At 44.5% G+C, this 257,730-nt stretch overlaps 6 protein-coding genes and 1 non-coding gene across 12 annotated transcripts; 2 read left to right on the top strand and 5 right to left on the bottom strand.

Annotated features, from left to right (window-relative positions):
• Positions 1 to 8,546: 8,546 nt before the first annotated feature.
• On the top strand, positions 8,547 to 13,336 carry WFIKKN1 (WAP, follistatin/kazal, immunoglobulin, kunitz and netrin domain containing 1). Its single transcript, XM_058157854.1, has 2 exons — positions 8,547 to 8,708; positions 11,843 to 13,336. Exons 1-2 carry the CDS (start codon positions 8,547 to 8,549, stop codon positions 13,334 to 13,336), a joined length of 1,656 nt encoding a protein of 551 aa, XP_058013837.1.
• Positions 13,337 to 16,129: 2,793 nt separating this feature from the next.
• On the bottom strand, positions 16,130 to 26,246 carry METTL26 (methyltransferase like 26). Its single transcript, XM_058157805.1, has 6 exons — positions 25,758 to 26,246; positions 24,041 to 24,203; positions 21,727 to 21,786; positions 21,363 to 21,430; positions 20,440 to 20,518; positions 16,130 to 19,083 (listed from the first exon to the last, which is right to left on the bottom strand). Exons 1-6 carry the CDS (start codon positions 25,955 to 25,957, stop codon positions 19,036 to 19,038), a joined length of 618 nt encoding a protein of 205 aa, XP_058013788.1. The 5' UTR covers positions 25,958 to 26,246; the 3' UTR covers positions 16,130 to 19,035.
• A 757-nt stretch (positions 26,247 to 27,003) lies between these two features.
• On the bottom strand, positions 27,004 to 27,074 carry TRNAG-CCC (transfer RNA glycine (anticodon CCC)). Its single transcript has one exon. It is a non-coding gene; the product is annotated as a tRNA-Gly (tRNA).
• Positions 27,075 to 35,505: 8,431 nt separating this feature from the next.
• Positions 35,506 to 51,843, top strand: MCRIP2 (MAPK regulated corepressor interacting protein 2). The gene is made up of 5 exons (XM_058157757.1): positions 35,506 to 35,928; positions 36,302 to 36,428; positions 47,121 to 47,248; positions 48,509 to 48,610; positions 51,427 to 51,843. Exons 1-5 carry the CDS (start codon positions 35,874 to 35,876, stop codon positions 51,495 to 51,497), a joined length of 483 nt encoding a protein of 160 aa, XP_058013740.1. The 5' UTR covers positions 35,506 to 35,873; the 3' UTR covers positions 51,498 to 51,843.
• Positions 51,844 to 59,949: 8,106 nt separating this feature from the next.
• Positions 59,950 to 149,080, bottom strand: ABCA3 (ATP binding cassette subfamily A member 3). Of its 3 annotated transcripts, none has more exons than XR_009152104.1 (32): positions 148,971 to 149,080; positions 118,355 to 118,454; positions 115,355 to 115,613; positions 106,094 to 106,221; positions 104,674 to 104,839; positions 101,912 to 102,171; positions 99,430 to 99,546; positions 99,086 to 99,206; positions 97,669 to 97,842; positions 95,255 to 95,436; positions 93,916 to 94,062; positions 92,563 to 92,692; positions 91,537 to 91,691; positions 90,622 to 90,777; positions 89,106 to 89,316; positions 85,298 to 85,448; positions 83,809 to 83,907; positions 83,020 to 83,212; positions 81,309 to 81,612; positions 78,669 to 78,942; positions 77,772 to 77,976; positions 75,600 to 75,819; positions 75,345 to 75,503; positions 74,156 to 74,328; positions 71,894 to 72,028; positions 69,687 to 69,881; positions 67,673 to 67,860; positions 67,346 to 67,516; positions 65,687 to 65,874; positions 64,659 to 64,732; positions 61,868 to 64,105; positions 59,950 to 61,721 (listed from the first exon to the last, which is right to left on the bottom strand). XR_009152104.1 is itself a non-coding variant. In XM_058157442.1 (31 exons), the coding sequence occupies exons 2-31, from the start codon at positions 118,406 to 118,408 to the stop codon at positions 63,974 to 63,976; spliced, it is 5,121 nt and encodes a 1,706-aa protein (XP_058013425.1). In that variant the 5' UTR covers positions 118,409 to 118,454; positions 148,971 to 149,080; the 3' UTR covers positions 59,950 to 63,973. The 3 variants fall into 3 exon arrangements, 1 of the variants encoding a protein (XP_058013425.1); XR_009152103.1 differs by having other exon boundaries at positions 61,840 to 64,105; XM_058157442.1 differs by having other exon boundaries at positions 59,950 to 64,105.
• Positions 149,081 to 152,250: 3,170 nt separating this feature from the next.
• On the bottom strand, positions 152,251 to 173,472 carry VRK3 (VRK serine/threonine kinase 3). Of its 4 annotated transcripts, XR_009152116.1 has the most exons (15): positions 173,309 to 173,472; positions 170,564 to 170,694; positions 167,807 to 167,953; positions 166,117 to 166,263; positions 165,215 to 165,264; positions 164,616 to 164,682; positions 164,313 to 164,397; positions 162,614 to 162,716; positions 161,049 to 161,141; positions 160,022 to 160,154; positions 158,816 to 158,936; positions 156,911 to 156,969; positions 156,449 to 156,542; positions 154,380 to 154,528; positions 152,940 to 153,078 (listed from the first exon to the last, which is right to left on the bottom strand). XR_009152116.1 is itself a non-coding variant. In XM_058157706.1 (14 exons), exons 1-13 carry the CDS (start codon positions 173,395 to 173,397, stop codon positions 154,380 to 154,382), a joined length of 1,374 nt encoding a protein of 457 aa, XP_058013689.1. In that variant the 5' UTR covers positions 173,398 to 173,472; the 3' UTR covers positions 152,940 to 153,078. The 4 variants fall into 4 exon arrangements, 3 of the variants coding, with proteins under 3 accessions (XP_058013690.1, XP_058013688.1, XP_058013689.1); XM_058157706.1 differs by lacking the exon at positions 156,449 to 156,542; XM_058157705.1 differs by lacking the exons at positions 154,380 to 154,528; positions 156,449 to 156,542 and having other exon boundaries at positions 152,359 to 153,078.
• A 2,595-nt stretch (positions 173,473 to 176,067) lies between these two features.
• Positions 176,068 to 208,467, bottom strand: CCNF (cyclin F). Its single transcript, XM_058157248.1, has 17 exons — positions 208,410 to 208,467; positions 203,099 to 203,253; positions 200,937 to 201,043; positions 199,480 to 199,547; positions 198,113 to 198,306; positions 196,780 to 196,833; positions 195,132 to 195,236; positions 194,936 to 195,013; positions 192,914 to 193,065; positions 190,701 to 190,865; positions 189,221 to 189,344; positions 187,035 to 187,215; positions 185,448 to 185,535; positions 182,179 to 182,278; positions 180,812 to 180,936; positions 179,693 to 179,862; positions 176,068 to 178,594 (listed from the first exon to the last, which is right to left on the bottom strand). The coding sequence occupies exons 1-17, from the start codon at positions 208,420 to 208,422 to the stop codon at positions 178,146 to 178,148; spliced, it is 2,328 nt and encodes a 775-aa protein (XP_058013231.1). The 5' UTR covers positions 208,423 to 208,467; the 3' UTR covers positions 176,068 to 178,145.
• Between the last annotated feature and the right edge of the window lie 49,263 nt (positions 208,468 to 257,730).

Below are 257,730 nucleotides of genomic sequence, written 5' to 3' on the forward strand. Positions count from 1 at the left end.
AAACTGGACCTCTTCTCCTTGTTCTGCCAATAAAGGAAAGAAGTGTCTTATCCCATTTAAGGAGGAGGATGGGGAAGAGGAGGAGGAGGAGGGGGAAGGCAAGGAGGAGGAGGAGGAGGAAGAAGAAGAAGAAGAGGAGGAGGAGGAGGAGGAGGAGGAGGAGGGATGGAAGAAGAAGAAGAGGTGGAGGAGGAGAAGAGGAAAAGAAGAGGAGGAGGAGGAAGAAGAAGAGGAGGGGGAGGAGGATGGAAGATGAAGAAGAGGTGAAGGAGGAGGAGGAGGAAGAAGAAGAAGAAGAGGAGGAGGAGGAGGAATGGAAGAAGAAGAAGAGATGGAGAAGGAGAAGAGGAAAAGAAGAAGAGGAGGAAGAAGAAGAAGAGGAGGAATGGAAGAAGAAGAGGTGGAGGAGGAGAAGAGGAAAAGAAGAGGAGGAGGAGGAAGAAGAGGAGGAGGGGAAGAGGAGGAGGAAGGAGGAGGAGGAGGAGGAAGAAGAAGAAGAAGAGGAGGAGGAGGAGGAGGAGGAGGAGGAGGATGGAAGAAGAAGAAGAGGTGGAGGAGGAGAAGAGGAAAAGAAGAGGAGGAGGAGGAAGAAGAAGAGGAGGGGGAGGAGGATGGAAGATGAAGAAGAGGTGAAGGAGGAGGAGGAGGAAGAAGAAGAAGAAGAGGAGGAGGAGGAGGAATGGAAGAAGAAGAAGAGATGGAGAAGGAGAAGAGGAAAAGAAGAAGAGGAGGAAGAAGAAGAAGAGGAGGAATGGAAGAAGAAGAGGTGGAGGAGGAGAAGAGGAAAAGAAGAGGAGGAGGAGGAAGAAGAGGAGGGGGAGGAGGGATGGAAGATGAAGAAGAGGTGAAGGAGGAGGAGGAAGAAGAAGAAGAAAAGAGGAGGAGAAGGAGGAGGAATGGAAGAAGAAGAAGAGATGGAGAAGGAGAAGAGGAAAAGAAGAAGAGGACGAAGAAGAAGAGGAGGAGGAGGGATGGAAGAAGAAGAAGAGGTGGTGGAGGAGGAGGAGTAAGGGGGAAGAAGAAGGAAGAAGGAAGGAAGGAACTCTCAACCAGGACCTACTGATTTGACTTTTTCAAGTGTTTTCAGCTTCTGAGGATCACATGTTGACCCATCAACATCCCAAACCTCATAATCCACTAAAAAAGGAAACTCTCCAGGAGGAGATTGGCTTTTGATGGACCCATCTCTGAAGAGGTTTCTTGGATCCTGTACAGCTTTTGGTTTATTGCAAGTATTAATCTGATTTGATTGTACTTCACTTTTGTCAGATCAACCAAACACAGCTGGATACGTGATAGTTGAAGGGCAAGTCACTTGGAAGAGGGATTGACTTATTATCCCAAGCACCAGACGGTTAAGTCAAGAACCACAGAATGGACAGTTTACCCTTTGAGAGATCCAGAGGTAAATAAGGAAGAATTTTTTTTGTTTTTGGCTGTGACAGCTACGGAACAACGAAACTCCCTCCCTCCTGAAATTGTGACCATTGGAGAGTTTCAAGAAAAGCCTAGACAACTGCTTGTCCTGTATGGGATTAGGATTCCTCCCCTGGGTAAGGGGGATAGACTAGAAGACCTCAAGATCCCTTCCCACCTCAAGATCCCTTCCCATCCTAGGATTCTGTGTTCTCAAGAAGACGAAGGAGTCAACAGCTGAACAAACAGAAGATGTGTGAAAAGGACTGTTCATCTGGGGTGTCATTTAGTCTAAAAGCTGACACACATCTGGTTTATGGGTCCAATTTAGCCCCCACCACGGCCCTGAGCAATCCCTGGAATTTAGGTTGGGATGGACCATTTGACTTTACAAAGGAGTGGAACAGAGTTTCTCAAAGTTGGCAACCATTTAGACACGTGGACTTGAAGTCCTCCTGGCTGGGGACTTCTGGGAATTGAAGTCCACGTGTCTTTAAATTGCTGAGTTTGAGAAACGCCGGATTAGAACACGCACAATAGCAAGGAAGGAGACATGGAAGGGACGCCTGCCATTAAAGCTTGCTATAATTAAAGAACATGACAGACTATTTTCCTGGGCTTCACGTTGCTTTCCTCACCTTCTGTTATAGATTATAGTCAGCTCTTTATATATAACAACTTTGCTTCCCTTCCTCTGTGGGAATAAAAGTCTACAGGATTCTGAATGCACATATACATGTATGTGCAAACAGAGACACAGAGACACAGAGAGACACAGAAAGAGAGAGAGGTAGAGAGAAACAGAAACAGAGACATAGAGAAAGAGAAAGAGAGACAGAGAGAGGGACAGAGACAGAGAGAGAGAGAAAAGAGACACGCAGAGTCAGAAACAGACAGAGAGAGATATCAGAGACAGAGACAGAGACATAGCGACAGAGAGACAGAGAAAGACAGAGACAAAGAGAGACAAAGAAAGACAGAGACAGAGAGAGATACGAGAGACAGAGACAGACAGAGACAGAGAGAAAGTCAGAGATAGAGAGAGAGAAACAGAAAGAGAGAGAGAGAAATTTCAATTCAGCATTGGGAGATTAGATGACATTACCATGGACTGGCGCCATGTTTTTGTTGTTTTTAATTTGTTCTGTTTTCATTTGTGTTTTCTAGTTTTTAAAACACTTTGCTTTTTTTAAAAAAAAAAAAACTTTCGTAACAGCCCAAAAACAGGCAGCTATATAAACATTTTAATTCAATCCATCAAATAATAAATGCATAAATAAGGTAAAGGTTCCCCTCGCACATATCTGCTAGTCGTTCCCGACTCTAGGGGGCGGGGCTCATCTCCGTTTCAAAGCCGAAGAGCCAGCGCTGTCCGAAGACGTCTCCGTGGTCATGTGGTCGGCATGACTCAACGCCAAAGGCGCACGGAACGCTGTTCCCTTCCCACCAAAGGTGGTCCCTATTTTTTCTACTTGCATTTTTTACGTGCTTTCGAAACTGCTAGGTTGGCAGAAGCTGGGACAAGTCACGGGAGCTCACCCCATTACACGGCAGCACTAGGGATTCGAACTGCTGAGCTGCTGACCTTTCGATCGACAAGCTCAACGTCCTAGTCCCTGAGCCACCGCATCCCTGTAAAATGCATAAATAGGTTCCCCAAATAGTTCTGATTTGCTGCGATTCTGCGGTTGCTTCTATTAAGAGGGCAAAGAGCAGGGTGTGTTTGTGTGCGTGTGTGTTTTGAGTCCATAACTCTTTCTTTTTCACGGCTAAGGAAATTAAAATTATTAAATTAAAATTTAAAGGGAGTTCTGAAATGTCCTGGTTACTGGTCTCTCCTGGCAATGAGGTGGTTATGGACAGCACCAAACTTTTTCAATGTGAGGTTTATGGGTCCAAAATTTGCTGGCTGATTCTTCTTCCCAGCAACACAATTCTCGGTGAGGATTTATTTTAGCTCCACCAACTGTTCAGTGTATTGCCTGGTGCTAGAATTTTTTTTTTTTCCATGACAGCTTTTGAGAAGCTTAACAAAACTCACAAGAGGATTTCCCAATCCTTTTGTGAGTCCCTCTCGACCCCTTTCTTCTCTGTGGCAGCCCCTTGGATCTTAAAGGTGGTAAAGGTAAAGATTCCCCTTGCACATACGTGCTAATCATTCCCGACTCTAGGGGGCGGTGCTCATCTCCGTTTCAAAGCCGAAGAGCCAGCGCTGGCAGAAGACGTCTCTGTGGTCACGTGGCCGGCATGACTCAATGCCAAAGGCGCAAGGAACGCTGTTCCCACCAAAAGTGGTCCCTATTTTTCGACTTGCATTTTTTACCTGCTTTCGAACTGCTAGGTTGGCAGAAGCTGGGACAAGTCACGGGAACTCACCCCATTATGCAGCACTCGGGATTCGAACCGCTGAACTGCCGACCTTCCGATCGGCAAGCTCAGCGTCTTAGCCCCTGAGCCGCCGTGTCCCTTTATGTCTTGGAACACCACTATCATGTCGCACACATTCAGACCTCGCAGTCCATCTAGTCTGATGAAAAGAAGGACAAGGGGAGGCATGATAGCAGTCTTCCAATATCTCAGGGGCTGCCACAAAGAAGAGGGAGTCAAGCTATTCTCTGAAGCACCTGAGGGACAAGGAGCAATGGATGGAAACTAGTTCTCTAGACTCAAGAAAGATTGCAGAGAAGAGCAACAAAGATGATTAGGGGACTGGAGGCTAAAACATATGAAGAACGATTGCAGGATCTGGGTATGTCTAGTTTAATGAAAAGAAGGACTAGGGGAGACATGATAGCAGTCTTCCAATATCTCAGGGGCTGCCCCAAAGAAGAGGGAGTCAAGCTATTTTCCAAAGCACCTGAAGGCAGGGCAAGAAGCAATGGGTGGAAACTAATCAAGGAGAGAAGCAACTTAGAACTAAGGAGAAATTTCCTGACAGTGAGAACAATTAATCAGTGGAACAACTTGCCTCCAGAAGTTGTGGATGCTCCAGTACTGGAAGCTTTTAAGAAGAGATTGGAAAACCATTTGTCTGCAATGGTATTGGGTTTCCAGCGAGAGGAGGGGGGTTGGACTAGATGACCTCCAAGGCCCCGTCCAATTCTGCTATTCTGTCATTCTGATTTGACTCTTGCTCTTCCTACAATACGTTGCCACCTTGGTGTCCCAGAAGACTTCCGAGGTCCGAAGAAAATCTATTAGCTTTGCCCAACCTTATATTTAATTCCCATGATGCTTCCTTGCATACCGCCTTCTACAATCGAAGTTGCCTGCCTGCCTGCCATGCTAAGCTTGGATTCATTTGCTCAAGCAGCAGATTTAGTTAAACCTGGGGACCTACAGCATCCATGAATCAAATGAGCCAAGATCTGACTTCAGCTAACAGACTTGGAAGGGACCTTGAAGGTCTTCTAGTCCAACCCCCTGCTCAAGCAGGAGACCCAATGCCATTTCAGACAAGTGACTGTCCAGTCTCTTTTGTTGAAAACCTCCAGTGATGGAACACCCACAACATCTGGGGGCAAACTGTTCCACTGATTAATTGTTCTCCCTGTCAGAAAATTATTCTCTTTATTTCCAAGTTGCTTCTCTCCTTGATTAGTTTCCATCCATTGCTTCTTTTTCTTCTGCCTTCAGGTGCTTTGGAGAATAAGTTGAAACCCACACCCCTTCCTCTTGTTTTTGGCAGCCCCTTTGATATTGGAACACCACGATCGTGTCACTAGAACCGGTAGCGGAAATTTTGAGTAGTTCGGAGAACCGGTAGTAAAAATTCTGACTGGCCCCACCCCCATCTATTCTCTGCCTCCCGAGTCTCAGCTGATCGGGAGGAAATGGGGATTTTGCAGTATCCTTCCCATGGAGCGGGGTGGGAATGGAGATTTTACAGTATCCTTCCCCTGGAGTGGGGAAGGAATGGGGATTTTGCAGTATCCTTTTCCTGGAGTGGAGACGGAATGGGGATTTTGCAGTATCCTTCTCCTGGAGTGAGGAGGGAATGGGGATTTTGCAGTATCCTTCCCCTGGAGTGGGGTGGGAATGGAGATTTTACAGTATCCTTCTCCTGGAGTGAGGAGGGAATGGGGATTTTGCAGTATCCTCCCCCTGAAGTGAGGAGGGAATGGGGATTATGCAGTAACCTCCTGGAGTGGGGAGGGAATGGGAATTATGTAGTAACCTTCTCCTGGAGTGGGGAGGGAATGGGGATTTTGCAGTATCCTTCCCCTGGAGTAGGGTGGAAATGGAGATTTTACAATATTCTTCCCCTGCCACGCCCACCAAGCTATGCCACACCCACCAAGCCACACCCATAGAACCAATAGTAAAAATTTTGAAACCCACCACTGCTGAGCTCATCAATTATGGCAAGACCGACACCACCACAATTGTCCCGGTGGAAATCCCAGCTTCTCTGAGGGAATTCTGCAGAAGGAAATTTGACTGCTGTGCACCACAATATGGGAGAACAGATCTTGTCATCTCTGCTCTTCCAGCAAAGCTCACAGGTGTCCTAGAGACGAGAATCAACTCCTCGTCGGCAGAGACCGCTGTGCGTAGAAGCATTTCAACTCTGATCGAAACCGTGTGGTGGCGCAGTGGTCAGAATGCAGCATTGCAGGCTGATTCTGCTAATTCTGCCAACTGCCAGCAATTCGATCCTACCTTCAGAGATGTTGTGAGTGCTCCATGACTGGAGGTCTGACTGGACAACTGTTTGTCTGGAATGGTACAGGGTCTCCTACTCGAGCAAGTGGTTGGACTAGAACAGGGGTCTCCAAACTTGGCCACTTTCTGACTGGTGGACTTCAACTCCCAGAATTCCTCAGCCAGCCTGCACTGGCTGAGGAATTCTGGGAGTTGAAGTCCATCAGTCGGAAAGTGGCCGAAGTTGGAGACGCTGTGACCCAGGCCCAAGTAGATAGTAGGAAACTCAGTCCATGAAAAAACAAGCAAACTTTATTTGAATAGCTGAGAATTCCTTCATTCCCAGCATAGTTCAACTAAATTAAAGCAAATGCCTCCCAACACATCAGTCCTATCACCAACCTTGGTCCAATTAGGCAAACTGCCAAAGGCCTTTCTTGGCAAACGTTCACAAGTCACAAAAATAAAGGAAAGATGTAGACGAAGCAGAAGACGCAGCAGAAGACAAAGCTACCAATGTTGTTTTCCGGCAAAGAGCCCAAACGCTGTTGCTGGTCTTTTAAGCCTTATGGGAGGGGGCCAGTCATCTCTTGGCCCTACTCCCGAGTTGTCCTTTTTGTTGAGCTGCTCTTGCCTTCTGGCAGCTCTTCTTATGTGAACAGGCTCCTCCTGTTCCTCTGCCTCACTACTGTCAGCCTCTCGAGGCTCTGGAGTCCGGCCCTCACTTCCCGATGGCCCTGGCCTCACCTCAGCCTCATCGCTGTCTGACTCCGTTGCCAGCTTCGTAGGCTGCTGGCGGACCAAAACAGGAGATCCCTGGACTAGAAGATCTCCAAGGTCCTTTCCAACTCTCTTATTCCCTTATTCCAAATCTGTCAGATTGCAAGGGCATCTCCTGTGCACAACCCTCTTCAGTTCATCCCTACTCCTCCTCTTCCTCTTCCTCCTCCACCACCACCACCTGTAGCAGCAGCACCACTAGAGTCCATACCAAGGTTTCCCGTGGCCTGACCCTACATTAGGAAGTAGACGTTCCTCGCTTACCTCACCTGCCACCTTCTCAGCTAAATATCTTTCACTGGAGCGGAAATGGATGTTCACCAATTTGGCTTGGGAGACGTTGCTTTCAAGGACCGGGCTGAGAAGAACAGCTCCCCCTTTTCTCCTGCGTCTCCATCGAATAAAAATATTATTAAATGGAGTATAATATCCATATTCTATCCAGATAGCGGACAAGAGGCCTAGTTCTTGTCCAAACCCCTTCCTATGGTCAGCCTCATTTCCCAAGGACAGGAGACCTTCTGGTGTTCTCTCATCTTGAAGAAATTCAATCTCCTGGTGTGTATGTGTGAGAGAGAGACAGAGGGGGAGAGAGAAAGAGAGGGTCTTGCTGTCTTTTGGGGAAGCCAGAGGGCTCCCTACGGTTCCTTCCTCCCCCCCCCCCCACTTTGATCTTCTGCTCATGTTTGTTCAGTCGGTCAACCCTGACGGGGTTAGCGTCTGAGGTCAACTTCTTTTCTATTTCCCAAATCCTAAACACAGGGTGAGGATGAGGAAAGATTCAGGTTACAGACCCCCCCTCCTCCTCCTTCTCCTCCTCCTCCTCCTCTTCCTCCTGCTCTGCTCTCCCCCTACACACACACACGCACACAAACAGAAGAGCTTTATAACCCTGTTAGCAGCCAGCCAGGCTTCTGAGGTGTCGGTTCGATGCTCCCAAAATTCTACTCCCAAAAATCAGGGAGACGATTTCTTTGGGTGGTTGTTTTGTTTTTGTTGTTTTGTTGTCAAACGCAACTCTTGATTTGCTGGTGACCCGGATCCAAGAGTCACATTCCCTCCACCCTACCCCGACAACCCCCACTTGTTGTTGTTGTTGTTGTTGTTTTCAAACAACGAGGCTCCCCGATTGCCTAGGAGAAGAAGACCCTCTTGGGTGAGGAGAGGCTGAGAAAAGAAAGGAATCTGCAGTGGGCAACGGGGCGAAGTTGGGAACGGAGCATCATCCTCCGTCTGGGAGGCGGCAGGTCTTGTGAAAAGGGTGGCCCTGGGTGTTAAAAGATGCTGGTTTGGGAAAGGCCCGGCGAGCTTCGGGGCGCTGCCTGGCATGGACCCTAGACCTGAAAGGATGCTGAGAAGATTGAGAAGATTCTCCAAGGGGGAGAGAAAGAAGCACTTTTTTTTTTTTTTGATTTGGGTGTCTCCTTTGCCAGACTGCTACCTCCTCTTTCTCTCTCTCTCTCTCTCTCTCTTTCCCTCTCCTTCTCTCTCTCTCTCTCTCTGTCTCTCTCTCCCCCCCCCTTCCTCTCTTTGCAAATGTGATTGTTTTGTCTATCACACAGGGCAGGGTGGAAGACTGTTCCCGGGTAGGGTGAGGGAAGAGACACAGATAGGTTACAGGAGCCTGCCTCAGACGGATGCTTTTCTGGGCTCCTACAGGGAAGCGACCGAGAACGCTTGGAAGACCAGGGTTGCCTTTAGACTCCATGCTGCCTTCAATTCTCCTCTCTCTGCTCTCTGTCCTGGCAGAAGGGGCCAGCCTCCAGCCAATCAGAACCAACCACCTGGGGATGTGCCCCAACCAACTGAACCCCAACCTCTGGGTGGACGCTCAGAGCACCTGCGAGCGGGAGTGCCAAACCGACCAGGTGAGACTTCGCAGAAGGGATCCTGCTCCCCAGCTGCATCTTCAGCCTGGATGGAGCAGAAAACCCAGGTCGTTTTTGGGGGTGGGTGGGTGAGAAAGGAGTGGCGGGGGGGGGGGGATAAAACAGGGATGGAGGGGCCAGGGGGAGGGGGTGTAAAGATAAGAGGATGGGGTGGCTGGGTCAGCAGGGCAGCTTCCCACCCAGAAGGTCGGTGGAAAGGTTCTCCCCAAGTTGGACCTCTTTGGGGGATTAGAAGTTTCTCGCTGTGCATCAGGTGGACAGCTGAGCCCTCTCGCGCGTCTCTCGCTCAAGAGGCTCCTTAACAGATCCCAGAAATGAATTTCGAGGAGATCCTGGGTCGATCCCACCCCTCCACCCCCCCAAACTGCCTGCTGTGGGTCACTGGAACCCCAGGACCCTGTAGCTCCGATTTCGCTTTTTTCCTTGCTGACAAAAAGACGAGAACTTTGAACATGTTCAAAGGAGGAAAATGCATGTCCCGACCCCGAGGTGCCTCCAAAGCGTCCGCCGCCTCATTTGAAGAACAAGTGGGGTGTGTAAACCTCTAGTAAGGCCGCTTTGGGTCCTCCCATTAGCCATTCAGGCAAATCTTCTCCTCCCAGGACCCTTGAGGGAATCGGCCCTGATTGTGTCAGGTCAGGAGCACTTTGTAAGCTCCCTTCCTCATCACAGTTCTTAGGTGGTTGTGGTGTTTTTTTCTGGCGGCGCCGAAAGATATGCGCTAATGCGTAAACAAAAGAAGGCATTTTTTTTCCCCTTCAGTTTTTAAATGCCGCTCAGTTTTTGAAACTGCCCAACTAAGGGCTGGCACCCATGGGAAATGGGGGGGGCAGGGGGTGAGAAAAAACAGGGGGCAAAACCGGACAGCTGCGGGGTCACCAGACGTCAACTCCCAAGAGATGCCGTCTTTCCCAACTACAACCCCACCTCTCTTCCCACATTCCTTCTCCCAAAACTACCAATTTACAAGCGAGCTGGAGAAAGTGGGTAGAAAGCCACAGCATAGTTGTGGCGTGTGGGGTGAAATCACACACACACACACACACCGCTCCCCGAAATTATGGCGCAAAACCACTTGCCAGGATCTTTAGGTGGTAGAATTGGCGGGGTAGGGGTGGGGTGGAGTGGCGGGAGGAATTAAAGGAAGAGTTAAAAAAAAAGTGATAGCGTGTCGGTGCTGGGGGGGCAGGAGGTGAGGAGGGTCCTCGTAATGAAGAGCAGCTGCTGAAGAAGAAAATGAATCTTTGTCAACGGTGTGTTAAGGAGGAGACCAGACGTCTGGTTGTAAACTGGGGCTGGGGTTTTTTTTCTTATCAATCTGGCCATTTGCTTGAGGTAGAATTGCCCCTAAAGGAAGGAGCTACCAACCTTGGTGACTTGGAAGACTGGTGGACTTCAAACTCCCGGAATTCCCCAGCCAGCCAGTGTGGTCAAATCCACCCTGATGTGGTTGGAAAATAATTATTTAAGGCTGCGTAAGGGGATGCGGTGGCTCAGGGGCAAGGACGTTGAGCTTGTCGATCGAAAGGTCGGCAGCTCGGCGGTTCGAATCCCTAATGCTGCCGTGTAACGGGGTGAGCTCCAGTTACTTGTCCCAGCTTCTGCCAACCTAGCAGTTTCGAAAGCACGTAAAAAATGCAAGTAGAAAAAATAGGGACCACCTTTGGTGGGAACAGCGTTCCATAAGCCTTTGGCATTGAAACATGCTGGCCACATGACCACAGAGACGTCTTCGGACAGCGCTGGCTCTTCGGCTTTGAATCGGAGATGAACACCGCCCCCTAGAGTCAGGAACGACTAGCATGTATGTACGAGGGGAACCTTTGCCTTTACCTTAATGGGAGCCCAGTCAAGGGTGATGCATTCAGCAAGACACAGATTTTTGGAGCAACAAGTGAAGTTAAGTACTGGCTGGGTTTGCACAACGTCGCTAAAGTAGAATCCTTGGTGCTCTCTGAGCTTGGTGGGGTTTTTTTGCAAACATTTCATTACCAAACTAGGTAACATAATCAGTGTTAGAAGGGAGCCAGATTTGTGGTGAGGGGGGAGGAGGAGGAGGAGGAGGAGGAGGAGGAGGAAGGCTATGGGGTCCTTGGTGCTCTCTGAGCTTGGTGTTTTTCATGCAGACATTTCATGGCCAAACTAGGTAACATCATCAGTGCCAAAAGGAATGTGGGTTTTGTGGAGAAGAGGAGGAAGGGGTGGGGGGTGGGAGGAGGTGGCTGAGGTTTTCTTGCAGACATTTCATTACCAAACTAGGTAACATCTTCAGTGCTAGAAGGGAGTGGGGTTAGCTCTTATTTTTATATACCTTCCTACCTATAGACATTTATAGACATTCACACCTTCTATTGCAGGGGTCTCCAATCTTGGCAACTTTTAAGACTTGTGGACTTCAACTCCCAGAGTTCTTCAGCCAGCTGGCTGAGGAATTCTGGGAGTTGAAGTCCACAAGTCTTAAAGTTGCCAAGGTTGGAGACCCCTGTTCTATTGGTACGATAGGCTAAGTCAAAACTCACTGCTGTTTATTGTGTTGTCCGACACATCCAGAATGCTGTGCAAGGCATAATGCAATCCTGTAAACCTGGTCAGTTACAGATTAGCACAATGGGCTTGCACCAACCATTACAATAGGATAGGATAGGACATGAGACAACACGATACGACACAATACAATTCTTTATTGGCCAAGTGTGATTGGACACACAAGGAATTTTGTCTTTGGTGCAGATGCTCTCAGTGTACATAAAAAGAAAAGATACGTTCAGCAAGAATTCTAAGGTACAACACTTAATGATAGTCATAGGGCATAAATAAGCAAATCAAATCACACTAGGAAACAATCAATATAAATCGTAAGGTTACAAGCAACAAGTTACGGTCATGCCGTCATAAGTGGGAGGAGATGGGTGATGCGAACGATGAGAAGACTAATAGTAGTGCAGACTTAGTGAATAGTTTGACAGTGTTAAGGGAATTATTTGTTTAGCAGAGTGATGGCGTTCGGGAGATAGACTCTGGTTAGACTTGGGAGAAGATGTGTTCTTTCTGTGCAATAAATCTCCCAAGAAGCGCCCTTGCATTTCAGCACCCTGTCTTTGTTTCCTTGACAGGACTGCGAAGGCTTTGAGAAATGCTGCACCAACGTTTGCGGCTTGCGGAGTTGCGTGGCTGCCCGTTACACCGACGGAAGCCTCTCTTCGTTGGAACAGGTGCAGGAAGCCACCTGCGAGAGCTTCGTCTGCACCCAGCAGGGCTCAGACTGTGATATTTGGGACGGGCAACCGGTCTGTAAGTGCAAGGACAGGTGTGAGAAGGACCCCAACTTCACCTGCGCCTCCGATGGACTCACCTACTACAACAAGTGTTACATGGATGCCGAGGCCTGCATCCGGGGCATCAGCCTGGCAATGGTACCCTGCAAGTACATCTTTACCTGGCCCAATACTAGCCCGGTACCAGTGGAGACCACTACTCACCCTACCCCTGGGGCGTCTCCGGAGCTGCCTATCCCGCCGGCTCTCTACAACAACCCTTTCCACCAGCTCGTCTACGTGGGCGGCACCGTGAGCTTCCACTGTGACGTGAGCGGGCGTCCTCGTCCCGATATCACCTGGGAGAAGCAGAGCGACCATCAGGAGAACTTCATCATGCGGCCCGACCAGATGTATGGCAACATGGTGGTGACCAACATTGGCCAGTTGGTCATCTACAACGCTCAGCCGGAAGATGCTGGGATCTACACATGTACAGCCAGGAATTCTGCCGGTCTCCTGCGAGCGGACTTCCCACTTTCAGTCGTCAAAAAGGAACACTCCAAAGGAGAACCGAGAGCTTCCAGCCCATTGAAGCTCCCGCCCAGTGAATGCTTGAGGGAACCGGATACCCAGGATTGTGAGACCCACCAAACCCGTTGGCATTTTGACTCCAAAAAGGGCTCCTGTGTTACTTTTCGTTACGGCGGTTGCGGGGCGAACCAGAACCACTTCGACACTTACGAGGAGTGTCAACTGGCTTGCGTCAGCAACACGGTCAACCTGTGTACCCTCCCCATGGTGCAAGGACCCTGTAAGAACTGGGAACCTCGCTGGGCCTACAACCACCTGATGAAGCAGTGCCATTCCTTCATCTACGGCGGTTGCGAGGGCAACGAGAACAACTTTGACAGCAAGGAGAGCTGCGAGGACGCCTGTCCCTTCCCCAAGACCTTGCTGTGCAAAGCGTGCCGCCTGAAAAGCAAGATGGTGTTGAGCCTCTGCCGCAGCGATTTCGCCATCGTGGGGCGACTGATGGAGATCCTCGAGGATCAAGACTCTGGGATTGCCCGTTTTGCGCTGGACGACGTCCTCAAGGACGAGAAGATGGGCCTCAAGTTCTTCAACATCAAGTATCTAGAAGTCACCTTGACGGACATGGACTGGAACTGCCCCTGTCCCAACATGACCACCGAGGATGGGCCTCTCATCATCATGGGGGAAGTTCAGGACGGCATGGCCGTCCTTGATCCCAACAGCTATGTCCGGACTGCCAACGACAAGCGGGTCAAGAAGATTTATGAGCTTCTGGAGAAGAAGACCTGCGAGTTGTTCAACCGGTTTCAGGACTAAGGTGGGCTCGAGGGGAGGGAAAGTAGAACAGGCAAGAGAGAGACCCCCCCACCTCCTCAAAGGCACAGTCATTCTTATGTTGTTATAGAAACCAAGGAGTGAGTGGGAAGACGGTAACAGGTGAACTGCTGCCCCTTTCAATCCACAGACGAGCTGTGTTCACACGACATGCTGAACCCGGTCACTGAACTAACTGGTTTTCTGAGTTTTTGGATCTACCAACCTACCAAACAGGATTCACACACAACCCAAAGCAACTAATGTGTGGAATACATTCTACAGGTAGTCCTTGGCTTACGACCACAACCAAGCCCGAAATTTACATTGCTAAGCAACACGGTTGTCCAATGAGTTTTGCCCTCCATTTTTGTGACCTTTCTCGCCACATTTCTTAGGCGAATCGCTGCAGTTGTTGAGTTGGCCACAACGGTTGTTAAGTGAATCTGGCTTTGCCCATTGACTTGGCTCGTCTGAAGGTCCCAAAAGGGGATCACGTGACACACACACACCCCGGTGATCACATGACACTGCGACCTTCATAAATATGAGCCAGTTGCCAAGTGTCCAAATTTTGATCACGTGACTGTGGGGAGGCTTGCAATGGTCATAAGTGTGAAAAACGGTCCGAAGTAAGTGTCTTTTTTTTTTTCCAGTGCCCTGGTTAACTTCGGTCACTGAATGAACTGTTGTAGGTCGAGGACTAGCTGCACTAGGCTTGTTAACCTGTTTGCTTGTTGACCTGGTTTAATGTGCTAAGACGCTGAGCTTGTTGATCAGAAAGGTCGGCGATTCGGTGGTTCAAATCCTTAGTATAGTTCTCCTGCGTGAACAGGGGGTTGGACTAGATGACCTCCAAGGCAGGGGTGAAATGCTCCCAGTTTGGACCAGATGGCCCAATCCGGTAGCGATGGCGGCGGGTGGTTCAGAGAACTGGTAGCAAAATCCCTGCCCCTCCCCCCCGCCATGCCTAGCTGAGCTGCACGATCATCAGAGGTGATTTTTTTTTTTACTTTTAAAAGCATTTTTTCTTCGGCCGAAAAAATGCTTTTAAAAGTTTTTTTAAAAAGCCTCTGATGATCGCACAGCTCAACTAGGATCGCTAGAACCTTTTAAAAGCATTTTTTTCTACCACCTCTTCAGCCGAAGAAGTTGTAAAAAAATGCTTTTAAAAAGTTCTGGCGATCAGGCAACTCAGCTGGGATATCAGAACCCTTTAAAAAGCTTTTAAAAGGCTCCTCCGGCGATCCCAGCTGAGTTGCCTGATCTTCAGAGACTTTTAAAAGCATTTCTTTACCACCTCTTCAGCCAAAGAGATTGTAGAAAAAAACGCTTTTAAAAGTTTTTTTTAAAAAAAAGTTAGACACGCCCACCCAGTCACGTTACTCCACCCACCCACCAAGCCACGCCCACAGAACCGGTAGTAGTAAATTTTACGTTTCACCCCTGCTCAAAGGTCCCTTCCAACTCAGTCACTCTTCTTGTTATTAAAACAGTCAGTAAAGGGAAATCTACATTTCCCATCTTCAGTCCAGGCCAGCTCTTATTTATTTTTAAAATATTTTTCTGTCACAATGCGAACTCTGCTACGACGAGGGCTGGCGAACGCTTGTTAATGGTCTACTGTCTGATTTTGTGTGAGCTGTCATTTATCTGCAACCACTAGGTCCCACTGCGGCACATCCTTCTCAGCTGCTCCAACCTTTTGTGAAAAAATGAAGACTAATTAAACCGACAAGCCACGTTTCTTCTCAATCTTACAGCGCAGGTCAATAGAAGCTTTTTTAAAAAAAAAAAAACGTCAGGATGGCAAATTCTTTCTTTAGACAAATGATCACTGTTTCTTGAGGACTAGCTTCCTAGCCTGGATGGGCAATTGCCAATTTCTGGGGAAAAGTAATAATAAACCATGGTCATGCTGCAAATGGCCGTAAAAGAGGCTGGTTGCTGAGCTGGTTGTGTGTGTGTGTTGAAATCCAGTTTTTTTTAATACCGGTTCTGTGGGCGTGGCTTGGTGGGCGTGGTGTGGTTTGGTGGGCGTGGCAGGGGAAGGATACTGCAAAATCTCCATTCCCTCCCCACTCCAGGGGAAGGATACTGCAAAATCTCCATTCCCTCCCCACTCCAGGGGAAGGATACTGCAAAATGTCCATTCCCAACCCACTCCAGGGGAAGGATATTGCAAAATGTCCATTCCCTCCCCACTCCAGGGGAAGGATATTGCAAAATGACCATTCCCTCCCCATTCCTGGGGAAGGATACTGCAAAATGTCCATTCCCTCCCCACTCCAGGGGAAGGATATTTGCAAAATCCCTATTCCCTCCCCACTCCTGGGGGAAGGATATTGCAAAATCCCCATTCCCTCCCCACTCCTGGGGAAGGATACTGCAAAATGTCCATTCCCTCCCCACTCCAGGGGGAAGGATACTGCAAAATCCCCATTCCCACCCTACTACAGGGGAAGAATACTGCAAAATCTGCATTCCCACCACACTCCAGGGAAAGGATACTGTAAAATCTCCACTTCCTCCTGGTCAGCTGGGACTTGGGAGGCAGAGAATAGATGGGGGCTGGGCCAGTCAGTGGTGGTATTTGCTGGTTCTCCAAACTACTCAAAATTTCCGCTACCGGTTCTCCAGAACCTGCTGGATTTCACTCCTGGTGTGGCCACACACTGAAACTTCAGAACCAGGTCACAAGTAACTTTTGAGGGGGGAATCTGTTATAACTCTGAAAGGTTACTAAGTGACAGATTATAAATTGAGGACTGTGTAAATTGAGGGCAGGAAAGTGTTTTTCTTTACATTTTGCAGGCTGTTTTACTGTTTGGAGGAGACCCATCCAAGTTGTAACCAGAACTGGCCCTGCTTAGCTTCTGGGTCCAGACAAATGTGATCTAATACTGCCCCCTGGTGACACACTGTCAGATTTACCTTTCCGAATGGCTCCATTGTAGATAGTGAGCTAGATAAAAAAAACAACCAAGTGCTATTTGTGTAGCAATGCCAAAACGTTATATTTATTTGCAACCCAAATGCAACATAGATTATGTAAGCCACTGTTACTTTGATTCTTAGCCAAGGCTCTTTTTTTGAGCATTCTCACATCATCCAAATAAGAATTTAAAGAAACATTCGATATGCCACACATCACCACTAGAGGGAGATAGTATTCTACATACAAATTAGAGAGATGGGGATTTAAGTTTCTGCCCCTGGACACAGAAAAGACTATAATCTCTTTTTTTTTTAAAAAAGGAAAAAAAATTTGAAGGGAGGGTGCAAGAAAAAAATAATAAAAAATCACTTATCAGCTTTGAAGGTAACTCTGATCTGCCTAGGGACACGTGAACGGCACTGGATTGTAAACAATAAACCCAAGCGGTTAGTTATGTGCAGTGGTGGAATGCTGCCGGTTTAACCACCGGTTTGGTGAGCGTGCGCTTCGCGCTGAAAATGGAGCATTTAGAACAGGAGTCCCCAAACTTGGCAGCTTTAAGACTTGTGGACTTCAATTCCCAGAATTCTCCAGCCAAGTTTGAAGACCTCTGATTTAGAAGCTCAGCTGCTTCCGAGTCAGCAACGGTAAGTAGAACAGTGAAGGAGAGGAATCAGCTGTGCTATGTGATTGAGATGAGCTAGAAAGCAGAAAATAAAGGAGAGGATAGGGTGGCCTGGGCCAGCTGATTGTCGGGACTACCGGTTCGCTCGAACTGGTCCTAACCAGTCCTAACGGGCTGAATTCCATCTCTGGTTATGTGAAGCAAAAGCATTTGGAAGATATCACTCTTCACACGTGAAGCGGTGTGCAATTCACCACGTTCAAAAGCAAACCAACCAGCTTCTCATTCCTGCAGAAAACTGGGACAGGATTATTATTATTATTATTTTTAAACCAGCCGTCCAGATCTACTGGATTACAAAACAAAAATATGGAAATCAACTGCAATCCAACACATCTAGACAAACAGTTGGGTGAAATCAGCCCCGTCTTTGTGGCTGGAAAGGAGATGTCCACGCAGAAGGACATTCAAACCTCCAGACTGCCAAAATTGCCACTTGAATTAAAGGAACTTTAGAGCGTGTGATTCATCTAATGTGCCATGCGCTGGTTCAACATCAGGCTCACGGTCCTAAGATTTAAGCATGGGGGAATCCTGACTTCCTCATCTCCCCAAAAGTAACAGACATGGGCATTGTTTTAAATTGTACCGACGGCATGAAATATTGAGGGTCACTAGCTCTGGGGTGTAATTAAGTGTTGGCCCAGAGGTGACCTTCACATACTAGTAGCAATCGGTTCGCCCAGCACCAGAAATGTGACCCGCGCATGCGTGCGGCATCACAAAACATGGCAATTCGCTCACGCGCGCCATCCACACCTGCATGCGACATCAAACAACACAGCAATTCGCTTGCACATGCGTGCGACGTCAAAAACATAGTGATATAGGACAGGATTGCGTCTGGGCCGGTGGGTTTGCTCACCAGCAGGTCGTCACTACCGGTTCGCCTGAATTGGTAGGAACCGGCTGAATACCGTCTCTGTGTTCGTCTGATATAAGAACTTTGTAATTAAGGAAGAAGTGGGGGGAAAAGACCCCAACCAAAATATATATCCAAGGGGATATATATTTTCAACTGGAGGGGGGAGTTTACAAGCGTTTTGTCTCCCCTTCCAGTTAAACATCAAAACTTTTAGTCATCTAGGAGGAAAAAAATAAATTATGTTCCAGACTTCTTAAAGCAGGAGCGTCCAACTTCAGCAACTTCTAAGATTTGTGGACTTCAGCTCTCAGAATTCTGCTGGCTGGGGAATTCTGGGAGTTGAAGTCCACAAGTCTTAAAGTTGCCCAGTCTTGAAGCATTATTCCTAAATTGTCAGTCCCGAAGCCTCTTAACTCATAGCTCTTCTCCAAAGCCGCAACTTCATCACAACCAGCAAAATTGCCGATTCCACCTCCCAACCCTAGCCTTCATGTATTAGCCGGGATTTGTGGCTTGTCATGTTGTCCAAATCAAAACCAGCAGACATTTAAGGCACCCTGAATTTGAAACCCCAAGATTTCAAACCTTGGTTACATGTCGCAGCGTCCCCATTCCGCCAAGCAGGGGCTGTTACGGAGGATCGCCAAACCACCATGCAGCTGGCAACCAGAGGTTTAATTAAAGAGATGGTCTTGTTAACTGAGTTTGTTTAATGTACCCTGGGAACATACCCTGTTTCTTGAGGCTGAAGAGCTGCCTCTAAATTTGTGGCGCAGTGCCACAACCTGCAAGTCTAATTCTGCAAAAACTAATTCTGAAGCATTATGTTCAAGGCAGAGAAGTACATGACCACACTGGTCAAGCCATTGCTTGGACAACAGTGGTCCCCGATCTCTCCTTTGTCCAAAGATGCAAGCATCTAGCTCTCAAATCCAAAGAGGCATTAACACCCTATCTCTCCACCAAAGAAAAAAATCAAGAGCAACATGGCCAACCATCTCTGCTGGACCACAGTTCTTCCGCAAAGTTTTCAGCGATGAATTAATTATGGCACTTGATCCCACCACCCCATAAGGACGTCCCCATGGATGTGTCAAGAAGCAGAGCTCGGCAGGAAGAGAAGCAGAAGAAATCCTGCAGAGGGAGGAGAAGACCTCCGCAGCATCTGGAAGTGGTCCATGAAGTTCCCTCGTTGCAGACAGCAGTCCGGCGACTTAGTGTTTGCGGAAAATGAGGCACTTGTTGTTTGCCGGCATGTCGACCTGGAAGCAGAAAACATTTTTGTGGTTATTCCGGGCGATAAAATTTGGAATAGATGCCAAACTGCAAGAGAGCCCATCCTCAGGGTGAGGAACCAGGAGGCACTAGGGGACCCCCAGAGATCAGCAGAAAGAGCTGGAGTCCAAAGAATTTAGCCAGGTAGAGGAGTGATCAGCGTATGAGCGAGAAGCTCAGCTTATTTTTTTAGGCAAAAATGAACTCTGTGGCTCAGACTGGTAAGACAGTCTGTTATTAACAGCAGCTGCTTGCAATTACTGCAAGTTCAAGTCCCACCAGGCCCAAGGTTGACTCAGCCTTCCATCCTTTATAAGGTAGGTAAAATGAGGACCCAGATTGTTGGGGGGCAATAAGTTGACTTTGTATATAATATACAAATGGATGAAGACTATTGCTTGACATAGTGTAAGCTGCCCTGAGTCTTCGGAGAAGGGCGGGATATAAATGCAAATAAAAAAAACAAACTCAAAATAGCAAATTGGAGGAGGCGCATCCAGGGGTGGGCTTCAAAATTTTTAGCAAAGGGTTCTCTACCTGGTTGCTGGGTGGGCATGGCCATGGTGGGTGTGGCCTAGTCAGCCTCCTGCACCACGGCGAGAGTGGGCGTTTTTGCCCTTCCCGGGCTCCGGAGGCTTTCCTGAAGCCTCCGGGAGGGCTAAAACGGCCTCCCCAGGCTCTGGAAGCCCTTTGGAGGCTAGAAACAGGCCCGTTTCCAGCTTTCCTGAACTTCCGGTAAGCTCGTTTTTTGCCCTCCCTGAGCCTCCACACGCACTCTGCACTTACCTGCTTCCAAAAAGGGCCACATGGGGACTCCTGGGAGAGGTGGGGTGGGCGGGGCGGGGCCAACCAGGAGTGGGATTTGGGGGCTTCTCCGAACTGCACAGAATCTTAGCTAGAGGTTCTCCTGAACCCCTGCGAACCCCCAGCAGCCCAGCCCTGGGCGTATCTATCGCCAGGTGAAATTGCTGCTAGAAATTGGGCTGCACAGGGGTGTCATTCAGGCAGGGATGTGTGCAGGGGTTGATCAAAACAATCAAGGGGGCAGCCCCACGAAAATGTCAATCACACGGACACGGCTGCCATCTCGACTTTGGGATATTCCCCTGTCCAGATGAAAACTAACATTGTAAAACTAATACTAAAACTGTAAAACTCGAGCCAAGACTAAAACTGAAACTGTGGAACTAACATTGCAAAACGAAAACTGTATATCTGGAGCAAAATTAAAACCGAAGCAAAACCAAGACTTAAACAGGAAAGCTAAAGCTGAAACTAAAACTGCAGCCAAAGTTCCTTTCCTGTTTTAAACAGAATGGGATACCTTTCCCAATTCAGCCTACCATGTTTTCTAGCTGCATCCCGTTGGCCTCCGCAAGCTGTTGCAGGACAGCCGTGTCTCTGAGTCCCCAAGCTGGATTGCTGGTAGAGGGAGGGAGGGAGGAAGGAAAACAAAAAGAGAAGGAAAGAAGGAGGAGAAGGAGAAGGAGAAGGAAGGAAAGAAGGAAGGAAAATGGAAAGAGGAGAAAGCAGAGAAGGAGAAGAAGGAAGCAGAGGATGGAAGAAAAATGGAGAGGAGAAAGAAGAGAAAATGGAGAAGAAGGAAGGAAGGAAGGAAGGAAAGAAGAAAGGAAAATGGAAAGAGGAAAAGGAGGAGAAAGGAGTAGAAGGAAGGGAGGGAGGAAGGAAGAAAGGAAGGAAGGAAAATGGAGAGAAAAAAGAAGAGAAAATGGAGAAGAAGGAAAAAAGGAAGGAAGGAAAGAAAAAATGGAAAGAGGAAAAGGAGGAGAAAGAGTAGAAGGAAGGGAGGGTTGGAGGAAGGAAGGAAGGAAGGAAAATGGAGAGGAGAAAGAAGAGAAATTGGAGAAGAAGGAAGCAGAGAAAGGATGGAAGGAAGGAAGGAAGGAAGGAAGGGAGGAAGGAAGGAAAGAAAATGGAGAGGAGAAAATGGAGAAGAAGGAAGCAGAGGAAGGAAGGAAGGAAAGAAAATGGAAAGAGGAAAAGGAGGAGAAAGAGGAGAGGAAGGAAGGAAGAAAGGAAGGAAGGAAGGAAGGAAAATGGAAAGTGGAGAAGGGTGAGAAAGAGGAATGGAAGGAAGGAAGGAAGATCTTTAGCCTTGTATTAAAAATAATAATTCTGCAACCTAAAAACAATTTCTGTGTAATTGTACTGCCATCCTGACTTTTTTTGACTCCCCCCCCACACACCCTCACTTCTACTCCTCCCACCCAACTCCCCCCCCCCCATCAAGCTTTGCGTTGCTCACCTCTGCCTCAACCTGTAATCAAAATCCACGTTGCTCTGTGGAGTGATGCAACCATTCACCGCGTAGGGCTGTCGAGCACGGAAGCAAAACAACAACACAATTTGTTAGATAAAGTCATCCATCCCCCAGCAAAGTGGGGAGCGTCTCCCCTACCGAGAGCATCCATGCCCTCCCAGAGTCTGAAGACAAAAAATAGAAGCAAGGAAATTAATTTAAATAAATTAATTAACTAATGTCAAGGCAGAATGCCACACTCCAAAACCAGGTTATTTCTCCTTGCGTTGACCTTGTGTAGATCAGGAGTAGCTAATCTCCCTCTGCTTTTTGATTACTAAATTTACAGCAACCCGGAGCAAACACTTACTCCGTAGGTGATCATCACTGCTTTGGGTTTGAGTAGTTTCCCAGCTCCCTGGAACAAGCCCTGGACAAACAGAAGGCAGGAGAGGAAGAGAGAGAAGCCATCAGCCCTGGAAAGAATATCTACTAGGATCACGAAATAAATGCGACATTGTTCAAAGCAAAACACTTCATGCAGGTAGTCCTTGACTTCTGACCGCAATTGGGACCGGAACTTGGTGGTGGTTGTGCTCAATTTTACAATCTTTTTTTTTTTTTGCTGTGATCATTAAGTTTGCCGTTGCCGCAGAGCAGAGGGGTGAGGCAAGGTCCCCCGTCTGATTTTCATGCCTAAAGCGGGATTAGAACTCACAGTCTCCTAGTGATTGGCCCAAAGTTATCCAGCCAGCTTTCATGTCTAAGGCGGCACTAGAACTCACCATCTCCTGGTGACTGGCCCAAAATCACCCAGCCATCTTTCATGTCTAAGGCAGGACTACAACTCACGGTCTCCTGGTGAAAATCAGGAGACCAGGAGACCGTGAGTTGTAGTTCTGCCTTAGACATGAAAGATGGCTGGGTGATTTTGGGCCAGTCCCAAAATCATACAGCTGACTTTCATGTCTAAGGCGGAACTAGAACTCACCATCTCCAAGTGATTGGTCCAAAGTCACCCAGTTGGCTTTCAGATCTAACATGGAACTAGAACTCACTGTCTCCTAGCGATTGGCCCAAAGTCACCCAGCCAGCTTTCATGTTTAAGGCAGGACTAAAACTCACAGTCTCCTAGTGATTGGCCCAAAATCACCCAGCCGATTTTCATGCCTAAAGTGCGACTAGAATTCACCATTTCTCGGTTTCTACCCTGGCGCCTTAACTGGGACATCAAACTTCCCTACAATTAAGTTGGTTAAAACAAAACTTCAGTGTACACAGGGGTGGGCTTCAAAATTTTTAGCAAGGGGTTCTCTGCCCGGCTGCTGGGTGGCCCTGGCCATAGTGGGCGTGGCCTAGTCGGCCTCCTGCACCATGGCGGGGGGTGGTGGGGCTTTTTGCCCTCCCCGGGCTCCAGAGGCTTTCCTCGAGTCTCCAGGAGGGCGAAAACAGCCTCCCCAGGCTCTGGAGGCCCTCTGGCCCCTTCCCAAAATTCCGGTAGGCCTGTTTTTCGCCCTCCCCGAGCCTCCACGCACACCCTGCACTTACCTGCATCCAAAACGGGCTGCGTGGGGACTCCTGGGAGGGGCGGGGTGGGGTGGGCGGGGCCAGCCAGGAGTGGGATTTGTGGGTTCTCCGAACTACACAGAAACTTAGCTAGAGGTTCTCCCGAACCCCTGCGAACCCCCAGCAGCCCACCCCTGAGTGTACATTATAATATAATATAGTATAACAACAGAGTTGGAAGGGACCTTGGAGGCCTTCTAGTCCAACCCCCTGCCCAGGCAGGAAACCCTACACCATCTCAGTCAGATGGTTATCCAACATTTTCTTAAAAATTTCCAGTGTTGGAGCATTCACAACTTCTGCAGGCAAGTCGTTCCACTGATTAATTGTTCTAACTGTCAGGAAATTTCTCCTTAGTTCTAAGTTGCTTCTTTCTTTGGTCAGTTTCCACCCATTGCTTCTTGTCCTGCCCTCAGGTGCTTTGGAGAATAGCCTGACTCCCTCTTCTTTGTGGCAACCCCTGAGATATTGGAAGACTGCTATCATGTCTCCCCTAGTCCTTCTTTTCATCAGACTAGAAATATCCAGTTCCTGCAACCGTTCTTCATATGTTTTAGCCTCCAGTCCCCTAATCATCTTTGTTGCTCTTCTCTGCAACTCTTTCTAGAGTCTCAGCATATTTTTTACATCGTGGCGACCAAAACTGAATGCGATATTCCAAGTGTGGCCTTACCAAGGCATTATAAAGTGGCACTAACACTTCACGTGATCTTGATTCTATCCCTCTGTTTATGCAGCCCAGAACTGTGTTGGCTTTTTTAGCAGCTGCTGCACACTGCTGGCTCCTATTTAAATGGTTGTCCACTAGGACTCCAAGATCCCTCTTCTTACATTAAACTGTAAGAAGAAAGCCCCATTACTCTACGTGGCAAAAACTCAACAGGTCTGCTACCACCATTTTTCTTAACCCCTGATAAGGCAAACCACAGCTTGTGAAAGCAACTCCCTTTGAATAGAATTCGCTGGTCGGAAAAAAAATGCTACCAGATTTCTGGGTGGGGTTTTGTTCTCTGTCCTTCTACATTGCAGTCCCCTAATCTGGAGATCCCCAAAAGCAAAACCAGCTCTGAAGTCCAGCATCAATCCCAGAGCGAGATGAAAAGGGATTTACTCTTCACCTGAGTGCACTTCATTTCTGAGATGTGAATCATGTTGATGTTGACGATGAGATCCAAAGAATTTGGACGCAGGCCTCCCCAGGTCTCCCAGCTCTGAGAGGAGTCCAGGTAGATGGGTGGTTTGACATTTGAGAGGTGGAGTGTTTGGATAAACGCCGAGATGCTACGAGGGCAAAGAGAAAGGAGAAGCTGTTGACCAACACAGAATAGAATAACGGAGTTGAAAGGGACCTTGGAGGTCTTCTAGTCCAGGGGTCTCCAACCTCTCGGATCTCAGGGACCACCAAATTCATAATTTTAAATCCCGAGGACCACTAATACGAATTTTTAGAAAAGATAAATAGTATTTAGTGCAATATAAAAAATGCAAATGATTTTTCTGCGGACCAGCAAAATTTTCTCGCGGACCACCAGTGGTCCACGGACCACTGGTTGGTGACCACTGGACTAGTCCAACCCCCTGCTTAGGCAGGAAACCCTACACCAGTGTCGGCGAACAGGAGCGCATGCGCATGGGGGAACATCAAAAACTGGAACAGCAACTCCCCAGCATGTATGTACAGGAGCACCAGAAACGCAGCTCCCTGATGTGCATATATGCACTGGGAAGCTGAGCTTATAGTTTCCGGCACACGCGTGTGTGCCAAGGAGCTGCTCTTCCGGTTTCCGGTGCACGCAAAGACCAGCTAGCCAGCGCTGTAACCCGGAAGAACAACCAGCGACAGCTGGAGTCCCTGGAGAGATGGCTCTGCGTGCCACTTCCGGCATTGCGCTACATCATTTCAGACAAATGGTTGGCCAAATCTCTTCTTAAAAACTTCCAGTGTTGGAACATTCACAACTTCTGGAGGCAAGTTGTTCCACTGGTTAATTGTTCTGACTGTCAGGAAATTTCTCCTGAGTTCTAAATTGCTTCTCTCTGTGGTTAGTTTCCACCCATTGCTTCTTGTCCTGCCCTTGGGTGCTTTGGAGAATAACTTGACTCCCATGTTGCAGAAGACATTTGTGGAATCTCTAGATTGGAAATTGGGCAGGATATATTTGGGAGGGGGCATTTCTCCACGGAAGAAAGTTATGGCTGTAGACCAGGGGTGAAATGTAAAATTTGTTACTACTGGTTCTGTGGGCTTGGCTTGGGGGGGAGGTGTAATGTGACTGGGTGGGCGTGGCCAACTTTTTTTTGTACTTTTAAAAGCATTTTTTCTACAACCTCATCTGCCGAAATAGGAATAGGAATAGGAATAGGAATAGAATAGGAGAGGAGAGGAGAGGAGAGGAGAGGAGAGGAGAGGAGAATAGAATAGAATAGAATAGAATAGAATAGAATAGAATAGAATAGAATAGAATAGAATAGAATAGAATAGAATAGAATAGAATTTTTTATTGGCCAAGTGTGATTGGACACACAAGGAATTTTGGTGCATACGCTCTCAGAGTACATAAAAGAAAATATACCTTCATCAAGAATCATAAGGTACAACACTTAATGATAGTCATAGGGAACAAATAAGCAATCAGGAAGCAATCAATATTAATATAAATCATGAGGATTACCAGCAACAAAGTTACAGTCATACAGTCATAAGTGGGAGGAGGTGGGTGATGGGAAGCTGAGTCCACCAGCCTGGAAAGCAAGGCAGGGGAAGCAGAAAGGGGGCTTCGCCCACCCACCTAACCCTCTCCCCTCCCCTCCCCTCCCCTCCCCGTCCTTCCTCACCTGGCCAGGGCTTGGGGGTCCACGTCGGAAGGCTGCCACTCCAGGTTGGGCAGCGCTCGGGCGAAATGCGCGGCGTGGAGCCCGCAGCCCGAGGCCACCTCCAGCGCCTGCACCCGGGGCCGGCTCCCCACGTAACCCCGCAGGACGGCCAGGATGGGCTCCTTGTTGCGATCGGCCGCCGAGCCGAAGCCTCGGTTCATGTTGGCTGCCCGGAGAAGCGGGACGTTCGGGCCGGCTCCCCCTATTCCCACGACCCCTCGGGGCTTCCCTCTGGGTTCGGGGAGCCCGCCGCCCCAAGCCCGCCGGGATCGGGCGCAGGAGGCGAAGGATGCGCGCAGGAGGAAGGCTGGAGAAGCCGGGGCCACCAGGCTGGCTGGCTGGCTGGCTGCGCGAAGGATGCTCAGGGACCAGCAGCCACTCCGCTGCCCACCTTTATCCCTGTATCCTTTCCTTGCAACGGACGGAACGCCAAGGCAGGAAAGACTACGCTTCCCAGGAGGCAGTGAGGGCAGAGGACCGCCCCCTGGTTGCTATTGGCTGGATTTGAAGGGGCGTGTCCTGCCTTTCAATTTTCTCCAGGGCGGGGAGGGAGGAGTGGAAGAGATGCCCAACCTCCTGCCCCCCCCCCACCCCGTCCACCCATGGTGCCCTTATCTGTGCCATGGGGACTGACTTTACCAACGCTTCTAGTTTGTCCTTTAAAAACAAAACAAAACAAAACACTGCAGCCATGGGAGCCAAGGCGCTAGTCCTCAGGAAGCTTTGACATTTTTTTTTAAAAAAAATTTCTTTAGCTTGTCCAACATGCAGGAGATCACAGGAATAAGGATAAACCTGGATATTTTACACATTCTTTGGCCGCAGCGGGAGGCTTGTTCAAACGGAAGCGAAGTCTGCAGGAGAGTCCTTTGTCTTGCAAAAAAAAACACATTTTAAAAAGAAAGAAAGAGAGAGAGAGAGAGAGAGAGAGAGAGAAAGAAAGAAAGAAAGAAAGAAAGAAAGAAAGAAAGAAAGAAAGAAAGAAAGAAAGAAAGAAAGAAAGAAAGAAAGAAGAGGGATGCCGGAGCACAAAGGAAACCGGCGGGAAATTTGCACGCTTTTGCAAAGGGAAGGGGCCCCGGGAGGAAAGGAAATGCGTGGAAACGCGGAAGAGGGGAAATGTGGTGGTGCATTGCATTGCGCTGTGCGAGGAAGGAAGATTTTGCAAAAGGTTTTTTTAAAAAAAATGTTTAAAAAAAGGAGCTTTTGCGCCGCCCGGGAATCGAACCCGGGTCGCAAGAATGGGAATCTTGCATGATACCACTACACCAGCGGCGCAGCTGGTAAAGCAGGTTTGCTCAAATCCTTTTGAAATTCGCGGGTGCAATTATTCCTTCCCTCGTGCAACAATTAAGCAGAAAGCAGCCGCTTGAAAAAGGCAGGGAGGAATTCGTGCCAAGCATCAAACGACGTGGGGCTAAAACTGTATCATTTAATCCCTGATCTCCCTCTTGAAGAGGAGGGGACGCCCAGAATTACCCAGCGGACAGTTGGGGGCAGAATTGTCTACCGCTTGTAGACACATACGGCTTGTCTGAAATAGTATAGGTTCTCCTGCTTGAGCAGGGGGCTGGACTAGAAGACCTCCAAGGTCCCTTCCAGCTCCTCTCCTCTTTTCCATTTTCTATTAATTTCTATTTTTTATTATTTTCTATTTTCTATTCTATAAAACATTTAAAAACATTTAAATTTAAAAATGTTAAATTTACTCTTATTTCTTTTTTTCCCCTATTTCTATTCTTTTGTATTCTTAATTCTATTCTATTCTATCCCTTTTTACTTGTTTTTATTTTTTTCCTAGTACGAATTGATAGCATATTGGAAACCGTGACTATCACTAAGTGCTGTATCTTTTTATTCTTGATGAATGTATTTTATTCTCCTTAGGTACACTGAGAACATATACACCAGGGACAAATTCCTTGTGTGTCCAATCACACTTGGCCAATAAAGAATTCAATTCAATTCTATTCTATTTTATTCCTATTCCTATTGTATTCTATTCTATTGTTTCCTAATTTCATTCTATTCTATTCTATTCTATTCTATTCTATTCATATTCCATTCTATTCCTAATTCATATTCTATTCCTTTTCTATCCTATTCTTAATTCTATTCTTAATTTTATTCTAGTCTAGTCTAGTCTTAATTCCATTCTATTCTCTTATTTCTATTCTATTCTATTCCATTCCTTTTACTCCTATTCTATTCTATTCTATTCTATTCTATTCTATTCTATTCTATTCTATTCTATTCCATTCTGCCATTACAGTGGCTAAGCATGCTGGCTGAGGATGGGGGACCGTTGCCATTCTGCCCGCAACTGCAGTTATAAAGTCGAGGCCCATCTGTCATAAAAAAAGTCGGTTTTGTGTGTGATCTCTTTTGGATCCCTCTTCTCTTGCTGCAAAGCAGAAGGAAGGAAGAGGTGCAGAGTCGAGCAGAGCCTGTCCGTTCCCGAGATAATCTTCCAGCACATTCTTCTCACCTATGACCCAGACATTAAATCCATTTGTAGGTCAATCCTTAACTTAAGCAAGATCGGTTTGTAGCAGGGCATGGACTTTGCACACCCGTAGGAGGGTGTATTTTAAGGACTAAACGCTACAGGAAACATTTTCAAACACGTATCTTGTTATTTATTTATTTATTGTTAAGGAACGTACTCCGGAGTTGTGGCTGTGCTACAGTTTTGGATATGGAGTTACAATGTTCCCTTTGGCACTCAAAAGGTTTTCATGTGTTTTATCAACCGAAGAATTCTTTCAACCCTTTTTAAGCTAAGTTGGTTCATATTATTCCCCACAGTAAATGCAGGAGTGAAATCAATTCCCTGCAATATTATTGCTTAGAAACTGGACGTGCAAAGGTATTAATCACTAAGGACAGCTTGCTTTCTTTCTTTCTTTCTTTCTTTCTTTCTTTCTTTCTTTCTTTCTTTCCCTTTCCCTTTCCCTCTTTCACCTCCCTCCCTTTTTTCTTTTCCTTCCTTCCCTCCTTCCTTCCTTCCTCTCTCCCTTCCATTCCTTCCTTCCCTTCCCTTCCCTTCCCTTCCTTCTTTCTTTCCTTCCTTCTTTCCTTCCTTCCTTCCTTCCTTTCCTTTCTTTCTTCCTTTCCTTTCTTTCTCTTTCTCCCTCCCTCCCTTTCTCTTTTTCTTCCCTCCTCCCTCCCTCCCTCCCTTCCATTCCTTCCTTCCCTTTTCTCTTTCCTGCTTTTTGTAGTTTCAGTGTGTATCCATAGAAATGTAGTTTCTTCTTTGTAAAACCTTTAATAAAACATTTTTAAAAAAAAACATTGGCTACTTTGGTTTACAAAAGAAAGCATGGGGAAGAAGGGGTCTTTAAAGTCTCAAACTTTAAAACATCTTGATCTACAGCTAGATGAAAGATCAGTGATCAAAATAATTAAAAGTTCCTTTGCAAGCCGTGACATTATAAGAGCACAAACCTGCCTACCGTTCCTGTCCTATTGTTTCCTTTCATTATATCCAATTAATATAGTTATCACATACTTATGCTCATATATATGCTTATATATTATATAGTTATTTTCATGCTTATGCTTATATATCCTGTTGTGACAAAATAACTAAAAAAATTATTTGCTCCTGCAAAATGAAGAAAACGGCTGCTCTCCTAGAAAGTGGGGGGGCGGCACTGAGAGAGAGAGAGTTAGTTAGCTGCAAGGAGAAATTTAAACTTTCCCCCCAAATTTGTTTTTTTAATTATTATTTAGATTTAGATCCCACCTTTATTATTTTTATAAACTAATAATATAAAACTAATATTAGTTTTATTTTTATATAGAATAGAATAGAATAGAATAGAATAGAATAGAATAGAATAGAATAGAATAGAATAGAATTTTATTGGTCAAATGTGATTGGACACACAAGGAATTTGTCTTGGTGCATATGCTCTCAGTGTACATCAAAAAAAAGATACGTTCATCAAGGTACAACATTTACAACACAATTGATGGTCAGTATATCAATATAAATCATAAGGATTGCCAGCAACAAGTTATAGTCATACAGTCATAAATGGAAAGATTGGTGATGGGAACTATGAGAGGATTAATAGTAGTGCAGATTCAGTAAATAGTCTGACAGTGTTGAGGGAATTATTTGTTTAGCAGAGTGATGGCCTTCGGGAAAAAACTGTTCTTGTGTCTAGTTGTTCTGGTGTGCAGTGCTTTATTTATTTTTTTATAAAAGGCAGAGAATCAGAATAGAGCGGGAAGGGACCTTGGAGGTCTTCTAGTCCAGCCCCCTGCTCAAGCAAGGAGACCCTACACCATTTCAGACAGAGAGCATACCTAATGCCCCTTGTTCCTATTTTACCCACAGAAACAACCCTGTACGGGGGTTGGGCTGAGAGGGAGGGCCTGGCCCAAAGTCACCCAGCTGGTTTTCATGCCAAAGGCATGAATTCACCATCTGCTTTCTAAGCGAAAACCTTCACCATTACACCATACTGCCTTTCTAAGAACTCTCTAAAGTTCTTCTCTATAATTTCTCTATAACTGAAGAGGTAGAACTAGCTCAGGGGTCAGCAACCTGCAGCTCTGGAGCCGCATGCGGCTCTTTCATTCCCTCTGCTGCGGCTCCCTGTCGCTCAAACTATGCGTCACAACCGCCAATGTGTGACACCCGCCATCACGTGATTTATTGAGCTTTTTGACCCACATTTTTGTTGCATGCAGAAATAAAAATTTGTTTTCTCTGTAGCAGTTCATTGATTTCATAAATGCAGCAGGCGATAGTTTTTTTTTTAAATACATAGCATAAAAACGATATATGCAGGGTTATCTTCATTTTATATGTCAAAAGGGTTTTGTGGCTCCCGGTGTTTTCTTTTCTGTGGGAAACGGGTCCAAATGGCTCTTTTGAGTGTTTTAAGGTTGCTGACTAGCTGAATTAGCTAGAAGTGAATTTAGCTTTCCTATTGACTTTGCTTGTCAGAAGGTTACAGAAGAGGGCACCGTCATAAATAGGAACCAGTTGCCTATTTTGAATCTGATCTGAATTTGTTGAATTTGATCTGAATTTTGATGATGTGACCGTAGGGCTGCTGCAACCGTTTTACATGTGAAAAAAAACAGTCATAAAATATATTTTTTTTTCAGTGCTGCTGTAACCTTGAACAGTCTCTAAACCAATCAAGGATTACCTGTATAGGTAGACCTTGACTTACAACAGTTCATTTAGTGATCGTTCAAAGTTACAAACGGCACGGAAAAAAGCGACTTATGGCCATTTTTCACACTTACAACCGTTGCAGCAGCTCCATGGTCTCGTGATGCTTGACGACTGGTTCATATTTATGACGGTTGCCGTGTCCCTGGGGTCACGTGATCCTCTTTTGCGACCTTCTGGCAAGCAAAGTCCGTGGGAAAGCTTAGCAACGGCGTTACTCATTTAACAACTGCAGTGATTCACTTAACAAAGGTGGCAAGAAAAGTCGTAAAATGGGGCAAAGCTCGCTTTAAAAATGTCTCGCTTTTTTTTTTTTAATTTACATTTATATCCCGCCCTTCTCCGAAGACTCAGGGCAGCTTACAGTGTATAAGGCAATAGTCTCATTCTATTTGTATATTTACAAAGTCAACTTATTGCCCCCCCAACAATCTGGGTCCTCATTTTACCTACCTTATAAAGGATGGAAGGCTGAGTCAACCTTGGGCCGGGCTTGAACCTGCAGTAATTGCAGGCTACTGTGTTCTAATAACAGGCTTCTTACCAGAGTTCTACTGGTACCAGAGTTATCAGAGTTCTACTGAGCTATTACGGCCCGTAATAGTAACAGCCTGAGCTATTACGGCCCGCTTAGTAACATAAATTCTGAGCTCAATTGTGGTCATAAAACAAGAACCACTTGTACTGTTTTTCTGCTTACAAACCAACTTCCCTGTGCCTTCAGTGCAACATGGACTCTGGAGCTCAGTGGTTGGGCTGGATTGGTAATTGATACTCACTAGACAGGGATCTCCAACCTTGGCAATTTTAAGCTTGGCGGACTTCAACTCCCAGAATTCTGGTAGTTGGTCTTCCAAGCTTAAAGTTATAGGGACACAGTGGCTCAGTGGCTAAGATGCTGAGCTTGTTGATTGAAAGGTCGGCAGTTCAGCGGTTCGAATCCCTAGTGTTGCGTAATGGGGTGAGCTCCCATTACTTGTCCCAACTTCTGCCAACCTAGCAGTTCGAAAGCACGTTAAAAAAAATGCAAATAGAAAAATAGGGACCACCATTGGTGGGAAGGGAACAGTGTTCCATGCGCCTTTGGCGTTGAGGCATGCCGGCCACATGACCACGGAGATGTCTTTGGACAGCGCTGGCTCTTCGGCTTTGAAACGGAGATGAGCACTGCCCCCTAGAGTCGGGAACGACTAGCACGTATGTGCGAGGGGGACCTTTATCTTTTAGGCTTAAAGTTGCCAAGGTTGGAGATCCCTGCATTAGAGGGCACACAACCCCACACTCCCAAATCACTCCTCCCTATGACGGAAGCATCTTATCTAGTTCATGGAGCTGCGATTCTCAAGGTCACCCGTAACTTTGGGTCTCTTTGGAGAACAGAAATAAGGCAACTGAGCCATCAGCTGCTCACGGAAGGCCCCGTCTTAAGCCACACCTGATTTCTGCCTTTTTTTAAAAAAAGCCATCTTAATTGGACCATTGATGGCTGAGAGCAGCTAAACCCCAATCCATTTTTCAGAGCTTCATGATTAAGATTTATTCCATTGGATTAACTTTGGCTGGAAAAATCAGGAATTGGTAGTCCTCGGTTTACATTCATTCATCTAATGACCGTTCAAATTTACGGTACTGAAAAAAAAATGGCTTATGCTGCATTTCCCAGGATCATGTGATCAGAATTCAGGGTTGTTGTTTTTTTGCAATCGGCATGCTTGTAGCATCCTGGGCTCATGTGATCACCCTTTGAGACCTCCCCAGCTTGCATCCAACAACCCAAATCAATGGCTGAAGCTGGGTTTACTTAATGACTCCATGATTCACTTAAGAACTGCAGCCATTTGCTTAGACTTAGAATAAGTCTCTTTATTCTAAGTCCCTTTATTCAAAGTGACAATAACTTTATTGTCACTTTGAATGTACACTAATCGGCCTACATTAAAAAGAAATGTTAACCACCCATGGTTAAAGCTCACGAAATCGAGCATGGCTCACTTTAACAACCTCCTTGCTTAGCAATGGGAATTCTAATTCCAGCTGTCATAAGTCAAGGACTACCTGCCTTCAAAACACGTCATTGGATCAAGCAAGGCGGAAGCGTCCTTTTGGGTGCCAAAAAAAAATATATGAAGCTGTCCAGGGGATAGACGCAAACACCCAAAGATTTCTGGATGTTCTAAAGCCATTCGCCCTAACTTAAAACTGTGTTAATTTATGACTTTTTAAATCACAATAGGAACTGACATGTTTATAAATATTTGGATATAATCACCAATTGATTTAGCGAGCACGACAACGGTAGGAAAATTGGTGCTTTTGAGTTTCACAGGCTTTGGTTCATAAATGAAACCATGTATCTTATTTAATGTATAAGATTTATAAACTATCTCATTCCAGAGGGTAAAAAAATAGATATTAAAATAAATATTGAAACAATAAATGCAGAGAGTGAAACACACTGTATTAAAACCTATACGTGCTATTTATTCAAAGTATATGTATAAATATATATATTACTTAAATACACACGTTTATGTAAGGTTGTTGCCATGTTATAGCTTTTCGTTCCGTGTACTTTGCAACCAATGGAGGATTATTTCTCAACCTTGACCATATGAAGAGGTGTTGGATTTCAAAAGTCCACACATCCTAAAGTCGAGGAATTCTGGGAGTTGAAGTCCACCCTTCTTAAAATTGCTGAGGTTGGCAAACCACTGCAGAAAAGGGTAGCCAAGTCAATACTTGGTTGGATGCCCATCTCATCCAACAAGCTATTCATAATGGCCAACCAACTGGTCTCTGGCCACCTCTGCCACCCAGCAACGACACCCCAAATATGACATTTGCATCATTGCATCCTATTTTATCCAAATCTTAAAATTATTGCATTTTATTCCCATTGCTTATTTGTACCCTATGACTATCATTAAGTGTTGTAACTTATGATTCTTGACAAACGTATCTTTTATTTTATGTACACTGAGAGCATATGCACCAAAGATAAATTCCCTGTGTGTCCACTTAGCCAATAAAGAATTCTATTCTATTCTATTCTATTCTATTCCATTCCATTCCATTCCATATTCTATTCTATTCCATTCCATTCCATTCCATTCCATTCCATTCCATTCCATATTCTATTCTGTTCTGTTCTGTTCTGTTCTGTTCCGTTCCGTTCCGTTCCATATTCTGTTCTATTCTATTCTATTTCATTTTAGACTGCATTTTATTCCCAGTTCATTTTAAATTGTATTTTTTTTATTCCCATTCCATTTTAAAATTGCTCTTATCCACTGTTAGTAATCATTTGTTCCTGCAACTCTGCCACTTCGATACGGTCCAAGGACGCTCTCATCCATAAAAATGAATGATGGTAACATTTGCTCGGGGCTGAATAGAATTCAGCGGCCAGCTCATCTGAATGCAACCCGGGACTTTGAGGAGACAGGGGGTGAGTTTGCAGGTGTCAGTTTAGATGGCAAGCGGAATATGGGTTTTTGATCCTCCACTGTTAGGGAGGGGAGGGAGAGGGAGCAGGAGCGATCCCTGCAAGGAGAGAACTAGCCTCTTAACCCCAACTGAACCCCAACCTAGGCGCACCTTTCTCCTAGCAAGGTGACACCAGGGGAGCTTGCAACGGGCTGCACCTGCCCCTCTTATCTCGTGATTGCCTGGGCTTGGGACACAAGTGAGAATGTCACGGGAACCGATCCAGGCAAGCTGGATCAAGATCAAAGGAGGTACTAATGCCATTCTATAAAGCCTCAGTAAGACCGCACCTAGATTACTGCCTCCAGTTTTGGTCACCACATTATAAAAAAGATGTGGAGACTCTAGAAAGAGTGCAGAGAAGAGCAACCAGGATGATTAGAGGACTCAAGGCTAAAACATATGAAGAACAGTTGCAGGAACTGGGCATGGCTAGTCTAGGGAAGAGAAGGACCAGGGGAGACAGGATAGCAGTGTTCCAGTATTTGAGGGGCTGCCACAGAGAGGAGAGGGTCAAGCTATTTTCCAAGGCACCCGAAGGCCAGACAAGGAATAATGGATGGCAACTGAACAAGGAGAGATTCCAACTAGAAATAAGGAGAAATTTTCTAACAGTGAGAGCAATCAACCCATGGAACAGAAGTTGCCTTCAGAAGTTGTGGAAGCTTCATCCCTGGAGGCTTTCAAGAAGAGGCTGAACTGCCATCTGTCAGAAATGGTGTAAGGGTCTCCTGCTTGTGGGGGGAGGGTTGGACTAGATGACCCACAAGGTCCCTTCCAACTCTGTTCATCTGTAAAACAATGTGTCTCAATCTTGGGAACTTTTAAGAGGTGTGGATTTCAACTCCCAGAATTCCCCAGCCAGCTGGCTAGGGAATTCTGGGTGTTGAAGTCCACCCCTCTTCAAATCCCCCGTCGTTGGGAAACCCTGCTGGAAAAGCTCCCCCTCGGCGCCTCCCTTACGCAATCCAAAGCCAGGGGAGTCCCGGCCAAAAACGCGCGGCGCCTTTAAAAAGCGCAGCCCGCGAGAGGGGCGTGCTGGAGGCAGCTCCGGGCTGGCTGGCCGGCTGGCCCTGTGCTGGGCGGCCTTAAAGGGGACTCGCGCCTTGGGCCGGCCAAGTGAAATCCCAGGCCGGCGGACGGGGAAGAGTCTGCGGCCGGTCTCTAGCTGCTGGTCCTAGCCAAGCGATCGGGGATTCTGGCCGAGAGGCGGGGCGGCCCTCCCCAACGGGAGGAGCCTCTTTCGAACCCAGCTCCCGGGAAATGCCCAGCGGGGAACTGGAGGATCCCCAGCTTCCTTAGAATCTGGAAGGCTTGAGTGAGCGCCTCCGACGCCTGCCTGCTGCCTGCCTGGCCAGCCTGCGGCGGGGAGAGGGGACGGGGGGGACACGCCGATGATGTACACCATCACCAAGGGCCCGAGCAAGCTAGCCACGCAGAGGAGGACAGGTAAGGCTGGCTGGGTGGGTGGCAGGGTCGTGGATTTTCACCCACCCACCCCACGCTCCCCGTCCCCCTTCTATTCCCTGATCTGAGCTTGCGCTGGACCACAATGCCCATCTTCCCCCGGCCAAGAAGAAGATCGGGGGGCGGGGGGGGAATCGCGATCTCCCCACCCACCCACCCTCTCTCCCCACCTGGGAAAAAAACCCCTCCCTCTTCCTTTCTTCCCCCCTCCCTCTTTGAACTGCACCCCCCCCTCCTCTCCTCCTCTTCCTCCTCCTCCCCACCCCTGGGTTCAAGTGTCGGGCCGTTCCGCAGGCCCAGGTGTGTGTATACCCACGGGTCGGTGTGCGCCTTTCTCCCTCCCCCCCCCACGCAGGTCCCACGCAGCAGGTGGAGAGCAAACTGGTCGATCTGAAATGCCGGCGGCCGCATCAGCAGCAGCAGCAGCAGCAGCAGCCGCAGCCCCAGCAGCCGGCGGAGCTCAGCTCGTGGCCCCTTGCAAGGTGAGGAAGGGGCGGCTCGGGAGGGAGGCGGCGATGCAAACCGCGGCGGTAGAGAGAGCGAGAGCGAGAGAAAGGAGAGGACGTCCCCGGTGCCCGCTTGACCTTGCCGCGCGTGGGTTGCCCCGGAGCTGGCTCCCCTGGGCTGGATCCCCCGGGGCTCCGGACCTTGGGGTGGGGGGGCGATCGGTGAGGCATAGAGGGGTCGTCCAGGTTGGGCCCGGCCGCGGGGGTCTCCGGCAACCCGGCTAGCAACCTCCCCGGAAGGCAAGTGGAGGTGACCTTGTCGGAAGGCTTGGCTGGCTGTCCTTGTGGCCACATGGCTCCCAAGGGGCGGGGGATGGGGATGGGGAGGGAGGGAGGAGGGGCCTGGGTGGGTGGGAGTGGGGAGAAGGAGAGGGGGGGTTACCTGCCCCCCACCCTATCCACCCGCCCGCTGTCCCCCCCTTCTCTCCGAGCCACGTGGCTTTGCAAGGACAACCCCGGCCGCCCGCTCGCTCGCTCGCACGTGCGAGCCTGGAGGGAGGGGAATCTCCTTTTTGGGAGGTGGGGGGGGGGGGGGGGGAGTAGGCAGGTGACGCCAAAGGACGTCACGAGATGGGAGTGGAGGGTGGGGGGAGCTTGTGCCCAGGAGGCAGCCTTTGCCCTAGAGAAGGCCAAGGCACAGGAGAAGGAGGAGGAGGAGGAGGTGGGGGGGTTTGGGAGAATTGGGGGTTGGGGGGGTGCAGGAGTATGAAGGTGGCTGCTAAACCTGTTGAATGCCCGCCTTCCGTGTGGGGGGTGGGTGGGGGGTGGTTGGGGAGAGGTGCTGAGCAGTAGGCGCTGGGCTTTTTTGTATTCCTTTGAGTGCCTACACACACACACACACACACACACACACACACACAAACACACATACACATGCACACTCTGCCTTTGCTCTTCTGGGCACTTGGCTGGGAAACCCTCCTGGAGAGTGAAAAAGGGATGTAACAGAAACAGAGTTGGAAGGAGCCTGGGAGGTCATCTAGTCCAACCCCCTGCTCACACAGGAGAAAGTTTTTTATTTATTCTATCTGTCTGTCTGTCTGTCTGTCTGTCTGTCTGTCTGTCTGTCTGTCTGTCTATCTATCTATCTATCTATCTATCTATCTATCTATCTATCTATCTATCTATCTATCTATCTATCTATTTTGTCAAGCATATATAAGATTAACGGATGCAAGTCTAAACATGATTTTGGAATACACGAAAAGGATACCGAGAAAAAGGGACATTAGGACAGGGACGGAAGGCAACGCAGAGGGTGGACTTCTAACCCCCAGAATTCCTCAGACTCAATCTCTAGACTCATTTTTCAACCTTGACAGCTTGACAGATTCCCTCAACACTGTCAGACTATTTACTGAATCTGCACTACTATTAATCTTCTCATAGTTCCCATCACCAATCTCTTTCCACTTATGACTGTATGACTATAACTTGTTGCTGGCAATCCTTATGATTTATATTGATATATTGACCATCAATTGTGTTATAAATGTTGTACCTTGATGAAGGTATCTTTTCTTTTATGTACACTGAGAGCATATGCACCAAGACAAATTCCTTGTGTGTCCAATCACACTTGGCCAATAAAATTCTATTCTATTCTAAGACATGCTGGGGAATTCTGGGAATTGAAGTCCACTAGGCCAGGGGTCTCCAACCGTGGCAACTTTTAAAGATTTGTGGACTTCAACTCCCAGAATTCCTCAGCCAGCTTTTGCTGGCTGAGGGACTCTGGGAGTTGAAGTCCATAAGTCTTAAAGTTGCCAAGGTTGGAGATCCCTGCACTAGGCTAGACAATATTAATTTGGAGGGCTGATTGCAGAGGTCATTTGTTCGAACGTGCATCTGTTTTTGGGTTTACGTGCTATCTGCTCGGATTCACAGGATGCGCTCAACTGGAGTTGAATACAGGTAGTCCTCGACTTACGACCACAATGGAGCCCCCCTCCCCAAAATTGCTGTAGTTAAGCAAGACATTTGTGAAGTGAGCTCTGCCCCGTTTTACGACCTTTCTTGCCACCCCCTCTTGTGAACAACAACAACAACAATTTATTATTACAGTCTTAGACCAGAGACCACACAGTTAGTTGTTAAGTGAATCACTGAAGTTAGCAAGTTAGTGAATCTGGCTTCCCCATTGACTTTGCTGGTCAGGTGGTCGCAAAAGGGACCTCGGGACACAGCAACGGTCATAAATACGAAACCAGTTGGCCAGCCTCTGAATTTGGATCATGGGATTATTGTGGATGCTGCAAAGGTCGTAACTCTGGAAACCGGTCGTGAGTCATTTTTTTTTTTCAGCGCCATCGTACCTTTGAATGGTCGCTAAATGAACCATTGCAAATCGAGAACTACCAACCTATAGTGGAAATGCAAACTTTCCTCTTTGGCCTGTTGGGCTAAGCAGAACAGAGTTTTGGAAAGAGTGTTGAAACTGGCGAGCTTGGAAGGATTAAGGATGGGGGGGAAAAAACCTTCCCACTCAAACAAGTAGCCCGTTTTGTACTGATATTTCTCGAATTATGACAATTCAGGACCCGAATTTCCATTGCCAAGCAAGGCAAGTTGTTCGGTGAATAATAAGTGGATTTTGCAACTCTTTTTTTTTTTTTTTTTTTGCCACAGTTGTTAACCAAACCTCTCCGGTTGTTAAGTGAATCGCACAGTTGCGAAGCAAACTCCGTTTCCCCCCCCCCCCTATTTGCTTGTGGGAAGCGAGCTGAGAAAGTGTGACTCTGGAATGCTGCAACCATGGTGAATAATACGCCAATTGCCAAACACCTGAATTTGAAATCACAGGACTGTGACGACGCCACAAAGGTTGCAAGTCACCTTTTTTCTCTGCCGTTGTAACTTTGAACCGTCGCTAAGTGAAGGATTGGGAATTGAGGATCGTCTGGGCAAGCTTCGAGCTTCACCTCTTAATCTAGGAAACCTCCGCTTGTTTATTTCCATTTTTAAACGGGTTCTGCAGCCTTTTCGAAGGCCTTTTGAAAAAAAACATGACCTGAAGTAGGTCATCACTACGTCATAATATTAATTGCTCATTTTTGGGGGGCATTGTCGGTTCGGTGAACACAATGGTTGTGCTTTGGGTAATCGGGAGTGGGGGGGGGAAGTAAATTATAGCGTAATTGAGTGTTAAACTCTTCCGTGGCTGAAAAAAAAATAATCCCACAGATATAGGATTTGTTTGTGGTGAGAAATGGATCCGCCCTTGAGTTCACCTGATACTGCCGTTTTCGTTACACAACAGCATTAATTTTGATTACACAATTGTTAACACTGCACAGGTACTCCTCGAATTGCGGCAGTTCATTTAGTGACCGTTTGATGTTACAAGGGCACTGAAAGTAGTGACTTGCGGCCTTTTTTTCACACGTATGACCATTGCAACTGCCCCATGGTTCATGCGATTTACATTCGGATGCTTGACAGTTGACTCAGATCTATGACGGTTGCAGTGTCCTGGGGAATCCCCTTTTGCGACCTTCTGACCATCAAAGTCAACGGGAAAACCAGGTTTACTTCACAACCGAGCGACTGACTTAACAGCTGCAGCGATTCACTTAACAAACGTGGCAAGGAATGTTGTATAATGGGACAAAACTCGCTGATCGAATGCCTCACTTAGCAAGCTAAATTTTGGGCTCGATTGTGGTCGTAAGTTGAGTTGGGTTAGTTAAAATCCTTTCCCCACACCTCAAAGGGCCCTGAAAGAGCAGACAATGTTGTGACCGAGGCTCGAGAATGATTACTAAACACAATTCAGTCCTCAATGAACTTATTTTATTAAGACAGCTGAGAATTAATTCATTCTCAGCTTCATCCTAAACAAAATTCTTAATAACCAGTCCCTCGGCCTTATCGCCAACCTTTGATGTTTTTGGCAACCTGCCAAAGGCTTTTCTTGGCAAACCCCCCACAAAGTTCAAGAGATGCTGACAAGAAGCACGGAAATCAGCATTGCTTTCCTACAAAGAACCCAACAGCTCATTGCTGCTCTTTTAAGCCTTATGGGAGGGGCCAATCATCTCCTGGCCTTACTCCTGAGTCATCCTTTTTGCTCTAGCTGCTCTTGCCTTCTGGCAGCTCTTCTCATGCGTGCATTGAGGTTCTGGAGTCTGCACCTCACTCCCTGATGCCCCTGGTTCCACTTCAGCCTCCAATGCAGAGCCCTCGTCTGGGCCTTCCCCTGACTCCAGGACTGACCCATTGTCCTCCCCAGCCAGGTCTCCGACCTGACTCCGATGCCAGGTTCGCGGGCTGCTGGCGGACCACAACAGACAATACTTCCCAAACTTTAGAAAAAATGTTTGCGTTGCAAAGCAAATTGTGCTTGATTCTCTGGCACTGCCTGGACAAGTCCCTGCAATTTTCTTGGCCACATTTTTTTCAGAAGCGGTTTGCCATTGCCTTCTTCCTAGGGCTGAGAGAAAGCGGCTGGCTGACTCAAAGTCACCTTAGCTGGTTTCATGCCAAAGGCAGGACTAGAACTCACCATTGCTCAACTGCTTGAAAATTAAATATGTTATTGAGCGTTGTGACCAGCTTTGCTAAAATAAATGACTTGTGCAAGACTGCGAAGGTATCCACCTACTTGGAAGATACTCGACTGTCCCATTGACAAAGTTATCTTCCTTTTGGTCTATATAATTTATTGCCCTGGATATTTGCTTATGTAGCAAGAGTCCAAAAACTGCTTCATAAATCTCTCCTTACTTTATAGCAGCGTTTGCACAACACACGTTAAATGATGTAACAAAATTAACCCATTTTCTGGCTAGGAAGAGTTTGCGGAAGCGTGAACTAACCCAGGGGACACCAAACTGCCCCTACCTCTTAAAACCAAGATCCTAAACCAGAAAATAATTGGAAAGCCTGAATTAGATATTAAAACTAGAGAGAAATTACTTTTTGCAGGTTTATGGTGGAGGATTATATATACATTCATTTGGCTGCATTTGAAGGATTGGCTTGATCATGGTTCATAGAATCATAGTTTTCTTTGGGTGTCTACATTGGTGAGAATATGCTGGACTATTGAGAAATCCTGTGGGCTAAATCGGGTGCAACAAAACTGAGATATGATTATCTAATTTATGTTGTAGATGCCTAGCCAACTGTGAGCCATTAATCCATGTTATGTCTTAGTACTTTTGTGTAAAATCTGCAAGTGTGGCATGTTTAAGCAATCACAATTTAATGCAAAGTTAAGACTATGATACCATGGTATTATATACATAGTTCAGGTGGTAGTTTGCAAAGTTTCCTCTTTCTATTTTTGCACAAGATTCTAGACCTCATGGAGTGGAGGGGGAAAAAAAAGATATGTAGTCATTGCAATGTTTAGGCATGGAAAGCGGACAGAAAACGGTGCAATTCATCCTCTGAAACTTTTACTCCTCCTCCCAAAAAAAAGGCGTTTATCTCAAAGTGTATTTAATAAAATATATAATTTGGGCCGGGAAGGCACCAGACTGAGGTCAGACACACGTCAACATATAGTAGTGGCCAAAATTGTGGAAACCTTTTGGGAAAAGTGTATTTTTGAGGTTTGATGGCTAATAACACCACTTTGGTTTTTTTGAAGTTTCAAAATAATCCTATTCCACTGCTGGAATGGCCCAGATCTTCACCCAATTGAAAATCTATGGAGCTGATTAAAAAAACTTGTTAGTCAGAAGAGACCCAGCAATAAAATCCAGTTATAAAAGCAATCCTTCAATCTTGGTTTCACGTGATAACAGCTGCAGAACTAAAAGACTTGGTTCACTCCATGGGAAGACGTTGTAAGGCCGTCATTCATGCTAAAGGTTACCCAACTAAGGATTAACTGACATGGGGATCATTTTTGCAGATCTCGCTTTTTCTATGGTGATCATTTTTATATATCTCATTTTTTCTACGTGTTTCGCTTTTCTTCTTTATACTGTAACTGCTATTCTAATAGCAAATCCTTCCTAAAAGTTATTGCATTACATTCTTGATTCAATTATCTTTCCATTGATATATAATTTTATGGTGCGACTCCCCCTAAAAAAGTGGTGTTATTAGCTAGTTTTAGAAAATACACTTTTCCCAAACGGTTTCCACAATTTTATGCCACTCCTGTAGGTGCGTATCGATCACCTTCGATCAAACCTTGCTCTGTCTTGCCTTTCCCAGCGTTGTGTGTCTCTTTCAGCTTTGGTACTGGCTGGCTGTTTTTTTGTTGTTTTTTGTTTTTACAATGACCGCTTGTTCTACTGACCTTGAAAAAAATGCGTGTCCAGTTGCAACGAGAATTTGGGAGAAGGCCTGGATGGAACACAGGAGGAGGAGGAGGGCTGGGAAGGAAGAGTAAACAACATGTGACTTGCTTGATGTTGTGGAAGTGCGATCAGGTGGAAGGAACTGGGTCATATGCCGTTGGACTCCTGCCCTAGAGAACTTAGAAACTGGGACAAAGTCCAGAATCGCATCCTAGATAGTGACTTGCATATTCTCGAACGAAAGGACAAATATTATTAGTAGTAAGAGGAGTAGAATTAGCCTTGCCTCTTCATTCACATCACCCTGCCAACAAAAGTGCGTATAGTCAAAGCTATGGTTTTCCCAGTTGCAATGGATGACTGTGAATATTGGACCATAAGGAAGGCTGAGCGTCAAAGAATTGAGGCCTTTGAACTCTGTTGCTGGAGAAGATTCCTGCGAATCCCTTGGACTGCAAGGCGAACAAACAAATCAGTCCTAGAGGAGATCAACCCTGACTGCTCTTTAGAAGACCAGATCCTGAAGATGAAACTGAAATACTTTGGCCACCTAATGAGAAAGAAGGACTCCCTGGAGAAGAGCCAAATGCTGGGAAAGATTGAGGGCAAAAGAAGAAGGGGACGTCAGAGAAGGAGGTGGCTGGATGGAGTCACTGAAGCAGTCGGCATGAGTTTAAATGGACTCCAGAGGATGGTAGAGGACAGGAAGGCCTGGAGGAATGTTGTCCATGGGGTCGCGATGGGCCGGACACGACTTTGCAACTAACAACAACAATTTGGGCCGTGGTGGCTCAGGCTGTAAGATAGCCTGTTATTAAAACACAGCTGCCTGCAATTACTGCAGGTTCTAGTCCCACCAGGCCCAAGGTTGACTCAGCCTTCCATCCTTTATAAGGTAGATAAAATGAGGACCCAGATTGTTGGGGGGGCAATAAGTTGACTTTGTAAATATACAAATAGAATGAGACTATTGCCTTACACACTGTAAGCCGCCCTGAGTCTTCGGAGAAGGGCGGGATATAAATGTAAATAAATAAATAAAAAAACTTCATTCAAAGGAACACAGCTAGTCCTCGACTTACAGCTGCTTGCTTAATGACGGTTGAAACTGAAAGAGCTCAGGTTTGAGGAATGCCAATGCAGTCTGAAATCATAGGCTTGCCCGTGAAAGTTCTCGTTTGCACCAATAGCAGGGAGTCCTCAACGTACAACACTAGGTTCGGAGGCAGTTTGAAGTTACGACGGCACTGAAACATGTGGATTATTCCGGTGTTTTTCCACACTTATGGCCATTGCACCATCCCCACAGTCATGGACATTTGACAACTGACTCGTATTTATGATGCTTGCAGTGTCCTGGGGTCACATAATCCCCTTTTGCAATCTTCTGACAAGCGAAGTCAGTGGGGAAGCAATGGGGAATTCACGTCACTCACAACCACGCTACTAACTTAAGAACTGAAGTGAGTCACTTAATGACTGCAGCAAGAAAGGTCATAGAATGGGGCAAATTCATTGAACAAATGGCTCGCTTAGCGAGAGAAATTTTGGGCTCGATTGTGGTCGAAGACCCGTATGTGGAGTAGAAAATATCTACTGGATTGATCTGAACTGCAAACCTGAGCGGTTGGATTTCGCAGCTTCTCAAAAGGAAGCAAGAATTAGATTAACGGAGTTGGAGGGGACCTTGTAGCAATAGCAATAGACTTCTATACCGCTTCATAGTGCTTTTAGAGCCCTTTCTAAGCAGTTTACAGAGTCAGCCTCTTGCCTCCAACAATCTGGGTCCTCATTTTACCCACCTCGGAAGGAGGGAAGGCTGAGTCAACCTTGAACCAGTGAGATTTGAACTGCCAAACTGCAGCTAGCAGTCAGCTGAAATAGCCTGCAATACTGCACTCTAACCACTGCGCCACCTCGGCTCTTGTAGGTCATCTAGTCCAGCCCCCCCACCCAAGCAAGAGACCCTACACCATTTCTGATAGATGGCAGTCCAATCTCTTCTTGAAAACCTCCGTTGATGAAGCTCCCACCACTTCCGAAGGCAACTTCTGTTCTATTAGTTGATTCCTCTCACTGTCAGAAAATTTCTCCTTATTTCCAGATTGAATCTCTCCTTGTTTCGTTTCCATCTATTATTCCTTGTCTGGCCTTCATGTGCTTTGGAGAATAACTTGACCCACTTCCTCCTCTCTGTGGCAGCCCCTCAAATATTGGAAGGCTGTTATCCTGTCTCCCCTGGTCCTTCTCTTCCCTAGACTAGCTATGCCCAGCTCCTGCAACCGTTCATCCTATCTTTTAGCCTCCAGTCCCCTCATCATCTTTTTTTTTATATTATTTCATTTTGTCACAACAGTATACATAAACATCAACATAAGAAAATCAAACACGTTATAAAAGAAAAAAATATATATAAGCAAAAGTATGCAACAACCATGTTAATTTGTTATAATGAAAGGGAACAATAGGATAGGAACGGTAGGCACATTTGTGCTCTTATGCACGCCCCTTATTGTCCTCTAAGGAATGGGGTGAGGTCAATAGTAGACAGTTTTTGGTTGAAGATTTTGGGATTATGAGTAGAGACTATAGAGTCTGGTAATGAGTTCCAAGCGTTAACGACTCTGTTACAGAAATCATATTTTCTGCAGTCAAGTTTGAAGCGGTTGACATTAAGTTTGAATCTATTGTTTGCTCTTGTATTATTGCGATTGAAGCTGAAGTAGTCTTTTACAGGAAGGATATTGCAATAGATGATTCTCTGTGTTAAACACAGGTCATGTCGGAGTCGGCGGAGTTCTAAGTTTTCTAAACCCAGGATTTCAAGCCTGGTGGCATAAGGTATTTTATTGTTTACGGAGGAGCGAAGAACTCTTCTAGTAAAATATTTCTGGACGCGTTCGATTGTATTAATGTCAGAGATGTGGTATGGGTTCCAGACAGATGAGCTTCTTGCTCTTCTCCGCTTTTTTTCTCAGGAGCTCACGCACATACACACACACACACACTGGATTCACACGCAGAGCTTTGTTCGGAATTCCAATTCGGATTGGGTCTGGAAATTCAATTCCAAATTGATTTTCTGCAAATTCCGTGCCAATTCAAAAATGGTTACGATAGAGGAGGGAGCGGGAGGCGTGGAGCCTCCGATCTGGTGTGTGTGATCCTTTTGATGTTTAAACCCAGGGACTCTCCCTTTTATTAGGGCTCCAATCCGTCTCCTTTGAAGGCTGATGCAATCTCCTAACCATCCTGTGCCAAAGATTGTGACTCTCACTAATCTGACTCAGGATTAGGAAAGATTAAAAATGGACTGTTAAATCCCTGGGACCAGCCAGCGCAAGAATTAGCTTGGATGAGGGATGGTGAACCCTTCTTCCTTTATATACATACTATATGTATATACAGTAGTGGCCAAAATTGTGGAAAACTTTTGGGAAAAGAAGTTGAATGCAGATCAGTATTGACAGGCATTTGATAAATTTGCTGAGAATAACCCTGGAAAAGTTTTATATATTTACGGAGCCAAACATTCAAACTCCGTTTTCTTAGCAAGCTTGCAGGCCCCTGACTTATGACAGCAATTGGGACTGTAATTTTGGTCATAAGTCATGACAGTCATAAGTCAAGGCACCCCCATCACCTCCAGGCCCAACTTTAAAACCATTTTTACAGAGGTGGTGAATTACACCATTGTAAGACTGAACCATGCAATAGTTAAGAAAATCATGCAGTCATTAAGTTCAAAATGGACAATTTTTTTTGCCAGAAAATGACAAAAAAGATCAGAAACTGATGAATACATACATACATAAATACATACCTATCTATCTATCTATCTATCTATCTATCTATCTATCTATCTATCTATCTATCTATCTATCTATGTTTGTTTTCTGAGGTTTTCGCGTTTGTATGTAGGTCTTTGGTTATTTGGGTTTTCTCCCGCGTAAAATTAAAGTGTATATATATACACATACAGTGGTGGGATTCAAGTAATTTAACAACCGGTTCTCTGCCCCAATGATTTCTTTTAACAACCAGTTCGCCAAACTGCTCAGAAAGTTAACAACCGGTTCCCCCGAAGTGGTGCGAACTGGCTGAATCCCATCACTGTATATATATATATATAAAATAAAATAAAATATATATATTTTATTTTATATACATATACATATACATATAATCCAGGAACCCTCAGGCAGTCGCTTTCATGACAAACTATTTTGTACCAAATTTGTGTTTTGCTGATAAATCATTTATTTCTTTATCAGCAAAACACAAATTATATATGGTGGTCATGTGAATTTTGCAAACTCTGAACAGCCCTTCAGCCACAGGTTGTAAGTCCAGGCGTGCCCGTATTCCTAACGGAGCCCAGATAAAATCCTCTTCTTTTTTCTCTTTGCAGCCCCCTTCCCAAGCTCGTGTTCAACAGGGTCAATGGAAAGAGACCCCCGTTGATGATCTCACCCCCCACCACCACAGAGGAAAATTACACCGTAGCTCACGAAGAAAATGTCCGGTTTGTGTACGAAGGTAAGCTAGCTCCTGGCTGACTCTGGGACAGGACAGGAGACTTTAAGCATGCCCAATCGAAGAAGTGTGGACTTCAACTCCCAGAATTCCCCAACTCCCAGCATGTGAGCTGAAGAATTCTGGAAGTTGACGTTTGAAAAATGCTGTTCTAGGAAGAAGTCAAAACACCGATGGAGCCCCCATGCCTTAGCATGTAGAATAACAGAGTTGGAAGGGACCTTGGTGGTCTTCTAGTCCAACCCCCTGCTTAGGCAGGAAACCCTACACCACTTCAGACAAATGGTTATCCAACATCTTGTTTGCTGTTGTGTTGTTCTTGTCAAGAACACAAACTAAACCTAGACAACTGTAGGGCAACAAAATCAGGAGGCTGTTAGCACCTTTTTTGACTTACAATTTTATAGAGGGAGACCAGTCCTCAATTTGGGGACCATTTCAAACCTTATGGGGTGTGTGTGTGTGTCCTTGACTTAGGACCACAACAGAGTCAGAAATTCCCACTGCTAAGTAAGACAGTTGAGTTGGCCCCATTTTGCAAGTTTTCTTGCCACGGTTGCTAAGTGAATCCCTGAGGTCGGTAAGTAAGTAAGCTGGTGATTAAGTGAATCCAGCTTCCCCTGCTAATTTTGTCGGAAGGTCGCTAAAGGGGAATCACATGACCCCCTCCGGGACACTGCAACTGTCATAACTGTGAGTCAGTTGCCAAGCACCTGAATTTTGATCATGGGATCAAGGGATGCTGCAACATTCGTAAGCGTGGAAAATGGTCATAAGTCACCTTTTTCAGTGCCATAATGATCACTAAATGAATGGTTGTATGTCAAGAGCTCCCTGTACAGTAGTGGCCAAAATTGTGGGAACCTTTTGGGGAAAGTGTATTTTTGAGGTTCGATGGCTAATAACACCACTTTGGTTTTTTGGGAATTTCAAAATAATTCTATTTCACTGCTGGAATGGCCTGGGAATAGCCCAGATCTTAACCCAATTGAAAATCTATGGAGCCGACTAAAGAAACTTGTTAGTCAGAAGCGACCCAGCAATAAAACCCAGTTAATAGAAGCCATCCTTCAATCTTGGTTTCACATTAGAACAGCTGCGGAACTAAAAGACTTGCTTCACTCCATGGGAAGACCTTGTAAGGCCGTCATTCATGCTAAAGGTTCCCCAACTAAGGATTAACTGACATGGTGATACTTTTCCGAAAAGGTTCCCACAATTTTGGCCATTATGTTCTGTATGTTCTTTTATTCCTGCTTCTAGCTTGGCAACAAGTGGAAGAGCAGCTCCACAGTCAAGAGCAGGGAGATGTTGGATCTGGCCCAATACAATACACAGAGAAAACACCCAGCCCTGAGCTGAAAGGTGAGTAGGAAAACGACCCCTTTGCTTCTCCCCAAATCCAGGTAGGAGCAAGCTGGCTGGGGAATTCTGGAAGTTGAAGCCCACCTACATTAAAGTTGCTAAGGTTGAGAAATAGTGCTCTGCAACATAGGAGAAATAGCAATAGCAATAACCCGTAGACTTACATACCATTTAACAGCAGTGGTGAAATCTTCCCCGATTTGCCACCGGTTTGCTGCCCACGCATGTGTGGTGCGCACCAAATGCACACTGCGCGCACATGCGCACTGCATGCCAAATGCACATTGCACATGCATGCATGTGCAGTATGCGCCAAATGTGCGCTGCACATGGAAAAAGGCTTGGGAAGGTAAGTAGAACAGCGAGGGGGGGGGAAGAGCTGTGCCCCGCAATTTAGATTCATTAGAAAGCAAGATTTCTGGCTTTCTAGCGATTTTAGATTGCGTGGCACAGCTGATTGTTGGAAATACTGGTTTGGACCAACCGGTAGCTTTTTTTTAACTACTGGTGCACTGAACTGGTAGCTTTTATCACTACCGGTTCTCCCGAACCGGTGTGAACCGGTAGGATTTCACCACTGCTTCACGGTGCTTTACAGCCCTCTCAGAGTCAACCTATTGCCCCCAGCAATCTGAGTCCTCATTTTACCAACCTCCGAAGGATGGAAGGATGGGTCAACCTTGAGCTGGTGAGACTCGAACTTCTGGTAGTTGGCACAATTAGCCTGCAATATTGCATTCTAACCACTGCGCCACCACAGCTAATCATCAATAGCACTTAAGACTTATATACTACTTCACGGTGCTTTACAGCCCTCTCAGCCTCTTGTCCCCAACAATCTGGGTCCTCATTTTACCCACCTTGGAAGAAGGGAAAGCTGAGTCAACTTTTGAGATACAAACTGCTAAATTGAAGGCAGCCGGCGGCCAGCAGAAGTAGCCTCCAGTACTGCACTCTAACCATTGCGCCACTGCAGCTCAGCCAAAAAATCGTGATTTGTCTGAAGGGATGGAGAACTATGTTCTTCTTCCAAGTGGTCATGAACTCCAATAACCATTCACACCAGACAGCATCATTTTTATATATTAAATGTGTTTGTTAGGTTATTTTGTGCCATCCTTCCCCCATCTAAAGTGACTCAAGGTGGCTTATAACTTATAATTTTTTTTTATTTGAATTTATATCCCGCCCTTCTCCGAAGACTCAGGGCGGCTTACACAGTGTTAAGCAATATTCTTCATCCATTTGTATATTATATACAAAGTCAACTTTTATTGCCCCCAACAATCTGGGTCCTCATTTTACCTACCTTATAAAGGATGGAAGGCTGAGTCAACCTTGGGCCTGTTGGGACTTGTACTTACAGTAATTGCAAGCAGCTGTGTTAATAACAGACAGACTTAGTCTGCTGAGCCACCAGAGGTCCTATTATTATTATTTCCTATAATAATAGGAAAGCATGTGGTGGCTATAATTCATCCCTTCAGAAGCAATGTCCTACAGGTGCTTTTTTTCCAAGAAACAACTGGACGTTCTGGTTTTTCTTTGAAGACATTTCGCTTCTCATCCAAGAAGCTTCTTCAGCTCTGACTGGATGGTGGGGAATGGGAAGTATTTATACTCCTTGCAGATAGCAAGGTCATTTGCGTGCTTTTAGAGGATCATTACGGTCAAATCCTTCCTGTCGTCAAAGAAAAATAGAATAGACTAGAATTTTTTATTGGCCAAGTGTGATTGGACAAACAAGAAATTTGTCTTGGTGCAGATGCTCTCAGCGTACATAAAAGAAAAGATAGGTTCACCAAAAATCATAAGGTACAACACTTAATGATAGTCACAGGGTACAAATAAGCAATCAGGAAACAATCAGTATCAATATAAATCATAAGGATACAAGCAACAAAATTACAGCCATACAGTCATAAGTGGAAGGAGATGGGTGGTGGGAACGATGAGAAGATTAATAGTAATGCAGACTTAGTAACTAATTTGACAGTGTTGAGGGAATTATTTGTTTAGCAGAGTGATGGCCTTCGGGAAAAAACTGTTCTTGTGTCTAGTTGTTCTGGTGTGCAGTGCTCTAAAGTGTCGTTTTGAGGGTAGGAATTGAAACAGTTTATGTCCAGGATGTGAGGGGTCTATAGATATTTTCACAGCCCTCTTTTTGACTCGTGCAGTATACAGGTCCTCAATGGAAGGCAGGTTGGTAGCCGTTGTTTTTTCTGCAGTTCTAATGATCCTCTGAAGTCTGTGTCTGTCTTGTTGGGTTGCAGAACCAAACCAGACAGTTATGGAGGTGCAGATGACAGACTCAATAATTCCTCTGTAGAACTGGATCAGCAGCTCCTTGGGCAGTTTGAGCTTTCTGAGTTGGCACAGAAAGAACATTCTTGGTTGTGCTTTTTTGATGACGTTTTTTATGTTAGGTGTCCATTTTAGGTCTTGCGATATGGGAGAACCTAGAAATTTTGAGGGTCTCAGAAACCAGAAAGTCCAGGTGCCTCTTGAAAAAAAAAATACACCTTTGGACCAACCATGACCTGGATGACGGAGAATCTCCAGAGACATTTCAGAAGCAATGTTTCTCCCGCTTTTAAAAGGGTGGGTGGGTGGGTGGACTTCAACTCCCAGAATTCCCCAGCCAGCAATGAAACTCCATTCTGGGAGTTGGAAGTCCACCTATTTTAAAATTGCTCAGGTTGAGAAACACGGCTCTGCAATAGGTTTGGAATAAACACACATGTAAGCAGCTTTTGTGGGGGTGTTGGCCTTGCAAATTCTTAACTTCCCTCTTTCCCTTTTTTTTCTCTCTCCAGATTTTGTTCCCATTGACCTCGAAGACTGGTGGGCTCAACAGTTCCTGGCCGAAATCAAGAACGGCTCTTAAGGAAGGCAGGAAGGCCCGCTTTACAAGAGAAATTTTCAATTTCGCTCTTAAGAAAACGCAGCCGCCTCGGAGTGCGGCGAGAACTGGACGAATACAGTGGGAGGGGGACCGGTGGGGAGAGATGCTGGCTGCTCGGCTGGCCTCGGAAATGCTGAGCCGTTCCACTGCCTGGAAGAAGCCTGCAGATCATACATGGTGGGAATGCTGGGGTGCCCAGGGAGGGGGGCACGAGGGGGGCATTCTTCTCCTCCCTTGGGCCTGGCACCCAGCACCGAGTCTATTTAGGCCCCGGCGCCTAGACTGTGTTCACAATAAACACGCTGATCCTGCCAGTGGTACAAATGCAGCTTGCTTTGAAAGGAGTTTTTGGTGGAGGATTGGCCTCCCTCTTCCTCCCAAGGATGTTTCTCTCAGAAGTGAAATGCCAAAGAGTGGCAGGGAGGGAAGTCCGGCTGCAGTTATTCAGAGCTGCCAAGATGAGGGGGAACTGGGGAAACATCCAAAGACCAGCTTTGTCAATGTTTAGGTGAATATAGGCTCAGGAAATAGCAGTAGCATTTAGACTGTATATCATCATTGTCTTTTAATGACCCCCATCATCCCTTGCATCGGGCTGGAGTCAAGGCAACTGAATGAAGTTGAGTGTTTACTGGCCGGATGCCCTTCCCGTTGCCAGTGTGGAGTTATATTCAGCAAATATATTCTCCTCATGCTCAGAGAGAGAAATATCTGCCTCTACCTAGGATCGAACTCACAGCCTCCTGATCGTGAGGCAAGAACCCCACCTCTAGGCCACCGTACCACTCTAGCATTTAGACTTTATATACTGTCCCATAATTGCTTTACAGCACTCTCTGGGCAGTTTACAATGTCAGCCTCTTTTCCCCAACAATCTGGCTCCTCATTTCACCAACCTCGGAAGGATGGAAGGCTGAGTCAACCTTGAGCCGGTCACGATCGAACTCCAGGCTGTGGGCAGTGTTTGCCTGCAATACTGCACTTTAACCACTGCGCCACCGTGCCTTCAGTTCTCCAACACTTTGAATTCCAGTTACAAAGAGGAAGATTGAGTTTGGTCCCTGCGCCTTGCCTCCCCCAGCTCAGGAGTCCCCTTCCCAAACCTGGGTGAACAAGCCATAACAGGCTTTGCAAACCACACTGGTATTTAACGTAATATCCTGCTTCATACCTTGTCAACGTTGAGGCCAATGTAAGCTTGGGAACTGCCTTCGGTCTCTGGTGCTTTAAATTTTTGCAAGGAAGTAGCTGATACAAGAACCCCTAAACCTGGGTGAACAAGCCACAGGCTTTGCAAATTATATTACGGCTTAATCAGGGGTGGGGCTGCTGGGAGTTGACAGAGGTTCGGGAGAACCTCTAGCTAAGATTCTGTGGAGTTTGGAGAACCCCCAAATCCCACTCCTGGCTGGCCCCACCCACCCCATCCCTCCCCGGAGTCTCCACGCAGCCCATTTTGGATGCAGGTAAGTTCAGGGAGCACGTGGAGGCTCGGGGAGGGCGAAAAACGGCCTTCCGGAAGTTCAGGAAGGCTGGAAAAGGGCTTGTTTCTGACCTGGGGAAGCCATTTTCACCCTGCCGGAGGCTCGAGGAAAGCCTCTGGAGCCTGGGGAGGGCAAAAATACCCCCTCCTCCACTGCGGTACAAGACGCTGACTAGGCCACGCCCACCCAGCAACGGGCAGAGAACCCCTTGCTAAAATTTTTGAAGCCCACACTTGGGTTGAATGTAATATTAATATAACCCAATGCTGTTGAGTTTAGCTTAAGGATAGCCCCGAAGTGGGGTTTGTGAGTTTGGAAGAGGGGTGTGTGTGTGAGAACACAGCGGGTGGCCTTTTGTCCAATCCTCCAGTTGCTCTTAGCAACTCCAACAGTTCTTGCATGCAAAAGTGTTTTTGTTTTTCTTGGTCGGGTAAAGAGTTTCCTTCCTGGCTGGCATTTATAATCCAAGAGCAGAGCGGGCCCAGCCAAGACTGCTGGGAAGAAGAATGGTGTCATTCGTCTTGCGAAATCCTCACCTGAAATGAAACAACCCGTTGAGGGCTGGGTTCGCACCCTTGTAGGGCAAAGGTATGGGTGCAGGTTCAAACCTGAGGTGTCCAAAATTTAAATGAGAGAAGTAGAAGAGATGTTGGCTTGGCAGCAAGCCGCCTTACGGGTATTGAACCCCTTTGAAACCCGTATTCCAAATGCATGGAGTGAGTGTCTGTGTGTGTGTGTGTTAGGGGGTCCTTCCTACTCAGATGTGTGCTCTTTAGAACTGTTGTGCTACCCCTGCCTTAAAATAAACAAGTCGTCCCCCCCCCCCAGGATTTGAATTTTTGCCTGTAAATTTTGTTCATGAAAACTGGATTGAGCATCCAGTTTGTCCGTAAGTGGATACAAATAGTCGTTGACTTACAACAGTTCGTTGAGTGACTGTTCGAAGTTACAAGGGCACCAGTGGTGGGTTGCTACCGGTTCACTCCAGTTCAGGCGAACCGGTAGCAGTGGCGGCGGGAGGCTCCGCCCACCTGGCCAGACGTCATCAAATACGCTCTGCGCATGTGCAGAAGCACAAGTGAACTGGTAGCAAAGGTAAGTGAAAGCCATCACTGAAGCGCACTGGAAAAATTGGCTTATGACCACTTCTCACACTTGCAACGGTTGAAGTATTCCGATGATCACGTGATCAAAATTCGGGTGCTTGTCAACTGACTCCTATTTCTGGGGGTGGGGGTCGTAATGTCCCGGGGGTCACATGATCCCCTTCACAGCCGCATTGATTCATTGAACAACTGTGGCAAAATGGGGCAAAACTCACTTAACAACTGTCCTGCTTAGCAGCAGGAAATTTTGAGCTCAGTTGTGGTCGTCGGTCAAAGACTACCTGTATTTTGCGTTTGGCTGGCTTGGCACGTGGTGGTAAATGATGGTTTGCTTGAACGTGGTTTCTTGGATGGCCCAACGAGTGCCAAATTCACCCGTGCTGAGTGATTGGTTACAGTTTGCAAGCTGGAATATGGGTGCGATGCCTAAAACCAGTTGTTAAGTGAATCACAGCAGCTGTTACATTAGTCGCACGCTTGTTAAGTGAATCTGGCTTCCACATGGACATTGTGAGAAGATCACAAAAAAGGGATCATGTAACCCCGGGATAACTGCAATAATCAAAAATATGGGTCACGCATCTGAAATTCGATCACGATGCCACAACAGTCGTAAGTGTGAAAAATGATCGTAAGTCACATTTTTTGGGGCCGTTGTAACTTTGAACGGTCACTAAACGAACTGCTGTAAGTCAAGGACTACTTGTATCTCAGTTGGTAGGCTGAAAATAATTTGGCAGGGGTTTATTCATGAGGATGTGTGGGGATTTCAGCTGAAAAAATCAATTAAAATGTTAGCTGTGCTTTGGGTATTTTGGAACGTTTGGAGCAAAAACAAGTTCCCTTGACTTTCTTAGACGTAGAAAAGGCCATTAATAGTGTGAAGTGGCCTTTCTTCTTTTAAGGTTTTGGAACTCCCTAAAATGGTATAAAAATACGACACATAAATGCAGGAACCTCTGAAAAAGGATGTAGAATTTCCCTTTCCGGTTCACTTAGGCCGAATCGGAATCAGGCATCATATTTAAGCGGGTCAATTGAAGGTTTTATAGAGGCATTTCCACGACCTGATAAGCTTGGTTATTTTTAACCTTGATGAGAGGTTTTTGGGCCGCTTAATAAGCCTCTTTGTTTTATTAAAAGGTGTTGCGGGATCCCAGAAAAATGGAATAATTCAGTATCCAGATTGAAGCATGTGGTGCAAATGTATTCCACGGATAACCCTCTTGGTTTGCGGCAGAAAAATATAAAGAACTTTCTAACATCTTAAAGAAAAAAAAACAATTATCGCTTAAATGTTTCACTGATCATCTTCATCCATCTGCATGTAGTCAATAGCCTGCTGATGGACTGGACTATGATCCATAAAAGTGTGAAATAACAGATTTTTCAGTGACTTGAATTCTCTGGGGTTTAAGCTGAAGTTTCAGTCTAGTTGACCGCCTGGCCAGGAATTAGCTGGGTTTTTTATTATTATTATTATTATTATTATTATTATTATTATTATTATTATTATTATTATTATTATTATTTATCTGCTTCTTATCTATTAAATAATAGATAATATTAAATTAAATTAAATAATACCAGTCACCGAAAAGTAGGACTTAGACAGCTCCCATTTCTAATCTTCCAATTACATGATGGTGAAGTTTGATTTTCCTTGTTGTTCTTTACTGGTTTTTTTTAGTAAATAGCATGGTTGGGCAATAACAGAGAGATCTAATGGAATAGGCACCAGACTAAAAACTAGGAGATGGTGAGTTATAGTCCCGCCTTAGCATGAAAGCCAGCTGGGTGACTTTGGGCCAATCACCAGGAGACTGGGAGTTCTAGTCTCGCCTTAGGCACAAAAGCCAGCTGGATGGCTTTAGGCCAATCACCAGGAGATGGAGAGTTCTAGTCCCGCCTTAGGCACGAAAGCCAGCTGGGTGACTTTGGGCCAATCAGCAGGAGACGGGGAGTTCTAGTCCCGCCTTAGACACGAAAGCCAGCTGGGTGACTTTGGGCCAATCACCAGGAGATGGGGAGTTCTAGTCCCGTCTTAGCATGGAAGTTTGCTGGGTGACTTTGGGCCAACAGCAGGAGACGAGGAGTTCTAGTCCCGCCTTAGCATGAAAGCCAGCTGGTTGACTTTGGGCCAATCACCAGGACATGGTGAATTCTAGTCCCCCCTTAGGCACCAAACCCAACTCGGTGACTTTGGGCCCACCCCACAGAATTGTTGTGCTGAAAACATGAAGAGTTCTAGGTATATGTCTGCTACCTCTATAAAAAGAATAAAAGCAAGATAAATATAAAGAAATAAATAAGAGAGCTGTATGACATCATGGTGCCTTCTCTCAGCCCGAAATATACAGGAACCTGCTCGGAAATTCTGTTTTGACATTTAGTTCCTTTAGAACCTAACAGTTCTTGGGCTTCTAGAATTTTGCTCCCTTGGAAAGCATTTAGGGTGCTTAAAAAAGGAACCCCAGCAGAGCTGTGTGTGTGGTTTTTTTTCCTACTGTGCCAATGCCATTCCCTAATGTAGGTAGTTCTTGACTTACAACCACAATCGGTCCCCAAATTTCTGGTGTTCGGTGAATTTTGCCGCATTTTAACAATTTTTTGTGTTAGAGTTGTTAAAAGAACCCCTGCCGTTAAGTTGGTAACACGGTTAATGTTGTGACCCAGGCCCAAGTAGGTAGTAGGAAACTCAGTCAGTGTAAAAACAAACTTTATTAGAGCAGGTGAGAATTAACTCATTCTCAGCATAGTCCAACTAAACTAAAGCAAATTCCTCCCAACACAATTCCTCAGTACTACCACCAACCTTGGTCCAATTAGGCAAACTGCCAAAGGCCTTTCTTGGCAAAAGTTCAGAAGACACCGATACAAAACAAATGCAACAAGACAAAGATATAAATGTTGTTTTCCGGCAAAGAGCCCAAACACCGTTGCTGGTCTTTTAAGCCTTATGGGAGGGGCCAATCATCTCTTGGCCCTACTCCCGAGTCCTCCTCTTTGCTTGAGCTGCTCTTGCCTTCTGGCAGCTCTTCTCATGCGTGCATTAGGAACAGGCTCCTCCTGTTCCTCTGCCTCACTACTGTCAGCCTCTGGAGGCTCCGGAGTCCACACTTCACTCCCCGATGGCCCTGGCCCCACTTCAGCCTCCGATGCAAAGCCCTCATCAGGGCCTTCCCCAGCCTCCAGGACTGGCGCAGGCTATCGCTGTCCGACTCCGTTGCCAGCTTTACAGGCTACTGGCAGACCACAACAGTTAAGTGAACCTAGCTTCCTCATGGACTTTGCTCGTCAGGAGGTCGCAAAAGGGCAGCACGTGACCCCGGGACACTGTGACCGTCATAAATAGGAACCAGTTACCAAGTGTCTGAATTTTGGTCACGCAACGATGGCGGATGCTGCAAAGATCACAAGTGTGAAAAGGGGTTGTAAGTCATACAGTAGTGGCACAAAGTGTGTGGAAACCTTTTGGGAAAAGTGTATTTCCTAAAACTAGCTAATCACACCACTTTTTTTGAGAGCCATACCATAAAATTATATATCGATGGAAAGATAATTGAATCAAGAACGTAATGCAATAACTTTTAGGAAGGATTTGTTATTAGAATAGGAGTTACAGTATAAAGAAGAAAAGTGAAACACGTAGAAACAATGAGATATACAAAAATTATCCCCATGTCAGTTAATCCTTAGCTGGGGAACCTTTAGCATGAATTACAGCCTTAGAACGTCTTCCCATGGAATGAAGCAAGTCTTTTAGTTCTGCAGCTGTCAATCTAATGTGAAGATTGAAGGATTGCTTCTATTAACTGGGTTTTATTGTTGGGTCGCTTCTGACTAACAAGTTTTTTTAGTTGGCTCCGTGGTGAAATGTAAAATTTGTTACTAACAGTCTGTGGGCGTGGCTTGGGGGGGTGTTAATGTGACTGGGTGGGTGTGGCCAACTATATATTTTTTTTTACTTTTAAAAGCATTTTTCTACAACCTCTTCAGCCGAAGAGGTTGTAGGAAAAATGCTTTTAAAAGCCTCTGACGATCCCAGCTGAGCCGCGCGATCATCAGAGGCTTTTTTTTTACTTTTGAAAGCATTTTTTCAGCCGAAAAAAAAATGTTTTTAAAAGTAAAAAAAAAAAACTCTGATGATCGCGCGGCTCAGCTGGGCATGAGGGGGTGGGGGCAGGGATTTCAGGCAATCCGGTCCGAATTGGGAGCATTTCACCCTGGTTGGCTCCATAGATTTTCAAATGGATGAAGGTCTGGGCTATTTCCAGGCCACTCCAGCAGTGGAATAAGATTATCTTGAAACTCAAAAAAAAAGTGGTGTTATTAGCCATCAAACCTCAAAAACACACTTTTCCCAAAAAGTTCCCACAATTTTGGGCCACTGCTGTATTTTTCAGTGCTGTCGTAACTCTGGACGGTCTGTAAACGAACTGCTGTTAAGTCGAGGACCCTCCTTAATGCAAGGATAAAGGTGGATTGTGTCTAAGAAACACTCCGGAGTCTCTGTCTGAAAATCCAGTTTATTTTCTTGTTTTGAGGCGCGGAAATGTCACCACTGCAGCTGATTTCGGTACAGAAGAGCAATGGAGTGAGCAGACATACACACATCTGAGGAATGAGCTCACCCCTTCTCTACTTTTGACCTACCTTCCTTTTCTTTTTGAGAGAGTACTCCCTTTTGGCATGCAGACACACAGAAAGTGCCCAACCCAATTCTAAACTGAAGCCGAAATACGGAAGAGAAAAACGCAAACATATATGTAAAAAAAAAATGACACACACATTAGAAACCATCATAGCTTATGGAAATCTTTGTGGCTTCCTCCGTGGCAAGTTCACCACAATATATTTCACACAGCCAAGAGCAGGAGAGGGAGAAAAAAACAAACAAACCTAAAATAACCTTCCAACCCTTGGATTCCTCCAACCTCCCCACCACTCTTTTCTCAGTTAAAAATCACTTGAGGTCTAGCGCCTTGCGAAGGATGCGAAGACGAGATCGGAGCGCAAACTGGATTCACACGAACATGCACGCACGGGCCCGACACACACGCACGTGCGCGCACACACATACACTGTGCAAAAAATGCAGGGACTTGTGCAAGAGGAAGGGAACTGTAGTGTGAGCCAAAGTACCAACTAGCCAATCAGCCATGACCAAAATAGGTGTGGACAACTTAAGGAGAACATTTCGCAACAAGCTTTTGGGGAAAAACTGAAACCTTACAAAAGGTGGCTAGACGCAAGAGAGTGGAACGAAAATGGTTCCATCGTGGCTAAATCGTGGCAGAGGTCCTGGAGTATATAGCCAAGTAGGGGTCCTGTAGGTCTCTGCTTAATTTCTCCCCCACCTCACCCATATCCCAATAATTCATCCTTTTACACCGCGTGCAGAAATTATTCTGGTGATGCATTTTAATCTCATTCCCTCTATTGAGAAAACATCTTTTTTTAAAAAAAAAATACACATTGAGATGAGTACCCTAGATAGATATTGTAGATAGATGGATGGATGGATGGATGGATGGATGGATGGATAGATAGAAAATAGTAGACAGATAGATGGATGATGGATAGATAGAAAGATAGATAGATAGATAGATAGATAGATAGATAGATAGATAGATAGATAGATAGATAGATAGATTAGATAGATAGAAAATAGATAGATACTGTAGATTGATAGATAGATATATAGATTAGATAGATAGACAGATAGATAGATAGAGATAGATAGATGGATAGATAGATAGGTGATAGAAGATAGATGGATGGATGGATGGATGGATGGATAGATAGAGATAGATAGAGATAGATAGATAGATAGATAGAGATAGATAAATAGATAGATAGATAGATACAGAGAGATAGCAAATATAGATATATATAGATTAGATAGATAGATAGATATAGAGGTAGGTGGATGGGTAGATGGATGGATGATAGATAGACAGATAGATAAGAGAGAGATGGCAGAGATAGATAGATAGATAGATAGATAGATACAGAGAGATAGCGAAGATAGATAGATATAGATTAGATAGATAGATAGATAGATAGATAGATAGATAGATAGATAGATAGATACTGTAGATTGATAGATAAATACCGTGTTTCCCCTAAAATAAGACCCTGTTTTATATTTTTTTGAACCTTGAAATAAGCGCTTGGCCTTATTGCCATGCGCTCAAAAGCCCGATTGGGCTTATTATCAGGGGAGGTCTTATTTTGGGGAAAACAGGGTACTTAAAAATATACTTGTGGGGGATAGAAGTAGGTAAAGAGAAGCTTCAGAAACAGGTAGTTCTTGACTTACGCCCACAATTGTGCCCAAAATTTCTGTTGCTGAGCGAGGCAGTTGTTAAGCTAAATATGCTCTGTTTTACAGCCTTTCTTTTCACAGTTGTTAAATGAGTCACTTCGGTTGTTAACCCGGTTGTTCAGTGAATCTGGCTTCCCCGTTGATTTTGCTCATCAGAAGGTTGCCAAAGGGGATCGTGTGACCCCCCTGGGAGACACTGCGACCGCCATAAATATGAACCCGTTGCCAGGGGTCTGAATTTGGATCACATGACCAGGAGGTGCTGCAAAGGTCGGAAGTGTGAAACACGGTCATAAATCAGTTTTTTTTCCAATGCTGTTGTAACTTTGAACTGTCACTCAACAAACTTTTGTAAGTGGAGGACTACCTATAGAGAAATGTGGTGGCTGGTAGTGTCCTTTTAGCTGGAGAACCCTTGCTAACTGAATAGAATAGAATGCAATAAAATGGAATGGGAATGGCAATAGAATAGAATAGGGGCCCCTGTGGCTCAGACTGCTAATGCAGTCTGTTATTAACAGCAGCTGCTTGCAATTACTGAAGGTTCAAGTCCCACCAGGCCCAAGGTTGACTCAGCCTTCCATCCTTTATAAGGTAGGTAAAATGAGGACCCAGATTGTTGGGGGCAATAAGTTGACTTTGTATATAAATATACAAATAGGATGAAGACTATTGCTAACATGGTGTAAGCCGCCCTGAGTCTTCGGAGAAGGGCGGGATATAAATGCAAATAAAAAAAAAAGAATAGAATAGAATTTGAATAGAATTCGAATAGATTAGACTGGACTAGACTAGACTAGACTAGACTAGACTAGACTAGAATAATAGAATAGGGATAGAATAAAGTCTAATTGAATCGAATCGAATCGAATAACAAAGTTGGAAGGGAACTTCCAGTCCAACCCCTGCTTAGGCAGGAAATCCTATTTCAGACAAATGGTTATCCAGCTAGGTTGGGAGCTAGAAGCTGGGACAAGTAACAGGAGCTCACCCCGGTTATGCGGCACTAGGGATTTGAACCACCAAACTGCCGACCTTTCGATCGACAAGCTCAGTGTCTTAGCCACTGAGCCACTGCATCCCTCCACTCCAGATGTGAACTCTTTTTAAAGAGTTCACATAATTTTCAAAACAAGGGTAACTTTTTTTTTAAAGCAACACAGCTCCTGGGTGTTCAGCTTTCTGCCCTCCTTAAGAGAAAGGATGGTTTGAGTTTTTGTTGACAAGACTCCACATAGAGGCAAGTACCAAAAGGCACAGATCACCTAAACCAGGGGTCTCGAACCTTGGCAACTTTACGACTTGTGGACTTCAACTCCCATGCTGGCTGAGGAATTCTGGGAGCTGAAGTCCACAAGTCATAAAGTTGCCAAGGTTCGAGACCCCTGAGCTAAAGGGCAAACTACAATACCTGCACCAAAAGGCCCAAACTAAAAATTAACTATTAATTCAGAATTCACACAAAATTAAACCTGGGAGCTCTTTTAGTTTTTCCCTTCCTGGTCCCACATACTTTCCACTTCTCCTGTGACTAAGAGAGGTACAGATGCTCGGATAATACATTCCATGTGTCATTGGTCGATTCAAGTAGCAAAGAGTGGTGGGGGTTGTTGTTGTTGTTGTTTGCATTAATTCAAATTGTAATGAGTTTAAGCCCTAGTTCCTTATGCAGAGAGGAAAAAGCCTGGGAGGTCTTTTTTTTTTTAGATCCCAAGAATGCTCTTTTTTTTTTTTTTGCAAGACACAACTGGCAGATGGATTGTGGACTCTGTCCTCACAGCACACTTTTGGTGCACCACAATTGAAAACTTCAGTCAACCATCAATTGACTGAACTATCCAGAAGGGAAGAATTATGCAGAGTGTAACTCTTTGGTGCCCAAGAACCTGGGCTTCTTTAAAAACCCAACCACTGTCGCTTCCCAGCTTACTTATTATGGTCTAGAAGCATCATCCAGAAGCATCTAAAAGGAGAGGGTGGGTGGATGGGAGGGGGCGGGGAGGAAGAAAGTAAGAAGGCTGGCTGATATAGATGGATGGATGGAAAAATGGATGAAAAGAAGGAACATGGGGATGGAAAGAAGGAAGGAAGGCTGATATGGATGGATGGATGGAACAATGGATGAAAGGAAGGAAGGAAGGAACATATAGATGGATGGATGGATGGATGGAAGGAAGAAAGAAAGGAAGGCTAATATGGATGGATGGATGGAACAATGGATGAAAGGAAGGAACATAGATATGGATGGATGGATGGATGGATGGATGGATGGATGGATGGATGGAAGGGACACTGATATGGGAGGAAGAAAAGAAGGTTCACTGATGGTGAATGCATTGACTTTCTGAGTTTCCAGAAACAGAGCTATGGGTTTATTGCCACACCCAGCAAGCCTACAAGGGTTAGCCGGCGATCAGATAGCCACAAAATGGATCTTCTTGTGGCAGCTAACAACAATTCAGAGCTGATGTGAACACCAAACTCTTTACGTTTTCAAGGACAATCTCTCTGAATCAACTTCCTCTGCTGGAATGAATTCTAGAGGTCCAGATATCAAGTTCCAGGGATGGCACGCTGGCTGGGCACTCCTGGGAGTTGGAAGTCCACATCCATCCTGAGGGCACCCAGACTGGGAAACATTATTCTCAAGGACATCAAAGGCAGCTTTGCAATGAGAAAGCTATTGATGGCCGCTTGTGACCTGATGTTCATGAGATCTTTGGAAAGCAGAAGAAAAGAGACTTGGATACTGGCGTATGCAGTATGGATGCTGAAGGCTTTGTCAAAACAAACTTGTCTAAAGCTCGCCAAGAAAGTGGAGATACTAAATCTTGTTTCACTAGTTCTTGAAGAGCAGGGGCAATTCCCTGGATGCCATGTAAGGAAGGGCTCAAAATGGCTTCTTTCACATAGGAGCTTGGTTTTTTCACCTTCCAAGGGATGCAAACCATCCAAAGGACCACGAGTGGGCTCATTCCAAAGAGTTTTTTTGTCTGAACATAAAAGATATGGATCGCAACCATACGGATGAATATGTGCTGTCGACGCTCCAAAACTGGGGACATGCAGGCAGGCCGATGACACCAACGCTGGTCTGGTGGAAACTTCTTAAGAAGATGAGATTGGGAGGGTGGGAAAGAAAGAAGAAACTAGTATCCTAGCGTCCAAGATACTGAATTACTCAATTGTCCCAGGCTTCAGGGTTAACTGCTTCCACGACTGTTAGTAGGCTAAGCCCTCCCATTGTCATAAAAGTGGAGCGAGAGTTGGTAGGACATCCCAGCTGCCTTCGAAAGATGGTTAAGCATTCCTCCTCCTTCTCATGCCTCACACAGACAAATGGACATACAGCACATCCACACAACCCATGCATTCATCTTCATAAGGTCAGTACGGTGGTGTACCAATTGTCCAATGAGAATATGTCCATTCTTCTTGTTGTTGGAGACATGGCTGATACTATAAATTACCTTCTCTTTATAGACTATCTTATAGGCAACAGGTCAGTCCGCGAAAAGAGGCTGGAGAAGACTAGACTCATTTCTCGCAATCTTCTGTGTAGTGCTGGAAACGCGTGAAGCTCATAAAGATTTGCTCCAATGAGATTTGGCTGACAGAGTAATCTTCTATGCAATACTTCTCTTTGGCTTTCTCGAGTGTCCCAAACACCTGGAAGATGCAAGACACACGGGGAGAGTGAGGGGTAGTTAACAGAACGCCCCCTTCCAAGCCACAGTTTCTTCCATCCAAGGCTTAGAAGCTTGTAAGATATTCAAGGCCAGTGTGGGAAAAGGAAGTTGGGAGTTCCTTCTGAAGATTTTAGCTTTCACAGGTTGAGCTACAGGGGTGAAATGCTACCGGTTCAGACCGGTTCGGGCGAACCGGTAGTAAAAAAATGCTACCGGTTCGGCCGAACAGGTATTTCCGACAATCAGCTGTGACACATGATTTATATTAGCTAGAATCATCGGATTTCCTGCTTTCTAGCTAATTTAAATCGTGTGGCACAGCGGATCCCCCCTCCCTCGCTGTTCTACTTACCTTTGCAGACTTGGAAGGCTTCAAAATGTTCCTTTTTTAGCGCTGCGTGCTCAGGGCACACTTGGTAGCAGACTCACAGAACCGGTAGCAGACTTCAGACGATTTCACCACTGTTGAGCTGTTCTAGAACCCTTCCCTGTTCACTTTTGTATACCACCACTAACCATTGCTCCAACCTTACCTGTGCCCAACTGAGGTTCTTATTGGTGAGGTGGTAATGGACCATCCCCTGGTGCTCATGCTTCAGGACGCTCTCTGGGAGAGAGAAAAAAGAAGATACAGCCAAGTCTGCTTCACAAGACACGCACATCCCAAAACCCAAAATCAATCTGCAATCATTCTTAACTGCGCTCAACTGTATACATGAGAATCTAGTCAAATAAAGTTCGGTACTAAATTGGCATCAGGGAATAGAATAGAATAACAGAGTTGGAAGAGTCCTTGGAGGTCTTCTAGTCCAACCCCCTGCTTAGACAGGAAACCCTACACCACTTCAGACAGATGGTTGTCCAACCTCTTCTTAAAAATTTCAGTGTTGGAGCATTCACAACTTCTGGAGGCAAGTTGTTCCACCGATTAATTGTTCTGTCAGGAAATTTCTCCTTAGTTCTAAGTTGCTTCTCTCCTTGATTAGGGAACATTAGGACAGGAACGGTAGGCACGCTTCTTACAGACTTCTTAGGAATGGGGTGAGGTCAATAGTAGATAGTCTTTGGTTAAAGCTTTGGGGATTTTGGGAAGAGACAACGGAGTCAGGTAGTGCATTCCAGGCATTAACAACTCTGTTACCGAAGTCATATTTTCTACAATCAAGATTGGAGCGGTTCACATTAAATTTAAATCTATTGTGTGCTTGTGTATTGTTGCAATTGAAGCTGAAGTAGTCTTCGACAGGAAGGACATTGTAGCAGATGATTTTATGACTTATACTCAGGTCATGCCAAAGGCGGAGGAGTTCTAAATTTTCTAAATCCAGGATTTCAAGTCCGGTGGCATAAGGTATTTTGTTTTGATCAGAGGAGTGGAGAACTCTTCTTGTAAAATATTTCTGGATACGCTCAATTGTATGAATGTCCAAAATGAAGTGTTTCCACTAATTTCCACTACCGGTTCTCCAGAACTGGTCAGAACGTGCTGAAAGCCACCTCTGGTGGAAGGCTGGTCTGATATGAGCATCTGGAAGACATGCATGACCACAAGTTGGCTTACCAGGGAATGTCTTCTCCACAAAGGCCTTGAAGTCTTCTACGTGGTCTTCTTCATCACAGTGGGTTTTGGCCAGCAGGGTATATCCACTGCCAAACTTGCTTTTCAGGTGCTGGGGGCTGCCCAGGCACTTGAACTGGCCATTGACCATGATGGCCAACCTGGTACACAGAGCTTCACATTCTTCCATGCTGCAGAAGAAGGATGTAGACATCAGAACAGCAAGTGCTAATAAGCAGTATTATAAAATATGGGACTTATTCTATAATTGGTTAGATATTTTTTTTTGTTTACATTTATATCCCGCCCTTCTCCGAAGACTCAGGGCGGCTTACAGTGTATAAGGCAATAGTCTTCATTCTATTTGTATATTTTTACAAAGTCAACTTATTGCCCCCCCCAACAATCTGGCTTCTCATTTTACCTACCTTATAAAGGATGGAAGGCTGAGTCAACCTCCGGCCGGGCTCGAACCTGCAGTAATTGCAGGCTGCTGTGTTCTAATAACAGGCTTCTTACAGCCTGAGCTATCACGGCCCATGGATGGAAAGATATATTAGAAAAGATAACTGTAAGATATACGTATGAAAGAGATAGGGATGCGGTGGCTCAGGGGCTAGGACGTTGAGCTGGTCGATCGAAAGGTCGGCAGCTCAGCGGTTCGAATCCCTAGTGCTGCCGTCTAACGGGGTGAGCTCCCATTATTTGTCCCAACCTAGCAGTTTCAAAAGCACATAAAAATGCAAGTAGAAAAAATAGGGACCACCTCTGGTGGGAAGGGAACAGCGCTCCGTGGGCCTTTGGCGTTGAGTCATGCCGGCCACATGACCACGGAGACGTTTTCGGACAGCGCTGGCTCTTCGGTTTTGAAACGGAGATGAGCACCGCCCCGTAGAGTCGGGAACGGATAGCACGTATGTGCGAGGGGAATCTTTACCTTTACTTATGAAAGAGATGTATATTTTGTGAATGTACAGGAAGATATGTAGTACCCATGCAGCACGTTGTAATGAAATTGATTTGATGAATTTTCTTTTTTTATGTTTAAAAATAAATAAAAAAATTTCAAAAAAAAGAAAAAAAAAGAACAGCAAGCGCAAGGCTCATAGTCCACCCGAAGTCACTCCATCGTGAGATGTGGGACATGTAAGTTTAATCAATCAATACATCCATAAAGACTTGTAGGTGCAGGGAATCCAAGAGTCGGCAGGAAGTGGCTGATCCACTCGTTTCTTAAAACAGTATTTTTGTATTGTTTATAAATTAATAACAGAAAAAGGGAAAAAAAAGGAGCCGAACACAAAAATACATATTTTATCCAAAAAATCCCCCCAAAAAACTAGTACTTAAAAAAATAAGTAAAAGAACCAAAAACAACAGCAGCATTTTAAAAAAGAAATTATATTCCAGCCTACTTTGACTGCATTGGAAATTTCTACTACCCTAAATTTCTACTACCCTAAAACAGGGGCACAGGACTGTTTGGTGCAGAATATTAAAAAAACAAAACAAAACAATCCAAAGACCTCTGAGAATTGCTGGAGAATTCTGGGAGTTGAAGTCCACACGTCTTCAAGCGCCAGCCAAGGTTGAGAAACATTGGCCTAAAGATTGACAGAATTTCCCCCCAAGGTGATTGGAAGACAGAGAAACAAGCCCAACCTGTGAGACGTGATAATGATGGACTTCCCACACTCCCGTGTCCGAGCAACTGCATCCCATAATAGGCGCCTGGCCACGGGGTCCATGCCGGTGGAGGGTTCATCCAGGAAGACCACAGGAGGTCCACCAATGAGAGAAATTCCTGCACTCAGTTTCCGCTTGTTCCCACCACTGTAGAGATGGAGGAGAAAGGTCACGAATAAAAATGGTGGGGTCACCCAGTTGCCACCAACCATTTGAAATAATGAAACCAAGCCCCTGCTCCCACATTTGTCCCACCTCCCATCATGGATGAGCGTCCCATCTCTGGTTCAGAAGGCTTCTCACCTGTATGTGCGGATGAGTTTATTGGCGTGAGGTTCTAAGAGCAACCCACGAAGCATGTTCTCCACACAGCTGCTGATGTAGCGTTCGGGGATGCCCCGCAGTCGGGCATACATGCTCAAGGTCTCCCTCCCAGTCATGTGATCCAAAAGTGCATCAAATTGAGGACAGTAGCCAATCCGCTGCTGGACCTGAAGGCAGATCAAATCAAGTTGAGAAGAACATCTCCAGCCTACCTACTCATGGATGAGTGACAACTATGTTGTCCCTAACTGAGGAACTAGGAACTATGGAGAACTTTGGACAACTAGCTCCTCCGCTACTAGCTACTAGCCACTAGGATGGGGCTCCAAACCAGCTTAGATGGCTCAAGTGAGACCAAGAAGACCCAGATTTAAGTCCTTAAAGGTAAAAGGTAAAGGTACATACGTGCTAGTCGTTCCTGACTCTAGGGGGCAGTGCTCATCTCCATTTCAAAGCTGAAGAGCCAGTGCTGTCAGAAGACGTCTCCGTAGTCATGTGGCCGGCATGACTCAATGCCAAAGGCGCACGGAACACTGTTCCCTTCCCACCAAAGGTGGTCCCTATTTTCCTACTTGCATTTTTTATGTGCTTTCGAACTGCTAGGTTGGCAGAAGCTGGGACAAGTAACAGGAGCTCACCCTGTGATGCGGCACTAGGGATTCGAACCGCTGAACTGCTGATCTTTCGATCGAAAAGCTCAGCGTCTTACCCACTAAGCCACCACATCCTTTATTTAAGTCGTTACTCAACCACAAATCATAAACTGCTCATGTTCAGTCACAGGAGTCTGGTACAAATGAGGGACAATTCCCAGTTAATCTTCTTGACGTTCTATAGGCAGACATGTAGGCAAAAAAATCAGCAAGCTAGAAGGATCGTAACTGCACCTAGCAATTGTGTCTTTTCCTTCCAAATGCTCAATGTTGGTCTATGAGGGCTTGTGAGAAAAAGTCCCAAAATACCAGAAAGGGAAATCCATAACTTTGTCAACTTCGTCAAGAACAGCTGTTGTTTTGTTCTCGACTACCCCATTTTTTTTTCTTTTAACGCCCCTGTAATCCCTTGCATCAGGGTGGAGTTGGGGAGACTGAATGGAGCTGAGCATTTACTGGCCGGATGCCCTTCCTGAATGGCTGTGATGGTGAACCTATGGCACACGTGCCACAGGTGGCATGTGTAGCCATATCAGTGGGCATGCGAGCTCAGCTCTGGCGTGCATGTATGTGCCGGCCAGCTGGTTTTCGGGTTTTCTGGGGCCCCCAGAAGTAGGGAAGCAGGCTGTTCCCTGGACGGCCTTGGGGTGTGTGTGGGAAAGACCTCTTTTTCTCTCTCACCTGGCTCCAGAGTCTCTCTAGGAGTCTGGGGAGGGTGACATGGCCTTCCCCACACTCCCGGAGATCCTTAAGAGGCTGAAAAAGGCCAGTTTGCCAACTTCCGGTGGACTGGAAGGGCAGTTTTTTTGCTGTCCCCAGCCTCCAGGGCCTCTCTAGGAATCTGGGGAGGGCAAAAATGGCCTCCCCCCCCACAAAGGTCCTCTGGAGGCCAAAAACGGCCTGTTTGCCAATTTCCAGTCCCACCGGAAGTTGGCAAATAGGCCATTTCTGGCATCCAGAGGACCTCCAGGGGGGTGGGAAAGGCCGTTTTCGCCCTCCCCAGACTTCTAGAAAGGCTCTGGAGCCAGGTGGAGAGAGAAAAACAGGCCTACCGGGCCATCGCGTGCCAGGAGCAGAGGGGAGTAGGGGTGGTCGCGCGCACATGCGCGGGGGCAGGGTGCACAGAATTATAGGTGTGGGCGCACGCCCCCCCGGCACGCGATGACAAAAAGATTACCCATCACTACTATATGGTGTTCACAGCAGAGAATTACTGGTTGCCCCTCAGAGAGAGAAATATCTGCCACTACCTAGGATTGAAGTCTACCAGCCTCCTTATTATGAGGCGAGAGCTCCCCCTTGAGGCCACTGTGCTGCTCTGTCTTGACTCTCCCATTTACCTTTTTGATGTTGGCCAGGATGCTGTGTCCATCCACATATGCATCTCCCGATGTGATGCTCTCATCCCCAGTGAGCATCTTGAAGGTCGTGGTTTTGCCTGCCCCGTTGAAACCCAGAAGACCAAAACATTCCCCCTTGCTGACCGCAAGAGAGATTCTGTCCACAGCCAGGCAAGAATCCCTGCTACTGTATACCTGGGGGGAGGGGGCGGCAGAAAGTGGTGGGGGGGGAGAGAAACACAATGGTGGCCAATGTAAAACACACAAAGCTGGCCTTATTGCTGCTAATGCGATTCATTATCATTCACTTGATTATTGTAGACGTATAAATAATCATTTATTACCCTGTTTCCCCAAAAATAAGACAGCCCCCGATCATAAGCCCAATCGGGCTATTGAGCGCATGGCAGTAAAGCCAAGCGCTTATTTCAGGGTTCCAAAAAATATAAGAGAGGGTCTTATTTTCAGAAAAACACTCTATCTGTCTGTCTGTCTGTCTGTCTGTCATCCTATAACTATCTATCTATCTATCTATCTATCTATCTATCTATCTATCTATCATCCATCTATCTGTTTATCTATCTATCTATCTATCTATCTATCTATCTATCTATCTATCTATCTATCTATCATCTATCTATCTATCTATCTATCTATCTGAAATATCTATTATATTTTTTATAATATGCTCGGTTTTAAATTGTTGTTTTAATTGTATATTTTTGTGTTTCTTATCTTTTGGCTGTACACCGCCCTGAGTCCTTTGGGAGAAGGGCGGTATAAAAATTTAATAAATAAAAATATCTATCTATCTATCTATCTATCTATCTATCTATCTATCTATCTATCTATCTATCTATCTATCTATCTATCTATCTATATCTATCTATCATCTATCTATCTATCTATCTATCTATCTATCTATCTATCTATCTATCTATCTATCAAATCTATCATGTATGTATGTATATATCTCTCTCCCTCTCTCTCTCCCTCTCTCTCTCCAGTATCAATCTACCCTGTTTCTCCCAAAATAAGTCACCCCCTGATCATAAGCCCAATCGAGCTTTTGAGCGCATGGCAATAAGGCCAAGCGCTTATTTCAGAGATCAAAAAAAATACAAGACAGGGTCTTATTTTCGGGGAAACATGGTATTATGTGCTATTGTGGCTGGTTGCACAGTCAGACTGGATTTGGCATTTTTGTGCACCTATCAAGTCCTTCCCAAGGACTTGATAGGTATTTACCGGTTCTCCGAACTATTCAAAATTTCCTCTACCAGTTCTCCAGAACTGGTCAGAACCTGCTGAAACCCACCTCTGGGTAGCAAGTGAAACCATGCCCCATCCAACCCGGTGGAAGAAAAGTGGCCCAAAAGGTTGAGGGCCACTTCTCAATCTTGACAACTTTAAGATGTATGGACTTTGTTTGCCAGAATCCCGAATTCTGAGAGTTGAAGTCCACATATATCTTCACTTCTCAATGTTTTCAACCAATAACAAAGAACCTGCGCCCCACCATAATTTTTAAGCAAAAGTTTAGTGCAGTGAGATAGTTAGGTGCGGTGGTTAAAGCATTGGACTACAAATCAAGAGGTTATGAATTCTCTTCCTTAACCCACGAAAACATAGCTATGGACACTGTCTTGGGCTGTCCCCAGATAAAAGCAGGTTGAAAATCAAATCAATAAATAAAAGCCAATCCTTTTTCACAGAAAGCCAGTTCTACATTTAGAGGGTTTATGTTACCTTTATGGCTTACAATGAGATTTAAGAGTCTACTCAACATTATGGAGAAACAACGGAAATATATAAATGCTTTCTGGAGAACCACATAATTATTTTCTAGGCTTCAGGGCCAGTGACGAAATCCAATTTTTTTCCTGTGGCTTGGTGGGCATGGCAGGGGAAGAATACTGCAAAATCTCCGTTCCCATTCCACTCTGGGGCCAGCCAGAAGCGGTATTTGCTAGTTCTCTGAACTACTCAAAATTTCCGCTATTGGTTCTCCAGAACCTGTCAGAACCTGCTGGATTTCACCCCTGTTCAGGGCCCAGTAGAACTACCTACGATGTCTTCGGAGAAATGGTGGATTTTTTTGGGGTGGGGAGCATAAAAAATATGTACTTCAAAAGAGGTTTACATTATTTTGATGAGGTTTTGGTGAGAGACACCAGGGAGTTTTAGAAGCTACCTTGAACATCTACCTTGGTAAGTTCCTTAATCACAAGAGGACTATTCAGAGAAGAACTTGATGCTACTGGAGATTCCAGAACCTTCTTCCTCTCATCAGCAACATCCCGGTCTTCTGGCAGCACCGGAACCTGGTTAAGCAACATGACCTGTGGAACGGCATGAAAAATCAAGCAAATGAGCCATGGTGGCGCAGTGGTTAGAGTGCAGTACTGCAGGCTACTTCTGCTGACTGCCAGCTGCCTGCAATTTGGCAGTTTGAATACCACCAGGCTCAAGGTTGACTCAGCCTTCCATCCTTCTGAGGTGGGTAAAATGAGGACCCAGATGATTGGGGGCAAGAGGCTGACTTTGTTAACCGCTTAGAGAGGGCTGGAAAGCACTGGGAAGCGGTATATAAGTCTAAGTGCTACTGCTATTTTTCTTCCTTCCTTCCTTCCTTCCTTCCTTCCTTCCTTCCTTCCTTCCATCCATCCATCCATCCATCCATCCAGTATTGCAGGCTGACTCTACCCACTGCCAACAGTTCGATCCTGACCAGCTCCAGGTTGACTCAGCCTTCCATCCTTCCGAGGTGGGTAAAATGAGGACCCAGATTGTTGGGGGCAAATAGGCTGACTTTGTAAACTGCTCAGAGAGGGCTGGAAAGCACTGTGAAGTGGTATATAAGTCTAAGTGCTACTGCTAAAGAGAGCCATCAGAAGCACGTTATTGGAAGGGAGGTGTTCTGCATAAAACAAGCAGGAGGGAAATACCGAATTTATAATTAGAGCAGGGGAGAAAAATCTCTCTTATCATTTTGACTGATCTGAAAGCAGGTAATCCTCCACTTACGACCATTTGTTTAACAGCGGTTCAAAGTTACAACAGGCTTGAAAAAAACGTCACTTATAATCCGACCTTGCACTAGCCCCACGATCAAGTGATTGCAACTAGGGGCACTTGGCAACCGGCTTGCATTTGTGACAGCTGCAGTGTCTTACGATCACAGCATCTTAGCCACTGAGCTACCGCGTCCCTTTTTATTAACATTATACCAAGCTAGAAATTCTTGGAAGGCTGTTGAGGTCTACTCTAAAGGCTTAGATAGTTGCAGCTTTTAAGAGCTGACCACCAGCCTTCCCAAGCTCTGATCATTCACTTGGGTGTTACGGTACTTATACACTTCTAGGCATATTGTTGCATTCTCAGATGCCAACCAATTTGCTTTGTTTTCACCGGAGGAAGCCACCAAAACAATCTGGAACTGAACACACTCAAAACTGTAGAAATGGTGGTAGACTTTAGGAGAAACCCTTCCATACTTCCACCTCTCACAATACTAGACAACACAGTATCAAAAGTAGAAACCTTCAAATTTCTAGGTTCTATCATATCGCAAGATCTAAAATGGACAGCTAACATCAAAAATATCATTAAAAAAGGACAGCAAAGAATGTTCTTTCTGCGCCAACTCAGTAAGCTCAAACTGCCCAAGGAGCTGCTGATTCAGTTCTACAGAGGAATTATTGAGTCTGTCATTTGCACCTCTATAACTGTCTGGTTTGGTTCTGCAACCCAACAAGAAAAACACAGACTTCAGAGGATAATTAGAACTGCAGAAAAAATAATTGCTACCAACCTGCTTTCCATTGAGGACCTGTATACTGCACGAATCAAGAAGAGGGCTGTGAAAATATTTGCAGATCCCTCGCATCCTGGACATAAACTGTTACAACTCCTACCCTCAAACGACGCTATAGAGCACTGCACACCAGAACAACTAGACACAAGAACAGTTTTTCCCGAAGGCCATCACTCTGCTAAACAAATAATTCCTCAACACTGTCAGACTATTTACTGAATCTGCACTACTATTAATCGTTTCATAGTTCCCATCACCAATCTCTTTCCATTTATGACTGTATGACTATAACTTGTTGCTGGCAATCCTTATGATTTATATTGATATATTGACCATCAATTGTGTTGTAAATGTTGTACCTTGATGAACGTATCTTTTCTTTTATGTACACTGAGAGCATATGCACCAAGACAAATTCCTTGTGTGTCCAATCACACTTGGCCAATAAAAATTCTATTCTATTCTATTCTATTCTATTCTATTCTATTCTATTCTATTCTATTCTATTCTATTCTATTCTATTCTATTCTATTCTTCTTCCTCCATCCATTACGTCATGCAAAATTTTGGTGGGAAGTTAATCTACATGCAATATGGAGAAGCTCTGAAGGACTCAGCCAGGAAAGGGGTTCCTCGGTTGCGAAAGCCTCACCCATTTCCGCCTCCGTCGTATGTCGCAAACAATGGTCCTCATTCTCCAGAGGAGGTTAGTCTCAATGAGAAAGAGCAGGAGAAGGAAGAAGAGCCCTTCGGCTGCCATTGCTGTCAAGTATTTCCCAACGCCTGGGCTTTCCCAAGCAAAGTAGTTGGTCTGGTAGGTGATATCTGGAAGAGGAATGAGGAAAGAGAGGAGAGCAGGACAAAAGAAAACTTGGGTTATTTCAGGAGATAGCAACCTTCCGATGGTTGAAGTCTCCACCAATCTTCTAACTGAGAGTCAAGGGTATGGGGCAATTATACAAAAGAAGGCAGAGTTATGGGGTTGAGATGGTCTGCCAGCAGCCTGCGGAACTGGCAACGGAGTCGAACAGCGATGAGGCTGAGGAAGAACAGGGGCCAGTCCTGGAGGCTGGGGAAGGCCCAGATGAAGGCTCTGCATCAGAGGCAGAGGTGGAGCCAGGGCCATCAGGGAGTGATGTGCAGACTCCGGAGCCTCCAGAGGCTGACAGTAGTGAGGCAGAGGAACAGGAGGAGCCTGTTCCTAATGCACGCATGAGAAGAGCTGCCAGAAGGCAAGAGCAGCTCAAGCAAAGAGGACAACTCGAGAGTAGGGCTAAGAGATGATTGGCCCCTCCCATAAGGCCAATCAGCAATGGCGTTTGGGCTCTTTGCAGGAAAACAACGTTGATAGAATTGCTCCTCGTCTTGCTGCATTTATTTCTTTTCGGCATCTTCTGCTTTTGAACTTTTGCCAAGAAAAGCCTTTGGCCTTTGGCCTAATTAGACCAAGGTTGGTGATAAGACTGAAGAATTGTGTTATGAAGAATTTGCTTTGATTTAGTTTGGACTACGCTGAGAATGAGTTAATTCTCAGCTGTTCTAATAAAGTCTGTTGGTTTTTGAACTGATTGCGTTCAAAACGCAAAACCTACTACTACCTCCTTGGGCCTGGGTCACAACAATGGGTGGCATTGCTGGGTATTGGGCAAGGATGTCTGCAAATCCAGTGTCTGCAAACCCAATGCCCTTCTAGCACTGATGATGTTCCCTAGTTGGGTCATGAAACATTTGCGAGAAAACCATCAAGCTCAGAGAGCACCGAGGACCCTTCATTTCAACCCTGAGCCATAAATATAAGTCTCCTTCAACACTACCCAAGAAGCCAAGTCTGAGATACTCACTAAATATTTTACAGATGAGCACCGACTCAAAAGAAGAAGTGCAGAACTGAATGAACTCATAATTCTGGTAGAACTTGCTGATGCTTTGTCCCAAACAGTAGTTGGGTAGGATGAGGAAGACTTTATCTAACGTGTTAGAAAGGTCCACCATTCCAAGCTCTACAAGAGAAAATATGTGGGAAGGAAAAGTTAACCTTGGTGGCTTCAAAGCCACGAAAACCTTTTAGCCAAAGCAACAAAATCCCAATTCCTTACCAGGAATGCTCATGATGACAACGGGCAAGAACGTGGCTGTGCCAGAGAAGACATTGAAGATGGTGAGGCGGGTGTAGGCTGTGGCTGCTATGGAAAAGAAGAAGCTGAGCAGGTACATGAGGGGGATAATGGCCCAGCCATACAGAAGAAATATCTGCATTATATCCACGAGATGGCTGTCCTGAGTGAACGCTTTGATGTCAAAGGCTTGGAAGATCACCTGAAGAATGACCAACAGAAATGATTATTACAGTTTAAGTCCCAGAAGGGTCATTTAATCCATACCTTTGACTGACAATAGCTATCTGGAGGCTTGACCTATCGCTTGTCCTCAGGTGTGGTCACTCAAGGGAACGGGATTCGAATGCTTGCTACAGCCAGTAGATGGCAGTGTTTGCAAATTTGGATCTATGATATATGCTCTAGGCTCTTTTGTTCTAAGTAGTTTTCTGTTTCCTGTTACGGTTAAGTAATTGAGCAGTAAAGCACATGGTGACTGTTCTATTCTATTCTATTCTATTCTATTCTATTCTATTCTATTCTATTCTATTCTATTCTATTCTATTCTATTCCTTCCTTTGTCCCTCCTTCCCTCCCTAGATTAGGAAGATAAACAGGAAAAGCAATTTGCTACCCAACTGCCCAATGAGTTCATAAACACATTCTGGTCTCCCATTTCATTTGGGAGAACCAATACATTACAATGGCCAGAATGTTCCATTATTATGAATATTGCTGGAAATTCTGGATGTCGTTAATGCCTGAAAGTGAACCATTTGGAAAAGCCACCTTGGAATCTAAGAAGATGCTGAGAGCCAACTCTACTAGAGTGCCATATCTGGGATCCAGAAGAGCAGGTAACCCACAGATACCAGCAATGAGTAATATAACCTTCTACGATCTCTTTGCCCAGAGACTCAGTGACTTTAATCTATGCATCTTTAATTCTGTTCTCCATCATTGTCCAACTACTGCTGAAATAACTAAACCAGGTAACAATGTCATCTAACAGGTGTATGTACATTAGAATTCTGCATTTTCATGTTGTTCTTGCATATCAGTATTCATGGCTGCCCCCCTCCCCCTTCAGAAATGTCTCTCTCACTCAACAGATGATTGATGGGCCCAATGATAGATCCTCTTAGCTGGATCATCTCCTCAATACAATTCAACGAAGCCTTTGGAGAAACAAATCAGGATAGCAACAGCACTAGGACTTAGATTTATAAGAAAAATCGAATCGTTCTAAGAAGAATTCATGGTTGGCATTGAGCTGTAGGTCAAGGTGTGGATGATGACCGAGAAAGCCCTACCAAGAGGGCTTACAAAACCTGTTTTTCAGCCGTGTGCTAGCAGGGAGCAATTGTTCTCCCCACCTTCCTAAAGTCCAGCAGGATTCTGAGATGAAGATTCTCAGCTGGAGTTCCCATCCTGGCGAACCCATTGTCCTTACAAGTAAGAGCAGTAGCACTTAAGAGATATATTCTGCCACACAGTGCTTTACAGCACTCTCTGAGCAGTTTACAATGCCAGCATATTGCCCCCAACCATTTGGCTCTTCATTTTTACCGACTTCGAAACGATGGAAGGCTAAGTCAACCTCGAGCCTGTCAGGATCGAACTCCTGGCAGTGGGCACAGTGTCAGCCTGCAATACTGCATTCTGACCACTGTGCCACCAGGGCTCTTAGCAGCCTGCTAAGTGCGGATAACCAACTCTATTGCCTAGACCACAGTTTCTCAACTTCAGCAACCTCAAGATGTGTGAACTTCAACTCCCAGAATTCAGTGTGCTAGCAGGGAGCACTTATTCTCCCCACTTTCCTAAAGTCCAGCAGGATTCAGAGAGGAAGATTCTGTGGTGGAATTCCCATCCTGGAAAACCCATTTTTCTTAGAAGTAATAGCAATAGCAATAGCAATAGCACTTAGACTTATATACCGCTTCACAGTGCTTTTACAGCCCTTTCTAAGCAGTTTACAGAGTCAGCCTATTGCCCCCAACAATCTGGGTCCTCATTTTACCAATCTCAGAAGGATGGAAGGCTGAGTCAACCTTGAACCGGTAAGGATCGAACTCTTGACAGTGGGCAGAGTCAGCCTGCAATATTGCATTCTAACCACTGTGCCACCACAGCTCCCTCCACGACATAGGCTATCCAGGAATAACTCACCAGGATGAGGGTGCAAGGTGTAAGGTAGTTGATGAGGTCCCACAGAAGCGCCGAGAGCCAGAAGTTCACCATGTAAACACCGCTGACAAACTGTACGTGTTTGGCTTTGATGGACCTCTCGCTGACCAGCAGAAGCGCAAAGGTGCTGGATAAGGAGGCCATTCCGTAGAGCAAGTTAATGGCGATTGCGAAACCCGTCTGGCTTCTACGGGATATTGCAAAGACAAAGCACAATCAGCTTTGATTAAAAGTTGGGTCCAGAAACCATTTTAACCCCAGTTCTGATGGAACTACATTTGATCTGGATGGGGAATCAGGGATAGCTGGCTTGATACCCGACACTTGAAATGGAACTTGGTCACTAAATGAGGAATGGGCAAGGGTGGGGTTCAAAATTTTTAGCAAGGGGTTCTCTGTCCGGTTGCTGGGTGGGTGTCGCCATAGTGAGCATGGCCTAGTCAGCCTCTTGCACCATGGCGGAGGCATTTTTGCCCTCCCCGGGCTCTGGAGTCTTTTCTCCAGCCTCTAGGAGGATGAAAACGGCCTTCCCAGGCTCTGGAGGCCACCTGGAGGCCAAAAACGGGCCCATTTCCAGCCTTCTCGAACGTCCAGTAAGCCCATTTTTTTCATGCCATGCACTTACCTGCATCCAAAACGGCCCTGTAGGGATTCCTGGGAGGGGAAGGGTGGGGTGGGCGAGGCCAGCCAGGCGTAGGATTTGGGGGTTCTCCGAACTGCACAGAATCTTAACGAGAGGTTCTCCCGAACCCCTGCGAACCCTCCAGCAGCCCACCCCTGGGAACGGGCGTACATACGCCATCTTGAGTTCTTGAGTGAACGATGGAGATATATCTGAAGCAAGCAAACAGATTAAAAACAAAGAAAGTTTGGACTCACTCCATGATCTGGTCCTTTGCCGTCTCGGTCATGTTGCGAGGTTGTGGATAGTTAGCCACGGCGATGGAGGCATTTGGTCCAACGATTAGCCTCAACAAGGCATTGTCCACCAGTAGCAGCGCAGTGGCAGGAGAATGAAATGCTTGGTTGTTGAAAAGAGCGGTGATGTTTATCTGGCCCGAGGTCTCTTGGAAAGAAGCTGCCGCGATGTGGTACTCATTAAAGGCTCCGGCTTCTTCGGATGCTCGAGAAATCAAGTATTCCTCCAGGTTCCCTGGAAGGACAACCATTTCATAGGGTGAAAATGTCTTTCAAAGGGGCCTCCTCACTGACTAGTACCCCATTTCTATTTATTTATTATTATTATTTTATTTATTTCACCAAGCAAGTATTTTATGACAGATACAAGTGTAAACATAATTAATTATAAATACATGTAAAGGATACGGATAAAAGAAAACATTAGGACAGGGACGGTAGCTCTCTGGGCACAATGAGAATATATCTGCTGAACAAAACTCCGCACTGGCGTCAGGAAGGGCATCTGGCCATTAAAACATTCTGCTAGCTCTATTCAGACTCCACTATGTTGCAAGGGATTATGGCAGTGGTGAAATGTAAAAATTTGTTACTACCGGTTCTGTGGGCGTAGCTTGGTGGTGGTGGGGTAATGTGACTGGGTGGGTGTGGTAGACCAGACAGAAAACACAATTTATTTTTTTTACTTTTAAAAGCATTTTTTCTACAACCTCTTCAGCTGAATGCTTTTAAAAGGCCCTAGCGATCCCAGCTGAGTTGCCTGATCATCAGAGGCTTTTTTTTTCTTTTAAAGGCAAAAAAAAAATGCTTTTAAAAGAAAAGTAAATTGACATTTGAAATCAGAGAACAAGAAGATAAGCAATATTATAAGATTTGGGATTTATTTTATCAACGGTTAGAAGGAAGGATATGTTAGAAAAGATTTGAGAAAGGTTACTATTAAGAGAAACAATTGAATTAAATTGATTTAGGATGACGGAATAAATGATGATACTAGATGAAATACCAACTTGGGGAAACTTATATGAAATGAGAGAACGAAATATTATAGCTATTGGTCAGCTAAAAGATTCATTGAGTAAGATATCTGGAGAGATGTTAAATGGAGTTAACGGAGGATTAGAAATTAAAGATATTTTTATGTTGAAATTGTACAAGAGATGTGCAACCACCCCACCGACACACTGTAATTGAAGAGAAGATGTTTTTATGTTGGTTTGTTTTTAAAAAATATTTCCCCCCCCCAAAAAAAAAGAAAAAAGAAAAGGCCTTTTTTTTTTGCCTTAAAAAAAAAAAAGGCTCTGACAATCTGGCAACAGCTGGGATCGCCAGAGGAGCCTTTTAAAAGCATTTTTTTTACAACTTCTTCGGCTGAAGAGGTTGTAGAAAAAATGCTTTTAAAAGTTAAAAAAAAAATTGTGTTTTCTGTCTGGTCTACCTGGAAACTCTTTTTTTATTTTTTTTTACTTTTAAAAGCATTTTTTCTACAACCTCTTCAGCTGAATGCTTTTAAAAGGCCCTAGCGATCCCAGCTGAGTTGCCTGATCATCAGAGGCTTTTTTTTTCTTTTAAAGGCAAAAAAAAATGCTTTTAAAAGAAAAGTAAATTGACATTTGAAATCAGAGAACAAGAAGATAAGCAATATTATAAGATTTGGGATTTATTTTATCAACGGTTAGAAGGAAGGATATGTTAGAAAAGATTTGAGAAAGGTTACTATTAAGAGAAACAATCGAATTAAATTGATTTAGGATGATGGAATAAATGATGATACTAGATGAAATACCAACTTGGGGAAACTTATATGAAATGAGAGAACGAAATATTATAGCTATTGGTCAGCTAAAAGATTAATTGAGTAAGATATCTGGAGAGATGTTAAATGGAGTTAACGGAGGATTAGAAATTAAGGATATTTTTATGTTGAAATTGTACAAGAGATGTGCAACCACCCCACCGACACACTGTAATTGAAGAGAAGATGTTTTTATGTTGGTTTGTTTTTAAAAAATATTTCCCCCCCCCAAAAAAAAAGAAAAAAGAAAAGGCCTTTTTTTTTTGCCTTAAAAAAAAAAAAAGGCTCTGACAATCTGGCAACTCAGCTGGGATCGTCAGGAGCCTTTTAAAAGCATTTTTTTTTACAACTTCTTCGGCTGAAGAGGTTGTAGAAAAAATGCTTTTAAAAGTTAAAAAAAAAATTGTGTTTTCTGTCTGGTCTACCTGGAAACTCTTTTTTTAATTTTTTTTTTTATTAAAAAGTTTTACAGAAAATTTCCACAAATGCCTCCCCTCTCTCTCCCTCCCCCCCTCCCACCTCCACCCAGTCCCCCCGACCCCCGGACTTCCCAGAGCAAAATACAGGTTATAACATCTAACAATCATAAGCTAAAATACGCTAACTATCCATAAACTCACATCCCTCCCCTAGAGCCTTAACTCCCCTTTTACATAAAAGAAAAATATACAAATACAATTTTTACTTTCTATTCATTCATAAGCTATTTGGTACTTCTTGGAAGTACCTGGAAACTCTTATGAGCACGAGGGACCCTCCGTCGTCTGAGTTCTGCTCTAGGAGGAAAGCTGCTGATAGCCACTGACCTACCACCTCCAACGGCTCCTGGCGTTGAGCACCAACCACATTCTTGTACCGCGCTGCCAGCCTCTCGCCCAGGCTGGAGCCTTGGGAGACGGAGAAAGGCACCGTGGTCTGTCCGTACGGCTTTAAAGACAGCTTCAACAACGGAGAGTCTCGAGGTCCCGGGAAGGTCTTGGCGGCGATCAAGGCAAAAGCAGTGAAAATAAGAGGCACCAAAAACTGGGCTGCTACCATCTTCCAGTTGCGCCAGCTGTACACCGCCCTCTTCATGAACATGGCGTAGAACTGCTGGCAGCAGAGGTAGAACTGCAGGAGGGAGGAAAGGATAAGATTTACGCAGGTGAGTGTGTTTTCTGCAAACCCCTTTATTCCGGATAGTTAGAATCACTTAGAACAGGAGTCAGCAACCTGCGGCTCTGGAGCCGCATGTTGTCGTGTCCCACTCCTCCGCTGACGGCCGGGTCAGGAAAATCCGAATCAGGCGTGCCTCTGCAGCTCTGCCAAAGTCCTAGCAAAGTCCTCAGGGCACGCAGGAGACCAGAAAGTGACTTCAGCAAGATATGTTTAGATTTTGCCTGACTCAGAGAATGCCAGAAAGCAGGTCCTTTATATAGGCCATGGGGTGTGGCTCCATGACTCAGCACTTATCCAGGCCTGCCCCTCCCTTCCTTCTGTTGCCTCCGCCTATCAAGTCTTCTGACGCGAGGGTCACTCCAGTCTGCAGCTGTTGGCAATTGACCTCCCTCAGGCTCACATGCTGTGGAGGAGGGGGAGGGGTCTAGTTGCTCCGTTTGCCTGGGCATGGAGCCAGAGCTGGGGGCTGGAGATACTTCCTCCTCTTCATCCTGTCTGGGCATGGAGCCAGGGCTGGGGCCGGGAGGCATACTAGGACATTCCTCCGTGTTCGGAAGCAGATAAGAAGGCCCCGGCTGTGGTGAGATCGGACGAGACACAACACATGTGGCTCTTTCACTCTCTCTGTTGCAGCTCCCTGTTGCTCAAAATATGCGTCATAACCACCAACGTGCAACACCTGGTGGCACGGGATTTATTGAGCTTTTCCACCCCCGGTAGACCAACCATGGATAAATCCCAAGAGAAGAAAAGTTTCAGAAGAAAACAGAACATTTAATTCAACTACATATGCTAGTTTTGTGGCTGGTCAGGAAATATTCTCTGGATTCGCCCCTCAAAATTTGGACCACGATGAAAACATGGTGTCTATTTTGGACAGACGGAGGCAGTCCTTGACTTACAACCATTCTCTAGCGACTGTTCGAATGGAACTGAATAAAAGTGATTTGCAACTGGTCCTCGCACTTACAACCATTGCAGCAACCCCACGGTCGCCCGATCAAAACTCAAGTGTTTGAGTTTACAATGTATTTACAATAGTTGCAGGGTCCCAGGGTTGTGTGATCACCGCTTGAGATCTTCCCAGCTGCCTTCCGACAAGCCAAGTCAGCGGGGGAAGTGGGATTCGTTTAACAATCTCATGGTTCATTGCAAAAACTGCAGTTTTTGACTGAACAAAAGAACATTAAACTGAATGTCAGAAAGAGACATTAAATTGGGTGCGACTCATTTAACAACCGCCGCAGAAATTCTACGCCCAGTTGTGGTTGTATGTTGAGGGCTCTCTGTGTTCCCTTTGTTTTTCCCTCCACCAAAAAAGAACCCCACCATCAAATGGGAGCAGGAGTTAGGACCCACCCCTGTGTTCAGCTTAACGTTGGAGCAATCTTCGGTGATGAGTGTCCCGCTGTCATCGGTCATGTTTGTCAAGCCACTCATGCTGCTGGAATCATCCATGGCCCAGTCGTTGGATCGCCGTTCGTGCTGGTACTGCAGAGCTGGCAGCTGGATGGCTTGGATGTCCATGCTGGAATCCACAAGCTTGCCAACTCTTCAAGAAAGAGACCGCATTCAGAATTTTATTTTCTCCCACTCCCCAGTTTCTCCCATTTTACTCCCATAACAAGCCTTATGGGAAGTGATCTCTTGAGAAGGCCAACCCATCTTCCAAACTCTCTTTTCAAACTCATCTTCCAAGTTGACCTTCCAAACCTTCCAAACCCACCTTCCAAGTTGACCTTCCAAACCTTCCAAACCCACCTTCCAAGTTGACCTTCCAAGCCCACCTTCCAAGTTGACCTTTCAAGCCCACCTTCCAAGCTCATCTTCCAAGTTGACCTTCCAAACCCACCTTCCAAGTTGACCTTCCAAGCTCATCTTCCAAGTTGACCTTCCAAGCCCACCTTCCAAGTTGACCTTACAAGCCCACCTTCCAAGTTGACCTTACAAGCCCACCTTCCAAGCTCATCTTCCAAGCTGACCTTCCAAGCCTACTGTCCAAACTGACCTTTCAAGCCCACCTTCCAAGTTGACCTTTCAAGCCCACCTTTCAAGCTCATCTTCCAAGCTGACCTTCCAAGCTCATCTTCCAAGTTCACCTTTCAACCCATCTTTCAAGTTCATTTTGCAAACACAACAAAGAGTTACCTAAGGAAGACCTCTTCCATTGTGGTAACTGAAGCTCCATAACTGGCAATGCCCAGTTCTTCCCGGCGTAACTCCAACTCTGTGAACAGAGCCTCAAATCTGGAAGGAAGAAGTAAGTGAGAAGATTTGAATTCAGACAGGGGTGTGTCAGCGAGAAGAAAAGTCAGAGGAGAATCGCCTGAGGAGGAACGCTGGCCGAGAAGGAGGTACGGCCAAGGGTAGGAGGCGAAAACTCCTATTCCCGTGTCTGCATGGTGAACAGATGATTTAAGATCCTTTTAAGTTATTCTGAAAGCACCTATGATACGGTCTCCCAGCTTTGTTATCTTGTTATTTGGTTATATTATTCAACCCTGCCTAGCAGGTTCAAAAGCTTAGGAAACTCAGTTCTGGCTGTGTGTGTGTTCACACAACATACGACAACCCATACAACCAAAGGCTATTGTGATCCTCAAACCCACCCCATGGAGCTCTGCAGGGCAGATGACGAGTTTAAAAATTGGGTTAAATCAAATGAGCCCTTGACTGAGATAACCATGATCAAATTTGGCCATGGTTATGGCATGGTGGAAGTGCATTGGTGTTCTGGACTCCTTCTCTAGGAGTCTCGGCTCCTTCTTCCTCGCTGTCTGCTTCCGGGTCCTCTTCCACCCTCTCCAACTTTGCTGGTCTTCCCTTCTTTGGCTGCTTCTTCGCTTTTGGTCGAACAACTGGTTCAACCCCATCCGCTCCCTCGGCCTGCTCATCTCCATCCCCTGCCCCTGCCTGTGGCTGAGGTGGGGGTGGCGCTCCCGGGTGCGGCGGGGGTGCATACGGCGGGGGTCTCAGGATTGTTTCTTCTTCCTGGATCAATACCTGCTTTTTCGTATCCGATACTTTTGTTTCAGATACTTTCACATCCTTCACCCGTTTAGTGACTACAGCTTGTAGTCTATACTAAGTTGTAGACTATGCATGTTACAATCCATATATGGTCATAATTCTAAGAAATGAATATAAGGAACTGATACCACACATGTGTGGAGGTAGTATAATATGTTTGTGCTGATACCAGAGTTCCGGTGGTGCATGACAGGAAGACATAGTTATAAGCTCAGCATATTTATTTTTATGGGTATATATTGGCAAGGCTGTGGTCGTCTATCAAGCTGAGAAAGCAGTTCCCCTAATATAGCTGACAAGGCATTTCCTTATACATGAGAGTGGACTAAAGTTTCTTTTCCCAGGGCTTGAGGCCTGCTATGTGTACCGGTGGTCTGAATAGTTTTCAGTATGCCACCTCAAATGTATCAGACAAACATGGTTAAGGCCCATCGTGCGAGCAAAACCGAAGGGATAAACGTTCTCTTTGAATCAAGGTAGCATCCTTCAAGCCCATGTTCTCCAGGTGTATTGGCTCTAACTCCCATCACTTCCACTGAGACTTTGACACTTTGGCAAACTTGGACCCCACCTGTGCATTCCCCATAGTTATTAAGGGTGAGATTACTTGTGCGTGCTCTCCTTGGGTAGGATGAAGGACAATTCTGCCCCCACGTTGCTCTCCAGAGAGGCGTTGGGGACATAATGATAGATGAGGTGGGAGATCTCTCCGAGGTTGCAGTAGGGCTCTTTCACCATCACCATGTGGTACCCAGCACCTGAAAAGGAAGAAGGATATTGCCTGATGAGCATTGGATGCTTTCTTGAGATCATCCCTAACTTGTTATGGCCTGCTAGCGGGCAGCAGATCTGGCAGCAGATTCATACAGTGAAGAGGTTGGGGAGGAACATGGGCCAGTCCTGGAGTCTGGGGAAGGCTCTGTTGAGGGCTCTGCATCAGAGGCAGAGAGGGGGCCAGGGCCATCTGACAGTTGTCAGCTGCCTTCGGAGTCGGACATCAGTGGGGCAGAAGAATAGCTGGATCCTGTTCCCAGTGTGTGCATGCGCAGAGCTGCCAAGGGAAAGGAACAGCTAAGGAACAAAGGTCGACTCAGGAGTAAAGCCACAGGCGGACAGTGAATGGCCCCATAGGGAATAAATAGGAGCGAAGGCGAGGGGAGTTTGCCGGGTACAATTAGTTCATCTGAGTGAAGATCTGTTCCTGCCTTCTTGCCAAGTATTGTCTGTTACAGTGGGGAGTCTGAAAGATATTGGCCTGGCCACTTTCCAAGCCTGATAAAGGTCGGTAATGGTTGAACTATCTTGAAAGATTGCGGAAGAGGAAAGACTTTGCTGGAGAGGAATTCACTGTAAATTAAATAAAAGGGGTTTATCGGGATGAGGACTTGGCTTCGTGCTGCTGGGGAAGCCTAGGTAACTTTCATGTCCTTCAGCACTAAAGAGATGGCCACACGCACCCAACCATGGTTGAACTTCAAAAATTACATCAGGATTGGCTGTAGTTAATACTTTGGAGTTGAGGGATCGACTCAGAAGTCAAAAATACTTTCTGGAAGAAAGCAATAGAAAAATGCTTCCATACTATTGTTAATGGATATTTTCTTAAAATTGACAATTATGCTCAAGGACCTGATGTAATCTCCCTATCACAAGATAAGGAGGCCCTATGCACGGTCACTCACGCTCTTGTGACGTCTCGCCTGGATTACTGCAACGCTCTCTACATGGGGCTTCCCTTGAAGGGCATCCGGAGGCTGCAGTTAGTCCAGAATGCGGCTGCGCGGGTGATAGAGGGAGCCCCTCGTGGCTCCCGCATAACACCCATCCTGCGCAGGCTGCACTGGCTACCTGTGGCCTTCCGGGTGCGCTTCAAGGTTTTGGTGACCACCTTTAAAGCGCTCCATGGCATAGGGCCGGGTTATCTACGGGACCGCCTACTGCGACCAGATACCTCTCACCGACCCGTGCGCTCTCACAGAGAGGGACTCCTCAGGGTGCCGTCAGCTAGGCAGTGTCGTTTGGCGACGCCCAGGGGAAGGGCCTTCTCTGTGGGGGCTCCCACCCTCTGGAACGAACTCCCCCCAGGACTCCGTCAACTTCCTGACCTTCGAACCTTCCGTCGCGAGCTCAAGACACATTTATTCATCTGTGCAGGACTGGCTTAGATTTTAAATTTAGAGGGGTTTTAAATTGATTTTAATATTTATATTTTATATTTATATTTCTATTTTTAATAATTTGGGCGTTAGAATAAGTTTTTTAAGGATTATTTTAATTTGTATATTGATGTTTTATATGCCTGTGAACCGCCCTGAGTCCTTTGGGAGATAGGGCGGTATATAAATTCGAATAATAAATAAATAAATAAATAAATAAGCCACAAGGCTCTCACTCATGACTCACTCCTGACCTTACTGGAAAATACCCACACCGGAAGGCCTTATAAACAGAAAAACACTGAAACTCCCTAAACTCTGCTGAAGACGTTACCTAGCCTGGTTACAAAATGTTCGGAAACCAACCCACAAGCTCAGGGAATGAATCTTCACCCTCATCCATCCTACACCAGAGCTACAAATATTTGCCACTATTGCAAACTTGCATTTTTAAGGAGGATAGTAGCTGTCCTAATCTTAACCCTAGGATGTCTAGTTTAATGAAAAAAAGGACTAGGGGAGACATGATAGCAGTCTTCCAATATCTCAGGGGCTGCCACAAAGAAGAGGGAGTCAAGCTATTCTCCAAAGCACCTGAGGGTAGGACGAGAAGCAATGGGTGGAAACTAATTCTCTAGACTTTCTAGACTCTAGAAAGAGGGCAGAGAAGAGCAACAAAGAGGATTAAGGGACTGGAGGTTAAAGCATATGAAGAACAGTTGCAGGAACTGGGCATGTCTAGTTTAATGAAAAGAAGGACTAAGGGAGACATGATAGTAGGGTTGCCATAAAGAAGAGGTTGTCAAGCTATTCTTCAAAGAACCTGTAGGCAGGACAAGAAGCAATGGGTGGAAACTGATCAAGGAAAGAAGCAACTTAGAACTAAGGAGAAATTTCCTGACAGTGAGAACAATGAATCAGTGGAACAACTTGCCTCCAGAAGTTGTGAATGCTCCAACACTGGAAGTTTTTAAGAAGAGGTTGGCTATGTCTGAAGTGGTGTATGGTTTCCTGCCTAAGCAGGGGATTGGACTAGATAGATGACCTCCAAAATCCCTTCAAACTCTGTTATTATTCTATTCTATTCTAATCCGCAAAGTCCCAAACTCAATATTCAATTTGACCGGGGTGAACTCTAGGCCTGTCAGTGGTCTTCAATCACAGAGGTGACATAGACAGCCTGGTAGCTCCACCTCGAACTTCTCAAATAAAAAACAGCAAAGAAATGCAATTAAAAGAAGATAATATTTGTAGGTTGGGGTTGAACTGTGGAGTTTTTGGTGCTCTCTGAGCTTGGTTTTGTGGGTTTTTTATCCCCAGAAACTAACAAGTTCAGAGAGCGCCCAGGTCTCTGAAAAAATTCCTGTCCTTTGCTGTCCAGAATTATTTTCAAGTTGGGAGGGGGAGTAGAATGTCTTAACTAATTAGCATCAGACCGTGTTATAATCATATAGGAAATATTAATGCTCTAATGGTCATTTCGAAAAATCATAACATAATTAACATAATAACAGAGTTGGAAGGGACCTTGGAGGTCTTCTAGTCCAACCCCCTGCTGAGGCAGGAAACCCTACGCCATTTCAGACAAATGGCTATCCAAAATTTTCTTAAAAATTTCCAGTGTTGGAGCATTCACAACTTCTGCAGGCAAGTCGTTCCACTTATTGATTGCTCTAACTGTCAGGAAATTTCTCCTTAGTTCTAAGTTGCTTCTCTCCTTGATTAATTTCCACCTATTGCTTCTTGTTCTACCCTCAGGTGCTTTGGAGAATAGTTTGACTCCCTCTTCTTTGTGGCAACCCCTGAGATATTGGAACACTGCTATCATGTCTCCCCTAGTCCTTCTTTTCATTAAACTAAACCTACCCAATTCCTGCAACTGTTCTTCATATGTTTTAGCCTCCAGTTCCCTAATCATCTTTGTTACTCTTCTCTGCACTCTTTCTAGAGTCTCAACATCTTTTTTACATCGTGGCGACCAAATCCTTTCTTACTAAAATCCTTTCTTAGTGACACCTAGAAGCCAAGAGGAACATAGGTGGCAAATTTCAAGTTTGTAGGCTTTACGGTTCTGGAGATTTCGTGATTAATGCGTGAGTGTTTTTCGCTCTTATATATATAGATTTGTTATGTTTATGTAGTGTATATCAGAGGCGGTGACCCTTTGAGAGCTGTATGCAACGAAACCTCGTTATAACGTATGGCAATTAGTGTACATTCAAAGTGACAATAACGTTATTCTAAGTCTAATCTCCTTACCATATTTATGCTTGAGAAAGAGGGATGATCCACAACACTGGAGCTCCCCCTTGGCCATAATGGCGATGCGGTCGCCCAGCAGGTCTGCCTCATCCATGAAATGGGTGGTGAGCAAGATGGTGCGAGTTCTGCGCTGCTGCTGCAGGAGCTCCCACGTGGCCCGCCGTGAAACGGGGTCCATGCCTGAGGTAGGTTCATCCAACATCACCACCTGCAGAGAATACGGAAGTCGAGAGTTGGTTGCAACCCGGTAGGCCCAGTGTGACTGGAAACCAGTCTCTCTCGGGTCTCGAGCGGAGAACTGGGGTAGTGCAATGGAAAGAGGTGGTGGAGGTAATGGCACACTCAGAAGGACGAGGGAGGGGTGGACCACAGTCTTGAAGTAATTTGATCTAGCAATTAGTCCCCTTCTAGGGTAGAAAAGCCTCTCTTGCCATCTGTCTCTATCATCCCGGGATGCTTAAGGTCAGCTTATTGGAAGATGGCTATTCAACCACACACCCTATGCATTACGTGCAAGGGCCGTAATAGCTCAGGCTGTTAGAAGCCTGTTATTAGAACACAGCAGCCTGCAATTACTGCAGGTTCAAGCCCGGCCCAAGGTTGACTCAGCCTTCCATCCTTTATAAGGTAGGTAAAATGAGGACCCAGATTGTTGGGGGGGGGCAATAAGTTGACTTTGTAAATATACAAATAGAATGAGACTATTGCCTTACACACTGTAAGCCGCCCTGAGTCTTTGGAGAAGGGCGGGATATAAATGTAAATTTTAAAAAAAAATTATATCAAGGATGTGAATGATAACTAAAAAAAAAAAAGAACTAGAAAGATGCACTGTTCTCTCAACAGTGGTAAATATTATCAAGGCTGAAGATGAGAGGACAATCCTTTATTATAAAAGAAGAAAGAAGGGAGGAAGGAGGAAGGAAGGAAGGAAGGAAGGAAGGAAGGAAGGAAGGAAGGAAACAAAGAAGAAAAGAAGGAAGGGAAGAAGGAAAGAAGGGAGGAAAGAAGGGAGGGAGGAAGGAAGGAAGGAAGGAAAGAAAGAAAGGAAGGAAGGAAGGAAAGAAGGAAGGAAGGACTGAAGGAAGAAAGAAAAAGATAGATGTAGTAACAGAAAGATTTAGGTTCAAGTCTCTTGTTCAGTCACAGAGTTCAACTCTTAGTCCTGTCTGGTGCACAGGGCTGTTGTAATATGGGCAAACTGTGGGGAGACCCATACGCACACTCCTTTCCACTTTCCCAAATGGAGGATGTAAGTACCATAAAAACCAGCAACACGTAGGGTTTCCTGAACCTCCGTTCACATTTTAAACGAAGAAGGACTTCATGGATAAACAAGGGCTCCCACTCGAGATGGAGGGAACACTCAACCTCTCCACTCCATCTTCCACCATTGGGAAAGCAAACAAGGGGTCCCCATCTACCCTGCAAGGCACCAAGTCTACCAGACTCTCTCAGAACCACCTGCGCAGGTGAACAAGGATGAGGAGGAAGGGACTTGGCAGAGCCGCACCTTGGAGTCCCCAATGAGAGCGATGGCAATGGAGAGCTTGCGTTTCATTCCTCCGGAGAGGGCCTTCGACAAAGTCCCTTGTTTCTCTTGTAAGTTGAGGATGCGCAGGATATGGGCGATCTCCCCAGGGCATTTTTCAACAGGAAATCCTTTCAGCTGAGATGGAAGAGAAAGGGAAAAAAAGGAGTATGAGGTAGGGGTGAAATCCAGCAGGTTCTGACATGTGATCAAAATTCAGATGCTTGGCAACTGACTCATATTTATGACGGTGGTAGCGTCTTGGGGTCAGGTGATTCCCTTTTGCGACCTTTTGACAAGCAAAGTCAATGTGGAAGCCAGATTCAGTTAACAACCGGGGCTTCGTCAACTCCCTGACCTCTGGACCTTCCGCCGCGAGCTGAAGACGCTGTTGTTTCGACGTGCAGGACTAGCTTGAACATAGTTTTAATTTAGGGTTTTAATCAGGGTTTTAAACAGGGTTTTAAACTGTATTTAAAATTTTTAGGCCATTATTGAATCAGTTTTTTATATAGTTTTTAATTTGTATTGTGTGTATTGTGTTTTTTACTGGCTGTGAACCGCCCCGAGTCCTTCGGGAGAAGGGCGGTATACAAATATAATAAATAATAATAATAATAACAACCGTGTGGCTAAGATGACAGCTGCAGTGATTCACTTAACAGCAGGGTGGCAAGAAAAGTCGTACAATGGGGTGAAAGAAATGTTTCACTTAGCAACAGAAATCTGGGGCTCCAGGTAAGTTGAGGGCCACCTGTACTTGCCTCCCAGTACAATCATGACAGACCATGAGTAGCGGGCAACCATACAAACTCTGGACTTTGCAAGCCGGAAAATGAGTGGATCCCAGAAAGGCAGAGACTGCAGAAGTTCAAGTCAACATTGACCAAAGTTTACCCCAGAGTAGAAGTACAGATGCTCTTCTACCGTCATGTGGTCAAAGAGGACATCATGCTGAGGACAAAGACCCAGGCTCTTCCGGATGAGGACCATGTCCTGAGAGATTTCGTAGCCATTAATGTACGCCTGTCCGCTGGTTGGAGGATACAGTCCTAGGAAACAGCCAGGGAGAAAAAGGGAACATGGGTTAGGGCCAAATACAACTCCAGGCAATGAAAGAATAGGTGGTCATAAAACGTCTGGATTATTCGTAACATTATAATTATAATTTATTACAATTTATATAACATTATATGCAGTGGTGAAATGTAAAATTTGTTACTACCGGTTCTGTGGGTGTGACTTGGGGGGGGTATAATGTGACTGGGTGGGCGTGGCCAACTTTTTAAAAAAAAACTTTTAAAAGCATTTTTTCTACAACCACTTCGGCCAAAAAAGTTGTAGAAAAAATGCTTTTAAAAGGCTCTGACGTTCCCAGCTGAGCCACACGATCATCAGAGGCTTTTTTTTTTTACTTTTAAAAGCATTTTTTCTAGCACATATATGTGAGGCAGTGGTGGGTTTCAAATTTTTTTACTACCGGTTCTGTGGGTGCAGCTTGGTGGGTGTGGCAGAGGAATGGGAATTTTACTGCAAAATCCCCATTTCCTCCCAATCAGCTGGGACTCAGGAGGCAGAGAATAGATGTGGGTGGGGCCAGTCAGAATTTTTGCTACCGGTTCTGCAGAACTGCTGAAACCCACCTCTGGTGTGAAGGGAACCTTTACCTTTAACGTAACTAAGCCCCGTTTTTCCTCATCATCAATAAACATAACAATAACTCGTAAATTCTCCAAGATGTTGCTGTGTTTTCATGCTTGCTACCCAACGGTAGATCCAGCTCTGCTTCCAACCCTTCATTAAAGCAAAGGTTTTCGTAGAACTCTGTTTAAAAGACAGTGCTTTCTTTTCTTCATACGGGACCTCTAGATCGGATGAGGAGATGGTCTGAGTTTCAAGATCCAAGCTAGGCCCAAACCTTACCTGTCAGCATGGACAAAGTGGTGGTCTTCCCAGCCCCATTGTGTCCAAGGAGGATGGTGATTTGTCCTTCGTACATATTAAGAGTCAGGTCCTTCACGGCTTCTCTGGTTTTGTTGCCCACTTTGAACACCTGCAGACGAGCAAGGAAAATTATATTCTGTAAGCCCGCGTTGAGTCGCTATGGGCGAATTGATTGCTTATCTGTAGCCTATGACTATCCTTAAGTGTGGTAAGTGTTGTACCTTGATGAAGGTATCTTTTCTTTTGTGTACATTGAGAGCATATGCACCAAGACAAATTCCTTGTGTGTCCAATCACACTTGGCCAATAAAAACTTCTGTTCTATTCTATTCTATTCTATTTTATTCTATTCTATTCTACTCCCTATTCTATTCTATTCTATTCTATTCTATTCTATTCTATTCTATTCTATTCTACTCTACTCCTTATTCTATTCTATTCTATTCTATTCTATTCTATTCTATTCTATTCTATTCTATTCTAATCTAATCCTATTCTATTCTATTCTATCTCATTCTATTCTCTATTCTGTTCATTCTATTCTGTTCTATTCTATTCTGTTCTATTCTATTCTATTCTATTCTATTTTATTCTATTCTATTCTATTCTATTCTATTCTATTCTATTCTATTCTATTCTATTCTATTCTATTCTATTCTATTCTATTCTATTCTACTCTACTCCTTATTCTATTCTATTCTATTCTATTCTATTCTATTCTATTCTATTCTATTCTATTCTATTCTAATCTAATCCTATTCTATTCTATTCTATTCTATTCCCTATTCTATTTTACTCTACTCTACTCTACTCTACTCTACTCTACTCTACTCTATTCTCTATTCTCTATTCTATTCTATTTTACTCTACTCTATTCTATTCTATTCTATTCTATTCTATTCTATTCTATTCTATTCTATTCTATTCTATTCTATTCTATTTCTATTTGACTCAGGAAGCAAAGCACACGTGGACGTTGAATGACCCCTCCCCGGCTAGGGAATAAATAGAAGGAAAGGGGAGTGGTTGTCATAGGAGACAACAGTTCGTATTTCTGAAGATTTTGTTCCTTGTGTTTCGTGCCACAGAGACTGCTTGCCAGAACTTAATTTGCAGCCTTTCAGCTAGGAGCTCACAGGCCTTTTGCAAGGAACTGATAAGGTCTGTTACTGCAGTTAACTCTTTGAAGGATTATTTGCCTGGACTTTTCGGTGTGGGAACGCCATTACAAGAGGGAAATGAAGGGGGGTTTTTAGTGACAAGGAGTCTATATCTTGTTTCTGCTAAGGGCTGGTTCAGAACAGAAGGGAGCAACCAGCAGAAGAAGCTCACCTTGGAAAGATGTTTGATTTTGATGCCCGACACCAAATCCGAAGGCTCCTCCTCTATGAATTGACTTTTCAAAGCTTTCTCTGGATCTTCCTCCTCTTCCTTCTCTTTTCCCAGAAGGGTCTGGGGGCCCCCACACCAGTAAGAAGGCTAAAGAAATAAAGAGAATTCATCATTCCTTTCTGGGGAAAAAAAACCTGACCCATGGAAGAAAACCAGAAGGTCCTTTTGAAAGAATACACATTCTCTTCCTTTCTGGAGGAAATGCCCATTGTGAATGGCTTTTAAAAGACAGCGGACCATTTCTAAAGGAAATGCGAAATCCACTTTTCGAAGCAGAAAGCCAAAAAGATGCTTTTCAAACACGGATATGCACAAATCCCAAATACCGTACGTTATTGCAAAATGCATTTCCAGAATAGAATAGAAAAAGTAGAGTTGGAAGGGACCATGGAGGTCTTCTAGTCCAACCCCCTGCTTAGGCAGAAAACCCTACCCCACTTCAGACAAATGACCTCTTCTTAAAAACTTCCAGTGTTGGAGCATTCTTTGCTAAAAGAGTTAACCCAAACATATACTGTATGAGAAGGAAAAGAAACCATTTCTTTGAGATAGGTGGCTTTAAAAGTTAAATAGGTAGAAAGATGATGGATGGATGGATGGATAGTTTTTGTAGATAGATAGATAGATAGATAAATAGAAATAGATAGCTAGTTAGATGAGAGATAGATAGTTTTGTAGATAAAGATAGATAGATAGATAGATAGATAGATATTTGTAGATAGATGGAGATAGATGGATGATAGATAAATAAGTAGAGATAGATAGATAGATAGATAGATAGATAGATAGATATAGAGATACATAGAAATAGATAGCTAGTTAGATGATAGATAGATATAGAGATAGCTAGATAATTTTGTAGAGATAGACGATAGATAGATAGATAGATAGATAGATAGATAGATAGATAGATGATGAGAGAGAGAGAGAAATAGATAGATGATAGATAGATAGATAGATATTTGTAGATAGATGGAGATAGAGATAGAGATAGATAGTTGGATGATAGATAAATAAATAGAGAGAGAGAGAGAGAGAGATAAATAGAAATAGCTAGTTAGATTGATATAGAGATAGCTAGATAATTTTGTAGAGATAGATAGATAGATATTTATAGATAAATGGAGATGGAGATAGAGATAGATAGTTGGATGATAGATAGAGATAGTGAGACAGAGATAGATGGATGGATAGATGAAGAGGGAGGGAGGGAGGGAGGGAGGAAGAGAGAGAGAGAGAGAGAGAGAGAGAGAGAGAGAGAGAGATGGCCAATGCTTACCATGACAAAGAAGTACCAGGGTTGTGGGATGCCATATTCTCCAGGAAACACATTCTCCATGTACCAAGCAACCAAGCCATAGATCCCAGAATCCAGGAGAAGCATCCCCAGGACATGAGCCATTGTGAAGTTATCGTCGACGCTGACAGCTTTCATCAGGTTTCCCCACTGTATCCCCGTGCCTGGAAAATACAAGCTTTTATTTATTTCTTTATTTAATTCAATTTATATGCCACCCATCTCCGCCATAAGTTGACTCTCAGCAGTTTATAGATTATAAATGGTAGAAAAGCAGTTAAAAATTTAAAACTATGCACATTTTTTAAACTATGCAAATTTGGAAGTGCAAACTTTTAAAACTCCAAATAAATATATATCTCTCTCTCTGTCTTATCTTATCTCATATTGATACCTTATCTATCTATCTTTCTTTCTTTCTATCCATCTTTCTGTCTTTCTATCCATCCAATCCATCTATCTATCCATCTGTCCCTCTCTCTATCTCTCCATCCACCCACCCATCCACCCACCCACCCATCCATCCATCCATCCATCCATCCATCCATCTCTCTCTCCATCCATCCACCCACCCCCCCCCCCACCCATCTCTCCATCTATCTACCTATCTATCTATCTATCTATCTATCTATCTATCTATCTATCTATCTATCTATCTATCTATCTATCTATCTATCTATCTATCTATCTTTCTATCTATCTATCTATCTATCTATCTATCTATCTATCTATCTATCTATCTATCTATCTATCTATGCAACTAGGTGGCTCAGTGGCTAAGATGCTGAGCGTGTCGATCAGAAAAATCGGCAGATCAGCAGTTTGAATCCCCAGTATAGCTCTTCTGGGTGAGCAGGGGGTTGGACTAGATGACCTCCAAGGTCCCTTCCAATTCTGTTACTGTTATCTATCATCTATCCATTCATCCCTGGCTGGTTGGCTGGTTGGCTGGCTGGCTGGGGAATTCTGGGAGCTGAAGTCCACACAATTTAAAGTTGCCAAGGTTGAGAAACACTGATTTAGAGCAGGGGTCTCCAACCTTGGCAACTTTAAGACTTGTGGACTTCAACTCCCAGAGTTCCTCAGCCAGCATTGCTGGCTGAAGAACTTTGGAGTTGAAGTCCTCAAGTCTTAAAGTTGCCAAGGTTGGAGACCCCTGATTTAGAGCATGCTGGCTGGGGAATTCTGAGATTCGAAGTCCACCCCTCTTAAAGTTACCAAGCTGGACGACTTTGTATATAAATATATTCATATGTATAATAATATTCCTGGCAACGTAACCTCAGTCATTGGCACCCAACCAACAAGGGGTGGTGGGGGGAATATTGAAGGAAGCACTCTCGCTTCACACACATACTTCCATACTTCCACCTCTCACAATACTAGACAACACCGTATCAACAGTAGAAACCTTCAAATTTCTAGGTTCTATCATATCGCAAGATCTAAAAAGGACAGCTAACATCAAAAACATCATTAAAAAAGGACAACAAAGAAAGTTCTTTCTGCGCCAACTCAGTAAGCTCAAACTGCCCAAGGAGCTGCTGATTCAGTTCTACAGAGGAATTATTGAGTCTGTCATTTGCACCTCTATAACTGTCTGGTTTGGTTCTGCAACCCAACAAGAAAAACACAGACTTCAGAGGATAATTAGAACTGCAGAAAAAATAATTGCTACCAACTTGCCTTCCATTGAGGACCTGTATACTGCACGAATCAAGAAGAGGGCCGTGAAAATATTTGCAGATCCCTCGCATCCTGGACATAAACTGTTTCAACTCCTACCCTCAAAACGACGCTATAGAGCACTGCACAACAGAACAACTAGACACAAGAACAGTTTTTTCCCGAAGGCCATCACTCTGCTAAACAAATAATTCCCTCAACACTGTCAAACTATTCACTAAATCTGCACTACTATTAATCTTCTCATTGTTCCCATCACCAATCTCTTTCCACTTATGACTGTATGACTATAACTTGTTGCTGGCAATCCTTATGATTTAAATTGATATATTGATCATCAATTGTGTTGTAAATGTTGTACCTTGATGAACGTATCTTTTCTTTTATGTACACTGAGAGCATATGCACCAAGACAAATTCCTTGTGTGTCCAATCACACTTGGCCAATAAAATTCTATTCTATTCTATTCTATTCTATTCTATTCTATTCTATTCTATTCTATTCTATTCTATTCTATTCCTTTTTATTTGTTTCTTAGTAAGTTTTGATTGCTTATTTGTACCCTATGACTATCATTAAGTGTTGTATCTTATGATTCTTGATGAAGGTATCTTTTCTTTTATGTACACTGAGAGCCTATGCACCAAGACAAATTCCTTGTGTGTCCAATCACTCTTGGCCAATAAAAAAAAAATTCTAAAACTCTCACCTTTCCCTTCAAACATGCCGATCAGCTGTGCCCCCATAGCCATGGCGACGTTGGAGATGACGCAGGACGAGAGTTTCTGGCTGTGGGTCATGTGGTCGTAGCGGGGGGAGATAAAAAAGTACGGAATGTAGGAGAAAAAATAGAGGAAACCTCCCGCAGCTGCGGCTACATTGGCTGCAAACACAAAGTGGATATTGACTGTAAAAAGGGAGCAACGGGGCTTGGTGGCCTTTGGAGAGCCAATGCATTTGTGATAGACTGAGGGCAACCTCAGGATGGCCGGAGCAGAGGGAAGGAGGAGGAGGAGGAGGAGGAGGAGGAGGAGGAGGAGGAGGAGGGAGAAGGGATGGGGACAACTCTGAACGGAGATGGGGAATTTTGCATTGCACTGCTAGCTTCTTCTTCTTCTTCTTCTTTTAAATATAGTTTCAAAAGATGTTCATATAAAAAATGGTTGTATTATTATAAAAAGTATTTTTTTAAAAAAATAGGATAAAAGAAGAAGTAGAAAGGACAGTGCAGGTAGGGAAGGGAAGAAGGAAGGAGTAAAAGGAAAGAGAGATAAGGAGGGAGGGAGGAGGGAAGGAAGGAAGGAAAAAGGGAAAGAGGAAGAGAAGAGAAAGGGAGAGGAGGAGAGGAAAGGAGGAGAAGAGAGGGAAAGGAAAGGAAAGGAAAAGAGAGGAGAGGAGAGGAGAAAGGAAAGGAAAGGAAAGGAAAAGAGAGGGGAAAGGAAAGGAGAGGAAAGGAAAGGAAAGGAGAAGAGAGGAAATTAGAAGAGAGGAGAGGAGAGGAGAGGAGAGGAGAAAGGAAAGGAAAGGAAAGGAAAGGAAAGGAGGAAGGAAAGGGAAGGGAAGGGGAGGAGAGGAGAGGAGAGGAGCGGAGAAAGGAAATGAAAGAAAAGGAAAGGGAAGGAAAGGAAGGGAAAGGGAAAGGGAAAGGGAAGGAAAGGAAAGGTTTGCTTTACAACATTTACAAACAAATTCATTATCTCTCCTCCCTCTTGAAAGTTACAATACAATTCTCTACTGGCCTTTGGAAAGACAAGTAAAATTTGTCTAGACATACATATAAGGAGGGCAGGAAAGAATAGGGCTTCTTTCTATATGCCACATTTTCATTTTTTTAAAAGACCAATTGCACTCGGTAAAGCAATGTGGGTCAAACATGATTAATACTCAGATGGCAGCCTACCAGAGATTCCCAGGACGACCACAGAAAGAAAACAACAACAACAACAACAACAACAACGTAATACAACGGAGGGAGGGAAATCTCTTCCCTAACATCAAGAAAATATCTACGCGGTTATCGAGAGACGAAACTTTTATGTGGCGAGGAAAGATGGCAGCTTAGCCACAATGGTGTGACAATGGGGCGACCCTAACAGGAAGCCCATAGTAGAAACCCCCTTGCTCACCTCTTGAGAAGAAGGTGCTGACCATGAAGCTGAAGGAGATGGTTGAGATGCAAAACACCGCCAGGAAAGTGAAGACCAGAGTTGGGTCGCTATTGGGCAAAACTGCTCCCTGTTCACTCACCTGCAAATATGGAAGCCTGTTAATAAGTTCTACTCCAGGGCAGGGGTGGGCTTCAAAAAATGTTAGCAAGGGGATTCTCTGCCTGGTTGCTGGGTCGTTAAATGAAAACGTTGTGACTTTGTCACTAAACGGACTGTCGTAAGTCGAGGACTGCCTTGTATTTGTTCATATAACTTCTCCAAAGGGTCCGATTAAAAAAAGAAAAGAAAATGAGGATGCTCACCTTGACACAGAAGAGGATGGTCACAAAGAAGATGGACACTAAGAGGAAGAGGAAGAAGAGGAAGAACCATGCGCTCCAGTGTAGCCAGTTACTGAGTCCCATCATGCGCATGTACTCCTAGGGACACAAAATTCCACACGGAATGATATGTACCTGCTCAGCAACAGGGAGCAGCAAAAGTCTATCATTGTTGTGTCTCGCTCGCTCCCCCTGCCGCAGCCGGGCCCCTTGTATCTCCTGCCGGATGCTGATAGTTCGGAAGAATGTCCTGGCATGTCTCCAGCCCCCAGCCCTGGCACCATGCCCGGACAGGCCGAGCAAGACGAAGGGCGTGCCTTCAGCCCCCAGTCCTGGCACCATGCCCAGGCAAACGGAGCAACTAAACCCCTCCCCCATAGCATGTGAGCCTGACGAATGTGAGGCCAGTCATGAGCTAGGATTGCCAACAGCTGGAGGCTGGAGAGATCCTCGCTTCTGGAGAGTTGAGAGGCGATGTCAGCAAAAGGAAGGGAGGGGCAGGCCTGGATAAGTGCTGAGTCATGGAGCCACACCCCATGGCCTATATAAAGGATCTGCTTTCTGGCATTCTCTGAGTCAGGCAAAGTCTAACTTGGATTGCTGAAGTCACTTCCTGGTCTCCTGCCTGCCTTGAGAACTCTGATAGGACTTTGGCAGAGCTGCAGAGGCACACTTGATACGGACTTCCCCGACCCGGCCGTCAGCGGAGGAGTGGGACACGACAATCATTTATATTTCCACACACACACTTCACGGTCTGTTTCATTCGGTTGCTCCTCTCTGGGAGGAGGTTCCGAAGTATCTGTAGCAGGACTGCCAGACCCTGGAACAGCTTTGTGCCTTATGGCATCCATCTGGTAAACTCACAAGATTCTTTCTTTCCGCCAGGTATACATTCAAATTAGACTGTGATGTTTCTCTGTGTCATATATATATGTGTGTGTGTATACATAATGGTTATCTTTTGAGAGCTGAAGGCAATGAAATTTCATTTTAATGTATGCTGATTAGTGTACATTTAAGGTGACAATAAAGTTTTCCATTCCATTCCATTCCATTCCATTCCACTCCTCTATTTCTATTTCTATTATTTCTATTTCTATTTTGTATTCTCTACTCTACTCTACTCTACTCTACTCTACTCTACTCTATTCATTCCACTATTTCTATGTCTATGCCTATGCCTATGCCTATGCCTAATTCTAATTCTAATTCTATTTTTACTTCTACTTCTACTTCTATTTCTACTTCTACTTTTAATTCTTATTGTAGTCCATTCCATTCCATTAATTCTATTCTATTCTGTTCTATTCTAATTATCTGTTTAAGCGTTCCTCATTTTTATACAGGTATTTGCACAGTTGGTTTTCAAAGCTGTTTCCACACTTACCACACCACAAGCAACTGGCGTTTTGTGCATATTTTTGTCTGCCTTAAAATAAAGCCAAGTTTTCAAGACAAAGCACCCTCAGGGCCTGGTTTGTACCAAATTCTAAGGCACGATTTGTTAAACTGTGCTTATTTTGACATCAAACTTAGAAACCACGGATGAGTTTGCCCATCACACCAAGACAGAAGCAGACCAACCACAACTTAGCTTTAGCATTAGCTGTAAACCAGACCATGATTTCTCCTTATTCTCCCTCTCCTTCTCTCTGTTGTGGCCCATCAGCTGCCAGAAGAGTTGGCGGCAGACTTGGACGATGAGGAGATTGGGGAGGAACTTGGGCCAGTTCTGGAGTCTGGGGAAGGCTCTCATGGATGAGATAGAGCCAGGGATGTCCGACATTTCCCAGCCACCGGAGAGGCAGCTGCCTTCAGAGGCAGAGATAAGTGGGGAGGAAGAACAGCTGGGGCCTGCTCCAGATGCACGTATGGGCAGAGCTGTTAGGAGAGGAGAACAACTGAGGACAAGGAGTCGACTCGGGAAGCAAGGCACACGTGGAGGCTGAATGGTCCCTCCGTGGCTGGGGAATAAATAGAAGGAAAGGGGAGTGGTTGTCATAGAAGACAACAGTTCGTATTTCTGAAGATTTTGCTCATTGCGTTTTGTGCATCAAAGACTGCTTGCCAGAACTTAATTTCCAGCCCTTTGGCTGGGAACTCACGGCCTTGCAAGGAACTGATAAGGTCTGTTACTGCCGTTAACTCCTTGAAGGACTATTGCCGGGACTTTTCGGTGGGTGAATGCAATTAATTCACAAGAAGTAAATAAAGAGGGATTTTTCGTGACAAGGAGTCTGTTTCTTGTTTCTGCTTAAGGCTGAGTTCTTTCTTTTCTCATTTGTTCAAAAAATGTCACATTTCTCAGGATAAGCTCTGGAGTTCTAGATTCCAAATGGACTTGACTGCAACTAAAGTTAACAACACATCAGACGTCAAGGAGCCTCATTTCCTCCCATGGTTGGGCGAGCCAACTGGCTAGGCTTGTCCAACCAAACCCCAGAGCAGATCCTTCCGTTACCTTCAGCTTCTTCTCTTTCTCATGTACCACAGCGCGGACAATGTTGAGGGAGGTGTAGGTGAAGCTCAACATGAGTAGCAAGGGCAGCTGGTTCTGGATAGCAATGAGGAAGAGGTCATTGACATAAGGAGGATAAGGAAAGCGCCGAACAGTCACGTTCACACGATCCCACAGATGGGAAGTAGATGTGTTGGCATGGTGCTTTATGATGGCCATATCCACTGCATGTTGGACTGCAAGGAAACCTTCACGGAAGTACCCTAGCAAAGCAAGAAGGAGCAAGTCATGTAAAAAAAGAGGTCATATTCAATTCAGAACTTCAAGAGGTAGCACCATCTGATAAAGCTTCTCTAAAGGTAAAAGGTAAAGGTTCCCCTCGCACATATGTGCTGGTTGTGCTGGTTCCCGAATCTAGGGGGTTCCCGAATCTAGGGGGCAGTGCTCATCTCCATTTCAAAGCCGAAGAGCCAGCGCTGTCAGAAGACGTCTCCGTGGTCATGTGGCCAGCATGACTCAACGTCAAAGGCACACGGAACGCGATTCCCTTCCCAGCAAAGGTGGTTCCTCTTTTTCTACTTGCATTTTTTTAACCTGTTTTCAAACTGCTAGATTGGCAGAAGCTGGGACAAGTCACGGGAGCTCACCCCGTTATGCGGCACTAGGGATTCGAACCGCTGAACTGCCAACCTTTCGATCGACAAGCTCAGCATCTTAGCCACTGTGTCCCTTTTAAGTTACATTAAGGAAGGTTTTTAAAACTCTCAGATTAATCCATCATGTATTTTTGTTGGACCAAAGGTGCTTTTTTTCAAAAGACAACTGGACTTTCTTTGTTTTTTTCCTTGAAGATGTATGGATAAGCTAATTGTACTATTACTATGCAATTATTATTGATATGTACACTATGATTACCATTATGATTGTTGTATTCTTACTCAAAACTAATTGTACCCAGACAACACATTGCTCAGAGAGATATAGAGTTTTTTATGTATATTAAGAAAAATGTATTAATAAAGATATATATATATATATATATATATATATATATATATATATATATATATATATATATATATATATATATATAAATATAAAAAAAGTTTCTCTAATTTTGGAAGCTAAATGGGTTCAGGCATGGTTAATATTTTGAAAGGAAACCATCTGAAATATCAAAACTATAAGCTACAGTAATCAAGGTCACATCCCAGAAAAAAACATGATGCATTTTCATACTGCATCAAAAAAATGACATCATCCTGACTGTATACTGTGGTCATCAGAAGCCTAGCAAGATGTGAAAGATTCTTCTTTGTCTTCTTTTTTAAATTATTTTTATTGTACATTTTGCATCACAGTTTCAACTTTGCAACAGCGATATACTGGTTGTATCAGCAATTTTTTTTACAATACACATACTATTATACCTCCCAGTTGCAACCATTTAAGAGTTATTCACACAATATCATGTTTATATTAATTCTTTCCATATGTCTAACATAAATCTCTATATATTTATCATTCTAAGTATTTTACTTCACACTTTTGTACCATCTTGCCATAATATTGCTTACAGTAAATATTCTTCTATCTCTCATCATACTTGTACTTATTTCTGGTTCATTGATCGTCTTTCATCATTAATTTTCTAATCTTTGCATCTATTATCTAACCAATTGTACCATACATTCCAAATTAAATAATATTCTGTTTCTCCTTTGTCTTTCATTTCCATTGTCAACCTGTCCATCTCAGCACAATCTAATATTTTCTTTATTACCATTTCCTCTGTGGGTATATTTCCATTTTTCCAATTTTGTGCATACGTAATTCTGGCCACTGTTATTACATGTAGCATTAAATACTGAGTTCTTTTATTATATTTTCCTGTTAGTATGCCTAATAAAAATAGCTCTGGCTTTAAGTCTATTTGTTGTTTTACCATTTTCTCCAGCCACTTTTTTAATCTTCTTCATTGATTCAGTGTTTTGAAGAGTTTATTGGCTTATTTGGTCTCTGCATTAGATTTATATCCCATCTTGAGTTCAAGGTGGCTTCATTGTACATCTTCATTTTATCTCAAAACAGCAACACGGTGAAGGATATTGGGTTGAGAGGCCACTCAAAAGATATCCGCTCATTTTCTAAAACTATGGGTGTAATTCAACCTTGATTCCCATAATTCTAATTCAACAGTTGAGCCACATTATCGTATTTTGTGACTTTGCCTTTCACAAGAACGATCCTTGGGGTGGGGATGATAAGACAGCATAGATTCTAGAGACTTGTCATGAATTCTAGACACTTCAGTTAAAAAATATCTCATGTTGTACAGTACGTGAAAGACCTAAGACCAGTGGTAGGTTCTAACCGGTGTTACTACTGGTTCGCTTTGCGCTCAATCGGTGCGCATGTGCTCGCTTCAGTCACACGCACACCAAACTTGCATTTTGCACAAATGCAATGACTTGCTGAACATCTAAGGCACTGCAATCTGCTCTGCTGCGCCTTTCAGCTGGGCTGAAAATGAAGGAATAAAGGTAGGTATAACGCAGGGGCGGGTGGGAGGCCCCAGATGATGGTTGGAGCGAACCGGTTCGCTGTCACATCAACATCTCTGCTACCGGCTCTCCCGAACCGGGGAGAACCGGTAGCAACCCACCACTGCCTAAGACCAATCAGAAGTAGAAGACCTGTGTTTCCAGGTCCTCCTGAAGATCTGGTGATCTTTCAGCGGAAAATAACCATTGGGAAAAGATTACCTGGTGTGCCTCCATCGTCATTTTTTGCCTCTCTGGGTCCTGGCAACTGGAGCAATGGGAAGAGGTAATGGGTGTTCCACTCTCGATCCAAGTTGGGGTTCAATCCTGTCCTCTCACTCGGAGGAGCGTTTCTAGGGCTATATTTGAAACGTAGCCGGTAACTAATCTGGAGACAAATCACAACCAGACATCAATGACATAAGAAGAGTCCATGACCTTCTCCAAGGTGCATTCAAAGCTTCCGACCTCTTGCCTGGCCTGTCTTGAGTCACACATTGCCAAAAAGGCATTAAGAATTGTTAACCTAATTTTGTGAAGCTTCTTCTCCAGTAACATTGTATTGCTAACTAGGGCATACAAAACCTTTGCTAGACCAATTCTCGAATACAGCTCATCTGCCTGGAATCCACACTGTATGGGCTTCAAAAATTTTAGCAAGGGGTTCTCTGCCCGGTTGCTGGGTGGGCGTGGCCATGGTGGGCGTGGCCTAGTCAGCCTCCTGCACCATGGCGGGGGGAGGCATTTTTGTCCTCCCTGGGCTCTGGAGGCTTTCCTCAAGCTTCCGGGAGGGCGAAAACGGCCTCCCCAGGCTCTGGAGGCCCTCTGGAGACTGGAAACAGGCCTGAAATTCCACTAGGCCCATTTTTTGCCTTCTCCGAGCTTCCACGCGTGCCTGCACTTACCTGCATCCAAAACGGGCCGCGTGAGGACTCCTGGGAGAGGAGGGATGGGGCGGGGTGGGAAGGGCCAGCCAGGAGTGGGATTTGGGGGTTCTCTGAACTGCACAAAATCTTAGCTAGAGGTTCTCCCGAACCCCTGCAAACCCCCAGCAGCCCATCCCTGGGCGCATGGGGGGGTACCCCCCGTGCCTCATTTTGGCTGGCAAAGTGCTGCAGGAGGCGTCTATCCCATCTCCCCCTGCCCACTTGGCCCGCAGAGGAGAACTACAATGCTGATCTGGCCCTTGAAGAAATCCAGTTTGACACCCTGAACTAGACAGTGAGATGTATGGGAAATATATGGGATTTGGCACATGGCACATAAGCAGTGGTGGGATTCAGCCAGTTCGCACCACTTCGGGAGAACCGGTTGTTAACTTTCTGAGCAGTTTGGTGAACTGGCTGTTGGAAGAAATCATTAGGGCAGAGAACCGGTAGTTAAATTACTTGAATCCCACCACTGCACATAAGCATTCATTTTTGTAGCATTCTCCAGTCCAGGTACATGCTTACTAATATGCATGGATACGCGCACCAAAAAGAATATGCAAATGCCTACATTTTCCATTGGAATGCCCCCTAAGACATATTACCTCCACGCCAAGATCTAGTCTTCATAATTCCTGGATAAGAATCTATCATGCACCAATTTAAGAGTTGAGGAGGTGTACTTGAAGAGATCAAGCAAAAGAATATCTTACCTGGAGTGGTAAGGGATCCTGGCTGTTAGCCACACAGTTCTCAAAAACTACTCCTGCCAGTATGTTGCCTGAATGGTTATCAAAACGGATGTAGTGTTCAAACTCTCTTTCGGATGGAAACCATCGCACTACAGAGTAAAAACAGAAGCCACACAGTGAAAAAGGGGCCCTCCTTCCCCCAAGGGGAATATTATAATCAACCCAACCCAGCACAGATCTAGCTGGCAAGCAAACGACAGCACCTTCCTTCTTTTTAATTATGTTAATTGTAATATTTATACATATTTGTATAAATACTATACAAGTTCAAACCAGTGGTGAAATCCAAATTTTTTTTTTGCTACCGGTTCTGTGGGTGTGGCTTAATGGGCGTGGTGTGGCTTGGTGGGCGTGGCAAGGGGAGGATACTGCAAAATCTCCGTTCCCACCCCAATCTATGGATAGCCAGAGGTAGTATTTGCTGGTTTTCCAAACTACTCAAAATTTCCCCTACCAGTTCTCCAGAACCTGGATTTCACCACTGGTGCAAACATATTTGTACATAGCCCTGAATCACTCGGTAAAGGAGATGGGTGTTTTTTTAAAAATACCATATATCCGTGACGGCGAACCTATGGCATGCGTGCCCTAAATGGCACGCGGAGCCATGTCGCCTGGCACGCCCGGTGTCGCCCGTTCCTCTTCTGGGTTTCTGGCACGCATGCGCGCACGATGATCAGCTGGCCTTTTTTGTGTGCAGCAGTGCCGGAAACTGGAAGAGCTGGTCTTCCATTTTCCTGCGTGAGCATGCAGCCAGCTGATCATCCTATGCATATGTGTGCCAGAAAGCTGGAAAACTAGCCGGCCAGCGTCCATGCATGCAGTAGAAACCAGAAGTCCATTTTCAGGCGCACACAAGCACCCTGGGCAGCTCCTCTCCCGGGTTGCAGCCTAGACGAGCGCGCAAAGTGCCCAGACGAGCGCGAGCGCACTCCCTTTTCGGCACTCGGTGCTGAAAAGGTCGCCATCACTGCCATATCTCAATGAAAATAAATAAATAGACTCATGTCATTCAATACTTTGCCCTGGGAATGTAGCTAGTCCTTGGTGAAAATACGCAGGAAGTATTTGCTAGGTAAAAAGGGGCTGATACATTTTTTTCTGTTATGTCCAGAACAAGGAGGTGTTTGGAAGTGGCTCAATAGATGCCATCCTAATTCATTGGATTATCCAGGGAGTCCTCAATTTACAACTATAATAGAGCCCAACATTTCTGCTGCTGAGCGAGACAGTTGTTAAGTTGAAAAGTCACAAACTAGGTGTCGTGTCCCACTCCTCCGCTGACGGCCGGGTCAGGGAAATCCGAATCAGGCTTGCCTCTGCAGCTCTGCCCAAAGTCCTAGCAAAGTCCTCAGAGCAGGCAGGAGACCAGTAAGTGACTTCAGCAAGATAAGTTCGACTTTGCCTGACTCAGAGACTGCCAGAAAGCAGATCCTTTATATAGGCCATGGGGTGTGGCTCCATGACTCAGCACTCATTAAGGCCTGCCCCTCCCTTCCTTCTGTTGCCTCCGCCTATCCAGTCTTCTGATGCGAGGGTCACTCCAATCAGCAGCTGTTGGAAGTAAACTTTCCTCAGGCTCACATGCTGTGGAGGAGGGGGAGGGGTCTAGCTGCTCCGTTTGCCTGGGCATGGAGCCAGGGCTGGGGCCGGGGGATGCTCCCTCCTCTGCAGCCTGCTTGGGCATGGAGCCAGGGCTGGGACCGGGAGGTGCCCCCTCCTCTGCAGCTTGTCTGGGCATGGAGCCAGGACTGGGGCCGGGAGGCATACATTCCTCCGTGTTCGGGAGCAGATAAGCAGACCCCGGCTGCGGTGAGAGCGGACAAGACACAACACTAGGGCCGAGGCAGTGGGATCTGGTTTATGACTTTTCTTGCCACAGTCCTTAAGTGACATCACTGCAATCGTTAATTAACACGGTTGTTAAGTGAATCTGCCTTCCCGGTTTGACTTTGCTCGTCAGAAGGTCACAAAAGGGGATCACGTGACCCTGGGACGCTCCAGCCGTCATAAATATGAACCAATTCTTTGATTTAAATATTGACAATGGGATTTAAAATGAGAAAAAATGTTTGAAGGTCCTAATGGACTTTATTAATGATATTTTAGAGAAGATATTACGAAGAAAGACTGAGTGTTTTCTCGCTTTTTCTTTTCTTTCTTTTTTTTTTGGAGTATGGTTAATACTCAAGATATACGTGAAAGAGGGGGTTTAAAAATGCCTAATTTGAAATTAGAATTGACACAGTAGAATAGAATTTATTGGCCAAGTGTGATTGGACACACAAGGAATTTGTCTTGGTGCAGATGCTCTCAGTGTACATAAAAGAAAAGATACCTTCATCAAGGTACAACATTTACAACACAATTGATGGTCAGTTTATCAATATAAATCATAAGGATTGCCAGCAACAAGTTATAGTCATACAGTCATAAGTGGAAAGAGATTGGTGATGGGAACTATGAGAGGATTAATAGTAGTGCAGATTCAGTAAATAGTCTGACAGTGTTGAGGGAATTATTTGTTTAGCAGAGTGATGGCCTTCGGGAAAAAACTGTTCTTGTGTCTAGTTGTTCTGGTGTGCAGTGCTCTATAGCGTCGTTTTTATATAATTTATATAATTATATTATGAAGCAGTTGTTGTGTCACTAATTAGTGACTGGATTCATTTAACAGAGGAAAGAATATTGAATATAGAAGGTTATGATTTGCTATATGGATGGCATGCTTACTTATTATACGATAAGAAAGTGGATAAGACCTTTAAAAGTCATATACTTAGAAATGTTTTGTTAAGGGTTTGGAATTGTAAAGTTATGATTGATGTTGATGTTGGATAAGTAGAAGATATAAAAGAATATAAATATTAAATATAAGGGGTTAATATAAATGGGAGTAGAAAAAGGGGGGGAAGGAAGGAAAATCTGATAAAAGATTAAAATTTGGGGCGAAGGGTAAGATTAGATTTATAAAGAGAAATGAACTGAAGACACATCTTTTCACTCGCGCGGGGCTGGCTTAAGTTTTATCAATTGTAAATTTCTTATTACTAATTTTAAATGGGGTTTTAGTTTTTTATATATTTTAAAGTTTTTAGGCTAATTATAATAAGTTTTTTAACTTGCATTTTAAATTGTACATTGTATTGTCTGTTTTTTTTTTTTGTTTTTTTTTACTTTTGCCTGTACACCGCCCTGAGTATAAAAATCAAATAAATCAAATAAATAAAAATAAAGGAAGGAAAATAAAAATAAGAAAAAATGTACTGATGAAAGCATGGAGGATGTGTTGAAGGAGAACTAAATTTGATATGAACATGCAACCTGGCCAATATTCTATTCAACATACGGCATTGTATGTTGTTGTTTGTGTGTAAAAAAATAAAAAAAATACACTTTACAAAAATAAAAATAAAATATGAACCAATTCTGAAGTTTGATCACGTGACCATGGGGGATGCTACCAACGGTCGTAAGTAGGAGATAGGGTCCTTTTTCAGTGCCGTTGTTAACTTTGAACAGTCACTAAATGGACTGTTGTAAGTCAAGGACATCCTACATGTGAGGAAAACATCCCTCATGAGATTTTGCAAGACTTAAATCTCAATAAAGATAAATTTAGCCTTCCTGGAGGGTTGATTTCCTGGTTTTTCTACCTGGGGAAAGCTGACAGATTTCATCACTTCACAACCTGGGAGGTTTGTTACAACAGTGAGGTAAGACTCCTCTGTGTCACACTCTTCATGCTTTCAATAAAATAAATAAAATAAAGACACAATTGCTTCTTCCACTGTAACCGACTTGCTCGGGTATGTTCATTCTCCGATTAAATCAACCTTTCTTCGGGAAAGCAAGACGTTAAAAGTATATCTGAAAGAATAACCAAGCAAATCCAGAAAGTGAGGCGGTTAGCTAGACATTAGCTTGATGGTATAAACTGACGGGCTAAGTTAGCTTGACGGTTGGTCTCCAAGGCTTAAAACGATGGAAACGACAGCGAGATGATTTTGCGTATTTATCTTCAGAGTTTGTTTTTGAATATTTACTTTGCCTTGAGAGATAACAAGAACTCGGTTATATCTCAGCAACATGCTTGTGGAGACTTCCTTGAATAGAATAGAATAACAGAGTTGGAAAGGGGCCTTGGAGGTCTTCTAGTCCAACCCCACTTAGGCAGGAAACCCTACACCGCTTCAGACAAATGGTTATCCAACATCTTCCTAAAAATTTCCAGTGTTGGAGCATTCAAAACTTCTGAAGGCAAGTCATCCCACTGATTAATTGTTCTAACTGTCAGGAAATTTCTCCTCAGTTCTAAGTTGCTTCTCTCCTTGATAAGCTTCTACCCATTGCTTCTTGTCCTGCCCTCAGCTGTGCAGAATAGTTTGACTCCCTCTTCTTTATGGCAACCCCTGAGATACTGGAAGACTGCTATCCTGTCTCCCCTAGTTCTTCTTTTCATTAAACTAGACATACCCAGTTCCAGCAGTCGTGGTTTTTTTTCAAAGAGCCATTGTAAGTTTGAAAGATCACTCGACGAGGACTTCCTGTAATTCATAGATATGTGGAAAGGGCCTTGTATCTTTGCGTCCATAAGCTTTCTCCAAAACATTTCTCCGGAGTTGAGATCAAAAACAGATTTAATGCCGCACAAGGAGACACAAGGAGGGTTTGTAGGTATCTCCCAGGGGTGGGCTGCTGAGAATTTGCAGGAGTTCGGGAGAACCTCTAGCTAAGATTCTGTGCAGTTCAGAGAACCCCCAAATCTCATTCCTGGCTGCCCCTCCCAGGAGTCCCCATTTTGGAACCGTTTTGGATGCAGATAAATGCAGGGTGCGCTGGAGGCCCATTTCCAGCCTCTAGAGGGCCTCCAGAGCCTGGGAAGGGCAAAAACTTCCCCCCATGGTGCAGGAGGCTGACTAGGCCATGGCCATGCCCACCCAGCAACCGGGCAGAGAACCCCCTTGCTAAAATTTTTGAAGCCCACCCTTGGTATCTCTCATAGCATCTCAGGATCTTTGATAGAGGTCCTACTCAGAAGCCTGCTTGCTCCTCAACCAGAAACCATTCTTGCTCCATCCAACCCTGGCATTTTCAACCATTTCCTCACCAAGGGATGATTGATTTTCCTCATTAGCCTCACCCACTGCTAATTTGCAGAACCAGCCCTTAATTTGGGAGTGGTTTGATGAGAGATGTCCACATTAATAAAGGAAACAAGGAGGTTAAAATTGCAACTGACTTGTCACCCAGTCACTTCAGGCAGCTGAGCTGGAATAATGTGATCACCTGGAGAGGGTTTGCCAACGTCCAGCTCAGTTATCAGACGCTTTTGTGGCCCAAATAGCCGAGCACTTAGCTAAGAGGGCTTCAGAGAAGCTCCCTGAGTCTTGTGAATTCACCTGGAAATGCAGGTAACCCACAACTTACGAGCACAATTGAGCCCAAAACTTCTGTTGCTAAGTGAGTTTTGCCCTGTTTTGCGACTTTTCTTGCCACAGTTTTTCAAAGAATCATCCCAGGTGCTAAAAGACTGGACTGCCATCTGTCAGAAATGGTGTAGGGTCTCCTACTTGGGCGGGGGGAGGTAGGGTTGGACTAGATGACCTACAAGGTCCCTTCCAACTCTGTTAAATCTGTTTTTTAAAAAAAGTTAGTACTATAGTTGTGAACCGCATCGTGCTTCCCCGGTTGGCTTTGCTCGTTAGAAGTTTTGCAAAAGGTGGGTCACATGATCCAGGACACTGCGGCCGTCACAAATCTGAGTCATTGCCAAGGTTCTCAGTCTTGATCACGTGGGGATGCTGCAACGGTCATAAGTGTGAAAAACGGCCGTAAGTCACTTTTTTCAAACAGTTGTAACTTCAAACAGTCCCTCAATGAACTAAGTCGAAGACCACCTGAATCAGGGGTCTCCAACCTTGGCAACTTTAAGACTTGTGGACTTCAACTCCCAGAATTCCTCAGCCAGCTAAGACTTGTGGACTTCAACTCCCAGAATTCCTCAGCCAGCTAAGACTTGTGGACTTCAACTCCCAGAATTCCTCAGCCAGCTCTGCAAACAGCTAAGGAATTCTGGGAGTTGAAGTCCACAAGTCTTAAAGTTGCCAAGGTTGGAGACCCCTGACCTCAATGATAACATCATCAAAAATGAGGTGTCCACATTGAAGCAGGAATAAGTTGTTTTTTTTTAATTTGAATTTATATCCCGCCCTTCTCCGAAGACTCAGGGCGGCTTACACAGTGTTAAGCAATAGTCTTCATCCATTTGTATATTATATACAAAGTCAACTTTTATTGCCCCCAACAATCTGGGTCCTCATTTTACCTACCTTATAAAGGATGGAAGGCTGAGGCAACCTTGGGCCTGGTGGGACTTGAACTTGCAAGTAATTGCAAGCAGCTGTGTTAATAACAGACAGACTTAGTCTGCTGAGCCACCAGAGGCCCTTAAATTGGAGGTGGGAAAACTGACTTGGGTTGCCCTAAGTTAGTATGCTATAAAGTGTTGGCGAACCTATGGCATGCATGCCGGAAGTGGCACGCAAAACCGTCCCATACCAAATGTGCGGCCTCGCCGGCTCCTCATCGCATTCCTGCGCTCAAATGCGCGCTGGCCAGCTGGCCGTCGCACGCGCGGTGCTGGGGTAGAGTGTGCCACAGAATACCGATGTTCTGTCTCCTTCCCCACTTCGGATTAAAGAGCTGGCCTTCAGCCAGTGGATTCACAGCTCTTATCAGTCCTGGCAGAGAAATCACAGCTGCCTGCCAAAGTTCAAACAAATGACTCACGTAGCAAGACTTTCAGCTCTCTTTGAAACGGTTCAGCTAAACTTTTGCTTCCCGTGGAGTGCGAGCAGTCCCAAATCTCATTCCTGGCTGCCCCTCCCAGGAGTCCCCACATGAACCGTTTTGGATGCAGATAAATGCAGGGTGCGCTGGAGGCCCGTTTCCAGCCTCTAGAGGGCCTCCAGAGCCTGGGAAGGGCAAAAACTTCCCCCCATGGTGCAGGAGGCTGACTAGGCCATGGCCACGCCCACCCAGCAACCGGGCAGAGAACCCCCTTGCTAAAATTTTTGAAGCCCACCCTTGGTATCTCTCATAGCATCTCAGGATCTTTGATAGAGGTCCTACTCAGAAGCCTGCTTGCTCCTCAACCAGAAACCATTCTTGCTCCATCCAACCCTGGCATTTTCAACCATTTCCTCACCAAGGGATGATTGATTTTCCTCATTAGCCTCACCCACTGCTAATTTGCAGAACCAGCCCTTAATTTGGGAGTGGTTTGATGAGAGATGTCCACATTAATAAAGGAAACAAGGAGGTTAAAATTGCAACTGACTTGTCACCCAGTCGCTTCAGGCAGCTGAGCTGGAATAATGCGATCACTTGGAGAGGCTTTGCCAACGTCCAGCTCAGTTATCAGACGCTTTTGTGGCCCAAATGGCCGAGCACTTAGCTAAGAGGGCTTCAGAGAAGCTCCCTGAGTCTTGTGAATTCACCTGGAAATGCAGGTAACCCACAACTTACGAGCACAATTGAGCCCAAAACTTCTGTTGCTAAGTGAGTTTTGCCCTGTTTTGCGACTTTTCTTGCCACAGTTTTTCAAAGAATCATCCCAGGTGCTAAAAGACTGGACTGCCATCTGTCAGAAATGGTGTAGGGTCTCCTACTTGGGCGGGGGGAGGTAGGGTTGGACTAGATGACCTACAAGGTCCCTTCCAACTTTGTTAAATCTGTTTTAAAAAAAAGAAATTGTCAGAGCAAACCAAGATTAAGTCTCTTCCTTAGGACTGAGTGAAAAGTCTGGAGCTTAATGAGCAGGAGGCGTGGCTAAGCAGTTCAAATAAATATATTCACTCAGTCTCTGGCGATTGGATAGTAGATTAACCCATTAATGGATCATCCGGACAACATACTGGAAAAGTGCGGCAGTCCATCGCGCATGTGTGAGCCGGCACCTGGCCTTCTGGTTTGGTGTTGCGGGCATGCGCGATGGATCGCTGTACTTCTGGGGTCGCTGGCATCGTGCGTGCGACGGCCAGCTGGCCGCCGCACGTTTGAGTACGCGAACACGACAGGAGCCGACGAGGCCGCGCATTCGGCATGGGATAGTTTCGCGTGCCACTTCCGGCACACAAGAACACGAAAGGTTCGCTAACACTGCCCTAAGAAATCAAATGTTTCCCAGTGAGAGTTGGTTGCACAAGACCATGTGGGCTTAGCAAGATTTCGCTTGCTGAGCTACGCTATAATTGAAAGATTGGATTATACTACGGCAAGACCAGCTAACTTATTCGCTAATCCATATTTAAGCTAAAGTATTATAGCAATAAGAACGGCCAACCCTATTAGAGAAGGAAGAACGTAGACTTGGTTGAACCCAACCATGAGTCAACCGTGACCAACCTGTCTTCTGGAAGGCCAGAAAGCCAGGTAAGAAAAGCAACGGTATGCGTGTTTGCCGGTATACGCCTATAGGCTGCCTACAAAGGTGGAAGCTCACCAAGGCTAATTGAGCTGGTAAAGACATTATAATAACGGGCATTTTGGCTATCAACCTGTCTTGTAATGAATATTTCAGCTTTTCTCCAATTTCACTTGGTTTTCTTGGGAAGAAAAAAAATCAAGATGCAGGATTTGATCTGCAAAGCATAAGGCAGACTTCTCCTGTCTTAATGACTTCTATGACTTAGAATAGAATAAATTAGAATAGAATAGAATAGAATAGAATAGAATAGAATAGAATAGAATAGAATGGAATGGAATGGAATGGAATGGAATGGAATGGAATGGAATGGAAAGAATGAGAAAAGGAAAGGAAAGGAAAGGAAAGGAAAGGAAAGGAAAGGAAAGGAAAGGAAAGGAAAGGAAAGGAAAGGAAAGGAGAGTGGATAAAGGAAAGGAAAGGAAAGGAAAGGAAAGGAAAGGAAAGGAAAGGAAAGGAAAGGAAAGGAAAGGAAAGATCAAAATGGTTTTCCTGGCTAACCCCGAGTTCTAATATTCTGAGAAGCAGACAGTGTTTTCCCCTCCATTTTCTTCCCCTTGTTTTCAATTCTTTTGCATCTCCCAGTGTTGCCACACTCCTGCTGATTTCCTGCGGTATTTTTAGCCTTGCGAAACTCATTGTCAGCTCAAAAGCAAAGCCCTTCAGTTACAAGAGACTCCCTCCGCAGCCAGGAGGAAACCTATGAACCCAAACTACCCAGTCAGGGTGCAGACCTTTGATCTTCAAGTCCTTCTCCACCCTCTCGGCGACGTTTTGCACGGCCGTGTTGTTGGAGGGGACGAACGCCAGTTCCCAGGGGACGCCCGAATGCCAGCGATGGAAGAAACTGGGCAGCCTGTCCACCTGCTTGCTGTGGTATAAGGTGGCATTGGGGTGGTTGACCGAATGGACACGGTGGCGCAGGCCAATAAGGATGGCGGCAAACAACAAGGGGAGACACGTCTCGATCAGCGTGACCAGAATCTTCCGTTTCTGCAGAAGGAAGCAAGAGACGATGCAAGTTAGGCTCGGCGAAAGCAACTACCTTGTTTCCCCCCGAAAATAAGACCCAAACAGAAAATAAGTCCTAGCATGAATTTTCAGGATGCTCGTAATATAAGCCCTACCCCCAAAATAAGCCCCAGTTAAGATTGTCAGCCAAATGGGTGCATTTAGTACCGTATTTCCCCCAAAATAAGACCTAACCAGAAAATAAGCCCTTATGCGTCTTTTGGAGCAAAAATTAATATAAGACCCAGTCTTATTTTCGGGGAAACATGATAGGTGGAGTTACAACTGGGATTCAATAAGTTCAAAATGGCCATTAATTAGTTGGCCTTATAAAGTGGTATTAACACTTCACGTGATCTTGATTCTATCCCTCTGTTGATGCAGCCTAGAACTGTGTTGGCTTTTTTGGCAGCTACTGCAACACTGTTGGCTCATATCTCATAGCTCACAGGTGTTAAGTTAGTACCCCAGTTGTTAAGTGAACCCAGCTTCCCCATTGACTTTGCTTGTCAGAGGGTCTCCAAACTTGATCACATGACCCTGGGATGCTGCAACCGTCATAAATATGAACCACTTGCCAAGCATCTGAATTTTGATCACGTGACCGTAAGGCTGCTGCAGAGGTCGTAACTATGAAAAACTATCCACTTTTTACAATGTCGCTGTAACTTCAAACTGTTGTGAGTTTGAAATGTCAAGGTTTGCTGTTGTACAAACCGGTCCTTTTCAAGATAATGTCATTCTATAAAACCAAATTCTCCCCACTCAAACATGTTCCAGTAGGCTGACAGGCAACGATTGGGGCATAAAACGTTGAAATGGAGCTTTGCATGTGAGGGCCGAGACAGGTGACTGGCAGAGGTTGAACTATGGATTGTTGAAGGTTCAGTTTATTGCTGCTATAGTCTGTTAGAAGTCAAGTTAACGCCTCTTTCTCCACTCTTTGAGTGGCAATGAATATTGATTGACGGCACTAGCCTTTGCATCCTGCCTGGTTTAATTTTTAATATGCTTTTATTAGGCGTTTTAAGAACAACAACAAAAAAGGTTAAAAAAAGCAATATGAACACGCTGGAATTTACAAGTCTGAATTTTTTCAACATTTCATGATTTACGTGTTAAGAATTTGGCATAATTCACTTCCTTTCAAAAACTACAAATCACAGTCTAATAGAAATACCAGGAACAGCAGTAGCCGTAATACGAATGATAAGTAAGGTTATAAATTAACATCAATTCTGCCCATACTACTAGAATAGAATAGAATAGAATAGAATAGAATAGAATAGAATAGAATAGAATATATGGAATGGATAGGATAGAATAGAATAGAAAAGAAATAGAATATGAATTAGGAATTAGGAATTAGGAATAGAATAGAATAGAATAGAATAGAATAGAATAGAATAGAATAGAATAGAATTCTATTCTATTCTATTCTATTCTATTCTATTCTATTCTATTCTATTCTATTCTATTCTAGTCTAGTCTAGTCTAGTCTAGTCTAGTCTAGTCTAGTCTAGTCTAATCTAGTCTAGTCTAGTCTAGTCTAGCCCAGTCTGGTCTAATATGAATGATAAGTAAGGTTATAAATTGCAATAAATTTTGCCCATGCTACTAAAGGCCTGTTCTATTTAAGAGAGCCTGTAAAACTGAAATATATATTAGGACTTTGGGTAAAGTTACATTTGAATTTTGGATACCATAGGAGAAGAGCTCTGTAGGTCTATGATGACAGAAGAGAAATCAAGTGTCTGACATGCAAATTATCAATTTTATTAAGGTGCATCGGCTTTCCGGAGCCAGCATTTCCCATCATTTGATATGTAGAGATGCTTTAGATTAGAAGAGGGGTCTTCAAACTGGCAAAAATGAAGACTTGTGGACTTTAACTCCCAGGATTCCTCAGTCAGCCATGCTACTACCATGCTGGTTGGGGAATTCTGGGAGTTCAAGTCCACAAAGTCTTAACGTTGCCCAATTTAGAGACTGCTGCTTTGGAATTAAACTGGAATGAGATTGGGGAAAGGGTGGGAAAGATAGGCTGGTTACGCAAATGCAAACATAATTGGGTTTTAACATTTTACAATTGTTAATTTACAGAATACTTGTAAGATTTCTATCTTGAGTTAAGTAAGGGATTCAAGAAAGAGAAGCAGAAGCTAGCTTTCTCAAAGGTTCTGGTCAAGAAAAAAAACACATTTTCTTAACATCAGCATAATTAAGCTAACCATAATTTTCACCATCGGTCACATTAAACTTTGCAATATAATGATAGTCCTTGGAGGCTTCTGAGAGACAAACCAAGTTTCCTAGGGTCACAAGAGCCCTCAGATTGCTCTGCCATAATATGGGCTTGTTGGGTTTAGCAGGGTGAGCAAAACCAGCATTATGGCTTGGAACTATGGTTTACGGCTAGAACAATGGGCAAATCCAATCATTTATTCAACAATCCATAGTTAAAAACATCTCGTGTGCCATGAAAGCCAGGATCACAAATTGAAGGCACGTTTCAAGCAGACTTCTTGATGTTGAAGTCTTCTTCAGATACGTGGGACTTCCAACGCCCATAATCCTCAAGATGAGGACGAACAGAACTGAAATCCAGCCTATCTGGAGGAGATTCAAGAAGACTGGCTAACACACAACAAGCTTCAACATCCACCCTTTCATTTTTATCGATATCTTTTCTGCCATTTCTCCATGGCCCCTGATCAACTCACCTGCAAGATGTAATTCTTCCAGAGAAGAAGCCCAAACTGCCGTGACACAGCCATCTTCTCACTTGGAACGGGACGGGATGAGGACCAATGTTCTCAAATTCTGTAGAAAAGCAACATTGGAGCCGTAAGATAAAAATACAGAGCAAGTCCACCGTCAAAGAGCCGTTTAATGGAGGGATGATTTGGATTACAACCCTATTTATTAACAGCCATACTGTCGTCCTGGAGCAGAAAAATTCCTCTAAAATATAAACTAATGGTTCAAGAAGACAGAATATCTACATATTACACAAGCTGGTATGTGCATGTATGTTATATACCTGTTATTTACATCATGTAAGAATGAATCTATATCTATCCATCCATACATCCTGGATACTTCAAAATCTCCATTCCCACCCCATTCCAGGGGAATTATACTACAAAATCCCCATTCCCTCCCCACTCCTGGGGGAAGGATACCGCAAAATCTCCATTCCCTTCCCACTATGGGGCCAGCCAGAGGTGGTATTTTCCGGTTCTCCAAACTACTCAAAATTTCCACTACTGTTTCTCCAGCACCTGTCAGAACCTACTGGATTTCACCCCTGCTAGAAAACCTATTGTGGTTGAATTTATTACAACAATAACTTTGGAAAGTGGCCAAAATAGTCAAATCAAAACGTTTATTATGGTCAAAAGTCCAGTATAAAAAGAAAAAATAAATGAAATGCAGCTATTCATGGGGAGGGGACAAATGAAATGCAGCTACTCACAGGGAAAAAAATAGCCCAGTTTTGTGTGTGGTGCAAATCCAGCAACATTATTATTTCCTAATTTTCTATTTCTTTTAAAACATTTTAAATATTAAAGGTAAAGGTTCCCCTCGCACATACGTGCTAGTCGTTGCCAACTCTAGGGGGCGGTGCTCATCTCCATTTCAAAGCCGAAGAGCCAGCACAGTCCGAAGACGTCTCTGTGGTCATCTGGCCGGCATGACTCAACGCCAAAGGCACACAGAACGCTGTTACTTTCCCACCAAAGGTGGTCCCTATTTTTTCTACTTGCATTTTTAGGTGCTTTCGAAATTGCTAGGTTGGCAGAAGCTGGGACAAGTAACAGGAGCTCACTCTGTTACACAGCAGCACTAGGGATTCGAACCGCTGAACTGCCGACCTTTCGATCGACAAGCTCAACGTCCTAGCCCCTGAGCCACCGCGTCCCCTTTTAAATATTAGGAAATACCATTTTAAGTTGTGGATTTGACACACACCAAAAGAAGCTCTGGGTGCATCTTGCAGCAATCAAATTTCTCTTTCTATTCGGTTGTTTTGGGCAAAGCACATTTTCCCATAAGATACATTTGTTCTAGTAGAGAACATTGTATAGCACTTTCAGTGACATTATCCGTTCTTCCACTGTCTGGACACAGAGTCTTATTTTGACTCCACTACAATCAGAGATCTCTTTTGTTTCATATTTTTTTCCACTCCGAAGGCCAGTCACCCACAAATTATACAGCCAGCGTTCAAAAACTAATCATCTGAAGTATCTACGTTTTTAACTGTAGCCAACTCATGCCGAGTTCAGCTTTGTAGTTTTAACTAATCTTAATCTTACGTAGCTTCTTCTCCAGAAACACTACACTACTTACCAGAGCTTATAAAACATTTGCTAGACCAATTCTTGAATACAGCTCGCCTGTCTGGAACCCATACCACATTTCAGACGTCGATACAATTGAACGTGTCCAGAAATATTTTACAAGAAGAGTTCTCCACTCCTCTGAATACAACAAAATACCTTATGCCACCAGACTTGAAATCTTGGGTTTAGAAAACTTAGAACTCTGCCGTCTTCGACAGGACCTGTGTTTAACTCATAGAATCATCTATTGCAATGTCCTTCCTGTTAAAGGTTACTTCAGCTTCAATCACAATACAAGAGCAAACAATAGATTTAAACTTAATGTTAACCGCTTCAATCTTGATTGCAGAAAATATGACTTCTGTAACAGAGTTGTTAATGCTTGGAACACACTACCTGACTCTGTGGTCTCTTCTCAAAATCCCCAAAGCTTTAACCAAAGACTGTCTACTATTGACCTCACCCCATTCCTAAGAGGTCCCTAAGGGGCGTGCATAAGAGCACAAACGTGCCTACCATTCCTGTCCTATTGTTTTCTTTCATTATATCCAATTAATATAGTTATTGCATGCTTATGCTTATATATATATATGCTTATATATTATAGAGTTACTTTCATGCTTATGCTTATATATACTGTTGTGACAAAATAAATAAATAAATAAATAAATAAATAAATAAATAAATAAATAAATAAATAAATACTTCCAGATTTCTCGACCAACCATAAACTACACACAAGCCAGCCTCACTGCCATAAGCAACCAGCAAGCGACACCACACAATTTCGGTAGTAGTAGGAACCTGATGTTGCTAGTGTAAGGAACAACTGAGTATGTGCACATGAGAATGTTACATTCATTTTCTCTACCCAACAGTGATGATCTTGCAAACTTACAAGGCTGGACACTCTAGCGATAAATTATTATTTTTTTCTCTTCTTCTCGCTTTCTTTAATACCACTTTCGTTCCAAAATCCAGGTTTTGCCCCGGAAACCCATTGCTTTTTCTAAATTTTGATTTCTTTCAACCTGGCTGATTTCCTGCAATTCTGCTTCAGGCTAACATCCCAAACTTGTATTTCGATGACCTTCTAAGAACCAGGATGGAAAAATTTAGATGTGCTCAGCAGCCTAAAATTTATTGTGTAGCCAAAACGGCTTCAAATACCAAACTTTGAAGAACAAAGAAAGTTTAGCCATAAAGTGTTAGAAGAAAGGGGGGAAAGGCACATAAATGCTAAGAAGAAAGAGAGGAAAGATTAAGGAACGAAGCACTTCTGAGCGAGTACTTTTCCATCAACAGTACCGAGGTTAAATGTCCCCTGGACATCTAATCCTAAAAAGAATTCGATCTTCACAAGATTAAAACTGAAATTGTAAAGAAGGGACTTTTTAATCATCTATGGTGGACGTGTGATAAAGCAAAGAAATATTGGAGTAGGATTCATATTGTTTGTACAAAGTACATTTGAATGTGTACTTTGCAAAATCACATTTTACACCAACAGCTCAGCAGGATTACAAATAGTTCTGATACACTTTGAAATCTTAGTGTATGTTCTATACATAAATATATATGTATATACCAGGGGTGAAATGCTCTTGGTTCGGACTGGATGGCCGATCTGGTAGCGATGGCGGTGGGTTGTTCAGAGAACCGGTAGCAAAAATCTTGGGGCCCCCGGCCCCAGCTGAGCCACGTGATCATCAGAGGTTGTTTTTTTTTTACTTTTAAAAGCATTTTCTCTTCGGCCGAAAAAATGCTTTTAAAAATAACAAAAAAAGCCTCTGATGATCACGCAACTCTGCTGGGATTGTTAGAATCCTTTAAAAGCTTTTTTTCCTCTGGCGATCCCAGCTGAGTTGCCTGATCATCACAGGATTTTAAAAGCATTTTTTTTACAACCTCTTCAACTGAAGAGGTTGTAGAAAAAATGCTTTTAAAAGTAAAAAAAAAATGTTGGCCACGTCCACCCAGTCACATTCCACCCCCCCCACCAAGCCACGCCCACAGAACTGGTAGTAACAAATTTTACATATACATGTATATGTATATACATATACATACTGTTTTCTGAGGTTTTCGCGGGTGTTTGTATGTAGGTCTTTGGTTATTTGGGTTTTCTCCCGCGTAAAATTGGAAGTGTCTTGGCGACGTTTCGTCAAGCAATGTGCAATCACACATTGCTCCCAGAAGCACGAAGCTGAAGCCTGAAGATGACGAATGAGACTTCGTCGAAACGTCGCCAAGACACTTCCAATTTTACGTGGGAGAAAACCCGAATAACCAAAGACCTACATATACATACTGATATATACATGATACATACATATACATATATATGTCTACATATATAAAGTAAGGTTCTATATTTAGGCAATAAAAACAATATATATAAGTTTTGGTAAGGCCACACTTGGAATACTGCATCCAGTTTTGGTCACCACGATGTAAAAAAAGATGTGGAGACTCTAGAAAGAGTGCAGAGAACAGCAACAAAGATGATTAGGGGACTAGAGACTAATACATATATATGAAGACCAGTTGCAGGAACTGGGTATGTCTAGTTTAATGAAAAGAAGGACTAGGGGAGACATGATAGCAGTCTTCCAATATCTCAGGGGCTGCCACAAAGAAGAGGGAGTCAAACTATTCTCCGAAGCACCTGAGTGCAGAACAAGAAGCAACGGGTGGAAACTCATCAAGGAGAGAAGCAACTTAGAACTAAGGAGAAATTTCCTGACAGTTAGAACAATTAATCAGTCGAACAACTTGGCTCCAGAAGTTGCGAATGCTCCAACACTGGAAGTTTTTAAGAAGATGTTGGATAACCATTTGTCTGAAGTGGTGTAGGGTTTCCTGTCTAGGTAGGGGGTTGGACTAGAAGACCTCCAAGGTCCCTTCCAATTCTGTTATTCTATATTCTACATCTAGAACAATATTGTTCAAACTTAGCTGTTTTAAGAAATGTTGACTTCAACTCCCAGAATTCCCCAGCCAGCATCATAAATTTTGACGTTGTACTATATGCCCCATATGCAGGTTAAATCAATCTATACCTGGCTGCATTTTTCTCCATTACTCCCAATATTTGGACAAAAGCTTTCCAAAGTGTTTTTTTTAAAAAGCACAGTTTTCACAGCTTCCTCTACCCAACCTTGTCTAAGTACACAACCTATTTTCCCCCCCTCATGCATACCGCTCCTATAACTCAGTCCGTCTCTTCCTGATTCCCTTTCATGTTGAAGACTGATTAATTGGCACAGGAAGACAGACAAGCAGAGCCACCTTAAAATTGGAACAAAACAATGGTTTCCAGTGTTGTTTTAGCCCAGTTTTATTTCCATTTGTTTGTTAATCAAATTTAGGTGCCACCCATTTTACTCTCAACAAAAGTATGTACAGTCAAAGTTATGGTTTTCCCCATTGCAATGTATGGCTGTGAAAACGCCAAAGAATTGAGGCCTTTGAACTCTGGTGCTGGAGAAGACTCCTGCGAGTCCCTTGGACTGCAAGGCAATCCAACCAGTCAGTCCTAGAGGAGATCAACCCTGACTGCTCTTTAGAAGGCCAGATCCTGAAGAGGATAAGAAGAACATTACAGAAGGTGGAGGTGAAAAGAAAAACAACAATAAACTCAGGGGTTCTGACAGTTTCTGGAGAACCAGTAGTGGAAATTTTGAGTAGTTCGGAGAACCGGCAAATACCACCTCTGGCTGGTCCCAGAGTATGGTGGGAATGGGGATTTTGCAGTATCCTTCCCTTGCCACGCCCACCAACCCACGCCAACCAAGCAATACCACGCATACATAGAACCTGTAGTAAAATAATTTGAATTTCACCACTGAACAAACCTTACTGTGATGGACAACAATCTCTCTGTTAAAATACTGAAGTTTGCAGATGATACAACAGTGATTGGTCTCATTCAAGACAATGATGAATCTGGATACAGACGGGAGGTTGAACGACTGGTTGTGGTTGTGGTGGTTGTGGTGCAACCAGAACAAACTTGAACTAAATGCACTCAAAACCGTAGAAATGGTGGTGGATTTTAGAAGAAAACCTCCTATACTACCACGTCTTACAATGCTAGAGAACACAGTATCAACAGGAGAGTCCTTCAAGTTTTTAGGTTCTATCATATCACAAGACTTAAAATGAACACCCAACATCAAAAGCGTCATCAAAAAAGCACAACAAAGAATGTTCTTTCTGCACCAACTCAGAAAGCTTAAACTGCCCAAGGAGCTGCTGATCCAGTTCTATAGAGGAATTATTGAGCCTGTCATCTGCAACCCAACAAGACAGACACAGACTTCAGAGGATCATTAGAAGTGCAGAAAAACCAATGACTACCAACCTGTCTTCCATGGAGAACCTGTATGCTGCATGAGTCAGAAAGAGGGCTGGGAAAATATCTACAGATCCCTTGCATCCTGGACATAAATTGGTTCAACTCCTACCCTCAAAATGACACTATAGAAAACTGCACACCAGAACAACTAGACCCAAGAACAGTTTCTTCCCGAATGCCATCAATCTGCTGAACAAATAATTCCCTCAAACACTGTCAAACTAGTTACTAAGTCTGCATTACTATTACAATTACTCTTCTCTTCCTTACTAGTATCTACCTCTTCCCACTTATTATTATAACCAAGTTGCCTGTATGTTTCAATTATATTGTTTTTATTTGTTTCCTAGTACGATTTGATAGCTTATTAGTAACCTTGACTATCGCTAAGTGTTGTATCTTTTTATTCTTGAAGAATGTATTTTATTCTCCTTAGGTACACTGAGAGCTTATGCACCAAAGACAAATTCCTTGTGTGTCCAATCACACTTGGCCAATAAAAAAATTCTATTCTATTCTATTCTATTCTATTCTATATCTTCTCTTCTCTTCTCTTCTCTTCTCTTCTCTTCCATTCCATATTTTCTCTATTCTATTCTATTCTATTCTATTCTATTCTATTCTATTCTATTCTATTCTATTCTATTCATTAAGTGTTGTACCTTATGATTCTTGATGAACGTATCTTGTCTTTTAATGCTTATGCACCAAAAACAAATTCCTTGTGTGTCCAATCACACTTGGCCAATAAAGAATTATTCTATTCTATTCTATTCTATTCTATTCTATTCTATTCTATTCTATTCTATTCTATTCATTAAGTGTTGTACCTTATGATTATTGATGAACGTATCTTGTCTTTTATGTACACTGAGAGCTTATGCACCAAAAACAAATTCCTTGTGTGTCCAATCACACTTGGCCAATAAAGAATTTATTTATTTATTTGATTTCTATACCGCCCTTCTCCCGAAGGACTCAGGGCGGTGTACAGGCATTCTATGTTAACTGCAAGGGAGGAGAACACACCTGAATGAACCAAGTTGAGAAGAGTGAAAAGACACACCACGGAAATACAGGAGTGGGATAAGGATAAACTAAAATACAGCACTGTTAACGGATCAAGTGACTTCATGACAAGTGAGATCAGCACAGCCAAACCTGTAAACCCACACAGCCAGTGGTGGGATTCAGCCAGTTCGCACCACTTCGGGAGAACCGGTTGTTAACTTTTTGAGCAGTTTGGCAAACTGGTTGTTGGATGAAATCATTAGGGCAGAGAACTGGTTGTTAAATTACTTGAATCCCACCACTGCACACAGCCATCCAAACTGCAATGTAAAATGGTACTTCGGGAGAAGAAATGGCAAAATGAAGACAGCTTGAGCGGGGGGGGGGTTGGACTATAGAAGACCTCCAAGGTCCCTTCCAACTCTGTTATTCCGTTAAGCACGCCAAAGAATTGCCCAAAGCCCTTTCATTATATCATCACCCAGCAAGGCTCAACCAAGCTTGGGAATCAAAACACAATCTACAAAGTTACCCCTGCATGGCCCCATGGGACTCTGACCACCAATCAGAATACAAGATCAAGTTCAAAGCCAAAGAAATCTCTCTCTCTCACCATGTGGTCCACCATTAAAAACCATCTTTCCAATCAGCCACTATCTGCTTTTATCATCTATCTGTCTATCTATTTATCCATCTATCCATCCATCCATCCATCCATCCGTCCATCCATCCATCCATCCATCCATCCATCCATCCATCCATCCATCTATCTATCTATCTATCTATCTATCTATCTATCTATCTATCTATCTATCTATCTATCTAACTTCGATCTGCTTTTATCATCTATCTTATCTACCTACCTACCTACCTAGCTATCTGCTTTTATCCTCTCTCTCTCCCACTCACTCACCACGTGATCCTGTCCACCATTAAAAACCATCTTTCCGATCAGCCGCCATGTTTCCAGTGTCTTTCTCCCCACTTGGAACTGAACCCAGATGGACATTTCTTCTAACGCTAATCATTTTTTGGGAAATTGCTTGTTAACGGCTTTTCAGCTTATTAGAAACCTCTGGAACCGATGAGTTTTATTAATACCGGATGAGTCTCCTTCAATCCTTGGTGAAAGAAAAGTTTTTAAAAGCGCAACGTAAAACAGGGAAAATAGCTCAGCAGCAATTCTTTCTTTACATTATTATTATTTTATTATTATTATTTATTCAATTTTTATACCTCCCTTCTCCCGAAGGACTCAGGGCGGTGTACAGCCAAGGTAAAACAAACAATACAATATACAAATTAAAATACGAATTAAAAAACTTATTACACAATTGGCCTAAAGATTTTAAAACATATAAAACTAAAAACCCATTAAGAAATTAATAATAAAAAATTATAAAAATTTAAAAACCAATAAAAATTTAACATGGGAAAAGCGCCCCGATCAAGGTCTGTTTTACACAACCATTCTTAGAAATTAAAGTTGAGAAAGGGTTACGTCGCTCTCTTCTTCAAAGTTAACTGCATTATGTCACTCTGCCCCCAAGACAAAAACCATGCGGCTCAAATTCCAGAAGGAGCTGTTTTTCCAGAAAGAAGCTGCCCCCTTTGTCTAATGAAGAAATAAACTTGGCAGGAGAAAAAAAAATAAAGCTTTCTCCCTTTTGGGTGTTTGATTTCCCTATCTCGATGTCTGGGAATTTCGGCTTAAGCGTGCAAGATCAATTGTGTCCCCCCCCCATTCTGCATTCTCAGGTGAGAATAGTTCCTGCTTTGCTTTGCGAGCCTCACTGACATTTCTAGCTGCAGCAGCTGCAACAGCAGCAGCAACAACAACAGGCCAATTCTAAAGTGTCGTAGTATTATATTTCCTTAATCGTCTTCCTTCCACAGCTGTCTGGTGGAGCAGAGTATGGATTGGGAGGGTGGAGGGGAATAGATAAACAAGCAATGTGCATAGCATTGGCAATGTTTTTCTGCATTGTCTGGTTGCGAAGTCCTTTCTTTGAGAAAGTGCATTTTTTAATATGTAGGACACGTGCTTTACACACACATACACATCCTAAGAGGTTCTCAGTTATTCCTTTGTGTCAAGATCCCTGCTTGTGCAAAAGCTGGCTTGAAACTCAACATTAACATCGTGGACCTTTCGCCGCGAACTGAAGACACATCTTTTCACTCGCGCAGGGCTGGCTTAAGTTTTATCGATTTTAAATTTCTTATTACTAATTTTAAATGGGGTTTTAGTTTTTTATATATTTTAAAGTTTTTAAGCTAATTATAATAAGTTTTTTAACTTGCATTTTAAATTGTATATTGTATTGTCTGTTTTTTACTTTTGCCTGTACACCGCCCTGAGTCCTTCGGGAGAAGGGCGGTATAAAAATCAAATAAATAAATAAATAAATAAATAAATAAAATAAATTATTATACATTATACATTAATCAGAGTTTATACAACATTTGCTAGACCAATTCTTGAATACAGCTCGCCTGTCTGGAACCCATACCACATTTCAGACATCAGTACAATTGAACGTGTCCAGAAATATTTTACAAGAAGAGTTCTCCACTCCTCTGAATACAACAAAATACCTTATGCCACCAGACTCGAAATCCTGGGTTTAGAAAACTTAGGACTCCACTGCCTTTGACAGGACTGTGTTTAACTCATAGAATCATCTATTGCAATGTCCTTCCTGTTAAAGACTACTTCAGCTTCAATCAAAACAATACAAGAGCAAATAATAGATTTAAACTTAATATTAACCACTCCAATCTTGATTGCAGAAAATATGGCTTATGTAACAGAGTTATTCATACTTGGAAAACACTACCTGACTCTGTGATCTCTTCTCAAAATCCCCAAAGCTTTAACCAAAACTATCTACTATTGACCTCACCCCATTCCTAAGAGGTCCGTAAGGCATGCATAAGCGCACAAACGTGCCTACCGTTCCTGTCATATTGTTTTTTTTCTTTATATCCAAATAATATAGTTATTACATACTTATGCTTATATATATGCTTATATATTATATAGTTATTTTCATGCTTATGCTTATATATACTGTTGTGACAAAATAAATAAATAAATAAAATAAATTATTATACATTATACATTAATCAGAGCTTATACAACATTTGCTAGACCAATTCTTGAATACAGCTCGCCTGTCTGGAACCCATACCACATTTCAGACATCAGTACAATTGAACGTGTCCAGAAATATTTTACAAGAAGAGTTCTCCACTCCTCTGAATACAACAAAATACCTTATGCCACCAGACTCGAAATCCTGGGTTTAGAAAACTTAGGACTCCGCTGCCTTTGACAGGACTGTGTTTAACTCATAGAATCATCTATTGCAATGTCCTTCCTGTTAAAGACTACTTCAGCTTCAATCAAAACAATACAAGAGCAAATAATAGATTTAAACTTAATATTAACCACTCCAATCTTGATTGCAGAAAATATGACTTATGTAACAGAGTTATTCATACTTGGAAAACACTACCTGACTCTGTGATCTCTTCTCAAAATCCCCAAAGCTTTAACTAAAGACTATCTACTATTGACCTCACCCCATTCCTAAGAGGTCCGTAAGGGGCGTGCATAAGAGCACAAACGTGCTTACCGTTCCTGTCCTATTGTTTCTTTTCATTATATCCAATTAATATAGTTATTACATACTTATGCTTATATATATATGCTTATATATTATATGGTTATTTTCATGCTTATGCTTATATATACTGTTGTGACAAAATAAATAAATAAATAAATAAAATTTAAATAAATAAAATTCCTGGCAAAGGGGAAGAAATGGAGGTGGTGACAGATTTTATTTTCCTGGGCTCCAAGATCACCGCAGACGGGGACTGCAGCCAAGAAATTAAAAGACGCTTGCTCCTGGAGAGGAAAGCCATGGCAAATCTAGACAGCTTATTAAAAAGCAGAGACATCACCCTGCCAACAAAAGTGTGTATAGTCAAGGCTCCGGTTTTCCCAGTTGCAATGGATGGCTGTGAAAGTTGGACCATAAGGAAGGCTGAGCGTCAAAGAATTGAGGCCTATGAACTCTGGTGCTGGAGAAGACTCCTGCAAGTCCCTCGGACTGCAAGGCGATCCAGCCAGTCAGTCCTAGAGGAGATCAACCCTGACTGCTCTTTAGAAGGCCAGATCCTGAAGAGGAAACTCAAATCCTTTGGCCACCTAATGAGAAGGAAGGACTCCCTGGAGAAGAGCCTAATGCTGGGAACGACGGAGGACAAAAGAAGAAGGGGATGGCAGAGAACAAGGGGGCTGGATGGAGTCACTGAAGCAGTCGGCATGAGCTTAAATGGACTCCAGAGGATGGTAGAGGACAGGAAGGCCTGGAGGAACGTTGTCCATGGGGTCACGATGGGTCGGACACAACTTCGCAACTAACAACAACCCTGCTTGCTGGTGCTCCTGTTTTTCTTGCCATTTCAGGGGTGTCTGTTGGAGAAGAGATTTTAAAAATGCAAGAGGGCTGGCCACAGTATCACCTCTTTTTTATATAGACCACAACACACATGTGTATGTATGAACGGTGTTGTTTGCTCAGCAGAGCTCTTCTTTTACATCCGTGTTTTCCAATCTTGGCCACCCGAGGATGGCTTGGCTGGGGAATTCTGGCAGTTGGCCCACCCAACTTCAGAAGACCAAGGTTGAGAAACACTGCTTTAGGGGATTGCCCAGACAGAGGAGTTAAAAAAAAAAAAAGTCAAGATAGCAATGCTAACCATGCAATTGGAGATTGGAGCCCTTTCTTTCTTTCTTTCTTTCTCTTTCTTTCTTTCTTTCTTTCTTTCTTTCTTTCTTTCTTTCTTTCTTTTTCTTTCTTTCTTTTTCTTTCTTTCTTTCTTTCTTTCTTTCTTTCTTTCTCTCTCTCTCTCTTTCTTTCTCCTTCCTTCTTTCCTTCTGACTCACACTGAAACGCTAACCATGCAATTGTTAGAGACTGGAGCCTCTTTCTTTCTTTCTTCTTTCTTTCTTTCTTTCTTTTTCTTTCTTTCTCTCTCTCTCTCTCTTTCTTTCTTTTTCTTTCTTTCTCCTTCCTTGCTTCCTTCCTTCTTTCCTTCTGACTCACACTGAAACGCTAACCATGCAATTGTTAGAGACTGGAACTTCTTTCTTTCTTTCTTTCTTTCTTTCTTTCTTTCTTTCTTTCTTTCTTTCTTTCTTTCTTTCTTTCTTTCTTCCTTCCTTCCTTCCTTCCTTCCTTCCTTCTCTTTCTCTCTCTCCCTCTCTCTCTCAAACCTTGTCCACTTGAAAATGGGTGGACTTCAACTCCCAAAAGTCTCAAGCCCGCCAAGCCAGCTGCAGAATTCTGGGAGTTGAAGTCCACCCATCTTCAGGTGGCCAAGGCTGGAAAACATTGCTGTAAAGAAGAGCTCTGCTGAGTAAACAAGACCTATCTTCATCTCCCATATCTTCATTTCACAATCCCGTGTTCACATCCGAAGGGGACGTGAGGGGTTGGGTCTTTGGCCATCTTTGGTCTCTCTGTTCTGGTCGTTCTGGATGGCAGGAACACAACCTCCTCAAAGGAACATCTCTTATGCCAGGAGGAAAGTCGTACTACCTGTGAAACAAACAAGCCCCTGATCTGATTTCTCTTTTCCATGAGGGCCATGTTGAAAAGTACAGGACACCTGGAGTGAAGCTGAGGAAGGAGTCCGGCTGCCAGAAAAGGAGATTAAAAGGAGGACATTTGGCGTCTCGCCTCTCACGGAAAGAACATTAAGAGACTATCAGTTCTTCTTCAAAGAAATTCTTTTCTAATTACACTATAGGTTGGATTTCAGTTCTCAGAATCTCAGCACAGACCTAAGGAATTCTGAGAGCGAAGTCCTACCGATTTGGAAGATGAGAGTTTCTGGAAGCCTGTGTTCAAAGCCAGAGGCATAATTTCTGGGTGTTTATGGGCCACAAGAAGGAACAGGCTTGTACGTATTCATGAGAACATTCTCTGCTGAAGAAGACTCTGTTAATGCCTCTCTCCAATTCAGCATCTTGAGAAGAATTGCAATGTTGGCTAGGTGGATTAGACCAGCGGTCCCCAATTGGTGGTCTGTGGACCACTGGTGGCTCGCGAGAAAATGTTGGTGGTCTGCAGAAAAATTATTTGCATTTTTTATCTTGCACTAAATTGGGGGTCCTCAAACTACAGCCTCTGGGATGGATACATGCAATGAACTTTTGTGTTCCTGCAGAGAGTTTCCCCCTTTGGGGTCTTTTTGTGTGGGTCGGAGGGGGGCAGAAATTCCGACTTGGGATCTGCTTCAGCCTCCTGGTGCGGAGCTTTGGGTGAAGGCTGGAGGGAAGCGCCGCTGGTGGCAAAGAGCCGGAGAACCATATTCCAGTGGGACTGCATCATGGCCTGGAACTGGCTGATCCAGCTTTGCTGGCTGGGGAATTCTGGGAGTTGAATTCCGCCAGGCTTAAAGTTGCCAAGGTTGGAGACCCCTGATTTAATTGGAATTGCAGGGCCTCTGGTGGCTCAGACTGCTAAGACAGTCTGTTATTAACACAGCTGCTTGCAATTACTGCAGGTTCAAATCCCACCAGGCCCAAGGTTGACTCAGCCATCCATCCTTTATAAGGTAGGTAAAATGAGGACCCAGATTGTTGGGGGCAATAAGTTGACTTTGTATATAATATACAAATGGATGAAGACTATTGCTTGACACAGTGTAAGCCGCCCTGAGTCTTCGGAGAAGGGCGGGATATAAATGCAAAAAAACCAAAACACATTTGGACTGGAGGACAACTGGGGAAATTTGATTCATCTTTTCATTTTCAAGACCAGGTTCAAACCGCATAAAATATACATTATCTTATTTCTCTATTAAATATTAAAAGCATTTTGTTCTGTTTCTTTATATAGGTTCCACATCTTGCTGCTTTTACAAATCCCATCAACCAAAAAACATGTTGGCTAATTTTAACTGGAACTGGTGTCTCCCCAAAATTGCAAATTCTACCTGTTTCTTAGCTTTGTTTCCCCTCCTACTCTTTATGGATCCATTTGCATTTCAAACACTCTGAAACTGGAGAGGTAAACACAGAGAGAACTTCCTATTCTTTCTCATCCGAATTAAATTAGCTGTGAAATTCTTAACAATGCAGTGCAATTTTGTCTTTTAAGCTAAATTGCCTGGCTGTGGATAGGTTTACTATTAAACCAATTATACAGGTAGTAGGCAGAACAAAACACTAAATAACTGAATTACCACAGGATTACAGAAGTTGGCAACTTGTTGCCACCCTATCTAATTACCTGTCTGACTTCCCTACTCACTTTGCCTACCTGCCTATCCACCCAACTGGCTTACCGGCCTATCCCTCTACCTTTCAACCTACCTGCCTACCTATCTGCTAAGCCGGGTGTCGGCAACCCGCAACTCTGGCGCCGCATGCGGCTCTTTGGGCCCCTTGCTGTGGCTCCCTGCGGAACCGGATCCCACCACTGGCTGGCCCCGCGCCTCCCCCTCCCAGTCACTCCTCGTCTGAGAAGGCAAGGGCGATGGCGGCGGATGGAGACTTTGCTCCATATTCCAGAGCAGCCCTGTACTTACCTCTTCTTCCGGCCCTTGTTGATGCTGCACGCACGTTGGTCGCTCAGGGAGACACATGGCTTTCTCTCCGCCCCAAGACACTGGCCTGGCCCGTCTTTGGCTGATGCCGGTGCTCTTGCCCCTCCATGGACCACTGTGCCCTTGCGCAGCACACTTAAATTTAGCGCTCTTCACAATGGGGCAGACGGCATCCCCTGCTCCTCCGGGAGCCGATTACAATGTGGAGCATTGGCTGCAACCGGGCCAGGCCAGCGTCTGGGGCAGAGAGAAAGTCATGCATCTCCCCAAGCGACCAATGCTCCGCATTGTAATGGGCTCCAGGAGGAGCAGGGGACTCCGTCTCCCCCATTGTGAAGCACGCAAAATTTAAGTGGAGTGAGTAATAATAATAATAATAATAATTTAACTTCTATACCGCCCTTCTCCCGAAGGACTGAGGGCGGTTCACAGCCAGATAAAAAGCCAGCAATAAATAGATACAATACAAATAAAAACACTAATAAAAAAACTTATTAAATTTGGCCCCTAAATTAAAATACATTAAACCATAAAACGCCATTTAAAAGAAAAAATGACAACTCGAGTGACATCGAGTTGGCCTCGCCCGCCCAGGTTCTGTGGCTCCCTGTGTTTTCTTTTCTGTGGGAAATGGGTCCAAATGGCTCTTTTGAGTGTTTAAGGTTGCAGATCCCTGTGCTAAGCAACCTGCCTGCTATTCAACTTACCTGCCCACCAACCCACCTCTCCTATCCATTTACCATTCGACCTACCTGCTTACCTGCTTGCTATTCAACCTACCTGCCCACTAATCCATCTCTTCCCATTAACCTTCCTACCTATTTCTTGATCTTATGACTAAACCTCCCTCCCTCCCTTTCCAGCCTCCGCCTAACTTATTTCATTTATTAGCAGTCTCATCTCAAAGCAACTCAAACAAATATACGAACATTTGAAAATGCACCACTGAAGCAAGTAAAGGAAGAACATATTGTAAAGCAATAGATCACATAGAGGACATACCAACATAATTAAAACGCCCTCTATTTCATGCAGGGTCACAAATCACCTTCACTCAGATTGCCAAAACTTTCCTAAAAGAGAACAGAGTTGGGATCAGGTGACTTTCAGGGAGATGCATCTCCAGAGAGCAGGGATGGCCATCAAAAGGACAGATGTTCAAGATCCTATCAGATGGTCATTGTTGTGTTGACAAGAGCTGCAGCACACCAACCCTGCCAGATGTTAAGGGCGAAGCTCAGGGGTGAAATCCAGCAGGAACTGCTAGCGGAAATTTTGAGGAGTTCAGAGAACCGGTAGTGGAAATTTTGAGTAGTTTGGAGAACCGACAAATACCACCTCTAGCTGGCCCCAGAGTGAGGTAGGAATGGAGATTTTGCAATAGCCTTCCCCCAGGAGTGGGGGTGGGAATGGGGATTTTGCAGTATCTTCCCCTGGAGTGGGGAGAGAATGGGGATTTTGCAGTATCCTTCCCCTGCCACGCCCACCAAGACACGCCCACCAAGCCACACCACACCCACCAAGACACACCCACAGAATCGGTAGTGAAAAAAAATTGGATTTCACCGCTGGCGAAGCTGAAGATACAGCAAGAGGCACAAATTGTATACTTCTCCCTAAACTGTGGAGGGTTAGCATTACGGCAAAGAATTGGGCACTGGGACAATTCCATTGGCGTTCCTTGGAAGACTGGTCAAGGCAGAATTCTGATCCAGTTTCCATTTGCAAAAAAATGACTAGGAACAAAATCCTCCTAGGAAAGTATCTGATAAAAGTTTCAAATATTTGTAGTGCAGGGTTGAGCTGTGGGGTCCTTAGCGCCCTCTGAGCTTGGTGGTTTTCTGGCAGATGTTTCATTACCCAACTAGGTAACATCATCAGTGCTAGAAGGGAGCAGGGTTTGCTCTCAGTTTATATTGTATCAATCAATCAGAATAGAGTTGGAACGAACCTTGGAGGTCTTCTAATCCAACCCCCAGCTCAAGCAGAAGATCTTATACCAGTGGTAGGATTCAGTTTTTTTTACTAGCATGGCAGGGGACGGATACTGTAAAATCTCCATTCCCTCTCCACTCCAGGGGAAGGATTCTGTAAAATCTCCATTCCCTCTCCACTCCAGGGGAAGGATTCTGTAAAATCCCCATTCCCTCCCACTCAAGGGGAAGGATTCTATAAAATCTCCATTCCCTCCACACTCCAGGGGAAGGATTCTGTAAAATCCCCATTCCCTCCCACTCAAGGGGAAGGATTCTGTAAAATCCCCATTCCCTCCCCACTCAAGGGGAAGGATTCTGCAAAATCCCCATTCCCTCCCCACTCCAGGGGAAGGTTACTGCAAAATCCCCATTCCCTCCCCACTCCAGGGGAAGGTTACTGCAAAATCCCCATTCCCTCCCCACTCCAGGGGAAGGATTCTGCAAAATCCCCATTCCCTCCGCACTCCAGGGGAAGGATACTGTAAAATCCCCATTTCCTCCCACTCAAGGGGAAGGATTCTGTAAAATCCCCATTCCCTCCCACTCCAGGGGAAGGATTCTGCAAAATCCCCATTTCCTCCCAGTCAGCTGAGACTCGGGAGGCAGAGAATACATGGGGGTGGGGCCAGGCAGAATTTTTACTCCTGGTTCTCCGAACTACTCAAAATTTCCGCGACCGGTTCTCCAGAACTGGTCAGAACCTGTTGAAACCCACCTCTGCCCTCTACCACCATTTCAGAGAGGTGGCTGTCCGATCTTTTCTTAAAAACCTCCAGCAATGAAGCACTTACAACAGGGGTGTCCAAACTTGGTCCCTTTAAGACTTGTGGACTTCAACTCCCAGAGTCCCTCAGCCAGCAAAGCTGGCTGAGGAACTCTGAGACCAATGTTTCTAACATCTGAAGGCAAGCTGGCAGTTGTCTGTTTGGGTCTTGACTGCTGGTCTAATGTTGAGATCTCTTCCGACTCTGTTATTGTGTTGTTGACAAAAAAAATAAGAGGCTTTTGAGGTATGTGAATGCCATAATTTATGGCCAGCTTGGGCTATTAAAATCCTGCTTTTCTAGAAGAGTCACGTTCGGTGAACTCTCCCGGCAAGTTGAAATTCACAAATATTATTTGTTCTTTGCCAAAGGACAAAGTCCTGTTGAAGGAACCTTATCAGATCTATATAACTGCCTTTCTTTGGATGTGACTCAATTCGTTTAGGTTGTCCACAAAAGTCATGTGACATATTTTGATTGCCTGGTTACAGGTTGTTCGTGACTTACGACCATACATAAGTGAGCCCGGTATTATGGTCATAAGTCATGTCGGTGGTTAAACAGATAACTGTACCTGATTTTTTTTCTCGTGCAAGGAAGGACAGAGAAACAGGAAGGTAGAGAGGGGGAAAAATATAGGGAGGTGAAATCCCATTTGAACCCACTTGATGTGGTAGAATGGGGGTGGGGTGGGGGGTCTCAAAACTTGGCAATTTGTAAGACTTGTGGACTTCAACTCCCAGAATTCCTCAGGCAGCAGTGGAGGTCCACAAATCTCAAAATTGCCAAATTTGGAGATATCTGAGCTACAGCTTAGAGAAGGTTGGGTAATTATGCAAAACACCCCAGGCTACAAAAAGCACTTTTTTTTTTTTAAAGCTCAGGAGCCAGGCTGTTTTAACACAAAACAATTGTGATCCAGACCGCCCACTTAGAAAAAGAAGCAGAATTCCATTACCTTTATGAATTATGCAAATACCTCTGTTTAAACTGCTGCATTCGTCTCATTAATAACCAAAGATGAACAATGCAGATTAAACGCAGACTGTAATGCAGGGCGGGTGGAAGAAGAGGGTTTGCATAAATAGCAGCTCTGTAATTGTCAGATTCTGGGTGGAAGTGCTAGAACTCCAGCTCTAGGATTTCTTGCACCCAGAACAGGATGAGAGGAAGGGGAAGAAGCGAAAAAAAATGCCCCCCCCCTTCGCAGTTCAACGCTGTACCTTTGACCAGCATTAAGGATGCCCTCGTTTTAATATTTCTTTCTATATCTTTTCTTCTATGTACACTGAGAGCACATGCACCAAGACAAATTCCTTGTGTGTCCAATCACACTTGGCCAATAAAATTCTATTCTATTCTATTCTATTCTATTTATTCTCTTCTCTTCTCTTCTCTTCTCTTCTCTTCTCTTCTCTTCTCTTCTCTTCTCTTCTATTCTACTTTGATGAACATATCTTTTCTTTTATGTTCACTGAGAGCATATGCACCAAGACAAATTCCTTGTGTGTCCAATCACACTTGGCCAATAAAAATTCTATTCTATTCTATTCTATTCTATTCTATTCTATTCTATTCTATTCTATTCTATTCTATTCTATTCTATTCTACCTTGATGAACATATCTTTTCTTTTATGTACACTGAGAGCATATGCACCAAGACAAATTCCTTGTGTGTCCAATCACACTTGGCCAATAAAATTCTATTCTATTCTATTCTATTCTATTCTATTCTATTCTATTCTATTCTATTCTATTTATTCTCTTCTCTTCTCTTCTCTTCTCTTCTCTTCTCTTCTCTTCTCTTCTCTTCTCTTCTCTTCTCTTCTCTTCTCTTCTCTTCTCTTCTCTTCTCTTCTCTTCTCTTCTCTTCTCTTCTCTTCTATTCTATTCTATTCTATTCTGTTGCTTAGAAAATTAACAACCGGTTCTCCCGAATAGGTGCGAACTGGCTGAATCCCACCACTGCACTTGGCCAATGAAAAAATTCTATTCTATTCATTTTAATATTGCATTTTATATTGCATTTTATTAATTATTTCTGCTCCTTCCATTCTGTCTCTTCTCAAAAGACAAGTCCCTTGACTTGTGACCACAATTGAACCCCAACATTTCTGTGGCTAAATCAGACCGCCGGTAAGCGAATTTTGCCCCGTTTTATGACCTTTCTTGCCACCTTTAAAGCGCTCCATGGCATAGGGCCGGGTTATCTACGGGACCGCCTACTGCGACCAGATACCTCTCACCGACCCGTGCGCTCTCACAGGGAGGGACTCCTCAGGGTGCCGTCAGCTAGGCAGTGTCGTCTGGCGACGCCCAGGGGAAGGGCCTTCTCTGTGGGGGCTCCCGCCCTCTGGAACGAGCTCCCCCCAGGACTCCGTCAACTTCCGGACCTTCGTACCTTCCGTCGCGAGCTCAAGACACATTTATTCATCTGTGCAGGACTGGCTTAGATTTTAAATTCTATAGGGGTTTTAATTGATTTTAATATTTATATTTCTATTTTTAATGATAGGGCATTGGAATAAGTTTTTTAAAGATTATTTTAATTTTATGTATCGATGTTTTATATGCCTGTGAACCGCCCTGAGTCCTTTGGGAGATAGGGCGGTATATAAATTTAAATAATAAATAAAATAAATAAATAAATAAACCGTTGCCGTTGTTAAGTTAGTAACACGGCTGTTACGTGAATCCGGCTTTCCCCGCTGACTTTGCTTGATCAGAAGGTCGCGAAAGGGGATCACGTGACCCCAGGACACTGCAACCGTCATAAGTACATGCCAGTTGCCAAGCGTTTGAATTTTCACCATGTGACCATGCAGATGCTGCAACGGTAGTGTGAAAAACAATCCTATGTCACTTTTTTCAGTGTCGCCATGACTTTGAACGGTCACTAAACGAATGGTTATAAATTAAGGACTACCTGTAATCCCCAGACAGATTATGGAGCTCTTTCCTTCCTATTCGATTTGATTAACACAGCTTCCCCGTCAGGATAAAAAAAGGCACGATACAAATGTAATGTGTAAACTAGTGGTGAAATTCAAATTTTTTTTTTTACTATTGGTTCGGTGGGCGTGGCTTGGTGGGCGTGGCTTGGTGGGCGTGGCAGGGGAAGGATACTGCAAAATCTCCATTCCCACCCCACTCCTGGGGGAAGTATATTGTAAAATCCCCGTTCCCACCCCAACTCTGGGGCCAGCCAGAGGTGATATTTGCCGGTTCTCTGAACGACTTAAAACTTCTGCTACCGGTTCTCCAGCATCTGTCAGAATCTGATGGATTTCACCCCTGGTGTAAACTGGCCGTTGTGATTTATAAACCATGACTGAGGGTTTATACACATGGGTTATAGGATGCCAAAGAATATCATGGCCAGCCAAAAAAAACAAAAACCCAAACTGAGCAAAGCAAGTCAGAGTTCTCACTCAAGGCTCAAAATGACCAGACTCAAATGAGCCAACTTTGGACATATCATGCAGCACACAAGATCATGTTCTGTGAAGAAGGCTCTGAAGTTGGAAAAGATGGAAGGAAAAAGAAGAAAAAAGAAAGCCAGCGGCACGGGGGAATGGATTCAATTACGGTGATGGGTGGAGGCACCATTGGAAGATCAGAAGGACCAGGTTAGGGACAGGTCAGTGGTGGAATTCAAATCTTTTCACTACCAGTTCTGTGGGCATGGCGTGGCGTGGCTTGGTGGGCATGGCAGGAAAAGGATACTGCAGAATCCCCATTCCCTCCCCACTCCAGGAGGAAGGATATTGCAAAATCCCCATTCCCTCCCCTCTCCTGGAGGAAGGATATTGCAAAATCCCCATTCCCACCCCACTCCAGGAGCAGGGTACTGCAAAATCCCCATTCCCACCCCACTCCAGGAGCAGGGTACTGCAAAATCCCCATTCCCACCCCTCTCCTGGGGGAAGGATATTGCAAAATCTCCATTCCCCTCCCACTCTGGGGCCAGCCAGAGGTAGTATTTTCCGGTTCGCCGAACTACTCAAAATTTCCGCTACCGGTTCTCCAGAACCTGTCAGAACCTGCTGAATTTCACCCCCGGGACCGATCCTCCTGGAGAAAATTGATCTATGTGGACTCTAAGAATTCACACACCAACCTGATGGCAAATCATCCATCCATCAATCCATGCAAAGACAGAAGGATGCAATTCTGAGAAAGGTAGAAGGAAAGATTAGAAGAGGGGGACCAGCAACAAGGTGGAGAAACCCAGTTAGGGTGGTGATGGGGGCACCGTTGGAATAATTGAACAGCCAAAGTGGGGACAGATCCTCCTAGAGAAGTTCCAGTGATGAGCTTGTTAAGACCTGACTTGGGGGTACATTACATTTCTATGCAGGAAAGTCATATAACACCCAGAGAAGTTCTTGGGAAAAGTTGAAAGAAGAAGAAGGTGGAGAGACTCAGCTACAGTGATGACCGTTGGAAGACCTGAAGGATCAGGTTGGGGACAGATCGTCCCGGAGAAAATTTATCTATGTGTTCACTAGGAGTCGAGAACAATTTAATGGCACATAATCAATCAATCATGCTAGCTGAAAGGTTAAAGGTAAAGGTAAAGGTTCCCCTCGCACATACGTGCTAGTCGTTCCTGACTCTAGAGGGCGGTGCTCATCTCCATTTCAAAGCCGAAGAGCCAGCGCTGTCCGAAGACGTCTCCGTGGTCATGTGGCCAGCATGACTCAATGTCAAAGGTGCACAGAACGCTGTTCCCTTCCCACCAAAAGTGGTCCCTATTTTTCTACTTGCATTTTTTTTACGTGCTTTCGAACTGCTAGGTTGGCAGAAGCTGGGACAAGTCACGGGAGCTCACCCCGTCATGCGGCGCTAGGGATTCAAACCGCTGAACTGCTGACCTTTCGATCGACAAGCTCAGCGTCTTAGCCACTGAGCCACCACATTATATCCTGAGAACAACTTACTGACATGCAATCAATCAATCAATCATGGTAGCTCAAATGTTACATCTTTAATACTCACATTGCATATATCACCAACACCCCACATGGCACAAACACTGCCTTTTTTTCTTTACTTTCCCACGATTTTCTAAATTAAACTCACACGTCACACTAAATTGTAGTTTGCCCGATCCATGGCTTATTCAATAAACCATACTTCGTTGGGAGTCGCACGACAAAGTAAGCCACAAATCATTTGCATACGAAGTACAAAGCTAAAACTGAGCAAGCTACACCATTTCTGAATATAGTCGATGAAACCGAGATTGCTTTGACCACGTTAAGAGAAAATCAACCTGATTTAAACCACTGTTTTTTTCAAACTTGCCAGCTTTAAGAGGGGCGGGCTTTAATTCCCAGGATTCCACAGCCAGCAAGTTGTCAGGTTTGAAAAACCCTGGTTTAAATGGGATAAATTTAATTTTGCTCCTTCATTATACGGTGGACCAGATGCAGAATCCCCAGGAAAAAATTTTTTTGGAAGCATCAACTGTACTGTACCTGCACAGGTGGATTTTGGGTTGATCCTCTCGTCTACAGATAGCACGTGTAGCAAATATTTGCTCTTTATTCCTGGGGCAAAGACAAGGCAAGGACTACTAGCTCTTGCTGCATAGGAAAAAACCACCATCCAAACATTTAGGAACTCCCGACTGAAAGTACAGAAACCTGCGCTTCCGCTCTTCTCAACCCATAGATGGCTTACCTAAAATAATCTGAATTTCCGCTACTGAAAAGCCGAGGAAAATTATAGCGGTGCTGTGGCAAGCCCAAATGTGGGGACTGAGAGTCTGATTTTGCAATGAAGCTATCGGCTGAAAGAGAAGGGTGCTTGGGGATACTTGACATCTAAGAGCCCCTGAGAAGATGTGGGAGGGAGGGAGGGAAGATGGAGACTCGTTCACTCATCGGTGGAGCATCTCAAAACCCTCTTAAAGCTGCCTTTGGATTGAGCAACATTTTTCACGTCATACAAAAGCCTTTTCTGTTCTCCAGAAAGATCAGCTTTTTTCAAGCCCTCTTCTCTGCCTCTTAAAATGTTGATCGTTTCACCAGCCCCACTCTTCACAAAATTGGAGGTGTTTGCTTGGTTGCACAAGGCAAGGAACTTCAGTTGAAGTTCTCCTGAGATCTCCTGAAGGCCCCTGTTCCCACCTGGCATCTTGTCCTGAGTACCTCCAGGGACCCTCAGTGGAGCCAAACTCCACCCTGGCCGATACTGGCTCTGAATCTACAGCATTTGGAATACCCGGTCCAAACACACCAGCCTATTAAGTGTTATTTACACTAAGGTGTAAATAACAGAATAACAGAGTTGGAAGGTCCCTTGGAGGTCCTAGTCCAACCACCTGCTCAAGCCATTCCAGACAAGTGGCTGTCCAGTCTCTTCTTAAAAACCTCCAGTTATGGAGCACCCAACCAATCAGAATAGAGCTGAAAGGGACCTTGGAGGTCTTCTAGTCCAGTCCACTGCTCAAACAGGAGAAGCTATACCACTTCAGACAAGTGACTGGCCAGTCTCTTCTTAAAAACCTCCAGTGATGGACCACCCACAACATCTGGGGGCAAACTGTTCCACTGGTTATTTGTCCTCATTGTTAGGAAGTCTATCCTTAATTCTAGGTTGTTTTTCTCTTTGATTAGTTTCCACCCATTGTTTCTGCCCTCTGGTGCTTTAGAAAATAAATTGAGCCCCCTCTTCTTTGTGGCATTCTCACAAAGGAATAGAATAGAATAGAATAGAATAGAATAGAATAGAATAGAATAGAATAGAATAGAATAGAATAGAATAGAATAGAATTTTTTATTGGCCAAGTGTGATTGGACACACAAGGAATTTGTCTTGGTGCATATGCTCTCAGTGTACATAAAAGAAAAGATACGTTCATCAAGGTACAACATTTACAACACAATTGATGGTCAATATATCAATATAAAGGAAAGGAAAGGAAAGGAAAGGGAAGGAAGGAAGGAAGGAAGGAAGGAAGGAAGGAAGGAAGGAAGGAAGGAAGGAAGGAAAGAAGGAAAAAGAAAGAAAGAAAGAAAGAAAGATTAAGAAAGAAAGATCCTTTCTAAACAATGCACAATAAGAGCTTTTGGAAAGAACAGCAGATTGCCTTTCCTGTCAGGAGGCCAGGAAGGTCTATTTTCTATATATGTATTCCTGCAGATAGCAATTTTCGTTTCCTGTTCATGATTCAGCATAGTTTGTTGGTGAAAAGTGGCTTTCCAAGCCTCAGTCTTTGCAAAAAGCTGGATGTGAGCAGTTGATGGTTGAGGAAGTGGGGATGGACTTCCCCTTTCCTTTTGATATCCTTGGTTGCTGGAATTGGGTATGCCTAGTTTAATGAAAAGAAGGACTAGGGGAGACACAATAGCAGTCTTCCAATATCTCAGGGGCTGCCACAAAGAAGAAGGAGTCAAGCTATTCTCCAAAGCACCTGAGGGCAGGACAAGAGACAATGGGTGGAAACTAATCAAGGAGAGAAACAACCTGGAACTAAGGAGAAATTTCCTGACAGAACAATTAATCAGTGGAACAACTTGCCTGCGGAAGTTGTAAATGCTCCAGCACTGGAAGTTTTTAAGATGATGTTGGATAACCATTTGTCTGAAGTGGTACAGGGCAGGGATGTCCAAACTTGGTCCCTTGAAGAGTGATGGACTTCAGCTCCCAGAATTCCCCAGCCAGCAACTTGCTCATATTTATAGCTCATGCTGGCTGGGGAATTCTGGGAGTTGAAGTCCACCCCTCTTCAAGGGGCCAAGTTTGGACACCCCTGGTATAGGGCTTCCTGCCTGAACAGAGGGTTTAGACTAAAAGATCTCCAAGGTCCCTTCCAACTTTGTTATTCTGATGTCCAGAGCAGGGGTCTCCAACCTTGGTCCCTTTAAGACTTGTGGACTTCAACTCACAGAGTCCCTCAGCCAGGGACCGCACAAAAGAGATGATATCAGATATAAGAATGACATTCAGCATAGAATAGAAGATATTTTGGAACTAGTGTTAAGGACTGCTGAGTTTAAATCCATCCATCCATCCGTCCGTCTGTCTTTCTGTCTGTATCTATATACCTACCTACCTACCTATACCTATCACCTATCTCTGTCATCCATCCATCCATCTACCCATCCATCTACCCCCACCCCACCCCACCCCCATCCATCTATCTATACATCTATTATCTACCTACCATCTATCTCTGTCATCCATCCATCTACCCATCCACCCATCCACCCACCCATCCACCTACCTACCTACCTACCTACCTACCTACCTACCTACCTACCTACCTACCCATCCATCCATCCATCCATCCATCCATCCATCCATCCATCCATCCATCCATCCATCCATCCATCCATCCATCCATCCATCTATCTCTATCATCCATCCATCTACCCATCCAACCACCCATCCATCTACCTACCTACCTTTCATCTATTTTTATCTAGGAATCAGCCTAGAATCTCCCCATGGCCACAAACTAAGTCCAACCTCTCTTCAATTCTGTTGACCCTTATCTAACTCCAAGGAGGCATTAACCATTAGTTGAGTACATTCCTATGTGTAGGCATCATTAGCAATAAATCAATTTAATTGGACCTTCATGTGTGGGCCTGATCTTTCCCACCTTACATACTGTAGATAGATCAATCAAGATCCGGTTATGTTCCTTCCCCAGCCTGTTTCATCTAGTAGTGGTTAAGGCAGATAGAAAATGGGAGACCATGAGTTCAAGTCCTGCCTTAGCCATGAAAGCCAGCTGGGTGGGTCTGGGCCAGTCCCTCTCAGGGTTATTGTTGTTGTAGGGAAAATAGGAGGATGAAGTTATGTTGGATATATTCGCTGCCTTGAGGTTTTGTTTTGCTTTTTTGTAAAAACAATAGAGGCGGAATGCGAGTAATTAGCAAATGAATCAATATAATCTTGAAAGAATTGAGGGATGATGGCAGATTACTTCTGGAGTGGGAAGGGGAGGAAATAGCTCATCGAATCAAAGTCCAGCAGATATTTCAAAGGTGCAATTATGGAAACATGGGCTGTATATTTACAGTTCAAAATTTCAGCATAGAAAAACAGGACTTTCACCCGGGTCTTTGCCACTGAAACTGGTGTCAATAGCCCTGGGAGTCCTGCTAGGCCACCAACTCAAGACAATGAACAGATGTCAGTTCAATGGATGGCATAGAAGGACCAGCAGATTCCCCTTGGGATAAGCTGGAACCAAAGGACTTCCTAATGGACATTCCCACCCACTCTCTCTCCAACAGGGCTCATGGATAGAAGTGAGTTAAGACGGATCAGATGAAATCAGGGATTCATTCGTTCATTCATGAAATGGTATAGGTTCTCCTGCTTAAGCAGGGAGCTGGACTAGAAGACCTCCAAGGTCCCTTCCAGCTGGTTCTATTCTACTCTACTCTATATTCTACTCTATATTCTTATTCTATATTCTATATTCTATTCTATTCTAATTCCATAATCTATTCTTATTTCAAATTCTACTCTACTCTACTCTATATTTATTTATTTATTTATTTATTTATTTATTTATTTATTTATTTATTTATTTTGTCACAACAATCTATGTAACTATCATACAGAAAGGTTATATAGTATATAAAGGTATAAGCATATATATATAAGCATATATATAGGAAGAAGAAAAGAAAAACAATAGGACAGGAACGGTAGGCACGTTTGTGCGCTTATGCACGCCCCTTATGGTCCTCTTAGGAATGGGGTGAGGTCAATAGTAGAAAGTTTTTGGTTAAAGCTTTTAGGATTATGAGAAGAGACCACAGAGTCAGGTAAAGTATTCCAAGCACTGATGATTCTGTTACAGAAGTCATATTTTCTGCAATCTAGATTAAAGCGGTTGACATTAAGTTTAAATCTATTGGTTGCTCTTGTATTATTGCAATTAAAGCTGAAGTAGTCTTTGACAGGAAGGACATTACAATAGATGATTCTGTGAGTTAAACTTAGGTCTTGTTGAAGGCGACGGAGTTCCAAGTTTTCCAAGCCCAGGATTTCAAGTCTAGTGGGATAAGGTATTTTGTTGTTTACAGAGGAATGGAGAACTCTTCTTGTAAAATATTCTTATTCTATATTCTATATTCTATATTCCATATTCTATATTCCATATTCCATTCCATTCTATTCTATTAATTCCATATTCTATTCTATTCTATTCTATTCTATTCTATTCTATTCTATTCTATTCTATTCTATTCTACTTTACTATATTCTATATTCTATATTCCATTTTCTATCCTATCCTATCCTATCCTATCCTATCCTATCCTCTCAATTTTATGCCATCCCATTTTTGGAGACTCAAGTGACTCTATGAAAGTATTTATAGGTTGATTATGGAATAGGACACAATTACAGGCAGTCCTTGACTTGTGACCATTCATTTACTGACTGTTCACCTTTACAACGGTACTGAAAAAAGTGGCTTACGACTGGTTTTTCACACTCACAACCATTGCAGCATCCCCCTGGTCACATGAATAAAATTTGGACGCTTACCAGCTGACTCGTATTTATGACGGTTGCAGTGTCCCGGGGTCATGCGATCCCCCTTTGGCGACCTTCTGACCAGCAGAGCCCATGGGGAAGCTGGATCCATTTAAGAACCGTGTTACTAACATCACAACTGCAGGGATTCACTTAACAACGGGGGCAAGAAGGGTCATAACATGGAGCAAAATTCATCTAAGAAATGTCTCGCTTAGCCACATGAATGCTGGGCTCAACTGTGGTCGTATGCCGAGAACTACATTCAAAACAAAACAACCTTCCCCACCCTCCGACAGAAAAAAATAATAACATGTGAAGCAAAGATGGAGAGTGTTGGCCCAACCCTAAGCCAGGGGTTTCCAACCTTGGCAACTTTAAGACTTGTGGACTTCAACTCCCAGAGTTCATCAGCCAGCTCTGGGAGTTGAAGTCCACAAGTCTTAAAATAGCCAAGGTTGGAGACCCCTGCCCTAAGCTTTTTTTTTTCTTTTTAACTATGTGAGAGCTTCCAACACAGTTCTACGCTGCATCAACAGAGGGATAGAATCAAGATCCCATGCAGTGTTTATACCACTTTCTAAGGCCTTGTTAAGGCCACACTTGGAATCTTCCATCCAGTTTTGGTTGCCATGATGTAAAAAAAGATGTGGAGACTCTAGAAAGAGTGCAGAGAAGAGCAACCAAGACGATTAGGGGACTGGAGGATAAAACATATAAAGAACGGTTGCTGGAACTGGGTATGTCTAGCTTAATGAAAAGAAGGGGAGACATGATAGCAGTGTTCCAATATCTCAGGGGTTGCCACAAAGAAGAGGGAGTCAAGCTATTCTCCAAAGCACCTGAGGGCAGGACAAGAAGCAATGGGTGGAAACTCATCAAGGAGAGAAACAACTTAGAACTAAGGAGAAATTTCCTGACAGTTAGAACAAATAATAAGTGGAACGACTTGCCTCCAGAAGTTGTGAATGCTCCAAAACTGGAAGTTTTTAAGAAGATGTTGGATAACCATTTGTCTGAAGTGGTGTAGGGTTTCCTGCCTAGGCAGGGGGTTGGACTAGAAGACCTCCAAGGTCCCTTCCAACTCCTCTACTGCCAACAGAATAGAATATAACATTCTATTCTATTCTATTCTATTCTATTCTATTCTATTCTATTCTATTCTATTCTATTCTATTCTATTCTAAACCCAGCGGATTTGGTTCATGCAATCCATCAAATACACACTAGCCAAATCCCGTTCAGTGGAACATGTGGGAAGGCAGCTGAGTTCCTGCCATTCCACCAACGGTCCCCCCCACCCCCCTGGCAGCTGCCCTCATTTGACCTTAATTACAACGCCTCCCTGCCTAAGCCCAGGAGAGATCTGGCTCAAACTCTTAGCAACAGAGAAAGCTGCTTTCTAAAGCAGGTCAACACCAGCTGGATTCCCACCTTGTCTTTTCACAGCCGCTTGTCGTAGCCGTGGTCTGGGTGGAAACTATAGTAACTGGACCGTCGGCATAATGCCAAACCAAGAACCGTCCTTTGCAAAACCACACCGTCTGGGGGTCCCCCACCCCACCCAGCCGCTCTGCACAGCCCGAAGAAGAGTGGAAAGATGCGGTTTGCCTTGTGCGTTGTGACATTAAAAAACAAAACAAAAACACAAAAACCCGCAGCTAAAGCATGATGGATGGTGCCTACCGCTGCCTCTCACTGCAATTGTGCCAAGCCAGCTCATCTGCCTTCCCAAAAAATGATCCTGGTTTTCTCAAAACCGGAGCCGAGAAGGGCCTTAAGATCAAGGCTGCTACATAAAAACTTCTCCAGCCCCTTGCTTGCAGGCCAACAGCCGCCCCTTTAAGGACAAGACACCCCCATAATCCACCCCAAATAAAAAAAGAGGCCTGGTACAACATGGAAGGGGCTACGTCTCTTAAGGCCATCAACCTGCCAACCTTTCCGGGCTAGCGTATCTGCTGCGGAGGGCAGGGAAACATCAACACTGGGGCACAGGAACCGATGGAGGTCTTTAGGCTGGCCATAAATAGGGCCCTTCCACCACCGGCCTTTGTGTTATGAAACCCAGACAACCCGCCCTCCCCTTTCTTCACCCATCCCCAGTCTTGCTTTCCAGACAGGCCGAGGAACCAGACGCAGCCCCCTAACTCCCCCCCACCCCAAAGATGCCCAGGCAGACTGGTTGGCAAAGCAAAGGAGCTGCTTTCTCTATAGGGAAGGAAGGAGCGAGTGATGTCATTCTCCAGGGTGTGTGTGTGTGATTCATACCCTGTTCAAAACATTACAGGGCTCCAGCCAGCCAGAGGTAGTGGGGAAGGGGCTCCCGGGAGCCCCTGCAGAAGGGAGGGTCTGGCGAAGGAGGAAAAAAAAAAGAGGGGGGGGGAATAGGGCAGGCTGGTCCTAAGACAGACAGAGGGGAGGGGGTCGCCATGGCTAGGAGGAAGAGGAAGAAAGGGGAAGGTGCAACCTGGGGGGTTAGCAGAGACCACCCGGGTCTTTGAGGGGCAGGGAGGGGAGGGGGCTTTGCAAAGTGAGAGGTGTTTGTGTGTGGAGACTGCAAGGACCCGGGCTTTTTTTTTTGCACCCGCAAAGGGAGAACAAAATGCACACACTGGAGGAGGGGAAGGAAAGAGGGAGGGAAGGGCGGCTGGACAAAGCCAGCCAAGTCCGGATGCAGGAGCCAAGCGGGGGGTCCCGCCGCTTTGATGCTGGTGCTCCTTCTTCTTCTTCTTACCTCGCTCAGCCTAGCCGCGCTCCGGGCTTCTCCGCCGCGTCTCCTCCTCCTCCTCCGACGGTTCCTGCGGCTGCCGACTCCGTTGCCATCCCGGCTCTCCGGCACTAGGCGGGAGGAGGGGAAGGAAAGAGGGAGGGAAGGGCGGCTGGACAAAGCCAGCCAAGTCCGGATGCAGGAGCCAAGCGGGGGGTCCCGCCGCTTTGATGCTGGTGCTCCTTCTTCTTCTTCTTACCTCGCTCAGCCTAGCCGCGCTCCGGGCTTCTCCGCCGCGTCTCCTCCTCCTCCTCCGACGGTTCCTGCGGCTGCCGACTCCGTTGCCATCCCGGCTCTCCGGCACTAGGCGGGGAGGGAGGGAAGGAAGGAGGGAGAGAGAGGGAGGAGGAGGAGGAGGAGGAGGAGGGAGGCGGGCACGGAGCGCCAGCTGAGTCCCTCCCAGCTGACGCGCAGGGACCACGCGTGGGTGGGGGACACAAAACACGCCTTGTTTTGGAGCCAAATGGGGCGCTTTTCTCCCCTACCCCAAAGCGTCTCCTCCTCCTCTTCTTCTTCCTCCCCCTCCGCTTCTTCTTCCTCCTCCTCCTCTTCTTCCTCCATCTGGTCCTTCTCCTTCATCCCAGCTGATCCCTCCCGGTGCCTAATGCCACAACCAGCCTCTTTTGCGCTGCAGGTGTGACGCCGGATTAAAAGCACGTCTGGGGAGATGCCGTCTCCTTCCATCGGCGGAAAAACTGCCAGGCTCCGGGAGAAGAGCTCAGGACGCGCCCCTTGGGGGCTGAAGATGCGACCCACGCGGCATCTCTTAGCTACCTACCTACCATCCAGGACAGGTGATGGATGGATTCAGGTAGATGGTACCTAGCTTCTCAAGCCAACGACGGGGCCTTTCGTCCAGAAAGGTGAGCCTGACCTCCTCCTGGCCTGAAGCCTGATTCATTTCATCTTCTGGCTTAAGGCAAGTCTTTGGGGATATCTTTACACCCCCCTCCCCTCAAGAGGTGAGCCCCCCACTCTGTTGAGTTTCCAGTGTGAAGACCTGGCTTTGCCAATAAGCATGGTGTGTGTGTGTGTGTGTGTGAGATGCAGCCCTGGAAATGGATGGTGGCTTGTTAACCTTTTAACCTTCTGCATTTTAACAGGTTTTTCTTTTTGGTTGGAAGTTTTTGTTTGTTCTTTACTCTTTTGTTTTTAAAACCTGTTGTTTGGGGTTTGGGTTTATGAACGTTGCAAGCCACCCCGAGTCACTTAGGCGAGGATGTACGGCGGAGTATAAATCCAATAAATAAGTAAATTCATTCATGTGAAGGATGAGGGAAGATTTCTGATGCATTGAAGTGCATGACTAGGCGAGGTCTTGGTCCCAGCATCAGTGGGGCAGTGTTAGGCGCTAAAAACTAGACCCGTGATGGCAAACCTAGGGCACGCGTGCCAGAGGTCACCCGCTGCTTTTGTGGTTTCTGGTGCGCTGGTCTTTGTGGGTGCTGGAGTGCTGGAAAATGGCTGGAAAACAGCCCAAAATGTGGCCTGAAAATGGCCTGAAAAACAGCCAAAAAAAAGACATGCGTGTGCCGGCCAGCTGGTCTTTGGGTTTCCGGTGCTCCGGCGCACACCCATGCACGTGCGTTCCAGTTTGGGCACTGGGTGCTGAAAAGATTTGCCATCGCTGAACTAAGACCCATATGTTGAGTAGAGTTGAAACTAGCTACTTTATTGTTCTCTGCCTATAGTACAGGAATCTCGCTTTCGCCTGGGAAAAAGACCAGACAAGGCTTTTAAGGAATTCAGGGGTGGGGTCAGACCTAGCCCTCTTGTGTTTATGTAGAGAGTCTAGGCTGATTCCTCCTTTGAGTCCTCCTCCTCCTATCTGGGACGGCTGCTCTCCAAACAGATAACAAAGCTGCAAGATCGGTTCTGAGGAACACTTAACATCCAACTCTTCCTGCTTCCTTGGAGACATTAAGGTAACTGCTGGTCTGTCTGCAGATGGGCCTGGTCTTTGGGTCACCTGAACAGGTTTGTGTTCTGATGGGCGTCTCCCTATGGGCCACAATAAAAACAAACAACCCCCCCCCCCAAAATGCACCTCTTCTGCATCCTCCTGTTTATGGTTAACATTTCGGCTGACGAATTGGTTAATCTATGCATGCCAGGAAACCTTGTGTCTTTATTTTGAAAAAAAGTGTGATCTGTAACAGGGGTCACCAACCTTTCGGACCTCAGGGACCATTAAATTCATAATTTTAAATCCCATGGACCACTAATACAATCTGCCTAATGACCTGCTGGATGGGCGTGGCTAGGTGGTCATGTGACTGGGTGGGTGTCAACTTGATAACTCACATCGAGGGGCGCTGCACCAGTCTCTACTTTCCCCTCCCCTCCCAGCCAGTCCTCGCCTCCCCACCAGGCTCCTTAGGGCCCCAATAAGAAGCAGTTGCTGGAGCTAAGCAGCCACCATGAGAAAGAGTTGGCAAAACAGCTCAGTTCAAATTGGATCTGACCGAGAAGGAGGCTCAGCAGAAACATTTCACCGAGGACTAGGAACATAGGCTTTCCAAGCAGAGGGAAGACCTGCGGGAGTACAAGGCCAAGTACCGGTGCCTGGAGGCTCAGTGCGCTGAGATGGTCAGCCAGTTCCAGACCATGAGGCAGTCTCACTAGAACAAGGTCCTCTGGCTCTTCGCCACCAGCAGCACTTCCTTCCAGCCTTCACCCAAAGCCCTGCACCAGGAGGCCGAAGCAGACCCCGAGTCGGAATTTCTCCCCACCCTCCGACCCGCACAAAAAGACCCCGAAGGGGGAGACTCTCTGCAGCAACAGAAATGCTCATTGCACGTATCCGTCCCAGGGGCCGTAGTTTGAGGACCCCTGATTTAGTGCAATATAAAAAATGCAAATAATTTTTCTGTGGACCACCAAAATTTTCTCGCAGACCACCAGTGATCCACGGACCACCAGTTGGTGACCACTGATCGGTAAGAATGCGCGCTGCTTGGTCATAACATACACCGAAGCCAGTGGTGGGCTGCAATAGGTTTAACCAGCAGTTCTGTGAATGTGCCTAACGCGCCTATGCGCAACGTTCGAAATACAGCAATTTGAAGCTCAGCGGCTTACCTTCTAAGGCAGAAAGGCGAACAGCGGAGGCACGGAGATCAGCTGTGTCATGCGAATCAGCTGAGCCAGAAAGAAGGGAAGGTTTGGTACTCCAAAACTAATTTCTTCATTTTCCTCATCAACTGGGCCCAATTTCAATTCTAATTGAAAGTTGCTCCTACATTACAGATTAATACTTGGATTTTTTACCTGATCCAAAATGTGGGTTAATGTTAACAGCGTCTTATTTTTAACTTCATCGGATTCTCGGCACCAGTTCTGTTATAATAAATAGAACTGTTGGTGAGAATCTGTTCTAATATAAATTGATTTATAATAATTATGGACCAAAGCAGGGGAAAATGTAATGATCTCCCACAAAGACCAGGAGCTGATCTCAAATGTTCCCTACAAAAGGAGCTCAACATTGCTGGATTTTTCTGCCATTGCAAAGATCACACAAAACAAACTTGGACCTCACCGTACAACATTTTACTACAAAATCAACCAAGCACAGATTTAAAAGATTAAAAACTTTTTCTCAGTCCTTCTGCCTGACAAGCGAGGGATATAATAATAAAATATTTATGCGGTAGAATAAAACAAACTTTTAAGACACTAAAAGCAAGATTAAAAACAAAATTAAAATATTTACAATCCTTCTCCCCTCCCCTCCTTTTTTTTTAAAGGTTCAGGTTGAATATTTGGACACTTGATAAAGAAAGGTCCTTTATAATTTATGTGCAAGTAATCATTTATCAAAGAAAGATTTGCTAGAATGCATTAAATTAAATTATGCCCCTGGATAACTCTTTAGCTTGCAATAGGTCACAGCAAAATCCTAACAAACACTTCCAAGAAAACCACTTTCCCTCTCTATTAAAAATCGGAGATAAAAAGCAAACACACACACAATCAATGTTGCCAACAGTTCCAATGTGTAGATATTCCAGTGAGTTCGACTCTTGACTTCCTTCTTGTTCTTCATTTCTCTTCATATTCAGCTTTCTGAAAGCTTTAAAAAAAAAAAGAGGGGGGAGAGAGAAACACACACCCAAAAACAAGTTTGTCAGGGTGAAGGGAGAAGCTGCTAAATAATGACCCATTATGCTACTGAAAACAATATCTAATGAAAGGATAAGCCAGCACTACTGTAATCGCTAAATATGTCTACCCTGGGAGCCATTTTCATGCAGAAACACATCACAGCACAAGGCAAAACCTTGTTATCCAGACAGGTCAAGGTCTCAGGATAAGCTGCCTCTGATCTCAAAAAGCTGTGCTTGGTGAATTTTAACCGCTTTCAATATCACTGCTCACAACCCAAGGGCAAGGAGGCGTGTGTTCTTCTTGAATTGGTGCTCTTCTTTACCCTCACTAGGGGTCGAACTACATGTTACACTCCTCACATGTTAAGGGAATTGTGTATGAAAACTGGCTGCTTCCATTCTGCAAGCAAGCTGCTGGGTGAAGCTATATGACTTGACAGCCTGTCTGTCTCTCTTCTGTCCATTGTCCATCCATCCATCCATCTACCCACCCATCCATTATCCACCCACCCACCTACATCCACCTTCTATCTGTCTGTCTGTCTGTCTGTCTATATCATCTTATCCATCCAGCCAGCTATCATCCATTCCACCTACCTACCTACCTCCATCCATCCATCCATCCATCCATCCATCCATCCATCCATCCATCCATCTATCTATCTATCTACCTACCTACCTACCTACCTATCTACCTACCTTACTTCCCTGAAAATAAGACCCAAACAGAAAAAAAGTCCTAGCATGATTTTTCAGGATGCTCGTAATATAAGCCCCAGTTAAGATTGTCAGCCAGATGGATGCATTTAGTACTGTATTTCCCCCCAAAATAAGACCTAACCAAAAAATAAACGCTAATGCGTCTTTTGGAGCAAATTAATATAAGATCCAGTCTTATTTTCGGGGAAACACGGTACCTACCTACCTCCATCTTTTATCTTATCTATATGTCTGTCTATCCGTATCTATCATCTTATCCATCCATCCATCCATTCACCCACCCACCTACATCTCTCTCATCTTATCCATTCATCCATCCATCCACCTGCCCACACATCCATCTTCTACACCACCCCAAAATTTATCTACCTCTTCCAGATATCTCCAGCTATGCCAAGCTCCGACATGGCCAGATTAAGTAAGTGTCTTCATTTGGGTTTTTTTGTTTTTTCTTTTTTTAAGTAATACTCTCGACACAAAACAATCTTCCACCTAGCAGAGCCCGTGATGCTCCTTCGATGGGACTGGAAATGAAATCACAACTCACCTAGGGTGCTACTCTGAGGTCCACTGAGTCATAGGCTGATGCTCTCATCAGCTGAAGAGGGCTCGTAAATAACGTTCGCAGTTCTTCGTAGTTTGGTTTTTCTTCATATTCCAAAGTCATTACTTGTTGCAGGTATTTCTTTATGGATTCTTTAAAAATCAATCAATCAGTTAATCAAACCGATCTCCATGGGTGATAATGAAAAGAGCTGGTCTCTCTAAGTAACAATTGCAATATTTGTGTTGTCACTACCTATGGCTTAGATCAGGACTGAAATGCTCCTGGTTTGGACCGGATTGCCCGATCCGGTAGCGATGGCGGCAGGTGGTTGGAGAACCGTTAGCAAAAATCCCTGCCCCCCCCCCATGCCCAGCCGAGCTGCGCAATCATCAGAGGTTGTTTTTTTTTACTTTTAAAAGCATTTTTTTTCTTCAGCCGAAAAAATGCTTTTAAAAGTAAAAAAAAAAGCCTCTGATGATCACGCTGCTCAGCTGGGATCGTCAGAGCCTTTTAAAAGCATTTTTTCTACAACCTCTTCGACCGAAGAGGCTGTAAAAATGCTTTTAAAAGGCTTTGACGATCCCAGCTGAGTTGCCTGATCGTCAGAGCCTTTTAAAAGCATTTTTTACAACTTCTTCGGCCGAAGAGGCTGTAGAAAAAATGCTTTTAAAAGTATAAAAAAAAAGTTGGCCACGCCCACCCAGTCACATTACACACACACACACCTCAAGTCACGCCCACAGAACTGGTAGTAACAAATTTTACATTTCACCCCTGGCTTAAATCAATGATTTTTTTCAACTTGGCAACTTTCAGATGAGTGGATTTCAACTCCCAGAATTCCCCAGCCAGCAAGTTGCCAAATTGGGAAACACTAGATAAAAACTACTGATTTTTCTGACCCAGCTTGGCAATGGTCCTCCTGAAGTTCAAGCAACAGAGGTCTTGAGTTTGTAAGCAATCCCAAGACCAATCTCACAACATTTTCAACCTGCCTTTCTGCATAATATTCACTCAGAGCACTGGCAAAGCAAGGCAAAAAAATTAAAATTGCAAATTATAGTACAATTATTCTGCTTAGTTGATCAATCCAGAAGTTTGAGGTAGTTTACGTGGAAGTCTTTCTTGATTTTATCCAACAACAAAAAGGCTGGACTGAGATTGGATTGATTCAGTCTCCCAATAGGTTTCTCTAGCTGACAGTGGCCTTGAACCCACAACTATCCAGATTCACATCAAAAGGAAAAGAAATCAAAGGAAATTCACCAACTCTTGGTGAACAGGGCGTGGGCTCCATTAAAACAAAGTTTGTTTTTTAGGAAAACGCTGATGACAGGTATTAGAAGGAAAAAGAGACAGTATCACACTGAGTATTTATAGAACATTCGGGCCTTACTCTTCTAGACAATAGGAAACGAGAACGATTTATCAGGATGTCTCCCAAATATGTAAATAGCCAAAAAGAGCAAAGTGCCATTCACAGAAGATGCAGCACAAGGATAACAACCTGCCTGCTGCAACAGTGGGAATATGACAGAACTCCTAACTGCAAATTCTGCAGCTTTTTTTTGTTTTGTTTACATTTATATCCCGCCCTTCTCCGAAGACTCAGGGCTGACAGTGTGTAAGGCAATAGTCTCATTCTATTTGTATATTTTTACAAAGTCAACTTATTGCCCCCCCAACAATCTGGGTCCTCATTTTACCTACCTTATAAAGGATGGAAGGCTGAGTCAACCTTGGGCCGGGCTTGAACCTGCAGTAATTGCAGGCTACTGTGTTCTAATAACAGGCTGTAACAGCCTGAGCTATTCCGGCCCTTTTTTCAACTGGGTGTCAGCTTTGGAAGCCATACCTTGAATTCAAATCTTTATTGTCAGTACAATGAGATTGGTGGAGCTCCCTCAGTGCACACTTCCCCCCAACACAATACAACTCACAGTGAAGACAGAAAATCCCTAATCCAATAAATCCTATGAACAAAACACCCAGTCCTATTGCACCAGTGTGAACATGTTACATGTTGCGCTGGGTCCGGTGTGAACAATCTGGGTCCTCATTTTACCGACCTTGGAAGGATGGAAGGATGAGTCAACCTTGAGCTGGTCAGGATCGAACGGCTGGCAATGGGCAGAATTAGCCTGCAATACTGCATTCTAACCACTGTGCACCATGGATGGATGGATGGATGGAAGGAAGGAAGGAAGGAAGGAAAGAAGGAAGGAAGGGGAAAAGGAAGAGCAATAGCACTTATATACTGCTCCACAGTGCTTTTACTGCCCTCTCTAAGTGGTTTAGAGTCAGCCTCTTGCCCCCAACAATCTGGGTCCTCATTTTACCAACCTCAGAAGGATGGAAGGCTGAGTCAACCTTGAGCCTGGTGAGAATCGAACTGCCAAATTGCAGGCAGCCACAGTCAGCAGAAGTAGCCTGCAGTTCTCTAACCAGTGCGCCAAGTAACCCTCTTAAGAAGTAAAACCCTCAAGTAAAAATTAGAATATTAAGATGAGAACAAGTCAACCTGCCTTTACCTGGTAAGGTTCCCCAACCAGAGGACAGTCTTGAACTTTTGATAATATCCGCTTTGCACCTACAAGAAGCAATGACAATCAAAATGAATCTCTTAAACAGAAGAAGTACAGCTGAGTTGACAATTGTGCATTGACAATACCACATTCACTGTTTTTATTGCCCTTTGCAGCATCCTGGGTTCCTACGACTGTCCTCGGTAACGGTTCTGCCCAGGGGTGGGCTGCCCGGTTGCTGGGTGGGTGTGGCAATGGTGGGCGTGGCCTAATCGGCCACCTGCACCATAGCGGGGAGGGAGGCTTTTTGCCCTCCCCGGGCTCCAGAGGTTTTTCTCGGGCTTCCGGGAGGGTGAAAACAGCCTCCCCAGCCTCCGGAGGTTCGTTTAGTGACAGGTCAGAGATGCAACGGCACAGAAAAAAGTGACTTATGACCGTTTCTCACAGCGAAGGCCTTTGCAGCACCCCCATAATCAGGGGATCAAAATTCAGGTGCTTAGCAACTGGTTCCTATTTTTGACCGTTGCTGTGTCCCAAAGTCATGCGATCCACTTTTGTGACCTTCTGACGAGGAAAGTCAAGGAGGAAAGAAGATTCACTTAACAACTGAGTTACTAACTAATCCAGGGGTCTCCAACCTTGGCAACTTTAAGCCTGGAGGACTTCAACTCCCAGAATTCCCCAGGCTTAAAGTTGCCAAGGTTGGAGACCCCTGGACTAATCAACTGCAGTGATTCACTTAACAATTGGGGCGAGGAAAGTCGTAAAATTCGGCTTAACAAATGTCTTATTTAACAACAGAAATTTTGGGCTCCATTGTGGTCATAAGTGGAGGACTACCTGTTTACAATAGCCTGCCCAGTAGATGTTTGTGGGATTCTTGTTTTCTCTTTGGTTAGCCTGCTGCTTTCTGTTTAGTTGCTTTTGTGTATAAACAGACTTCTAGCATTTGTGTTGTTGGATAATAAAACATTTGCAAGCAAACAAACAAACTCCGGGAACATCAAGGATTTTACGGTTCAACCCTGAGCTACAGATCCTCTGTACTATTGGAACTCAAGCAGGAAACAACAGCCTAACCAAGAAGCGACCAAGGAGAAAACAACAGCTCCACTAACACCGACAGGGCAAATTACTATATGTAAACCAAGAGCAAATCCCATTCCTTCTAGCACTGATGACGTTACCTAGTTGGGTTAATGAAACATCTGTGAAGAAACAACCAAGCTCAGAGAGTACCAAGGACTCTACAATTTAATTCTTGATCTACAGCAGTGATAGTGAACCTTTTCGACAGCAAGTGCCGAAAAGGTAGCACAGAAACCTTGCGTGGATGCGTGGGCGCTCGTCAGAACTGCGCTCTGGAAAATTTCTGGGTTCTAGCACGCATGCGCACCTGATGATCAGCTGGCAGGCACGTATGCGCACACCGGTTTTCAGCACTGCCGCGCACACAAAGGGATCACGCTCTGGAAAAGCGGAACTTTTGGGTTCTGGCATACAAATGAGTGCGACGATCAGCTGGCCAGCGCACGTGCGCACACTGGTCTTCAGCACTTCCGCACGCACGAAGGACAGCTGATCATCACGCGCGCATGTTGAGCCAGAAACCCGGAAGATAAACCGGCAAGGCCGCGGGTGCCAGGCGACATGGCTTCGCGTGCCACTTCCGGCACACGTGCCGTAAGTTCGCCATCATGGATTTATAGACATTCTCGTCTACTATTGGGATTTTTTGCCTCTCTAGGGTGAAAGACAGGGAAGCGTGGGACCAGGATGAAGAAAAAACAGGCTCCCATTATCAACGCTCAGTAGCCACCGCAGCCTTGGCTGGTGGTAGCCAAAATATCCCTTTTCTTTCCCGCCCCCCCAACAGCAAGCATTTGCCCAAAGTTCCAAGTGCGCACGCACCTCTCTTTTTCCTCTGTCACATCGCAGGGATCTGTCAGCTCTGCAGACCAAGGCAGGGCACCGCAGAGCCATTTCACCAGGCAGTAACCCAAGGATTCAAGGTCACTTCGACGGGACGGAGCTGTTTAAGGAACAAAGGAGCAGATCTCCGTTAAGAAATCCCGGAAGCAGACTTCCATAGTTCCCACCCCATGCAAAGGAAGATGGGATGGAGCACTGTCGGTCACCAGCAAGCTTCCATTTTTAACAGTGGTGAAGGCACCAGGCTAGAAAGGGGGACGCAGTGAGTTCGAGTCCCGCCTTAGCCATGAAAGCCAGCTGGGTGCCTTTGGGCCAATGACAAGGAGACTGTGAGTTCTAGTCTTGCTTTAGGCATTAAAGCTGTCTGGGCGACTTTGGCCTAATCAGCAGGATCTTGGGAGTTCTAGTCCTGCCTTAGCCATGAAAGCCAGCTGAGTGGCCTTGGGCCAGGCACCCAGGGGAATGTGAGTTCAAGTCCCGCCTTAGCCATGAAAGCTGGCTGGGTGACTTTGAGACAGGCACTCTCTCTCATCCCAACTCAACTAACAAGGTTGTTGTGGGAAAATTAGGAGGAGGAAGGTATGCTGGATGTGTTTGCTGCCTTAAGTTGTGTTTGTTGCCTTAAGAGCCACCACCAAGAAGGCCCTTCTTCTTGGTCTTAATAGAGGGACCTCCTTAGGAGAAGGGGCACATAACAAACCTGCTTCCCCACTTTGGTGGGCCAGGTACCGTGTTTCCCCGAAAATAAGACCAGGTCTTATTTTCGGGGGGGGGGGTGTCTTCCACTGACTCCCCTAGCGGCGGTGGCACCCACAGCCCCACCCAGCAGGAGTCCGCTGCCGGCCCACTTCTTCTGCAGCCGCTTGTCACCGCCTGCACGAGTCACCCCCGTTTTGCTGTCAGGAACAGCCTCTGCAACCGAGAAATGGCCTCCGGATTGATGCGTGTGGTGCCCCCCAGCCTCATTTTCACCGTCAGAGGCCCTTCAGGAAAGGCCTCTGCAGGCAATAACAGAGCTTCAAGGCAGGTGTCGGGGTGTGCGAGGCAAAGGAATGTTGGAACTAATAAAGGGACTCATAATTATTCTCTGGCTGTGTTGCCTTTGCGCCACGCTCTGGGTCGTCACATCCCCCCAAGAGAGGTGACGTGGGCAAATCTAGGCCTGTGTTTGCAATTGGTTCTCACCAGCTCCCCTGTGGCTGTCCAGACTGATGAATTCCAAGGTGCCTTCGTGAGGGGTCCGACTGCAGTCCCGCTGAGGCACGTGTTTCCCCCCAGGGCTGTATCGAAAGGCGAAGCTGAAATCTGCTAAAGTAACCTGGAGGAGGAGCATGAAGAAGAGCAGAAGATCCTCAAAAATGCTACAGGTACGACTTACGACCACAACCGAGCCCCAAATTTCTGTTGCTGTGAGGCCGTTGTTAAGTGAGCAAGCAGACACCACAAACGAATGTTAACGCTCTACTGTTAAAATGGTAACAACGGAGTCTTAAAAAGCTCGACGGTCTTTCTCCATCCCTCGTGCCAAAAAGACTCAAGCTGGGCCAGTCTTGAGTTTCCTCCTCACCCTCTCCCGTCTTTTGAGCGAAGCTGCTTTTGAACGGTAGCTTTTCTTCAAAGTCCTCTACAGGTCAAGTTAGGACCACAACTGAGCCCCCGGACTGTGGTTTTTAAGTGAGGCGCCCGTGTGACCGCTTTTCTCAATAACCATAATCCAAGCTTTCCCCATTACAGTCGTTAAGTGTTTCTTTCCTCCGGAGAGGAAAATTCCTAGCATTTTTATTTATTTTTTGCAATTTTCACTTCCGAAGGCTGACTCTGCCAGCACTTTTTCTGGATTTGAGGCCTGTACAACCTGTTTAGAAGCCCTGTCTTGTTCTCCAGCCCTCTTGCTCCTTGGAATGGGCCAACTCGCCATAGCCAACTTGCCGCGGCTAACTCACCGCGGCCAAATGCGCCAGGGCCAGCTCACCAGGGGCAATTCTCTGCCGCCAATTCGCCACAGGAAAACTCGCTGCAGCCCAATTCAACCATTTCATTTAATTATTTAAAAATTACTTTGATCTTGTCGTTCACATTTCATGTTGTCCCTCCTTTTACATCTTTTCTTTAATTATTCCACTTCACCGTTTCTTCGATAATATGTAACTTCTGTCCCGCGACAAGCTGGCTGTGATGAGTTGTCCTAGAGACCCCCTGCTCCCTGCCTTACCACAGTAAGATCAGACGGATTCACATAGATGTTTTCAGCAGACAGATCCCCGTGAGTATATTCGTTTTCATGAAGGTACTCCAGGACATCAAGCTAGAGGCGAAGAGAAAGGCAGTCGGGAAGTGTCAGCAATGCAAATTCCTGTTTTCCAGGACTGCTGCTGGTGCGAACAGTCTTCTTCAGTGGAAAGTAATGGGGTGGCAGAAGGAGGTAGCTTTGCCTTGTTAATTAATTAAATTTGTTTGCCGCCGATCTCACTAGCCAAAGTGACTCTGGGTGGGTTAAAGTGCCATTAAAAACAGAAATATCGAAACAATCAACATTAAGAATTGAGTAAAGGCTAAAAGCCAAGAAGACAAAAGGCGTGGGGGTAGGCTTTTATCTTTCACACAACCAACCATCTCCAGCACCGTCAGCAGAGATTCTCCATCATCCAGGTTGTCCCAAAGGTGCTTTTTAAAGAGGCAACTGGACTTCCTTTATTTTTTTTCTTGAGGACATTACACTTCTCATCCAAGAAGCTTCTTGCTCAAGAAGAACTGAAGCAGCTTCTTGGAGGGGAAGCGAAATGTCTTCAAGGAAAAAACGAAAGAAGTCCAATTCATCTTCTTTCTTCTAACAACCCCATAATCCAGGGATGGGCTGCTGGGGGTTCGCAAGGGTTCGGGAGAACCTCTAGCTAAGATTCTGTGCAGTTCGGAGGAACCCCCAAATCCCACTCCTGGCTGGCCCTGCCCACCCTACCCCTCCCCTCCCCGGAGTCCCCACGCGGGCTCTTTTGGATGCAGGTAAGTACAGGGCATGCGTGGAGGCTTGGGGAGGGCGAAAAACAGGCCTACCGAAAGTTTGGGAAGGCTGGAAACGGGCCTGTTTCTAGCCTCCGGACGGTCTCCGGAGCCTGGGGAGGTTGTTTTTGCCTTCCTGGAGGCTCAAGTAAAGCCTCCAGAGCCTGGGGAGGGCAAAAATGCCCCCTCCCGCCGTGGTGCAGGAGGCCGGCTAGGCCACACCCACCATGGCCACGCCCACCCAGCAACCAGGCAGAGAACCCCTTGCTAAAATTTTTGAAGCCCACCCCTGCCATAATCCCTTGTCGGGTGGAGTCTGGGCAACTGAATGGAACTGAGTGTTTACTGGCCGGATGCCCTTCGCTAATGCAGAGTTTTGTTCAGCAGATATATTCTCATCGTGCTCAGAGAGAAAAATATCTGCCTCTATCTAGGATCGAACTCACAGCCTCCTGATTTTGAGGCGAGAGCTCCACCTCTAGGCCATCGCACCACTCAAAAGGAAGTCCAATTGCCTCTTGAAAAAACACCTTTGGGTCAGCAGAGTCCGTTTTTAACAGTATCTTGAAAATCTCAATTCGCCTCCCCATCGCTTTATACTTATTGGAACTAGGCAGGATCCTGTTTGAGATGCTTTCTCAGATTACCGTTCTGCCTTGGACTCGGGTTTCTTTTATCTGATCGTTGCCTTAGTAAAAGCCCTTCCTGTCCTTTAAGGCCATCCCTTCTGCCCGTCAGAAAAATTCCTTCCCCACCCTGTGCCTTTCTGGCATCCCATACCAGCCTGACTGCAAGCTGCATAACAGCTTTCTCCGTCATCTTGTTTTTGTTGTCGTCCAGGATTGACTGAAGAGATCGACCCAATTCGGGAAAGACCAGGAACCTGCCAATCAAAGGAGACGGCGTTGAATGTGTGAATTGGGCCACCCGTCACAGTGTGCATCTATTCTCGGCCAGCTGCTGGTTAAAAACCACCAGGAATTAGGGAGGCTAGTGTGGTGGAATGTAGCCTGGATTCCCAGGTGGGAGGGGCTGCCTTTCTGAGGTCAAAGAGCATGAAGCTAAAATAGTTTGGTGGGAGAAAGAGAGTTAAGAAGGCTCCTCCCTAGCGATTCTCAGAAAATGGTTTTTTTATTATTAAAGTTTTATTACATACATATTAAAACATTGGACAAGGTGTTTCCGTCCTGGCATTCTTTTTGCCATACATATTAAAATGAAAGATAAACATCATATATACCTTATTACTTAAATACAATTAGTCAGTATTTAAATATCTAAAGACATCCTTCTTCTATCTATATTACTTATACATTTGTTTTATCCATTATCATTCTATTACAGTTACATACATAAGTTTAATTCTCCATTTTATGAATTCTAGTCAGTTCTTGTTTTTCAACCCTCTTTTCTGTTCCAACTACTGATACAATTTGTTCCATATCTCGTTGTATTCTGACTCACCTTTATTTTTCAATTCCAAGGTTAATCTATCCATTTCTGCACATGTCAAAAAATTTTTTAATCACTTCATCTTCTAGAGGAGTTTCCTTATTTTTCCAATTTTGGGCAAAACTCATTCTTTCTGCTGTTATAATATGTATTATTAAGTAAGTTACCCCTTTACTGTATTTCCCACTTATTATTCCCAATAGGAACAGTTCTGCTTTATATTCTATTTCTTCTCCAATTATTTCCACCAACCATAAATAAATCTTCCGCAAGTACTCCTGTGTTTTTTTACATAACCACCACATATGATAGTATGTGCCTAATTCGTGGTTACATTTCCAACACTTTGGTGATAAATTTCTAAACATTTTTTGCCAATGTCGCTGGCGGAAGGTGCCAGCTGTAGAACATCTTATATAAATTTTCTTTGTACGGTATTGCCAATGTTGTTTTCCTGTTTTTTCCCCATTTTTTCCCCTAGCTGGTCATTTGTTTTCAAGACATCCTTTGAGACTTTGAAGAATCTCCTCTCACCTGGAGCTAATATGTACAAAATTCAGTCTTTGTTATAAGTGTGCAAATCAGACAGGTGTTGTAACAGGAACAAAAAGTAAGAGCTATGGTGGTTAGAATGCAGCACTGCAGGCTAGCTCTGCCAACTGCCAGCAGTTCGATCCTGACTGTCTGAAGGTTGAGTCAGCTTTCATCCTTCAGAGGTGAGTAAAATGAGGAACCAGATTGTTGGAGGCAAAAGGCTGACTCTGTAAACCGCTTAGAGAGGGATGTAAAAGCACTGTGAAACCCTATATAAGTGCTATTGCTATTGCTAAAAAGCAAAATAAAAGCTTTCGCTAAATACAAAATGAGAATGCTGAAGAACAACCTGGATCTATTCAAATCACAGGCTGTGCAATGGATGGCAACCAGAAGAATGGCTTCAGTCATGCGCCAAAAAGTGGAAGATGCACAGGATTGGTGTGAAACGGGAGAAGGATAGAGATCAAACTCTCTTATCGCTGGGACTCACCTGTAGCTATTCTCATGGACGCCAAAACCAACACATTCAGGTATCCCCAGGAACGGCATTAAATGTTGCTTCTTCCATTTCTCCACTGCAGGGAGAGATCAAATGGGGCAGTGCAACCAAAGTGAGAGGTAGCACAGCTTGTGCTAACAGACACCCCCCAAACTGCCTCGCTTTGGAAGCAGAACAAAAAGAGATTAGAGATTTCAGAGCGGGCCAGGAGAGATTTGAGGATGGTGTCCTGTGTTCACGTCCCCAAGGCCCACTTATAAAGGGGAGCAGGAGTCCTCCAACATTTGTTTTTACCTGTGACTTTCTTGGCAGCTCGTTGTAGAAAGTTCTGTTCGTTAAAAAGCTTTCCCTCTTTGGCATCCTGAGAAAAGAAAGAGCAGGTAGCACTGAAGTTCTTGGACAGAGAGACAGATAGAAGATAGATAATTAGAAAGAATAGTTTTAGAAAGAAGGGAATTATGATGTCATCTTAAGAGAGATTTGATTAGAATTGTATGTATTGTATAACTGCTGAATTCCCAGCCTAAATGGCCAATAAAATCCAATATACTGAAATAGCACAATTCCTTACAATTATTTGTACCTTTTTCCTGGCTAAGTCTGGCTAACTCTCTTGGGCTATATACAGTTCAACTCATCATTATCCGGAATTTAACAAATTAAATTACAAGACAATCTCTCCTGTTTTAATACATTTTGGGTGTCTCTGTCTTATCTTTTCCTGTGGTACTCAATTTTCTTCTCTCGTTTTAAATTTTAGATGTGTATAAAAGATTGGCCGATGACAGTAATAAGCACAAATGTGAGCAACCCTATCTTCTGCAAGCTGAAAATCCAGTTCTGGTACATGGAAAAAGTCTATGTTATATTTAACCCCAGAGATTTGAACTCACCAGTTTGAGGGTGTACTTGTGCTTTGGTGAGCGTTCAGATGTTAACCTTGCTGTGGAAAATAAAATCAAATGACAAATTGGTAGGGAATGCAAGAGAGGTACCAGGTTCTAACAGAACTTAACAGTTTCATGATTCTTCCTTTCCCGCGAGAAAAATGCAAATATTGACAATATTTCAGCCTACGCCTTCAATTTATTTTAAGGTTTTTCTTGATTTAATAAGACTCCAAACTCAGGGAGGGAAATCCTATCATTGCTGTGGTCCGTCAGCAGCCTGCGGAGCTGGCAACGGACTCGGACAGCGATGAGGCTGAGGTGAGGCCAGGGCCATCGGGAAGTGAGGCCAGTGAAGTGTGGACTCCAGAGCCTCCAGAGCCTGATAGTAGTGAGGCAGAGGAACAGGAGGAGCCTGTTCCTAAAGCACGCATGAGAAGAGCTGCCAGAAGACAAGAGCAGCTCAAGCAAAAAGGATGACCCGGGAGTAGGGCCAAGAGACGATTGGCCCCTCCCATAAGGCTTAAAAGACCAGCAACGGCGTTTGGGCTTTGCCGGAAAACAACGTTGTAGCTGCGTCCTCTGCTTCGTCTATGTCTTAGTTTTTGTGGCTTCTAGACATTTGCCAGGAAGGGCCTTTGGCAGTTTGCCTAATTGGACCAAGGTTTGCGAGATAACTGAGGAATTTGTGTTGGGAGACATTTGTTTTGAGTTGAACGATGCTGGGAATGAAGTAATTCCCAGCTGTTCGAATAAAGTTTGTTTTTCCACGGACTAAGTTTATTACTACCTACTTGGACCTGGGTCACAACAATCATTTTCACGAAAGGTTCACCTTCAGAAAAATATAGAGCACCAAGCTGCATGTTTTCTCCCCCGCCCCACAAACGGGTGCTCCCCCTGAATACCTTCATAGATCAGCCCACGATCCGACTGGCTCAGAAGCTTCCAAATCATCCACTCTTTATTGTTGAGGTCTGTCAAGATTTCACGCTCCGGGAGAGGTTTTACGCAAGGACATCTTTCCTTCCTGGGTGATCGGAAAGCCGTCTTTCCTTCATAAGGAGAGATGCTGATTTTGACTGGGCATCAAGAGCAGATGCGCTTCTATTCGCCAAAACCCAACCAAAAGGTCTTGAGGAGATCCAGGATTTCCTCACCCATCATGTTCTCCACCGGAAGGGTGGATAGAAGGGAGAAGGACAGGTAGCCCTTGAAGTTATGACCACAATTTTGTCTTTTAATGACCCTGTAATCCCTTACTGGGGTGGAGCCTGGGCAACTGAATGGAGCTGAGTATTTCCTGGCTGGATGCCCTTCCTGTTGCCAATGCAGAGTTCGCAGCAGATAATTACTCACTGTGCCCAGAGAGAGAAATATCTGCCGCTACCTAGGATCGAACTCACAGCCTCCTGATTGTGAGGCGAGAGCTCCAGCTCTAGGCCACTGCACCACTTGAGTTATGACCACAATGGAGCCCAACATTTATGTTGCTAAGTGAGACATTCCCCCCATTTTTATGACTTTTCTTGGCAGAAGGGTTACGTGAATCCCTGCAGTTGTTCAGTTAGTAACAAGATTGTTAAGTGAATCTGGTTTCCCCATTTAACTTTGCTTGCCAGAAGGTCGCAAAAGGGGATCACGTGACGCCAGGACACTGCAACCGTCATAAATGTGAATCAGTTGTCAAGCTTATCCGAATATAAATCACGTGACCATGGGGAATGCTACAATGGTCGTTAAGTGTGAAAAGTGGTCGTAAGTCCCCTTTTAAAGTGCCGTTGTATGGTCACTAAACAAACTGTTGTAAATCGAGGACAACCAGTATCCAATTGGCAGAATGCCACGTGGCAACTAACACAATAGTTGGGACGGAAATGGCCTTGAAAAAGGGGATCGTGTGACCCCCACAAGACTGCAGCCATCATTAAATATGAACCAGGTTGCCAAGCATCAGAATTTTGTTCATGTGACCAATTGCAACGGATGTGAGTGTGGAAAAAAAAAGGGTCGCAACTTTCTTCAGTGCTGTTAAAACTTCGAACAGTCACAAAATGAACTGTTGTTATAAATCGAGGACTATCTGTATTAAAAACAGAGCATAGTTTGAACTGAGATAGGGATGAGATACTATTAAGTTAGGGGCTCCCAACCTTTTCTATACCCCGTACCCCTAGAGCACTTCCGATATATTCTCTTACCCCTTAAAAAATAAATTATGTGCATATGATTATACATATACACTATCATTTTAAAATTTCTAAACCCCAGTTTTCGCACCTCCTGGAATATCGTCTCGCACCCCCATGGTTGGGAACCCCTGTAATAAGTGCAGGCTATGAAAGTCATTAGTGTGCCTCCATTTTGGCAACTTGAAGATGTGTAGATTTCAAATCCCAGAATTCCCCATGTTGGCTGGGGAATTCTGGGAGTTGAAGTCTACGCCTCTTCAAGTTGCCGAGTTTGAGAAGCTCTGCATAACCTAAATAAATAAGCTTTTAACCTTAGCGTTTGCAATCCAGCCATCGCTATTAGCTTGGACAGATCACGTGCATCTAATTAGCATCGCTAACCCTGACCACCTCCATAAATCCTTACCTTTTGCCTTTGGAGAAATGGATGTCGTTGAGCTCTGGGGAGAAACTTTAAAAGAGGTCGAAGACATTTCCTTTTTCGGAAAAACGATCTGCACCTTTTTCTTGTCAGGCAGTGGCGGCAGCTCAACCTGGATGCCCTGGTTTAATTCTGAGCGAGAATAGGAGAAGATGCTGTTGGAGCAGCCAAAATGTTCTTAGCCCCGCTAAGTTCACCCAAACCAGAGAAATGCAGCCTGCTTGAGCAGCTATGGGTACAGAATGGGACAGATTAACAGAGTTGGAAGGGACCTTGTAGGTCATCTAGTCCAACCCCCCGCCCAAGCAAGAGACCCTACACCAGTTCTGACAGATGGCAGCCCAGTCTCTTCTTGAAAGCTTCCAGGGATGAAACTCCCACAACTTCCGAAGGCAACTTCTGTTCCATGGGTTGATTGCTCTCACTGTTAGAAAATTTCTCCTTATTTCTAGGTTGAATCTCTCCTTGTTCAGTTTCCATCCATTATTCCTTCTCTGGCTTTCGGGTGCTTTGAAAAATAGATCCACCCCCTTCCTCTCTGTGGCAGCCTTTCAAATATTGTAACATTGCTATCATGTCTCTCTTGGTCCACCTCTTTATTAGACTAGCCAGGCCCAGTTCCTGTAACTGTTCTTCATATGTTTTAGCCTCCAGTCCCCTCATCATCTTTGTTGATTAGGGTAGTAAATTCTGGAAAGAGTGCAGAAAAGAGCAATAAAGATGATTAGAGGGCTGGAGGCTAAAATACATGAAGAACGGTTGCAGGAATTAGGTAAGTCTAGTTTAATGAAGAGAAGGATTAGGGGTGACACAATAGGAGTTTTCTAATATTTGAGGGGCTGCTGCAAAGAAGAGGGGGGGGGGTCAACCTATTCTCCAAAGCACCTAAGGGCAGGACCGAAAACAATGGATGGAAACTAATCAAGGAGAGAAGCAAGCTGGGAGTAAGGCCCTGACAGTGAGAGCAATTAATCAGTGGAGCCGCTTGCATTCAGAAGTTGTGGGTGCTCCAATACTGGAGGTTTTTAAGAAGAGACTGGACAACCATTTATCAGAAATGGTATAGGTAGGGTTTCCTGCTTGAACAAGGAGTTGTACTAGAAGGGTCCCTTCCAACTCTGTTATTCTGATAAGAAAAGCAGACCCTACAGAGAAACTATAATTAGATGCACAGCGGTTAAAACAGTACCTAGAAGCTTGTTGCAGCTTGGATTGAGGCAAGCAGGGGCCTAGGTGCTGTAGATCAGGGGTCTCCAACCTTGGCAACTTTAAGACTTGTGGACTTCAACTCCCAGAATTCCTCAGCCAGCAAAGCTGAAGTTGAAGTCCACAAGTCTTAAAGTTGCCAAGGTTGGAGACCTCTGCTATAGATCATGCTAAGAACACTTGAACAGCACAACTTGTACACGTTCTATTTTAATGATAAGAAGTTTGTAACCAATCGTTGTACTGCTGGTTTGAATTTCCTGTACTCCGGGGTGTGAAAATAGTATGCCAATCCTGCTCAGTGCTCTTCCCGGCTCCTTTGTTTGCTAATGGAGAGACCCTTTGCTTCTGACCAGAAATAAAGGGGCAAATGTCCAGCCAAGGTGGCACAGTAGTTAGAGTGCAGTACTGCAGGCTACTTCAGCTGCAGTTCGAATCTCACCAGGCTCAAGCTTGACTTAGCCTTCCATCCTTCCAAGGTCGGTAAAATGAGGACCCAGATTGTTGCAGGCAAGAGGCTGACTCTGTAAACTGCTTAAAGAGGGTTGCAAAGCACTGTGAAGTGGCATATAAGTCTAAGTGCTATTGCTATTGCTTTGCTCAACCCTGCGTTATTGATTGGCCCTTCGCCGAGTAAATGAACCAGAAATGGGCTCTTTGGCCATCAACTGAACCAGCATCCCTTACAAGCCGTGGTAGCTCAGGCTGTAGAAGCCTGTTATTAAAACACAGCAGCCTGCAATTACTGCAGGTTCAAGCCCGGCCCAAGGTTGACTCAGCCTTCCATCCTTTATAAGGTAGGTAAAATGAGGACCCAGATTGTTGGGGGGGCAATAAGTTGACTTTGTAAAAATATACAAATAGGATGAAGACTATTGCCTTATACACTGTAAGCCGCCCTGAGTCTTCGGAGAAGGGCGGGATATAAATGTAAATAAATAAATAAATAAAAAGCCACAAGGACACCGCATATATCGTGATTTTATCCCGCAAAGAAGGGTACAGGTAGTCCTCAGCTTACAAGCATTCATTTAGTGACCGTACAAAGTTACAATTCGACATTCATTGATTGACCATTACTAGTCACAATTACAAGAAAATAGTGACTTACGATCGGTTTTCACACAATGACAGCGGTATCTCCATGGCCTCCAAATTTGGAGGCGTGGCAACTGGCGTCATGTGATCACCATCTGTGACTTTTCCAGCTGGATTCCGACAAGTAAAGTCAATGGGGGTAGCCAGATTTGTTTAACAACCGCAGGATTCACTTAGCTGCAACGATTCGCTTAACAACCGTGACAAAAAAGGTCGTAAAATGGGACACGACTCAGTTAACAACTATTTTGTTTAGCAACGGAAATTCTGGGCTCAATTGTGGTTGTAAGTTGAGGACTAATTTGTATTAAGTGATTTGTGCCATGATGTCACGATAAGCATCTCCAGAGGAGGGGAAATGACCTCCTCTTAGCTGATTTCCAGGCCAGCGAGATTTCTCAGCCTTCAGCAAACCATGTGTTCATGAGTTTCACACACCTTTCAGAGAAGGAGAGGGAGTGATCTGCATTGGCTCGTCTTCTTGAACCGGAAGCCGCCCTCCGCAAGCCGGACAGAAGTGAAACATTTCCTCGACTTTCTGTCCACATTGTGGACAAAAATTGACCATCCTGAAAAAAGTCACCGGGAAAGAAAAAGGAAGGTCAAATCCATAAGTAACTAATGCGTACCAAAAAGCTGTACGTGCCCAGAAAGAAAGTCGATTTTAATATATATATAAGTTGAGTGCTGCACTGAACTCCCTAGTAGTCTTTAGATACCAAACTTTTATTTTATTAGGGTGGAGAAAAGAGAAGTCCATAGGACAGAAATAAAGGGGGAAGGGTATATAATGACACCCACTTTTTTAAAAAATGTCCCAAGTTTCTTTACAAATTTGAAATAACCACAAATTACATCTGTTTGGTTCTTGGTGTTCTCTAGGTCTACTTCTCTTGGGGGATGAAAGTTCATTATCTGAGCTTGTGGGTTGGTTTCTGAACGTTTCATTACCAGACTAGGTAATATCTTCAGCGGAGTTTAGGGGATGTCGTTGTATATCCTTCTGTTTATAAACTCCCCTAAACTCCGCTGAAGATGTTACCTAGCCTGGTAACGAAATGTTTGGAAACCAACCCAGAATAATAATAATAATAATAATAATAATAATAATAATAATAATAATAATAATAATAATAATAATAATAATAATAATAATAATAATAATAATAATAATTTAATTTGTATACCGCCCTTCTCCCGAAGGACTCAGGGCGGTTCACAGCCAAATAAAATCAACAATAAATAGGTACAATACGAATAAAAACAGTAATATAAAACTTATTAAATTTGGCCCATAATTAAAATACATAAAATCATAAAATCCCATTTAAAATACAAATGATAAAACTAATTCTATGCCAGAAGCTCGGAGAACGAACCTTCACCCTCATCCTATACTGAAGCTACAAATATCACAACATCAATTGTGTTGTAAATGTTGTACCTTGATGAACGTATCTTTTCTTTTATGTACACTGAGAGCATCTGCACCAAGACAAATTCCTTGTGTGTCCAATCACACTTGGCCAATAAAAATTCTATTCTATTCTATTCTATTCTATTCTATATTCGCCACCATGGCCACTTCTCTTTCTCATGATCAGGCCTGAAAACCCCTGCAGAAGACAAGCAAAATTTGAAACACTGAGAAAACAACCCTACCTTGATCTACAAATATTTTACACCTTGGCAAATTAGATTTGCTACTTTATACACAATCCATAGCGGTTAAAAATATCCTTTCGAGAGAAACCTTCATGTTCATGAGGCAACTGAACTTTCTGGGTTTTTTTTTTGAAGCGCCTCATCCAAGAAGCTTCTTCAGCTGTGACTGGATGATGGAGAATGGAAGGATTTATACTCTTTGCAGAAAGCAGGTCATTTGCATCCTTTTAGCAAGTCATTATGGACAAAGAGCAGGTTTGGAAGAGAGGTCTAAGAGGCCATCTATGTCAAAATTGAACACCCCTCTCTCAACAGAGGGGAGGGGGAAATACAACACCATCTATCTCCAATCTACAACATTGTTCTTTCAACAGTTCCAAGAAGGCTCCAAACCCATCTGTACCACTCAGGTAACAGATAAACCTCCAGGTGACCCACTAAAAGAATGCAAATGACCAGCTGTCTGCAAGGAATACAAATCCTTCCATTCCCCACCATCCAGTCAGAGCTGAAGAAGCTTCTTGGATGAGAAGCGAAACATTTTCAGAGAAAAACCAGAAAGTCCAGTTGCCTCTTGAAAAAGCACTTTGGGGACAACCCATGACCTGGATGACGGAGAATCTCCATAGACCTTCATGTTCATGGGCTTTTTATGAAAACGTAAGACCAAATAAGGTTTTTGTAGGTCTTAACACCTAGAAAAGTATCTATTGTTTACAAAATAACGTTCGAGCTTGCTTAATTTTTCCTTAATATCTTTTGCACAGTCAAACAACTGCGCTTCCTTCAATAACAGAATAGAATAGAATTCTTTATTGGCCAAGTGTGATTGGACACACAAGGAATTTGTCTTGGGTGCATAAGCTCTCAGTGTACATAAAAGGAAAAAAATACATCAAGAATCATAAGATACAACACTTAGTGACGGTCATAGGTTACTAATCAATCGAATCGTACTAGGGAACAAACAGAACAATATAAATCAGGGGTCTCCAACCTTGGCAACTTTAAGACTTGTGGACTTCAAATCCCAGAGTTCCTCAGCCGAGTTTAAGTCCACAAGTCTTAAAGTTGCCAAGGTTGGAGACCCCTGATATAAATCGTAAAAATACAAGCAACATGGTTATAGTTATAAGTGGGAGGAGATAGGTAATAGGAAGGATGAGAATAATAATAATTAGTAATACAGTTCTTAGTAAATAGTTTGACAGTGTTGTGGGAATTAATTATAATCTATGATTATATTACAATCTATTAATCGTAATCTATGATTATTAAGGGGTTGATTAGATTTGGAGATCTGCAGGTTGTCATTGTCCAGATACTCTGACGTTTCTTTCTTCTACTAGAACTATGTTTCCATCCCTGGTAACGTGAAAATGTGTGGACTTCAACTCCCAGAATTCCCCACTCAGCTCCCCGTATCCCCTGGCAACGCCGAGGCCCGTGGGCAGGCGTACTGGGTCGAAGGCTCCGGCCAATTCAGAGGCCTAAGGACTGGGCGAAGGGGCTACCCACCCGGCGCCGGGCCCGCAGACCTTCTTGGCGGCCGCGTCGCCCTCTTCGGCCCGCGGCCGCCGCTTCCGAGCCGCCCAGCCGGATTTCATAGCGGCGTCGGGGGACTAAGGACGCTTTCACTTTCGTTTTCGTAGCGTCAGCGCTTCCCGTGCGAGGCCACGCCCTCTTCCTTTCCTGGCCACGCCCCGGCAGTTTGGAAAAACCTACTTAGAACTCGGGGAGGAAGTCGTGGATCATAGAGAGCAGCTGGTCCTCCAAGATAGATGGGCGTTTTCCCAACGGACCAATGATGCTTTATGGATGCCATACTTCTGCCCTGTTGGCGTCGTTGGGCCTCTGCAGTACCTCCCTCAGCCACCAGGGGCAGAACGTACCAAGCGCTCGATGCCTTTTTTCCCTATTTTCCTCATTAAAAAACCCAAACACTGAGGCGGCCAATCACTTCGATTTTTATCTCAATTTTATTACTATTTTTTTCCCAATAAATAACTCAAGTCGATGAACGTACATAACATTCTTTCATCCTGTTTTGCCCACAAACATTAATAAATAATAAATAGGCGTTTGCCTCAGATTCCCCATTGAACCTGCAGTTACACCCATGAGCCACCAGGGGCGGATGTGTCATAAACACAACCTCCCCTTTCTTAAGATAAATAGGATATATTGGCATTTTCTTCTTCTTTGGACCCTGTAATGTGTGAACGGAACCATGGGGGGGGGGTTTCAGTATATTCTGAAATAATATAATTTGCAATACATTGAAATAATAATTTCAATGTATTGCCCTATTTTCCCCATCCAATGGGCCAACGGGGCAGTACAACATGGGTATTGTATTGCAGGCTCCACAGCTCAAAAGTAATGGATTTTTTGGTAGTGTCGTGGAGCAGGGGGGTCTCCAACCTTGGTCCCTTTAAGACTTGTGGACTTCAACTCCCAGAGTTCCTCAGCCAGCTTTGCTGGCTGAGGGACTCTGGGAGTTGAAGTCCACAAGTCTTAAAGGGAACAAAGTTGGAGACCCCACAACACACCCTGGTGGCTCTCTGAGGTACTGAAAGCTCAGCTGTGGAAAATAAAGCAATGCAGGAATAGGAAGTTAGCACCCACCCTTCTCCTAGGTGAATGAAAAATATTAAAATATTTCCCCTAAAAGGGAGGCAGAAACTCAGCCCACCCACCCACTTCTGTCAAAAGGGCCATTAAGGCCTGAGCCAGTCCATTCTACATAACAAAGATCTACCTCCTTCAGGCAGAGCCATAGTAGGAATTGCCCAAAACCCTTTCATTACATCATCACCCAGCAAGAGTCAACCAAGCCCGGGACTTAAAAAGACAACCTAAAGTTACCCATGCATGGCCCAATGGGAGTCTGACGACCATTCAGAATGCAAGCTCAAATTCAAAGCCCAACAGAGGATATAAATCGGTCTCTCACACACCCGTGTGCCATTTTGCCCAGGATCTCAAACCATATGGTCCTGCCCACCATTAAAAACCATTTTTCCAAACAGCCATGTTTCCAGTGTCTCTCTCCCCACTTGGAACTGAACCCAGATGGACATTTGTTCCAACAATTGCATTATTACTTATGTTACCCTTCTTGCTTAGAAAGGACATAATATGCAGGGGTGAAATCCAATTTTTTCCCCCTACCAGTTCTGTGGGTGTGGCAAGGGGAAGAATATTGCAAAATCTCCATTCCCTCCCCTCCTGGAGGAAGGATATTGCAAAATCCCTATTCCCACCCCACTCTGGGGCCAACCAGAAGTGGTATTTGCCGGTTCTCTGAACTACTCAAAATTTCCGCTACCGGTTCTCCAGAACCTGTTAGAACCTGCTGGATTTCACCCGATACAATGCCTTGGTTTCTCAGTTGGTTATTACAAATACTTCAGGAAACCTCCAGGGGGCTGTATGTCCATCTTAGTCCATTATAATACAGGATATTCCCCACTAAGCTTGAAAAGTCATATATAGGGTCATATATCCTAAATACATTGCTTTATGTCTCATTGAGCCTTCACTACTCATCATCCACTCGTATTACACTCAGTTGCAACCAAGCCATTACAGAATTGCTTAGCTGTGATTTAATCTTGCACGGACCAAGCCATGGTGGTTTATAGAACAGAACAGAACATAATTCTTTATTGGCCAAGTCTGATTGGACACACAAAGCATTTGTCTTCGGTGCACAAGCTTTCAGTGTACATAAAAGATACGTGATAAATCATTATACATTATATAGGTAGCCCTCAATTTATGATCACAATTACAAGCCCAAAAACAAGTCCTCAGTTGTTTGCGTTGAGGCACTTGTGGAACTGAAAACGATTTTAGGTCTGTCAGGGCAGTCATTAAGAGAACACTGTGGTCGTAAGTGCAAATCCATTCATTTCAATGGGGTGATTTGCTGGAAACTGGCAAAATCAGTCATGTGATTGTAGAATGCTGCAGTCTTAAAGATGACCAGGTACCAAGCACCCAACATGCAGTCATGCAATCATGGGGATGTGTTTTGTGTGTGACTATTTTACAATGGCTGAAGGTTGTGTGTGCTTTATAGGGAGGTAAAGCACCCATTCTGTGGCCGTCATAAATGCAGGTGGCTATTAAGTGAAGCACTGTACAAAGCAAACCCATTGAACCATGGTTAAGCACGCCAGTTTAGCCTGATCTTTCTGGCTCAAGTTGTGTCAAGGCTAAAGCAACTTTTATGATACTGGTAATTCACCCACCCTGTTAAGATACTGAAACCCTTCAAAGTGATGCATCATAAAGACTCAGGAGTTTGTATACAAAGTTCATTTTTATATAAAAAAAATCACTAGCCAACATGAACTTTCATTAACATTAATCTCTTTTAAAAAAAAACAAAAAACCTCATTGATCAGGTCCAATATTCCTCAAATTCACACAGTCTTCAAACACAAGCCTTTTTAAAAATCTTGGTAGACAGTTTATGGAGGCACAATTCATTGAAAAAAATACTTTTTTTTCCCCTCCAGGCCCCAATTGGACAATACAACAAATAACAAAAACAAAACAAAACATTATTTCAAGGTCTCCTGGTCACGTAAAGATGGAAAGGTGGTTTTTTTCCCCCCAGTGATCATTCAACTCGAAAAGAAAGTGGTTAGTTTCTTCAAGTCCATTCAAGCCCATTTAAAATGCCGTATTACGGTACCTATTCGACAACTTGTGGGCTCTGCCATAGAATGGTCTCCAACCTATTGCTATTTTAGGGTTTTTCAAAATTTCTACCCTATTAAATTGATCAACGCGGGCATCATTTCCATCAACGGGCTCACAATCCCAAAGATTGTGCTCTTTGTGATTGTGGTGACAAGCAGACAATACCTTATATGTATCACCTGTCCTTTGTACCCCAAACAGTGTATACTTTAAGACCTCATGGCAACATGACAGAACACAATTAATGTTGCTAATTCCAAGACAAGATCTGTGTTAAATTGTACATGTTTTAATCTTGCTTTTTTTTTTAATATTTTAAATTTCATGTCATACGGTATGCCTTGTTTTAATTGTGAGGTGTCCAACACAAATAAACAAAGATCAGAAAGCCTGGGTCCCCCTTGCTCGACATAACACTGTTGTTCGTCACAGTTGTGTAGCCATGGGCTTGCGTTTTTAGGAGGAAAGGAACAAATAAAATCAGAGAAAGCAAAGGAGCAAGCTAAGAAGGAAAATAACACATTTGGGAAAGAAGGAACATTTGGGAAAGAACGTTGAGAAACAGTACAGGATAGGATGCATTTGCTAAATAACTTCATGACACTCGTCCACAAGTCGCGTCGATCATTTTGAACAGAAAGGCAGGAAACACCATCAAATACAGGGGGGAAAATTGGTAAACAGTGACAGCATATTCTTCAATGAATGGCAGAATCCGGTTACAGGGCAGTGTTTCTCAACCTCAGCCATTTTAAAACGCACAGAGTTCAACTCCCAGAATTCTGGGAGTTGAAGTCCGCGGGTTTTAAAATGGCTTGAGGTTGAGAAATGTTGCTCCAGACCATCCTTCCCTAACCTGGCGTCCTCAAGAGAGTAGCTCACCGACTTGGAAAAAAAGGGGTCACATTAGAAAAAGCAATTTGAAATAACCAAAGTTTAAAACGAGGTAGTAATCCCCCTCTTCCTCAAAATAAGACCAGACAGTTCCAAGCTGCCAAGAAAACAGTGCTTCACACCCTCTCAAGATGAGGTCCAGACTACAATATCCAGCCCACTTTGATCAACATCTGCAGAGAAGATCCATCAATGAAATACTTATATTTCAGAAGATGGCCATTTGTGCATGTGTGTGTTTGTGTATATGTGTGTGTGTACCTAATCTGGCCTTCTTCATTTCATGGAGAAGTTGCTCTAATAGCAAGGGGAAAGAGAGGTAAATTCACGGAGGATTTCTTCTGGATTTCTAAAAAGATCGGGGTGAAGCATTGAGCTGTACGACGTGGAACGTGTACCAAGATTGACTTGGTTAACCTTGTCTGGCACACAAGCAACCCACAACATCTCCCGGGAAAGACTATGAGTTGGTCTTGGGAGGAGAGGTAGGTCTTCCATGTCTTGTGTTGCATGTCTTAGCACCTTCACCTTTGATTTGGCTACCAGGGTTGGATGTAGTGAGGGCAAGGGACCTCAAGAAAAGCCGACCGTTGTGTTAGGGGAGTCAGGAACTACCATGGGAAGCGTAGAGAGCGATGACCCACAATACCCAAGATACTTGGTACGACAACCTCTCTTGCTTTGAAGGATTCTGACGTTCTGAGGAACAGCCTCTAAGGTTCAAGCTCCAACAAACCTTAAGCCTTCAAAGGCTTAAGAAACCTAAGTGGTTCTTCTCTTCTTCACTGTATGGCGTCACATTCTTCCTCTTGGCTTGTCTCCTGCTCGGCCGGCCGTTGGCAGAATGTAAACACGATTCTGAGCGGGAAGGCAGCTGTAGGATTTTATCCTTCGCCAGCCTCAGTGGTTGCCCTAAACCACTGGCTTTGAGAAATGTGCTGAATTTGCCGTTGGTAGTAGAAGGAGGGCTGGTACTGTTGACTGAGGCATAGCCCGAACTGGCTTCCCCGGGAGAGGCTTGGACGATGGCGAACTCGCTCTCCTCCTCGTTGGGACGACGGTCATAATCCTTGAAGACGTACTGACATCCTCCTTGGGGAAGGCTCTCGTCATCGCTGGATTCTTGGCAACAGCAAGGCTTCCCGAGGTCCTGAGGCGGTAGAGTTCCAGCCAGAATTCCAGCAGGGGCTGTAACTATACCGCAGGGGGAAACGGAAGAAGAAAAACTCTTAAAGTAAGATGGCCAGTGTCCTGACCCAGCCTTCACGAGCCCCACTCTGAGGAGAAACCCCTTCCATATTTAGAAAGGCACACACTGACAAAGCTCCAGGTTGCACATTTGCAAGCAGTAGCAGTCTCTGAGTTTCCCCACAGGGAGCCTCAGTTACCGTTGCTTCTTTTTTTAAAAACAACAACAACAATTTTTTATTTTTTCAAACACACAAACATAAAATACATATTTTCTGAACAGAGTATTGACCGAGTCAAAATTCATACAGCTTATTTTCTCCATATTTACTATATTTATATATATTCCAATTTCTGCCAATATTCTACTTTCCCCCGTTTATTATTTATTAATTTATTTATAGAATATTTATTTATTTATAGAATAAAATTTATTTATAGAATATATAATCAATATTACCATCTGCCCTCGCCTCCTTATCTTCACCTATTTCAGATTATTCTCTTTCATTCTCCCTTTATCATATATGTTTTCCAGAGTTTTTTTAATCTAGTGAAACCCTTAAACACAGTCATTTAATTTTTCACAATTGTTTCTTAGCATCAATTTTTTCCAAAGCGGGACCAAATTTTAGCGTATCTTACTACCTTATCTGTTATTTTAGCCTTATCAGCGTATCTTTCTTTATCTTTCTTTTACATTGCCTTGATCTAAAAATTAATCATTTTACCAGTTTACCAGAAACTATACAATTCTTCACATTTATTTTTATAACCTCTTTTTTGAGTAAACCTATTCAGTTAGCACTTCAATCCCAATCCCTTGGATAGTGGCAAGGAATCCGCCGCAGGGAACTCTTCGGGAGCATGAACGGTTGTGAGACAACCGTGCCTCCCACACTGCTCCTCCAGTGGTCAAATCCAAATATTTTTACTACTGTTTCTGTGGGCATGGCTTGGTGAGCATGGCGTGGCTTGGTGGGGGAAGGATATTGCAAAATCTCCATTCCCACCACACTCTAGGGCCAGCCAGAGGTGGCATTCGCTGGTTCTCCAAACTACTCAAAATTTCCACTACTGGTTCTCCAAACGGGGGATCCTTACCTTCTCCCTCCTTCTCGCCTTCGCTTTCTTGATCTCCTTCATACCCTGAACAAGCATCCAAGCTCCAATCCAGGAAATTATCCAGAAGGCTTTCTTCTTGAGTGGACAATTCCGCCGTGGGGGTGGTGACAAAGCTACCCCGGTCCTCCTGGATGCTGTCTTCCCTCCTCCTGTGAAGGGGACACCACCATGAATGACCCTCTTGGTCAGAAGACCTGAGCCAAGGATGAGAAGTCTACATCTCCAGAGTCCAAGGGCGGTCAAGGCCTGGTGCTTGTAGGCACACATGGGAAGAGTCAAGACGGCCACTGCCAACGGATCGTGCAAATGCATGTAAAAAAGGAGGTGGGGCTTGCAATCTGCAGATCCATTGTGGGTTTTTTATGTCCATCCCACCCCATGAACCTGGAATATAACCTGTTGTTTTTTTTTGTTTTTTTTACAATTTAGAGGCTGTAGCAATAGCTCTTAGACCAGTGATGGCTAACCTTTTTGTTGTTGCGTGCCAAAAGCGCGCGAACGCCCACACTCACCATGCAACGTTCGTGCGACACCCCCACCCACCCATGTGCATGCACCCTCCCCATGCCTCATGTTGGGCCTAGTAGGCCTCCCTGCATTTATAACCCATAATGCAATGCGTGAGCGACCCCTCCCCCCAAACCCATGCGTGGGCAACCCCCCGCACATGTCTCCCTCATGAGTTCTGCGCCCCCCCCCCCCCCGGTGCATGCACAGCAGAGACCCGAAAATCAGCCGTTGTCCTTTGCTCTTTTGGGTTCTGGCGCCGGCCGGCTAGTATTCATGTGAGCGGGAGCACCGGAAACCGGCCAGCTGGCCTTCACATGCGCATGTGCGCCAGAAACTGGAAGACCTGGTCACCGCATGCGCACGCTGGAAACCGGAAGCTCAGGAACTGCTCTTCCGGTTTCGGATGCTCCCCTCCCCCCATGTGCATGCTCCCATTTCGGCACTCGGTGCCGAAAAGCTGCGCCAACGCTGTCCTAGAACCACCAGCTTGGCCCAAAGCAGCTACTGTTCCTGTTTGGAGTTTGGAGATCATAATCTAGCTGTGTCCACCTCCTGCCCATTCAACCGGAACCCAAGTACCAAACTTGCCTTTTAGAACGTTTTCCAGATGGGGAAGTGAGGAAGGTCTCCACTGCGTTTACGTACGAAGATCCGGGCTCCGGGTCTTCCTGTTTCACCCCTAGCAGGGAGCACAGCTGGCTGTAGCTCATCACCTAGAGCAAGGATGTCAAACTCGATTTCACTGAGGGCTGGCCGCACCAGGGTTGTTTGTGTTGTGACCAAGGCCCAAGTAGTGATTACTAAACACAATTCAGTCCTCAACAAACTTATTTTATTAAAACAGCTGAGAATTAATTCATTCTCAGCTTCATCCAAAACAAAATTCTTAATAACCAGTCCATGGGCCTTATCACCAACCTTTAATGTCTTTGACAAACCTGCCAAAGGCTTTTCTTGGCAAAACCCCCACAAAGTTCAAGAGACGCTGACAAGCAGCATGGAAATCAACGTTGCTTTCCTACAAAGAACCCAATAGCTCGTTGCTGCTCTTTTAAGCCTTATGGGAGTGGCCAATCATCTCCTGGCCTTACTTCCGAGTTGTCCTTTTTTTCTTCAGCTGCTCTTGCCTTCTGGCAGCTCTTTGCATGTGTGCACTAGGAACAGGCTCCTCCTGTTCCTCTGCCTCTCTGCTGTTTGCCTCTGGAGGCTCCGGAGTCTGTGCATCGCTCCCATCTCTGCCTCCAATGCAAAGCTCTCGTCCGAGCCTTCCCCAGACTCCAGGACTGGCCCATTATCCTCCCCAGCTTCCTCACTGCCTGACTCTGCTGCCAGGTCCGCAGGCTGCTGGCAGACCACAGCAGTTTGACTTGGGGTGGTGGCGGCTAGGGTAGGCATGGTTAGGGTGGGTGTGGCTAGCTCAACATCACTCGTGTCGGGGTCACTTGTGGTGGCCAAGTGCTAAGGCAGGACTTCCCTCAGACGCCTCCCCCTCACTCTCATAATCTCCTTCCTTCCTTCCCTCTTCATTCTTTCTTCTTCTTTCCCCTTTTTCCTTATTTTTCCTTCCTTGCTCTCTTCCCATCTTCCCTTCTTTTTCTTTGTCTTTTGTCTTTCCCTTTCTCCTTTCCTGTCCCTTCTTGCATGCTCCAATGCAAAAGGGGAAACATTTCTCCCTTTTTTTTTTTGTTTTGAGTTTGTTTTGATAGCCTTCTGTCAACAAAAATGGAACCGGGGGTGGGGGACACATGTAACCCCCCCGAGCCCTGTTTTTGGCTGCTCCTGCAATCCCGGGATCCATTTTTGCTGGCAGAGGGCTGTCGCGGCCGAAAACGGAGCCTGGAAGCCTTGTTGACAAATATATAAATATACCATTAAGATGACAATCTTTAAAGAAATGTTTAAAAACAGTGGGAAAAAACGAATCCCCCCTCCCTCCGATTCTTTATTTAGCTTACCTCTTCTTTTCCAATTTCTTCGTAGCGCTTATCCTCAAATCGTTGCTTCACAGCAGTCAGGGATACCTGCCTGTAATCTTTGGGAGCATCTTCATGGAAGCTGGGAAGAGAAAAATAGGGAAACATGCCCTTGAATGTCCGAAACAGCCACGGGTATCAGAATATACCGTATTTTTCGAGTATAAGACGCACTGAAGTATAAGACGCACCTTAGTCTTTGGGGAGGAAAATAGGAAAAAAGCTGATGGACAGGTAGATTGGCCTCCCGGAATACCCCCAATCAGCTGTTCCCAGAGGTGAATTTTAGCAACAGGTTCCTTGGTTGTGAGCTCTGTGCCTTGCTTTTTTTTCCTGCCTCTGAAACTCTGTTTCAGAAAAAACTTTTTTCTGCCTCTGAAAGCCTCCAAAACAGAGCTTCAGAAAAAAAAGCCTCTGAAGGTCTGTTTGGGAGCTTCTTTTCTGAAGCTTTGTTTGGAGGCTTCTTTTCTGAATCTCTGTTTGGGGGCTTCTTTTCTGAATCTCTGTTTGGAGGCTTCTTTTCTGAATCTCTATTTGGAGGCTTCTTTTCTGAAGCTTCATTTCGGATGCTTTTTTTCAGCCTCTGAAACCTCCATTTGAGAAGCTGGACGGGGCTACATTCGCAGTATAAGACACATCCAGATTTTCACCCTCTTTTTTGGGGCGGGGGGGAGAAAGGTGCGTCTTATACTCCGAAAAATACAGTACCTTAACTGTTCCTGGCCTGGGATCTCCAGGTAAGTTTGGCTGCAGCCTCCCCTGTTCCCAGGTAACCTGGTTATCATTTCTGCCTGATACAGTCCCCCCAGCAGGAGGAACCCACATTGAGATCAGCTCGTGGGAGGGGCGGGTGGTCCTTGATGGTCTTCCCTTCTAGCACTGATGATGTTACCTAGTTTGGGTCATGAAACTCTCTGCGTGTCCCGTTTTCGTGAAAAACGGGGTGCGCAGCGTTTGGGAGGTCAGCAAAGTGCTCCTGGGGGCCAGGGAGAGCAAAAGTGTGACACATGGGGGGTTTGGGAGGCCCAAAACAGGGCGCACAGGGGGTTTGGGAGGCCTGCAGAAAGTTCCTGAGGGCAGGGGAGGGCAAAAATGGGCCCCTTTTTATGAAAAACGGGCCCGTTTTCGGCCACCCAATACCCCCCCAATGCATTTTGCCTCCCAGCCCCAGGACCACTCCATGAGCCTCCCAAACCCTCTGCATCCCATTTTGTGAAAAACAGGCCTATTTTTGGTAAAACGGATGTGCGGGCTGGGTTTGGGAGGCAAAAAATGGCTGCATTTGGTCTATAAGACGCACCAACATTTTCACCCTCTTTTGGGGAGAAAGGTGCGTCTTATACTCCGAAAAATACAGTACCTTAACTGTTCCTGGCCTGGGATCTCCAGGTAAGTTTGGCTGCAGCCTCCCCTGTTCCCAGGTAACCTGGTTATCATTTCTGCCTGATACAGTCCCCCCAGCAGGAGGAACCCACATTGAGATCAGCTCAAGGGAGGGGCGGGTGGTCCTTGATGGTCTTTCCTTCTAGCACTGATTATGTTACCTAGTTTGGGTCATGAAACTCTCTGCGCGTCCCGTTTTTGTGAAAAACGGGGTGCACAGAGTTTGGGAGGTCAGCAAAGTGCTCCTGGGGGCCAGGGAGAGCAAAAGTGTGATACATGGGGGGTTTGGGAGGCCCAAAACAGGGCGCACAGGGGGTTTGGGAGGCCTGCAGAAAGTTCCTGAGGGCTGGGGAGGGCAAAAATGGGCCCCTTTTTTATGAAAAACGGACCCGTTTTCGGCCTCCCAATACCCCCCCAATGCATTTTTGCCCTCCCCAGCCCCCAGGACCACTCCGCAGGCCTCCCAAACCCTCTGCGCATCCCATTTTTGTGAAAAACAGGCCTATTTTTGGTAAAAACGGGACGTGCGGGGCTGGGTTTGGGGAGGCAAAAAAATGGCTGCATTTGGTCTATAAGACGCACCAACATTTCCACCCTCTTTTGGGGATGGGGTGGGCGAAATGCGTCTTATACTCCGAAAAAGTATGGTATATATTAATGTGTAAAAGCAAAAAGTGGAGGTTGGAGTGTGTTTATCTTGCACTGTGCTAGGAGGTGTTTGAAGTCAGTGCTCCCTTTTATTTATTTCTTTTAATTCTCTTCCCCATAGTATTTCAAAGGTTTACCATTTCTTTCTTTTTTTTTTAATAAAGTTTTTATTTTTTTTTTACAACAACAACAAAAAAACCCGCATCAAACAATTACAATGTGCTGAAGGGGTGTTTACATATCTTCTCATGCAATCTCAAAATAAACATCTCTTTCATACATATATCTTATATTGTCTTTTCTAACATATCTTTCCTTCAAGCCACTAATAAAATAAATCCCATATAATATAAATGTTGGAAGTGTCATGAGATACCTGGATCATATTACCCATATTTATTTATTTATTTATTTATTTATTTATTTATTTATTTATTTATTTATTTATTTATTTATTTATTTAAATTTTTATACCGCCCTTCTCCCGAAGGACTCAGGGCGGTGTACAGCCAAAGTTAAAACAATTAAATATACAAAATTAAAATATCAATTAAAATACATATTCAATACTGGCCAAATTAAAACCGTCAATTGACCCAACCTAAAATATCCCATATAAAATTACTAAAAATTAAAAAATTTGAAAATTTAAAAATCAAGCCAGTCCCGCTTGGGTAAATAAATAAGTTTTTAATTCACGGCGAAAGGTCAGAAGGTCAGATATTAAATGCAAACCGGGGGGAAGTCCGTTCCAGAGGGTAGGTGTTCCAACAGAGAAGGCCCTTCCCCTGGGGGCCGCCAGCCGGCATTGCTTGGCGGACGGCACCCTGAGAAGACCCTCTCTGTGAGAGCGTATGGGTCGGTGGGAGGCATAAGGTAACAGCAGGCGGTCCCGTAAGTACCCGGGCCCTAAGCCATATGTGGTGGACATGCGTTGAAGCGAAAAGATATTGGACTAAAATACACACGTAGTTGGAGAAAACGATTAGAAAACACACAGATTTTAAGCCAGAAGTCTTTCTGTTGGGAATTATACCTGAGATATATACTAGAGATGTAAAATATCTGATTGTGAATATGGTTACAGCAGCCAGGATTGTGTTTGCTAAAAATTGGAAAAATGAGAAGTTAGCTTTGCAAGATGAAATAATTAGGAAGATGATGGAATGTGCAGAGATGAGTAAATTGACATTTGAAATTAGAGAACAAGAAAGATTTACCATTTCTTGTGGAGACTTAGCACACAGGGAATAAGCTCTTCGAGGGAAAACCCTGTATTTTCCGTTAACTGGCTGGTCCAAGGACAAGCTAGAGACAAGACAAATGACAAACAACAAAAACAATACATCAGTATTGCTATTTAATTTTTTTAATTCGACTCTGGAATATAAGCAGCCTCTTCAACCCGTGACCACAATTGAATGGTCCTGACATTTCTGCCGCTAAGCAAGATAGTCATAAAGTGAATCGTGCTCCATTTTACGACCTCTTGTCACGGTCTTTAAGCAAATCAACACAGTTAAGTGGCTCGTGGGGTCGTTAAACGAATCTGGCTCCCCCCCCATTGACTTTGCTTGTCAGGTTTCCAAAAGTGATCCTACAACCCCTGGACAATGCAACCGTCACAAATGTGAGTCTGTTGCCAAGCATCAAAAATAATATTTATTTTTTTTTGTTAAAAATTATTTAGATATTTTCAGGGATACAGTGGCTCAGTGGCTAAGACGCTGAGCTTGTCGATTGAAAGGTCGGCAGTTCAGCGGTTCGAATTCCGAGGGCCATGTATCGGGGTGAGCTCCCGTTGCTTGTCCCAGCTTCTGCCAACCTAGCAGTTCGAAAGCATGTAAAAAATGCGAGTAGTAAAATAGGGACCATCTTTGATGGGAAGGGAACAGCGTTCTGTGCGCCTTTGGCGTCGAGTCATGCCAGCCACATGACCATGGAGACGTCTTCAGACAGCGCTGGCTCTTCGGCTTTGAAACGGAGATGAGCACCCCCTAGAGGTTCCTAGAGTCAGGAACGACTAGCACATATGCGCGAGGGGAACCTTTACCTTTTATATATTTTCTCTTTGTATACAATAAGTGCTTCGTGAACAGCGTGCTGTCTGGGTCAGTTTGTTCACATAACAATATTAAACTCCTAATTTCTACCTCTATTATCCAACCATTGATAAAACAAGTCCCAAGTTTGAAAATATTCTGCGTCTTCTTTTTCTTTTATCTTCATTGTTAGCCTCTCCATTTCTGATATTTTTGATCACGTGACCGTGGGGATGATGCAACGGTCAGAAGTATGAAAAACAGTCGTAAGTCACTTTTTTTCAGCGCCGTTGTAACGACGAATGGTCACTCAATTAACTGTTGTAAGTCAAAGAACTACCATTTACCGAGGTCATTGTCCATATCAGAGGTGGGTTTCAACAGGTTCTGACCAGTTCTGGAGAACCGGTTAGCGGAAATTTTGAGTAGTTTGGAGAACCGGTAAATACCACCTCTGGCTAGCCTAGATGATCGGAAGGAAATGGGGATTTTGCAGTAACCTTCCCCTGGAGTGGGGTGGGAATGGAGAATCTGCAGTATCCTTCCCCTGGAGTGGGGTGGAAATGGAGATTTTACAGTATCCTTTTCCTGCCACACCCACCAAGCCATGCCACACCCACAGAACCAGTAGTAAAAAAATTTTTTTGAATCCCACCACTGGTCCATATCTATTCCATCAAGCCAAGCTTCCCAACTGCGATTCATTCGACAGATCGCGGCAATGTAACAAACAACCGCGTGGTTTTTGTTCGGATCACGACTCACCTTGTCTGTGCAACGCTTTTGCTAACAACAAGGCTGCTGCAGACAAACGGGCCGGGGAGTAGCTACAAAGGCCCGTGTTTAGGAGAGAAAGTTCACAGATGAAGCTGTAGAGAGAGGCTGTCCTCCTCTCCAGGGAGACCACGTTCAGTAGCACTTCCTTGTAGTCAACAATCGTAGGAATCTTTTTTTTTTTAACATAAAAAAAAAAAGGAAAACAGGACATATATATATATGTTTTCTGAGGTTTTCGCAGGTGTTTGTATGTAGGTCTTTGGTTATTCGGGTTTTCTCCCACGTAAAATTGGAAGTGTCCTGGCGACGTTCCGACGAAGTCTCATTTGTCATCTTCAGGCAGCTGTTTTCAGATTTCAGCAATTGCTCCTACAAGCACGAAGCTGAAAACACCAGCCTGAAGATGACGAATGAGACTTCGTTGAAACGTCGCCAAGACACTTTCAATTTTACGCAGGAGAAAAAGTCAAACACGTTCCTAACCTGGGCAAGAACAGTAAACCTCCAGATCAGAGGTCTTCAACCTTGGTAATTTTAAGACTTGTGGACTTCAACTCCCAGAATTCTGAGAGTTGAAGTCCACAAATCTTAAAATTGCCAAGGTTGGAGACCCCTGCTTTAGATGACATCTTCTGAGGCTTAGCTGTTATATTTATTTAAATGTTTATTTATTTTTTAATATAGATTTCATTAAATTTTAACAATTAAACAATTTTCCATTCAACTCTTGTGCATGGCTGAGACCCTTTACATATCATCCCATTTGTGTTCTCCTGCACTCTATATAATTTTACTAAATTATATTACTGATTCTAATTTGAATTTCTAATTCTTACTCATTTTTTTTGTAATATGGGAGAAATGGTATAATTGCGTCGAAAATAGGAAAAAAAGAGAAATAACAGATAGTAGAATTAGTAAGTATTTTAAACGTTTTAAATATAGTTGTTTTCTTAAGACTTCCAGTCAGTTCCAGCTTCTTAAATTTCTAAGTCCGTTGTTCTGCACTACATTTCAAAATCAAAAGATGTAACACCAGTTTGTGGTGTGCTTCTGAGTTATTCAAGACGCAACTGGACCTTCTGGTTTTTTTCTTTGAAAGGGTTTCACTTCTCCTCCGTCTTCAAAGAAAAAAACCAAGAAAGTCCAATTGCCGCTTGAAAAACGCTCCTTTGCGACAACTGTGACCTGGAGGACTGAGAATCTGCATAGATTTCTGGGTTACTTGGTTTGTTAAAATGAAACACAGGAAGGAAGGAAGGACATGATAGAAGGAAGGGGGAGGGAGGATGGGAGAAAGGGAAGGGAAGGAGGGAGGAAGGACATGATAGAGGGAAGAAGGAAGAGAGGGAGGAAGGAGGGAGAGAAGAAGGGAGGGAGGGGAAGAAAGCACATGATGGAAAAAAGGAGGAAGGGAGGGAGGGAAGAAGGAAGGGAGGGAGGGGAAGGACATGATAGAAGGAAGGGAGGGAGAGAAGAACAACATGATGGAAGGGAGGAGGGAGGAAGGAAGGAAGGGAGGGGTAGGAAGGACATGATAGAAGGAAGGGAGGGAGGAACGACATGATGGAAGGAAGGAAGGAGGGAGGGAGGGAGGAAGGGAAGGAGGGGAAGGAAGGAAGGACATGATGGAAGGAAGGGAGGGAGGAAGGAGGGGAAGGAAGGACATGATAGAAGGAAGGAGGGAGGGAAGAAGGAAGGGAGGGAGGGGAAGGAAGGAAGGACATGATGGAAGGAAGGGAGGGAGGAAGGGAGGGGAAGGAAGGACATGATGGAAGGAAGGGAGGGAGGAAGGGAGGGGAAGGAAGGACATGATAGAAGGAAGGAGGGACGGAAGAAGGAAGGGAGGGAGGGGAAGGAAGGACATGATAGAAGGAAGGAGGGAGGGACGAAGGACATGATAAAGGAAGGAAGGAAGGAAGGAAACATAAGGTTTAAATTTTGAATCTGAGGTGAAAAAGTCACAGCAGAATCAAACAGCATTGGGAAAATTCAAAGGAGTTGGGATTTCTTCAATATTTTTGCATGCGGTCACATATGACATTCATGTCCAAAATATCCCCCAAGCACATCACTTCTTCTAACATTGCTATTAGGAACGATTGAACAGGTTAAGTCCTCAACTTTGCATCGCAACGCTGAAGGCCAAGCCCATCCTCTCCGTACCAGTTTACCTTTATCCTGCCTTCCAGGGCCGAGATGATCTCCCCCATCATCCTCACCAGGTCTTCGTACTTGTACGTGTTGTCCGTTAACCAAACCGCTTCGCGAATGGTCAGAATCTCTTTGCTCACGAAGCTGCAATGCAAGAGCGGTTTGCGTGAAAGGCCAACATCGCAGGAGAAATAGTGATGGGGGGGGGGGCTGTTTCTTACTAACCTCCCCTATTCTATTCTATTCTATTCTATTCTATTCTATTCTATTCTATTCTATTCTATTCTATTCTATTCTATTCTATATCGTCCAGTTGCTTTTTGGGAAAAGCACCTTTGGGATAATCATGAGACCACTAGCTCTCCTCCCCATCTCTCCATCTGTATTACATGATGAATGTAAATCACATGATGAAATGTATTTATGATGACTATGATCATGATTCATCACTTATATCTTTTATGTACACTGAGAGCTGCTTATGCACTGAAGATGAATTCCTCGTGTGTCCAATCACAGATGGCCAATAAAGAATTGAATTGAATTAAATTCTATTCATTCTCTATTCTATTCTATTCTATTCTATTCTATTCTATTCTATTCTATTCTATTCTATTCTATTCTATTCTATTCTATTCCAGGGGTGTCAAATTCTATTTCATTGAGGGCCACATCAGGGTTGTGTTTGACCTTGGGGAGCCGGGGTGGGCATGGCCAGCTTGACGTCACTCGTGTCGGGGGCACCTGTGGTGCCCTGAACGCTCTGCCAGCGAAAACGGGCTCCCGAGCGCCATTTTCGGCTGCAAAGGCCTCCTGCAACTCTCTGCCAGTGATGGCGGAGCTCAGGAGGGCCACATGCGGCACTCCTCAGCTCCATTTTCACTGGCAGAGTCACCATGGGCCAGTCCTTCGCTGTTTCCAGGGCGGCCCTGCGGGACAGATCTAAGCGCCCTGCCAGATCTAAGCACCCTGAGGTCGGATCTGGCCCTCGGGCCTTGAGTCTGACACCCTTGCTCTACTCTACTCTATTCATTCTTTATTCTATTCCATTCATTCTCTATTCTATTCTATTCATTCTTTATTCTGTGCCATTCATTCCTTATTCTATTCCATTCATTCCTTATTCTATTCCATTCATTCCCTATTCTATTCCATTCATTCCCTATTCTATTCCATTCATTCTCTATTCTATTCCATTCATTCCTTATTCTATTCCATTCATTCTTTATTCTATTCCATTCATTCTCTATTCTAATCCATTCATTCCTTATTCTATTCCATTCATTCTTTATTCTATTCCATTCATTCTCTGTTCTATTCTATTCTGTTCTGTTCTGTTCTATTTTGTTCCCAAGTCCTTGTGTTTTCCACTAATGCAGCAAAATACAGGGGCTCTACTGCCGTACCATTCAGAATCCGTTGCAATCCCCCATTAAATAAGAATTGGTAAAACCAGACCAAGCCACCACCCCCCGCATCCCCAAGAGCTACAGGGCTTACCGGGTACAAATAACCATGCATGCAATTCCTAAAAGCTGCAGCCGAGCCCGGGGCACAGTTCTTAATTTCAAGTATCGATCCACACAGCCAATGGTCATGTGAAGACAGAGGCTGGAGAAATCCTTCATGGTGGCGACTTCTACCAGCCAATCAACCAAAATGTATCTAAAAGAACAAATAAAATAAAATAAAATAATATCCTGTTTCCCAAAACTAAAACACCCCCTGATAATAAGCCCAATTGGGCTTTTGAGCGCATGTGCTAAAATAAGCCTCCCGCCCCCCCTAAAATATTTAAAAGCAGAGCTGGAAATCAGGTAAGATGGCAAGAGGAACCCCATCTTGCTCCACACGCCCCCAAATAATAAGACCTCCCCGAAAATAAGGCCAAGCGCTTATTTTGGGGTTCAAAAAAAATATAAGACAGGGGCTTATTTTCAGGGACACACGTAAAATAAAATAAAGCAGTTAGAAATTCATCTTCGCTGTCGGATAGGAATCTATTATCCCACAGTTCTTCTTTCATCGGTCATTTCCCTTTTTTTAAAAAAATATTTTTTAAAGATTTCTTCATAAGTAAATAAACAGAATAAAAAAAATGAGAGGGATGACTGAAGAAACTAAAATTAGCAACTAGACAAAAGAAGTTTTTTCCCAAACGCCATCGCTCTGCTAAGCAAATAATTCCCTCAACACTGTCAAACTATTTATTAAGTCTGCATTACTATTACTATTAATCTTCTCATCGTTTCTATCACCCATCTCTTTCCACTTATGACTGTATGACTATAACTTGTTGCTTGTATCCTTACGATTTATATTGATTGTTTCCTAGTATGATTTGATTGCATATTTGTACCCTAGGACTATCGTTAAGTGTTGTACCTTATGATTCTTGATGAACGTATTTTATTTTTCTTTATGTACACTGAGAGCATCTGCACCAAAGACAAATCCCTTGTGTGTCCCATCACACTTGGCCAATAAAGATTTCTATTCTATTCTATTCTATTCTATTCTCACCTCATTTTCAACAGATGCTAAGAAATTCATGGCCAGTTGCTAAACAAATGGTTGTAGCTGAGGATTACCTAATTATTTTTTAAAATCTGCATTAACTTTATTGTGTCATAAAACTCTAAATCATTTCTCTTTAAAAAATCACATTTTAGCATATCCAGACTGATACTTGAAGTATTTTCCCCATTTAGCGATGGAGACCATTTCTTGCAAGTTTTTAGCACGAGTGGCCACGTGATGTTTGAGGATGCTGAGGAATCCGGTTTCAACCCCAATTAGAAACCCCCAAACCACATTCAGCCTAATGTGCTTTTAAAAAACTGGCAGAAACCGGGTGAGATTGCTAAATTTTGTGAGATCTCAACCTTTTAAAACCTACTTTGAGCTCCAGGCTGTTTCAGGAGCAACTTGTAACCTAGCAGCAATCAATAAATGCTTTCCTGCCCAACGAGAGATTAAAATTCCAAGTAAATTAAAAAAAAAACTCCCAACAGCTTAAGTTTTGTAATAGGGGTTTATAAAACCTGCTGGTCCAGCTAATTAAGCTGCCCAGTGTTCTGACCTAGGCTTCCCCAGCAGCACGAAGGCAAATCCTCGTCCTGATAAACCCCTTTTATTTAATTGACAGTGAATTTCTCTCCCATAGTCTTTCAAGACAGTTCAACCATTACCGACTTTATCAGGCTTGGAGAGTGGCCAGGCCGATATCTTTCAGACGCCGCAATACTTGGCAAGAAGGCAGGAATGAACAGATTGTCTCCTGCAAACTCCACTCCCCTTTCGCTCCTCTTTTATTCCCTCTGGGAGGGGCCCTTCATCATCCACCTGTGGCCTTACTCCCAAGTCGAACCTTGTTTTTTAGCTGTTCCCTTCGTCTGGCAACTCTGTGCATGCGCACACTGGGAACAGGCTCCAGCTGTTCGTCTGCCTCACTAATGTCTGACTCCGAAGGCAGCTGATAATTGACATCCGGCCCTGGCCCCCTCTCTGCCTCAGACACAGAGCCCTCATCATAGCTTTCCGCAGACTCCAGGACTGGCCCATGTTCCTCCCCAACCTCCTCACTGTCCGAATCTGCCGCCAGCTTTGCTGGCCGCTGGTGGGTCACAGCACCCAGGGTCACTGAGTGGTGAGATAGATGGCATATAAATTGAATGAATCAATGACAAAACCAGCAGGATGGATGTCTTTACCTCATCGTCTCATTCATGCCCTTCTGGACGGTGAAAATGCTTTGCTTGCTCAGCGGGATGGAGGCCTGGAAAAACTGAGAGATCATCTCAACGGACGTCTTGCTTTCTAGTCCCAGTTGGTTTCCGTTCCGGCAAGCTTTGGCGAGGGTGATCTGCGCGAGGCAGAAAAGCAACTCGAGTTAAGACTACGGAGCTTCCGCTTGAAGGAAATCAACCCTGAGGGACAGAGCCTGAAGCTCAAAGACTTTGGCCCCGTAATGAGAAGAGAGGACTTCTTGGCGAGAGACCCTGATGTTGGGAAAGGAGAAGGGGGCGGAAGGAGAAAGGAACCGCAGAGGATGAGATGGTTAGATGGTGTCCTTGACACCATGAACATTGGGCAAACTTTGGGAGACTGTGGGGCCTGCCTTGCTATGGTCCCCTCTATCCATTAGCTGACTGAAGGCTCCTGGCTCTGTTATCTGATTGTGTTGTGTTTCGCCCGCTTTCACCGCAGCCGGGGCCTTCTTATCTGCTTCCGAACGCTGAGGAATGTCCTAGTATGCCTCCCGGCCCCAGCCCTGACTCCATGCCCAGACAGGCTGAGGAGGAAGAAGTACCTCCAGCCCCCAGCTCTGGCTCCATGCCCAGGCAAACTGAGCAACTAGACCCCTCCTCCTCCCCCACAGTATGTGAGCCTGAGGAAGGTCAATTACCAACAGCTGCAGACTGGAGTGACCCTCGCTTCAGAAGAATTGATAGGCGGCGGCGACAGAAGGAAGGGAGGGGCAGGCCTGGATAAGTGCTGAGTCATTGAGCCACACCCCATGGCCTATATAAAGGATCTGCTTTCTGGCATTCTCTGAGTCAGGCAAAGTCTAACATATATTGCTGAAGTCACTTTCTGGTCTCCTGCCTGAGAACTTTGCTAGGACTTTGGCAGAGCTGCAGAGGCACGCCTGATTCGGATTTCCCTGACCCGGTTGTCAGCGGAGGAGTGGGACACGACAGATTGTTCCCTTAGGCCCGTGATGGTGAACCTATGGCACGCGTGCCCAAAGGGGCACACAATATGCCATGTCGTCCAGCACATGCAGCATTGGCTGTCTGTCTTCCGGGTTTTGGACGCGCATGCACGCGCGACGAATCAGCTGTCCTTTGCGCGCGCGGCAATGCTGAAAACTGGTGTGCGCATGCCTGGGCATGGAGCCAGAACCCGGAAATTCGGCTTTTCCGGAGCGCGATCCCTTTGCATGCACAGCAGTGCCGAAAACCAGCCTGTACATGCACGCCGGCCAGCTGATTGTCAGGCGCGCACGCGCGCTACAACACAGAAGCTTGGTTTTTCCGGAACGCAGTCCCGACGAGCACACGCATGCGACGTTTCCGCACGGCCAAGGTTCACCATCACTGCCTTAGGCAACATTTCTGTCAGTTTTGAAAGGCAATTTTCCTTTTGCTTCTTAACTGCCACATATTTTAGCTGGCGAAGTTGGGAGGGGGTTGTTGTTGGAGTGGTCGAAAGTTAGTCATAACAACATTCCGTATTTAAGAACATCCTGCATCTGATGTAGACTGCCTGAAGATTGTATCCAGTTGAGGGTGAAGAGTTGATTGGACAATGTGATGAACTTGTGGGTGTGGGGCAGGGCTATGAACTGTCAACTGGGTGTGGAAAACCTGGAAGCTTTCAGTTTCGGGTTTTCCCACCTGTGCCAACATGACATCTCTAATAAATTGGAACTTTGAGGAACCTCAAGCCTCAAGAGCTTTATTTCGTTGGGGGTGTTCCCTGGAACACTGACGATCTCTTTCCCTCAGCCCTCAAAGCCACCACTTTTAACCATTCGAGCAATTTAGGGCAGGTCCTTCCTAAATTTCTTCCTCTACCCTAAAGCCATTGGGGGGCGGGAAGGAGAGATCCTGCCTCTTTTCTTCGATTGCTTCATGGACAGCATCTCTTCTCTTCATCCATTGAAGTCATGCTCACATCTCTTTACAAAGTGAAAAAAAAAGATTTGATCCTGGAACCAAGGGCCATACCTGAGCTTCCCAAGAACCTTTGGCTGCGTAGTCCCTCAGTTGTCTGAGGCTCTGGAGGTATCGGCCAGGATCTGACATCTGTAAGAAAGGAAGGGGAGTCATCACACCTTCTCCCTTCTCCTCAATGGGGTCCAAGGAACTCTTCCTGGAAGCCCCTTCGCGTTGCAGCTTCTTACACCAAAAGTTTTGAACTCACAGCAGCTTTTTGGTTATTTTGCCACAAGAGGTAAGAGCTGTGCAAGCAGCCATGCTTTGAGGAGTCCTCGAACATCTCCAGGGCTTCTTTCCTCTTCCCTTCATCCTAATAAAAAAAAGGGGGGGATGGGGGGGCGGACATGAGGGAATATGGGTTTGTTCTGGGAATCACATCACTTTTAACAGTTCTGGAGGCAAGACTGTCAAGCAGTCCTGGATTTTATTTTGCTTTAGATTTCAAGGTATCCTTTTTTTTCGGAGTATATGAAGCACTTCTCCCCTCCCCCCCCAAAGAAAGTGGGTGAAAATTTCGGTGCGTCTTATAGACCGAATACAGGCCCGGTTTTTGGGCTCCCGAACCCTCCGCGCATCATGTTTTCACCCTCCCCAGCCCCCAGAAGCACTCTGCGGGCCAAAAAATGGGCATGTTTTTGGTGAAAACTGGACGCACGGAGGATTCGGGAGCAGGGGTGGATTTCAGCAGGTTCGGACCAGTTCTGGAGAACCGGTAGCGGGAATTTTGAGTAGTTCGGAGAACCGGCAAATACCATCTCTGGCTGGCCCCGCCCCCATCTATTCTCTGCCTCCCGAGTCCCAGCTGATAGGGAGGGAATGGGGATTTTGCAGTAATCTTCCCCTGGAGTGGGGTGGGAATGGAGATTTTACAGAATCATTCCCCTGCCACGCCCAGCAAGCCACAAAACCGGTAGTAAAAACTTTTGAATCCCACCACTGTTTGGGAGGCTAAAAATGGGACTGTTTTTGGCCTACAAAGTGCTTCTGAGGGCCGGGGAAGGCAAAAATGGGACACGCGGAGGCCAAAAACTTTTTTTTTTTCTTATTTTCTTCCTCTAAAGCTAGGTGCGTCTTATAGTCCAAAAAATACGGTACATATAGCTGCCAAGTTCACATATGTGACCATTAAACACAAAAAAATAAAAACACGCAGCAGCTTAGCATCATGAAACAGCCATAATCTGCCTGGTTGATCTGATCCTGGTTGGTTGACATACCCTGGGTCACACTTTGATTCAACAATGTCATCTATAGGGATCTTGGGAACAGGGATATAGTGATATGGGATATCATGAAGCTGAAAAATAACCTCATGATCAATGCTCAATTACGACTTCAGAGTGTCTGTCACCATGAGTTCACCATTACAGTCAATATGTATTGTCCCTGTGCCTGAGCTGTTGTTTTTCTCCCCCAGACCAGCCAGATGAGCGTAGAGTTTGGAGAGGAAGGGACTACAAGAGAGTAAGCAGGCATACAAAGGGAAATACAGTGGGGTGTTTTCCACAGTGTGTTTGCAGCTGCTGGTGCCAGCACATTCCTTTGGGTATATATTCCTCATTGTGTGCCTACTTACTTTTTTTTAATCCCTTCCTCTCCAATAAATGTAAATACAGTGATTAACTCTCTTGTTAATTATCCCGGTGCTGGAGTAAGCATTTGAAAGGGTCAGGGGAGTAAGGAAAACAAAAAACTGTCACATTCCCGCGATTTTTCTCTTAACAACTGCTTCACACAACAACCAAGTTGCTGTCCAATTATGGTTGCTGTTTTGTTAGTGTCATTCAGAGCATCAAAACTCAAAAGATACTTCCAACCCCTGATCGCAGAGTAGATAATAAAATGGTCCTTACCTCAAAGAGACTCAAAACTTTTGCCAAACAGTATAGAATCGATCCTCGTTGAGTCTACAGAAAGATCAAAGAGGGATAGGTGGGGGAAGGACACATTTAGTATAAAGAGAAACTAGTAAGCAACATTTTCAGAACCGTCTTATGATTTTTTTTCTTTTGAACTTGCTAAAATAGGTTCTTTTTCATTACTAATGCAAATTAATCTGAGAACAGACATGTAAATGAACCAGTCCATAATTTTTTTAAAAAATGTTGCCACTGTTCAGGGGCCTGAAAAATTTAAAAACCCTGATTGTTGCAGAAAAATTGGTTGAGTCAAGGGCAGGAGTCAAATGGGGACTTAGTCTGGAATCCCTATGTTGGAACAAAGGAGTGAAATCTGACTCCCCTTGAATGCTGCGGAACCTTATCTAGGTAAAGGTTCCCCTTGCACATATGTGCTAGTCATTCCTGACTCTAGGGGGCGGTGCTCATCTCCGTTTCAAAGCCGAAGAGCCAGCGCTGTCCGAAGACGTCTCCATGGTCATGTGGCTGGCATGACTCAATGCCAAAGGCGCATGGAACGCTGTTCCCTTCCCACCAAAGGTGGTCCCTATTTTTTGCATTTTTTACCTACTTTCGATCTTCTAGGTTGGCAGAAGCTGTGACAAGGAACGGGAGCTCACCTTCTGACGCGGCACAAGGGATTTGAACTGCTGAACTGCCGACCTTTCAATTGACAAGCTCAGCGCCTTAGCTACTGAGCCACCACGTCCCTATCTAGTCTTACTTAGGTGTAAACTATCAGTCGGAGAAGATTCCTGTTTATAGACTTGAGCAATAAAACAATTGAACTCTTCATGGTTGTTTGCGCCTGACAAACTGATTTAGTTTATGATTTTATCAGCTTTAGAATATATACTCGTAGCTCCTTTGGCATAGCAAAAACCTATCAATCTATCATCTGAAATAAATAAGGACTAGAAATTTAAAACACGGTCAAAGACTTTGCAGGATTTGCCCTGTGTGGCTGGAACACTCATACAGATGTTAATTTCCCTGGATGCAAATTACTGCGCCCATTCTGGGCAACCCTAATGAGTGGGGTGGCCTAGAGGTGGCGCTCTCGCCTCACGACCAGGAGGCTGTGAGTTCGATCCTAGGTAGAGGCAGATATCTCTCTCTCTGGGCACACTGAGAATATATCTGCTGAACGGAACTCCGCAATGGCGACAGGAAGGGCATCCGGCCAGGAAACGCTCAGCTCCATTCAGTGGCCCAGACTCCACTCTGGGCAACCGTAGGTTCTGCAAATCAAAGGCCTGAGAGACGCAGAACAAAGGCCCCGGCTTACTTTTTGCAGCTGACACTCCCTTCGGAGGCTCTCGTAGACCACGGCTTTGCAACAGCTCCCACCCAGGGACCACGGGGGACGTATGAACAGCCAGACAAAAGGCACCGCGGAGACGTTCAAGCACTCGGCCAGGCTGAAAAAGTGGGATGCCTTGAGCCCATTCACTTCCGCACGGCCTTCATCGGAAACCGATGCTAAAAAAAAAAAAAAGGCAAACAAAAGAGAGGAGGGAAGAGAGATGATCAATCTAGATGCAGGATGAAATTTCAACTACCAGCTTGAGGAAGACGGCTAAGTTCCATGTTCGTGGTTCTAGTGCGGTGTAAGGCGCAAGAGCCATGAAGCAGGGCCCATCTGTTCCCGGTGTTTTCTGACCACCCCAGGAGGTCTGGCAAGCTGGTGGGCATTCTCCAGGTTCTTGGTGAAACAGGGCCAGCTGCTGGGGCCTTGGAAGGATGCCTTCTGCCAGGTATTTGGACGGCCCCAACTTTGTTGGCCTTCAGGAAAGTGGGAAGGAAAGAGAAAGAAAGAAAGAAAGAAAGAAAGAAAGAAAGAAAGAAAGAAAGAAAGAAAGAAAGAAAGAAAGATTTGGTAAGAATCAGGAAGGGAAGGGAGGAAAGACGGAAGATTTGGTGAGAACCAGGAAGGAAGGACGGAAGGAAGGAAGGAAGGAAGGAAGGAAGGAAAGAAAGAAAGAAAGAAAGAAAGAAAGAAAGAAAGAAAGAAAGAAAGAAAGAAAGGAAGGAAGAAAGAAAGAAAGAAAGAAAGAAAGATTTGGTGAGAATCAGGAAGGGAAGGGAGGAAGGAAAAAAGAAATATTTGGTGAGAACTAGGAAGGAAGGAAGGAAGGAAGGAAGGAAGGAAGGAAGGAAGGAAGGAAGGAAGGAAGGAAGGAAAAAAGAAGTATTTGGTGAGAACCAGGAAGGAAGGAAGGAAGGAAGGAAGGAAGGAAGGAAGGAAGGAAGGAAAAAAGAAGTATTTGGTGAGAACCAGGAAGGAAGGAAGAAAAAAAAGAAAGAAAAAGAGAAAGATTGATTTGGTGAGAATCGGGAAGGGAAGGGAGGAAGGAAAGAAAAAGAGAAAGAAAGGAAACAAAAGGGAGGGAGGGAAGAAGGAAAGGAGGGAAGAGGAAGGAAAGGAGAAAAGGGAGGACAGGAAGGAGAAAGAAGCAGAAAGGAGGGAAAGCAAGAAAGAGGAAGGAAAGGAGAGGAGAGGGAGGGCTTCTCCTTCAGATTTTTACATCAAAGTCAGCTACCTGTCAACTTATTCGTCACAACCCAAAGTCCCTTTGGTGCCAAAGGAAGTTGGGCCTGGCTCAACCTGGCAGGCCAGGACAACTGTCTCCAAAGTGGGGTGCACATACTTACGGCCTTCATTGTAGAGGTAGGCGATTCCAAGTTTAACAGCAGCTTCAAAGTTACCCTTTTCTGCAGCCCTGAAGGGGGGAAAAAAGATCAAAAGCAGACTCGTTATTTGGAGGAATTCAGAGCTCAGCAAAACACAGGGAAGCTGTAGAACAAATCGGGGTTTCCTTCTCCCCTTAACTATCTCTTAAGTAACGTATCTGGTAGGTCAGCCAACATCCCCTCTCGAAGAGACCATCGTTACCCTGAGAGATGGTGAAATTTGGAAAGAGCAAAGACCTTTTGCGCTAAAACTGTCTACTGTGATAGCGTCAGGTATAAATTAAATATTTCCTGACGGTGAGAACAATTAATCAGTGGAAGAACTTGCCTCCAGAAGTTGAGAAGGCTCCAACACTGGAAGTTTTTAACTGGTTTGGATAACCATTTGTCTGAAGTGGTGTAGGGTTTCCTGCCTAAGCAGGGGGTTGGACTAGAAGACCTCCAAGGTCCCTTGCAACTCTGTTATTCTATTCTACTCTATTCTATTCTATTCATATTCTATTTCTTTTCTTTTCTATTCTATCCTATCCATTCCATATATTCTATTCTATTCTAAATTCATATTCTATTTCTTTTCTTTTCTATTTCATATATTCTATTCCATTCCTAATTCATATTCTATTTCTTTTCTATTTTTATTCTATCCATTCCATATATTCTATTCTATTCTATTCTAAATTCATATTCTATTTCTTTTCTTTTCTATCTATTTCATATATTCTATTCCATTCCTAATTCATATTCTATTTCTTTTCTATTCTATTCTATTCATTCCATCTATTCTATTCTATTCTATTCATTCCATCTATTCTATTCTATTCTATTCCATTCCTAATTCATATTCTATTTCTTTTCTATTCTATTCATTGCATCTATTCTATTCTATTCTATTCTATTCTATTCTATTCTATTCTATTCTATTCTATTCTATTCCATTCCATTCCTAATTCATATTCTATTTCTTTTCTATTCTATTCATTCCATCTATTCTATTCTATTCTATTCCTAATTCATATTCTATTTCTTTTCTATTCTATTCTATCCTATCCATTCCATATATTCTATTCTATTCTAAATTCATATTCTATTTCTTTTCTTTTCTATCTATTTCATATATTCTATTCCATTCCTAATTCATATTCTATTTCTTTTCTATTCTATTCATTCCATCTATTCTATTCCATTCCATTCCATTCCTAATTCCTAATTCATATTCTATTTCTTTTTTATTTCTATTGTATCCTATCCTATTCTATCCTATCCATCCCATCCCATCCATCCATCCATTCTATTCTATCCTAGTCAATTCTATTCTATTCTAAATACAACAGGTAAACTTCGCTTAACAATTGGTGACTTAGCAACTCTTCTTGCATAGTGCAAGATAGCCGACGATTTCCCAAGTTCTAAAAAGTTACCTTTCAAAGATTTGCAAGTTTTTTGGGGAAGGCCACTCTTCTTGAAAGCTTGCACAGGCCCAAATGCAGGTGTGGTTATCTATAAGATACTTAAGATGAGAATGCACCTGGAAGAGAGTGAAGTAGACCGTAATAGCCAAGGAATCATCAAATAAGGGCAATTAACATTCAGCCAGGTGGAATACCCTGGAAAACAATTGTGCAAGACTGGAAGGATAAGTTATTCTGTTTGAATCACAGTTTGGTTTTATTTTTAATGTTTTATTTGTTTTATTCATATAACATTCTTTTTTTAGAAAAGTTTTTATTTTTTATATTTAAACAAGCATTACATCATTAATCATTCAATGTGTCATCTGGATACATATTTTGTGCCCTCTTATCTCTCCTTCATCATTTTCTTACTATATTTCTATCTTACATTTATGTTGATTCATTTTATTCCTCCTTTATCATCATTTTCTTACTACATTTCTATCTTACTTCTTCATTTAATTCATTTCCCCAAGATCTTACATTTATATTAATTTTCATATATATCTCTTCTCTAACCATTGATAAAATTACCCCATATCCTAAAATACTCCGATTCTTCCTTTTCTTTAATTGCCAATGTTAATCTATTCATTTCTGCACATTCCAATATTTTCTTAATTACTTCTCCCTCCAAAGGGAATTTGTCTGCTTTCCAATTTTGTGCAAATACAATCCTCGCTGCAGTATATAACATTCAATTTTCATCAAACAGTATGTATTCTGGGTACAATTACGTTTAGATAGTCATATTCATACATCTTCATTATATTTAATCGTCAGCATATTAATAATGTAACATTATATTATAATGACCTTAATACTTAACATCTTCTTCTGTAACGACTCTCCTCTATACTATTTCCTCCCTTTATATCTCCTTTCTAACTTGTTTCTGTCATCGAACCATTGATAAAATGTGTCCCATATCAAAAAATATTCAGTTTCTTCTTTATCCTTAATTGCAAGTGTTGATCTATCCATTTCTGCACAATCTAATATTTTTTAAATTACATTCTCCTCGGACGGGATCTCATCACTTTTCCGTGATGAGTCTGGGCAACTGAATGGAGCTAGCAGAGTGTTTTAATGGCCGGATGCCCTTCCTGTTGCCAGTGTGGAGTTTTGTTCAGCAGATATATTCTCAGTGTGCCCAGAGAGGAGAATATCTCTCTGATATTACAATTCTAGTTGTAATACAATTACAATTCTATTGTAATACAATTCTAGTTGCCATTAATATATGCAGGATCAAATATGCAGTCTTTTTATCATTTTTTTTTCTGATAGAATGCCCCACAAAAAAATCTCTGATTTCAGGTCTATATATAGTTTTATCATCTTTTCCAGCCATGTTGTGCATTTTTGTCCAACAATCACGGATTGTTGGCGCAGGCAACAGTTTTCACCTCGGTTGTGGGTCCTGATGTAGGCCTACTCTGTTTCCCTGAAAATAAGACCTATCCTGAAAATAAGACCTAGCATGGTTTTTATGTAGGTGCCTAATTTAAGTCCTACCCCTAAAATAAGCCCTACTTAAGAGCCTGCACAGCCAGCCTCCTGCCCCACTGTGAGCAAGCAGAAGTGGGCCTCTTGTACATGGGGGGGAAAAAATAAGATACTCCCTGAAAATAAGCCCCAGGGCCTATTTTGGGACCCAAAAGAAAATAATAATAATAACAGAGTTGGAAGGGACCTTGGAGGCCTTCTAATCCAACCCCCTGCCCAGGCAGGAGACCCTGCACCATTTCAGACAAATGGTTATCCAACATTTTCTTAAAAATTTCCAGTGTTGGAGCATTCACAACTTCTGCAGACAAGTTGTTCCACTTATTGATGGTTCTAACTGTCAGGAAATTTCTCCTTAGTTCTAAGTTGCTTCTATCCTTGATTAGTTTCCACCCATTGCTTCTTGTTCTACCCTGAGGTGCTTTGGAGAATAGTTTGAGTCCCTCTTCTTTGTCTTATAAGACCCAGTCTTGTTGTCTTATAAGACCCAGTCTTATTTTCTTTCTCTTATAAGACCCAGTCTTATTATAATAAGACCCAGTCTTATTTTCGGGGAAACATGGTAGCTAATACAGCAAGAACACCTATGCGGAAAGTGCAAAATAAAAATTTGGACTTACAGCTCGGAGGGAAAGGATGTCTTCTATAGGAAGACCTTTGAGAACATGGAAGAGGATATCTTCAGGGAGGGACAGCAGGGTCAGGACACGGGGCCTCTTCTTCAGCCTCCTCTTGGAAGGGACCGAGAAACACCGGGAACATCGGCAGTGGGTGACTGCAACGAAACCAGTGCCAGAAAATGAGAGGAACGATCAAGCGCAAAGAGCCAGGGCCACCTACCAAGGTGCACTTCAGAAGATGTATTGCTCAAAGCCAAAAGCAAGAATCTAATCCGCTGAAGTTTAATTATTAAATTGGTGCCAGATGCGGGTCAACAGAATCCCGGAGTTGGACTTGGAACGTTTGCGGTTACATAACAGGGTGGATTTGATTTAAATCAACTCGATTTAAATCATAATTTTTAAAGAGCCACTGTCATCTCTATCCCGCAGCGGCTCCTCCTTTGACCGACTGTTGACCCACTGACCATCCCACTCACTTTAATGGGACGGTTGGTGATGCGGCAGTGACGCAACAAGGTGAGGGACGTGGCGGGCAGCAGGTGAGTGGATGCCCGCTAACAGGTGCTGCCATGATGGATCTGAAATGACAGGTGCTCTTTAAATGTAAGGACTCATCCTCGCTGGTAGTTAGAATCTTTAATATTGTTATTTGCAAACAAAATGACGGTTTCCTATTTAGCTTGCAGAGCTTGGATTCACTGAACTGAGTTATACTGCAGAATATACAGCCTCATGCTACGTAACTAAGCTCCATTTCATGCCGAATAAACTAAATTATTAATGTAGCTTAAATAGAAAATTATCTTTAGATAGACTTTTACTCCAAAAGCATTTTATTAAAATAAATTTGATAAAAATTTTAAAAATCCAATTTAATTTTTTTTAATTTGATTTTTTTAAATAAATCATTGATTTTTATCCACCCTGCTGCTACCTAACGACTCTTGGCTAATGACTTCCTTAACTCCGCCCACAGCTCTGCCTGTTCTTCTTGATAGGAACCGATGTGGAAGCACTAGAACTCCCAAGCCAGATGACATCGCCAGGCCTTGAGTTTCTCCTAGAAACTAGGTCAATTCCCACAATGGACCTACTATCATAAAAAACCCGTGCCTGTTTATTTCGGAGAAAGCTCTCCAAAATTCAGTATGACTTTTCTTTTGAAGTGAAGTTGCGAAGGTTTGAATGGGACGACGGAATCTTTGATCGACGGAAACAAAGCAGGAACCTGTGTCAGGATTTATAAACTGGGAATCTAACCTTTCGGATTCTTTATCTGCCCGTGTAGGTAATGGCTCCTTTATGCTAAAAGCTATCCAGCAAACCTGACCCACCCTTTGTAAAATTATCTGACCTGGAATTTTAGCAAGACTCCAGGAAGTTGCAGGAGACGTGACTCCTTAAACCATTGTTGAAAAGGTACCTTTTTTTTTTTTTGCTAATTATGGGATCGCCCCAGATTGCGCAATAGCAAACCACTGCTAAAGAAGATCGCCAAATTTCAGCAGATTTTCAAATGGGCAAAAATGGCAATTTTATTCATTTGTATTCCTGCCTTTACTATTTTTTTTTCTTTCCGAAATAACTCAAGTCAGCAAACATACATAATTTCCTTTCCGCTTTTCCCCAGAACAACCCTGTAATGTCAGTTGGGCTGAGAGAGACTGACTGGCCCATAGTCAGCCAGCCAGTTCTCATGCTTAAAGCAGGACTTGAACTCATGACCTCCCGCTTTCCAGCCTGGTGCCTTTTGGATGCATTTTTAATAAGAATTACATACAGGTAGTCCTTCACTTACAATAACAATAGTACTTAGACTTATATACCGCTTTACAGTGCTTTATAGCCCTCTCTGAGCAGTTTACAGTCAGCCTATTTGCCCCCAACAATCTGGGTCCTCATTTTATCCACCTCAGAAGGATGGAAGGCTGAGTCAAACCTTGAGCCTGGTGAGATTCGAACTGCTGACAGTTGGCAGAATTAGTGTGCAATACTGCCTTTTTAATACTGCATATGCACCAAGACAAATTTCTTGTGTCCAATCACACTTGGCCAGTAAAAAATTCTACTCTATTCTATTTTAACTACTGCACCACCACGGCTCAATATTATTATTATTATTATTATTATTATTATTTATTAAATTTTTATACCGCCCTTCTCCCGAAGGACTCAGGGCGGTGTACAGCCAAAGATAAAAAGTTGATATACATACAATTTAAAACCAAGATTTAAAACTAAGCAAATTACAAAAGGCCAATATTAAAATTTAAAAATTTAAAAAACCCTAAGACAATAAAAACCCAATTTAAAATTAATAACACTATTATGCCAGTCCCGCTTGAATAAATAGATGTGTTTTCAGCTCACGGCGAAAGGTCAGAAGATCAGGTACTTGGCGTAAGCCAGGGGGAAGTTCATTCCAGAGCGTCGGGGCTCCAACAGAGAAGGCCCTGCTCCTGGGGACCGCCAGCCGACATTGTTTGGCCATAGTTCATTTAGTGACCATTCAGAGTTAAAACAGCCCTGAAAAAAGTGAGTTATGACCACTGCAGCATCTCCAGTCATGTGATCAAAATTCAAACACTTAGCAGCTGACTCATATCTATGACAGCTGCAGTGTCCCGGGGTCATGTGATCCCCTTTTGCGACCTTCTGACAAGCAAAGCCAATGGGGAAGCCAGATCCACTTAACAACCGGGTTACTAACTGAACAACTGCGGTGATTCACTTAACAGCAGTGGTAAGAAAAGTCATAAAATGGGGCAAAATTCACGTAACTGTCTCACTTACCCAGCAGAAATTTTGGGCTCCATTGTGGTCATAAGTCAAGGACTACCCATATTTAGTAATTAGTATTACTAAATTAATATTTTAAAGCAAAGGATTTTTAATTAAGGTCTGTGCATTGTTTTTTTTCCACATGCCCATTTCCCACTTGAGTAAACTATACTGTAAACGTAATTTTTATACGCACAGGGAAACAAAAAATTCATGTGACACTATTGAGATATTCTCTCTCTCTTTTTTTTAAAATTTGTATTTATATCCCGCCCTTTTCCGAAGACTCAGGGCGGCTTACACTATGTTAGCAATAGTCTTCATCCATTTGTATATTATATACAAAGTCAACTTATTGCCCCCAACAATCTGGGTCCTCATTTTACCTACCTTATAAAGGATGGAAGGCTGAGTCAACCTTGGGCCTGGTGGGATTTGAACCTGCAGTAATTGCAAGCAGCTGCTGTTAATAACAGACTGCATTAGCAGACTGCAACAGACTGCATTAGCAGTCTGAGCCACAGAGGCCCCTTTATTGGGGTGGTCTGGAATTGAACCCACAATATCTCCAAGGTGTGCCTCTATCTATTCAGATAGCATTAGAGCAACTTGTCTTGAGGGAAGAAAAGATGCTTGCATTCAAACATCTTTAGGAAAGTCAAAACAAGAAAACTTTAATTTATTCTTTCCCCCAGAAATCCAGTTCTCTTTACAAAAGAGAGGAAAAACCAGCAAAATTCGGTCGAGTGAAACCTCATGGTACAGCTTTGAAGCCAGCAGCTTAAACTCTTTTAAAAGCTGGGAGCTGTTTTAAAATATACAAAATTGTATTTCTTTCTTCTGAAGCCACTAATCAAAGTGAGTTCTCGTTTTACCATGCATGAAAAAAAGACTAACTCTGCTTAAAAGGCAGATAATTTCTCCTTTCAAAGACTTTGAATCTTTTCTACTCATAGCAAACTTTGCTCTAAATCCATGAAAATCTGGATTTATGAGCTACCTGTCCTTTTGGTGAAGGATGGGGGAAGAAAAAAATATACCCCAATGGCAATTCCTATTGTAAAAAAGGAGAAAATTTGTATTATGGTCTTATAGAGAACCATGGAGAAATCTTAAGCCAATCCCCTCCGCAGACAAGCCAGCTCTGATCTTCTAATAGGCTCGGCTCACTTTTTAAATCGACCCGCCCAAAAACTAGGGACGTCCTCCCCGTTGAGGTTTTAAAAAATTAGAATTTTTTTTTGTAAAAAAAAAAAAGTCATCAATAAACCACTTCGACTCCAGCAAGGAGGCTAAACCATCCCTCCCAAAAAGAAAAAAAAAAGTGGATTTCAAAGAACAAACTAGGCAACTTGGAAAAGTTTCCTTTACAAGCCACGAACAGCTCAACTTTAAAACCAAGTTTTGCAAAGACATCCGGTGGTGTTTCTCTGCTTGGGACTGGGTGGGTTTGGCCAGCTGGGGAATCAATGGGGGTCTGCATCGAAATTGGGAAAACCCTTTTGGGGAAAAATCTAAGCTTTGGGCTCAGTTCACACCGCCCAGATGAGGCTTTCTGACAATTGCATGGGGAAGAAGGGGTGGGGGAGAGAGGGAAGACGGTGTACATCCCCCTCCCCAAGTCCTAAAGGATGGATTAAAGGTGTTGTGAGGGACCGTGGAGGTCATCTACTCCAACCCCCATGGCCTTGCATCCTGCGCACCCAGCCGGGTCTTTGCACTTATAATAAATAATAACACTAACAGAGTTGGGAAGGGACCTTGGAGGTCATCTAGTCCAACCCCCCTTGCCTTTCATCCTGCGCACCCAGCCGGGGCTTTGCACTTATAACAGCAACAGAGTTGGGAAGGGACCTTGGAGGTCATCTAGTCCAACCCCCCTTGCCTTGCATCCTGCGCACCCAGCCGGGGCTTTGCACTTATAATAATAACAGTAACAGGGTTGGGAAGGGACCTTGGAGGTCATCTAGTCCAACTTCCTTCCTTGCTTTGCATCCTGCGCACCCAGCCGGGGCTTTGCACTTATAATAACAACAGTAACAGGGATGGGAAGGGACCTTGGAGGTCATCTAGTCCAACCCCCTGCTCACGCAGGAGACCTGTGCTTAGGGATTCGAACCGCCGACCTTTCTGATCGACAAGCTCAGTGTCTTAGCCACCGAGTCAGGCTAAACTCGTGTCCAGCCAGCCCCCCTTTCGGACGTGGGGTTCCAGCTCTCCCGGGTCGCAAGCATCGCTTTAACCTGCAAAAGTTAAAACCTTGCAGAAGCCCCTTCACCCCACTCCCCAAAAAAGGCAGGGTGGAAAGGGGCTAAACCATTTGTCCCCGGGGATGAACGGTCGTGGGGATGAGTCACTCCCGTGTAGGACATTCCCAGCAAAGCTTGAAACATCCCCCCCTCTCCCGCCCCGCCTTTCACTGAAGACCCCCCCCTAAATAGAGGTTAAATATGGGGTACATCCCCCTCCCCAAGTCCTAAGAGCAACTCCCAGATTTTGCAAATAGGGACCCGCGGAGACCGCTCACCGCCCGCTTTCATCCTTGCCAGCCGGCCGGGAAGCGCTCGCAAAACTGCCGCCGCGGCGCCAAGCAGCTAGTTCGTAGTGAGCGCCGAGCCAGCCGGGGGGCGGAGCCCAGCGAAGGCTCCTCCCCTTTACTCCGGCTGCCTACCGCTCTACAACCCCTTAGCCCCGCCCTTTGGAGGAGAACGAACTAATAGCCAATCGCCTGGGCCGAGTTAGAGCCACGCCTCTTTCCAGGTTTTTTAAGAGCCGGCCACCTCGCGCTCTCTCTTTTTTAAACCTAGCAAGAGCCGGGATTGGTCGGAGGGCGGGGCGAAGGGCGGGGCGAGAGGGAAAAGAGGTTCCCTCGCTTGGGGAAGGAGTCAAAGCCGTCAAAGCCGCGAGGGAAGGATTCGAATTCCGCGCGCGGCGTTGGGGCGCAGACGCAGAAGCCGCCCGGGCGATGAGTGATGGTTCATGGGTCCCCTTTAAGGAAACGGGCGATGGGTTTCCCGATCCCGTGCAATGCCCCTAAGAATAGAGGGAGGGAGGAGAGTACTAGTTTGGATTCGCACCAGGTACTTTAACTAGGTTTCTAGGCATCATGTAAATTTAAAAGAAAAGAAAAGAAAGGAAAAGAAAATTTAAAAGAAAAGAAGAAAAGAAAATATAAAAGAAAAAATATAAAAGAAAATAATAAAATATAAAAGAAAATAAAGAAAATATAAAAGAAAAGAAAATAAACAATAAAGAAAATAAACAATAAAAAAATTAAAAAAATATTCCCCCCCCAAAAAAAAACAAGATTTCAGAAGTCAAATAAACAATGCAAAAGCAGAGAACGGCTCATAAACAATAGCAACAAAATCTAAACAGAAAGAGGGGAAGAAAAAAAAAACCCGAAAGGAAAGCAATGGCTAAATATCCAAATTGGATGTTTTGCAATCTTTGGCCACTTTAGGATGTCTGGATTTCAAATTCCCAGAATTCTCTAGCCTAGCCGGAAAGGGGTGGAGGGAATTCCCCTTCTGGCTGGGGGAATTCTGGGAGTCGAAGTCCACACATCCGAAAGCTGCCGGGGTTGAAAAGCAAATAAATTATGTAAATAAATTATGTACATTTGTTATGTAGATATATTGTGTACTGTATATTGGAGGCGGTGATCCTTTTAGAGCTGTAGGCAACGAAATTTCACTATGCTGATTAGTGTACATTCAAAGTGACAATAAATTGCTTTATGTAATTTCTTCAGCAGCAAATCACCAAACCCTTCACTGTCGTCAGGTGTCCACCAGGGGGCATCCCATCCAAACTGTCTTGTATACCTTTTTCCCTTCTTCCATAGTCTTAATGCAAACCAGCTAAAATAGGGGTCTCCAACCTTGGTCCCTTTAAGACTTGTGGACTTCAACTCCCAGAGTCCCTCAGCCAGCAAAGCTGGCTGAGGAGCTCTGGGAGTTGAAGTCCACAAGTCTTAAAGGGACCAAGGTTAGAGACCCCTGAGCAAAAAGACCCAAACTGTTTTAGTATCTCTTGACTGATGTTGGAGAAACCTGTCGTGTCCCACTCCTCCGCTGACGGCCGGGTCAGGGAAATCCGAATCAGGCGTGCCTCTGCAGCTCTGCCAAAGTCCTAGCAAAGTCCTCAGGGCAGGCAGGAGACCAGAAAGTGACTTCAGCAAGATATGTTTAGACTTTGCCTGACTCAGAGAATGCCAGAAAGCAGATCCTTTATATAGGCCATGGGGTGTGGCTCCATGACTCAGCACTTATCCAGGCCTGCCCCTCCCTTCCTTCTGTTGCCTCCGCCTATCAAGTCTTCTGACGCGAGGGTCACTCCAGTCTGCAGCTGTTGGCAATTGACCTCCTTCAGGCTCACATGCTGTGGAGGAGGGGGAGGGGTCTAGTTGTTCCATTTGCCTGGGCATGGAGCCAGAGCTGGGGGCTGGAGATACTTCCTCCTCTTCAGCCTGTCTGGGCATGGAGCCAGGGCTGGGGCCGGGAGGCATACTAGGACATTCCTCCGTGTTCGGAAGCAGATAAGAAGGCCCCGGCTGTGGTGAGATCGGACGAGACACAACAAAACCTCCCAAGAAGTAAAGAAAGCTTTCTGGAGTAAACTTACCACGTAAGTAAGCCTGATGACCCCAAGAAGGACCATCAAGTTTGAGCAGGATGGTGTGAGGTCTCTTGCCTTTAGCAGGGGGTTGGACTGGACGACCTCTGAGGTTCCCCAGCCCTATGATTCTATGTCCTGCGTTGCTGAGTGGTGCACAAAACGTACACGATGCCCCATGGTGATACTAACGTATCAACTGCAGTGATTCACTTAACAGCTGCGGTAAAATGGGGAAAACTTACTTAACAAATGTCTCACTTAACAACAGAAATTCTGGGCTCAGTGGCGGTCCTTAGTTCAAAACTACCTGTACTTCAGTTGTTCACATATAATGCTAAAATATGATCCAAACATAATGTAGGAAGTTAGCACCCATTCCTCTCCTAGAAGGATGAAATATTTTCCGCAATGAAATCCAATTTTTTTTTACTACCGGTTCTGTGGGCGTGGCTTGGTGGCCGTGGCGTGGCTTGGTGGGCGTGGCAGGAGAAGGATACTGCAAAATCCCCAATTCCCTCCCCACTCCTGGGGGAAGGATATTGCAGAATCTCCATTTCCACCCCACTCTGGGGCCAGCCAGAGGTGGTATTTGCCGGTTCTCCGAACTACTCAAAATTTCCGCTACCGGTTCTCCAGAACCTGTCAGAAGCTGTTGGATTTCACCCCTGAATATTTTAGGGGAAATATTTTATCCTGCCTTTTTAATATTTCCTAAAATATTTCATTCTTCTAAGAGAGGGGTGAGTGCTAACTTCCTACAATAATAATCCATTCTTTGGTTTTCCTCCGTTTGAGAGAAGTAACTTGCAAAGACACACACACACACACAAGTTCAATATATTCCCAGCTCTGAAATGGAAAATATACTCCCTGCAAGGAACAGAGTAACACAGTATATGAATCTCCCTATGCAACCATCATTTCTGTCCTCATAAATAGACTTCAGGCAACCCACCAAGCCCTCGTTTGCTTCTTTCCAGTTAATTGCCTAAAATCCCAGGTTTATGGCTAAACCTGCTTGTGAGAATCCACCCCTTGGGGTGTGCACTCAAGTGTTGCATAAGCAAGCGATAACGTATCACAGTGGGTGAATCATGGGGATGAGTTATAGACCTTCCCTGGACACCAGTTGATTGCTAGCAGAAGATCGTTCCCTTCTGTAAGATTCTGTCTTGATTTCCCTGGGCGTAATAAGCCATTGATTTAAAAACACACACACACACTCTTTGGTAATTTGGCAGAGGTTGTTTCTTTTCTAGAGTAATTTAGGAATTTGATGCTGGAAGAAAAATGCCATTTGAGTGACGAGGACGGGTAAACATTTCAATGTGCTTTCTTGCAGCGAGGTTTAATTTGAATGCCTGCTTTTAATAAGCCCAGAATAAGGAGATTTGAAAATGGCTTACGAATGACTAGGTAGCCCTCGGCCATAAGACCGTTCGGGAGCCCAGAATTTCTATCCTAAGGCACAACGGTTGTGTGTCAAAAACCAATTTTGCAACCTTTTTTTTTTTTTAACAACGTTTGATTAAACGAACGCAGTAGCGGTAAAGCAAATGCTGCAGTTTTAAGGGAGTCCATTCTGGATTTTTGCTGGGAAACTGCAAAAAAAGCATCGTAAATTGTGAGCCAATCATCAAGCACCCAAAATGCAGTCATGTGACTACAGTGTGTGTGTGCATCAGTAGTGGGTTTCAAATCCCGGCACTACCGGTTTGCTATCGGTACCGTGCAGCACTTCTGCACATGCGCAGAACGTTTTTGATCTGGGTGGGTGGGCGGAGCCTCCCGCCACCACCACTACTGGTTCACCCGAACCGGGGTGAACCGGGAACAACTCACCACTGGTGTGCAAGTATGTATATAACTGTATATTTATGGGTGTATAAATACATACAGGTAGTCCTTGAGTTACAACAGATTGTATAGTTGACCATTCGAAGTTTACAACGGCACTGAAAAAAGTTGACATACGACCATTTTTCACACTTATGACCGTTACAGCATTCCCTTGAATATTGATCACGTGACCATCACAGGTCACGTGATCAATATTCAAGCGCTTGGCAACCAGCTCATATTATGTCCCGGGGTCACATGATCCCCTTTGGCGACCTTGTGACAAGCAAAGTCAATGGGGAAACCAGATTCACCTCACAATTGTGTTATTAACGTCACAACTGCAGTGATTCACTTAGCAACTGGGGCAAGAAAGGGGGTAAAATGGGACCCTTAACTGTTTTGCCTAGCAACGGAAATTTGGAGCTCGGGTGTGGTCTCTTAAGCTGAGGACTATAGAGAGGAGGGGGTCAAGCTGTTTACCAAGGCACCCAAAGGCCGGACAAGGAATAATGGATGGAAACTGAACAAGGAGAGATTCAACCTAGAAATAAGGAGGAATTTTCTGACGGTGAGAACAATCAACCCATGGAACAGAAGTTGCCTTCAGAAGTTGTGGGAGCTTCATCACTGGAGGTTTTCAAGAGGAGACTGGACTGCCATCTGTCAGAAATGGTGTAGGGTCTCCTGCTTGGGCGGGGGGTTGGACTAGATGACCTACAAGGTCCCTTCCAACTCTGTTAATCTGTTAAGTACTTGGCATGGCTAGTCTAGTGAAGAGAAGGACCAGGGGAGACATGATAGCTGTCTTCCAATACTTGATGGGCTGCCACAGAGAGGAAGGGGTCAAGCTATTCTCCAAGGCACCCGAAGGCCGGACAAGGAATAACGGATGGAAACTGAACTGGGAAAGATTCAACCTGGAAATAAGGAGAAATTTTTTGACAGTGAGAACAATTTATTTATTTATTTATTTATTTATTTAATCACATTTTTATACCGCCCTATCTCCCAAGGGACTCAGGGCGGTTTACAGCCTATTAAAAACACCAATACATAACTATAAATACAGAAATAAAACACTAATTAAAAACTTATTAGATAAGGCCGAATTAAAATTTACAATTAAAATAATAAAACCCCATTAAAACTACATTTAATTAAAAACCTAGCCCAGTCCTGCGCAGATAAATAGAAGTGTCTTAAGCTCGCGGCGAAAGGTTCGAAGGTCGGGAAGTTTGCCTTATACACTGTAAGCCGCCCTGAGTCTTCGGAGAAGGGCGGGGTATAAATGTAAAAACAAAAAAAAAGTTGACGGAGTCCCAGGGGAAGTTCATTCCAGAGGGTGGGGGCCCCCACAGAGAAGGCCCTTCCCCTGGGTGTCGCCAGTCGGCACTGCCTAGCGGACGGCACCCGAAGGAGTCCCTCCCTGTGAGAGCGTACGGGTCGGTGGGAGGCAATCGGTGGCAGCAGACAGTCCCGTAAGTAGCCCGGCCCTAAGCCATGGAGCGCTTTGAAGATGGTTGCCCATGGAACAGAAGTTGCCTTCGGAAGTTGTGGGAGCTTCATCCCTGGAAGCTTTCAAGAAGAGACCGGACTGCCATTTGTCAGAAATGGTGTAGGGTCTCCTGCTTGGGCAGGGGGTTGGACTAGATGACCTACAAGGTCCCTTCCAATTCTATTATATCCTTCAACGGTGCTTGTATTTCAGCCATTTGCCTTGGATGCTCAAATTAAGACTAGGAGACGAACCTTTCCTTGGGGTCGGGAGAAGTTTAACTTAAAAATCAGCCCATTTTCCGGAAATAAAATACAAATCAACCTTGATTTGAGGCTACAATTGGGACTGGAAGTTTTGTTCCTAAGCAAGCGTGGTTAAAAATAATAAATAATAAAAATAATTGCTACCAGCCTGCCTTCCATTGAGGACCTGTATACTGCACGAATCAAGAAGAGGGCCGTGAAAATATTTACAGATCCCTCATATCCTGGACATAAACTGTTTCAACTCCTACCCTCAAAACGATGCTACAGAGCACTGCACACCAGAACAACTAGACACAAGAACAGTTTTTTCCCGAAGGCCATCACTCTGCTAAACAAATAATTCCCTCAACACTGTCAGACTATTTACTGAATCTGCACTACTATTAATCGTTTCATAGTTCTCATCACCACTCTCTTTCCACTTATGACTGTATGACTATAACTTGTTGCTGGCAATCCTTATGATTTATATTGATATATTGATCATCAATTGTGTTGTAAATGTTGTACCTTGATGAAGGTATCTTTTCTTTTATGTACATTGAGAGCATATGCACCAAGACAAATTCCTTGTGTGTCCAATCACACTTGGCCAATAAAATTCTATTCTGTTCTATTCTATTCTATTCTATTCTATTCTATTAAGTGAGTCACACCCAATATTAGCCCCTGGAAGACAATGCAAAATATATTTACCTCAGAAAGCTAAGTCTCTCTGGACACATTGGGTTTCTCAATTTTAGAATGGCTTATCGTTGAAAAATGGATCTTGGTCCAAGTTTGAAGGTGAATACAGTGGCACCTCTGTACTCAGCGTTAATTGGTTCTGGGAGGTGCGATGAATACCAAACAATTTTTTCTGTTAATTTAGTGAGTCACAAGGCAGCTGATGCCAACGAATTCTAGTGCATTGAGCACCCAAAAAACGATGAGTATCGGGGCAAAATTTCCATGTGTTTGAGAACCAAATTCAATAGGTTTCTGATTCTAGTTCCTCTTTAGACTTTAGACCAAAATTAAAAGATATTATTTTACCATAAGTCTGCTAGTTCCCCATTTCTTTTTTCGAAAAAGTCTTCCTGCGGGTAAACCTTGTTTCATATGTATTCCAAACCAGGGATGAAATTCAGCCGGTTCTATCCGGATCGCGCGATACGGTAGGGCCGACTGTGCAAAGCCCCGCCCACCTTCGCGGACGTCAGGACGTCTCTTTTTTTGTGACCATTTTCAGCCTCTGAGCATTTCCTTTAACCTTGTGATACTATAGGTAGCCGTGCCATCCAAATCTTAATTCATGACCTTCTAAGTAAAATAGCCTCTTATTCTGCAGGCTCACCCATTCTTTTAGCCAGACCAAACAACAAGCATCAAAATACAGTTTGAAATCTGGTAAACCCAAACCCCCTCTTTCCTTAGCATTTTGCAGTAATCTGTATTCTTGTTTTTTTTTCCCTTGCCATATAAACTTAGAAGTACCCATCTGCCATTGTTTAAATGGAATATCAGCTGCAAGTATTGGTAATGTCTAAAACAGAAAGAGCATCTTTGATAAGACATTCATCTTGATTGCAGAAATTCTACTCAGTAGTAATGGGATAAAATGCAATTTTGCCCATCTTAATAAAGCTTTTTTTTAATGTTATTCCAGAGAGGCACATCATTGTTTTTGAACATTTCTGTTCAAAATGTCAACAAACATTTCACCTTTTTCTCAACCCTAATGTTGTGGCCCGCCAGTGGCCAGTGGAGCTGGCAGTAGAGTCGGACAGTGAGGAGGTTGGGGAGGAAGATGGGCCAGTCCTGGGGGCTGGGGAAAGCTCAGACGAGGGCTCTGCGTCGGAGGCAGAGGGAGATAGACAGCAACGAGGCAGAGGAAGAGCTGGAGCCCATTCCCAGTGTGCGCATGCGCAGAGCTACCAGAAGACAAGAACGATTAAGAAAGCAGGGTCGACTCAGGAGTAAGGCCACACCTTGGAGATAATTGGCCCCTTCCATAGGACATAAAAGAGGAGTGAACGGGATGTGGGTTTTTGCAGGAAGCAATTAGTTCATTTGGTCGATTTAAGATTGGAAAGTTCTGTTCGTGTCTCTAATAGAATCTCTGCCAAGTTTGGCCTTGCCCTGCGTTTGGAAATTGGTTCTCTGGCAGTGTTCCAAGTGAGATATGGTGGGTGTTGATAAACATTCCTCTGAAAGACTGTTTGCCAAAGCCTTGTGGACTGTGAATGACAGTAATTCACAGTCGTTTAAATAAAAGAGGCTTGGCCGGAATTAAGACTTTGCTTCATGCTTTCCAAAGAAGCCTAGGTCGGAACACCTAACATCCAAATTCAATGAGTTTCAAAGCAGTTGAGTACCAAAGGTATGGATACGGCTGAGGTCTTAAATGCTCGACTGGACCTCCCTATACATCTGGACAAGGGGACGCGGTGGCTTAGTGGCTAAGATGCTGAGCTTGTTGATCGAAAGGTCAGCAGTTCAGCAGTTCGAATCCCTAGTGCCGCGTAATGGGGTGAGCTCCCGTGACTTGTCCCAGCTTCTGCCAACCTAGCAGTTCGAAAGCACTTAAAAAATGCAAGTAGAAAAATAGGGACCACCTTTGGTGGGAAGGTCACAGCGTTCCGTGCGCCTTTGGCGTTGAGTCATGGCGGCCATATGACCATGGAGACGTCTTCAGGCTTTGAAATGGAGATGAGCACCGCCCCCTAGAGTCGGGAACAACTAGCACATGTGTGCGAGGGGAACCTTTACCTATACATCTGGATGATTCGAAGGTCACGATTTTGAAGTTGAAAACGAGGTCACCTCATCCTCAGGTTGTTTATTCAATGTCCAGCCATCTCACAGCCAGCTGGGATTCACGCTAGATGTCCCTGTTCTTTGGGCAGAGAAGATGGTATATCATTGCCAACCCTCTCCTCAAAAACAAAGAGGATGGAGATGTTGGAGTGGCTTATTAGAAATGAAGCGATGGCTTTGATGCCATCGATGGTTTTGCCTGCTTGCTGAAGTGTCACAAAGCAGCCAAATTCTATTGTTGAATAATGACAGAAGACAATTTTGCCAGACAATTTTGGGTGAAAGTTGTGTTCTGGAGAACTTTCACGAAATGCTGAAGGGCCTCCCCAGCGTTTCTCCCTCAGTCCCTCACAAAGCATTTTAATCTGAGGCACAATGGCTTTCATTTCTGCAGTCCTTGAAATGCAGAGAACATGCAGGGAACATTGTGTGCTGACCGGTGCTCACCATCCAGCTAACCAACAACAGAGCACAAAGTACCTCACATAATTGGTGTCCTGAACCCTAAACTGGGCATTTTCAAACTGTGAAACCTCTTAGTTATAAAAAAAAACAACACAAAAAACCCAAAACCATTTCTAGGAAGAGAAAGATGACAGAAAATAGATTGCATTCAAATGAGCAATATATATACATACATACATACATATATATATGTATATATATAAAGGAGTCCTCTGGGAGATAGGGCGATATATAAATGTGATTAAATAAATAAATAAATATATATATATATATATATATATCCCTTCATTTCTTACAGCACCCCATCAAATTCTGGTAGATCCATAGAAGAGAGCTTGGCAAAAAAAAACCTCCTTAAAGGTAAATGTAAAGGTTCCCCTCGCACATACGTGCTAGTCGTTCCTGACTCTAGGGGGCGGTGCTCATCTCCATTTCAAAGCCGAAGAGTCAGCGCTGTCCAAAGACGTCTCCGTGGTCATGTGGCCGGCATGACTCAATGCCAAAGGCGCACAGAATGCTCTTCCCTTCCCACCAAAGGTGGTCCCTATTTTTCTACTTGCATTTTTAACGTGCTTTCGAACTGCTAGGTTGGCAGAAGCTGGGACAAGTCACAGGAGCTCACCCCGTTACACGGTGAACCGCTGACTGCCGACCTTTCAATCGACAAGCTCGGCGTCTTAGCCATTGAGCCACCACGTCCCATAGTATCTTGAAAGTACCACCCGTTAAAAAAAAATCACTCACCTTCATTCTATAAAATCATGGTGGCGAACCTATGGCACGCGGAACCATATCTGTGGGCACGCGAGTGTTGCCCTAGCTCAATTCCAGCACACATGCGCGCCCCGGCCGGCTGATTTTTGAGCCTTCCAAGCCCACCGGAAGTCAGGAAACGGCCTCTGGAAAGGTGGGGAAGGCCGTTTTCACTCTCCCCAGGCTCCTAGAAAGCGTCTGGAGCCTGGGGAGGGCGAAAAATGGGCCTACGGGGCCCACTGGGCCATTGCGTGCGAAAAGCAGGGGGAGCGCGGGGGTTCATGTGCGCATGCGCAGGGGATGGAGCGCATTGAATTATGAGTGTGCGCACATGTGACCCCCCCACTCCCCCCGCTTTTGGCACGCGACAGCAAAAATGTTTTATATTTATTTATTTATTTATTTATTTATTTATTTAGTCACAACAATATATGTAGGTATCATACAAAAAAGATTATATAGTATATAAACACATATATGAATAAATATTAGGAGGTATAAGCATATATATATATATAGGAAGAAGAAAAGAAAAACAATAGGACAGGAATGGTAGGCATGTTTGTGCGCTTATGCATGCCCCTTATGGTCCTCTTAGGAATGGGGTGAGGTCAATAGTAGAAAATTTTTGGTTAAAGCTTTTAGGATTATGAGAAGAGACCACAGAGTCAGGTAATGTGTTCCAAGCACTGATAACTCTGTTAGAGAAGTCATATTTTCTGCAATCTAGATTAAAGCGGTTGACATTAAGTTTAAATCTATTAGTTGCTCTAGTATTATTGCAATTAAAGCTGAAGTAGTCTTTAACAGGAAGGACATTACAATAGATGATTCTGTGAGTTAAACTTAGGTCTTGTCGAAGGCGACGGAGTTCCAAGTTTTCCAAGCCTAGGATTTCAAGTCTGGTGGGATAAGGTATTTTGTTGTTTTCAGAGGAATGGAGGACTCTTCTTGTAAAATATTTCTGGACACGTTCAATTATATTGATGTCAGAGATGTGGAGAGGGTTCCAATGTTAGCCATCACTGCTATAGAAAATATATTTTTTTACCTTGTCATGCTTTCCAGGAAACGTAGTTCATGTTTTTCTCAGTTCTAGGCTTCACCTTGAATTCACAGCCTCACAGCCCCATTGTGATAACAAACTAGTTGTCCTGATGTAGGTCTGGGAGAGATTTTCTGCAGAGACTTAGAGTGGGAAATTGCATTGAATGCTCCCATTTGTACTACGCGTTTTATCTGCTTGGATTTTAATCAGCTACTACAACGAAACAGAACAAAATGAAACATTTACTTGCAGAACAGAGCTTTTGTTGCAGTGAGACCTCCCCAAAGCAAGAAAGTAGAAAAAAAACCCTATATGGCGGCAGATGTCTTACAAAGGAGATTGTTCACAAAAGCAGAGATTTAACAGTTTCAACCGGCCGTTGTGCATTTTTCCCAAAAAGCTACTGAAAACAGGCAAAGCACAATTTCTGTTCTGCAGGAAAATCACTTTAATTGAAGTCGAGAAGGCAATTTGTTTTTCAAAGAGGCATTTTCCATGTTGGATCTACCTGAAGATTACCCTTATTTTTGTTTGGGCTAATCTACTTCGTCAGATGTCTGAGCAGACGGAGATAGAAAGACACAAACAGAGGCATTTTATACATATCTAATTGGTGAGCATGGGACGCGGGGGCTCAGTGGCTACCACTTGTCGATCGGAAGGTTGGTCGTTCAGCGGTTTGAATCCCGAGTGCCGCATAACGGGGTGAGCTCCCGTGACTTTTCCCAGCTTCTGCCAACCTAGCAGTTCGAAAGCAGGTAAAAAATGCAAGTAGAAAAATAGGGACCACCTTTGGTGGGAAGGGAACAGCGTTCCGTGCGCCTTTGGCGTTGAGTCATGCTGGCCACGTGACCACGGAGACGTCTTCGGACAGCGCTGGCTCTTCTTCGGCTTTGAGACGGAGATGAGCATCCCCCCCCCCGAGTCTCAGATGTGGAGACACTAGAAATAGTGCAGAGAAGAGCAACTAGGATGATTAGGGGACTGGAGACTAAAACATATGAAGAGTCCCATCTTAAACACGAAATCCATCCGGGTGACTTTGAGCCAGTCCTTCTCTCTCAGCCCAGCCCAGCCCACCCCACAGGGTTGTCGTTATGGGGGAAAACTGGAGGAGGAAGGTATGTTTGGCGCCTGGAGTTAATCATAAAGTAATAAAGGGGATGAAAAAAAAAGTCCCAATAAATAAACAAACAAAGATGTCCCTCAGGTACACGGCTCATTTTAAGCCATGGTTTGTTCCCTGACACATGGCAATTGAATTCTCACATCACTCTGAGCTATGGCTTGTGATCCAGACAATTGAACTGTCCAGGGGTGGGCTTCAAAAATTTTAGCAAGGGGTTCTTTGCCCGGTTGCTGAGTGGGCATGGCCATGGTGGGCGTGGCCTAGTTGGGCTCCTGCACCATGGAAAGGGGGGGTCGTTTTTGCCCTCCCCGGGCTCCGGAGGCTTTCCTTGAGCCTCTGGGAAGGCAAAAATGGCCTCCCCAGGCTTCGGAGGTCCTTTGGAGGCCAGAAATGCCCCACTTTTCACCCTCCCTGAGCCTCCGTGCCCACCCTGCACTTACCTGCATCCAAAACGAACTGCGTGGGGACTACTGGGTGGGGCGGGGTGGATGAGCGGGGCCAGCCAGGAGTGGGATTTGGGGGTTCTCCGAACTGCACAGAATCTTAGCTAGAGGTTCTCCCGAACCCCTACGAACTCCCAGCAACCCAGCCCTGGATCTGTCACTGAGTTCACCCAACAGATCAATCCAAAGAAATTAACATTAAAAAAAACCACACAGGTCCGTATTTTCAAATTATAGCCCAATATTCCCCATGGATGTGTGCAGTGCTTAAAATATCCAACCATTGAGAGTCCAAGGTATTGGAAGCCGTTCGTTTGAGGGAGGTTTTAGCAAAATCATCATAGAATCATCTGCTACAATGTCCTTATAATATAATATAACATCAGAGTTGGAAGGGACCTTGGAGGCCTTCTAGTCCAACCCCCTGCCCAGGCAGGAAACCCTACACCATCTCAGACAGAGGGTTATCCAACATTTTCTTAACAATTTCCAGCGTTGGAGCATTCACAACTTTTGCAGGCAAGTCGTTCCACTTATTAATTGTTCTAACCATCAGAAAATTTCTCCTTAGTTCTAAGTTGCTTCTTTCCTTGATCAGTTTCCACCTATTGCTTCTTGTTCTACCCTCAGGTGCCTTGGAGAACAGCCCGACTCCCTCTTCTTTGTGGCAACCCCTGAGATATTGGAACAGAGCTATCATGTCTCCCCTAGTCCAACTTTTCATTAAACTAGACATACCCAGTTCCTGCAACCGTTCTTCATATGCTTTAGCCTCCAGTCCCCTAATCATCTTTGTTGTTCTTCTCTGCACTCTTTCTAGAGTCTCAACATCTTTTTTATATCGTGGCGACCAAAACTGGATGCAATATTCCAAGTGTGGCCTTACCAAGGCATTATAAAGTGGCACTTCCTGTCGAAGACTACTTCAGCTTCAATTGCAACAATCACAAGCACACAATAGATTTAAGCTTAATGTGAACTGCTTCAATCTTGATTGCAGAAAATATGACTTCAGTAACAGAGTTGTTAATGCCTGGAATGCACTACCTGACTCTGTGGTCTTTTCCCCAAATCCCCAAAACTTTAACCAAAGACTATCTACTATTGACCTCACCCCATTCCTAAGAGGTCTGTAAGGGGCGTGCATAAGAGCAGCAGCGTGCCTACCATTCCTGTTCTAATGTTCCCTTTGATTGTATCCAATTCGTATGGTTATTTCATGCTTATACTTATATATACTGTTGTGTTTGACAAATAAATAAATAAAAAATAAAAAAGCCACAGGCCTCGCCTCTCTGTTCAATGCCTTAAAACACAGCCACGACAATAAAGATTGTTTCTAATAATCTAGACCACGGCAAGCCACCAAAAAAACAAAAAACCCAGGCTGGACATAACTGGGGGAGATGGAAAAGTACAGCTTGAAGGAAGAGATGCTTTTGACAGTCCAAAAGAGGTCAAAGAATCTTAAAAAGACCTGTTACTATAGCAGCCCAGATAGTAATTTTAGTGCGAGAATAGCTCCCATCATTATTTTTTTTTCTCCCCAGCCTCTCCAGCTGCATCACCACCTAGCTAGCTCATCTTTCCAAATTACTCCCCAGTATTTGTGGTGGCAGCCTGTGTTTAGGAGCCTCGGGGAGGGAGGGGGACGGGCCCACCACGATATTAGAACAAGCCTCCAGCACTAGGAAGGGAGACGGAGAGGAGGGGGGAAAAATCTTGCTCAGCAGGAGGGGAACGGAAGAGGAGAAGAAGGACGTTATTCTCTTAAACTCAAGAACCAGTTTTATTAGATAGAATCATCGTAGGGATAGACGGGGGACCTCAGAGGTCCAAGGGTGGGGCTGCTGGGGGTTCGCAGGAGTTCGGGAGAACCTCTAGCTAAGATTCTGTGCAGTTCGGAGAACCCCCAAATCACGCTCCTGGCTGGCCTAGGAACCCCTCCCTCAGGAGCCCTCACGCTGCCCATTTTGGAAGCAGGTAAGCGCAGGGTGCGCGCCGAGGCTTGGGGAGGGCGAAAAACGGGCCTACCAGAAGTTCGGCTCCAGAGGACCTCCGGAGCCTGGGGAGGCTGTTTTTGCCCTCCTGGAGGCTCGAGAAAAGCCTCTGGTGCCTGGGGAGGGCAAAAACGCCCCCTTCCCCGCCATGGTGCAGGAGGCCAACTAGGCCACGCCCACCATTGCCACTCCCACCCAGCAACCAGGCAGGGAACCCCTTGCTAAAATTTTTGAAGCCCACCCCTGCAGAGATTTTGTAGTCCAACCCCCTGCTCAAGGCAGGAGTCCTTATTCCATCCCAGTCAACAAGTTGTCCAGTCTGTTGTTGTTGTTGTTGTTGTTTTGAGAACCTCCAGAGATGGAGAACCCACAACTCCAGGACGAAAGCTATTCCATTTTGTTAATTCTTCTCACTGTCAGAAAATTTCTCCTTAATTCTAGGCTGGATCTCTCTTTAATGGTCTTCCACCCTTTACTTCTTGTTCCGCCCATGCTTTGGAGCAGGGGTCTCCAACCTTGGTGCCTTTAAGACTTGTGGACTTCAACTCCCAGAGTCCCTCGGCCAGCAAACCAAAGCCAGCAAAGCAAAGCTGGCCGAGGGACTCTGGGAGCTGAAGTCCACAAGTCTTAAAGGGACCAAGATTGGAGACCCCTGCTTTGGAGAATAGGTCTTCTTCTCAACCAACCCCTGGAACAGAAGTTGTCTTTGGAAGTTGTGGGAGCCACATCCCTGGAGGCTTTCAAGAAGACATAGGACTGCCATCTGTCAGAAATGGTATAGGGTCTCCTGCTTGGGCGGGGTTGGGGGGTTGGACTAGATGACCTACAAAGTCCCTTCCAACTCTGTTAATCTGTATCTGTATCTCTGTGATAACCCCTCAAATATTGGAAGACTGCTATCAACTCCCACTCTAATCCTGCTCTTCATACCTAGTTCTCAATTCTTCGGAAAGGAAGTTTTATCATTCAGATCGTAGTTTGAGGGAAGAGATGGCATTGGAGAAACATGCTCTGATGAAACCATTGGCTGACATATCACACCCACACAGAGGTATTCCTCCATTTACGACTATTTGTTTAGTGACCGCTTCAAGTTACAACGGTGCTAAAAAAAAGGGACATATAACTGGTCCTCGCCTTATGACCACTGTAGTGTCTCCCTGGTCACGTGATCAAATGCTTGCCAACCGGTTTACAATCGCTGCAATGTCCCAGGGCGATAGGATCACCCTTTGTGACCTTCCCAGTAACCTTCCGATACAGATTAACAGATTTGGAAGGGACCTTGTAGGTCATCTAGTCCAACCCCCTCCTCCGCCCAAGCAGACCCTACTACACCATTTATGACCGATGGCACTCCAGTCTCTTCTTGAAAGCGAATGGGGAATTAGCTTAACGATTAGCTTGACAACTGTGTGACTCATTTAATGACCCCATGATTCACTTAACAACCATGGCAAAAAAAAAAGAGAGAGAGAGAAGGTCACAAAATCGGGTGCGACTCACTGCTACCCTTTAACCTCTCCTCAGAAATAATTCTCAGTTGCTTTTCAGACTCCAAAAAATAAAAATAAAATAAAATAAATAAGACGAGAGATCTGCTGGGAACCGAACCGCTTTCTTTTTCTTTACGGAGCTCTTCCTTCTCCCTTCATCATTCTGCAATTATCTTAGGGAACTCAGCTCTAATCATCTGTAGCAATTAAACGGAAGCAAATGGGAGTGGAGTCATTTATTTCAGAGAACAGGCAGCCCGTGAGAAATTTCACAGAGCCAATGACTGGCAGAAAATGCCGTCCTTGATTCTGAAAAAAACTGCTTTAGAAGAACCAGAGAGGCTATTTTCCTATACTGATCTCCTCGGGCTTGGCATTCAGATCACGTCAGGACTCAACTGGTGGGACAGGATAATTATGTGTTTGGGTTTTTTTTTTTAATGCATTTTTTTTTGTTTAGCTTTGCTTTGTTTTGTGTTTTTGTTTCTGGTTTTTGGAGTCTGCATTTTAACTGCGAGAACAAAATTTTAAAACATATTGTAAAAGATATACTTATAGCAATAGCACTTAGACTTATATACAGTTTCACAGTGCTTTTACAGCCCTCTCTAAGCGGTTTACAGAGTCAGCCTATTACCCCCAACAATCTGGCTCCTCATTTGACCCACCTCGGAAGGATGGAAGGCTGAGTCAACCTTGAGCCGGTCAGCATCGAACTGTTGGCAGTGGGTAGAGTCAGCCTGCAATACTGGATGGATGGATGGATGGATGGAAGGAAGGAAGGAAGGAAAATAGCAATAGCACTTTGACTTACCGTATATACTCGAGTATAAGCCGAGTTTTTCAGCACGTTTTTTGTGCTGAAAAACATCCCCTCGGCTTATACTCGGGTCTATACGGCTTATACTCGAGTTTTTTTTTTTTAAGCCCCTCGGCTTATACTCGAGTATATACGGCTTATACTCGAGTTTTTTTTTTTCTTTTTTTCACATTTTACCGGACGGAAGCCCTGCCGGTGCAGTGAGAGGGCGGGGCGGGGGGGCCGCCAGCCTTCTCAGCTGAGGGGGGGGGGGTTTCCCCAACCGGTAGGTGCCTCATTTCCCACCCTCGGCTTATACTCGAGTCCCCAGTTTCCCCCAGTTTTTGGGGTAAAATTGGGGACCTCGGCTTATACTCGGATCGGCTTATATTCGAGTATATACGGTACATACCGCTTCACAGTGCTTTTACAGCCCTCTCTAAGCAATTTACAGAGTCAGCCTATTACCCCCTACAATCTGGGTCCTCATTTGACCCACCTCGGAAGGATGGAAGGCTGAGTCAACCTTGAGCCGGTAAACATCGAACTGTTGGCAGTGGGTAGAGTCAGCCTGCAATACTGGATGGATGGATGGATGGATGGATGGATGGATGGAAAGAAGGAAGGAAGGAAGGAAAATATCAATAGCCCTTAGACTTATATACCACTTCACAATGCTTTGCAGCCCTCTCTAAATGGTTTACAGAGCCAGCCTCTTGCCCCCAACAATTTTGGGTCCTCATTTTACCCACCTCGGAAGGATGGAAGGCTGAGTCAACCTTGAGCTTGGTGAGATTCGAACTGCCAAATTGCAGGCAGCCTGCAGTCAGCAGAAGTAGCCTGCAGTACTGGCAAGGGGCAGGGCAGGGCGAGGAAGAGCCAGCCAGCAATTTAACATCTGGTTCGTCCAAACCGCTCCGAACTGACTGAATCCCACCACTGCACAGGACCACAAGTGCCATTAATATGAGTCCGTTGCCGAGCATCTGAATTTGGACCATGGGGATGCTGAAATGGTCGTAAGTGTGAAAAGCGGGCATAAGACAGTTTTTTCAGGACCACTGCCACTTTGAATGGTCGCTAAATGAACTGTTGAAAGTCGAAGGACTCCCGGAATAAGACCGGAAGTCCAAGCGTGCATAATATATTTTCAAAGTTGCCTGGAGTTAGTCTCTAAACTGCTCCTCCATACAGCAGGTATAAATGGATCAATAAATAAAGACCCATAAATTGCAACACAGATCCATTTCTTCCGACAGCCAGCAAGCCCGTAAGGTTGTTTCTCTGACTCATGCTGCAACAGGACCTTTCTTATTCTCTCCCACCCACCCACTCACCCCCTCCTCCTCTCCTGACTTGGCTGTGGAGAGAGACAGATTGATGTAGACAGGCAGTTAATCTGCAGGAAATGTTTCTTCTTTCCTCTCCACCATCAAATACGTTTTTCCCAGATGACAGATTTTTCTCCAGCAACTGGACTTGGCTAAGGATGATGTCAATCATAATAGGGTCTCTTTGTTTTGGAGTGTTTCCTGAAGCTAGTCAACCGTCTGCTCACTCAAGCAACCATGGTTAAACAAAGTAGGGCTGAATGCCCTAGCTCAGGAGTCTCCAAATGTTGGCAACTTTAAGACTTGTGGACTTCAAATCCCAGATTTCCCCAGCCAGGGTCTCAAATGTTGGCAACTTTAAAACTTGTGGACTTCAACTCCCAGAATTCCCCAGCCAGGCTCTCCAAACTTGGCAACTTTAAAACTTGTGGACTTCAACTCCCAGATTTCTCCAGCCAGGGTCTCAAATGTTGGCAACTTTAAGACTTGTGGACTTCAAATCCCAGATTTCCCCAGCCAGGGTCTCAAATGTTGGCAACTTTAAGACTTGTGGACTTCAAATCCCAGATTTCCCCAGCCAGGGTCTCAAAAGTTGGCAACTTTAAGACTTGTGGACTTCAATTCCCAGAATTCCCCAGCCAAGGTCTCCAAACTTGGCAACTTTAAGACTTGTGGACTTCAACTCCCAGAATTCCCAGTCAGGCTCTCCAAACTTGGCAACTTTAAGACTTGTGAACTTCAACTGCCAGAATTCCCCAACCACAGTCTCAAAACTTGGCAACTTTAAGACTCATGGACTTCAGCTCCCAGAATTCCACGGTGACTGGGGAAATCTGGGAGTTGAAGTCCACATGTTTTAAAGTTGCCAAGTTTGGAGACTCCTTCCCTATCCGAATTTCTTCTCTGGATCCATTGCTGTGTACAAATGCTGAGGATAAAAGGTTTGCAGATTCAAGACATCCTGACCATAGTCTCATCACTGGGTATTCTGACCGAAACAGATTATGCTGTCTAAAAAGCCTGTTAACAGAAGAAAAGAAAATTTCAAAATTATTTATGGGAACTCTGACTGCAAAGTTATTGCAGGACCTCGCCAGTGATGATCAGCTGTGGTTATGTGTGACGCGCGACTGGCAAGGAGTTTTGTTTCTCCTTCATCTTCTTTCATTTTAATAACATTCTCTCTCGAACGGATCACGAACCCAGCCAATTTCAAAGATAGGAGAAGCAGAAAGCAATGCGAATTGTAAAAAAAAATAAAAATAAATGTAGAACGGTTGAAACAGCATCGTAAAAACCATTAAAATAGTCTCGCCAGCAGTGAAATAAAAAACAAAACTGATCTCAGATTTAATGGAATAAAAAATGTAATTCTAGAAGAATTAGGAGATATGTCTTTATCAACCTGTGAAGGATGGGGATAAGCCCCACCAGCTGGATGAGTCTGGGGGCAAAGGAATTTGAGTCTGGCAGCAAATTGCCGATACAGGGAGTCCTTTGACCACAATTGAGCCCAGAATTATGTTGCTAAGTGAAAAATTTGTTAAGTGAGTTTTGCCCCATTTTACGACTTTTTTTGCCACATTTGTTAAGTGAATCACTGCAGTCATTAAATTAGTAACGGGATTGTTAAGTGAATCTGTCTATGGAGATTCTCAGTCATCCAGGTCATGGTTATCCCAAAGTGCTTTCTCAAGATGCAAATAAAATTCTATTCTATTCTATTCTAAAAAAAAAAAAAGGACTTTCTGGTCCAGTTTGGGATAAGTGAATCTGGCTTCCCCATTGACTTTGCTTGTATTTAGCCAATAGATGGCAGTATTTACAAGTTTGGATCTATGGTATGTACTCTGGCTCTTTCCTTCTAAGTAGTGTTTCCTGTTTCCTGTTACAGTTATATAGATACTGCACCATGTGCAGTAAAGCACATGGTGACTGTGCTCTTTGTTTTCTCTGTGGTGCTGTATTTAAATAGAATTTTTAACAGAAACATCTCTGAATATGTTCCTGACTTTGAAGCTCTGTCATTGTGGAAGGCAGTGGGGAATCTGGTAAGGAAATATCTTTGAAACGATGACCAGAGGGGTCATGGATTGTCTAATATAACTATATAAATGAGATGCTAAATTGGTTCTTTAAAAGGGTTGTCATGCTCTGCCAAAGGATAAGGCTGGCTCCAAGAGACAAATGATTGAAGTTTCGTTCCAGGGATCTGTTGTAACAGAAGCAAGATTCTGAGTGAGAAGATATTGTTTGTGAACTTGAGATGTACTGGGTTTTGAAGAAAGAAGCATGGAGTGACTGTCATTCTTAAGTTTTGGATGCGGAATGAATCATCTTTTGAGATCTGTGCTGGAAGTCAGCTCATTTAATTTTATGTTTCTTTTAATACAATTCTGGTTATTTGTCACAAAGTCGTCTTCATATTCTTCTTAACAGAATAATAAGTTGGAAGGAACTTTGGAGGGCTTTTAGTCCAACCCTCTGCTCCAGCACGAGACTATACCATTTCAGATAAATGGTTGTCCAATATCTTCTGGAGACAAATACAACCCTTCCTTCCTTCCTTCCTTCCTTCCTTCCTTCCTTCCTTCCTTCCTTCCTTCCTTCCTTCCTTCCTTCTCTTTCTTTGCACTGCATGATAAAAGACATGAATTGTTATAACTAAGTCCTTCATTTATGGCCATAATTGGGCTGGAATTTCCACCACAAAATAATGGAGTAGTTGAATGAGTTGCATCCAATTTTATAACCCTTCTGTCCCCCCCACCCGTGTTTGTTAAGCAAATCACACGGCTGTTAAGTGAATTGTGGTCATTAAGAGAATCCAGCTTTCCCCATTGATTTTGCTTGTAAGAAGCCGGCAATGAAGGTTGCCAAATGGGGATCCCAGGACCCCAGGATGCTACAACCATCACAACTAATGCAGTCTGTTATTAACAGCAACTGCTTGCAATATTGCAGGTTCAAGTCCCACTAGGCCCAAGGTTGACTCAGCCTTCCATCCTTTATAAGGTAGGTAAAATGAGGACCCAGATTGTTGGGGGGCAATAAGTTGACTTTGTATATAATATACAAATGGATGAAGACTATTGCTTAACACAATGTAAGCCGCCCTGAGTCTTCGGAGAAGGGCGGGATATAAATGCAAAAAAAAAACAAAAAAAAAACTACAAGTCAGTCGCCAATGGCAATGCCTGTGACTGCAGGAGTGTGACAGTCATAAGTCTGAGGATTGCTTGTCAGTCATTTTTTTTCAGCCTCATCGTCATTTTAAAGGGTCACTAATAGAAATCAACATTAAGAAAACTAAGATCATGGCATCCAGCCCTCTCAATTCCTGGCAAATAGATGGGGAAGAAATGGAGGTAGTGACAGATTTTTATTTTCCTGGGCTCCAAATTCACCGCAGATGGGGACTGCAGCCAAGAAATTAAAAGACTCTTGCTCCTGGGGGGGGAAAGCTGGCAAAGTTAGATAGCATACTAAAAAGCGGAGACATCACCTTGCCAACAAAAGTGCGCACAGTCAAGGCGATGGTTTTCCCAGTTGCAATGTATGGCTTTGAAAGTTGGACCATAAGGAAGGCTGAGCATCAAAGAATGGAGAACTCTGAACTTTGAACTCTGGTGCTGGAGAAGACTCCTGCGAGTCCCTTGGACTGCAAGGCGAACAAACAAATCAGTCCTAGAGGAGATCAACCCTGACTGCTCTTTAGGCGGCCAGATCCTGAAGAGGAAACTCAAATCCTTTGGCCTCCTAATGAGAAGGAAGGACTCCCTGGAGAAGAGCCTCATGCTGGGAAAGATTGAGGGCAAAAGAAGAAGGGGACGACAGAGAACGAGGGGGCTGGATAGAGTCACTGAAGCAATCGGCATGAGCTTAAATGGACTCCAGAGGATGGTAGAGGACAGGAAGGCCTGGAGGAACGTTGTCCATGGGGTCACGATGGGTCGGACACGACTTCGCAACTAACAACAACAAATAGAAATTGTGAACTACAAATGCCCAGGCGAGCATTAAAATCTTATTTGTTGCTAGCCGAGTTGAAGGAAGGCAAAAGGTGATGGTTCCGTCACAAGAAGCACCTGAAGCCAAAGTCAAATCCAGCATCTCCTACACAGGTTTTCATCAGATTTGCCTCCTGATTGAAAAACAGCAAAAGAACAGGTGGGGGGGAGGGGGATGCAGAATGCAGCTTTGCTAAACCAGTAATTATCCCTGGTGACTTACAAGTCCTTTTCTTTAACATTTAATGAGATTGACTTTGCTTATAGCCATTTAATTCCCCCCCCCCACTTTTTTTTAATTTGGCTTCGAGAGCGCAGCCTGACCTATTCCTGCTGAGCTCTTAAATCCAGGGATAGTTGTTAAACGAGGCTGGAAAATGCCAGTTTAGTTCTACCTTCTAAGTAAGGACAGCTTTTCTCTCTCTCTCTCCCTCTCTGTCCCCCCTTCTCCTCTCTCTCCCTCCCTCTCTCCCCTCTGTCTATCCTCTCTCTCCCCTCTGTCTATCCCTCTCTTTCTCTCTCTTCTCTCCCTCTACCTTTCTCCCTCTCTCTCCTCTCTTTCTCTCTCCTCCTCTCTCTTCCTGACTCCTTTCTCTCTCCCTCCCTCTCCTCTCTCCTCCTCTTCCTCTTCCTCTCTCTTTTCTCCCACCTCCTCATTCTCCCTATCTCCCTATCTCCCTCTCTCTCTTTTTCTCTCTCCCTATCCCTCTCTCTTTCTCTCTCTCTCTCCCTTTCTTTTCTTCTCCCTCTCTCTCTTTCTGTCTCCCACCTCTCTCCCTCTCCCTCCCTCTTCCTGACTCCCTTTCTCTCTCCCTCCTTCTCCCTCTCTCCCTCCCTCTTCCTCTTCCTCTCTCTTTTTCTCCCACCTCCTCATTCTCCCTATCTCCTCTCTCTTTCTCTCCTCTCTCTCTCTCTCTCTCTCTCTTTCTTTCTCCCACCTCTCTCCCTCTCTCTCCCCCTCCCTCCCCCGTCTCTCCTCATGATCCTTTTTTACATTCTTCTTCAACCCACCGGTCACTCTTGTTTTTTCCTGTTTTTTCCCCTCCATTTTTTGCCTCCTGTCTTTTTCCTATTTTTCTATGCCAATTTTGTACCGGTCTTTAAAAAGCACACCGCAAAATGTATCCACCTCATTTCCTCCTGTAATTTGAATTTTCTACAACATTTTGCCAAATATTTTAAAGCCGATCCCGTCAAAATGATGCAGTTTTGAACCCATTCACCAAAGCACAAAAGGTGTTTTTTCAAAAGGCAACACCACTTCATTTTGTCTCCTTTGAAGACGTTTCGCTTCTCAACCAAGAAGCTTCTCCAGTTCTGACCGAATGGTGGAGCATGGAAGGATTTATATTCCTTGCAGGCATCTGGTCATTAGTGCTCTCTCTGAGAGTCAAATATGACTTGAATGACTGACAATCTCTATAGTCATTCACAAAAGCATATTAATTTATGTTTTCATAGTTATGGTTTATCATTTTTTTTCACTGATGAGTTTAACTTTCACCCAACATTTCTACCTACACAATACTCAAGATAGAATAGAATAGAATAGAATAGAATAGAATTTTTATTGGCCAAGTGTGATTGGACACACAAGGAATTTGTCTTGGTGCATATGCTCTCAGTGTACATAAAAGAAAAGATACCTTCATCAAGGTACAACATTTACAACACAAATGATGGTCAATATATCAATATAAATCATAAGGATTGCCAGCAGCAAAGTTACAGTCATACAGTCATAAGTGGAAAGAGATGAGAAGATTAATAGTAGTGCAGATTTAGTAAATAGTTTGACAGTGTTGAGGGAATTATTTGTTTAGCAGAGTGATGGCCTTCGGGAAAAAACTGTTATTGTGTCTAGTTGTTCTGATGTGCAGTGCTCTATAGCGTCGTTTTGAGGGTAGGAGTTGAAACAGTTTATGTCCAGGATGCGAGGGGTCTGTAAATATTTTCACGGCCCTCTTCTTGATTCGTGCAGTATACAGGTCCTCAATGGAAGGCAGGTTGGTAGCAATTATTTTTTCTGCAGTTCTAATGATCCTCTGAAGTCTGTGTTTTTCTTGTTGGGTTGCAGAACCGAACCAGACAGTTATAGAGGTGCAAATGACAGACTCAATAATTCCTCTGTAGAAGATCGTCATTAAGCAGCAACATTTTTCCCCCTGCTCACTGCTAAAGTTTGGTTTATTGTTTTTGCTCAGATTTAGAGAAAAGTGCACCATCAAAGGCTAATTGCATTTTCATGTATGGTTTGGATTAAGGAGTGTTGTGAAACAGGTAATTTACACCTTGAAAAATAAACTTTCAACATTTCCTAACAAATAACTTAATGAGTTCTTCTTAGCTTTTTTAGTGACAAAGCAGGAGGCACAAAGGAAAATTTTGTCCTGGCTCCAGACCCTAAATAGCCAGACTGAATTTTGCAGTGCCCACATCCCACCTTTTGGGAAACAGCAATGATATAGTACAGGTAGTCCTTGACTTATGACAATTGAACCCAATATTTCTGTTTTTCGGCAAAAGAGTTGGTAAGTGAATTTTGCCCCGTGTTATGCTTTCGTTGCCACTGTTGTTAAGGGAATTGCTCCATTTGTTAAGTTAGTAGACTTACATATAACATATAACAAAGATGTGGAGACTCTAGAAATAGTGCAGAGAAGAGCAACCAAGATGATTAGGGGACTGGAGCAGTAGTAGGTTCCTGTTCTGTCTCCGTCCTCACTTTGGAGTAACGAGCTGGCCTACAGCCAGTGGTTACACGGCTCCTATCAGTCCTGGTCGAGAAAACGCAGCTGCCTTCCAAAAAGTTCAAACAGATTAAGACTTCAGCTCACTTCGACACGGTTCAGCTAATTTGCTTCCCATAGAAGTGAGAGCAGTCCCAAAGCTCCTTATATATCCTGTGGGGTGGAGTGCCTGCCCCACCTTCCCTTTGATGACTCCGCCTCTCTAATCTTCTGAAGCGCGGGTCAGTCCAGGCTTGATTAGTATGGTTATCAGCTGCGTCTGTAGGCGTAGCCTGAGGAAGGGAGGAATCAGGGGATGTTGGCCTCATTACGTCTTCTGACTGGCCTGGTTCTGGCTCCTGGAGCCGGGCCAAAGGATTCGGTGCTCCTGAGGTAAGCCTTACCGGCCCTTCCCCCTCACTCTCAGAGTCACTTTTGGGCATGGGGCCAGGTTCGGGGCTGGAGCCACAACAGGTTCCATTTACCTTCACTACCGGTTTGGAATCGGCATGCACTTCTGTGCATGCGTAGAACCTTCTACACATGATCAGAATGTCCATGATGATGTCTGGGTGGGTGGGTGGAGCCTCCCTCCGCCACTACTACCAGTTTGCCTGAACCAGGGTGAACCGGTAGGAACCCACCACTGGACTGGAGGCTAAAACATATAAAGAACAGTTGCAGGAACTGGGCCTGGCTAGTCTAGGGAAGGGAAGGACCAGGGGAGGAGACAGGATAGCAGTCTTCCAATATTTGAGGGGCTGCAACAGAGAGGAAAGGGGTCAAGCTATTTTCCAAAGCACCCAAAGGCCAGACAAGGAATAATGGATGGAAACGGATCAAGGAGAGATTCAACCTGGAAATAAGGAGGCATTTCCTGACAGTGAGAACAATCAATCCATGGAACAGAAGTTGCCTTCAGAATGGGAGCTTCATCACTGGAGGCTTTCAAGAAGAGACTGCCATCTGTCAGTCCAGTCTCCTGCTTGGGTGGGGGGTTGGACTAGATGACCTACAAGGTCCCTTCCAACTCTGTTTCTCTCTCTCTCTCTCTAGCTATGTCTGTCTGTCTGTCTATCTTTATCTACTTTTATCATCTATCTTTATCTACCTGCTTTTATCATCTATCCTCTCTCTCTCTCTCTCTCTCTCTCTCTCTCTCTCTCTCTCTCCCACCCATCTATTTCGCTTCCCAGAAGGGAGGGTTTCTCAACCTTGGGAAATCAACCTTCAAGTTGGAGAATCAGGCTTAACTTTCCTACAATTGCGACCTACTGTAAAAAGCCCTCTGATAAGCTTTTATTACAATAAAAATACTAAATTGGTCTTAAAAAAAAAGCCCTCTGATTTAAGACTGCACTCATGCTATTTTTATCTCTTGTTCTGGGACCTCTGATACAGATTGCTCTTCTCTCCTCCTTTTGTGGGCCTTTTCAACTAGCGATGGCTGACTTTGGCCCAAGAAAGTACATAAACATTTTTTTCCCTGGGTAAACAGAAGATAAAGACGAGGGGGCAGGAAAGCACATATTAGAATAGAATAGAATTCTTTATTGGCCAAGTGTAATTGGACACACAAGGAATTTGTCTTCGGTGCATACGCTCTCAGTGTACATAGGGAGAATAAAATACATTCATCAAGAATAAAAAGATACAATGCTTAATGATGCTGATGTTGTATGTTATAGTTACTTAGTGTAGGAAGTTAGCACCCACCCCCCTCCTAGAAGAATGAAATATTTTAGAAAATATTTAAAAAGCAGAATATATTTTCCTGGATGAGAAATGGAGAAACATGTTTTGAAGACAAAGCAGCTTCCTGACTCCCCCCCACCTTTATCAATGGGTCAGAGACAGAAACTCATTCTCCCCACCTTTGTCAATGGGACCACCATCTGCAACACAATAGGACCCATCTAGCAACAGAAATTCACCACATGACACCTGGGAAGGTTACATCAGCCAGCAAGGCTAGCTAAGACCCCCACCCTCTGAGAGTCTGACAACCAATCAGGGTACTCTTCCTGTGCCCCAGGAAATTCAAAGCTCAGAGAAAGCATAAAGCCAGGGAGTGCACAGGATCTCATCCCTTTTCTGTTCAGGAATTCAAGCCATGTGATCCTGACCACCATTAAACCATCTTTCCAAGCAACCTCCATGTTTCCAGTGTCTTTGTCCCCACTTGGAACTGAACCCAGATAGATATTTCCTCCAACATTAGGATACTGAACAAGCAATCAACATAAATCATACTAGGAAACTAAATAAAATTGTTGGAAGAAATGTCCATCTGGGCCTCTGGTGGCTCAACAGGCTAATGCAGCCTGTTATTAACAGCAACTGCTTGTAATATTGCAGGTTCAAGTCCCACCAGGCCCAAGGTTGACTCAGCCTTCCATCCTTTATAAGGTAGGTAAAATGAGGACCCAGATTGTTGGGGGGCAATAAGTTGACTTTGTATATAGTATACAAAATGGATGAAGACTATTGCCTGACATAGTGTAAGCCGCCCTGAGTCTTTGGAGAAGGGCGGGATATAAATGCAAATAAAAAAAATATAAAAAAAATAAAATCAAAATCAATCATGATCAAAGCAACAAAGTTACAGTCATATGTGGGAGGAGATGCATGATAGGAAAGATTAGAAGATTAATAGTAGCGCAGACTTAGTAAATAGTTTGACAGTGTTGAGGGAATTATTTGTTTAGCAGAGTGATGGCGTTCGGGGAAAAACTGTTCTTGTGTCTAGTTGTTCCGATGTGCAGTGCTCTGTAGCATTGTTTTGAGGGTAGGAGTTGAAACAGTTTATGTCCAGGATCTGTGAGGTCTTTAATTTACGTGATTGGAAAATTTTGCTTTAAAAAAAAAATAATACAATTTAACATGGGTAGATTTGAGATCTGGGTGGTAGTGTTTTTTTTTTCTTCATTTATTCCTATTGCAAGGTAGATGAATGGGTAACTGTAGGCCTTACATCCATACCACTGAGTTGAACTGATCCTGCAAGACAACTTACAACAAATTAATGGGAAGCAATTCACCCATTAATACTACCTTCTGCCAAAGCTTTGAATGGGCTGGCGGCTTTTTGAAAAAAGAACTCACTCAGGTGCTTCCATTTTCATTCGCTTCTCCTTTACGAGAAGGAAAAGTGGGGTTTTGTTTCTGTTCTTAACTGCCGCAGCCTTTCAGAGTCTAAAGAAAGAGAGAGAAAATGTCTTGGGAACATCAGAGGAATTAATTGGTCACGGCTACCCTTAGCCAAGTCCTGCAAATTGTCAAAACTCTGCTATTTTTTGTTTGTTTGTTTGTTTTTAGAAGCCTGGAAAAGAAAAACGAATCTGCAATCAACTGAACAGAAGCTTTGAAGTAATTAAGGGAAGCAGAATTATCTTAACAGAATAACAGAGTAATAGAATAATGGAGTTGGAATCTTAACACTATTATCTTATACTGGGTAAGATTAGCTAGCTAGCGCGGGAGACGCATTTATGGCTCTGTGGCAGGGGGTGTCCAACTCAAGGCTTCAGGGCCGGAACTTGGCCTGCCGGGTGCTTAATTCTGGCCTGCACAGGCCCCCTGGAAACAGAGAAGGACCGGCCCACAGTGCCTTTGCCAGGAAAAACGGAGCTCGGGAGGGCTGCACACGGCCCTCCTGAGCCCTGCTTTTGCTGGCAGAGGATTGCAGGAGGCCATTGCAGCCGAAAACGGAGCTCGGGAGGGCCATGTGCGACCAGTGGTGGGATTCAAATAATTTAACAACCGATTCTCTGCCCTAATGACCAGTTGGGTAAGTGTGGCTCGGTGGTCATGTGACCGTGTGGGTGTGGCCAACTCAACATCACTGACATTGATGGACGCTTCGCCTTAGCTATTACAATGTAATAAGGGTTTATTATTTATTATTTATTTATTAATCACACTTTTATACCGCACCTTCTCCCGTAGGACTCAGAGCGGTTCACAGGCATATTAAAAGACAGTATAATAAATAAACTTTAAAACCCAATTAAAACTAAATATTATCATAGCCAAATCACTAAAAACAATACAAAACCTGTTAAAAACCCGTTAAAATTTACCTTAAAAAATTTAAAATTTAAAATTCAAAACCCCAAAGTACTAAAACCCCAATTAAAATTTAATAAAACTATTAAGACAGTCCAGCTTGAATAAATAAGTGTGTTTTCAGCTCACGGCGAAAGGTCCGAAGATCAGGGTTAACCAGAGAGGCAGTTTCTGTAAGCAGGGCCATAAAGATTAGGCTAGAAACAACACAAGAATGTTTCCTTCCTGCCTGCCTTACAGGATTAGCCCTGTAAAGTGGGGGGGGGGGGAACCCAAAATGAGATTTCTTCCAACAACCGATTCTCTGAACTGCTTAGAAAGTTAACAACCGGTTCTCCCAAATAGGTGCAAACTGGCTGAATCCCACCACTGCGTGTGACCCTCTGAAGCTCCGTTTTCACTGGCAAAGGGTTGCAGGAGGCCATTGCAGCTGAAAACGGAGCTCATGAGGGCCGTGTGTGACCCTCCCGAGCTCCGTTCTCACTGGCAGAGGGCTGCAGGAGGCCGTCGCAGCCAAAAATGGAGCTCAGGAGCCCGTTTTAACTAGCAGAGCACTCGGGTCCGCATAGGCACCCCCAACATGAGTGATGTTGAGCTGGCCACGCCCACCCTGACCACACCCACTCTGGCCCCCCAAGGTCAAACACAACTCTGAAGCTCCCTCAATGAAATTGAGTTTGACACCCCCTGCTCTATGGGGTAAAAGATAAGTTGGGAGCTTGCAATTCTCAGGTCACAGATATCCCTTCTATCAACAGCCAACTTCTGCTTAGCTTCAAGACCATGAAGGGTGGAACAGACAGAGGCTAATGAAACATGGGGCAAAGTGAGATGCAGCAGCAATAGGTTTAACCTTCTAGAGCTGAAGAAGCTTCTCGGATGAGAAGTGAAATGTCTTCCAAGAAAAACCAAAAAGTCCAGTTGCCTCTTGATAAAAAGCACATTTGGGACAACCGTGACCTGGAAGGCTGAGAATCTCCATAGACATAACATGGAAGAATAATCACGTCTCCTTCTTCATTTGGACCTGACCTCATGCTGGCTGTGGATTTTAGGAGTTGTAAACCCACGCAACCTGGTCAGCATGGCCATGGGGATGCTCCAATGGTTGTAAGTATGAAAAACAATCATTTCCCCCCCAGTATTGTTGTAACTCCAAATGGAATGGTTTTAAGTCAAGGACTACCTCAGCGGTTCTCAATCTGTGGGTCGCGACCCCGTTGGGGGTCGAATGACGATTTGCCAGGGGTCGCCTAAGACCATCGGAAATATGGGACGTATACTTGTGAATCGAAGAATCGCGCTCCAATGGTTGACTCCACAAGCCAGCTGCAGGCTCTTCAAATCGCTAGCCGAATTCGGCTTCAGGCGCGATGAATTAAAAAAGAGAGAAATCGTTGCTCTGATGTCTCCCTCTCATGCCAGCTGCAATCACTCCCAATCGCTAGCCTAATCTGGCTTCAGGCGCGATAAACGTAATAGGGGAGGAGTCTCCGCTTTAATGCCTCCGTCCTCAAGGCAATCACAAGCAGTTCAAATCGCTAGCCAATACGGCTTCAGGAGCGATAAATTCAAAATGAAAATAATTTTACAGTTGGGGTTGCCACATCGTGAGGAATTGTATTAAAGGGGTCGCCACATCATGGGGAATTGTATTAAAGGGGTCGCAGCACTATAAAGGTTGAGAACCACTGGACTACCTGTAGTTAAGAAGCTTCAAATTGCAGAGTTAACCTCATTGATTAACAATTGATTGCAATGTTTATCAACCATAGCAACTTAAAGATGGGCGGACTTCAACTCCCAGAATTCCCCAGCCAAGACCAAACCTTCCACTGTGACCTTTTCACCCAACATGAGAACACCATCTTAGCCCGATCCTTAGGATTCTGTAAATCGTGTGCTTAATCCCAAAACCCACAGAACCAACAGGTTTTGAGGATTGTCTGAGCTAAAACTCTGGTGGCATTACCTGTGATAAACCAGGTCTGGCTTATCTCTGGTTAGCTCCTGACCTTCTACCTCCATGCAACGCCCTCCGTTGGGATTCTCCCATGAGTCAAGTTAGCCATCTGATCTGGCATGTAACCCAAAACCCGGAACAGCGGGGGCACCGCGTGGGATACTACCTCTTCGATTGACGCTGGTGAAATGCCTGTTGTTGAAGGATCTGTTGTCATCTGGAGGTCACATTCTGAACACCAAGTGCTGAAATACAGTGCTGACAGTTCTGAGACGGGGAAAAAAAACAAAAACTCGAAGGGAATAGCTTGAGCGATGCCAAGAGAATCCATGAAGCAGGACGTTGAGAGGGTCAGCAGTTCACTGGCAGCGATGACGTCGGCTTCCTGCGAAATATTAGGCCTTCTGATTAAGAAGCAGCATGAAAGGAATCTATCCTGCTATACCAGGGGTCTGCAAACTTGGCTCTTTTAAGACTTGTGGACTTCAATTCCTAGAGTTCCTCAGCCAGCAAAGCTCTGGGAGTTGAAGTCCACAAGTCTTAAAAGAGCCAAGTTTGCAGACCCCTGTGCTATACTAAGGCCCTCAATGCTGAATGTGCAGGAAAGTAAACATTGGGGCAGAGTTGGTGATGCGTCATGTTGGCTTTGACTCGAGGGTCAAGGCAAAGGAATTGGACAGCACTATAAATCAGGGGAAAAGATTTATCAGTGGTAAGGCCACACTTGGAATACTGCCATACAGTTTCAGTCGCCTCGATGTAAAAAAGTTGTGGAGACTCTAGAAAGAGTGCATAGAAGAGCAACCAAGATGATTAGGGGACTGGAGGATAAAACATACAAAGAACAGTTGAAGGAACTGGGTATGTCTAGTTCAATGAAAAGAAGGACTAGGGGAGACATGATAGCAGTCTTCCAGTATCTGAGGGGCTGCCATAAAGAAGAGGGAGTCAAGCTATTCCCCAAAGCATCTGAGGGTAGAACAAGAAGCAATGGGTGGAAACTAATTCTCTAGACTTTCTAGATTCTAGAAAGAGGGCAGGGAAGAGCAACAAAGATGATTAGGGGACTGGAGGCTAAAACATATGAAGAACGGTTGCAGGAACTGAGTATGATAGCAGTGTTCCAATATCTCAGGGGCTGCCACAAAGAAGAGGGAGTCAAGCTATTCTCCAAAGCACCTGAGGGCAGGACAAGAAGCAATGGGTGGAAACTCATCAAGGAGAGAAGCAACCTGGAACTAAGGAGAATTTTCCTGATAGTTAGAACAATGAATCAGTGGAACAACCTGCCTCCAGAAGTTGTGAATGCTCCAACATTGGAAGTTTTTAAGAAGATGTTGGATAAGCATTTGTCTGAAGTGGTGTAGGGTTTCCTGCCTAAGCAGGGGGTTGGACTAGAAGACCTCCAAGGTCCCTTCCAACTCTGTTATTCTATTCTTAAGAGGAGGGGAAAAAATCTAAAGAGCCAGGGAGAATGATGACGTGACCCCAACTGTTCCGCTTGGAATAAAATCTTTCAGACAGCAACTTCTCTTTTTTTTTTTTAATTCAAAAAGTTTTACAGAAAAATTTCCCCCCCTCCCCTCCCCCCTCTCTTCACAACCCCCCTCCCCCCTGACTTCCCAGAACGAGCACAAGGTATAGTTAAAAATAAAACAAACATATGCTAAAAAATTTCCATTCCATCCCATCCATTCCATCCCCAACTTAATTATACCCCTACAATCATCAATTCCTAACTTCCCCCGAAAACAATCAAAAATAATAGATCATAATCATTCAAAAACAGTCTGATAACTCTTAGTCTGATATCTACGTTGAATATAGTCAATCCATTTTTTCCATTCCTTTAAGTATCTTTCTTGCGTATTGTCTTTCAAAAAGGCTGATATCTTCGCCATCTCAGCCAAATTGGCAACCTTCAATATCCATTCTTCTGTTGTAGGTACTTCTTTTTTCTTCCAGTATTGTCCTATTAGTAATCTTGCTGCTGTTATTAGATTTAAAATCAATTTAGTCTCAATTACTGTACAGTCCGTAATAATTCCCAACAGAAAAAATTGCGGCAGGAACTTCATCTTCTTTTTCAAAACATTTTGTAAAATCCACCAAATTTTTATCCAAAAGGCCTTTATATCCTTACAAGTCCACCAAATGTGAAAATATGTAGCGTCATCACAATTACATCTCCAACATTTTGCTTGCATATCTGGATACATACATGATAATTTCTTAGGACAGCAACTTCTCATGTATGCATTTGTGTCATATATGCATTCAAGTGACTTGAATCAGTGCTAATGATTCTGACTGAGGGGCTGCCATCAGCTCACTGGATGTTGTTACTGAAGGATTTAAATTCTTCCCCAGTCTTTGGGGTGCATTGGAATTCGGAGGTCACGTTGTGAACCAGAGACCTACCTACAGATGAACAAAAGTCACAATAGAAGAGAATAATTGAAGCTCAGGGTTGAACCGTAGGGTCCTTGGGGGCTCTCTGAGCTTGGTGGTTTTCTTCCAGACCTTTCATTACCCAACTAGGTAACATCATCAGTGCTAGAAGAGAGTGGGGTTTGCCTCTGTTTGAAGGACAATTCCTAACTAGGTGATTCTTGTTCCGAAACAAATAAGGATCTTCTCTCATCTTGTCAAATATCCCAGTTTGAATTAGACTGAGAAATTCAGTCCATTTTTCTAAATTTATCAGAAACTAACCTCCCCATTTCACACCTTATTCACATGGCCTTTGGTGCTCCGACATCCTTGGACCAATATGTATGTATGTAAGGTAAAGGTAAAGGTTCCCCTCGCACATACGTGCTAGTCGTTGCCGACTCTAGGGGGCGGGGCTCATCTCCGTTTCAAAGCCGAAGAGCCAGCGCTGTCCGAAGACGTCTCTATGGTCATGTGGCCGGCATGACTCAACGCCAAAGGCGCACGGAACACTGTTCCCTTCCCATCAAAGATGGTCCCTATTTTTTCTACTTGCATTTTTACGTGCTTTCGAAACTGCTAGGTTGGCAGAAGCTGGGACAAGTAACGGGAGCTCACCCTGTTACATGGCAGCACTGGGGATTCGAACCGCCGAGCTGCCGACCTTTCGATCGACAAACTCAACGTCCTAGCCCCTGAGCCACCGCATCCCCATGTATGTATGTATGTATATATCAGTGGTGAAATTTAGCTGGTTCTATCCAGCTCAGATGAAACTATAGTTTCATATAGCCTCCCAGTGGGAGGCTCCGCCCACCTGGCTGGACGTCATCACGTCCCGTTTTTGACCCTCTGCGCATGCACAGAAGGCTCTGCGCAAGTGTGGAGGAGGTGCACACTCTCATTTCCGAACCAATAGCGAAGGTAAGTAAATTTCACCCCTGATATATATGTATCTATGAATCTATGTATGTATGTATCAGTGGTGGGTTTCTACCGGTTCACCCCAGTCCGGAAGAACCGGTTATGGCGGCAGTGGGAGGCTCCGCCCACCCACCTGGACATCATCACAGACTCTTTGCACATGCGCAGAAGGTTCTGTGCATGCGCCAAATCGCCGTATGTGAGAACGCGCTCCCATTTCTGAACCAGTAGCGAAAGTAAGTGGAACCTACTACTGGTATGTATGTATGTATAGAATAGAATAGAATTTTTTATTGGCCAAGTGTGATTGGACACACAAGGAATTTGTCTTGGTGCAGATGCTCTCAGTGTACATAAAAGAAAAGATACGTTCATCAAGGTACAACATTTACAACACAATTGATGGTCAATATATCAATATAAATCATAAGGATTGCCAGCAACAAGTTATAGTCATACAGTCATAAGAGGAAAGAGATTGGCGATGGGAACTATGAAACGATTAATAGTAGTGCAGATTCAGTAAATAGTCTGACAGTGTTGAGGGAATTATTTGTTTAGCAGAGTGATGGCCTTCGGGAAAAAACTGTTCTTGTGTCTAGTTGTTCTGGTGTGCAGTGCTCTATAGCGTCGTTTTGAGGGTAGGAGTTGAAACAGTTTATGTCCAGGATGCGAGGGGTCTGTAAATATTTTCACGGCCCTCTTCTTGATTCGTGCAGTATACAGGTCCTCAATGGAAGGCAGGTTGGTAGCAATTATTTTTTCTGCAGTTCTAATTATCCTCTGAAGTCTGTGTTTTTCTTGTTGGGTTGCAGAACCGAACCAGACAGTTCTAGAGGTGCAAATGACAGACTCAATAATTCCTCTGTAGAATTGGATCAGCAGCTCCTTGGGCAGTTTGAGCTTACTGAGCTTACTGAGCTTACTGAGTATGTGCGTATGTATGTGTGTATTTTTGTGTGTATATATATAATATATCTTGCTTCGACAGAAAAACACTTAATATGTGTGTGTATGTGTGTATGTGTGTCATTTAAAGAGATTCAATAGCTTTGTCTGCTGAAGGAAGGTTTAAAAGGCACCCATAAACTGCCACTAATCTGTTTTCCCCACTTACATTTTCTCTCTCTTTTTTTTTTTGTAAATCTCACTCCCTTTTTTTTTTGTCTCTTCCCCTTGATCTGCATTTTATTCCTTCCAGCGCTGGGTTCATGCATTAAAGAAACTCAGCTGGTGGCCATCCTGGAGATATAATTACACCAGAAGAGGACAAACAGCAGGGCTTAAAAAGGAGTTTAGCATTAGATGCGCCTGCCTGACCAAGCAAACATTCATATCCCTTAATGAGAGCAAAGCCGAGAGATAACTGTTGGTTTTTTCATAGCGCTTTGATCTCAAGGTTTCGTAATATTCGCTTATGCTGAAAAACTAAGAGGGCCTTTTATTATTATTATTATTATTATTATTATTATTATTATTATTATTATTATTATTATTATTATTAATTGGATTTCTAGACCGCCCTTCTCCCAAAGGACTCAGGGCGGTGTACAGCCAAGATAAAACATAAACCATGTACAATTAAAAATGAATTAAGAAACTTATTATACAATTGGCCGAAAAATTTAAAATATTTAAAATCTAAAAACCCCAATTTAAAACATAAATAGAATTTAAAATTTAAAAATCTAGACAGTTTAAAAGAAAAGCCTTAAGCCAGCCCCGCGCAAATGAACAGATGTGTTTTCAATTCGCGGCGGAAGGTCCGAAGGTCAGGTATTTGGCGTAAACCAGGGGGAAGCTCGTTCCAGAGAGTAGGAGCCCCCACAGAGAAGGATCTTGTTTGGCGGACGGCACCCTGAGAAGTCCTTCTCTGTGTGAACGTACGGGTCGGTGGGAGGTATGGGGTAATTTGCTTTCTTCGACGTGTTCAGCGCTGCTGAAGGAGGGATACTTCACAGGGGTGGGCTTCAAAATGTTTAGCAAGGGGTTCTCTGCCCAATTGCTGTGTGGGCGTGGCTATGGTGGGCGTGGCCTAGTTGGCCTCCTGCACCATGGCAGGGACGGGGGTGTTTTTGCCCTCCCCGGGCTCTGAAGGCTCTCTTCAAGCCTATGGGAGGGCAAAAATGGCCTCCCCAGGCTCTGGAGGCCCCCCCGGAGGCCTTCTGGAGGCCCTCCTGAACTTCCGGTAGGCCCATTTTTTGGCCTCCCCGAGACTCTGCATGCGCCCTGCACTTACCTGCATCCAAAACGGGCCGTGTGGGGACTCCGGGGAGGGGCGGGTTGGGGTGGGAGGGGCCAGCCAGGAGTGGGATTTGGGGGTTCTCCAAGCTGTACAGAATCTTAGCTAGAGGTTCTCCCGAACCCCCAGCAGCCCACCCCCGATACTTCATCATTGGGAGCTGAGGAGGAACGAAGTAGAGATGCTCGCTATGTGTCTCTCTAGGACATGGTCCAAAAGTTGAGTTGGAGTTGACGTTCTGCCTGTTGTTTATGCAAGGGGGCTTCCAACTGCTTTGCCCTTGTTTTCTGAGGGAAAGTCCAGCTCTGCCTCCACCAGAAAAAAGGGCCAAAGATCACCTGATGTGCACAATGTTTGAATATGCTCGTTGGTTCGACGTTCAGGAGAAAATTCCTGACGGTGGGAGCAATAAAGCAGTGGAATGGCTTTGCCCTCAGAAGTTGTGGGTGCTCCGTCACTGGAGGTTCTCAAGAAGAGACCCGACAGCTACCTGTCTGGAATGGTATAGGCATTCCTGTCTGAGCAAGGGGTTGGACTAGAAGACCTCCAAGGTCCCTTCCAACTCTGTTCTTCTCTCTTCTATGAAAGGCATAGTGGGCCAGCCGAGAAAAAAATTACAATGATTTGTATCACACCGTAAGGAGGAAGGCATCACAGGTAGTGCTTGATTTACAACCGGTTGGTTAGTGACCATTTGAAGTTATGGTGGCATTGAAAGTGATTTATGACTGGTCTTTACACTTACAAGCATGGGGGCTTCTCTAAGGTCACATGAAAGAGTCAGACACCACTGAATGGATAACATCCTCTCTCTCCTGCTCTTCCTCTTCCTCCTCATCTTCTTCTTCCTCCTCCCCTCTGCCCCTTCTCCTCCCCCTTCTCTTCTTCCTCCTCTTCTTCGACTTCTTCCTCCTCCCCTCCTCCTCTTCATCTTCATCTTCTTCTTCCTCCTCTTCTTCCTCCTCCTCTTCTTCTTCTTCCTTCCATTCATCTTCCTCTTCTTCTTCCTCCTCCTCCGCTTCCTCTTCTTCTTCCTCCTCCTCCTCCTCCTCTTCTTCCTCTTCCTCTTCTTCTTCCTCCTCCTCTTCTTCCTCCTCCTCTTCATCCTCCTCCTTTCCCTCTTCTTCTTCCTCTTCCTCCTCCTCCTCCTCCTCTTCTTCTTCCTTCTCCTCTTCTTCCTCCTCCTCCTCCTCTTCTTCCTCCTCCTCTTCCTCTTCTTCTTCCTCCTCCCCCTCCCCCCCCACTCTAGCCATGCTGGGGAATACATCATCACCCACTGGGACCCTAGGAACTGTAAGGTCAGCTGGATAACAGACCACTAACCTGAGATTTCAAGAGAGGACTTGTTGGCGTTCCCAGTACAAAGTTAGCTCCCCTAAGCATGGATGCTTGATGCTTATTAAGGTGGACACCAAGCTGAGCGAAATGAGTCACTGCAAGAAAATCAAATAGGCCTAAGAAGAATCAACGGTTGGCATTAAGCTGTAGTTCAAGGTGTGGATAATGACCAAGAAAGCCCTGCTAAGAGGGCTTACAAAACCTATTTTTCCAGCAGTGTGCTAGCAGGGAGCACTTATTCTCCCCACCTTCCTAAAGTCCAGCAGGATTCAGAGATGGAGATTCTCTGCTGGAGTTCCCATCCTGGCGAACCCATTGTCCTTACAAGTAATAGCAGTAGCACTTAGATGTACTGTATATTCTGCCACACAGTGTTTTATGGCACTCTCTGAGCAGTTTAAAATGCCGGCATATTTCCCCCCCCCCCCAACTGTTTGGCTCCTCAATTTACTGACCTCAGAAGGATGGAAAGCCGAGTCAACCTTGACCCAGTCAGGATCGAACTCCTGGCAGTGGGCAGAGTTTGCCTGCAATACTACATTCTGACCACTGGGCCACCACAACTCTTAATAATGTAATAATGGCTCTTACTAAGTAATAATGGCATTCTCAGGATTAATGTGCAGAAAGTTGTTAAAACACGGTTATTTAAACAGGTCTTTAAGGATGAAAGCTGTGACAATTACTATAACTGCCTAGAATGTAACACAATTTGATACCATTTTAGGAAGATTAGAAGACAGTGATTGTTTACAGTTAGATTATATTGCAATCACTACAGGAAGAGAGTCTGTGTATAATCTCACTTTTTCAGACAAATAACTATTCGGAGGCATGAGCTAAAATTTGCTACGGGTTGCCTTTCGGTTATCATTGCATTGTTATTTATTCCGCTGTGTGTTACAGATATTCCTCGACTTATAACCATAATTGAGTCCTGAATTATAATTATAACTCATTGCGGTCATTAAGCAGATTACCATGTGATCAGACCAGGTTTTATAATTTGAGAAGAACTACAAAGATGATTAGGGGACTGGAGGCTAAAACATATGAAGAACGGTTGCAGGAACTGGGTATGTCTAGTTTAATGAAAAGAAGGAGTAGGGGAGATATGATAGCAGTCTTCCAGTATCTCAGGGGCTGCCCCAAAGAAGAGGGAGTCAAGTTATTTTCCAAAGCACCTGAGGGCAGGACAAGAAGCAATGGGTGGAAACTAATCAAGGAGAGAAGCAACTTAGAACTAAGGAGAAATTTCCTGACAGTGAGAACAATTAACCAGCGGAACAGAAGTTGCCTTCAGAAGTTGTGGGTGCTCCAACACTGGAAGTTCTCAAGAACAGACTTGACAGCCACCTATCTAGAATGGTAGAGGTTCTCCTGCTTGAGCAGGGGGTTGGACTAGAAGACCTCCAAGGTCCCTTCCAACTCTGTTCTTCTCTCTTCTATGAAATACATAGTGGGCCAGCTGAGAAAAAACTACAATGATTTAACAAAAATACAGACTTCATAAGGAGGAAGACATCACAGGTAGCCCTTGGGTTACAACCAGTTGTTTAGTGACCATTTGAAGTTTCGGTGGCACTGAAAATAGTGATTTTAAAAACTGGTCTTTACACTTACAAGCACGGTGGCATCTCTAGGATCACATGAAAGAGTCAGACACGACTGAATGGATAACATCCTCCCGCTCCACCCTCCCCCTCCCCCTCCTCTTCTTCTTCTTCTTCTCCTTCTCCTTCTCCTTCTCCTTCTCCTTCCTCCTCTTCTTCTTCCTCCTCCACCTCCTTCCCCTCCTCCTCCTCCTCCTTCTCCCTCTCCTCCTCCCACTTCTTCTTCTTCTTCTTCTTCTTCTTCTTCTTCTTCTTCTTCTTCTTCTTCTTCTTCTTCTTCTTCTTCTTCTTCTTCTTCCTCCTCCTCCTCCTCCTCCTCCTCCTCCCCCTCCTCCTTCTCCTCCTCCTCTCCCTCTTCTTCTTCCTTCTCCTCGTCCTCCTTCTCTTCCTCCTCTCCCTCTTCTTCCTCCTCCTCTTTCTCTTTCTCCCCCTCCTCTTCTTCCTCCTCTTCCTATGTTCTATGTCCCATAGTCAATGTTCTATGTTTGATTTAGTTCTTGGAAGGCGGGACTTCCAGGAAGCCCATGAACTGTCAGCTAGCTTGGAAAGTCCTACACATATCCGCAAGACAGCAGGGAGAGAGAATTCTTGCTGCCTACAACATTATGTGGATGAGTCAATGAAGCTTCCAGGAGGAAGTTTTGACATAAGGCAACCTTTATTGCTCTCCTTTGGGTGAAAACTAAGCCTTCTACAAATTGATACCCTTTCCTCTTAAGTGTCCACCAGTTTTTCCATTTCAGATCCTTCCCTTTTGATACCAATATCATCATTCAATGTAATAACTAGGCAATTAGGGGAAGGGGGAAGAGAACTTCAGGCTCAAAAAGGAAAAAAAATCACTTCTCAAAAGGATGGGAGGTTTAATGTTGTGTCATCAGCTCCAGGCAGTTCACCAAACCGGTACTTAGGTACCCTGCTTCCTTTGGCGTCTTTCTTTCAGAATTGCACACTGCTTAATTACTGTCTTTATGCTTTCCTCTCTTTCTCTTGCCAATGTTGGTCAAACTGAGAAAGGGAGTAGAAAAAAGCTTGCATATAAAAAAAAATAGCGAGAGAAGTAGCTTGTGATGCACAGGAGAAAGACGCAGGGAAAGCAACAGATGGAAGGAGGGCAGAAGGAGACCGGAGGGGTATTGGAGGCAGGTTGAGCGTCTCCCAGAAAAAAAATTGCATGCTGTCTTATTGGTCTTGGATGGTGCCATAACTTGCGTTACGCTCCATTTGAGAAAACGATTGGAACCCGAAGGGCCCAGCTTCCCACGCTGATGACTCTCACAAGAATTAATGTTCCTTATTCTGTCTGCAGTTAAACCTCTCCCGTTCCTATTTAATTTCATGGGTTCGGAAAACCGGAGTGTCTTCGCTCAATTCAGGATTTGTCGAATCTGTAAACATGCTGCAATTAATTTATGGGCTAATTAGATTTGCATGCCACCCATCTGCGCAAAAGGGCAATAATAACAGAATTGGAAGGGACCTTGGAGGTCTTCTACTTTGACCCCCTGCTCAGGAAAGAAACCCTATATCAGTGATGGCTAACTTTTTCCAGACCGAGTGCCCAAAGCGCATGTGTGTGCGAACCCCCAAAATGCAATGCATGTGTGGCCCCCACGCATGTGCCCCACCCCTGCGCATGCACCCCCACACGTGACCCGCCATTGCATGTGTGTGCGCAGCCCCCACGCATGTACGTGCTTCCCCAGCATGTGACCCGCCCGGTGCATGCGCTCATGCCTCCATGAACCCTGCCTCCATGCATGTGTGCGCGCCCCCCACATGTGCCTCGTGCATGCTTGGCAGAGACCCGAATACATGCTGGTCAGCGGGAGGCACGCCAGTGGTGGGTTTCAAAAATTTACTACTGGTTTTGTGGGTGTGGCTTGGTGGGCGTGGCTTGGCTTGGTGGGCATGGCTTGGTGGGCGTGGCAGGGGAAGGATACTATAAAATCTTTTATTTATTTTATTTATTTATTTTGTCACAACAGCATATATAAGCATAAGCATGAAAGTAACTATATAATATATAAGCATATATATCAGCATAAGTATGTAATAACTATATTAATTGGATATAATGAAAGGAAACAATAGGACAGGAACGGTAGGCACGTTTGTGCTCTTATGCATGCCCCTTTCTCCATTCCCTCCCCACTGCAGGGGAAAGATACTGTAAAATCTCCATTCCCTCCCCACTCCAGGAGAAGGATATTATAAAATCTCCATTCCCTCCCCACTCCAGGGGAAGGATACTGTAAAATCTCCATTCCCTCCCCACTCCAGGGGAAGGATACTGTAAAATCTCCATTCCCTCCCCACTCCAGGGGAAGGATACTGTAAAATCTCCATTCCCACCCCACTCCAGGGGAAGGATACTGTAAAATCTCCATTCCCACCCCACTCCAGGGGAAGGCTACTGTAAAATCTCCATTCCCACCCCACTCCAGGGGAAGGATACTGTAAAAATCTCCATTCCCTCCCCACTCCAGGGGAAGGATACTGTAAAAATCTCCATTCCCTCCCCACTATAGGGGAAGGATACCGGTGGTGGGATTCAGCCAGTTCGCACCACTTCGGGAGAACCAGTTGTTAACTTTCTGAGCAGTTTGGTGAACTGGTTGTTTGAAGAAATCATTAGGGCAGAGAACCGGTTGTTAAATTATTTGAATCCCACCATTGAAGGATACTGTAAAATCTCCATTCCCACCCCACTCCAGGGGAAGGATACTGCAAAATCCCCATTTCCTCCCGATCAGCTGGGACTCGGGAGGCAGAGAATAGATGGGGGCGGGGCCAGTCAAAGGTGGTATTTGTCGGTTCTCCGAACTACTCCAAATTCCCGCTACCGGTTCTCCAGAACTGGTCAGAACCTGCTGAAACCCACCTCTGAGGCATGCATACATGCGCAGCAAAGCTGAACTGGAGCAACAGCTCATGTGCCATCAGAGAGGGCGCTGCATGCCAGAGGATCGCCACCCATCACGGCCCAATATCATTTCCGACCGCTTTCAAACCCAGTTAATTCTCCTATCCAAGCCAGTGACTGATGAGGTTTAACTTGGACATTAACTTTTCTTGTGGGTTTTCAAGCATTAAAGGCTAAACATCCAGAAGCATTTTTTTTTTCTCTCCCAAAAGTGTTTTCTTTGACACTTTTTTAGAAGAAATAAAATACTTTTAATTTCCTGGAAGAGCAGAAATTTTCCCTTGAGGGGGCGAATTGCTCTTCCACACAGTTCCCCAGTCGTGATGTGACCGTGTCTTGACAAAGCTGGAGAAGATGTCATTGTTTTTAGCTTAGGGCCTAAATTGCCTGCAATTCAAGTTGTCTTTCTCTTTTAGTGTTCATCAATTGTAAAAAGCCACTTTTTAAATTGGCCCTGTTTAAATAATCTATGATAGTCTAGCAGAGGCACCCAAGAATACAGCTAGTCCTTAATTTACGAGCACAACTGAGCCAAAATTTCTGTTGCGAAGTGAGACAGTTGGGACAAGTCACGGGAGCTCATCCCGTTAGGCGGCACTAGGGATTCGAACCGCCGAGCTGCCGACCTTTCTGATCGACAAGCTCAGCGTCTTAGCCACTGAGCCACCGCGACCCTCGGCCACTGTATGTGGAAGATGCCAAAAAAACGCTCTAAAATTCAATTCTTCTTTCTCCCAGAGAGAAATCAATAAGGCTATCTCCGAAGGTAGAAGTGGTCCATATTTCTGCCACAGGGATGTCTCCGTGAAATATCTTACAGGTCCACCCGAAGTCAATTTTTTTCTTTTATTCATCCAAACAGAGAACAAAAATCAGCCCCCGCAAAACAACAACAACAACAAAAAATCGCCAGATGCTTTTTTTAAATGAAATGCAGTGGCAACCATAGTGAAAGGACCGAAGAAAAACAGCCTCTCTTTGCGAGGTAAACAAACAGTCTTTCCGACTGTTTAATAGCACAGATTTCAATCTTCCTGGGGGGAAAAAAAAGTCACATTTGATTTACAGGCCATTAACAGAGCTTCTCTCCCCCCCCCCCACTCTTAGTTCTTTTAAAGAGAAGTAATGGCAGGAGAAGAAGAAGAAAAAATAGTAATACTTAATTTAGCAGTAGACATATAAGGGCCTACTTATACCGGCAGTCCTTTTCAACTCTCTGGCTTCCCTCGATTGTTCTACTGAAATCTGGTGTCGAGATCACCAAATTTAAGAGATTAAAAACATGGCCATTAGAGGGAAAGGGCCGAAAGCTTTTTCTTTGCTTGGGGGAATCTCCTGGTCTAATTCTCCTTTTTTTAAAAATCTTAACCCCGACATGAAAAACTGGGACTAAACAGGATCTCAATCCTATCTTCCTCGCATTCTTCTGTAAAGGAGGAATGAGAGCCAAGGCTGTGGGTTTTATTTGATAAATGACGTTGCACCACATAAGTGCCTTCGTTGCTTGGCTTTTGCCCGGAGGATTTTATTTTATTTTATTTTATTCATTTATTTGTCACAACAGTATATATAAGCATAAGCATGAAATAAGATGCCCCCAAACCACAAAACTGGATGGCTGTTTTGGTCCATTACAGTCCAAGCACTGGATTGCTTTGCAATTAAGACTAGAGACGTACAATTAGATTGTGTAGATAGATATTACAACGCAGCTGCCCTTCTTTCTGTAATCCATGAGGTCCCTCTGCCACCGTGACAGGACAGCTGCAAAGAGCATCACTCGGCTTCAAACAGAAGAAAGTCGCAAGTCACACTAAATGTTATTTCTGTTACATGTTTCCTTCCTTCCTTCCTTCTTTCCTTCCTTCCTTCCTTCCTTCCTTCCTTCCTTCCTTCCTTCCTTCCTTCCTTCCTTCCTTCCTTCTCCCTCCTCCTCCCTCCCTCCCTCCTTATTTTACATTGCTTTCTCTGCTATTAATAACATCAGTGAAATTATTTCTTCACATTGCTTTTTTTTTTTTTTTACCATGGAGTTGCACTAACAATCCCAGCCTGGGATTTTGACAGTAGAGCAGAGGATATACAGTAGTTTCAGTGATGAGGCGGCTGTGAATTGGCACCGCTTTGCTTCCTTTTCAAGACCACAAACATCTTTCAACCCCCCAAAACTTTTCCAACTTTCTGAAGAGAAAATGTCTCAGGAACCAGCGCTCTTCCCAATATGGCTGTGGAGATGGTTGATTGACAGGCTTCGGTTAGCATCCCAAAGCCAATCTCATTTATCCTCAAAGCACCAAACAGTAGCTATAAAGACATGGATTAAGAGGGCTTTTAATTAGTGTTTTGGCACAGGGACAAAACACAAATGACCCTCGAAACAGAGAAAGACGATTCCCAAAATTGCAGAATCAAGAGATATAATAATAATAACAGAGTTGGAAGGGACCTTGGAGGTCTTCTAGTCCAAGCCCAGGCAGGAAACCCTACACCATTTCAGACAAATGGTTATCCAACATTTTCTTAAAAATTTCCAGTGTTGGAGCATTCACAACTTCTGGAGGCAAGTTGTTCCACTGGTTAATTGTTCTCACTGTCAGGAAATTTCTCCTTAGATCTAGGTTGCTTCTCTCCTTGATTAGTTTCCACCCATTGCTTCTTGTCCTGCCCTCAGGTGCTTTGGAGAATAGCTTGACTCCCTCTTCTTTGGGGCAGCCCCTGATATATTGGAAGACTGCTATCATGTCTCCCCTAATCCTTCTTTTCATTAAACTAGAAAAGGACTAGGGGAAACATGATAGCAGTGTTCCAATATCTCAGGGGTTGCCACAAAGAACAGGAGATTCAGAAACCCTGTTTGTCACTAGAGAAAGAAAGTGGTGTTCCAATCACAAACACAAAAATATTCTATTTTTATTTTTTTAATTTATATGCCACCCAACTCCTGCAATTTCAACTCTGCCTCTTGACGCCTGAGTTTCAAAAATCCAGAAGTTGCAGCACATGAAACAGATCTCCGCTGGACAGGAAATGCCATTGAATTTATTTTGTTTTCGGCAGGGGGATGTATTTGGTTACCCGGGGCACAGAAATAGAAGAAAGTGACATATCTTGGCAGCTCGGTTTAAAGGAAATCTGCTGCTGTGGCAAAAGAGCGAGAGTTGAAAAGTGAGCCCTGTTCTATTTTTTGCTCCGCTTCATCAGAAGATTAAAAAAGCAGCCATTTCCCCTCCCCCTTCCTGTTCTCACCTGTGGACACAGCTTCTCTAGGGGATTTAAACTACTGTACCGTTTAAAACTGAGGGACACCAAGGGTGGCTCAGTGGCTAAAACGCTGAACTTGTCAATCGAAAGGTTGGCAGTTCACCGGTTCGAATCCCTAGCACTGCATAACGGAGTGAGCTCCCATAACTTGTCCCAGCTTCTGCCAACCTAGCAGTTCGAAAGCACGTAAAAAATGCAGGTAGAAAAATAGGGACCACCTTTGGTGGGAAGGTAACAGCGTTCCGTGCGCCTTTGGCATTGAGTCATGCCGGCCACATGACCACGGAAACGTCTTCAGACAGCGGTGGCTCTTCGGCTTTGAAATGGAGCTGAGCACCGCCCCCTAGAGTCAGGAACGACTAGCACATATGTGCAAGGGGAACCTTCTTTACCTTTACCTTACCGTTTAAAAACAGAAGAGGAAAGGACTTCCATGTTTTGCTTGTTTGAGTTTGGATTCATGGAGTTACAGCATGAAAAGGAAGAATTCTGAAATCGAGGCTGGAGGAGAGAAAGGAGAATGGACACACCAGAGTTTAATACAGGAAGGTTTTTGGTTTTTTTAAAAATGTCCTCTATTACAGAAGAGAGACTCCCTTGCAAAAGAGGCCATGGGGTTAAAAAAAATATCTTCCTCTGGTATTGTGGAAGTTTGCTCCTCCTCTTCGTTTAAAGCAGAGATCTCTAAACTTGGCAACTTTAAAACCCGTGGACTTCAAGTCCCAGAGTTCCCCAGCTGCCTGCTGGCTGTGGAATTCTGGGAGTTGAAGTCCATAAGTGTCTCAAGTTGCCAGAACTCAAAGCAAACCCCCATTTCTGTACGCAGAAATGGCAAGCAGAGACCAGATGATGTATGACTCAACCCTAGAGATACTCAGGTTCTCATTTAGCTACCTTCCAGGAAGACATGAGATCAATCATTCTTCCTCCCGCATCACGAGCTTATAAGATTGACTTGAGGATTAAAAGAAAAAAAGGGGGAGGGGGTGAGTAATGATGGCCAAAGGAAAAGCACACTTTAATATATATATATATATATATATATATATATATATTAAGGTAAACATAAAGATTCCCCTGGGACATATGTGCTAGTCCTTTCCGACTTCTGGGAGCGGTGCTCATCTCCGTTTCAAAGCCGAAGAGCCAGCGCTGTCCGAAGACGTCTCCGTGGTCATGTGGCCGGCATGACTCAACGCCAAAGGCGCACGGAACGCTGTTCCCTTCCCACCAAAGGTGGTCCCTATTTTTCTACTTGCATTTTTTACGTGCTTTCGAACTGCTAGGTTGGCAGAAGCTGGGACAAGTAACGGGAGCTCACCCCGTTACGCGGCACTAGGGACTCGAACCGTTGAACTGCCGACCTTTCGTTCGACAAGTTCAGCGTCTTGGCCACTGAGCCACCGCGTCCCTCTCAAATATATATATATATATTAGCAATAGCTTTTTTATTTAAATGCTACACCTGAGCAGGCAACTACGTAACTCTCTTCTTTTCCTTTTTATCAGATCGCACAGGGTTATATCTTCTTGCAAACCCTCTTCAACGACAGGCGGTCCTCGATTTACGACCGCAGATCAGACCCCCAAATGTCCATCGCTAAGCGAGGTAATTGTTAAGTGAGCTTTTGCCCACTTTTCATGCCACCGTTGTTCAGCAAATCGCTGTTAGTCACATGGTTGTTATGTGAACCTGGCTTCCCCATTGCTTCTCAGAAGGTTCCCCAAAGGGGTATCACGTGACCCCAGGGCATTGCAACCGTCATAAATATGAGTTGGTTGCCAAGGGTCTGTATTTTTGAATCATGTGACCATGGGGGTACTGCGATGTTAGAAGTGCAAAAAAAAAAAATAGTCCTAACCTAAGCCATGTTTTCAGTGTCATTATAATTTTGAACGGTCACTAAACGAAAGGTTGTAAGTCAAGGAGTACCTGTACAGGACTCTCTTCCGTTCCTATTTACCAGAGAACGCCGGATGGATTTTATCTTCCTGCAAACACTTCAAATAATCCATCCTCACACATACAGACCCCAAATATACTTCATTCTTGTCTTCTTCTCCTTGCTCCATTAAACCCAGGCTACAATCTGGAACCCCACTAAGTATTTCTGCTCTACGATAAAAGGTAAAGATTCCCCTCCCACATATGTGCTAGTCATTCCCGACTCTAGGGGGCGGTGCTCATCTCCATTTCAAAGCCGAAGAGCCAGCGCTGCCCGAAGACGTCTCCATGGTCATGTGGACAGCATGACTCAACGCCAAAGGCGCATGGAGCAGTGGTGGGTTTCAAATTTTTTTTACTACCGGTTCTGTGGGCATGCTTGGTGGGCGTGGCAGGGGAAGTTTACTGTAAAATCCCCATTCCCTCCCCACTCCGGGGGAAGGATACCGTAAAATCTCTATTCCCACCCCACTCCAGGGGAGGATACTATAAAATCTCCCTTCCCACCCCAATCCAGGGCAAGGATACTGCAAAATCCCCATTTCCTCCCGATCAGCTAGGACTTGGGAGGCAGAGAATAGATGGGGGCTGGGCCAGTCAGAATTTTTACTATGGCTCTCGGAACTACTCAAAATTTCCATTGAAACCTGTTGAAACCCACCTCTGGCACAGAGTGCTGTTCCCTTCCCACCAAAGGTGGTCCCTATTTTTCTACTTGCATTTTTCACGTGCTTTCGAACTGCTAGGCTGGCAGAAGCTGGGACAAGTCACGGGAGCTCACCCCGTTACGCGGCAGCACTAGGGACTCAAACCGCTGAACTGCCGACCTTTCGATCGACAAGCTCAGTGTCTCAGCTACTGAGCCACCGCGTCCCTCTATTTCTGCTCTAGATCATCTCTTTTCCAAGCGTCTGGTCTTCTTTTTTTGAATGAGCCATTGCAGCTTTTACTTCCATATCTGTTGCATCTTGGCTAGGCCTGGCTGAGCCACCTCGGGGGATTTTCTGCCACTATGATGCTGTGAAGTTTGCAAGCCAGGAACGTGATGGATGTGCCCTGCTCTATGTGTTCTCTGTTCTCTCCCGTCACCCCAGACATGGGCTCCTGCTGGCAGCTGCGTCTCCTTGGATAGAATCCAGTTTTGCTTCTTTCCAGCTGCATGTCCAGAGGTGGGCTGAGGTCCAGGTGCTAAGGAGCAGCTGAGTTAGCCTCTAACCTCTGCAAGCAACCCCCCCCCTCCCCACTGGATATGTTTTGAGACAACAGCTGAGGACAAAACAACAAACCGGAGAATGGGAGCCTTCTGTCCCTATTTGGGTCATCTAGATCAGGGGTCTCCAACCTTGGCATCTTTAAGCCTGGCGGACTTCAGCTCCCAGAATTCCCCAGCCAGCAAAGCTGATTCTGACCAGTTCTGGAGAACTGGTAGCGGAAATTTTGAGTAGATCGGAGAACCGGTAGTAAAAATTCTGACTGGCCCTGCCCCCTTCCATTCTCTGCCTCCCGAGTCCCAGCTGATCGGGAGGAAATGGGGATTTTGCAGTATCGTTCCCCCTGGAGTGGGGTGGGAATGGAGATTTTGCAGTATCCTTCCCCGCCATGCCTACCAAGCCACGCCCACCAAGCCATGCCATGCACACCAAGCCACACCCATAGAACCAGTAGTAAAAATTCTGCTTTCCCATGGATTTTGCTTGTCAGAAGGTCGCAAAAGCGGATCACGTGACACACACACCCCGGGACACTGCAACAGTCATAAATATGAATCAGTTGCCACACGACCGAATTCTGATCTCATGACCACCGGTACGCTGCAGTGCAGTGGAGTGGTGGGTTTCAACATTTTTTACTACCGGTTCTGTGGGCGTGACTTGGTGGGCGTGGCATGGCTTGGTGGGCGTGGCTTG

This window comes from Ahaetulla prasina, chromosome 14 (assembly GCF_028640845.1).
Source record: "Ahaetulla prasina isolate Xishuangbanna chromosome 14, ASM2864084v1, whole genome shotgun sequence".
In the NCBI taxonomy this organism is placed as follows: domain Eukaryota; kingdom Metazoa; phylum Chordata; class Lepidosauria; order Squamata; family Colubridae; genus Ahaetulla; species Ahaetulla prasina.

Coding starts and splice junctions, on each gene's coding strand:
- MCRIP2 (XM_058157757.1), top strand. CDS start 35,874: ATGATGTACACCATCACCAAGGGCCCGAGCAAGCTAGCCACGCAGAGG. Junction 36,429..47,120: donor AGCTCGTGGCCCCTTGCAAG/GTGAGGAAGGGG, acceptor TTCTCTTTGCAG/CCCCCTTCCCAAGCTCGTGT. Junction 48,611..51,426: donor ACCCAGCCCTGAGCTGAAAG/GTGAGTAGGAAA, acceptor TTCTCTCTCCAG/ATTTTGTTCCCATTGACCTC.
- ABCA3 (XM_058157442.1), bottom strand. CDS start 118,408: ATGGCTGTGTCACGGCAGTTTGGGCTTCTTCTCTGGAAGAATTACATC. Junction 97,843..99,085: donor CAGCACCTTCTTCTCAAGAG/GTGAGCAAGGGG, acceptor TTGTGTTTGCAG/CCAATGTAGCCGCAGCTGCG. Junction 64,733..65,686: donor TGTGGAGAAGACATTCCCTG/GTAAGCCAACTT, acceptor TCTCTCTCCCAG/AGAGCGTCCTGAAGCATGAG.
- METTL26 (XM_058157805.1), bottom strand. CDS start 25,957: ATGAACCGAGGCTTCGGCTCGGCGGCCGATCGCAACAAGGAGCCCATC. Junction 24,204..25,757: donor GACCCCCAAGCCCTGGCCAG/GTGAGGAAGGAC, acceptor TTGCCCTCGTAG/CATCTCGGCGTTTATCCAAA. Junction 21,431..21,726: donor CAGTGATGATCACCTACGGA/GTAAGTGTTTGC, acceptor CGTGCTCGACAG/CCCTACGCGGTGAATGGTTG.
- WFIKKN1 (XM_058157854.1), top strand. CDS start 8,547: ATGCTGCCTTCAATTCTCCTCTCTCTGCTCTCTGTCCTGGCAGAAGGG. Junction 8,709..11,842: donor GGGAGTGCCAAACCGACCAG/GTGAGACTTCGC, acceptor TTTCCTTGACAG/GACTGCGAAGGCTTTGAGAA.
- VRK3 (XM_058157705.1), bottom strand. CDS start 173,397: ATGAAATCCGGCTGGGCGGCTCGGAAGCGGCGGCCGCGGGCCGAAGAG. Junction 166,264..167,806: donor CATTTCTCCAAAGGCAAAAG/GTAAGGATTTAT, acceptor CTCCTTATGAAG/GAAAGACGGCTTTCCGATCA. Junction 161,142..162,613: donor TGCAGCTTGCAGTCAGGCTG/GTATGGGATGCC, acceptor CTTCGCCTCTAG/CTTGATGTCCTGGAGTACCT.
- CCNF (XM_058157248.1), bottom strand. Junction 199,548..200,936: donor AACTTGCAAATCTTTGAAAG/GTAACTTTTTAG, acceptor TCCCCCCTTCAG/GGCTGCAGAAAAGGGTAACT. Junction 182,279..185,447: donor CTAAGTCTCCACAAGAAATG/GTAAATCTTTCT, acceptor TTCTCTTCCCAG/CTTCCATGAAGATGCTCCCA.